We start from the raw sequence: 221413 nt of genomic DNA, 5'->3' as shown, positions 1-221413 counted from the left end.
CGACGTTCGTTGTCAAATGTGACGATGAGTTTTATTGGAGTACAAATAATTTGTCTTGCAATGTTTGCGACGACATGCTTATTTATTTGTCGCGGCATCCCGACACCTTTGATCACTGACCGCAGAGCTCGCCAGACAGTGATCGCCGTTCCCACCGGGACGGCGGCTTCCATTAAACCGGACACCAACCGCTTAAGCGTGAACCAAAGTGGCGAACGACAGCGCGCGAGTGAGATGTCAAACAAAACGAGCTCGGCACGTTCTACCTCGCCATACGGCCGCGGATTCGACAATAAAGCTCGCCGACGTCCGTATTTGATGCAAACGTCAGAATACGTCGAGCCAGCTTTAGGGAATAACACAGCTAAGACAAACCCTCATCCCTTCTGGAAAAAAAAAATGATGACACAAGCATCTCCGTTTAATTTATTCCAAAGCGTGAAAATATAAAAACATGCGTCAAAGTCAGCGATGGACTAATTAGGCAAGGACGCACTGACAACGATTTTATGTCGGTCCTTCAACGTGCAAAAAGCAGGGACGTGATGAGTGGCGAACGCTTCTTAAAGGCATTTGTCAAAAAGGAGAAATGGGCAGATGGGACTTATTGTCGTGTTTGAAAGGCCTCTTCCATTTGTTTGCCCTTTACAACAGTGACGAAAAGCTGGAACAAACTATTTTTATACCCCCCCTCCTATTTCAAATGACCGTTTTCCCCCAAGATCCCCTCACTCCCTCTTGTCTAATTACCACAGAGGTCTTTTCCCCACCCCCCGAAGGAGAGCGCATGCAACTCTAATTGCCTCCCTCATTAGTTATGTTTTCACACCGCCGCGTAGGGGGGCAATAAATTTTATCACTTAATTTTGTCAGCCGTACTTCCACACTGGCCGGGTATTGATGTGTCGGCCGCTGCCAGGCCCGAGCCTCCCAGGAAAATTAATTGACAAAGCGGTAAAAATTTATCAGCATATCACCAGATTAGGCGACAAATTGACGCAATGAGGGGAATCAATTGCGTGTCCGTCAATGGGAGGAGGGGGCGACGACGGCACGGGCGAGCGGTGAGAGTGACTTGTGAGGCAGGTGCGTTGATTTATGTTTTTATTTGGACAGCGGACATAAATCAAGTTGAGTTACAAGTGCGCCGAGGCTGCCCCTCGACAGCCTCGCTAGCTCGCTGAAAGGCTGCGGCTATGTTGATACACTGGTAACATGGCTTTAACTCATTGGCTACAATTGACGGCGGTAGGAAGCCAATCCATTTTGACTGCGAATCGTTGCCAGTCCTCCCAGACAAAATGGATTGGGGGTTGGTCATTATCAATGGCAGTGAAAGTTGAGAGTACCTTTTTTTTTTTTCCATCTTATTATGTTAAAGTCTTCTAAATAGAAACTGAACGAGGGGAAAATTGGACTGGATTGATTACTTGAAAAGTAAATGCATAAATAAATCAGGAAAGGTTTCTTATTCAATGGATAAAAAAGTACACAATTCCCAATACGATACGATACAATTTCCGATAAAAGGCTGGTGAGAAAAATTAGATCACGATATGGCAATTATAAGTATATGGATAAGGAAATCAGACTATTACTGTACTACAAATATGAAAAGGGAAAAGCCAACTATTTTGGATTCTTGGCAGGAGTGTATAGATAACTTACTGGGATACAACATTTTGCAATCTATATGATCATATTGATAAACTGCAATGTCCGTATTAAGTACATGTTTCAAATTTTTATCCTGCATCTAACAAGCACTCAAAGAAAGGGAATTCTATTGTGTAGACAAAATACGGATATCTGATACTTTTGGAGGGTGAAGCCAAGAGAACATAATTTCCAAAACAAATATATTTTTTTAAGTCAAAATATTAAGATGAACAGTCTGCTTTCATGGAGAAATACTAAAGACTGAGAATATTCACCGTTAAGAGACTCAACGAAGGGGATTTTGACAATTTATCATTTTACAATAAATTAAGTTTTTTTTTATTGATTTGATATTAATTAAGTTGATTGATTGTGGTAGCCCTGGCATAGATTACCTCAAACATTGTCAAACAATCAGGCGAGTTTGAGATGTCCTTGGAGGTGAAGATTTTAAACACAACACATCTTTGGTGAAACCCCGTCAACACGCTGCAGCTTTCCACTTGAAGGTCACAATTCACCAGTTGAGACAAAATGCCCGTCTGGAGCCCATGACCCCACTGACCAAACCCCCCCAGGTGTCTGCATCTCAAGTTTGGCATACGTACTGTAGCCTTGACAGCTGATCTATCAAAAAGCATGGGCTTTGACCTCAACATGCTTGGTGAACAAATTGAGAGCAAAATGGCCAGATCGCGCCAGCACTCTGTGGCATCCTCACGTGGAGGGGAGGGGGGTCCGGGGGTAAACATTTTATATGAGTCGAGGAGGGCTTCAAGTGCAAAAGGCTCGTCTGGGGGGCCAAGCGGCAGAATAGCTCGGGCGCCGCCACTGTCACGTCTGTATAAACAGCCATTGATTTTTCTGTCCAGTCCCGCCACCTCGGCCATTTATCCTCCAACGGAGAAAAATTCTGTTACAGTCCACTCGGGCCCCAGAGGCCTGTGCGCGGGAATAGATTTCACCTGTAAACCGGGCTAGGGGAGCTGCGGCCACTTAACAAGGGCGGGCGATGTCACCGTAGGGCGGGACGGACGAGGTCAAGCTGGACGGTTAATGACACGCTCGAAGAAAGTGGGGGAGGGTGACCACGCAAATCCAGAACGGACAGATAACATGCATCGTTACAGGAGGTTTCTGGAACTGCTTTGTACAGTGTGAAGCAAGGTCTGAATTAGGTACGCCAGATTTGAGCTAGTTCTAAACGGTTAACACTAAAAACTTCAGCGACTTACCGTATTTTCTCGCAGATTGACCGCCTCCATGTATAAGCCGTACCCTGAAAATTGTTGAAATTTACAATTTCTCTCATATAAGATGCCCCCTGATTAACAATTTTCACCTCCATATTCATGGTTTTAGTAGGGAGCACGTAGTATTTCTGAGATACTGTACGAATCGAAAGGATCGTCAAATACGGCTTATATGCGAGAAAATACGGTACTTCCATTTCTGGTAGGTTACAAGTGTTCTGCTGGATCTAAAGAGTACTGGTGAAAAAACCCTTTTGTTTGCAAGAAGTTTGGAGCCTGATTTAACAGCATGCAATCGAAAGAAACTGTAGGCCGCTTAGACGTCGCAAGAAAGTGAGCTCCTGTGTTAAGTTCCTCCGGAGAGTGACAGTAATGATAGCGTGTGAAGGTTAATTCGCGGTGGAACCGGAGCGTTGCCGCCACCGAATGGGAAGGGAAGGTTTGAAAAGTACTTATTAGTCAAAGTGGGGGAAACGGCAGCGGTATAATGAAATCACTTCATATTACCGATGACGCAAACCTGCGAGCCTGACAAGAATGTTGTTTTTTTGCTGATACCTTACTTATCCACGAAGCTTACGCACCAACAAATGAGGGAGGGGAAAAAGAATAAAGTTTTCGGACCAGCGGGAGGAATGCTAAAGAGCTATTATGAGAAAACACTTGTTATAGCATCTTTTTCCCTCCAGTTAAGCATTCGCTTTCTATTGGAAAGCCATGCAATTTTAATGAATGACAGCGGGAGCGTTTCCTGGCGCCGTCGCCACTCGTCAGCCCAAAGTTTTTTTCTTCGTCTATTTGCAGCAAAACATTGCTTTCTGTGATCAACATAAGAGCGCCTCGGAACGCTAAGACGAGCCCGAATGTTATTTTACGACATCACATCGTTTCTTCCGATCTGCCGTCGGCTTCGCCTTGATTGTCTTTATTTGCGTATCATGTCTAGGAACGTGAAAACGGTTATTCCCGTGGAGAAAGTTTGTTAGAGTTAAATATGAAAACAGATGCTGGCTCCGCGCAAGCTTTAGCCAATTAGAGGATCGCTTCAACAATGTTAAATACTTGTGTTTTAAAAATATATTTTTCACAATGGATTTACAAATGTAAACACAGTTCAAAGGTCACGGCATAACATGTTAGTGTTAGTTGTTAAACTTTTGGCGAAGAGTCCCATTACGAATGAACTATGTGTTGAATTGAAGTGTGTTGAAATGGAATGTGATTTAAACAATCAGTTGCCTAACGATACAGTATATACGAAAAACAAATCAAGAAAAATGAGTCAAATTGACATCCCAAAATGATGCTACTTCACTTTTAAATTTCCTGAAAGCCAATCAGACTGTGATTTATCGCCTCTGTGTCCAATCTCAAGTTTACATGCAAGCCTAAATTGTCCAATGTGACTCTAATGAGTGTCACTACGCGGCGAAACAGGATGAAAGCGACAGGATAAGAAAGCAAGGAGAGGCCGGAGCAATAAATATCCTTGGGCCGTGAGCTCCGCATTGCTAATTGCCTGCCTTCGTGAAAAAAGAAGAAAAAAAAACCCTGGCTGCAGTAAATAATGAAATTTTAATTTCTGTCCTCGCTGCCGTGTTTGACTCATATGAAAGTTTCAAAGAAATGTGGCGAGGCGGGGAGAAAGTGGAGGGTAATGTGGGTAGCGTTGGGGCGGGGGGTTGTCGGAGTAATGACAGTTGGAGATAAGTGGAATATTTATCTAGCATCTTGGAGCAATGCTACAAAATCATGTAATTGGCTTTAAAAGAAAAGGCAAATCATAAAGCATATGAAGTATGTGGACTTCCAAACACAAAATCCATGGACATAGCCTGCCATCTTTGCCCAATTAATTTGTTCAGGAAGGAGTCATTTATGTTAAGGTAAGAATCGTGTCAATTGTCAATATATATCCAGTGACTCCAGTTTATAGACACGTGCCATACTTTTCTTTAAAATAGCCCATTCAATTAAATTGTAAAAATAAATTGAAATCATACCAAACTCCCCCCCCTCAATAGGGAGTACAAATGTGTTACTTTGAAGGGAAAATCTTAAGAAAAATCATCGCACGTGGTATTTCTGAGATACTGTATGAATCGAAAGGATCGTCTGCTGGATAGCACATTCCGAAAGGGGGTTGCCTGTATGGGGACGAATTAAAAAAGGAGGTCATGTGAGCAGTACAACCAGGAAGTATGTCCGAGTCTAAGGTAAAAGGTAACAAAGATGGCGGTGCCCTAAGCGAGCAATGTTTCATGCACGATACAGTTTATTTTTTTCTTGAATTTCATTTAAAGATGTCAAAATATATTTTGTTTAGCGTTATGTTTACCTTTTGTCTATTATAAAAATGATCGTATCGGCCGCATTGTCTTGCGTTATGGCGTTTCGTCTTTGTCACCTTGCAGTTTCGTGCATGTCAAGTCAAATTTATGCGCATATAAGCCGTACCCTCGATTCAGTCATCATTTTCTTGATTTCCAAATACGGCGTATATCCGAGAAAATACGGCTTTTAATTCTTGATTTCAAAATACCATCTTTAGCTCGAATGAACCCCAAAACCGCTGACCCACAATAACGCTAACTTAGATTTATACAACGCCCTTTCAAGAGACCCAAGGACACAACGATGTGGTATGATTTTAGCAAGAAAAAAAAAGAAAAAAGTGAACGAGGGGCCGCCGAGGACCATCAATAATGTCCCACTTGAAAGAAACACACTGAGGAGCAAGCGAGGACAATGTCTGGCTCTTCTGTACCGTGTTGGCAAAATTTGAAAGAAAGCCCCATTCATCTAAATCCGGCAGCAAACAAAATCAAATAAATCAACAGCGGGTGAATATAAAAATATTTGTGTTGCGGACATATAATTAATGAGCACAGCTGCACTAATTAAAAGCCATCTGAGTTCCATTAATCTTCCTTGTTGGGAGTTGCGTCGTTTCTCAAAAAGAGGAAAAAAGTGGACAGCCACGCCTCTCCTAACGCAAATTCTCGTCCTTGGACTCATTTTTCAGGTGATCCGGAAGAACGGGCGCCATTAATAATGCCGCGCGAGGAGACGGGATAAAAATGATGATTTTTTTTTCTCAACGTGCCATGGTCGCTTTTGTGCCCAGCTGTCCTGCTTTGTTCAGTAAAGTCTAAAAAGTGAACACACAGCAGGCCAACAATGTCGTCATCCTTGTTGTTTTTACACAGTGGTGATTGTTTTGACAACAGGAATTTGACAATTGATCGTCTTGGTTTACGCGTTTGCGCAATAGTCAGCCACAGATGTTAAAACGGGGTGGAAAAAAGACAGCGCTTCTACGTTAAAGTCAGATTTATTGGACAGATGGCCTAAAGTGTTAAAATGTACATTAAGAAATTTGAAAATGATGTTTTTTTTATTGATGATCATAAGCTATTTAAATGTTTTGGTTATAAAAATGGATATGTTGACATGTTCCAGGAAGTTGATTGCTGACTACTTAGTTTAAAAAGTAATAAAGAAATCGCCCCGTCATGGACGAAATGCCCATGAATGTAGATTTGGGGCCATAACAAAGTTTGAAAAGACATTTAAATTTCACTTTAACAACAAACGAACACACTGTTGCTTTCTAAAGCCACATTACCGTTTGTACATTTTATAAATTATTCATTTTTCCCCCCCATACCAGTTGGCACAGTACATAAAAATTGCGGGTGGTAATCACAGGGGCAACGGCCATTACAGCCTTAATGTGGCTAATGTTTGCCTAATCAAAGTTTTATGGACGGCAATAAAGTCGGAAACAACATGTCTTAATTAGCCTTTAATTCGAGACGTGATATTGGTGTAATCTCTCATTGGGAAGAGGCGAACAATAAGGCGACTACCCCTTGGGGATTGTTATTGTCTCTCATATTAAAAATAAAGTAGTAGCTTTATTTTTTTAATTTTTTTTACAAAGAAAAAAAATGCCCGCAGCCCAATTAGCATCAGTAATTGTTATTATAAAAACATTCATCACGCGGGCACTTTTTTTTCCCTTGTTGTCTTGCATCATATTTGAATTTCTGATAAGGTGTTAATTGCGGTAATGTTGTGACATTTAGAATCAGAAGACGGGCGAGAGCCGCTGACGGGCCGTTTTGTTGTGGAATTTATTAAGAGCGATCCGCTCAAGTGTTTCATTGATCGTAATAATGATTCATTAGATGTGCAAATGGCAGCGGGTGCACGCAAAAACCGGAGACAAGAAAATGTCAGCGCGATACAAAAAGGTGGACGTGGCTTTATTCCCTTCATACAGTATTTAACAGCAAGCATCTTTGCAGCACCACCCAGGCGCTAGGTGGACATTTTGAGCGACTCTATTAGGCGCAAAGGATTATTATTCTAATGTGAAAATGGAACTAATGGTGCGCCAGATGCTTTTTGCACAATTATCTGAGAAAACAAGACTCAAGTCAAGTCGCGTGTTATTATTTGGTCATTTTTCAGAGACCCTTCAAAATTGCCCAATTATCGTCTATTAAGGCAAGGCCAACCCTGTCAATCAAGGGCAGGCGCGTCGGGGCCCCCGCCTTCAAACGTGTAATGGCTCTCAGAAGTTTGGAGGCGACGACGTGGCTAATAAAGTTTGTTTTTCTCCAGACTTTGGAATATCGATGACATGAGCAAGAGGCTGACTGCTTTACCGTCACTTTAAAAGGCTCGGGGAAGTGATGTACGCTTAAGAAATGGAATCGGACCTCCACCAAGGCCATCTGACGCATCAGATTAAGGAAAATCACGATGTTGAGAGCAATGCTGTTGCCAATTGGGGGCAGTGATGCCCATTACAAAGCATGCATGGCAGCCTTTTTTCTTCCAACACAGCTCCCACTTGTGGATCGGGGGAACAACACCTCTTTGCCTTTACGCTAAAACACTTGATTTAAGATTGACAACGGGCACGTGACTGATTACTAATGGAAATAAACCATAGACAAGCAGATCTCCCATTCAAATATATAGAAAATCTCAACAGTCAGCAAGGCTCATTTTGAAGGCAACAGAAACCAATAATCCTTAACCAAAGCAAAACAAATATTTTGTCGTCTCACATCCAGCGACACAAAAATACCAACACATACATAAGAAAAATCAACTCCTCTGATGTTACTTCAATGGATTTCCAACACCTCCTCCATCCATTTTCTGTCTTTGTTTGCGTATCTCCATCGCTCCCCTCCCAGTTTCTGTCTGACTCTATCCAGTTTGAGGGCTAGCATATGTCTGCAATCATTTCCTCCTGTGCCCCCCACCTGCTGCCCTCGTCTTTCCTCACATATTTCCTTCCCTTCCTTCCCCTCCCGCGTACTCGGTCACGTCTCCCAGCGTCGCGACTGGCACGGTTATCAATCACGAAAGGCAAAGCCTTGTCGGGGACGACTCAACCCGGGGGCGTCCGTCGTCGCCCCGCGCTCTTTCCTTTAACAAATTTGTTCCAGTTAATAAGCACTCCCAAATGACCCCCCCTCCCTTTTTCCTAATTAAGCACATGCAGCATGTAGGGAAATATGATACTTAATTAATGATGAGATAAAGTCTCTCCCAAGGCTCTGTCAAAAAAGCGTGACACCATGTTTGGCAGTATGAAAGCAGTACATTAACACAGCATAAGGCATTTGAGAAAAATCACAATAACAACAAAAAAATCATCTTTTGGGGGGGGTGTTAAATTTTCTCACGAGGTTGCTGTAAGAGCGAGGACCAATCATGTTGCAGTGCTATTGACGGCCACTGACGCCCAAACTATGTTGACTACCAATCACAGTCGATTAAAAAATGAGACATTTTAGATTGTAAAAGGAGACCTAATTTAGGGGGAGACAGACTGCTTACATATAACTAATGATATCTTTAGCAACATATGGCACCTAATTGTCAGACTTGGGATTGTAAGATTTAGTGAAAAGCAAAATGTTTGGAAGAATGTTTTATGTGCATTTATGTCTATTTATGTCTAAAATGCCTTTCCTATTTCTGCATCCTCACCCTCTTGCTACCGTGACAACGAAATTTCCAGAATACGGGATGAATTAAGTTATGCAATCCAATCCAATGTTGATAGGAATCAGCTTTGTATCCTTGTGAATACAAACCAATGATTATGAATGTCAAATAAAATATGATATTGACTTTTAAGTGGAATATTGGCTGCATATAATATGGCTAATACGAGTATGTAAGATTGGGGAAATCACACAATCGCATTGGCTAAGAGTCTATTGTCGTTAAGTGCTGACATTAGTCTTATGCAGCTCTACATTGCTCAATGTTACAATGTACTACTGGAAGCAGATTTTAGAAGAACATGAACGATTGTTCAGACTCAAAATGTAGAGGAAAAAAAATGCAGATAATCCACCTTGAAACGCTCTGCCAACGTCCCACAGTGTAAATCACTTTGTCACTCTCTGACACCAGTCAGCAATCACTTACATGATGCGTCATTTTGGCTGACATCACAATTATCATAAAAAACAGCAGAGTGGCAGTAAACTATTTTTACCGAGCAAGACGTCCTCACGACTTGATGATGACAACTCCATTTTTTTGCTGGTTCTGCTCAAATTAAATCTAAAATGACAACTTTGATACGCGCTGAGTGAATGTTTACATCCCGGCGGACTGGGCGGAAAATAAATCTACTCAGACGATCGTACCGGCAAACAACTAAGAGCAAATCTGACATATTTACCATTAGAGCCGTGGTGAACTTTTGGTCCAAATGAAACGCTTCCATAAAATAAAGTGTTTGTTGCGCGCTGTCTTTTGAAGCCGGATTTGTTTTTGCTCTTTAATGATTTCTCTCTTCTGATGATGATGGAAGCCGTGCTGACACCTTCTTTTGCTTCATCAAGTTCCGCTGCACAATTACATGAATTTACTTTCAATAAATTACCATCTTTGCATACATCAGTCAAATCACCCAGCTGAGGCCTTCGCAAACAATATGCATTATTAATTTCATTGTCAGTGTTTATTTGGTGAACTTGTAAGCGACTTGGACAGCCCCATTGCCTTGATGATGCATTAAAAAGCATCAGGGTTGGCTTTTATCGAGGGATGACATGCTAGCGCGCATCAATCCGCAGCCTGCTGAGGCCACGGGGGGTTCGGGGGCGGCGAGGGGGAAACAAACGAGCCAACCCCAGCCAAAGGCCGATCAAAAAGTCCATAAAATGCATCAGGAGCTGTCCGAGCTGAAACTGGGGAAATCGGGTAGATCATGCGCATCGCTACGATTCCCGGTGAGCGCTTACTCGCGCTGATTGAGTGCGTTTCTCGTAAATGAGTTTCGTCTCTCGACAGCGCTTAATTGAATGAGCGTAAGCTACTCGAGGGAGCGAGAGCGGGAAGCCAAACAACGTTCGGCGTGAATTGAGCAGTTTGTCCACGACGGTGTTTTTAGTCTCGGGGAAAAACATCTCCGGAATTTTGTGGCATTTTGGGGTGATGCTCTGTGACTAATGGACGGACGGTCCCTTGAAAAACACATTACCGTAAACCACGGATTATAAGTCGCAAGTTTCTGAGACACGGCGAGGTCGCCAAGTTCAAAATGGATTCACAAAGTGAATAAGAGGAATGGTTCTGAGGGAGAAACATTCAAACAGCCTGCCTAGGAGCTAAGCATGCTAATGGCAGCAACGACGCAGTTGGTGAAGATAAATCTAAGAAGGCTGCTTCGCAGCCATCCATAGCGCCCCGAGGGCTCTCGGAGCGAGTCGCGGTGGCAGCTCTCATTTGCAACGTAGCGATCATCCCACATGACAGCTCGGAGGTACACCCCCAGTAATACTCTGAGCGAAGGGGGGGGGGGGGGCTCATTTGTACAACTGAATAACAAGCAATACTTTGATGATGCCTCTTCACAATTGAAGTATGATCAGGAAAGCGGTTTTGGGATCTAAAATCTTGCAAAAAACTGTCCAAATATAGTAAATGAATGAGTTTAAAAGGCGTCAAATTCCCTTTCAGAGATGTCCCGGTTTTCTCCAATGCAACACCCTTGTGATGCTCTTTTTTGGGGGCAATTTCTTTGGACCACCTGCTGTTCAGGGGGGCACAGCTGGAGCAAAATCATCCAATGTTGTTCACGTGATTGATTTTGCCATGTTGGTGGCATCACACCATTTTACACACGTGCTCGAGATGCCATCCTAACGAAAAGCAAAACAGAACTCCTCCCATCTTCCTGCCGGCCAGCCCTCCATCACTCCGCTCCGGTTTCTTAGTGGCTCATTGCCCTTATGGTCTTTTTATGGTCCGTGACAAGTCATCTGTGCACGTCCTTTTAAAGGGGGAATAAGTCCGCATGTGAATTGCGTTTGGCAAGGGAAGGAAGGGGGGGTCGTGGAGGCCTCCAATCAGACCCAAAACCATCATGTCAGACTGCTACTTGATGATCTCAGAGGCTTCCAGGAGTCCAACTGGGCATCACCATCCCGAGGCCATGCATTTTTCCTCCAAAACAGTAGCACATGATTCCCAATCCATTTTGGGATTCATACTATGAATTAGAAGCTCAAATAGTTGGACTTCAAGTGGGCGATGTCTAGGGGGGTCTCACACAGCAGGTGTTTTTTTTCCTGACAAGTGACTTGACCAAGGGAGATTGGAGTTTAAAAATAGGGGCAGCTAATCGTTTCCCAGAGATACGGCAGAATCACTGGGTTGGCAGAAGGAAGGAGGTAAAAGACGAACGATAGCAGCCCCCAGCCCGTCAACGGCTCAGTCGACATCCTCTGAGGGATCGAGGCGTGAGCTTGACAACATGTCAATATCACTTGAAGCGCTTTCTGGTAAATTCCACTCCTTTTGGGAAATCACCGGCAAGAAAAACACTTGACGAATAGTAGTTGATCCGGCGGACTGCGTGACGACAATTCAAACAAACACAGCGGAAAAAAAAAGGGGAAAAAAACGGCGGCAAGATTTCTTTGGCGATCACTGTCAGCGCGTTGACTGGACCAGACGGTTTCCTCCAAACTCTCAGCAGCCAGCGAGCGCCCGTCTCCCTGAGATCTGACGAACTTGGGTGAGTTTAGCCCCCACTCGGGCTGCCTCTTCAATGTGTCAATCAGTGGCCTCTCAGAAGATGACATGGTGATTGAACACAAACCCGCATTAACGGGGACAACTTCAGCCGCCACACAAAAGCAGGCAGCCAGGCACTTTCTAAACAAATCTTTGGAATTCTTTTTCCCCTGTGTGTATTTTTACTGTTTACATTTTGAGCTAATGCACATTAAGCGCCATTTCTCCCAATATAGCTCCCCACCCTGAGGCGCTCGCTCCAGTCTCCGGGGGCGACCGTCACTCGGCGGTGGTGATTTTCCCCGGGGGCGGCGACGCCCACTGAATAAACATGAGCCTCCTCATCCTCCTTCCGCTACACTTGTAAGAGGTCACAGGTCGTATTCACAAACACAACATAGCCACTTAACATCAAAGAGTGTCGCAGAGAATTTGTTAAGGACGTCTCGTATTTTTGGGCCAACGCAAGATTTCAAATTTCATTATCCGTACTATTCGCAAGGGTCGCGGGGGGTGCCGGAGCCTATTCCGGCAAACTACGGGGGATACCCTGAATGGGTGGCCAGCCAATTGCAGGGCATCATGCTTTTTTATTTTGTAAAACATCTTGCCATTTTCATCGTTCCTACTACTTTACATCATGAAAGCCTTAAGTTTTACAAGTTACACGTTTTAAACAGTTTTCCTCCCACTAATTAGCACATAATTTGTTGTCCATCCCCCTACTAAATCATTCAAAAGAAGGGTGCATTTCAATAAGCCAAACTTCATATTTTTCATAAAAAAAAGAAAAGAAAATCATCCAAATTTAAAGCTATTGGCATGATTTCGTTGTTGTTGTTTCCCTCGTTTACATGAAAGAAGCTTTGAAAAGTCTGGCAGGCAGAAGCCAAGCTGAAAATGATCTTATTTAAGAAATGCTCAGATAAACCGTGGGGAAACAATTTGTGAAGTTTGGTAGAACGCGGTTGCAAAATCCAATAGATAACAACAACAAAACTGTCTGATTAGTAAACAAGGTAAACGAGGCATTCAAAAGCAGAAAATTGTAAAAAAACTTTCTAATACTGGTCCAAATAACTAATAATCAACAATTAGTTACTGAGACGTTTTGCTTTGGCACACAACATATTTCCTAAACCACAATTAGATAACCAAACAAAACATGAAATTAAGTTGGGTTTCAACACTGAATGTTGACACACAGTTCCCTACGACTGAAACTGGTTGTTTCTAATTATCTTGTTTGAATTACCTAATTTGCTAAAACATTTTTGAGCTGCGACAAACATTCTATAATGATCGAAAATGAGCTCAGCTTCACGACTGAATCCGGAGATACGACAAACCGCTGATTATATAAAGACAAAAACTGGCATAGACGAGACAGACGTGTCGCAAAGCAAATTTGATGAATATTGGACGGACTGCTGGTAATAATTTAACCACGCAGACCAACAGACTATTAAAAGATTTGAATCCCACGGCATGTTCTTTGGACGGCGGATCCAAAATGTTTGGCAGCCTCTCGTCCAAAATGCACCTGCTGTACAACCAATAGCATTCCAAGTATGGAAAGCCGGTTGACACTGGCTCCATCGGAGACACTGCACGTAGCATAAGCGTCAGCAACTTCAGCACTAATAAGAATTCCTAAAATCCATGAGACTCTTGGGATGTTTCAGATCACAGCGTTTCAACTCCGACACCCCCTCGCCTGTCAGGGCGCCCATCGCCGCAATGAGCTCCAACATCTGACACTATCTGCTCTCCTTTTACGGGGGTGATGGCTGGCAGCTGGGATGCAGGACACACTCGGGAGGGATGGAGCCAGTCGGATCTCGTCAGGCGCCGGACGACCAGATGAAACGGCCGTCCGAGGCCCGACGGCGCAGGTTTGCCTTCAAAAAGACAACATGGCGGGGCTGCCCGCCGAGACGCAACTGCCCATGGGTGTATTTATGAAAGGGAGGGGAAATGATTTATTCAGCATGTTTACACTTGATATTTTTTCTCCTATTTTACAAAAAATACGATTGTAATCCCAAAAGTAGGGAAGTTCTCCACTGTGCAATTTAACATCAGCGTTGATCACCTGTTAAAAGCCCGACGCCTCTTGATTCAAGTTCGATTTGATTGGGCTATCCGCATCATACATTAAAAGTTGTAATGGCAGCTTTGAGAGTTGAGAAAACATATTTGATTCAGCAGAAGAGATTTATTCACGCATATCTAAAGGAATGTGCATTTGACGAGGCCAACCAGACCAGTGAATTTTTTTTTTTTTTAAATGATCAGGAAATGATTATAACAACAATTTAACTATTTTCTCCAACAACATCGACCTGCCTCCTAATCTCACCTGTGCGTTCGATGCCAAAGCGAACAACTAAGTGACCACTATTAGCGAGTAAATAATACATGTACACAGAAATAGAGCATATGCAAATAAGGGTGACTACAAGGCGACTTGACGATGCAGCAGCGATTCATCACAGTGGCTTTGGTCGCTCTCTTCGCCGTCCTTAGCTCCATTTAATGAAGCCCCCCACATGCAAATGAGCGTGGCCTTTTCCTTGATTTCTCCTCTTCCGCGTTTAAAGTGTGCGGCGGAAATATTGGGACACGGTCGAGATAATGTATGTATGGAGGTCACAATATATATTAAGAATCGCACCCGCTATTGCTGCTGGCTTCCGATTACTCGCACGCGACGTTGTCACGTTTGCTGACACATTTGCATCTTTGCTTTGTGTGTCTTGTCTTGGAAGCCGAGACCAGTCGAAGAAGAACACAAATCACCTTGTGTTGTGCTTCTGATGAGAAACTAGGGAAGGCTTTAGGGCTTCAGAAATGGAGGGTTTAGAACCGTCCAATCACCAACTACAGCCAAAAGTTAGCACTGTACATATTAATGGCTTTGCTTGGGATGAACAAACTGTACATTCAAAATCGCACTGCAAATACAGCCTAAAAATATCTCACCTAATATTTGAGATAAGAAGAAAAGGCACAAAGCTTAACAAGAAAATGAATTGGACGACTACCATCGTCAACAGTAGGGAATTACATACTAGGTCAATTTTAATTGAGATATTGTGCCTACATGTGTGGCCAAAAAGTACAGAGGAATAACTTTACAAAGAAACAAACGGTCTCGTGTAATAATAAAAAATGCCTCAATTTAATTCATAAAATCCATGTATTGCCCAGGCTTATTGTTTGCATAAATATTCTGTCATCTTTTTTCTACTGGCAACCAATTCATGATGTGCGCCACCTACTGCCCATAGATGGCTGGGGTAGGCACACCCCTCGAGCCTTGTGAGGATTAGCAGTACGGAAAATGGAGGGAATATTACGTCTCATCTGGTTTCTCACTTCCTTAAGCTGAATCTCACCTTGCATGTGTCAATCTGATCTGCCTTTCTGTGTAGTGTGCGACTCAAATGATACAGCCGAGTGTAAATGGAACTTCCCCTTGAGGAATTCTAATGAGCAAGCAATAAAAAGAGCTCAACTTTAAAATTCTAATTGAGAAATTTGGCATTCATTGACCCATTCTAGCATGTTACAAAGAGAGTTTCAAATGGCTGAAACAAAGAGTTGGCCAAGAGTTTATGGTCTGGAAAAGCTGATAAAAGTTTGCGATTTGCAAATGAAGTTGCCATAGACCAAAGAACATTAGATTGGGAAAAACTATCTGCATTTGAAAGGTATTGAATAAGTAAATCCTTGGAGATACTAGTCAAAATGAGATCTCTATCACCACCAATGGCAGAAATGAGTTAAATGTGTCAAGTCTGTCAATTTGAGAAGAAATTGAAGTCGTCAGTAAGATTGAGTTGGTTTCGAACTTCTAAGCGTCCTATCTAAAGTCACCGAGTCCACATCATGGGAATGCGGTGACAAAAGTTTTGTAGGGAGGAAAAAAAAAGACATGAAAGTTAAGTCCTGGGAAGGAGAACTTGGGGAGACATAATTGGAATAATGTGCATATGTATACAGCATTACATGATTGTAGCCCAAGCGTGTATAATGAAGACAGAGCTGAACAGTTGGACAACATATTGCCAGACAGCAGCCATTAGCCAGAGAGCGGCAAAAGCACATCAGGGGAAAACTCAAGGAGATGGAGAGGCAACGAGGAACGGCAGGAGGAAGAGGGGAGCGGCGGCCCGAGCGCAGCGTCACAATAAGCGGGGCCGACAAGCCGCGAGCGCGCCCCGTGCTCCGACACTAATTGCCCGTGAAAGGTGACCCGCGGTGAGGCGGAGGCGCTCAGCTCCGATCGGCCTCGCCGCGCGACGTGCGCCCTGATCGCACGCGACACCAGACAGCCGAGCCGTCACGCCGGCCACCAGCGCCACCCGCTCGACAGCCGGAACCCATCCGGGAGCGGCGAGGGAGAGAGGCCGACGGCGGCGAGAGCCAGAGAGAGACAGATGGAAAGTCAAAATGATTCCATTTTGATTCTCTTACCTGACTTGTGTTTGGACTTGATATGACACGGAGTCCAGCCGTGCTTACGTAGCGGCGACTACATTATGGAAGTCGCTAAGCAAAGATGTCAACTGTGCTGACCTTCTCGTGTGGCTTAGAATGCAAAAAAAAAAAAAAAAAAAAAAAATTGCATACCTCCAGATATTACGTACGCATCATCAGATCAAGTGCCCTCCCTTCGACACCTTACACAAAAACAGTCTTTCTATGGGCCATTAAAATGTAAGAATTTAGCAGGAAATTGTACAAATGCTACTTTTGGGGTAAGAAAAGCAGATTTTTTTTAATATTCTTAAGAACACAGATGCTCCCATGAAAATGAAAGAGCTTGAAAATGACCAGAAAAGGGAAGATTGTTTGGAACTGCCATTCAATTGCAAGATTTTGCTATGAAAAGACTAAAAATGCAAAATATTACCATAGAAATGCATTTTTTTGCCAAGAAAATGGACAATAATGCTGATGTATTTTGGGGTATTATGCCCTAAAAATGCAGTCTCACATGATAACATAGCAACTTCGGCTCCAGAAATGTTCTGCAAAAGCTGAAATTGGTATTCAAATCTTTTCATAAAAAGGAAGCATAAGGGAAAGAAGTGTTCTATTATTATAGCCCAGTAGCTACTTGATATTTACACATTATTGGTAATGTTAGTCTGACGCATGAATATTTTTCTTCATTCACTTCCAATTATCTTCACAAGTTCCGTATATAGCACAATAAACAGTGTGAATTCCAAAGGAGTGGGTGGATTTAAAAAAGTAGACTTTGTAAGAGGTAGAATAACTTAAAATCCATTAAAAATGGAATTTGGAAAAGAAAAAAATCTAGTTTCCAAATCAAAACATAAACAAGTAAAAATATTATTTCTTCCATTGTTCCAGGCTGAAATGGACCATGACGAAAACATTTGCCACACCTGAGCCTTTGGCAAGCACACTTTTCCCCTCACATCAATATGTTGCATCGTAAAAGCTACCTCACACATTTATCACCTTGTTGGCTGCTTTATTATTGATTTTTTTTTAGTCTTCTTTTAAGAGCTTGTGAGTGTAGAAGAGGAACGGCAACGCCTGGATCTTTTTACACGCTGGAGCCAGACAGCTGGAGCCCTGCGTGGGGGCCGTTGGGACCGGGAGGGAGGAGTGGGACGCCGACGGACCCTCTTCCCAGCACATATTACAACACAGTGGACATTAATAACAACTACATTGCCATTGATAACCCACCTAAAACACTCTCGTGCACGCACTGAAGTGTGTAGGTGTGTGCGCAGGTCTAAGTGCAAGGGGGGAGCTAGTTATTTCAAATATGGTGCTGACATACAATAAAATATGTATTCCACTAAACTATAAACAGTATGAGGAGGGTGTGTAACTACTTTACAGTACAAAAAAAGTAATTTTCTTTGTGGTTAGCACCACCCTTTGGCAATACACAGTGTTGCAACTGACAATAGAAATGTGTCTACTGTATGTAGTAATGCAATTAATTAACCTTCATGCCTGTTGAACTATAAAAGTAATTTTACGCAAAGTTATTTTGAATATCGAGGATAAGGCCAATTTTTTTTATTTTATTTACAGCATATCTGAAACAGCACTGCTGCAAATGAGAAAAAAATCTGGGGGTAACCGGGGGTCCTTATGCACAAAATGACTCCAAAGTAGTTCCCTTCTATTAGACATAACTTTGGTTGATCTTTGAATGCAATCATCTACATGCAAGAAAAAGTGTTTACTTCCTTCTTGCTGCTAACAAGCTTTGGAGAAAGAAAAAAAATCAAATTTCCCTTTAGCCGAGGGTGATCATGGGGTTCCTCCGTTCGAATTCCCAATTAAGAAGTGGCCTGGCTAAGGCACAGACGTTGTTTTTTAAGTCGAAAAGTGCCTTCGCGTGCGTCCCTGCTTTCAATGCTCCCTGGAGACAAACCCTAGCAAAAGATATCCCGGTGCACATTTAAGCGAGACCATGAAAAAAGTGGCAAGTGATAGTGCAGTTTAAGACGCTAACATAGCGCAATTATCACGTGGCCGTCGCTCGCGGCCTCTCATCAGCGCCCCAAGGGCTTCTTTGCCGGTCTTTTAGCGGCAGCCTGACAGGCGATTGCTCGGCTTTCCAGTTAATTAAAGGGAAAAACATGGCCTTTGCTAAGCGCCCAGTCGCACCCGGCCTGCATAATGGGACGTAATTAACTTCCCCCCGCGTCGTTACTTCACTTCAAAAGGCACGCTTGCGAGGCAGCCGCTGCCACGGCTTGTGTTTATATTAAGGATTTGGACTTTATCGCGACGGGTACGGTGGACCGACCTTAAGGCGATGTAGACGATGGCCGGCACCAACCTGAACCCAAATACGTGAGAGAGACGATAAAGTTTGGGCATTATACGTGTCCTAAAAATACAACTTTAACCTTGGCTGCAGAGGCAAAAATATTTACTTTGAATGTTTGTGTAACGCACATCATTAGTTCTTGTGTACCTAAATTACATTTATTTATGATGAACTGTTTTTAAACAAGTTTTCATTTTCTTTTTAAATATATATGTTATAGATTTTAATTAAATCATGAAGTACAGTTTTTTTTATAATACAGTTACACAATTTTACTGTTCAGTGTGCAAAAATGTTAACAATAATACACAGGTTTTAGTGAATACAGGGGTGCTGCTTACTGTATGTGGTTCTTTGAGAGCTTAGGAATTGTCAAAATGGTGCTAAGCTATACTATTTGATGAAGCCACACACATCACAATGTTCAATTTCTCTAGTTAAAAATCTCTCTCAAATCCTCCCGTTAGATTTTTGGATGATTTACGCATGTTTTGTTTTGCTGCGCAAATTTCAACGTAATTTTGCGGTAGAAATGCTCACATTTAACCTTTATATCTCATGAACTGACGAATAAAAAAATGGCTACGTGTCATCACTGTACATTAGTAAGATAGACACCCTTATTTGGGAATCTATTCTCCCCCAGAAGTTACAAAACGTCGCAGGTGACGTCCGATCGGCCCGAAGAGATCAGCCATGGTGGCGGGGGGCACCTCGGGTCACACTCGAGCGTGCGTGGGGTGAACTCAGCCAGGCGAACGCATGTCGCTGAGACTTCTTCCAGGGATGAATTTACATCCGTGCCAATTAGACTGGAAAAAATGATTGGCTGCTCGCGACATCGAAGTAAAGAGCGTCCCGGCGTTCCTCGATTCAAGAAGCTATCCCTTGCCCGCCCCATCGCGGCGCGTCAAGAGACGCACCTCTGCCGTGTCACATGTGATTTACTGTGTGGCGGACCACCTCGCGACCCCCTCCCTTTAAGTGTGTGTGCATGGCTGGAGAGGGGAAACGGTGAGGCTCCTCGTAGAGCGATCCGTGTGTAAACATTGTGTTTTCCCCGTGTGTTTTTGCACACACATACTGAGATTCGGCGTAATAGCGCTTGTAAAAATAACAGCTCGGCCCCGTGTTATTGCTGCCGCTATGCCACGCTGCCAAGAAAGCCAGTTTGATGTCTGTGAGGCTGGCAGGCCACACTGCGTGCTCCGGCGCCACCCAGCCCCCCAATACAAGCCTACAGGGTGGGGGGTGGGACAAGTGAGCCCTAGCATATGGAGCCTACATAAACAGGCTGGCTATCAAATACATGAAGCCCGTTGCTTTAAACTTGCCACGGATGCACGGTTCTAAAGGCAATTCTGCGTAGCCCTTGGTTGCGTTTGTCAAAAGCCATCGAAATGACGTCGGCCGGCGGAATTTTTTCAGCTGGTGAGCGTGAAAGTGGGTCATGAGATCTCGCGAAATAAAGGGGAAATGTTGATCTAACAAGAATGACATTTTACAGGCAAGGCCACGCCGGATTACTTTGTTTGGAGAAAAAAAAAAGGGTTGAACGAGGTAATGTTTGGTCGTGATAACATTGGGATTTTTACCATTTGGGTTTAGCATAAACAGGACAGAATTACTGGAGAAATATACATATAATGCAACAACCCTAACAGTTCTTAAAAGATACCTTAAATAACACATTTTGTCAGATTGAAACGCTTCAACTCACCCCATATTTTTTTTCAGATGTAACAAGATGGAGCCATAGCAGTGTTGACCTGAAAAATACAAATAATTATTAGACAACTTCTCTAAAAACAGCAGTAACTTGGGGAACACATGTATATGAAAATTTGAATATTTTAGTTTATTTTCTTGAAATAATTTAGTAGTCGTGCTGCTTTCTGTCTCAACATGAAGTCAAACACGTCAGTTTTTGTGCATTTTACTTGCGAAATCAAAAACGTAAGACGAGTTGTTTGTAAAAACTACAAACAATGTGCCACTGTCATCAGTCAAAAAGTAACAAGTCAAATGAAACAAACTCTGTTTTCAATTTCCCTCCCAAAACGTCTGGAGGTATCTGCCATCGTTTCAAAAAAAGTAGAAGGGGAAAAAAGGAAATCATCCAATTTAGAAAAAAAAAAGTAAGAGAAAAATTGAAGCCCACCAATTATGAGTAATTACCACTTTGGCTCTCAACATGGTGGAATGATTTGATTCCTTTCACAGGGTCGTCTGGTTTAGCTCAACACAGACATGCGAGTCTGCCTCGTGTTAGTCTGCGGTGACGGCGGCGAATGCCATCGTTTGGCGCAGATAAAAGCCACTCACACACAAAAAAAAAAAAGATGACGCGGTGGGCGAGTGGGATGTGCGGGCGAGAAATCACAGACGCTGGGTGGGGGGGATGAAGAGCAGGTATTCACTCGAATGAATACAGCGGAGGGTGTCAGGCTTTTTCTCTCTCAATAGATGATTGTGTTAACGATTCAAACCTAAGGACAAGGTCCCATTTGCCAGGAGTGGAAACAAGTGCTAAACTACATTTCAGTGCAAAGATACTCACATAAAAAACATGGTCTGGATTGAACGGAGCGTCGCAACTGAAATAGCCTCTCAAGTTGGACGAGACACAAACTAGTTTGTTGTGGTGACTAAAAACTGGAAACCCAGTTGAACCGTGTCACAACGTCACAAATCCAAAACAACTATGGTGTATAACAATTGTGTTTCTGGGCATGAAAGAAGATCCAGTCAAACCCTGAATTTTTCATTTCCAAAATCGCCTGGAGAATCAGTGACTTAAATATGTTCGTAATTGTCCCTTGAGATACATTACTTGGAATACTGAACAGTGGGACAGACACAGGTGTGTTTCAAAGTTTAAAAAAGGTCAATGTAATCTTTCCCTGGATAAGTTACATGAACATTTAAGGACAGCAATCAGCAAATTGTCATTTTAGATTCTGCACCTTTTCGCTGATACGTAGTTAGATCAACACATTGAAAAGGTCATAGACCCCACTTCCAGAACGATCGCAGAATGGAAAATACACACCGACACACACCCAAACATTCCAACTGACTTGTGCTGCTGCCTTTTTTGATGGATCCCACTCACACATGGCAACGCATTGATTTTCCCGTCCGTGTCTCTGAGCTGCAGCGTGGAGAAATCCATTAAGGCTTTCCAGCAACTGACTGACGGGCCTTGACGGGCCGGCGCTCTCGGGGCGCGCCCGCCTCGCCGACTGGCAGGTCGACACTTAAACAAGCCCCTGCGCCCGGCGTAATAGTTTAAAACACTTTCAATTACCCGAGTCAAACAAATCCTGCAAACGAGTGATCCGATGCCGCCCGCCAATCGTTTGCCTCGTCTCGTATCAGACATCTAAACGGGGTTCAGTTCAATGGAGCCAATGACAGTCGAGAAGGAGGAGTGCTGAGTTTTTGGTTGGGATAAAGAATTATGTTATTTGTAGATAAATGTCTACTTCAAATTAGAGCAAGGCAAAACGATTAAATTTTCAAAGGTGAACATTATAAGAGGCTGCCAACCAAATAGTGTGACAGTTGAATGGGCAATTCAATCACCTGATCTGAACCCAACTGAACATGCATTTCAGCTGCCGATGACAAAACTAAAGGGAAAAAGGCCCAATGACATGAATACTATAGATATTTGCAGTAGAGGCCTATTGGCATATGCATTTAATAATATTGGGTTCTATATCAATATTTCTCAGAGAAAACGGAAAACATTCAACCAGTCAAGTTATATATCACGAAGCCATTATCCTGTATTTACACTTATTTTGTGGCATGGCATAGGAAACACCAACGAGCAGGTTTTCAAAGCAGCGGTCTTCATCGCTAATACGGAAACACAACAAAAAAACATTGAGCTCATTGGACGTTTGTCCTTGAGTCGTCAGTCTAGGGAAAATTAATAAATAGCCAAGGTCGACCTCCTTTAACATTTCTGTTCAAGGGCCATAATGCATCAGTAAGTTATCAGAATAATAAAACATTTTATGACAACTTTTTATCACAGCCAAATGACCACCGTGTTGATATCCAATGTATCATAAACGACGACACTGTCACAAAACATACCAAAAATTCATTCATAGTCTGTACCGCTTATCCTCAACATTACTTAAGTGCCCAACATGTACTTTTGGAAAAAAATAAATTATAGCCCCGAGTGGTTCAACAGGCCAAATCCAACAATTCCAACTCATGCGAAGGAACGACAGCGCAAAACTTCAATGTTACTTTTCAATCCAATTGTATACAAGATTAAGAAAAACTAAAATATAACATAAAAGCAAAGTGGAAAAATGACACAATGGTGACAAATGGCGTTCTTGTTATCGCTTTGTGGGTCAATACAAGTAGGCGCCATGGTGGAACGCGTCATGTAAGGTGAGCCCACCTCCCGAGGCCTCCAACGCTATTGATTTGTGTCCCGGTGAGGATGTGGCGGCCATTTAATCAAACAGGGTAGCAGCGCCATGTCGGACACGGATGAGCTTGTCTCGCTCATCGATTGGTCACGCCGACCGCTTTCAAGGCCGAGGGGAGCCGCTGCTACATGGACCCGCATTCGGAAAAGTAGTGGATAGTGCAATCTCAGTAATTGCCCACATTTTGCTCATTATGGTTAAAAAACAACAACAACAAACAAGTCTAATCACAGCAAGCTTAATCTCACAATATTTGTAGCCCACTCATTTCAGCGCCTCCTTTAGGTTATTGTTGTAAAGCACATTTCAGAAGTAAAGGGGAGTTAAAGTTAAAAGTACAATTCTGAATGTCAAAATGTCTTTACCATCATATTTTAAAATAATAGCCTTCAAAGTAAAATTGTTTTACTGGTAATATTTAAATTGATTACTCTAAATACACACAGCTATCCAAGTGTTATATTTCATTAGTTCTTCCGATACTATGATTTGTTTCTTCTATGATGTATATGCAGTGTACATAAAACTAAAACAAGACGTAAAAATTACATTTATACTGTAATTGTTTTCCATTTCCAAAGCTGGCAATTAAAAAAGCTAACAATTATGCATGGAGGTCATCACAAACAGCATAAATAAGCACAAATATAATGAAACATATAGTGCATCAAAAGAGAGCAGATTTGATATGACAATACTGCCAATTAAAAATTTATCCTACTCAGTCTACAATAAATAGAGAAATAAATATATAAAACAGAGTGATGATCAAGGCCAGCTGATTTCCGCAATGAATGCATAATTAATGTGGCTGCTACAAAACATCGTTCTGTTCGCTCGCCCGATTCCTTTATTGAAATAAAACGCCCCAGAGGCATAAATAAGACATATATAAGAATTAAAAAATAACCATCAAATATAGCGTGTCACATAAGAAAGCAGTTGAAAATATATTAATTATTTTTTCAAATACCTCAATAATTTCCTGACGTATATGTCTTGAACATTTTATATATAAAAAAACGTTATATCAACAAAATGGGCATCATATATTGTCATACACAGCACTGGCTGTTGGAATACTTGGGAGGTGTGCTGCTCCCATCTAGAGGATGTTAACTGTATTACATAGTGTCCTATACAGAAAAATTACATTTAGAAAAAAGATCAATCATCATATATGCTAAAACTGAAGGCAACTCCAAACAAAATTTTAGGAGTCCGAAAGATCATTTGTTAATGCTAAATTAAAGACACTGTGTCAAATAATTGATTTCATACTTCAAACCGATTCTTCTTATAATCCCTAGATAGGCCTTCACAAAATATTGAAGTGCTCATGTTTAAACAATAATTAATATCAGACTCTCTTGTTTTGCATTTCTTTCGAGGCATATTGGTTATTATTGTCCGGTAACGCACCGCCCTAAGTACTTTGGCGTCACCTAGTGGCCTATTAGAGTAAAACTGAAGTAAGAAAACTACAGAACGAAAAGGCTATTTAGGGTTAATTTCAATCGGATATGACAAAATCAACTAAGCGCGTGTAAAATGGCCATGTGCAATATTAATTATTTTACATCTATAGCCGATCGTGACCGAAATTCATATTTTATTCAGAAACTGTTTTACCAAGTGTTGATTGTATTAATTTACGTACTGCGTCAACTATTCTCCTGTTTCTCACTCTAGCAAGCGTGAAAGTGGTCTGCAATGCAAGTTTTGATCACTAAAAAGTTACATTTTAACGGGATCAACTACAATCACAAGAATTAATTCCACACATCACATGACCATAATGCAGTTAATAGGGATAAAATAGTGAATATACTTTAACTAGACGTACCTGCACCAGGATGTTGTCACTTTTGGAGAACTCAAAACAAATGAGATGGATTTAAAAAAAGAAAAACAAGGAGAAAAGAAAAGAATGAAAGAAAATTAAAAAAAAGAGCGTCCACGCCAGTTAAACGCCACCACCTGCAGAAAATACAGGTGACAAATTAACACAATCTAGCAGCAGTTTGCACCACGATAAGCACAATGGACTTCACGTAACTTGGACTTACCGTTTATTCGGCACAAACTTTACAAAATAGGGATTGATCGTGGCCAAAGTGGTCCCAAAAGGAGAAAGAAATGGTAGTGGCGTGTGGTTCCGTTTGGACGTGCGCTCCAACAGTTAGTCGCGGCTATGACGTAATTGACAATGCGACGTAACCTTCAGATTAGTGATGATTTTTTCCAATGTATTACATAGTGCCATTGGCGTTACTATTTTTTTTTATTAAATAAATTACAGGTTAAAATATCATTCTAGAATAAAACAGTCTGTGAACGTCGTTCACAAGCATGAGAGGGGGAAATTTCACCAGATTTATCTTATTTATCTTATTTGTGCACTTTGTGGTGAAGCTTTAAATCTCATTACATATGGTTGTATAATGATAATAAAAGCATTCAATTCAATTCAATGCAATGCAATTTTGTTCACCATTAGCAACTTCAATTTTCAATGTACGTAGTTTTTAAAAAATAAATAAAACTCAAGGGTTGACATTGGTCTATTGACCCCATTGACTGATCCAGAATGTTAATACAAAAGCATCTATCACAGCACAAAGACAAATGTCAAATTCATACATTCAACACACATTTTGAACAAACTTTCTCCAAAATGCAAAACTTAGTGATTTATCTTCTTGTCAGCCCTTAACAATTCTCTTTGAGATTTTTTAAGTTAAAAGGGGGCACAACAGCCACAACCTCCCAAAAAGTACACAAATTTTGTTGATAAAATCCCCATACAGAAAATGAACAGGCTAAAGTTTGGGGACTTTATCACAAGGTTGAGATAGTGAAAGAGTTTTCATCCTCATGTGCAAGTTTTTAGTTATTTTTGTCACCCTTTGAATGATTTTTTGGGGGAAAAAATATAAAACATGAACCCCAACCCAAAGTCCCAAAACACAAAGAAAAAGACATGTTAATTAAAAAAGGTAGTAGCCTTTTTTAATCTTACATTGCATTGAAAATTTACATAATAGATTCATTACATTTTACAAATAATCTGACCATAAAAATATATTTCTGTACAAAACACTTTTTTGTAGTTATGTCTTTTAAGCAGTTTTTTTTCTCTTCTCAATAAGGATATTTCTAGTGTCCATCAAGGAGTGGCAAAGAACTTGAACGTACTTGGGTGGGTCTTCAATTCAATCTTGTTAGCAGGTAACTGGGAAAAGCTTGTGGGTTGGTGGGAGTAAAATGCCATTGAAACTGGGATCTCCCCCAATTTTCTTTAATTTTTTTGGTAGGCACTGTGTCATATTCATAGTGAAAACCAAAACCATAACATCAACAACATATACACGATGACAATCACTCAAATACTGGCCAAATGAGGGTGGATAAAATCTTTTTTTTCAGTTTGTTTCTGGAACAATTTAAAGAAAGAAAATGCAAACCACGGCACAGAGTAAAGAAAGCCTTAAAAAACGGACCAATTTTCCCCTTGTGGCAATTATTAAGAGGGACTGCGTTAGATTTGTATGCATGATTTCCTCAACCTTTGAATGGAAATAACTGTGAACGTGAGACAGAAATAATAAGGCTTGCATTTCTTGAAATGCACAGTCAGAGAAAATCACTTTGTTCTCCACCAGGCATTCAATTGTTGATAATAAATTTGCTCAAAATAGGATTTGGGGAATAATCCAGTTTTGAAAGCCTGTGTAAAAGGTTTTGTATACCATTAATCCCTCACAAATGTATCACTTTTGCATCAGAAAATATCACAGAACCTTCCATTTTCCATGACCACAAAGCGATTCACATGTGCTACTTCACATTCTAGGAAAGAAATGTAATGTATTAAAAGAAAGGAAAAAATGTGCGGTTGGCCGAAAAGTGTTTTTCGGAAAACCTATATTATATTTAAATTCTTCTGCTATGATGTGTCTTGGCCTCACTCGCCCTCATGGCAAATATATAGCACAAAAATATAAGTGGTGACCACTGGCGAATATATATTTTGATATATATTCGCAATAGATTTACAAATCAGAAGATTCTGCAAATAGTACCAAATAAAGGAGAAAGCACTCGCGGAGTGCAGGATCTTGGTGGAACCGTGGCGGCGGTCCACATTCGCAGGGCGGCAAACCCTGATTCTGGTGAAGTTTCCCACGGCGGTGATATTTCAAGCTCGCCGCAGTTTCTGTCTGGGCCAATCCCGTTCAAGCGTCCCGTTCTTTCGGTTCTCTGGTGCAGACAGGAAGCATTTCCTGTCCGATGTGCTTTAGGGCCAAAGGCAGAACGTACGTAGGTCTCTTTCTCTTTCTGATTGGTCCACCTGGCTTCGGAGTCTTTTGGATTTGAATGAATCGGGAACATCCGGCATTCTGAAAACAGCTCCGAGTTTTAGCTTTTCTCCGATTAGCCGCGAGGCCATTTGAAGCATCTCCGTAGACGTTTGGCTTAATCGACTTCCAGTTCAGTTTAGGGTTGTCTGCATCTCCTCAGCCTTTCCGTCCACCGGAACGGGAAAGGAGTGGTTTAAGCATTCGGTGAGTCAGCCTTCCTACTTCTCTCATCTGCTCCACTGGGGCCTGGGCTCCCTTTTGACTTTAATCCGCCGTTCACTCAGGATTAAGGCCGTCGTCTCCAGGGCTGCCCTTATCCCTTCATTTTCCTATGAGTTTTTTTTCCTCTCCCTGTGTTATAAAAACTTTTGCTACTCTCCGCAATTCGAGATTCCGACTAGGCGGCCGAGGCCAGTCTGAATGCCGCCGACAAGTGTTTACCCTTCCGGCTCCCGTCTGGTTTGGAAACCTCAGACCATGGTGCAGACGGTGTTGAGATTAGGGTCGAAACGGACCGCCTTACCCTCCACCGCTTTGGCGTTGGTGTTGTACATAGGGTTCTCAAAGGCGGCCTGCCCGTTGTTGTTCTCGTGGACCGAGCACCCCGTGAACTGGGTCTTCGGTGTGGTCCTGCGACACAAAGAAAAGCGATGAAATAACAACAGACTATCTAAAGAGATTCAAAATCAGAAATGCCAACATGACATTTTTAAAAAAATATGTCATGGGATTCCAGATTGAAGTGAAGTTTCTGAGGTGAGAGTTTAATCATGTAAATGGTAAGCAAATATTGACACGGTTCTATAGTGCAAACCTTTGTTTGTAGAGATAAAAGCCAAAGCCTGTGAAGATGAGCGCAAAGAAAGGCACCAAGATTGCAATGGCCACCGAGCTGCTGTTGGTGCCCAGCTGAGGTGGATGCGAATTCTGACTCTCCGACATGTTGAGACCTGCAAACCAAGCAAAATCCCACGTTCACCATCACCGTCATCGGTCGCCTTCATCGATTTAATTGGCGAGGACATATACCAAGTCGCTGGAGTCCAAATTGTCCGTAGTCTTTTCCCTGAATGAAACCCTGGAACACGTAACTGGAACCATCAGGTTCAGCGGACACCTGCAAAGTAAAACAACAACAAAATACATTTAAGGCAAGGGTGTCAGACTCGGGTTGGTTCGCGGGCCGCGTTAACGTCAACTCGATTCCATGTGGGCCGGACCATTTTAGATATAATAATAAGATTTTTTTATATAAATGGATTCAAAGAACTGGATTAAAAGCCCTGAACATTCAGTTTTTTATAGATCTGAACCAATGTTTTTTTAAAGCTTTTTTTTATATATTTTTAGATTTTACAAAATGATTTTTGAACTAAAAACAGAAAAAATGGATTAAAAAATTACAATTATTGATTTAAAAGGGGGAAAATCAATGTAATATACATCTATACTCTTCATTTTAATTTGATCCTAAAGCAGGCACTCATGATTGACTTTCCCGGGCCACACAAAATGATGCGGCGGGCCAGATTTGGCCCCCAGGCCGCCAGTTTGACACATGTGATTTAAGGTAAAATGATGTGCTTGTTTGGAGATTGTTGGGAATCAATATCTTCTTGAGGTTTCACATCGACACTTACAAATCCATCCATGGTCCACGAGTCTTCGATAATTTTGGCCGGGGAGATGGTCGATTCTTTGAGTTGACTTCCCTGCTGCACGTAGTTTACGTGGTACATCAGCAAAAGCAGACGTGCTTCAGAAGTCTTATAAAGCCCTGCAATTATTAAAAACATTCATTATATGCACGTTACCCTGATTCATAGCAAGAGACATTTTTACCAATGACTAAATGATGTCCCTTCATCTAACTGCATGTATTTATGTAAAATGTATCACCACGAAATTATTAACCAAAGAAGAAACTCCCATAAGAAGAGAAGACACCCTTTTGCGAATGTCACTAATTAATATGTAAAACGGCCTGCATTTTCTCTCATATCAAATGGAACACATTCCTACATGTTAAATAGGGTAATGTGTTTGTAATGTCTCTCATAGCCGGCAGCGGCGCGTGTTACATGCCTGATAGCAGCAGTTCCATGTTGCCGTTGTTCAGAGTGACGTTGACCCGGCCCGTGCTGGCGTTAAAACTGGTGATGCTTAGCGTCATGGGCTGCTTCCTCCCCCTGTAATTGTACGAGCCCTTCCAGATGTAGTTGGGGGCGAACACATCATCGGGAACTATGGAACAGGACGGGTAGATAAAACATTAAAAATGTGATCAAATATGAGCCGCTTACAACTACAATAGGCAAACTTTCTGATAAATACTAGTTTAAATTAGTTTATATGTTAACATATTGAGGAATTAAGTCATCCCACTATTTCTGAAAGTCTCATATATACCTGTAATGCAGTTAAAATGTTAAGAGAGCAAGCATATAGTTGGCATGGAAACCAAAAAGTCCATTAATGCTTCTTTAAAGTCCCCATAAAGTGAATATCAATCAATGCTAGTTTGATATGTTTGACATAATTGCTAAGAATATAAGCAAGAACTGAGGCCTATAATACTCATTTATGTAACATATTTTTTGTGTTTTTTAAGCTACTGCATACTTGTTCTGATAAATCTAAACTCTATGAACAATAAGTACCGTATTTTCCGCACTATAAGGCGATCCTTCAATGAATAGCCTATCTTCAAATTTGTTGTCTGCTGGCTTTTGAGAAAATATTTTAGTTGCTTGGTTTTAAGGATGGTGTTCAATGTTAAGCTTTGTCTTTAATTGATTTATGTCTGGTGTTCCATTTTCATTTACGTTGAGCACTTTGTTTTGGCCGTGGTTGTTTTTAAAGTCCTCCATCAATAAAAGTGAGTATGGATTCATCAATAAAATGTATCCCACTCCAAGTAGATAAGGTTTATTTTATGTCGGCCATGTACCGTCGCTGTAAGATAGTAAAAGGTAGCCTTGAGTGTACTCAAGTCAATGTAGCTTGATGGACTGTAGTAGAAGTAAAATAGCTGGTTATCATGCAGCAGATAATGCAGGCACTTGGGAATGACTTAAAATATTTGTTACAGTTGTGACTTCACATTTCCAAGCCTTTTGGTCCTTGCCAAAATGGTGACCTTTTGAGAAATTAATACTGTGTAACAAACAAAGCCGGCGGACAAGGAAGCAACGGTCACACTCGGCTGCCGTTATGATGTCTTGTGGGCTACAAATAACCAAGTGGAAGCGATACTAACCGTTCAGTTTGGGGCTCGGGGTTCCCATTGCTGGTTTAGCGGCTTTCTTTTTTTCTCCAGCTGCAAGTGGACAAAAAAATATGAATACACACTTGGCACGATTAGCCGAGTGGCGCACACTGATGACATGGAAATGGAGGGAGAATACGATACTGTGCCAGATGTCGGCTTAATGTCCCATTGATGCGGAAGGCAGAAAATTTGAATTCAGTGCTGGTCACATGATTTGCACTAATTGCTTATTCAGCCTTGGAAAAAGTCAACAAATTGGATTGTTATAAATCAGCCCGGTGAAAATGCAATGCATACTAATTTGATGTCTTTTTGGGGTTTTCTGTTGTTGAATTCTATTTCTCTGTATTATTTCATAGCCAAGTTCCTTTGAATTATAAGTTCAATTATGTTTGAACAACCTTTTCCTGTTTTGCACAATCGTCTTATTGCTGTGATGTTGTTTTCTTTTTTTACCGCGACATATGGGCATCTTTCCAGTCCAGGTGCCGTCACTCTTGCAGAGCCTGTGCTCGGAGCCCCCGGCCAGGAAGTAGCCGGGCTGGCAGCTGTACACGAGCGTGTATCCGAAGCCCACCAGGTCCATGCCCACCACGTCCACGTGGAGCGCGCTCTCCGGCTGCTTGCAAGCATGAGCTGCAGGTGGAAGACCGCAATTAAGTCGGATTTTCAGAGTTAAGAGGCCCAGGTCGACGTGATGTCGTCAAGACGGGGACGCTTACGAATACACTCTGGTTGCTTCCCGCTCCATCTCAGGTCTGGCTGGCAAGTTCTGGAGGAAGAGCCCTGGATCAGGTGACCAGGCTGGCACTGGAAGGACACGACACTGCCCACCTGGGAGATAATAAGACAATGATAAATATCTGTGGGGATACTTGAAGGTTTACTGAATTACCTTAAAGCCAAAGGTGCGGTTAAGGGAGCCGTATCTTGGCGTTCCAGGGTTGTCACAGCTCGTCCTGGTGGGCTCTGCAACAAAAAAAAACAGGGTACAAGTGTTACACCCCCGGTCCACTGTCCTCCTGTTGTCATAGCAACCGTGGCTGCCATTTATGAGCATGGCAGCAGGGGGTAGCAGAGCTTTACTGCAAAAACGGACATTTAGAAAATACTAAAAAGGAGGAAAAGAAAGTTAGGAGGTTCCAAGGAAAAAAAATTACATTCATCTGAAACGCAGGAAAATACTCACTAGGAAAATATCAATGTGTAATCCCCAAGAAAAACGTTTACAGACACAACAACTCTGCTCATAAAATATACAACACTCATAAACCCCAAAACAAATCAGCAACAAAACATCCCCATGAAAAATGTGCTTCACGGAAAATGTCAAACTAAACAAAAAGACCATACTTAAATCCCCCAACTCATATCACACGGACCAAAAATCACACATCCACTATATTCACAGAAAAAAAACATAATTCAGTAATCCCTCATTTATCACGGTTAATAGGTTTCAAGACCTGCCGCAGTAAATGAATGCCCGCAATATGTTTTTATGATGTCTATTTAATATTATTTGGACTTTTAAAAGCCTCTCTGTACTGTTATTTAACTTCTAAAGATTGACTCTAGTGTCCAGTGAAATAATCTCCCATTGTGACTGCCATTTCATGTTTGTGGTGCATCCGCTAAGTGGCAAGGTATTACTGCACACCTAAAAACCCTTTCGAAAAAACGAATGAGTACATTTCACCCTCTTTTCTTTGCTCATTGTCCTCACCCACAGCTCATCTATACTTAACCTCTTTCTTCTTCTCCACTCATGAACCTCATTTTTTTCCATGCTTCTTCACCATCCTCTTTCCATTCCTGCACATTCCAGCCAAAGTCTTTCCCCTTTGCTTCATCCTTTTTCTCTAAATGGGCACAGCTATCCATATTTTGCTCCTAATTCAGCTTTCTCCATTATTCCTTAGCTTTCTGTGTCCTCTGCGTCATGCTTTGCTTCTCCTTCAACTCTGCTCCCATCTCCTCCCCGAAACCATCCCAACACAAAGATTGAAAATTGCGCAGCAGTGCGTGTCTCGAAAGCGCATGCGTGCGTCAAGACGTTGTCTCGTCCCATCCTTCTACTTGGAGTCACCTACGAGAGCGTCATAGAATACAAAGTACGCGAGCGTGTATAAGTGCATTTCTCAAGCTTGGTGATGAGTCAGCGCCTACTTGAAGCTGAAGCCCCTTGCTCGCAAATCACACCCGTGTGTGAAGTGGCACTCCAAGTGTCGCGTGTGCTTAGCCTTCGTCTAAATATGCGCGCACTTTCTTGACCTCATTTCATCTCAAATATGCGCACTAACCGTAACGTGACTAGAAAATCCCTGCAATTTTTGGAAAGTCACTTTTGCTATCTAGGTAACCCAACTTTTAAGCAAAAAAAAAAAAAGAAGTCTTTATTTCTGGCTGCTTTTCTTGGTCTGTAGTGAGCAGGAGTCCCAAAATTCAATAAAAATATATTTTAATAATACTGGGCTTAATCCTGGCTCAGTGTGCAAAAAAAAAAGCTAACACCATTAGCCCTTCCTTCCAGAAAACCCAGGCGGCGACCAGTCTTTTATCCCATCGTCATCATTTACAACACCTCTGGCTAGTCAGCTATCGTTATTATTCGTGATCCATCCGTGTGAGTTGCACTTTGATGAGCAGCAACCGGCGTAACTGGGAGTGAAGGCCTGCTAAACGCCACACGTGGGTGAGCCCTTAATTGCCCAGATCGTTAAGGCAGAGCGATATAAGACACCGGAGTTAGTGGCGTTTGAAGCCATAGCGCCTCCTCGCTGAGTAACAAACGGGTCAAAAGAAAAGCATCCGCTGCCAAATAATGTGCTACAAACCCGCGCTGACTAAACACGTTCAAAGCAACAATGTTCGTCTTTGTATATGACAAAGAATTATTGATTTAAATAAGACGAGAGTGGCACAAATGGAATAGTTCCGCATGACCCAGCTAGTTAATTGCAACCTGATATAATCAGTCAACAATTGACCTTAACCGATACTAATAATAGGATGAATGTTGTTAGGTTTCATGCATCGTTCACTAAAAGGTCAACAAAAAAAATCACATAAAAAATGACAATATAATAGATACACAAATTCAATATTAAACCAAAATAAGTACCTATACAGCGTGATTGCGTGCCGCTCCAGCTTCCATCACTTTGGCAAAGCCTGGTCGCCGTGCCAACCAGAATTAGAGGCGGGGCACAGGAGAAGGTCACTTCCGATTGGTAAATAAAACTCCGCCCCTCTCGGGAACCGCCCGCCAGCGTACCGGGGTCGCCGCAGAACTTGGCTGCAAGTTACAAACACATACCTGTCAACCTCTGCCGATAACTGCCCTTATAAATGATTATGATTCCCCTTACAAACCCCCAAAAAACCTTACAAACACCGTACGAGTCGTACGGTGTTTGTAAGGTTTTTTTGGGGTTTGTAAGGGGAATCATAATCATTTATAAGGGCAGTTATCGGCAGAGGTTGACAGGTATGCAAACAAAAACCGCAATCTAGCCTCGGCGTGCCGGTGAAATGCATTGTGGGTCGGTCGGGCCTTACGCAAGCACTGCGGCAGCATCCCGCTCCAGCTGCCGTTGGCAACGCAGCTGAGCACGGCCGGGAAGGAGAGCTCGTAACCCGGAGAGCAGCTGTAGCTAACGCTGCTGCCCCACTCAAAGTCACTTCCTTGCAAGACCCCGTTGCTGACAGTTGAGGGGGTCGGGCATGTCACCGCTATATTTTTTTAAAATGAAGGAGCATGAATGACCGGAAAAAGTTGGGATATTGCAGTAACCATTACCTGCACATAGGGGCATATTCCCACTCCACGTGCCATTTTGAGTGCACATCCTAACAGGCGAACCGTCCTCCTCCATCCTGTAACCGGGCTGACACTGAAAGGTCACGTTCTGGCCGATGGTGAAGTCTTCGCCGTAACGGAGTCCATTGGCCGGAACGCCCGGATCGCCGCAGTTTATCACTTCAAAATGGTAGAAAAGAGAAGATCAGGGTTAGATTTAGGAGCAGGGTTAGCATTTGGACTTTGGACCCTGCCCATTCATTGCCCGATATTAGGAGGGATCTCATTTCCTTTAGTGGCTGGAAGTCAAGCGATGCCTGGGAGTCTCTTCGGAATCACATTAACATTCCCTTGACTGTACCTATAAAGCCCCGTCCTTCATAGCCTAATAGCTATTTGAAATTCCTCTAAGGCCACCATTGGATGCGGACATGATTATTAATAGATGCCCTGTCATCTTCCTGTACATCGGGCAGGGGGGGAATCTTGCGTCCCATTGGGGGCAATTTGAATCTTCATCAAGTCCAACACCAGATTTGCATACAATCATGTACAGTATTGCAAAATAGTGAGTAAGTTTGTCATTATTTGATTGTTTCATGGAGCAACACTGAAGAAATGTGTACTTTCAGCGATTCAATGCATCTCGACATGAAGCAAAAATATGTGTTTTGTCGTGTTATGGATGTGGCATGTTGTACTTGACATCTGTTCTCTATCTTTAGTCCGTTAAGCCAATTAGCTAAAGTAAATGCTACTCACATTTACACGCAGCATTCTTTAAGATCGGAAAGAAAAGGCGCATTACTCAGGGATGGGAATTATTTAGAGCAAAGTTAGGCGGGTGGGTAATAATAACATGTCCGCAGTTTGGCATGGCTGCAAGGCAAAAGATTTAATAGGAAATATTTTGCTTCTGGGGAATCTAGAAAATCCACTCTTTTGACCTCAAAGCATCTTTAAGTTTAAATAAAGAGGGAGTTAGAAAAAAACATGAACCGTTGCAAAGTTAATTTAATTATCTTGTATTGCTTAAACACTGGGTTCCATTAAAACATTATTTTCAAGTGTCAGGATGTTTTTCATTATTTTACGGTTATTGATACTTTAAAAATACATTTTTAATGAGGTATTTAGTTCTACCATTTATGCTTTGTTGTTATTGCCATATTGTTTCCCTGTTGTTGTCATCATTTTATTTACATTTTGAAAGCATTGCTAGTTGTAATGATGTGATTAAGTAAGGAATTTGAGTGAGTCTAGTTCTTGAAAATCAGATATTTAAAAAATAAAGTTCAATTCTATTGCAGTTTAGCACAAAACAGATATCTACAAATAGATGAATTTAAGATTCTGCATTAAATTTCCATCTTACTAGTACAGTTTGGCTGCGTTCCCGACCAGGTCCCATTTGCCTGACACAGTCTGGTGGTGGCGCCGAAAAGCAGGTACCCATCCATGCAGGAATAGATGACTGAGTGCGAGAATGTGGTTCCATCCAGACGGAACACTCTTCCATTGCTGGGGGTACCAGGATTACCACACTGGACGGCTAAAAAAACAAAAAAAACATGAACATTTCCATGCTACTCACAACAGTGGCCAAGTAACATTAGTACAAAAACTTCATTTTGTTCAGTATATCATCATACCTTTACAGAAGGGCTGCGTGCCAGACCACGTCCCGTTGGGGAAGCACATCCTCTCAGCCGAGCCGATCAGTTCGTAACCCTCAATGCAGCTGAAGAGCACCTTGGAGCGAATGCGGAAATCCGTCTGCTCCCTCGACCCTTGGGACGGGATACCCGGATCACCGCAGGTACCCGCCGTGTCACCTGTGGGAAAAGAAGAAAAATGGGATGAAATAGTTTAAAATTTGCGTTGTGTGTGAGCTGTATGTGAGAGCATTACGGGATAACAGTTGTGCCTATGTGTGTGTAACGGTGGAGCGTGTGAATGATGCGTTGTCCTTGGAGAACTACACAGTCAGCAAATTCAGCCTGACAAATGTGTGTAGATTCTTTCGACATACACGTGAACACATTACACAGTAACACACACACTATTTCAATGATGAATGTCACTTTATTACTACTATTGCTCTACTGCATTACTTGACATTCATGTTTTGACCATTAACCTTAATGGTTTGAGCAGAGTCAGCTAGTTAGATATGACAACCCAGGTTACATAAATCAATTTTGGATTTGCAACACTTTTCTTCATTGTTTTTTTTATTTTTTAACTTTAATGACTTTATTCTTATGTCCTGAATGTTCTCTCCTCGCTATATAGGTCGAATTAAAAGGACAGCAATGAAAAAAGACACAGGGAATTCTCAAACTTCCAGTTCACTTTGTTGTTTCTCTTCTAGTCAATATTCAAAGGAATTTTGGGCCAAGATATGCTTGGTATGCGAAAATGTATTGTTTTCCAAATTGCGTAAGTGCATTTTTGTCTGCTTTACGAGCAATACGGACACATTGGTGCCAAGTTCATTCATATTCACCCATTATTCAAGTAGTAAAACGACTATTGCATGAAGGGTCAGCCAGTTAAAAAGGCAATGTATTTCATTTCTCATCCTCCCTTAAATCTGAGCTTCATTAAAATATATGAATCACATTTTTGCCATTATTTGGTGGTAGTCAAGGCCAAACATTTGTCGACATTGAGAGGCACTATGAAAAGAAAATTTTAGAGTCAATAATACAAGAAAAAGACATGTTAAACTGATATTCCCCCCCCCCTTTTTCTACTCCGAAAAGCACAATAAATATTTCAACTTATCAGTTAATGTTCTCCCTACCATGCCATTCATATCTTGACACCAAGTTAGCGAGAACATGAACTCAGGAATACCATATAAATTATGTTTTGATCACTTTGTGTTTTTAAGTCATTAACGGCACTAGGCGTCCAATCCATTCAAAGTGTCTCACTTTGAATGGGCCTTAACGTCTGTCTATTGGTGACAAACTCTGAAAGTTTGAAGAAGTTGACTATACAACTGATTTCCATCTATTGATCTGATGTATTCGATCATTTACCGGAGCAGAAGGGCATCGGGGCACTCCACATCCCGTTGAGCTGACACATCCTGGACGACTCCCCCTTCAGCTGCCGCCCGCCCAGGCATGAGTATCGAACCGTCGAACCGAAGGTAAACTTATCTCCGCTCAGCACGCCATTCGGAGGCGAGCCAGGGTGGCCGCAGTCCACAACTTGAGGGGAGAGTGAGAGAGGCTTGTAAAAGAAGCTGATTGATGGACTTTCAAAAAAAAAACACGGCTGCGGGACACTGAGGATAACATTTCAATGATGCCAAGTGTCACCGCTTTGTCATTTCCCTCACAAAAACGGAGGCGCAGGCAATAAATTTACATGAGTTGTGCTGCCCTTTTGATATTAAGCGGAAAACAGAAGGACCCGAGGTCAGAATATTTGCTATCAGCTACGTACGATGCTCCCATGGGAGCTTGAAAACCATTTTTCAAAATGCTTACATGTTTGCAAACGTGTAAAACATTCATCTTTAGCACAGCATATTTGTGAAAGTGGAAAACATCAGGAGCGGCACAATGTAATGCTAAATCAAAATGTTCTTGTGACACTTTTTAGGGAAGTTGACCCATCCGATCAAAGGAGAAAAACTGAAGTTATTCAACTGTGTCATTCCTTACCAATACATTCAGGCAGCGGCTTGTCCCACTGCCCTGTGGGCTGACAGCTCAAAACCGGCGACCCGAACAGATAATATCCCGGATTGCAGTCGTAGAACACCACTGTGCCGAAAGTAAAGTTGCCGTGCTCGATTTTGCTTTGGCGGATGGAGTTTGCTGGGATGCCCGGATCCGAGCAGTTGACCACTACGTATAAATAAACACACACCAAAACAAGAGCATGTGTTATTTGGCATTAACCCGAGAGGCTCACTTCTCCTCCCCATTCAACAACTCCTAACACACAAGGTCATCAGATTAAATGGAGTTAAGAAATCTATGTCAGTGTAACAGTGCTCTGGGTTCAAACATTTAATCATTGGGTGCCATTCACAGAGATAGATGTCTAATCCATTTAAACGGAAGGGTTGACAGAGAATGAATGAACCCTCCAAGCTCAAATGAATTGGACATCTACTAGGGATAAACTCATTCAAATCACAGAAGGTTAAACCGTCTGTCATGGATTAGTATGATAAATAACATGATTGGTTCCTCCCAAAAAGTTGGTAAACCGTACCTGTCAATCTCGGGCAATTGCTCCCCTTATTAATGATTGCAATTCCCGTTATTAACCAATAAAAATGCAACTCACATAGGGCGCACGTAAAAGTCGAACATTTTCTCCAAAATGGATGGCTTTCTGACACGCTATATTTATATAATCTAGTGTAAGTTTTATCACACGTCAACAACCACTGCAGAATCAGGTGCATGGAAGTCTTTTAGTTTGTCTTTTTCAGGAATCGGCTCAGAGCTTCTGAAAAATTGGACAAATCTTTAAAAATAGGATTTTTTAAATAGGATAGGGTGCATGTAAAAGTCTAAAATTGTATCCAAAGTGGATGGCTTTCTGACACGCTATATTTATATAGTGAATGTCGGGTGAAAGGGGAATACGTATTAAATCATGATTATTAGCAGTCGACAATTACGTTTTCATCTGCTACCAGTGACTGAGACAAACTGTATTAGAGCCGAAATGAGTAAAACGAGATTGGTTTTACAAAAAAACTTACTAAAAAAATCCCGTACAGTTGTGATACAGCATACACAATTTGAAATGATCAAAAAAATGTATAAAAAATGGGGAAAAATGTATAAATTGAGATTTATGGTAATCCGTACAGTTAGGGCTGATTACACTCAACTTTTCTCCCCACCTTTACACGTCGGGGGCGGATGGCTCCATTGACGGTTGGCCTGGCAGTGGGCACGGGCCGGACCCTCCATCTCGTAGCCCCGGTTGCACACGAAGCTGACCACGTCGTTCAGGTTGAATCCGTTCCCCACCGTACGGCCGTAAATTGGGCTGCCCGGGTGGCCGCAACTGATGGCTGAACAAGGACAAAACAAAGGACATTTGTTACATACGGTGTTTTAATGTTAGTCATCAATATAAACGCCAGTGAAACATGATCATTCTCTGCCAGCCCCGTGGGAAAAACAGATGAATTGGCACGAGGAGCCGATGTCAGGAAGAGAGTTTAAAAAAAAAAAAAAAGAAAGAAGAAAGGCTCATATGGCGCTGATTCATGGACATTCATCTCCGTCATCAGTACAGAAGGGCGGAGGACCCAAGGGCAATTCACAGATGTCATTTCAGGAAATATTGTCCCTCGCCACCCCCCGGTGTTGGTTTTGAGTGTCCTGCTGTTTGGCGTGGTAATTATTCATCTCTTTGCTTAATTCAATGGGGCTGCTTAAAAAGTTTTAGCGCTGACGGGGCTTTTTCTGACGTTCGCGAGAGGAGACAGTCGGCGAGAGGAAGTCGGGGGGTTTCATGGAAGAGGGAAGGAAACGAATAAGGATTGCTGACAAGAGAAGAGGGAAGATAATGGGGCCTTTTTTCCCTTTTAATTAATCAGGGAAAATCTGAAGTTTAAGCATGCAAATATTATCCGACATTGTCAGAGTCACGTCATTTTATGTGCTTATCTCTGTAATGACTGCAAAATGATTGGAGCCGTTGTTGAGTAAACAAACGCAATCTTAAGGGCACATTTGGGCAACATATATTTTTAAAATATAAACCTATTAAGCAACCAGAGTACATTTGCTGCAATCTGACCATTTGAGTTGATAATTAAAACAGAAAAAGTTCTTTGCTCAAGTCATTTGTTTAAAGACGGTTCATATTGTGATGAGAATGCATCAAGACCGGCATGAAAACGTTCCTTATATGAAAAGATTAGAATATTATGTGATAATGAGGCCTGGGCTGCGATGTATGCATAAGCGTGTGTTGTCTTAAGAGCCGGCGGCATTGAGCTCAAGAGGTTGGCATGGAGACGGCGCCTCGGAGGAGCTTGAGGAGCTTCATCATTTGTATCTTTTTTTTTTTTACGTACGTATGCAGATGGGAAGCTGGCCCGACCACTGGTTGTCCTGGAGACAAATCCGGACCGATGAGCCTATCAGCCGGAACCCGGGAAGGCACTGGTACACCACTGTGTCGCGGTAACCGAAGTTCTCTCCGATGACTTGGCCGTTGACGATGGCCTCTGGGATGCCGCAGTGGCCGGCTGCAATATAAATACGGCACACACTGAGTAAACTCCACTAAATTCAAGGCTTATTTGCCTTGACAGCGTGGACAGAGATTCGAGAATAGCTTTAAAACACAGGTGGCAAACCCATGAACTGTAGGGTGGAAGAGCAGACTATTAGTTGCGAGTGCCTGTGGCAAGTCGCACCCACATAAAGTATCCCTCTAAGCACCATGTTATTGAAACAATACAGATCATATTCATAAGAAATCACCACAATGAGCGCTTTGCCAAAACGACGTGTTTTGTCCCTTCAGGGCAACCGTATGTTCCCGGTGGAAGAAAGCCAACGTAAAACATTTGCTTTTGCACTGAAGCAGAATGGCGGATCCGGCATTTGTCCGCCTCTTTTCAAACAACTCACCAAAGCGGGATGTTTTCTGCAGAGCGTGTTCGCAAAGTGCATTTTGATGGGCCATTTTGCACTCAGTCCACACAAAATATGATTTTAGGGCTTGTTACTTACTAATGAAATATTACATGGTTTAGCAATTCCTATCTTGCTGATCTAGGGGTGCCTTATGTTCCAATTTGCTGGTCTTTTTGTTCGTTACTTTCTAAAAAATCACTGAAATCTAAAGTAACATTAACATTTTTGCCTTATCCTGTATCTCAAAAGCCATAAAAACTGACATGTTGGTCTAATTTTTCTTTTTCATTGACCCAAATATAATAAAGACTCACTACTTCTATCCAGGAAGCATTTTGAATGTAGACCATTGGTCATACCCACTACAACTGAAACTATTTTATTGATCAACTGAAATAAAGAAGCTGCCAAAATTTGGTGCATAAGGGCAACAACCAATAAATTCCCCAAACCATCTCACATTGTATATTTCATTGCCTCTAATAACTAGAAGTTGACACTTCTGTGCACGCTACCGTCGCACTGCAGAAAATCTCATATCAAAGAGCAAAAAAACATGGCTTCTATCTTTGGAAACTATTAGGATACTGTCAGAAAACTCAATTATGCATCAGTTCAAAAAGCCTCAGATGGTCAATTATCCTGCAAGCATCCCCACAGATGTTTCACACTTCTTTGTCTTGCCTCCAAAAAAAGAAAACAAGCAATTGCACATGTTGTTTTGATAACAAAGTGGTCTAATTAGATGAAGATTGTTGTCCTTTCCTGTCATATTCTATAATTCTGACTAGATGGCTGGCGCTTTATTTGACATTTCTTTAGTTTCATAACTATTCATTTCCTATGATCCAGTTAAATTATGGTTCAGGCAGCCCACTAGGGTGTAAGCTTGAAAGCATAATGGGAGTGTGCTTTAAAAACTAATGGTTCAGTTTGTGTTTTGATCCCACTAAACATTAGCCGTCTCATGTTTAATCATGATCAAAACATGACAAATGATCAGTACAAATTCCATCAGCTTTTATCAAGTATTAAAGCGCTAGCTGCTTCTTCACTCTGAGCATTATTACTGGTTAGCATTTCCAAAACAGATGTACGCACACCTCCAAGGGTTTTGGAAAAATTCTAAACGGATCACAGTTTGATATTTGTGTTTTGATCATGATTAAACACCTGGGGCTGGGTGAAGCTTTAAAAAAAATAAATTGGAAAAATGGCACGGTGAATACTAACAGTAAACTAAAGTTTCTTAAATATTTTTGAAAGTCATTTAAAACCAGGCAAATAGCAACTTGGCTAAAACAGCATCTCTAATTTACAAATAAACATTACATTCAAAGTTGAATCACGTAAAAGACTTTCAAGTGATTTGTTTTTTTTTCTCCCCATTTTGTTTCTTGGAGAAGGCCATACAAGCGTAAGCCACCAAGGACAAGGGAGTGCTTTCTTTCAAAGTAAATCCAATTTTCTGTTTTTCATCGTATTTATGTTCAGCTAAAGCTTTTTTGGAGTGGAAAAAAATACTGACATTGAATCCAAATGCAGTTTATGTGAGACCTGACTTAGATGACATATAACATCTGTCAGTGCCTTGTTTCACCGTTTTTGTGTGTATATTTTTGCTGTCTGGCAGACATTTTTTATTTTTTTGGTGAGGTCACAGCCTGAAGGAAGCAGCTGGGGTAGCAGATGCAGTCAGGACAGGGTCATCTTAGCTACTTTTATTCTCTGTCCTCATTAGAAAGCCGAGAAACAGACAACTCGCTCTTGAAAGGCAGCGCTTTCTTCTGAAGTGATGTGCTAATTAGCGTTAACATCCACGTACCGAAACAGCGCGACTCGGTTCCGCTCCACAGCCCGGATGACAGGCATTCCCTGACGGCCGAGCCCACCAGCATAAAGCCGGCATCGCAGGCGAAGATGGCCGTCGCGCCGAAGGTCGTCTGAGTGCCAATTTTCTTGCCGCTGGGCGGAGACGGCAACTCGCCGCAGGAGATGACTGACAACGACAATGCTGACGTATAAGCACTTTCTTACGGGAAAAAAAAAATACATCCGATGACTTACTCTGACAATGCGGCCTCTCATTTTTCCAGCTCCACACGCCAGTGGGAAGGCACTGGATGTGAGCAGGTCCCAAGCGGTAGTAACCTGGGTCGCAGGTGAACACGATGCGAGTCCTGTACTCGTAATGCGAGCCGTTCACGATCCTCCAGCGGCCGTGTTCCAGGGAGAAGGAGCCGATGCTCGGGCACACCACCACTGCAACGGAATCACTCGTGAACTCAATTTAATGACCGCCTTTGCTGGATTACATTCATTGGCTCCCATTCAAAATGGATAGGATGCCTAGCGCTGTCCATGGTGCTGAACGATGAGCACCCAAAGCCAGTTTAAGTGAATTGGATCTGCATTGTTGTTAATGACAGGCAGTGAGTCCATTTTGAGTGACTTCCTTGTCATTTTGGGGGAATTTGCAGGCTACTTTCTGTGTGTGGGTTACTTTCTGCAGATTTTTGCCCCATTTCTGCGGGTTTGCGGCATTTTAAGGTTCCTTGTTAAGCCATTGGCTACCATTGGCAGGGGGCAAAAGTACAGATTTGGCCCCCGGGCCACCACTTTGACACATGTGAACTAGAGCAAAGTACAATAGCGGGCACACTCCACTCTTACAAAATTCTAATTTTTTATCACTCTTATCAAAAAAAAAAAATTGAAAGAATTTACGTCTGTATGTACAGTATCAATGAGCTACAAAGTCAGGCAAAACAACTGCACCTCCCAACGGGCCGTTTCTGGTCGTATGTTTGACCCAATCGAACTAGCGTATGGGGAGAACCGTAGCGGCACCGACGGGGATTGTTGGCACCGACCTGAGCACCGCGGTATCTTGTTGTGGTTGCTCCACGTCCCGTCGGGCTGGCAGATGGCAGACGTCAGCTCTTTGCTGGATAGCCGGTAGCCGTCATTGCAGAAGTAGGAGACTCGCGTTCCCACAGAGTAGTCGGCTGTTAAAACCCCGCCGTTTGTCGGCGCCTTAGGGGCTCCGCACGAGACAGCTTGTGGAGGAGAGAGAGAAAGAGGCACGCACGTACAGTGTTTCAGATGCCGACTTAATGCACCGTTTTTCTCTTTCAAGCATGTTGTTGTTTGATGAGTTTAGGTGTAAAAACAGATGGTACAAAAGTGAAAGTTTGTATTGGGAACTCAGGTCACTTCATAAGAGATATGCAATGTACAGTAGATTTTGTTGTTGCTTAGAAACAGCACTCTATTTGTATTTTAATGTTACAGCCTTATTATTTTGTAATACATACATATTATTAATTGCCTTTTGTTCCAATTTTCTTGTGTAATTTTTGCCTTATTTTTATTTCATTTGTAAAGACCTAGCTACTTCTTTGAAAATATGTTGATATTTAATTAACTGTAATTCCAAGTTTTATTAGCATTGCTTATTGCTTATTCCTTATCATGTACACTAAATCTAATTATTTTATGACATTTTCAATAAATTCAGAGTTGTTGTCAAATTTTTGCATGGATATAACCTGATTCAATTTAATGTCATTCTGTTTTTAATTCCTTTACTCTTCAAAATTCTCATTAATTTTCCTGTTCATTATGAACATAGAAGTAGTTGGATTATACTTGACCGATATTTCATTTTTATTATATGCCACTTCGTTGAGGGTCATTTCATTAAATTTTAGGTCCTTGTGAACTATTTTTAATAAATTCATATCTTGCCATCTCTTTTTTCTGCCAAATAAATAGTGCTTTTCTGCCATTTCATATTTTAGTGTTTACGTCCCTGCTCCAAAGGAGATATTGAGAAATGTTTTTATTTTAACCCTTTATCATTTTATCTACTTTACATAATCCAATCTCAATTCTCAATTCCATTCAAAACTCTCAATTGTCTTTAAAAAAGAAAAGTGTTATGACACACACCTTGGCACGCAGGCACTGGCGAATCCCACGCGTGGCGGCCGAGCGGCATGCGCCGGCAGGTGGCCGTGGCGTTACCGACCAGGCGGTAGCCTCGGTCGCACGCCCAGCGCACCACGCTATTGACGTGCCCACCGGTCTGCGACGAGATGGAACCGTGCAGCGGCGAATCCGGGGTGGAGCAGTACAAGGCTGCAGAGAAAAGAAAAAAAAAACAAGCAAGCGACATTTTGAGGTGAGTTCACATGTGAACATCATCCAAGAAAGGTGTTCTAAATAATTACAGTATATTCCAGACTATAAATCATTTTTTTCACTTTTTTGTGCATTATTTGGCTAGTGCGATTTATAATCTGGTGCGATTTATAGTCCGAAAAACAGGGTACTACAAAAAAGTAGATGTCACTTCAATTTATTGCCTGAACGGACGTCCATTCGCCACTCCCAGTCAAAATGGATTGGACGTCTAGCGTCCATGGCACCGAAAGATGAGCATTCACATCAAGTCCTCCTATCCAAATAAATTGGAAGTCTATTGCTGTTAGGGGCAGTTAATGAGTTAAACAGCACAACCAGCTCTTAACCTCATCATGAACAAAGTGACAATCCACAAGTACTAATAGGTTAACCACTAAATGGGGTAAGACTTTCACTTGGACCATCATATCTTGGCTAGCCTTGTCTGATTGTATTGTTGCCCTTGGGGCTTGTTTAACAGGCTTTTTTTTCTCTCCATGTTCTTCGTCAGAGGTAATGGAGCCCGACGATTAGTTGTTAATCAGCATGTTTTTGTGACACATGACTGTTGATACCAATTAAAAAGATTCTGCACCTCAGTGGCTACGTGAGTTCAAATTTAAGCAAGATCTTACTTGTACTGTGTCAGCTTTGAAGCAAGCTGGGGGGCATCTGACTTCAAAATTGTAAAACCCTGGTCTTAAGAATCTCTGCAGGTGGCGAGCTTGACCTGCTGGGTCAACTTTTTTTGCATTAAAATGGAAGTTCACTCACTAATATGAAAACTTTTCTTCTTTTTTTTGCACCTAACATTCACAATAAAAAAAATTCAGGAAAGCGAGACAACTAAAACTTTTTTTACAGCTTTTGCCAAAAACACAGTTCTGTCCAACTGTGACAAAAAGATTGCTTTTTTAATTAGTCCAATAAAAATTCATAAAGGGACAAAATTACCCACTATCAAAACAATAAAACCCCCAAAAAACCAAAATATACAGGAAGCAAGCTACCCAGAATTTAAAATCAATAGAAGGTGATCTAAAATGTCCAGAAAGTGACCCCAAATTTGCCAGAAGTGACCCAAACTTGACAAGAAAATTCATTTAAAATGGCTGTGAAGTTTCACCTTTCAGTGCCATCCATTAACAGCGTCCAATTTATTTTGACTGGTCGGGGCTATTGAAAAAAAATGATTGGTTGTCTATCGCCATCAATGGCAGTTATGATTCAGTAAGAAAGTCAAAATGCCCCAAAAATAATAGGAAGCACCCAAAAATCTATCTAGCTCGCATCCTCGCGCAATTCCTCCGTAAATTGTATTTTTGAGCTTGATATAACAATCTGACTTTTAAGAGTATTCATCCACATAATTCAGTTGAAACTAATGATACACTGATGTATCACAAGAGTTATAGCGCAGGAATCTCACACACATCTGCTCTGACTGTCATTCATCACTTAGAAGAGCAGAAACTTGAAGGTCGGAGAGAATAAGCATCTAATCATCTTATCATTTTCTCCTTCACTGTCAAAAAAAAAACCTTTGAATAACGGTCAGAGTTCTCAACGGACAAAAAAGTTCTGGTTAAACTGTCAAAAAAAGCAGCACCATCTGTGCTCAGCAGGCTTCACTTTGATAGGGAGTTATTATACAAAGTTTTCAATTGGATGAGAGGCAGACAGAAGTGAGGAGTCTGAATTCCATTATTTTCTGTATTTGTGTTGCATTCACCCACAAAATGGAGACATTGGATATTACAGGATTTCTTAGGAAACCTTTTTGGGCGTCGGTTTTCAGCCTTCTGTCCGCCTCTTTGCTCATTTTCCATGCAATACGAAAATGCTAAGTAGTAGTAAAGTAAAATTGGGATACATACTTTGGTACTCACCAACATAGCGGATTCTGAAGCCCCTCTTGTTGGTGCCGTGGTCCGATGACCATCGCACCAGAAACTGGTGGCCGGAGGTGGTGATGTTGAACGGGGTCGGAAGGTCGCCACTTAACGTGGCTAAAGTCGGGTCGTTGGGGGATGGACCTGAGGTTTGAAAATTTGGGGAATATTTCATATGAAAACAAAGTTAGTGGCGAAAATGGTTTATTCCAGAATGGGTTAGGTCAGCATGTGCAAGTGTTTTACCGTCAAAAATTTCCAACACGTCAAACTCTCTCTCCGTGTGAAAGCTTTCAAAGGTGATGGTGACGTTGTAGCCCTTCTCTACGCTGATGCTCCAAGAGCACATCTGCAGGTTAGGGTAGCTCTCAGGCCAACCGGGACTCAGGATAACACCCGACGAGTCGTATCGCATGTCGTGAGCGGGGCATTGGACTTAAAGGTTAAAAACAACGACAAAAAAAACGACATCAACATAATATTTTTGATTTCATTGTTCATGGATGTGTCACTATTTTCATTTCAAAGCAGAAACCTTGGCATGTTGGAGGCGGTGCATCCATCTGAAGCCGCTCTCCCAGGCGGCAGGTGAGAATGTCACTGCCGACCAATGAAAATCCAGGGTGGCACCTGTACCTGATGATGTCACCTAGAGACCATTATTTCATTACTTCGTTAGACAAAATGTGAAACAAAAAATGTACTATTATAAGAATCTATGCCCTGAACATATGGACATCAGCCTCTAACTTACTACGTGCTGATAGGCTGCCTTGCTTTCTTTTGGAAAAGTCAATTAAAACAGTCCTTATCAGCTGCTTTTTGCTTATCACTAACATTTACCAACACTCCACCATTCCCGCTTATTGGCAATTTTGTTTTAATTAATTTCTTTATCATGAGCTGCATTTGTTGGCCTTTAGCATAACCACTGACTGTAATTTTTTCTACTTTTTTGCATTAAAACAACATTTCCACTTCAAATATGAACAACCGGACTCTAGCATGATTATTAGCGTTAAATCGTTTTAGTGGCTGACTTCTTAAACAAAAAACCGAGTTAAAACAATATGCTATGGAAATGTTTTTTTTCGAAACAATTTGTGTTTGTGTATCGCTGCAGCACGAGTTTTTTTTGACTCTCCTTTGAAAATAAATTGTCTTCTGCAGACATCAGAGTGTCTCGAGTGCAGTCCGCTATCAAAGTGACATGTCTGGAGGCGGCGAAAATGAACGGACAGATGGACGGGTAGCTCACCTATCTCCAACTCGCCATCCTCCATCAGCATGTCAGCGTTGGGCACCTCCGGAGGGGGCTGGCACACCCTTAATTGGTAGGCTAGAAGATGGATGACACCGGAACAGAGAGCGTAGAGGAAAACATATATGAACATGGAAAGCAATGCGCAGCTCAAATGCACCATTTATTTTGGTTTATGCTTTACTTAACCCTCCGATTGAACTCCCTATGATCGTGTGGTTAGGTCAGCAAAGAAGCCAGAGTGGCCGCACAACTACAGTGCCTGTCTTGAATCATAAAAGCCAACAGCCACTGGGCTGAGAGCCTGTAATCGATACGGCTGCATGACCATATATCACTTAGTAACCTGGCAAGAGCCTGAGAAAATACAGATAGGGAGAAGCTGAAGGCTGTAAGCGAGGATAAAACGAAACCAACACGAGACCTGCCAATACGTATGCTGGCCTTGTGCATATCAAAAGCATACATATTTATGTATGCGTTGTCCGTGTGTGCACATGATCCATATGAGCATTGATCTTAATAATTAAAAAAAACATTTTCATAGGTAAACGCTGACCTTGCGGCTTAATAGCCGTGTTTTGTGCAGAGACAAAGAAAAAGCTCTCTAATGGCTGCTGTTTTCTAATAACGGCAGACTTCCCATGGCCTTGTTAGTATGGGTTCGGAAAACATTTTTGTAGTCTACTCATAATAATCGTGACGTTAACTTTCATGTTGCCAAGCGCCTTCAGGATTTAAATTTGATCACAGCTAAAAAAAAAATTCTAGGACAACTTTGCCATTGGAAAGGAAGAAAATGATCTCAAAATAACTATTTTTAATAAAAATGGCAGCCTTCTTGCGTCTTTTTGGGATTTCTCCCGTACATCAATTGACGGTAGGCAGGTGTACTTAATTTCATGCGCTAAGTCAAAACAGCTTGTAACTTTAGATTGTACACAATTTGCAATACTGTTCATGTGAAGTGAGCCTTCACTTTTTAATGCACAAGCTACTGTTTATATCCATGAATAAGCTCGAGGAAAAACCTCCTAACCCTACAACAGATGGGCCTGTCCTTGTTTTCCACAGCTATGAACCACTAATACGATTCATTAAGAGCCCGACATCTGTATGAGAAAGAAAAAGAGAGAGAGAAAAAATTGCATTGGGGAGCGATGAACAGGGACCTCTGGAAAGATACACATTTCCTGAAAAGGGAGGACAGGAGATCCTCATGTATATGCATGAGCCGGTATGTGTGTGAAACCATGCTGTGAAGGGTAAACAGAGTCAGGAAAGTCATAAGAAATGATTGCGTCTAATTAAAAATCCCTCCCCAAAAGGCTACTTGCAAGGAGGAACTGGAAAAAAAACGAATCAGCATTTATCTCCAAGATAAATATAATTGAACTCAAAAGAGAAACTTTTTGAGGACGAAATGATGTTAAATATGGACCTTGAGCTAAAAAACCCAGCATGATAATGCTCTCCTAATAATAAGTGCCCTGAAAGGGATTTCAAGGATATTGTAAGTAGATACGTGTTAAGAGAAGCAAGATTAGTGGGGCATATCTAATAAAGGAAAGGCAAGATTGAGTATACATAACTCCACATCAACAGTCAGAAATGGGCATTAGTAAATCAGTAACGAATAGTTTTCTCATTTTTGAGGAAGCCAGTAATCTACTGTAATAAGTAGATTTGCAGAAAGCTAAGAAAAAAAAGCTTTTAGCAGGTATTACTATCATAAAATGGAATTTATTCCCGGCCAAAAAGTTCTCTCCGATGTTGTAGTGCTCTAACTAACAATTGATAATGGTTTGGTCTTGAAAAAAATGGGCCAGAAACTCTTCCTCAACTTAGCAAAAGCTAAAGTACTGGCACATCCACTTCAGTGGTGAGTATCCACATCATTCCATCATGACAGCTTATAGAGAGGTCTGCATTTTTATTTGAATGTTGCTATGAATTCCCAAGAGTCAGTAGTCTCTGACAAAAGCATGCCGACGTTTTGAAGGTTCACTTCAAAGTGAGCAACTCATTCGTTATCATGAGCGTTTCGGAACCGAGTGGGATGGAGACCAGGAGCACATTTTGCCTCGATTGAAGTTCCCCAGTAATCTTTTTGATTCACATATGTAGGTTGAAAATAGTGAGCAAGTCCGCTAACCTGTTGTCAAGATTCGGCCATGTGTCGTTCTTAATATAGATCAACATCGCCAATCTGATGTAACCAACCTTGACGTTTGGCTTTATTTCCCCAATCATATAGAGCGAGGAATGAATAATTACTTCACGAAAAGTCTTGCTGCCTACCCTAGCAGACCCAAATAAAATCTGCAGCTAAACGGACAATAAAGGATGCAACAAGTTGTTCATCAGAGTAAAGGACAATTTGTCTGAGCATTGTCCAATAAAGGAGAAAATGTGATTTTACTTTTCAAGAAAAAGAAAAGGCCCAATTAAGATTTCTGCCCAAGTAGGCAGTCAATGTGCAATGAATAAAACAATGCTTGTTTGAGGATAACTAATTATTTACCTCAACCATTTGACCCCAACTAAAATGTGAAGTTATTGACATGGCGCATACAGTTGATAGCATTTACCAATATATCAACAATATATAACGTTATTGAGTTTTCACTGCTTTAGATAAAAAAAACGCATTTTGCTAGTAGCAGGTACATTTAATTCTAACCTGAGCACGTTTCAGTCTACCTTAACTTTAATACAAGAGTACACCAACAAGGATGACGTTGACAAATCCACAACATCAACAACAGGAAAACAGATCGAAGCCATCCAGTAACAACATCATCACTTACCGTGGTAGCTCAAAACAAAGAACCCAGCTCCGGAGAAGTCAGAGTGAAATTTGATGAGAATTATGTTGGAGGTGGAGTAGACTGACTCCAGAGCCGTGTTTCCGCTGAATTGACCGATTTGAGGAGACGATTGATCCGGCCCGTCCCTGTAGTCGACAATACAGAAAGGTTAGCAACAATTTGGTATGCAACGTCTGTATGAAATGCTCGGAAAGGATTCTTGACATAAGTTATTGCTCTCATTAGGTGGTCATTGGATGTCAGGAATGGGGTTGCTCCCCCCCCCAAAAATAGGAAAGGCTTGTTGATATTTATGAGACAACAGCTGGAAGTGCTCTACCATCACTAAGGATAGAGACAAAGTGCCTTTGTGAGAATGCTGCCAAAAACGGTGGAAAAACAAGGCCCATGGACATACGACTGTCGCATTCCTACTACGTCAAACAAGCTTGGGTAATTTGTTTTGTCAAATTGTGTCATTGGCAGAAACTGAAGGCTGTGCTCCAAATGCAAACTCACTTGGAATCGAACATATGTTTTGTGTCTCTGTGGTTGGAAATATTTGGCTGAGGCCTTTGTTGTCAGTCTGTGACTCAAGCTTAATGTTGAAAAGTACAATATGTTTAATGTTTTGAGCTTGGAATAAATGAAAACTGATTTCAGAGAGGCTGGAAGTATGATAAGAAGAGATCCTATGTTCTGTTTGAAAGGCACAAAATTGATAGAAATGAGTCCAGGACAGATGTTAGAATTGGGTCATAATTTAACAGAGACATGTCAAGGACACATGCCTGAAACTAATAGGAAGTCTGCCATTTTAAGCTAGTTCAAGGGCTCATACTTGACCAATTCTAGATGAGAGATTAGCCGAATAAATTTTGGTAGAAAAATGTTGATCTGACACAAAGTTTGATGTTGTTGAATGTTTTGGATCGTCACTCCAACAGAACACATAAAAAAGTTTCAAGGACCTATACCCTAAACTGAATAGCTCATTTTAGTTTGAAGCAACATTGTGGCCACCTAGCTTCAGTTAATAATGATAACAATAATAATTAGCAGCCTGCAAGTCACCAGGCCCGCTGCGTAACACCGCCAGTACTTCCTGCAGGGGTTGAGTTTACCAACAGCGCACCCACGGTCCGTAATTAAAAAGCATCATTATGACACCCCACTTTCCCCTGCTGTTTGAGTGAGTTCGGATTAGGCAAATTACACATGACAAGGAGGAGTGGTGGGGGGCGCCACCCCCTTTTCTGTGATCCACATTCCGAGTCATCTCAGCTGGCCTCCGCTGTGGCTTTTAAACTGCAAATGCGTACCGTGAAGACTACTAGGCATATATGATGGCTCCCGGTATGAGACCAATTAGCAGTCAAACTCGACTGCCGGCATCTGGCTCCGGACCGGAGGTGGGCCGCAGTGAAAATGGCACTTGCACCCCGCAAACGGCACTCCCCGCTGACTGACATGATGATGTAAGTGCTTTCTGCGATTTCCTCAAATCGCAGGGAAAAGTGCCGTTTTTGAGGAGCAAAACACTGCCGGGTAATATTTCAGCGTTAAGAATGCAGAAATATTTTAGTTGAGATGCTAGCCTTGGGCAGGGTGTTAAAAGCTGTATCACTTTTGTGAAATTCATTGGAGTCTTGTTTTCTGTTGTATATCATTCAACTCAATGAATGGTCGTCAAACTTCAACTTTTTTCTTACAGTGTCTCATTTACTGGCTATAGATTGAAATGGATTTGAAGCGACTGTTTTTGAAACCGAATGATTCCACGCAACTGAATGGCAACCCACCATACGGTGATGTAATCATATATGGGCTCCGTGCTCAGTACGGTGAAGTTGATGTAGATCCCGTGTCCGGGCGGAACTCTCACGCTCCACACGCAATCCTGAAAGTTGGGGTATTCCTCAGGGTGACCGGGAGAGTAAATAGTTCCATTTAGTGAGGTGATGTTTCCTCCACAAAGAGCTGTAAGGGGCGATAATAGCAAACATTATGCACCTTTTAGTGTTACGACCATTGGGTAATACACTTTCCTGAACTTTTCAAGCTCCTGGCTGCCTTCAACCTCATCAACGTTTATATTTATTTCAATTTTTGCAGTTCCCCGTTGGCTGTATCGCTGGTGTTGTTTTACCACCACAACAGGGAATCATCCACATTAAGGGACATGTAATAAAATCCCAAGTCCTCAAAATTGCCACAAGAACAGTACTTGTATAAAAGTCCTAATAAAATAAGTCTGTTAAACATCGGTGATATGATTCTTCCGCCGCAATTAACTGCAGTTCATCATAAGACTCCTTTTAGTTCCTTTCCTAATAAATTTGGGAGGAATTTTTTCAATGCTGCAGGTCATAGGCACTCCCCCTAATTGTGTTTGCTCTTTCCGTTTTTTATTGTAATGGTTCTCCATTTCAAATAGTGCTAATAAAAATTGCATTTGTCCAGTTATGAAGGCAAACTGCTCTGCATATCAAAAAGGTAACCCGGGAAAATGAGATTGCTGGTATAATTGGAAGGATATTCATTTTGCTGTAATTGCCTAAATGTTCTCTGTGCGCAGTAGTTATCTTATGAGTCATATTTTGTTATTTTTTTACCTTCACATCGAGGCAGCGGGTGATTCCAGGTACGGCTGATCCCGTGCAAACAAGTCAAAGACGCGTCGCCGATCAAAGAGTAGCCGGGAAGACACTCGAAGGAAACTGTCATTCCGACGCTGAAATCCGTGCCGATCACGATGCCGTTCCGGAACGGTCGAGGGTCCGGGCAACTCTGGAGTTGGTAGGCTAAACAAAACCCAAAGCTAGTTAGTCAATGGACCAACGTTTGGTAGAGTACGCCAGTAGAAGAGAAATAAACAAGGTGATTTTCACTATAGATAGTCTTAGAACAAATTTCACTAGCAATGAAGACTCTTTTTTTAATCTTGAAATAATGACCAAGTTATAATAATAAGGGAATGCTACAGATAGTGTTAGAAAAAATATTTAGTCATGTATTTTAAACATAACTTTCCGAGAATAGAGATTTTATAATTTTACATTAATGAGTGCTTTTCACTACAGATAGTGTTAGAAAAAAATTCAATAGCAATGAAGACTCTTGTTTTAAATCTTGAAATAATGATTAAGTTAAAATAATAAGGGAATGCGGTATAAAGAACAAAGATGGGGGATTACAAAAGCTGTTATAATAAGTTACAGGAAAATGTTTTAATGTGCTAAAGTGAAAATATGTAGATATTACATTATCTACCTTTATCCATTTCATTTTAGTAGCGAAAATGGAGAAAAACTGCGTCATTTCAATCAGTAAATGAAAGCAATGCTGAAATATCACATGACTGCTTCAATCTATGCTGATTCCAGATGAATATCAAAGTGAAGTCACCACCCTATTATTTGGTATTTCTAATCACATTGTTATAGGGGTTGCAATCACATTTTTTAATATATTTCAGTTTTTACACAGTCATTTGCACATTAATGAAGAGAAGCTTGAACAAATTTAATCTGTTTGTGCAGATTTGGGGAGTCAGCCCAGTGGCTTCAGTGCCAGAGAGAATAAACAAAAAAGTCATCATTGAATTTCCCTCCCGACTTGGACCATTACGCGCGTAATTTCGGGCAGGCTCTTCAAAAGTTGCAAGCTCTTTTATTTTCAATTGTCCGTATGAAAATATTCATTATTTCACCGACAGCTGACCAGAAAAGAGGTCGTAATGAGGGATTCAATTGGGCCCGGCTGCGGTTTTTAGCATTGCTGTTTGAAAAACTAAATATGAGATTTCAATCCTAATATTGTGGGGTTGAAGTACATATTTTACAGTTGGATTACTGCGAGAAAGGTTGTTGGCAAAATGCTATTTTGCTTAATTTGATAAATTTAAAGTATTAATTTGCTAAAATAAGTAATGTAATGACAATGAGCAAAAAGGTTTTAATGAGTGAAGTCATAATAGCATGTGAATAAGGTTTTGCTTTAGAAAAACAAAATTCAATAATGACTGGATTTATTTATTGCTCTAGAAAATAAATCCTTACATGCTAAAATTTATAAATTACTAAAAATAAGTTTACTTACTACAACTCACAGAAGCCATATTTACACATTTTTTTTAGTCATGGATTTTAAACATAATTCTCCGCGAACAGATTTCAGAATTTAACCTTTAATTTTACATCAATGAGCCTGAATTTTTTGGTCTTAAAGAGCAGAATTTTAAGTAGCATCTCCTACCCTGATAAGTGATGTGAAATCCAGGCTTGTTCTGCGAGTAGTCGCTGTGGAAAAAGAAGCTGGTCTGGTGGGTGGTGCTGAACAAAGCTTTAGGAACCATCGGCCCACTAAAGCGGTCGATGACCGAGCCCGTCTCCAGGCTACCGCTTCGGATCTCCAGATAGTCATGGATGGCTTCCGTGGAGAAGTTGACAAATTGCAGATGAATGCCTACACAAATACAAAAAAAAAAAGTAAAATAATGAGCTTTGGTACCAAGCCTTGGGAATGAAATGTGGCGTATATCAATCAATTGTAGCCTATGGTATGCCTTTTTAAGAAGCATTTGTGCAAAATCCAGTTGAACTCACTGACTACCATTGATGGCTATTGCCGTGAATGGCAGCCAATGTTAAAGCCTCACCAGGACAAATTAAATGTATTAAAAAATAAACCCACGCACGATTCACAACCATACAGAACATATATATGAACCATTTTTCCGATAAAAAATGATTGAATTTCTTGGAAGACACACACACAATCATGCAACACTGGGAAAAGCCATTACTCTACATATATTTATTGGCTTTTACCACTAATGCAAAACAAATAAATAGCCCACATATTTCTTACCGAAGCCGACAGGTAAGTTGACTGTCCAAGTGCAGTCTAATCCGCTGGGGTAGTTGCCAGGGTAACCGGGGCTTAGAATCACACCGCTTACATCCGTCAGGGCCCCACCGCACTGAGCTGTAGACGCACATACGAAAAATACAAAAAAATAATAATAACACGGGGGACCTTTTGAGTTGTTTTTCACATTGTTTTTGAATGACAAATAGAGTCTTTAATACATTCCCCGTCACACTCGCGCAAAAAAAGCGGCATGGCGCGCTATCCAATTAATTTGCAGCACAAGGTCAAAGATAAACATCCAATTTAGATGCATCAGTGGCAGCTCATGGGCAATCACGCTGACCAAGAGCACTCATTTCCCCCCGCAGCCTTTAAAATTCACTCACACTGAGAGCTAATCACGTCGGGCACCTCTCCACTGATGTTGCTTGCATTATTCAAAAGCTGAAAATGGATAGTCAAGCAACGTGAACAGTAAACATGCTTCTTAGATCCAGAATGTGAATTGGGAAACATCTTGTTCTGGTCGTTATCTTTTCTTTTTTTTCTCACAAAAATATTAGCAGAAATTAGAGGACTCACCGTGTAGTTGTCCAGTATTTTTAACTACCGTATTTTCTCGCATATAAGCCGTACCCTTAAAATTGCCTTAAAATCGTCAAATTTTACGATTTTTCTCGTATAAGACGCCCCCTGATTCACAATTTTAACCTCCATATTCATGGTTTTAATAGGGAGTACAAATACGTTATTTTAAAGGGAAAATCTTAAGCAAAATCATTGCACGTGGCATTTCTGCGATACCTTTAAAATTGTCAAATTTTACGATTTTTCTCGTATAAGACGCCCCCTGATTCACAATTTTAACCTCCACATTCATGGTTTTAATAGGAAGTACAAATACATTATTTTATAGGGGAAATCATACTCAAAATCATTGCACGTGGTATTTCTGAGATAACTTTCAAATCGTCAAATTTTAAGATTTTTTTTCGTATAAGACGCCCCTGATTCACAATTTTAACCTCCACATTCATGGTTTTAATAGGAGTACAAATACATTATTTTATAGGGGAAATCTTACTCAAAATCATTGCACGTGGTATTTCTGAGATACCTTTCAAATCGTCAAATTTTAAGATTTTTTTTCGTATAAGACGCCCCTGATTCACAATTTTAACCTCCACATTCATGGTTTTAATAGGGAGTACAAATACGTTATTTTAAAGGGAAAATCTTACGCAAAATCATCGCACATGGTATTTCAGAGATACTGTATGAATCAAAAGGATCTGGAATCCAGATATTATTTTCATAAATTAGTGTCGCATTTATACAGTAGACCGTTTTTTTCCCGGCAAAAATGTTTCACATTGCTCCAAATTAAATTGGAAAATATAATAAGGGTTAAGCATTGCTATTTACTGTGTCTAACAAGTAGTAATTTGTTACTTACCCAGACAAAGAGGCACTGGGTAGTTCCATCTGCGAACTGGTCCTGGCATGCAGGTTATGTGTGCGTTCCCCTAAAATTATTTTTCAAACATCAGTTTTGAAAGTGTATATCATCAATAACATTTCAAACAATTTTTCTCACCCACAGAGATGAGGCGGACATGTATTATTAATTACGGCGAATGTGTATGATTTGCTCGTTTAATAAGTACTTTTGCTTTGTGTCGCCGAGGGGATTAATAGAAGGAAGAATGAGCAGAGACGCTTTAAAACACTTTTTTTTAAAATAACTGAGGGTTTTAATGTGCTCGCTTTTTCATCCGTAATGAGCGTGTGGTCTCACCTGAAGAGAATAGCCTCGTTGGCAAAGAGAAGTGCAAAAAACGTATCGTCTATAATAAATCTCGTTTGGTTGTAAAGGAGGGGGAGTTATGCGGATGATGACTTGGTTTTACGGGAATGAAGAAGTTAGTTAAGGAATATGGATTTCAACTATTGGGAGGATAAAAAGGGGGGAATTGAGAGAACAATTAGAGGTGGGTTCACCTGAAGAGAGTAGCCTTGTTCACAGGTAAATTGCACCACGTCGCCCACCATGAAGCGATCCCCTTGTCTTATTCCGTAGCTTGGTGTCTGAGGCTCTGGACAAGACTCAAGACCAATTGCTGAAAATAATTTATGAAAATTACTGGCAAGTACAAAGTATACAGGTGAAAATGGAAACAATTTGTGCACATGAAATCATTGTTCTGTAAGAACAAAAGCTGCCATGAAATCATTTTTTTTTTTTTTAAAGGGATTTTTTTTTTCCAAAGTTGTCAGATTTGGAGACAGTTCCTGCTAAAGGAAAAAAAATGTATGGTAAAATATTTCTATCAACTTCAGCCAAAATCAAACATACTACCAACTTCTAGATTTAGGCCTGTTTTGCTGCTACTCTTTCCTCCAAAATTCCACTATATTCTGTCCCAAAAAATAACTTTCTTGACAAATACCTGTATATTCCAGGTGAAAGCCCGCGGCTGAAACGCTGATGTCAGAACTGAAGCTGAGGTAGAGGTTGTTGGACGTGCTATTGAGCAATGGGGGGATGGTCGTCCCTGAAACAAAGAAATACCGAATAAAAATGAGACCACGAATCATCTAACAGAAAATACAACAAAGACTGGTTTGGAGAGAGATTCAAAGAGACTTTTTTTTTAAATGCAGGGGCCTATTTCATGTGAAAGCAGAAATGTCAGCTTGACCTAGTTGCAAAGTAGGAAAACGTCTGAAGCCAAGCTGTCACAGTTCAACGTGTTTCCACTTTGTGACTTCCTTTCAAGTTCCGGAACGCTAACCTGCACTAAGCTACTCACTGCTAAAATGTCACCACCATTCGTCAGATCGCTATGTGATATTTTCAACAAGTTTTGACAACACGAGGAGATCTCCACATTTTATTTTATTATTATTATTTTTTGGTGTGACTGTTGTTATAAGAAGCCGATGGACATGATTGGCTTGCAGCAACGAGGAGGATTAATTAGCCTCCCTGCTGTTCCTTTTCCCATTCCACAGGAAAACTCATTTATTATTATGACAGAACAATATAAATATATGAATATTTCCTTGTTGAATAATGGATGACGAAGCATAATTAACCAAGTGAGTTTTCCAATAAATAATGAGTATTTTCAGAGGAATTTATTAAGAGACGTAAATTTAAAATAGTCTTGACGTACTAAAAAAAAAAATGAAGGCAAGTGTAGAAGAAATTTGGCACAGGTTGCAAATTTTATGAGACGGATATAGAGTAGGGCAGTAAATTACACTGCTCTGATTTTTTTAGAGGAATAAAACTGCTACAACAAAAGTTGTGATATTCCACCCTCCACGTCTTATAAAAATCAAATCCTTTTTTGTTTTTTTTTGCTAACATGACCAATGGATTGGAGCATTAGTCAATTCCTGATGTGGCTAATGACACTCATTATTTACTGAATGTCCTAGATTTTTGTTCACCTCGTATTTCTAAGGCATCCAACATTGCAGTGTTACATATTTATAACACATCATTAAAGACAACAATAGCCGATTTTGTGTGAGAACATAGGCAATGCATGTATCGTTTGTAGATGATCCAGCTGTAATAGGGTCAACGCCATATGTCAACTTCTGTTACCATTCCTGCACTAACAAAGAGTTTTAAGCAAACATTAGCGTGAAGGACAAAGTGTCTCACCTGAGTAGCTTCCCAACCGGGGTGCATGGTTATCTGCTCCATCGTAAAAATCCAAAGAGTCCCAGTTGTGCTCGGTAGCAAAACTCACAACCTGAACCTGAGCAGAAATACAATAAAAGCCATCATTTTATTCATTTTACACACTCACAAAAACATTTTGCATTCAAGACTACTATCTTACTAAAAGTGCATTTATATACAGTTTATTTACAATTTCTATGTCAGACAAGATGGGTCCACAATGAAACATATAATGAAATGGGGTTGTAACTCCAAATGTGTTTCCCCCCCAAAAACAATTTAAACTTTGCCACAACAACACAGACAATTAAAAATAACAAAATGTATATTAAGATAAATATTGTTAAAAACAGTGCTACCATGCTCTAGGCAATATCTCCCAATCTGAGCTGCTTTGTCGCGCGTGAAAGACATAGTTATCTCCGCATTGTCTTGAGGGTGACGCTGCTTCCCTCGCAATCAGCTGTTATCTCTTTAGCATGAGATGCTATCGCCTCCTGTCGGGATGCTGCCTGGCTTACTATCTGTCCATCAATCCATCCGTCCGTCCATCATCCCGCCTAAAAATGTCTTATCTCTTCCCGACGTGCCCGCTTGCTCAGTTTTGAAGTCAATGATACGCGAGGTCAGTTACCTGGATTCCTGCGCCTTCTGGGACCGACACCTTCCACACGCAATTCTGGTTGTTATCGTACGGTTCTGGGTAGCCGGGCGATAGGATGGTGCCGTGACGGGAACTCAACACACCCCCGCAGGGTACTGAGAAGATGGAGAAAAAAAGTGTAAACTTATGACTAACACCCAAGCGCACTAAAAACTAATGGGTGTGTATTGCTTCATATCTGGCAATACAATTCGTATCATGATTCAATCTTGAGTGATCCCGATGCTACACTTTAAGAAGATTATTGCGATTTTTGTATATCACTTTGTGAAAAAAATCTAGAGACAAAAAAGTACATTTATTTCTGAAACCTCAGTCAGCACTAAAGTAAACATGTTTTATGTTTGAACAAGATATGGTCTTCATTGTTCAATTTTTAGTTTTTAGTGCAGACCTGCTTTAGTCCAAACTTGGTTAAATGCAGGATTCAGATGGACTCTGAATCAATATGAGAATTGTGCAAAGTCATATTGCGATACATCGCCGAATCGATATTTTAAACGAGTAACACTTTTTCATAATTCGTCTGAACCTGCCATTTTTTTTCAACCCATGTGACTTATGTCCTGAAAAACATTACTTATAGTCTTCGCTCTAACATTCCCATTGACAACGATAAAAAATGGATCGTGTCGACCGTCGTCAATGGAAGTCATTGAGGCATTTGATTGGACGAGGTTGCTTAGTTACCGACACATGTGGGCAGGCTGTCGTTCCACTGCGCTAAGTTGTCGGGCACGCTTTCGCAGCGTATGGCGGTGGAGCCAAACAGGACGTAGCCGGGGTTGCACTCGAACTGGACCAAGGAGCCCACCGCAAAGTCGTTGCCCAAACGGTGTCCAAACCGCGGCTCCGGGACCGAGTTGCACTGCGTGGCGCTAGTCCGCGGCACGGCTAGTAAAACGAAAACATCGTTATTTTGTATCGATGGAGTAATCTAACGATAAAAATGCCCGATAAGGTCATTGGCTGGGTGCTTTTATCCGACGGGCTGACCTTGGTAGACAAAATGGAAGCCTTTTGCTGTTTCCGAGCCCACCGTCGTAAACTTAACGGTGATCTGATTGCCCGAACTGAGCGGTAGCGACTCTCCTGCAACGAGATAACATTTCATTGGTTTCCCACGCATACCCCGCCTGCCCTCACCTACACAACGTTTTCATCCATCAGCAAACTCATCCATCAGTCCTTACCGGAGTGCGACCCGGAGAGAGATGACAGCAGCGTGCTCTGCTGAGTGGGCCCATCGTAGATCTCCACCACGTCGTTTAGAGATGTCTGGAAGAGCACAAACTGACCGAAGAGGACTGAAAGGAGGATGAGCCAGGGATTGACGGGAAAGGGCAGTGAAAAGAGAAGGTAATAACGTTATTACGTGTTCAAATCCGCCGGCGTAAATAAACCTGGAAGGTAAAATTCCATTGCCGGCAACCTTTGAGACCACCAAATAAATGTCACGATGTTATCATCTGCACCACACAATTTGGAGCACAATTCTAAGCTTTAGTATGAAGGGATAGATAATTTTACCTCCCAAAAAGGAGTATCTTGAGGTTTTATTTTTTATTAACACATGGCTAATGTCACATTTACAAAAAGATAGTTTTGCATAATGAGATTTATTCATTCAGCAAAATGTTTTCAGAATGAAATAACTATAGAGAGAAAAAGTTACATTTACTTCAAATATAATTATTGGTATTACCAGTACTCCCTGTTGGACATGTACAATGTATCAGTTTCCATGGTTATTTTTTATAACTAAGTTTTATGGATCATCTAAAAAAAAAATTACAACGATAAATATACATATATATTCTACCATTACTTTTTTATAGCAAGTATATTCCGAATACTCTATAATATATAGTCTATAATACTTTATATGTATAAAGCTATCCAGATTTTTGCAGAAAAGAGGATCAATAAACCATTGCAAAAAGTTAAACTGAAGTATTAGGATGTTGCAATTTCCAACAAAATATCTGTTTCGCAATACTGAAGTTGTTTGTTTTATCGAATTTTGGGCAACTGATATCAAATTACAAAGAGACAAATTTGTACATTAACATCCATACGTGTATGCGGACAATAATGAGCTATTCATTTTGAAATAATGGAGCTTTTCTGCGAAAAGGTCATGGCATTTAAACCAATAAAGTCCACTGCGAAAAGGGTTCGTAATTGCCTGTACAGAAAATAGCTGCAAGGCACCACTTGGCTATTTCTTGTTGCAATGATGCTTCACCCCTCACTTCACAACATTGTTCCTGGACACAATGATGCCTGAAAACCACCAAGCCAACATTCCTTTTAGACAGAGCTTTGGCCATTACAAGAAGATACGCGCTGCATCATGAATCTTGCATCACAATCCGTGTTGGCCCGATAGAGCCATCAGGAGGCTTAACGTCGGCTTTAAAATCAATCTGAGCTGCGGGAGCCGCTGACACTTGGTCGTTAATTACCAGCTAACGTCCAAATGGACGGCGCTTCTTCTCCACCTTGGTGTATATGATGAAAGGTGCCGCAGTGGAATGGGAATTACACCCAGGACATCGATATAATACCTGGAAAATCTAAAGCTGTATGGGTTTCTATCCAGGTGCAGTGACATTAGTAATGATATCCCAGGAAAAAAATATTGTAGTAAAACAAGGGGGAAAAGAAACCCATGCTATAATCACATCATTTTAAAATGTCCAATCCATTTTTACTGATGTCGGAATGCCGCTCATTAACATGTATAAGATACAAACAGCTTCATAACAACTATTGCAAACACACTGCAAAATAAATAATTCCGACTAAATTTTAATTTGAACTAATATTTGCTGCCATCTCTCCCAGTCAACATGGTTTGTACACCGATCTTCGTCAATGGTATTGAAAAATGTTTATTCATGTTGTCACTCTGTTTCGTTTGAAAAGAAAGTTGCAGGTCTGGCTTTTAAAAAAAGAACAAAAAGAGAAGAGTGAAAGTGCTATTTTGCTAATACAATGGCTCCGCTTTGATGGAGAATCTCATTTCATGTTTGAATAATGCTCACAAAGAGCTGGCATCAGACCAACCTTTTTATGAAACTTTTGAAATCCCTAGCAGAAGCCATAATATTGTATTTTCTATTACAATAAAGCGCCTCTTTTCACGACAAAATAGTTGCATTTGCTCCTATTAGCTAGTGCTTTATAAGTAGTGACTTCGTAAATATGGGCAATTATAAAAGAATCTGCTTGGATAAGAAAGATGCTTTGGAATTTATTGAAATGTTCCCATATAAAATGATAGACTCCATATTTGAAAGACTGATTCATAAAATGGGAAATAACTTGGCCTAATCTCCCCCAAAATTGAGAAGGAAAGGTCAACTGACCAAAGTTTTACGTACGAGCAATGAGAAGTCAAGGAAAAAAAATGGCATTCATTTTAAGAGCGGGGTGTCATCATTTCAAGAAATAACCTTCTGCAGCAAAAATTGCAGGCAGTTATTTTTTTCCTTTTTCAACCAGAACAACAAAAACAAACTGCTGCTGGGCGTGGGGGCGGATCCAACCGATCGCTTACAATATGAATGCTCGCTCCCCTCAATCAAATGCGTCTGATGAACGTGTTCGCTAAATGGAATAAGACGGGCGATCACAGACAGTTTTGGAAGGGAGGCCCTATTTATACACGGCGCCGCCAGGCACAATTGGACCCCGTTTCTAATAATTACTGACTGCAAGTCAGAGTTGCTTAGCTAATATGCTGTCAAACAACATATTGTGATATATATAAACTGCGGTAACTTAAAGTTCATACTCTTCTCATCGCGACACATCAGAAACGGCATTCGTAGCTTTCAATTCAAATTATAATTGATCAAAATTTGGAAATGTAGTCATAAAAGTTTACCAAATTGTCGTAAATTACAGAAATGTAGAACAGCCTCATGGGAACTCAGATTGATTTGAGATGTTTCAAGTAGGATTGCTGAAGAGCATAAGAGACACATGTCGGCCTAATTCGCTACGTCGAAAATAGCCAAAAGCGACTTGTAACAACCGAGTACTCAAACAAAAGCCGACCATATCAGAGAAAAACCTGCCTCAGCTTTCAAGACCACTTCACTGATTAACCCCGACCTGGAATTAAATGACAGGCTAGCTCGAATCTTTTGATCAGGTATTATATCCCGGCGGCTTTTATCCGCAAAGGTTAAAACATTCTAAGATTTGATCTGTAGTAGTCTGAAATGATCTCATTAAAATCAGGTCTGAAAGAGGGCAGAAAAAAATGCAATCACATGACTAATTAATGGCATTTGCAGAAATAATTATATTCTCAGTTACTCACCAAACTCTCGAGGAACTGCGATGGAGTAGATACAGATTTGCCCACTGGTGTAGTTTCGAGGAAAGTTTGGGGACAAAACGGTTCCATCCGATCCTGTTGAACGGCTTCCACAGGGAGCTAAAACAGCATGGATGTAATGTTAGGGAAAATATTAAAATATGAAATCGTGAAGCATACCCTGACAGCTCGGTAATGCCCTGTTCCATCCGGGTCTGCCATCGTCGCCCATGCTGCAGGTTAGAGTGGAGTAACCCTGAAAAGGAACAAAATATTTAAATACTAAATAAACCATTCATTAAGGTATGCATTCATTCAAACACTTCACTTCAAACATTTACCTGTAGAACATATCCAGCCTCACAGTAGAAGGTAACGGTCGAGCCCAGTTTATAGTCCGATCCCAGTCTGGTTCCATTCAGTACAACTCCCGGGTCAAAGCATGACTCTCTCAACTTGGCTACAAAGTGGGGAAGCAAAATGAAAAATATGCTCAATGTCCTCTTGGATGTCCATTATAATTAGCAGATGGTTTTACCTTTGTATTCCAGGTGAAATCCAGCGTAAGACACCGATCCGTCGCTACGGAAGGCCAAGTGCATTGTATTGGAGCTGCTTTCGATCCTTTCCGGTAGTTTGCTATCTTGGAAACTACCAATCAGAGGGCTGTTGCTGTCCGGACCGTCGTAGATGTACAGGAAGTCGTAGTTTGGCTCAATGTTGAAACTGTCAGAGTGGAGATTTAGGAGAGGTGAGCTAAGGTGTGGAATAAGTAGAGCTTGGACTTTTCTTGTCTTTAAACTTGGTAAAATTATGCACTCTTGAAAGGGTACTCATAAACTACACCAATAGAATGAGAGGTGTCTGAACCTTTTCCAGAAAAATCAGTACCTGATGAAAGCAAGTGACAAAACATAATCGGGATTGACGGCAATGAGCCAGTCGCAGTCCTTGGAATGCGGGTAGGGATGCGGAAAGTTAGGGGACAGAATGAAGCCACTGGAGCCGGTTAGGTTGCCTCCGCAGGGAGCTGAAAGACAGATAATCAATCATCTTTCTCCCTGACACCTCTTGTTTGAAAGTGGGACTACTCACCGATGCACACAGGGGGGCTCGGCTGCCAGTAGTATCTGTTGTCGACCTGTATGCAGGTGATTTTGTCGTCTCCCTGGAGCTCGTATCCCGGGTCGCACTGAAAAGACACCGAATCCCCCGGTTCCCGGCCGTCGCCGCTGCGGGTGCCGTTCATCGGCACCCCTGGGTCTCTGCAGGCGGTTGCTACCGAGCCTGTACGGCAAAAGGCGCATCCGTTAAAGTGTGGGACTCTTGTTCAGATCTGACAGAAAAATGCTCCCTACTGGGGATACTCGCAGGAGAGGAGGAAGTACTCACTGGAAAACTGGATGGCAAATCCTGACTTGCTGATGTAAAAGTCGGTCTCGAATTGAACGGTGACAATGTTGAGAGTGGAGTGGATGCCGTCAGGCAACAGTGACCCGCTGAGTTCTCTCAGAGACATGTCATTGGTGGGCGGTCCGTCCCAAACCCTCAGCATGTCGTGGCTAGCCTCGGTGTCAAATGCCAGGAACTGAAGACTATGGAAAACGTAAGTTTAAAAACACAAGGTATTCCAAACTTTATCTCACGGGACAGCATTGTACGCAATGGGTATTTGTTACCTAACAATGTTTCCAGAGTCCACCTCAATTGTCCAGGTGCATCGCAGATTATTATCATAGGGAAACGGATATCCTGGAGAAATAATTCTTCCCGTGGTTTCACCCTTAAAACGTCCGCCGCACTCAGCTAACAGAAGAAGAATTGAATTAAATTGCATCATTCTTGTATAATGACAATAAAAGCATTCAATTGCATCACATGACGTGAAACATAATGGAAAATGTAATTTCAGTAGATATAATTATTTATTGAAAACGGGTGTTTATATAGTCACTTGTAAAAACAAAAAGGTCAAGATTTCTGATTTTTGTTTGAGTTTAAAACGTTCTCGTCTTTGCACCTCAAAATCATATTTCGGTTTTTAGTCTTCGTGACTGTGAAACAAGGCAAAAATTAAGGGGGATGCTAACAATTTAGACTATTTCCTTTTCAAATGATAGAAAACACTAACAAGTCCATGTTCCTCCAGGAGAAAAGCAGCCAGCCAAATACAAATTGCCTCCCTCAATCTTTGTCTGTCACAGTTCTACAGTATATTTCCACAATCTCTATTCCATCTCTGCTTCTCCGCTGTGCCTGTGTACCTTTTCCCCAGCGGCATCTCTTCCTCACTGGAATATATTAGCTTGAATATGAGGGGCAATTTTAGGTGTCCACACCCATTTTGAAAAAAAAACGCACACACAAAAAGAGATGGAAAATCGAAGGTTTGTGGTGTTAAGGACAGAAAAGGGTAATAACCGAAAAATAAAGCAATATAACATTAAGACGAAGGGGGGTTGGCTACAGTCCTAGTGCGGGGCTGCTAAAAAATAAAGTCAAAGAATATCAGCCCTGGGTTTTATGAGTGTTTCATTATTGATAGTAAGAAAGGAGGAGGCTTATTAAGCTGAATTTCAAATCAAGAGCGTTGAGGGCCGGCGCTTGAAGGAAGCTTCTTGAAACTTTTACGTCTGCTGTTCTGCTTATTGCAACCATCTGTCTTCGAGACATTTGCAGTTAGCTGTCACCCCGATCTCTAGTCTTGCTTCCAGGAATTTAACCCCAAGTCAGGAACTCCCAACCAAAAACATGAAGGTGATGACTTAACACGAGTAGCAGAGCAGCGTGTTTCTAGCAAATACATTTACATTGACTTTTTCTGACGGTTGACTTTCTAGTTACACATATAAAAAGACCATCTAACAATCATTGCAAAAATAAACAAAACGTACATGTTTGATCACATCCCTAGCGTACAGTATATACTGCACATCATATATTATAGCATATCCTGATGACCCAATCGATCCAATTAATCAGTTTAGGCTTTAGTCACATATCTTTTGCTGGTTTTCATATCCATTTGGAAAAAAAAGAAGTCTGTTTCAGATGAGATGATACTCAATTTCAGCGGATGGTTTTGTCTTTATGCCGCAGAGATAAATATCACAACTGAGTGCAAGGCGAATTGTATTTTCTTCTGGGTATCACTATTCAGTGCAGTGTTTCCTTCGGGTACAAAGCTTAAAAAATGGCTCGGAAGAAATTCAATTATATTTGAATGATACATTGAGGACCCTTGAATACAGCCCCACACCTGGCCCTCCTTAAATCCCTAATGCTGCCTGAAAGTCTTTTACATTCCGGTCGGTTGCATTGTTTGATTTTCACAAATGCCTTGAGGTACTCCCGAGAATGATTAAAATGTGCTCGTGACCAACGTCGGAAAACGAGGTTTCTCAAAAAAAAAAAACAATTCTACGTCGGTGAAGAGAGATAACTAAAACCATTTTTTATTTCCTTTATCGGGTAGAAAAACTGCAAAGAAACAAATGGATCGCTCGGGAAGAAGTGGATAAGATCTTCGGAATGAATCTGCTTTTTCGAGTGGCTGATAATATCCTGGGAAAACCACAAGCCAGCTGTAAATAAAACTTCGCTTACTACCGCATATTGGCTTCTGGTGGCATTGATGTTATTCATTATGAATAAAAGATCCACTCGCTGGAGGTAAAAAGCAGTGCCTAGCAAAAATCCATCAGTATTGGAGATAAAGAGTTTCATCAACACGTTGCCGTGGTAACATACCGATACAGGAAGGAAGGGGGTTATCCCAGGCTCTTCTCTCGCCCGTCATGCATTTGAGCGTGGTGGCCCCGTGGAGGGTGTAACCGGGCTCGCAACGGTACGTGATGCTGCTGCCAGAGAAATGTCCCTGGTCGTTGACCTTGAAGCCAAACTGTGGCACACCCGGGTCCTCACAGTGAGACAATTCAAAACCTGAGTCGGACAGAAACAAAAAGACAGCATTAAGTAGGGTGCCCTCTGTCCTTAGATATCAGATTTGGAAGCTCTGCCCATCAGGATTTAATAAACCGGGGCCTGAGATGCATCCTTCCTCATTTGATGTTCTACAGTCTGTCTGAGCTGTTTCCATGGTAATGCTAAGAAGATTCACATTTATTCGTGCGTAACTATTTTGAGAGCAGGATATGAAGCCGTACCCAAATAGTGTTTACCCTGGCAAGACCCGAGTCAGGATCTTCCGCTTTACCTTGAAGATAAGCTGCACCATGAATACAGTATTAATGATAGGAATATTTGGGCTTGTGAATGTATTGGAAGAGAATGCAATACATTATCCCCAACTTTTGGATCCAATTAAATCTGCAGACTTAAACCCAAATGCACATCCTGAAAAGAACCCGGGACGAACTCACTCGAGTAGACGAGTTTGAAACCTTCCCCTGTGGCTTCTGTGTCGCTGTAAAACTCCAGCCACAGATGATTAGAAGTGGAGATGAGTGTCAAGCCCAGCATGGACGTCCCCGTGAAGGCTCCGAGGACGTGGGCTGTGTTATCTTTGCCATCATGAATCTAGTTTTCAAAACAAGCACATGTTAGCAAGTAAGAGCTAATTATCATTTTAAGGAATTACGTGAGCTAAATGGAGTCAATACCTTGAGTATGTCCCCTTGGGCCAGGTGGAAGGTTCGAGCGGAGATGTTGATGCCTTTCCCGGCTTGAACCTGATTAGCAGATTTATGATTTGTTTGAAATTAGAATGCTTCATTTTTAGCTGAAGACAGGGAGCCAGAAACTCATATTTCAGATCAAAAATCAGTCCTGCATACCAATCAACAATCGGGTCTCATTGGGGTCAGTCTTCCTGATATTTGCAATGACTTCCAAGGAGAATAACTATAGTGGCTTCTTACCTGGATACTGTAGATACACTCGTGGTTGTTGTCGTAGTTCATCGGATAGTTAGGAGAGAGCAGAATGCCTTCGTTGTTCATCACAGAGGAACCGCACTCAGCTAATGAAAAAAAAAGAACGTGTTTCAAGGATTACCTAAAAAAATAAGTGTCGTTACCCATCAATACTGTTCTATTCTCGACATGAGCACAAAAACAACAGGTTTGAAAAATCAGTGAATTGATAGATCTCAAAACCCCGAACACATCTGCACTTTTTATTATCATATTTCAATCCATTTACCCACAATTTTGATCGCTGGCTCCCCCCGCAAATGGCTCAGCGGTCCTAATGTGAATTTGTGGGCCCCTAATTTAATAACCAGGCTTAAGTGCTGTACCGTCAGCAATTTACCTCCATTGTGAGAAAATGAGACACCACTGCAATTCCGATGAGTAAATGACATGCACGTTCCCACTCGACTGGGTGAACATACATCCCCATTCGACGTTTCGCCTTGCAACAACACGTCTCATGTTAATACACCAAGTCGCACGGGCCCACCGAAACCCCGCCTCTGTGTCACTACTTGTGTAATAGCCGTATTACAGCTGTCATATCGTCAATAAATCACTATGTGACAGCTTTCCATTTAGAAAATTACCTCTCTACCCCACCTCTCGGGCTCCTTCTCTCCTCCTCGCTTTCCTTATGAATAATGCTCTTTATCCCTCGCTGACTTCAATCATTCTCACTATTTTTCCTTTTCCTTCCCATTTATTCTCCCTCACACACATCCTAGCTAAATAACCAGAATGAATGGAAAAATCGTAAGACAGGGGATTGAAATGAAGACTATAACTTTTAATGCTAGATGTCTAAAATGACACAATGTCGCCCTGCTTGACCTACTTGGGAGATGCAAACATGGAGGACCTACACAATTCTGTAGCGCTCGCCTATATAAAATCGCTCCCAAAAGATGGATTCAATTGTTTCTATTCCACTTTATTAAATACTCCGAAAAACAACACAACACAAGGAGATGAATATAAGGGAGGCAACATCAGATGTGATTATTTGAGTCCGCCACCACATAGCAATGCAACAGGAACTAAATTTAGCGACGCAAACGCTGTATGGCAGATGAAACGCGGCACGCAATGTCGTCACTTTGTATTATCCATCACAACAGAAAGGCGGCAAACTGGCAGAGAAAAGCAGCAAGCTCTCCAAAACAACGGCATTGCTTTTGAAATTTTTTAGACTGGTGTTTCTCTGATAACAATTGAAGTTGTGAGGAAGCATTTGTCACTGCTGATATTAAATGTGTAATAGCAAAAACAGATAAATTATAGCGTCACTTAATTGGACAGAGTCTCTTGAACATTGTTATCAAACAGTGAGTCAATGTTCTTTTGAGAATATTTTCAAATTAGTCATTCTTTTTCTTTTTGGTATTATCAGGCTTTGGTTGTGAATTACTACATTTGTACTATACTTTTTTGTGATAAATTTTCAATGATTATCCCCTCAGATAGTAAACTTCCTTTTTTGGCATTTGCCATTTAAGCAAGTATATTTGCACAACTGTGTTTCCTATACTATATACTATATAATTTTATACAGTTTATTCAGTGTCATTTGCCATTTTTTAAATAATTTTTTCTACAGCAGCTATGTTTTTGCCATTCAATTTTCAATCCGTTTTGTGATGATTATTTTCTACTTGTATCGGCCATACAGTGAGGTCTTCATAACAGATATTTACACTGGCATTTTGTAACTTTTCATTTGCTGTATTTTACATCTCCATTGTCTTTGTTGTATGTGTTGTTTTGTTCATAATACCTACATTTCATGCTTGCACAATACCCTTCAAATGACATGTGCTTGTTATACGTAAACACATGCTCCGATTATGCTGATCCCTTGTCGAGGCAATACAGTTTTTTTTTTCTTGTTGCCTCTTGCTATCTCCAAGAGAGCTTTTCTAAGGTTGTGCATTGGCAGCCTATCTTCACTGATCTACGGCCAACATCCGCCGTGTTTGCTCCGAGAACATACGCCGTAATCCCTACCAATAGACATCTCTTTGATTGGGTCCTGAGGTTGGACGCGAATGCAGAATGCGTCCAAAAAAAAAGTAAACATGCTTTGCAGCTACTGCAGAGGCGTGCAAGAAGAAGCACATGAATTGGATTCCGTCCAGGTTCTTTTACCTCATTAAAATAGATGTTGAGTTAGGCTTAGTGCACTCGGAGATTTAAAACTCCGAAACATAACATGCAATAAACTGCATCTTACTTTTTGTCAGAGGCCATTAAAACTGCATGTTTTGGTTGGCTTCATGAGCGGCCCAAGGCCAAGCAATGTGCCTGCAAACGGTCCACCGCCTCGCACAAATCTCACAAAGCTAAACTCACTTCGTTGTGGTGTTTTTTTTTTTCCACCCTGATTTTCCACTAAACGGTGTCCTTGCGCTGGTAAGCGCATGGTTGCGTTAAATCGTGAAAAGCTGAATCAGTTCCATCAAATATGGCAAGTTTTTTTTTGTTGAAGGCACAGAGCGTTCTACTTAATCTCATGTGCCTAAGATTAAGTTATCACGCTTAACAGCAGAGCCACGGGTTATTCGAGTAAAATTATCGGAGGACAAAATTGTGCAGCTCGCTTGGAATGACAGTGATGACTGATAGGCAAGTGGGCAAGAAAATCGGAAACCCACCGTGAGGTAGTTTTTATCAACTTTCAGATGAGGAATCAAAATTACCTTAACTGAAAACTAAACTGGATTGTCTTCTATTTTTTGGAATGGACAACAAAAACCGCAAAAGATGCGACTCCGCAAATTAGGATTGAAAAGGCCGATTGGAATTAACAACTGTTTCAACAACCCTGCTTTTTTTTAGACTTTAAAATAATTTAATCCAAAACTGTGTACATACCGACGCATCTTGGCAGTGGTGCGCTCCAGATCCTGCGGCCTCCCCCCAAGCAGATAAGCTCAGGCGCCCCCTCAAGTCGATAGCCCATGTTGCAAGAGAAGGACAGCGTGTCCCCGATCCCGAAGAGGTAACCGTTTCTGCGGCCAAATCGGGGCATCCCTGGATCCTCGCACGGCTCTAGTGTGTATTCTGTGGAGATTGAAAAAAAATAGACTTGACTCCAGTACAGAGATTCCCCTTTAAATTTTAGGAAGGCGCCATATGACAATGAGCTTGTAAATGATGCTTTCTAACACCATCAGAGCGATACACAAGAAGCATTCTTATAAAGACTGAGATTTAGGCAATCAAAGCCGGTGAATTATTCTTAACATTGTTAATGACTACAACCTGGCGAGCAGTTACACTGAAAACGTGCATTACTGGCGTTAACATATGCTTTGAATCAGAATGACAAACATCAAGCCATATTATTGCGATGTACAATACCACAATCTGTTTTGAGAAGTCACTCTGGACCTAATTAAACTGCATTTGGATCATTTTGGGTGTTGGCTCGCAACCGTTCCAAGGTGTTCGCCACCTCTCATCCCAAGTTAGATGCTATTGGCTCCATTTTCTCCTCTACACAATTTAGCACAAACAATGTAGGAAAATGAAAGCTGGATAATTCCTGCCATCTAGGTCTTTGTGTTTTAGTCATGTTTGTTTATCCACAAGGTTTGTGTCATTAAAAATGTGTATAATAGTCCCTTTTGTTTTGCGATTATTTTTTCAAGTCCATCTAATATGGAGTCACGCCACCATTTTATTCAACTGCGAGCCAAAGCTTAAACACTGAGTCTTTCATGCGACACTGTAAAGTGAGGAAATGCATCTGTGCAACAGAGAGTGGGTGTATTTAAAGTTATCACTAGCTGTGTACAATTGTCAAAAAATGTCAAGAAACTGATGCCTGACCTGAGCTGTTGAAACTGTATCATGCAGATTCTATTATGGAGTATTTTGGGGGTTTGATTCAAGGTGCTTGAAAGACAAATTGATTTATGTTTTACCGGGTGAAAAACTTATGAGTCACTGTCAGAATCAGTTCAATAAGAACTAGCAGCCTTCAGCGGGTGACGACTGCCATTCGGACTTCACGGGAAGCAGATTTTTTGAAAGGCGCCACACTTTTGGCTATCTTTGACAGGCGGTTTGGATCTTTAGTATACTTTCTCATTTCCTAGGGTGTTTTTGTATAGCAACAGGCTCTTCATAAATAAAGTTAGTGATTTAGTGGCAACTAAGGTGATGGAATAATTAAGTACAAGACCTCCATCCATCTACTGCCATTCATGAAGTATAATGGCTTTGTGTTTATTTAAAAAGGCTCCGATTTCACACAGAGTCAACCTTATTTCAGTAAGAATACAGCTTTGTCTGCTATTTCTATTTGGTGCTGTGCTGAAAGCTTTGAAAATTCAACATGACACTTAAAAGTGAGCCTAATTTGAATAGGTATAAACTTTTAAATGCACATAACCCTGAGTTTTACTCTAATGTTTAAAAAACGCAAAAGGCAGTAGACTATGTGTTGGAACAGCATTCAATGTGGGATGGTATGACCTGTGGCTGAAGTAGTAACGGTTTCTATTAAGAGGTTTTACCCGTGAATGTTATGTTGAAGCCTTCGTAGGAAATGGAGAAATCAGAGATGAATCGTAATTGGGCTTTGAAGTTGCCATAGAGACCGGCGTTGATATTGGCAGGCAGCTCGTTGCCGGTCAGGCGAGCCAGGGGTTGCATGAAACTCCCATTTTCGGTGACCAGAAGGTAGTCATGCTGGTCTTCCAGGTGGAATGAATTGAACTGAAACTGGACGCCTGTCAAAAACAAGGACAATTCATGTTTTGCGAGCGTGTTGCCTTGTGCCATCAATCATTTCCACAGATCTTGCCTTTTCCGTGACTGACTTCCACAGTCCACGTGCAGTTGAGCGATGACGGGTAGCTGTCCGGATAGCCGGGACTCAGGATGGTGCCCCAAGGACCTCGGACGTCCCCGCCGCACAGAGCTGTGCAGATGTGATATTCATGCGTTAGACTTATTTCTTCCTGGCAAACACAACATTTTTACCACTGGGCAAATTTATTTACTCAGCTGCCAATATGACAAGACAAGGCCCTCATTTTAATGACTGACAAAATAGGATAGTGAACTCGGGATGCGGCCCCACAGAGATAAATGTTTCCTATGGGTGTGACGCCTACAAAAAATATGCTCATTGTTTACATTGGGGTGAGGACGGCAGCAACATTATGACTTATTTATTGATTCACAAGGGTTGCAGGGGGGCTGGAACTGATCCCAGCCAACAGTGGGGAGTAGGCAGGGGACAAGTTGAATTGGTTGGCAGCCAATCACTGGGCATAATTTAGGTATACAGACTGTCTAAAGGTAGGCATAAACTATCAAAGATTATCGTGGCTATGACAAGTTCTCCAAGTATGCAGTAGAAATGTTTACAATATAAAAAATATAAGAATTGTGGAAAACAAAAATGTATACTAAGTAGGCTTAGAACAAAACAGTGCATCTCTACTTGGGTTGAAAGATTGCTAGGTGAAATACAAATAGATATGAATACAATACTTGAAAATATGACATCTATTATAACGGGTGTTTTTTTGTATCATGTCATGGAGAGGTTGATAACAGGAATAAAGAAGTTATGGTGAGTAAGGATAGAAAAGACAGGTATCCTTTTTTCAGATATGGAAAGTCAAAAGTTAAAACGTTACCAGCAAAATAACAACAGATAATTGGTCCAGTGTGAGTGTAATTGTACTTTACTTCCCGTCATTACTGATTACAATCCATTATATGTCGATTTCACGGCGAAGTGATTTTATTTACTTATTTTACGAGGCAGAATGACCCCGAGATAACCCGTCGGTGTTGAGCCACGCGCATTGTTATGCATTAGGTGACGTTCCCGAGTTGAAACGGGGGGCCCTTCCGAAAAAAGATGTGTGGCTCACATTATGCATACTAATGCGGCATATGCACCAGAACTCCATTGTCTCGCTCCACTTGCTCTGTCTTACAGTCGGACAAGTCGCCCCGTCATTGTCGTGGCAATAAAGCCCTCACGGAAATACCATTAGCCTCAAAAACTGCAATACCGGCAGAGAAGTTTGGCCGCCATTACCGCTGTGCTCTAAGGTCGGAAAGTAGGAGATGGAAAAAGGACCTTGTGGCGGGTCAAGAATTGGACTAGAAATGTTGAAAGTACAAGTTGCAACAAGCTGCATCCTGTTTTGTCTGACCTAACCTCTTAATAGTTTTGATTTTTTTACACAATCAGCAAAAACATCCAGCGGTTAAATAAAGGAAGTTGCGAGAATGAGCCTACGTCGTACAAACGGGCCCCGACACATTTGCTCCGATGCTCACTTGCACGCCCGCAATGCACCGTGACATTATTTATTTATCCTTGGCTGCCAGGAAGCTCTGAATATTGAATGCAGAGCTGGGTGAGAAATTTGGATTCTGATTGTCTTCCGTTTTTTTGTTTTTCTTCTTTACTGCTTCGGCTTTAATATCTGCTGTCAAGCGCTGATGTCTGTTCTCGCTTTCTTTAAAAAAAAATCTGGACGTCACAATGCCACGTTTAGACAAAGAGTCTTAAGGCGTCAATCAGTTCGAACAGTAAGAGCGAGAGAGCTATGGAGTAAGGTTTTCAGAACAAGGCATCAGGAATTTTAAAATAGCCGGCTTATTTTCAGTCAGAAAAGAACAGATTTTGAGTAAAACTCGAAAAAGTATTCCAAAGCAAATGTTTGCCCTAATGATTAACACGTTGCCTGAAAATTGACAAGGATAGATGTTCAATTTGTTCAGACTCTGACAGGCTTTGAATGCTCATGTTTCAATAGCAACGCTGACGCTAGATGTCCAATCCATTTGGACTGGGATTGGACAAATGAATGAATCTCCTCCAAGTGAAAATGGATTGGCCGTCAAGTGCCAACAGTGGCAGCCAATGAGCTTAATACTAAAAAAAAAGGGCAAAACCAATGTGACACTTTGTATAACAACAACAATAACCCAGACAATAATAAGAACAATTTACTCAGTATGCTCCAAAAAGTATGATGAAGCATAAGCTTAATTAAATTTACCTCCTTTCGCAATTTCACATTCAGTCCATCTTATGTCTAGACCCATATTTAAAAACAAATTAAGTTGATACCTAAAGATATGATGATAAGAAAAGATAAAAATAAACAATCAAAAGAAATCATCCTGTTAAGACTTGTTTAACCATTTCCGCTGCCCAATACTATGTAAAAAACGTGTTTATACCACTTTTTAAATAACTAATAAAAATCATAAATGTTTTATTATATTTTTAACTGTGCAGCACAGATTATTGACCAGACATTTGGGTTGGGGCCCATTCAAAGTTTACTACCGGTGTGAAAAATTAAGTATATTGCAAGTTTACTAGTTGCGCTGTGTCTATAAACAGGCTGAACTACTACTACAAAAAAGTACATCTAAAATCCATTAGTATTCCAGCATATTTAAAACACATTAGGGGTTCTAAGGAAGTATAGTAATGTGAGCGAAACACTAAGTTTGCTGCAGTCAGGTATTGAACGTGTAATTGACGGCCCAGCATCTCAACATGGACTTTTATAAGATGTCTAAAATGTAGATATATTGAAATGTGCAATGCTAGGAAACAGTGAATGTTTAATGCTTGTGCAGACATTGAAAGCTTTTTATACAAGTGTGTAACAAAGAAACATGATGAAAGTGTACTCGTTGCGCAGTGCTTTGAAACATTGGACATTTACAACAAGGTGCCTTGACGTGTGGGAACGGAAAGTTTACGAGGGCTGCGGCGCATCCAATCATAATGAAAATGCACTGGGCGTGTGACATGTAGTCAAGGTTGGAAAGAGCACTTTTTACCCACCATATGTTTCAGTGTTCAAGAAGGGTATAAAAAAAAAAGGACAATGTTCACTTTGATATTTTTACAGTTCACGACTTGTTTTCTTGCCTGCTGTTACTTACCATCGCAAGTGGGTAAAGCGTGGCTCCACCAGTGGTTCTTTTCGCACACCAGGGGCTCCTCGTGGCTCAACCTGTAGCCTGAATCGCAGCCAAACGACACGGTGGACCCGATGGAGAAGTCTTGACCGTAACGGATCCCGTTGACGGGGATCCCGGGGTCCAGACAGGAGTAACCGTCCACCGTGACGCCTGAAACACAAGTTTAAAATCATTAATTCATTCATTTTCTGTCCCGCTTATAGACTCACAATAGTAGGGTGTGGTGCTGGAGCCTATCCCAGCTGACTTTGGCCACCAGGCTAGGGGCACCCTGAATTGGTGGCCAGCCAATCGCAGGGGAGACAAAGGACAACCATTCATATTCATACCTAGGGGCAATTTAGAGTGTTCATGAGGAAACCAAAGTACCCGGAGAAAACCCACGCAAGTCAAAAAAGGTCATTGTGATCCTGTTTCATTTCTCTCTGATATTGTAGTCTCACATTAGGAAGTCAGCTGCACTGAGGCAGAAGATAAGTGTCTCTTCATGTTTTTACTTGGCTTCTCTTAAACGAAAAAAAAATAAAATGATGCCTGCTAGCAGCCAACATTGAGATTGTGTTGTGAATCTTTACTTGCATCCAAGTTGCTATTATAGGATGTCACTCATTTCTCTCCAAGTGCTTGTCTTGTTAACACATTTTTCTGTGGAAGCATGCAGTATGAAATAATGTTCTGTGTTAAAGTGTAGTGTTTAATGTACCACCTGTTTTGGGTTTATTAATTCTGTCTTATTGAGTAACAGTTTGTTCACATATGCCATTTACAGTGCAAGTGATTATTTTTGGTATTTAATTAAAAAACAACAATAACAAAAATGAACTTGCTGCAAAATTAACAATCTGGCCGCAAAATGTGATGTCCACATATTTGGATGCAGTCTTTTTTTAATTACAAATGAGTGTTATTAATAATTTTTTTAAATATTATGTTTACATCTTTCATATGGACAAGTACATAAAGTTAAGTGAATGCTATTGAAAACAAAATTAATCCAATTATAATGAAGAAGAAAATATGGCCCCTAAATAAGTTTTTTTTTTTAATTCACTATGAATAATCACCCTCCCAGTCAAAATAGATTTGGACATCAATTGTTTTGTTATGAAAAAGAACTTGCGTTAGTGACTAACACAGATTTTTACCTGTGAAACAGTGTATTTTCATACTCACTCTCATATATTATCTTAAAGCCGGCATTGGAACGGCTGTTGTCCGTGGTGAAGAGTAGGTAGAGGAAGTTGGTGCTGCTAAATAGGAACTGAGGCACCTGGGTGCCATTGAAGGAGCCCACCAGCGGCGACAAGAGGTTGGGGCCGTCGTGGATCTCCAGGAAGTCGTAACCCAGTTCTGTCTGGAATCTGCGGGGAAAGATTTAGAATACCGACATCTCCTTTCAACAAGGGATTCGCGCATACAGTATTTCGGTACTATTTGTTTGCATAGCATTAAAAAGGAATGAAGCCCACCACCTACTTGTCAAAGGTGACTTTAATGGATCTTCCAGGTTCTGATTCGATCACCCATTCGCAGCTGAGTGAGTCTTTGTAGTAACCAGGCCACCCCGGGGAAAGAATCACTCCACTGGGGGCCGAATAGTGTCCACCGCATGGGGCTTGAAGTGCAAAAAAAAGGACAATGGCTATGAATTGGGAGCCCAGTTGAGAGCTCTACATGCCCCCTATGAACCCGCCAACTGTTATTAACGGCTGTGGACAGGCTCATTCTGATCTCATCGGGGCCGGACAGATTTCCAGGCAGCCTCGCCTGGATTTAAACAGAACTTCCCGCCCACCTCAGTGCCAGCATGGAGGCAGATGGATAGTGGCGGAGTTGCTTTGTTCATAACAATAACACACGCTGGGTGAGAGGCAAGGACCCAATCTGACAAAAACCCAAATCCAAATATTCATCTCGACATTTGCTTGGAGTTGAAACCGCTCTGTTTGCAATTGCATTTTCAGAACAGTTATGTAAGCGGGAAATAAACTAAATATGTTTTCCCAGAATACAAAAGAAAAATGCAAAGATTTCCAAGTTCACTTTTTACCTTCACATTTTGGGATGGGCCCGCTCCACATGACCTTTCCTCTCTCCAGTTGGCATGTGATGGTCTCGCTTCCTTGGGTTTTGATGAAGCCATCTTCGCACACCACAGAAATGGAGCTACCCAACTGGAAGCTGTCTCCGAAGCGACGGGCGTTGATTGGAATGCCAGGGTCGGGGCACTCATTGTGGCCGAACGCTTTAGGGGTGAAAAGTTACAAGGGACACTGAATAGGGAGAGTTATAGAAAAGACTCGGTTTCAGATGTAATTAGACAGCCTAAAAGTCATATTTTACAGCCTTCCTCACTTTGATTAAATTTGTCATCGTGACTTGGAAGCATTGGCCTTGAAAAATATGTCCTGTGTAATCTGTCTGTTCTATTTTCCCGCTATTCCTTTTTAGGATTTTGCTGAAATGCCTACTCGCTTGCTCGGGTGGACTCCAGCGGGCTATGCAAACCACTGATAAAATTCATATGAGCGTGCCCGCCTTAGGGCATATGGTCGTTTCATCGCATTACAAGCCGGGCCAGTCCCGGTTTCAAAAAGGAGAAGAAAATGACAAAGCGCAGCGACTCGGAAAATAATCAAATCCTACACCAGTGTTTATGACCTAGATGTAGAAAACATGACACAGGGAATGGCAGTATATTTGGGGAAATAACATCAAAGCCATGATAGGGTTAAAGACAATTAGTAAGACTATATATAGTACAACCCTAGTGAATTCCAACAAAGGAGGAATTCAGACCAGGAAAGTCGGTCATTTTCTTTCTTTGGATCAAAATGCAAGATATCTCTTTTGGTTTGATGTGCTTCTTTTTTACATAGCGATTTTCTTTCCCCGCATATGAAACATCAATGGTTATTTTTCAAAAGAGAAAAGAACCAACACATACTACTGTAGGTGATGTTAAAGCCTCTCCCCGACATGGAGTGGTCGGCCTGGAACTCCAACCTCAGCGTGTTGGTGTTGGATGTCAGGTGGGAAGGGCTCTCGGCACCCGAGAAGCGACCGACGACGGCGGCGTCCCCCGTTTCGCCATCTTTCACCGTGAGCGCATCGTAAGGCGCCTCCAGGTCAAAGTCGTTGAAAGCCAAGTGGATGCGCGAACCCGGCTCTGACTGGATGAGCCACACGCAGTTCATGTTATTTCCGTAGCCTTCCGGATAGTCGGGCGAGAGAACGGTTCCGGAGGGAGCTGTGAAGTTGGACATGCAGGGGACTTTGGGAAGGACAGGAGATGCACACAGCGGCTTCCTGTTAAATATTTATATCCACTTCATCGCCGTGGAAAATTCTGTCATCGTGGCGAGTGGTCAGATTGACCATTGTGGGCATCGCAGCAGGCCACGAGAGTCAGGGAATACTCACAAATGCATATAGGGATGTTTCCCGACCACTGGTTGTTGTCCTGGCAGGAGATGCTTTTCTCGCCGATCAGCTCAAACCCAAACTGGCACTCAAAGCGCAAGATGCCGCCATTTAGGAAGCTGTCGCCCTCCCTGATTCCGTAAAGAGGGGTCCCGGGATCACCACAGCTCTCCTTGTCGATTTCTGTAAAGACACAGAACTATTGTTGATGTTGCATTGCGTTACAATCAGTCAAATGGGGTGAGTTGGACCAATTTCTGATCATTCCCTACGCCGCCAATCACCAATCACCTTGTCATCCTCTTTAAATAGGGCATACTAGAGCAGCCCTCAAGGGTAGATGATGTCAAGTTATAGGGGTGTCTTTGGTGATGAATGAATGAGTATTTTATCGCCACACTTACTTTAGCCTGGTTGTATGTAGGGCAAGAAAAACACATACATGTCTCAATTTACAGGAGAAAGGGCCTGCCCCCGCTTATTCTTTGTGCTTCAGGGACCCTTTCAAATGCTTGAAACTATGAAAAAAATGCAGTGTGCCACATTTGAGCATCTTGGGGGACATCGCAGTGGGAGTCACACACAAACAAACCATGGGGAGAGAAAAAATGGGCTGAGGCGTTTGTGGATTTTGCTCCTCTCTGGGGAACTACTGCTTTATGAAAAAAAAAGCTTGTCATTTTCTCGTTTTAACGAGGTGACGCACCTCACATTCGTTAAGGCCCACTGTTGGGAAACCGCTTAGAGTGTGACTCACCGATAGACGCCTTTGCACAGGCAAGCTGCCATGCTGATTGTTAAAGCGGCGTGCGCCTGTGTGGGAAATGTAACCTTTGGCAGGATAGCACTTCTTTTAAGTTATAAAAAGAAGGAAATGCAGACATTATTGAGGTTCGCGAGCTCAAGCGACTGAGAAAAATAAATCGTAATGTTAGTGCCTCAGGCAGCATAGGCCAAAGCCATTGCTGAATCCAATAAAGACAGGATACAGTAACCATAAAATCTGACCAGATTTTCGTCATTTCCTTGTTAACTCTAAAACTAATAGATGAGATCAAATTTATTACGATAGCTTGAAGCACTAGCCAATTTGTTTGTAGACTGTGAAAGTCAACCAGAACCTAAAATTAACACAAATCTGGATGCCGTAGGTTATTTAGCAGATTTGCTAATGACAGACCAATGTGTGTGTGCTAAACCTCTTGTTGGTCATAATAACATCCTTGTTCGGGTTATTCTGGGATATTATTATATATGTGCACATTAATCATTATATGTATGTGTGGAATATTCATCATTATATGTATGAGTGGAATATTAATCATTATATGTATATGTGAAACATTAATCGCTCAGTATAATGTTACCAAGGACACTTTCCCCTGCAGCTGGCCCCGAGGACATTTAATTGTTTTGAGGACTATTGACCTGACAGATCACACAGTCCCGGGCCGAGGACTGTTGATCTGAGTTCGCAATGAAGATCTGTGAAGGACTCTTAAATTGCTTTGACTTGGATTCTGGCAGATGGCGATAATCGAATCAACTTCCGAAAATACTCGCATATTGTTTTAAAATAGTGTCGCTCGTTTCACCTTTTATGGAAATTGTTATGCTTACTTGTGCAAATTCTTACGCAGTTGTTTTTGGTTTCCGACCTGATATGCAATTGTTGTTGCAGTTGTTTTTTGACCTTAATTGTGTTATTCGGTTACCTTATGCAATTGTTTGAATAAGATAACCTTAAGTGTTTTGATTATGTGCGACTAAATGGACAGAAGAGGATGGATGCCTTTCTTCAGAATGCTCCGGTGACGAGGACGAGCCAGGATCGATTCTCACTTGCAAGTTTAACACTGGATTATGTCTCCGATGTCTCTCCCTTTATTAAAGTATACCTATTAATAAACCTATCAATCCTGTATAGTAACCATTAACCATAAAACAATTGATGTTCAATATGTGCAAAAACGTCAGAGTTAACTATTCCAACACAATTAATTTACAAGTCACAGCAGATCGTATCGCTCGGCCAACGTAGAACAAAACATTTGCCGCATTCGATGAACGACTCCATATTCGTATGCATCACTTCCCCTGCAGGAATTAACGTCGCCGTCCGACCATCGGGTTAGACGGATATCCGTTTGCGTCGGCAAGAAACGCTGCCATGAGTCTTTTTTAAAAAGTCAGGCAATGGCATTTGGCTGCGTTTCTGTTCCCAGTTTCACTGTTATTTACAAGACGAGAGTGCGAATGATGTGCTTTGGCTGTATTTCTACTACAGTGTGTGTGTCTGTGTGTGTGTGTGTGTTGTGATGTATTGCATTAATTTTCGTCATGACACCGTCCTTATGAGAGGGACCGACTCCACCATTCACAGCACCCGAAGCACAAGTCTGGGGAACAAATGACTTTGTGGGAACGGTTCCATAGGACAGCGTGCAAACCCTTTGTGTTTGTGTAGTGTGCGGAACATGGTGCCTTTACAATGCGCTTGTACAGTATGTGCATTTTTTCCCATTAGCGTGTACGGGGATTGAACCAGTCACCCCCGCCCTCAATGCTCATATAATATTCCATCAAGCAGGAATACATTGTTCACAGGAATACAACATGCGATGTGCACCGGCATTAAATGGGATTTAAAGATCCAAGAGGCAAAGTAATAGATTTTTGGGGGGATAATGTGATTTGAGCAAAGAGGGGCAGAAAAATAAAATGGAAAAAAAAATTGCACAGGCTTCAATTGTGACCATTGGGAAATTGATTTGGTGGCCAGGATGCTGAAAAGCATGGAACACTGCTTAATTCTCAGCTTTTACTCCATGCAAAAAAAAAATGTTCACATGTTGCACGTTTCTATACTTTTACTTGCTCCAAAGACTAAGATGCATTAGAGATTAAGTCAAACTATCGTAAAAATTCACAGGATGAGCCACTTTTACATGGCCTGTAAAAACCCAGAATTTACCTGTCTCTGCTTTTCCTTGTTGAAAAGTATTAATATTACATAACCAAGGCGGGACAAAACGTATTACTACGCCGTCCAGATGGCGAGAACGGCATGTAAAGTTTAACATCTTACACTTGTGCCCTGAAAAAAAAAATTGTGATTCATTGCTAGCCCCCCGGTTCATAAGGATAGGAATGGATCTTCTAATGTGGCAATTTTGTGAGATATTATCGTCTAACCTTCAGAAGTAAAGTTTAACACCTGACGCTCAATGTTCTGGAATGTTCAAAGTAATTGTCCCAAAAATGGATAGTCTGTCCTCATATTACAGTCATTTTTGCAGAACTGTGAGAACGAGGCTCATTTTGACAATGTCACCTATGTGTGAAACTTTAAATGCGTCAAACTTTTAAAACACGGAAGACGGCTGTCTATTTACGGTTTACTATACTTTATATATTCTCTCAATATAATAAATAATTTAGCATATAAATTATTATTCTTTTAATGTACTTTTTCTTCAATGAATTTCGTCATAACATTTTTAAACATAAATTCAGGCATTAAATGGTTAAAGATGGCTAACTGCAAAACTTTAAAAAAAAATTAACGGATAAATGAGTTTATCACTAATAGACGTCCAATTCATTTAAACGCCACTCGAGTGAATGGCAGCCAATGAGTTAATGTCCCACAGGTTCAGTATCTTCCTCAATTTTTACACTTTTACTATCTTTATTTGATCTATGAAAAGGTAATTATGACCCGTCTTGAGTCGTACAACACAAAGTGACACTGGCAATTCCTGGTGGTTTACGATCACCAGTCAATAATTCATGCATGTAAAATCATATTCTGTTGCCGCTTTTGTGATGAGCTAGGCATTCGCCCTTCGTAGGTTACCTCGACAGCACAAATGGGGAGCCTCATGGACTGTAAACCAAGCAAAATTTATTGTCATGCCATGAATGAATATTTTATAAACTCATATTTCAGTGTCTCTCGTGGCCCACCAAGCATTCTTTTTAAGATACTCATAATTAGGGACCTTTGCTACTGCACTTTTGGGGCTCCCTAAAGAACCCCCAAAATATTCACACGGGTGATTTTTTTTTTTTTTTGGGGGGGGGGGGGTGTTTTATGAATCACAAGTGGCTTTTAATGAGCTCAACAATGCTCATAAAAGATTTGTTGTCCTCCAAATTATTCGCCGAGTGCCAAATTAAATTAGATCCGGTTGGCCTCTAACAGACGGAACCTCCTCGTTATTAAATGTGATATCGCTTTTATTAGTTGGGACCAAAGCGCTCAGGATATGCGGCCATTTTTTTTCTTAAAGCGGGGGCTCACGGAATGAACTAGTCTGTTAAAAGTATTTTGACTTATGCAAGTCCCTGATACTTGAATAAAATACTTATTTTGAATAATGTAGCAGATTGCAATGACTCTTTAGCATCATGGCTAATCCCCAATATGATAATTAGACATATTCCGCCCACCTTCGATAATGTAGGCGCAAATACTTTATAGTTAAGTGTGGAATTGTGCTTCCAGTTGGTAGTTCACCCTCCAAAAAAGGAAGAAAATGCCTTCCTGTTTAATTCTTTGCACTTTAGTAGACATTTAATCCATTTAAAGTAGGAAGGTGGCAACAAATGACTGAGACCGTCGAGGCCTTGAGACTTTTTCACATGCCCATTAATAATAAAATCATACGTACCAATTTTTGTGTCTATAACTTAAACTAATGTTGGAGGCTATTTCTATAAACCATGTTTGAGTCATCAAGCAGGAAAAAGTCTATAAATATAGCCAAAAATGTGAAAACTTTGCTTGTACAAGTATCACCTTCACATCTCCTGCACTAATAAAAAAGGAAACTACATATTAAAAGCTGTAAAACAGCAGATGAAAAGCGTGTAAAATGAAATCTCACATGAGATGGAATTAAATGTAGAAACGGCTAAACCATCCCCAAGAATTACAGTGTCATAATATATATAATTTTTATCAGTCCAATATATTACATATTAACCACTTCAAAGTGCAATAGCTCCTCAAGCCCAGTAAAGATTTGATGGCTCTATTTGACGACAATACTACGTTTTCCATGCTTTTACGGATGCAGAAATCCAGAAATGCAAATTATAAAAAATATATGTCTTGCTGGTGGATTCATGCTGCTAATGTAGTGTCGCTAAAGAGTAAAATTTAAATTGTGGAATGGGTCCATATTTCAAGAATGGACTATGCAGCCCAAATGACGAATGGTTGCATGTATATATTCGTAGTGCGGGCACAAACTCACTGAATCTTTAATGCATACTTTATGTCAATAATGTTGCTGTGCTGCCTCAAATCTATTGCAGGGGGCTTGTGTGTGTGAGTAGGTGTGCCTTGCAGCTAGCAGCGCAGTCCAAGTGTTGCCAGGTGGGTGAACTTAGCGTGAATAATAGATGAAAGGAGACAAGGGGAGGAAAAAGGGTGAGAATCAGACTGGGAGTGAAAGTGAAACACAGAAACGCAGGAATAAAACAAAAGAACGAAACATGAAAGAGGTGATTTGCTGGACGACAGAATAAATGAAACGAAACAAAAGCAGACGTTGGAGAGCACTAGAAATGCCGAGTACATGAACTATGAAGATGACGTCATTTACTTGTAAGATTTTTTTTTTAATGGAAAATGGTGTGCATGATGCCAATGTTGGGTGCAAAATCAATTCACTTTGTGATACTTTGGAACGTTACCTTTGTAGTTGATCTTAAAACCGATGGATCCGACGCTCTCATCCGACTGCAAGTGGAGCCACATCTGGTGGGTCATGCTGACAATCAGGTCGGGGACAAAGCTGCCCGACAGACTGCGACAAAGACATTACATTTCAATCTCATTGGAATGAAAAGGCTCATTTTCAGTACTGTAATGAGATGATGATGATCACTGCCCATAAAACAGGAAATAAAGGGCTAACTAGTACTTACACCTGCAAGATGGTAGTAGGATCCCCCACTTCTCCTCCATCTCCAATGGTCAGCGTGTCATAAGCGATCTCCAGATCAAATTCTTCAAAGTTAATCTGGATGACCTGCAGCAAGTGGACAGGAGACAACGTGACGTTCATAACTGAAAGATCTCTTAAGTCAAAGCACTTGGAAGTCAAGGTATTAGCATCCTTTAAAAATCTAATTTGATGTGAATTTGACTTTAGTAGATGTCTACTGAATCAGTCCAGAGCAGGCTATTACTGTATGTAAAAGAAAAGAAAAAATATATCTAAAACACACACACACACACTATAAAGTCTCCCAGGAATTAGCCTCCACCGAAGATTTGACGAATGCATCAAGGTGGGGAGAACCACCGAGCTCAACTACTCTGGTGGGGAATTATTCAACCAACACTTTCTATTTCATGTGAGACCAGAGGGAGACACGAATGGGAAACACGAGAAGGAGAAAGATGACGGTCACTAGGGGCGAGGAAGGGGAGGAAGGGCGGTCTAATAATGAGCACATCTTTGATGCTCGCCGAGAACTGTGTAAGAATATTTCAAACTTGAGTTCACCCTCGGGGAGAGATTGAAAGCTCGCTTGCTCTCGCTTTCTATTTCTCTCTCTTCCTCTTGGCTGCTGAAGGGGAAGTTTTCCAGATTTCCAGATTCAATATACCGCTCGTGGACTTCACATGCATCTCTCTGGCTGAAATTTGCCATTAAAAGAGCCAAGATATTGACGTGACCTCAATGCCAATGTGCAGTACGGCTTTAGTGCAAACATGCTAATTTGCCTTCTCAATGGTATCGATCGTCTTTTTTTTACCCCTCAGCAACACGTCTGCTGTTTAATTTTGACGTGACACAAAGGGGACAGATCTCCAACCTGGATCTCCTCTCACACAGGTTGTCGCAAAAAACAGTAGAAAAAGTGGACTTGTAATAGCACAAAATAAGACAGGATCCTACACTGTTGATATTAGAAATTAAAATCCATGTAGTTTGGGATCCTTTACACCAGGGGTGTCAGACTCGGGTTGGTTCATGGGCCGCGTTAATGTCAACTCGATTTCATGTGGGCCGGACCATTTTAGATATAATATTTAGGGATTTTTTTTTTTATAAATGGATTAAAAGAACTGGATTAAAAGCCCTGAATATTCAGTTTTTTTATAGATCTAAAACATTTTTATATATTTTTAGATCTCACAAAATAATTTTTGAACTAAAAACACAAAAAAAAGATTAAAAAAATACAATTATTGATTTAAAAGGGGGACAATCAGGAAATTTAATATACATCTAAACTCTTCATTTTAATTTGATCCTAAAACAGAAAGTTGACACTGATGATTTACTTTAACACACAAAATGATGCGGCGGGCCAGATGTGGCCCCCGGGCCGCCACTTTGACACGTGCTTTACACCAAGATTCTCCAAACTAGCTATAGGTGTTGATTTTTCAGATTAGCCAATCATGTTACTGCTAAAACGAGAAGCCTCAATCGACGTTAAAAGACCAAATTGGTAAAAAGTGGTCCTCTTGTTGTGTAAAAATGAAATGCTGCACCCACTGCGGCCCTTTGCGGAATACTTTGGGGACCTCTGCTTTACTAGACGTTGGTGTGATGGACGTGCAGCTATAAAACCAATTTATGCAACTACCCACGAGGCCACATCAGCATAGTTCACACGGCATTAAACACGGCGAGAACATAACCGCGGTGCGCCAAGGCGGCGGGCGGCTGGCGGAGCGGGATGCATAATACCCTGCATGAAATATGTACATAGCTCTGACTTTCACATAGCGCGAGCGTACTGTATTGTGATTCTTTTCCGGTCTATGCATATTTCTCCGGCCTTCTAATTGGTTAGTGGCCATGCGAGAACCCGTCTTTCGTCACGCCGCCCGTCAAACGCCACTGCCGCGACCGTTCTAATTGGTCATCGTGCACCCGTTTCTCGCCCATCCGTCTGCGGCCACTGGCCAATGAGCCGGTAGAATTGGATTTCTGCATGACGAAGCCTCTGTTCGTAGATGCTAAAAAAATAGAAGATGGAATAGCTCGGGTGGTAGAATTGGTGATTTAAACTCCCTCGATGACAAGTTTTTATACAATAATTAACAGTGCTTGTTATATTTCCTGGTCTTGAATTACGGAAGACTTTTTAAGCCACATTTCTATATCACCTCTGCTTTGATTTTTAATTAATTTTACGTACAAAATGCAATTAGATTGTTATCATTTAGTGCTTATACAAAAATATATCAGGAAAAATCTATGCTACGTTTGTAGCCATCTTGGCCAAAGTCGTCATGTTTACAGTCCTCGTTACACATGGTTTGTGTCAAAATTCCTAGAGCGTGAGTAGTAGGTTTTCCGACGGCGTGGAGTGAATATGCAAGACAGCAGCCACGTGGTCGAGGCTCGCCGCTTTCTGATAGCGTCGACTGGCGGGGGCAGATGAGGGGCCGTGAGCGGAGTAAATGAAAAAAATGAAATGAGTGAGGAGCCGAGCACATAGAGGTGGAGGTTCAAAAAGAACGAAGAGGAAGGAGGCGGCTTCGCTAACGGCCTTGCTGCCCAGCCACCCCCAAGGTTAAATGAGAAGAGGGGGAATGAATTGGATCTAAAGCCTCATTCCGCTCAAACTAAATGAAGCAATAACGTCAGAGATCCATAGAAGGCCATTAACACTTAACCCGGGCCAGGGGGAGAGAAAAAGCAGGGGAGGGAACAAGAGAGGACAGACGTGGGGGGGAGAAAAAAAATGGACGCGTGAGTCAGAAACGCTCACGTTCAAACGCTCGATTCCAATGAATGAGTTCATGAAGAAAGAAATATAAAAGAATTCACAGGGGACCGTTCCCATGTGATGTTTTTCTCAAACACATTTCTCCTTTTTGGATCAGGCTTGGGTTGATATGAAAAATATAGATGGCATTTCTTTCTGAGGTGATCTAATATGCTCGACAAACTGATCCTCTTTCAACCATCAGTATACTCATTAAAGAGCAATCCATTGCAAATATGCTTACACCTATTCAATTTGCTTCAGTTAGATAAATAAATAAATAACGTTAAAATTCTAAATCTGCTTTTTTGCCTCTTGAAATGCAACTTGAAGATAATCAGGCATATTTTTGGAAAGATACATATATACATATATAGACATACATATACATACGTATACATATACATACATATACATACACATACGTATACATATACATACATACACATACATACATATACACATACATACGTATACATATACATACACATACGTATACATATACATACATACACATACATATACATACATATACATATACATACATATACATATATACATATACACATATACATATACATATGTACACATACATGTACATATATATATACATATGTACACATACATATACATATATACATATACATATGTACACACATATATATATATATATATATATATATATACATATGTACACATATATATACATATGTACACATATATATATATATACATATACATATGTACACATATATATACATGCATATATATATATATATACACATATATATATATATATATATATACACATATATATATACAATATATAAAATCACATGCTTTAATTTCTATTAAAACTTACTGTACTGTTTCTGAACTTTCATAATATTGATAATGATTCATTCCATTTGATTGACTCGTTCCCTGGCGTTAAAATTTTTCCGAATTATTTAGTTGAACCCCGGTGGGAAAATAATGACACTTGACTGATGGCACCAATACAAAATCCATGAGCAAGGCGCTATATTTACATATTGCTTAAATCTTTAATTCACGTGCCAATTCACCCAAGTCATGTATGTATATATGAAATGGGGAAAAAGTGTCAGGGTATAAAAAAATTAATGAAGAAAGAAGGATATTAAGAGTTAAATGAAAGTATTTGTCACTCACGCTTTATCCCTTATCGTCACTTCCTCGGGGATTGTATTAAAACTTCCCATTTTTATTGTCATTCACACGCAGAAATGCAATGACAGCTCGTGACGAAGCTGTTAGCTGATTTATGCCCGTGTTATCGTTTCTTCTTTAGAACATCCATGATACTATTTCCTCGATGAATACATTACCGCAAAATAATTTGCATGCAAACAATCCCACCACGATCAGAAAAATAAAGAAATAAATTAAAAAAGTTCTTTAGGTTTAAGATTAAAATTAAGTAAAACCTAACGCGAGTTAAGTGGACGTGAATTTCGTGGAGCTTTTAATGCAATCTGACAGCAGAAAATACCGCACTTGTAGTGTTGCGAGCTGTCTGACATGTTTTACGGCATAATGTGAAGCATTAAACTATATGGGAAATGATATGTAATTATGGGCTATAAAGCAAAGCGGTGGATTCGCATGTCAAACAGGAGACTAACAGGAAGTTGCTTTAAAATCAAGAAAAGTTGTGATATGACGCCACGAGAATAGCAATGAAATTTCAACTTTCCTTTAAATCAAGTCTTACTCAATGTCACGTGACCTCTGCATTATCCATGTCAATTATTATCGAGTGACCTTTTCAATGATTTAAAATGTGTCAGCAAAGTAAGACTGTACATGCTTGTACATGCATTAGAGTCACAGGGAATGTTAGCTTGGGCGAACAAGCTCCCAGCGTTGTTCTTCTGCATCAGTGCCGCTCAATATCTGAGAGACTAATTCCGCAAAGGTTGCAGAAGTTAGTGTAAGTCGACTATAAATATTTAAGACTTGCGCATATCAAAATAAAACTATCATAAATCTCTGGAAAGTTGCCCAGGTTAATGTAAGACTATCATAAATCCAACAAATGTCAAGAAGGGTAAATCATGAATAATCTACCAAGGACTGCAAAACTTGAAATAAAATCATTGTAAATTCTTGAAATATATAACAATTACATCTAACAAATTTTAAGCAGGTTAGATAAACAAGCTTGCGTATAAATGTGAAATGACTTTAAAAAAATCCAAATTATGAATGTGAAATTACTTCAAAAAAATTCAAAAAATCCAAATTATATTAAGTAAAATAAATGTTAATAAATATAACCTTCCCAGCATACAATTAAAACTATTAAACATTTTCAATGAAGTAATACTAAGAGACATATTCAATATTATTTTTTCTTCTGAAAATGCATAGCACAAAACAGCAATTAGAAAATATAACAAAAATCTGATTCAAATTATAGTTATACATTTCAATTGAAAATATAGCAAATGTAATACCTTAACCTTAGTATGCAAGTACAAAACTAAACGTTCAAAAATAAACTCGTAAATAAATATTAGCATTTTTTTAAAATAAATATTTCTCATCAGGATGAGGAAACAAATTTTAAAAAGGGGGTTGGATAATGTGACTGCATGATTTATGGATTCAACGTCTGACTGCAAAGACTTGTTTCTACAATATTATTATTTAATACTAATAATTAAATACCCTTCAAATTGCAAAGGTCAAAATAGCCACTAAACTCGAACCTATCAAGTATCTCCTAAAATTCCAGAACTTTCCAAATAACAACAAAGAAAAGCTATTTACAAGGGAATAAAAGTTGAACCTACCTTATTTGGATTTGATGCTGTGATTATCCAAACGCACTGCGCATTGCTCTCGTACTGAATGGGAAAGTTGGGCGATGTAAAGGTCCCCGACGGTCCCTGAAGATTACTGCCACATGTCTTGACTGAGAAAGCAGACCAAGGGCAGATTTTCAGAAATTCAAATATCGCAGGGCAAACACAGGAATAGGTCACCTCCACGCTATCGATATGGTCAACGCCGTGTCCACATCTAGTCCCACTTAATTGGGGACTCTTGGCTGCAGAATACAACAGGATTAACTGGACTCACAGTATTGACTGATGGGGACACACTAAGCGGCAATTTACTTCGCGTATTCACGGAGAGATTTACGGCTCAACTACCTGAGAGATATCTACCTAGCAACAAGTTAATAAACCCAATTAAAAAGAATCAAAAATTGCTCCACTTCAACCAGAACCCTAAAAAAGACGCTTGTAAAAAGAACAAAAAATGGATGGGTGGATTATCTGAGTGCTAGACTTCATTTTTGCAATTGACAGTGAGTGCAAAATGACTTCCACGTTTCAATTCATAGCAGCACGACATAAAAAGCCAGTGTGAAAATGACACCCGCTAGTCGTTAACACACCAAATAAACCCTCATTTAAGCGGCGTTCCCTGTGACAATGAAGAAACGCAGGCCGCGCCGTCCTTGGGTCGCCCCGTGCGGGAGTCGGAAGGTAATTTTCTGCTTGGTTTGTAGCGACGTTTGTTCCTTAATTAGTTTGTTCGGATGGAGCGAGTCTGGTACAACAGACGCGAGGTCCAAAAAAAAAGAAAAATACTGCAAATCTCCTTCTCAATGGGGGACTTACAAAAATATCAAGCCGCAGGGCTTCTGTATACAAGACTTAAAATATACTATATTTAAAAATAAACTCGTGTGCCCCACCAGATTCCTCAGGTGACAGATTTTTTTGTTCAGGAGATATGATTAAGCTTTACAATCAAAGTTGAAGACCATTTCTTCTTCATGTCTTGAACATTTTGCTGAATTTGATTTCTGTGACATCTGAATAGCATTTATTTCTGCTAAAGGGGGTGTTGGAGCCGATCCCAGCCAACTATGGGCAGTAGGCGGGGATTAGTTGCCAGTCAATTGAAGGGCACAAGGAGATGAAAAAAAGAAACTTTCACACATATAAATAAAGACAATTTTAAGTGTTCAAGGAGCTAATCTGTATATTTTTGGGATGTGGGAGAGCCCACAGAGAACCTAGAGAAAAGCCACAAGGGGAGAACATGCAAACTCCGAACAGAAACGTCAGAAACCTCGATCTCAGAACTGTTAACTCATGAATATGGAGTCAAATGTGTTCTCAAAGCAATATATAGGGTCAATTTTCCTCAGCAACAAGTTGAAATTAATCAAAATTTTAACCAATGATGAATTTCAATTACTCTTACATATAATAACTACGGGTAAAAAGTTGTACATAACACATTTCTAATTCACACAAGCATAAATGGACATCCGCAACGCTTGTTTTTTTTTCAGTTGGCTCCTGACAACAAAACAATGGTACAGTCTAGCATCTCAGTATTTAAAATATGAGAGTACAGAATCATCTCACTGTGTTTCCCCCCCCCCCAGAATGTGTCCATGAAGTGCTCAACAGGACATGTTAAGAGACCCTTTAAGACGATCTACAGTCCCCCAGTGTGTCGTGGTGGCCTCGGCGTTCTCTCTTATGGCCCCCGTTTGGCTCATTCGCCATGCATCTTCCCTTGACCTTGTCACCACAATCCATACATACAGTATGCACGTCGAGGTGTGTACTCTATGTGCGTGACACTGTATCTGCATGTGACAAAGTCTGCATGCGTGTACGTTGACAGCTCAATCAAGGCGGCCTGAACGGATGGTCCACCATCGGCATCCGCCCTAAGGGGATTGGATACGGTGCTACCATAGCAACGACAGGGAAATAATTATCACAGCAACATGAGTGGTCTTCAACAACTGGGCGTTTTTCACGTTTTTCATGTGTTAAGTTATGTTGTGGGCCTCTACTGTGATTTCCAAGTAGACTCGGTTCACGCATTGACTTCCATTGAATGGAGAGAAACAGTCTTGAACAAACTTGGTGTGCACACATGCAAATGTGTAAGTTTTTTTTTCAATACTAGCGGAAAAATCAAGGTCCAAGTGGTCTCACCTGGGGATTCGGGTTTGGAGGTTAGGGGGTGGTCCTTGAATTTACGCACCCCTCAACAGGGAAGTGTATTTAATCTACTTGGAAACAACAAGTATGCCAAACATACTTCTTGGGTATGAACTTGTCTCAGAGATGATTGGGGAATCAAGGTCAGGGCTCTTGGTTTTAAGTGGCCATTTCTTACTTGTGGTGGGCATAACAATTAATCATTCTACAATAGATTTTTTTTTACGGCACAGCAACTGCAATGTTTTTTTATACTGACAGGTTTTCAGCACGAAATTAACAACACGTGTTGCTGAGTTCCACTTTTATGGGTTTGGGGTGTTAGAGGGAATGATTCGTCAATGGGAGAATGTTCTTTTGGAAGGGGGGTTTTATTTTATCAAGACTTGAAAGTGTAATTAAGGGGAATGCATTATTTAGGGAGGAAGTATCTATTTTTTAAGGCTATAATAGGCATGCCCAGCAGGTATCCACGTCTTTAATTTTAGGTAATGTGATGGAAGGTATGCTTTATTTTTAGGATGGGGAAAAAAAGCCTTTGAGGGGTCCTAATTATGGGAAGAACCTTGGGGACAGTATTTATTTTGGGGGTAAAAAAGTAACGCTGTGAATGATAAAAAAATTGTTTTACAGTTTAACGGCTTGATGTCTTGATTTACATTGAACAAATATGTATTAAAAAGCATTATGGGGTACTTAAGGACATAGAAAAACTGCATATAGAAAATTAACATGAACAAAACTAATAGAAAGGACAAATTTATTAAGTCCTCCATTTTTTACCTCCCTCTCTTTTCGAGCTTACCTTAATATTAATAAAAAAGTTCCTATTCCAATATTTAAAACTTTTATTTTCTCTGCTAGGTACTCCCAAATGAGCACTTTGAAGCAAAGGATGGACCGATAGGCTGGGAGGCTGATTGATGACATCATTAAGGTGGCAAGGTGTCCCGGCGGCCCACTGTAAATGGCTCAGCGGCCACCAAAAAAACGGTATAAATAAAGAGTGATTCACTTCTTTGTACTGTGTACAATAAGGCATCCTTCATTCAGGCAGGAAATTGCAGGAAATCAACTAAATATCCCACTGAAGCGTATGCAGGTGCACGCGCGTGCAGTTTTGGCGAGGCGACCTCGCCATCTGTCCATTCATCAACGCGCCACGTAGACACTCGCAACATTTGCCAGTCTGCATCCAAGAATGTTGTTCTATTGGACAGAAAGGCGATCTGCCTTCTTTATTCTGATTGGGTTTCATCACTGCTAAATAATGGCTTGTCCTAATGATATTCCTCCTCATTCATTTTGCTTTACTGCTGAGATAAAAGCGCATATGTTTACCCACGCTGACTTGATTGGCTGCCATTGACGGCGATAGATGTCCAATTCTTTTGAATGGGCGATGACTCGCTGGCAGATCCGTAACAGTACAAATGAATTGGACAGCTATCACCGTCAATGGCAGCCACTGTTAAGAGTCTTATTTAATAATAACAGATTGCTCCTTTCTAGCAGTCTTACAAAAGGTTGATCCTGAGCTGTTATTGCACTTTGTGCTTATTTATTCCGGAATTCCTTCAGATGATGTATTCCTCATGCCAGAACATTTGAAGTGTGCTTTTACGTCCCCTTGTGGTCGTCCATTGGGTTGCTTTTCCAAAATTTGAGTGTTAGTAAATATTTAGTTTTGCATTTGTATGTGTGTTTTAATTTCAAAGCATTTTTCTTACATGGATTATTTAAGGATTTTCCAACTCCAATGTGTATGCTTTAAATCGTGTACATTTATGAAAACAATATCTCTGGCAGGGAATGGAAAACATCTTTTGTAGTACAACTGACTTAAAGATAACATCCTTGGCTGGCTTAATTCAGCTTTTGGGACAATGAAAAAGAGCTGATACGACATTTACAGTCACAGGAGCCCGCCATGACAGTCGGTACCTGCGTTAACAGAATAATCCACCAACAAGAAGCCCCCTATTTTTTTTCAGAAGCTGTCCTGTTTGCACTAATTTAAGACCACCTCGGCTAAAATTGCCGAAAAAGAATGACATGCATTTGTGCTATAATGTAGTCGTTGGCTTGGCGTCGATAAGCTCGCTCGCTCGATGCATGAGCCAATCACAAAGAGTCTATTAGCATCACACCTGGGTATCTTTGACTCTTATATATGTATTTCCAATGTCGCATATTAAAGTTTAATATGCTGAAGGGGGTTCTTTTGGTGGAGGACACTCAATATTCCACAAAGTGCTCTTTAACTAAGCCACAAACACATCCTATTTCAAGCCAGAGAGCTTTATTTTGGCAATGTTTACACTTTTTGGGGTAATAAATGAGCATTTCTATAGCTCAAATAGCTGGAAGTTCTTATATTTTATAAAAACTATGTCCTTCAAGCAATGCCGGCATACGAAGGTTTATGGGATTTGTCGTAACAGAGCCACTATTTAAAAAAATGGAACAGATATATATTGGATTGGTCATTTTAAAGGCATTATGTGCTTTTTTCTTGCGTTCTTTTTTCTCTGCAACCTATAATCATGATGAACACAGGCAACCTATTATGAAAAAGTATGGCTATTTAACGTTTTATGCACTTTAAGCGTTACCTGGAGTAGTATATAATCCCCCTGCTGTACGCGACAAGGCTAGGGCAAACACGTATTGGCCTTGTTACTAAGCAACAACTTGCGAGCAGCGAGGAGCACTTTGTCATGTCAAACAAAAGTTGCCCGATGTGCAGTTGCTCATAATGCTGCTCCTTTATTGCAAAAGTCACACTTACATAATGTTCTTTAATTGGGTGGTTTTCTCTGCTGGAGGACGCTTAACCAAATCGTCACTTGATGGCAGTGATGTAAATGCTCATTATTTCATCCCTGATTCCCTTAACAGGCGTCAAACTGTTTCAATTGCCCATTTGACGGAATTGACAAGGTTAATATCACTAAAAATGACCCTAATAATAAGGTGAATTGTCGATTCATGATAAACCTGACAGAATTTCAGATCTATTTAACAGTTAGAATTAGCGAATAATAGCTTATTCACTCCCTGCCCAGGTTAAAAAGTATGCCATGTGGTAGTTAGTAAAAGAGGGAAATTGATTTTGCAAGTACTTATTGACGCTAATAGATGTCCATCCATTTAATATGGATTGCATGTCTACTGCCGTTAATGGCAGCTAAAGAGTTGAACTGTGAGGTCACATGTAATTAACAAAACAATAATGTGTCATAATGTGTGCATGAAAGGGGGGAAAAGTTAAATTTCAGTTTTAAATGTTAAGAAAGTGCTGAATTTATTTAGGTGGCGATGCAAAAAGCAGTAACTTGCTGAAAAAGTTTCAGGAAGATTGGCCCAAAATATGCTTTGGCTGTTTTGTTGTTTTCCAAGTGATGAAATAGCTCCTTTCACCCCCCCAATGGGACACGCACCCTATAAATTTAGCCTTAAATCTTCAAAGTCTCTCGCCTCGAGCGTGAAGCCCTCCACAAGGCCAACGTTGACAAACGACTTTGGCATTTAACGCGACGCGATGCGCTTCTGTACTTAAAGCGGAACCCGCCAAAAGAACAATCAAGCGTCAAACTGGAATCACCTACAGTGTTGTGAAGCTAAGACATGGTTTGAATGTCAAAAATGTCATGAAAATAAACATATCATGCAACTTTGAACCTCTCCAATTGAGAGTATGGTTAAAATTCTGTTCATTTCGTTGAAGCATAAATCCCTTGAAAATTTGAGTTTGGGTAAATATCCTAGGACTCCTTGGAAAAAAAGGTCATGTTTTATGTTACCTTTGCAAACGGGTCGGTGGTCACTCCACGCGGCGAAAACTTCGGCCACGCGCTGGCAGCTGATGCTTTTGCTACCTTGAAGGACATAGTCTTCATCGCAGCTGAATTGCACCACACCGCCGATGCTGATTAAAAATAAGACAAAAGCAGAGTTAAAGGACAGAAAAAAATAAACATTTTAGCTACTGTGTTAGCAAGGTATTGGTACCTGAAGTTGTTCCCATGGCGTTTCCCATTTTCCGGCTCTCCCGGGTCAGGACAAGAATTGGACGCTTGTCGCACGCCACCTTCATTTACTACAATGACATATATGTTAAGAGTTAAAAAAAATACTATTAAGAGGGTCATAACTAGCCAAGCAGGTCAGCAAACAAACAAAACACATTGTTAACATAAACGACAGATGAATGATGAACAATTATCAGAAAAGTGGTTTTTATATAACTTCACTATTGGGGCCAAAATATCTAATTAGCATTAATGTGGCCTGCCAATCAAACTAAGTTTGACCTCCTTGTCCATAGTTATTTTGTTCCATAATATTAAACTGAATAAAAAACAATCCAAATTTATGCATAAAAGTTTCAATAACAATTGCGAAGTTACTTTACACAGTGTTCATATTTTAACTTTGATGTACGTTTTTATTCCACTGGGTGTAGTTCTTAATGCTTCTTAACAATAGTGTCGGCATTTCAACTAACAGCCTAAAAAAGTATCAACCTAAATGAAAAGTATGCCAACAGGTTGGCGCTTAAAAATTAAAGAATTTATTGAAAGTTTCAATAAAACCGGTCCGCCTAGAGAATGCTGTTCTCTGCATCATGGCAAGAATGAGCGATTAAAGAGCGAAACTTGTTTTATTTCCTCTTGGAAAGCTTTGAAATATCACTGTGTGAATAAGTAACAACCCCATGGTGCGTTCCTTGTGTTTGCGCTGGCGTACGCCAACACACATTCTCCCTTTAGGAACGTTCTACTAATGGCGGGAAGGAAACAAGTTGCCCTAATTATACTCTCCTTCCAATAACTTTCTGCGCTAAAATGATCAATAGCAAGCAGTAATTAAATTTGCTTCCAAGACTTAAGATATTTTTATCCGGGTTTTGTTTTTGAATCGTTCAATATCGGATTACACGTTATTTTTTGTGTGTGTGTGTGTTTGGGTACCCTGCAGAGTTGGGTAGAAACCCTTGAAGCGACTTTACTTGCCAAAAGTTTACGAAGAAAGATGAACTCATCCCCCCAAAAAAGAGATTTTTTTTTGCTGGTGACAAACAGCTGCAAGATTGCGACAGTGATTCAAACGAGAAGCGCTAAAGACAACGCGGCGGCGGCGTAACGACAAGGTGACGCTGGTGGTGCCGTCGAGTCGGCTTGTTGTGTTGTCACCGTTTGAGCGCCTCCAGTGGTTCCGTTCGCTTTGAAGTGACTGTCAAAATGAGACGATGTCGTTTTGAAAGAATTAAGAACGTATTCCTGTCTTGACGGGCTTATTTTTTCAGTGTAAAAACACAACTTTCAAGGAAAAAATTGATGAATGTATTTGTACGAAAAACAGTACAGGTAAAGTTGCACTACTAAGCAAGGTTATGACCCTCAAATGAAGCGTTAATTTAGCCAAACGGAAAGTTGGAATACATTTTTGAAAAGTTTTCCTGATACAGAATGACAGTCTCAATTTAGCGACATCCTGTTTTGAAAGAATTAACAATGTAAGCCTATCTTAAGATCTTTCTTGACAGTCTTTTTTAATTTCTCAGTGTCATAACAATTCTTGCAGTCAATAGATTTAACTTTTACTGAAGGATTTGATGATGTGTACTGGTAAAGTTTTACTACCAAAGATAATAAAGCCTACACTCAACGTTGAAAGAAATAAAGTTACGAGTTTGAATACATTTTTACAATTAATACCTCCAGATACAGTAAAACAATTCAGATTTTGCTACATTCTGACTTTTGAAATGATATCGAATACCCTAACATTGTAGTATAGATAATAGTTTTCTTCCATGGCGCCGACATTCACATTCGCCGCACTTTGCATTGAGCACATCTCGATAATTTGGTCGGTAGATGGCCCACATTCCGAATACTTAGCATCGCGCCGCAGACATTTATATTTCCATAATGAGCAGGCATTTCTTTGTTTAGCTGCTGTTTGAGGCCAGCTAACAAACACATCAGCAGGTTGCGGTGGATGCGTGTGTGTTGTTTCACCGACAGGCTAGTTTGTTGCTTTGCTGGAGCGACTAATTTGACCATCTGGACTATTTGAATGGCGCACCCCAGAGTAGGCGCGGAAACGACATCACGTGAGATTTTGCGTGCACGCTCGCTTTGGTCGCTAAATCAGTCAGAAAAGAGAGAATAAACAACATTTGCTCGAATCAACGCATAAATTGGTGACATCTGTGACTACACTTTGTCCGTGTGCCAAAACTTGAGTAAAATAATAAGTTATATTGTACGATATTTAAGCGAGTGCTTAGCATAATTGTTTGGAAAGGTGGGAAGGATTAAAGCAATATGATGTCAAATCTTATGCTTTGGTTAGTTAAAATATTTTTAAAAGTAATTGTGAGATATCACATATATTGCACTAAACAAATAAATTAAAAAAAGAGTACAAACCCATGTTTATATGCCGTCTTTTTCTATGAGAACAAGGGAGCTTTATTAAAGCTTATTCAAAAGAATGGTGGCAGGTGCTTTCTATTCCCATCTAACGCAAGTGTGAATGTGATTGGTTGATTCAAAGCCAACTTTACACTTACTGTATGGGGAGTGCATAACTGTAAACACAGATGGGTTGCTTCTTTCTTTTTGTTTCACGCTGCCAACATTGTTTAAAATTGTAAAAGCTGTAGTTTAAAACTATCTTGGAACATATAGTACATATATTTTAAATGGATTGAACTTCTATTGTCATTAACGGCAGCCAATGAGTCTATTCAATCAAAGTCTTTCAAGTTCAACCTTATTGGGTAAATACTTATCTTAAAGGCACATTTACGTATATGCAAGAGGTGAAGAATATTAAGTAGGGTTGCCATAATTAAACACGTTTAAAATTCACAGCAGAGGGATAAAAAGAGCAACTTGATTTGATGTCTATCGGCCAAAGGCACTGAAATGGTTAATGTATACATAAAAATGAAGACGTAAGGGGGATGAAAACACGTTTTGAAAAAATAATTAATAAGCATTAAGTGTCATCAGAGCTCAGAGATGCATAGGTTCACTGCTTTTTGCCAATTTGGACAGTATTGTTAACTAAAGCAGCATCGCTATTGAAAAACAGGACTGACAAGCGGTCTAACCGTCATGTTTCATTCCATTTCTACCTTCGATTTAGCTTTTTTGTTCATTTTCACTTGCGCTAAAATTCAATCAGCAACTAACATTGTGCAAATAAATTCATCCCCATGACTAATAGATGCCTGCCCACCTGCAGTTGACTAAGTATCTGCCTCAGGGTGCTATTATGCCAAAATGCAGTACGTCTGTGTTTATTTCTCAAAGTATATAGACAAATATATTTTCCATTTGATGACAGTCTTCCGCTTTTAAAGGAAATGTTGGCTTGCCAAATTGTTTGTGACGGGCAGGATTCTGAATTTCAATAAGAAAAAATCAGGGCCCATTGTTCATGGCGTCTTCCCTTATTCATGCAGCTGGTCTAACGTGCACGTCCTTGGATGCTGCCATTTCCCGTCGCTGTCTACGCACGATCGCAGAACCCAGATTGACTATCGGTGAAGTTAAAGGTCAAAATTAATGGCACGTCATCGTCGTCAGAAAAAGAAGTCTTAAAACAGCATGTCTGGGTAAGAGAGGAGGGAGGTGGTGGAAAAAGAAATAGTGTGTGAAAGCACTTTAAATTAGGCGCAATTCAAATGGCCGCTGACAGCTTCAACGACTGGGAGCTAGCTAACAAAAAAGAAAATGTCACGCTCGTTTTTAAGTGTCCAAGTAGCTTTCTCCCTGCGTGGTATCGTATCACCACTTCCATTTCCACTTTACGGGATGTAGTCAAATGGCATGTGGACCATTAGAGGCCCGCAATGTAATCATTTGGTCCACGGTATATAATTAGCCCAGTATGCTAGACAAATATAAATCAAGAGATGCAGTAATGCTTTGAAGTGTGAGTGACAGGAGTTGAACATTATAAAATCAAGCCTTTATTCGGCCAATGTTTACTCTTTACTTGCGATGGACCAAAATCGGGCTCGGCAGAACGCCATTTTGATGATGGCTCTTAGCCAATGTTTTTGAAGAAAATAGCCTTTAACATCTTTAAGGATCGCAGACCAATAAAAGGAAGAACACTTTTTGCCTTTCAAACTTGCCAGCCAATCATAGTGCAGTGAATCGTGTTTGTCTAGTACTTCAGTGGGATCCGTAACAGTGCCCCGTTATCTGCTGTTGTCCTTAAGGCGGAGGAAAACTACGTGGTTGACTGGCGTTTTGACGTCGTGACGTTCAACGCCATTTTTGAATGGTGTCATCTGATTCGTACTGATGAAATGAGAAATTTGAAGTGTATTGCTTTGCTTCTATGAAATGGCAAAGGTTCACTTTGCACTTTAGTGTGTCATGACATGCAGTGATCCTAGAAATTTGAGACTTTGAATCATTTATATTGACTGACTTCATAAATTAGTGACTAAAGTGTGACCAGATTTAGCTAATGCTGCCTCCAGTGGATAGAACTCAGTACTAAATCAAAATCAGCTGTACTTAAGAAGCAAAGATACATCAAGGGAGGACGAGGAGACGACACGGAGTGTAAAGTAGCACTAAAAAAACCAAAAAGCTTAAGGGAGCTGACGAAAACATGATTCATGATTAGAAGACATGCATAAAGTGAGAAGCTGTGACCTAAAAGATCCATGCCAAAAAGCAAAACATAAGTCACTCTCAAAAAGATTCTCAACAAATCTGTGCTTCGACACAAGAGGTTTCACAGAAAACACTATCAAATGGATTGATCTGAGGCACAAAAGTGTTGAGAAGCTGTTTTTAAAGAGGCAGAATGTTGGCAAAAGGAAGAAAGAGACAGGGGGAAAAAAGCAAGGCCATCAGCACACTTTAGTTCATTAGCCACAGTGACATTAAGATGGGAACTCACAGATTGAAAACTTGCTGCCGGAGTCTTTGCCAGGGAACAATTTAACGCCCCGCGACTTAAAATCTACTGAGCGCTTCACTGCAGAGGAGAACAAAACACACAGAGAAGAAAGAAATCAGAGCAAATTGGATAAAGAGGTGTGAATAAGAATCATAATCATAAAATAAGGGACAAGCAAGGAACGGGAGGGGGAAAAAAGTGGCCAGTTCTTCTCCACTTGCTGTGCTGAGAGAGGGAAGTGTAGCAAGCTTAGCGGACAATGGGAGACCCCCCCATTCCCCCAAATAATTGCATTATTTTTATATCAGTGTGCTCTGCTGCCACATTCTCAAAACGAACAAAAGCAGGTCGAGAAAATTGGCACTCGTATTGGGTAAGTTGGACTTGAAAAGATTGGAAGATGTGAGTCACAACAACAACAATCGTGTAACCCTGCCTGATTTTTGGCAGCTTGCTTTACCATTTGAAACCTCAACAATCAAATGAAATGTAGCTTTGAAGAGATTTGACATGAACACTGAATATTTAAGATGTTTCTCCAAGACTGACTTTAAAACTGAATGCGTGAACCTTTCCCCCAAAATTGCACTTCTATTGCAGGCCAAAACGAAATGAGATGCAAATATTATTAATGATTCACGAATAAACTTTCACCTCAGAAACATTCACTTGCAAACATTGTTGGAAATCTCATTGATCTCATTTTCTTGTATTTTTTTGTCCGCAAATTTGGAAAATGAAATGTGGATCGTCAACTTTAACTAATGGTTTCAGTTTTGATTCATTTAGTACACATTAGACAAATGAGAAATTAAATTGTATCTGTAAATTGCTACCTTGTACTAATAAAAATACTGTTTTCCACCCAAAGCTGGCCAATTAGAATCAAGTATTCATTTCGCTCCATTGCCTTGCCAACATTTGTGATGTGTAAAGCCAATGACGTGTCAGATATTACCAAAAGACGCCTTAAAGTGCAACAAGAAATATGGCAACGTTCGCTTAGCATTTTCACGTCATCGTAAGAAATTGTCCAATTTTCCACGTGCGTTCATCTGCAAAATAATGTGTATCCGCCTGAGCTAATTCATTGGCTGTTTATTGTACGTCTTGAAACCTGCGTGAAAATGCATCAAAGTTAAACATCCCCCATGGTGGTGTTCTTGCCGCAGATGGAGGGCCAGATGTATTAAACTAAACCGTATTTATAGGATGATGTTTCATCTCAATTAAGGAAATGAACAAAAAACAGCCTTTAATACAAGATTTGTCAAGGCACATCCGCAAGGAAAATGTTCCATGGTCTAATATTAGCTTAGTGCTTTTAAGGAACAATTTAAGTGAATTTTCATCTATTAATAGAACATGTTTAAAGCAAGTAATAGCATGCAGACACCCTGAGGGCTAAAAACGTTTATTTGCAGGAAAGTCACATTTTAATAGCAAAGCTTGGTTATGACTATGTATCCCAGTTCTCCAAGGAACTTAGTCAGGCAGACACAGAAACGTACTTTTTAACCCAAATCATTTGGGCGTATTGCGTGTTTTAATGTGGCCACGTGAGAATAGCACGTATGAGATGCCTTTGCTTATTCATTTTTAATTGGAGCCGCTGAGAACTAGAGTGGGCTAATTAGATTTTGTCATTGAGAATGATTAGTTAGTGGCTATCGTACAATTGTTGCTATTAAATGTTTAGCGCAATAGTCAACAGAAGTTTGCATCTTAAGATCCCAAATGGCATGAGTTGAAATTTAAAAAAAGAAATACTTGCAATTAAAATGCATAAAATCATTAAAAATAAAATAAGTACATATTAGAAATGCATATGGATGAGAAAAAGCAATGATGCAATGAATGATGACATCACCCAATCTAAAATTGGGCATGGAATAACAGCAATAACAACAAGAACGTCTAATGATACCCCTTTAAGGTAACCATATATTGTATTTTAAAAGACATCTGTCAATATTATGTTGAATGTCGCATATACAGTGAATATCTTATATTTCCGCAGTGTTCATACTGTTTTATATTTGTTTTTTACACCAATATCTACGGATTTTGACTATGACTTTAAGTTAATTTAACTTTGTGATAGTCTGGCCATGTTACTAATGTGTTAACACACATGATAGAATTCAACCAATCGTGGACCATGCTTTCAACGTCAATCCATTACCGTCACGTTTCCCCCTGAGGATAGGTTACAGTTGAATAATGTTTTGGTAATGGCATTTGCAATTCTTTGTCATTTTTTTCCATTTTGAAAATGTTTATGTTTGACTGACTGATGGTCTCCGTGGTCGCTTACGATAACGTCGGGCTGACAGATCGCACGGCCGCCCCTTCATTAAGAGTCGATCGCAACACCCCGCAGACATAAGAACTCATGAATACGTCGTGCGGCTAGACGGTGAGAAGCAAGGCTAATGATTAGTGGCTTTCGCCTTCAAGGGAAGGAGTGGGATCGGTCCTGCCGCGCACCAACGTAGGGACAAAACTTCCTTACCCCATCGAGTTAATATATAACACATTAATATTACTACTACTACCACTAGTACGACCACTACTACTATTAATATTACTACTACTACCACAACCACTACTGCTGTTACTGCTGCTACTACTACTACCACTAGTACGACCACTACTACTATTAATATTACTACTACTACCACGACCACTACTGCTGTTACTGCTGCTACTACTACTACCACTAGTACGACCACTGCTACTATTACTATTACTACTACTCCCATTACTACGACCACTACTGCTGTTACTACTACTACTACTAATACCACTAGTACGACCACTACTACTATTACTACTAGTACGACCACTATTACTATTACTACCACTACTACGGCCACTACTGCTGTTATTACTACAACTACTACCACTAGTACGATGACTACTACTATTACTACTACCACTACCACTGCGTTTTATAATCCGGCGCGCCTTATATATGAAACTAATTTTATGATAGGCCATTCATTGAAGGTGCGCCTTATAGTGCTGTAAATACGGTGCATTTTGATGACTATAATAAGCGTCTATTAGCAAGTATGGAGTATTTAACATGGCATAAAATACAAAGAGACTTCTATAGCTTTTATGCATGTCCATAAGACTCCAGCTAGTACTTCTTTGCATTTCTCCAAGTGTTTGCATCTGATTGCACGGCACATTTGCTTTTAAATGCGTATCAGCACTTAGTCTTTTAAGTCCACCTAACAGGTTTAGACACGCGAGATTTCAGCAAAATTAAAGTTATGACTTTTAAAATCGGCGTGAATACAGGTACGAGAACATCGCCTGAATCCCTGGCACGTTTTTTTATTTCAGATCACGCTGTTCTACCTTCATGTTCCATGATGATTATGTTGTACAACTGGGCCGGAACATTGAATTATACCATTGAATATGAACACGCGTACCACGTTATATAAGGAATGACAGGTCAAAATTTCCCATTGATAAATTTACATGACGATCACTGGTGGTGAATATAAATATGTAGAAGGCCAAACAATATTTTTCAGGGACTCATTACTCAACCTGTGACATCTAGTCTCCAATTCATCGGTTCACAAGTGGCATCTGACGTCTTCACTCAGCAAATGGGGGTCTAATCTGCATCAAATCAGCAAGGTTGAATGAAATCTATGTGACCCGAGTGTCACAGTCATACAGCAAATTTGGGCCTAGCTGGAAGGCCAAATACTTCCTGCTCGCCATTGTATGCCAAAAAATGATATCTTTAACCGGGACCGACTGACTCCCACGACAGGTTTTCAAAAATAACTGGCCTGGCCTATAATTTTGCACAACAATCATTTCTTCATCTCGCCGCCATCTGAATCACCTGCTCCCATGAATAACTCTGGCCAACGGTAATGACAGAAGTTGACCTATTTCGAAAGAACCTGAACTGTAAGATCTGTGTCACCATTATTAGTCTGAGCCTGTTGACAAGTTGCAGCAGGGCTGCTTCCCCTGACTTTAATGGGATTCATGTTTCTTCATTCCCTTTTACCGGTGGGAATGAGTAAGAGCCATCGCCGCCACCATAGCCTGCGAATAATGTATCTTCATACGCAGTTGATGGTGCATTCGCTTGGATGGGTTCCGGACATGAATAAAAGATCAAACCTTTGCTGTAATTAATCCACGCTTAATAGCTTTTTTTCCCCCTCTGTGTAATTGCCTTGAGGCTTCAAATACTAATAAGCGAACATCTATGCAAGGCAACAACAATTGCTTTTAAGCAACAAGAAATGGGAGACGTCCTTCTTATTCAATAACAGCGGTCACATATTGAAAAGTAAAATGTAAAAATTTAATGTTTCCGGCCATGTTAACCCTAGTTAGTGACTAACATGAGAAACTATACTTGAATTAAAATGGCTAAAAGATGTAACTAGGTATTTGTGCAGATTATGAAAATAATTTGAGTCATGTTTTGACTGCCATTGACAATAATAGACGTGTCCAATTCATCTAAAGTAGAAGGACGGGCTGTAAATGTTAATTTTTCAATGTCATTGACGTCTAGCGACAAAAATGGCAGTGAAAAAATGAGTAAACAAGAGGCTAGGTTGTTAGATAATGTTGATTAATCTCATTTTAATTGCTTAGCCATGTTTGTCCCAAAGTGCTACTTTAGTTTTTTTTCCCAAAGAATTTTACTATGCAATTGGTTGCTTTTAAAACAAAACACAAAAACACTCACCATGAATGCATCAATGTTTCTTCTCTAAACAAACCCATTTTTAAAATAAGTTATCATTGTTTTTTTTTTTAATATTATTTGCTACTTTAATCAAGCTTCTCTCTACAGCAATTAATTCGTCTGTGTGCATCCATTATTGGTGTACAAGAAAATTCTTGTTTTCTTTAAATGTTGGAGATTTAACTCATTAAATCTTGTCTGAAGAATTGATTCATTCAAATCTCCCCTTTGGCATGAATGAATGGCTTCCATATTATTTGAAATGATCACCTATCGCTGTCAATGGCAGCCAATGACTTAAATAAACGTCGTTCTTGAAAGTTATAGTCATTTCTTGGCTGAGGCGAGGGGCCATGCTTTTCAGGCTTTCTCTCATGTGACACATGACCAGTCCTGGCCGAAGGACATCCGAGCAAGGCGTGCAACCTGCTCCACGCCTCGGATAGCATGTGACATGCGTGTCAAGGACCCCCCGTGCGGCACATTATTAAGGCTGTCTGAATGGAGGCTGTTATTCAAAGGGATCTCAGCCTGATATTGTGGATGGAATAGTAATTGACAAGGGCAAGGCCTAAGAGCACATTATTCACTTTGCTTATTTGGGACTGGTGATGAAACTGTGTCTGTATAAGCTATACGACAGGAACCTAAGGGCTTGTATATTTTTCATAACTGTAATAATGTCCCATTTATCATCGTCCTAATACTTTTGTAAGGGTTTTGTTGTCCACTGTAAACTAGTTTCTATCATGTGGGTGGACAAATGATAACAAATTGCAAAAAAGCACTTCATTGATATGTTTATAATGTTATATATAAGATTTTTTTTTGAAATATTATTTCTAGAATACATATACAATCTCTAGGGAAGTTGTTTGGGGGTATTTTGCACTCTCTCCTATGCGCCACTTCCTATAGATTTTTAGTCAGTCACTTCCTATTGATTTTTGTTCATTTCCTATTAATTTTTGGTCATTTCCTATTGATTTTTGGTCACTTCCTATTGATTTATGGTCATTTCCTATTGATTTATGGTCACTTCCTATTGATTTTGGGGAATTTCCTGGTCATTTCCATGTTAAAAACTGTATGCAGCTTTTCGCCACCTTGATTGATTGTATAACGTAAACGTTTGATTGATTGTATAACGTAAATGTTAGGCGCAAAATTGGAAGAGAACATGGCGAGCATCCCCACAATTATTGTGACCAGTAAACAAAGATAGCTTGTGTAATGTCTTCATCCATTGAGCAATGAAATAGACTAACGCTATTCAATATTATAGCCTTATAGCTGCAAACTGTATAAACATCCATCACACCCCCACATGCATACAAACCGTATGCTCATTATACGCTAGCAGGGTAAATATTAAGACAAAGCCAAAGTGAGTTTGGCCAAACGTCATCTTTCCCCCCCCCCAGTCTTGTCTAATTCAGCGTTTCACAATTTGGGGAGCCGAGGCACAATTAGATGGTGATGTGAGCCAATTGGCTGACCTCCTGTGGCTCAACAAAAACACTCACCCACAGTGAGATAGTCACGCAAAGAAAGTCTGACCAACTAGCTCGCAGTGCCAAAGTCTCCCAGGGAGGTTTCCAAACGCGTCTTAGGGATGCGACGCTTCCTGCCAAAGCACACTTTTCTCTGCATGATATTTATATTTATTTGTTGGTGTGCTCCCTAAGTCAAATAACCATTAGGACGGAAGGATCGATGGACAAATCTAGATTTTGCTAATGTTCAAGAAGTTGTTTCTTCAAGAAAAACACGTAGAATGCTGTTTGATTTTGAAATCTGCAATGATCATTTTTTTTCCTAGAACATCTACAAATTGAGATATGTATTTTATTCTGCTTCTGTTCTAAGTGGGGTTTACTTTAAGATCCAGTAACAAGAATGATGTCTATTATTGAAAAATTCACATAATCTTTCTGATGCAAAAGTTGGTGAAAGATGTTTAAACTGTATTAGTGTCAGCAGTGTTTTTAATAGGAGATGGTACTTTTATAACTTTTGACAGTTGGGAATTTTAGAAAAATATGTACTTGTATATTGTGCTTGGATTTGTTATACAAGCATTGGAATTGCTGATTTAAAAAAAAAATGTTGTTGTTGTCCAGTGTAATCCATAATCCTAATATTTTTGCAATTGGGGTTGAGTGACAGCTCTCGTTAGGTCATTAGGGAACCGTGGGCTGATTAATCAAGGAACTTTTTCTAGCTGCAACCATTCATTAACAACCCTGATTAACCTTTTAAAACAGAATTAGGAGATCAATCTGGATCAATTAAGTTGATCCCAAGGGGAGCCGGTCAGCTTGTCAGTCAGATGGATATAGTCAAATAAAAATAAAATGAAATAAAACATTCCAGGCTCCTTTTTTTACTGGGGTGTAGTAAAAAATAAAATTAAAAAATGTTAAAGTAATCCATCGTATAACATTTGTGTTTGGATTTAAATCATTAGCAGAACCACCGCTGGGTAGAATCAAATTAATTAAAATATGACAGATATGTGAGTTGCCATATGTGTTTATAACTCACCATATATGACACTCACTTTAGGGAATCATTTTAATTAAAATTAATATATAAATGAGTTTACATTGCGACCATCTGGGCAAAAAAAGTGCAATTTACTTGTTTTCAATAATATTGATTGGACGCTAATGCTGCTTAAGGATATTCATAACATGTATTAAACACGATGCTGGTCGGCAGGCTGTTAATACTATAAAAGTTGGATTTATAACGGGATGCATGTTTGTATTGCAAAATCTATAATCATAAAATCTTATCTCCAAGGAGTGAATGGGAATAGCTTTTTGTTATGCTCATCTATGTATAAAAAATGTCGGACAGATACATATGGAAGCCAACAAAACATGAAATCAACATTTCTTTTCACTTTTTTGTTTAGACTTCAGTTTTAATCACAATATTGGCGATCTACTCCTACTTTATCATAAAAAAATGAGGTTGCTCACTCACCTTGATAGTGTGCGCTGAAACCACGGTATCGGTGGTTATTGTCTGTGACAAAATGTAGCCGTAGCCAGTTCTTATTACTAACAATGGGCGAAGGCACATTGCTTCCCGACAACCTGTAAGACACAACACATCAATTTCAATCATATTGTTGGAAAAATACAGTTTATTCTTCACAAGAATTAGTCAAAATCACAGGTAGATTTGGGTTTGAAGGGTTATGGCATCATCAAAAAATGTAACTACCTAATCTTGGATCACATGCTGCTTCACTAACTCTCAAAATATGATTATCGCATCCCAATCCTGTAAATCCCGGATTATTCAAATTATGGAGTCTTTTCTGTGGGTTCTGGTGGCTCTTCTACTGTAATCATCATGATTACCATGATTATTATTAGTATGGTTATTATATGCAGGGTCTCCATAGCAATGAATAAGGGAGCAAATGATTATCAGATTTCATGGCTTATATTTCGCTTGCTACACGTTCGGGAAAATTTGACCTAGCAAATATCACAGGGGCTTGTTCAGTTTGCACTCCATCTGACGCCACCTCCACAACAACCTACACTAAATGTAAATATAGACGGCTTCAAGTTAAATCAAGACGAAGGAATCACACCCGTGCATCTTGAGATGCATACAAAAAAATATATATTCACAAAATCAACTTGCAAAACTAAAGCAAACTTTCAGTTCATACCATTTTTGATAATAAACTTAACATGGCAGTACATGGCAAACTTATAACATTTTAATCAGATATAATTGTATTAAATCTAGTCAAATAATTTTCTTCAGCTTGTTCGAGTATTAAAAAATAGTTAAGTTACTTTAGGTAAATACAATTTTTAATTCTTATAAAGCCCAAACATTTAAAAGCAAAAGTAACCCAAAACAACCTACCTACATTATTCAGTTCAATGTACCTATTGCTGCTCATAACCATATTTATATAACCAATAATTCATTACTATGCACACTTTAGTTTGTCTTCATCTGAAAATAAATAAAGCACCAGCTGTATAAAGTGATTTAACAAAATTTGTAAAAAAAAAGGACCAACATGTTCTTCTAATAAATGAACACCGGCACTTGTTGTTATCAATAGCCCAAATAAAGCACTCCTAAAATAAGGTTCATTTTTCCAGCAACATTATCACCTGCAGCACATCATTGAAAGTCGGAGAGTGTGCATTTTTTAAGCCCCTTAATATTAAAAACAGGGAATTAAAGCATAAATCTATAGCGGGGGTGAAGATGAATGAAGCTTGGCAAGCAAGAACCAAAGCTATCTGAAACTCAGCTAAATAAAGTTAAGTTAATCAATGAGGGTCAGCTTATTGGAGACGAGGCAGGGAAGCTAAGCTCCGAGTACTTTTTTTATTGACCACTTGTTTTATTGTATGATCTTTTGAGACGCCCTCAAGTTAGCAAAATGGCACAGCGAGACAACCAAACAAAGGCAGACCTTAAGTGGAGTCTTCATTTCTGCCAGGAGGACAAAAGCGTTATTAAATCATTAATCTGCACTCATAGCTTGCATTTGCAAAGACGCGTTCTCCTTAGGTACGGCGGCGGGTATTAAAACACTTCTGGGCCGTCGCAGAAGACAAGATAAGTAGCGTTTCATAAAGCGTAGGTGGACTACATTTGGACACGACGTAGTTTCAAACAAAACTTCTATACATTAATAAAAGAAAAGAACATCGTACACGCCATTGTTTCGCAACTTGTGAGATGAGAACTCAAACAATATGAGAGGACTAATTGAGTAGTTGAAAACGAGGTGAACAGCCAAGTGGGATAACAGAAAATAAGTGAAGCTGAAGCTTTTTGAAACGAAGCTTGGCTGATAAAAGAACAACCTGATGTAAAGACGCCAGTACTTTAATGCAGGGATGAAAATTAACTCATGAAAAATGGGTTTTAGGGCATTTTTGTTTATTTTATCAGCTCGAATATTCTGAAAAGGAGAAGTAGAAAAAAAATGTGGTTGCTTTCCCAAGTCTAAATGGACTTTAAATGTCTTTGTGGTTTGCTAAAGATCAATAAACAGTTTTTTCCTCAATGTTATACTCAAGCACAGTTTTGGTTAAGTGGCCCAATTCGTTCTAATAATCAAATTTAAATAATTACAAAAAGTCTAACTGAGTTTGCTGATGGTGTTTTTATCTGGTACTCACATATACATATATAAAATATAGTATGTATGAAAATTGAGAATGAACGAATAGGAATAACTTAAATATAGCACAGCTAAGAGGCATTTTAAGATGATAGAATTCATGAAATTAGCATTTTAAGTGACAGAAACTATAAGCTATCCTGCCAACGTAGTAGTTGCTTTCCCAAGTCTAAAAATCAGGTTATGACTCTATTCCCCCAAAGTAGTGAGCTGAGCATTATGATCAAATTTAACTAATTACCGACAGTCAATGAAAAAATAGTTTGCATATTCTGCACTCAAATATACACAGAAAAAAAACATAAAAATTGAGAATGATCGAACAGGAAGACTTTAAATGTAACCCAGTTAAAGTCATTTTTAGATGGGTACAAAAAAAATATCCAAAAATTTGCATTGGAGGCGACAGAAAGTAAAAGCCATCCTTGCAGGTCACACTAACTTTACCAGCAACCCACCTGGCTAGCGGCGAGTCCCAAAAAAATCTGCACGGGTCGACCAATTTACATCCCATTTGACCAAAGAAAAATATTGGAAAAATCCAAGCTCATGCATTTAAAAAAGCTTCTCGCTGGGAACTTTTGAAGGTTATTTTTCCAACTACAAATATAACCTGATTCGGAACAAACTGTGTGCACACAGTTCTGCAAAAAATGTCTTGCTTTACCTGTCAGTCATTAAAACCAAAATCCCCTCAGCTCTACCGAACACAACTAACGGCAACAGCCAAACTACATGGGACACGTGTAGCACGTGTGTTTTCACTGTGCGAACACTCATTAGGTAGTAGGGGGAATGCTATTTAATCAGGCAATCTGTCTTAATAGCCCTCGCTAATTAAGACAGGTGGGATCCACTATGCCCGCACGCGCACACACACCTAGAAGTGTACACACTGCGTGGAAGGATGCCGCAGGGCTGGATGGAGTCTGGGCGGAATCATCATCAATCAGTTTTCAGAGACACCAGACTGTTGTGTACGTGAGTTTGTGTGTGAGTGTATGTCTTGCCATCAATCTCAAGTGGGCAGAGGGTAATCAGCGCTCACAGCGGGACCTCGGCTCACACCAGAAGACCCCCGTTATCTCATCTGAATGCATCTCCCCCGACCGTCTCGCCTCATCTGGCTGATGACGTAAAATAATAGCGCCCGCAAGATTTTAACGAGAATTGATAACAATGCTGATTTACAAACAGTTAGGAGTGTTTAGCTAGTTTACACTTGTATCACGCCTAGTTCAGTTGTCTTTAACTTGTTGGAAATCTCAAAAGACTCAAATCAGGGGATACTATTCGTTTGCTTAAAACACATTTTTGTCTGTGGGATTAAAAAAAATATCTTATTCTCTAATCTCGTTTTTTTGACCCGATTTGTATTGCATCGCCTGGCGTTGATAAAAAATACACAACTAATTTATTTAAACTGGGAATACTGGCTGTGAATGCTTGTGTTTCAAAGCCTTTGACGGCATAAATGTATCAATTATTCTTGGACCGGTTATTAAAATATTTAGCAAAAACCTAAAGGTAGAAGTGATGTTAGTTCTCATGGGCCCAAGAGATGTAGTTTTGTTTATTCGTGTTTAATTACTGCGTGGAATAATTATTCCATTGAGACGTACTCGCCCGGATGCAAAAGAAACCCATTTAAAGTATTTTGGCAAGACAGCAAGGAGAATGCAAATACATATTTTGTTTCTGCTTTATCTCCCATTGCAGTTTTTGCAGACACTGATGTGCTGAAATCATAACATCAGTTGTTCTTTTTAAACAGTTTATCTACTAAGCTAGTTTGGAGTCTTAGCAGTTCATTTTAGGTAAGTGTTTCATGAAATAGCATTTTATTTCAATAAAATAATCACTTTTAGGTGGAGTGTCACTTGACCAAAAAAAAGTGCATCTACTACACATTTTTAATCATTTGAGGACACTCTTAATTTAAAATAGGCTTGAAAAAAATAACAAAAACTTCTTTTGTAGGAGTGACCTATTTTGTTTTCTTTCTCATGCAAAACAATCAAATTAGCATACACTAATCTAATTATACAGCTGACTTTGAGTCTTCTGTTTATTTATTTTTTTGGATGAAGCAATTTGATTAAGATGTTTTGAAGCATATCAGAAGCCGATTCATTTTAATGCACCATTTCAAAACAATTAAGCATAACAGGTATTCATGTGCATGTTAGCCTATAGGCAAAATGTCAACGCTTCCAACGGCTGCTTCATGTTTACACCAATTGCTAGATTAATAGCGGATCCCGGTAGACAGTAGCCCTAGTGGAATTCGGGCCGTATATGCAGCCATTCTGTGCCCAATTTCACACGTGCTAATCCTGTACAGAAGCTACATTCAAGTCACATGGCGACGGATTAACACTTAATTGCTTATACGCTTGTAATCTAATTGCGGTATTCTCGGGTTCTATGTTTGATGACTTTCTTGCCGGCTCGTGTGTCCTTTTGCCTTGAGCTTGATCCCAGGGGATCCAATTGGGCGCTTCTTCCTCCCCGTTGAATCACCTCCCACATTACTGAATAACGGTTTCTCCGATTACCCTCCCGACAAGGCAGAAGGTGAGTTCGGTAAACGTGAAGGTCGACAGGAGTCCCGAACTGGGGTAAATGGTCTCACTCTCTGCCTGTTTACAATGATTTGGCCAATAGCCTGCTAATAGATTCCCAAGAGACTTCCGATTGGCTGATCTGTTCCACAGTAGTCCATTTTGGGGGGTTGGAGGAGAATATAAAGTGACTTCTGTGCCAGTTCGCTGGTTAAAAAAGGAGTGCAAGGTACACCATCGATTCCTGAAAATGGCACATAATCGATTGGCTTTATTAAATTTGGCATGCTTTTCCTGACTTTTACTTTAGGAACTTTATTGCTTGCCATTAAAATTACATGCTCAAAGGGGTTTACATCAGGGAATTAACTTGACCTAAAATTCCATATATTATATATTTCAGACTATGAGTCGGACAAGAGTATAATTGGCACCTGCCAAAGAATACATAATGAAGAGGAAAAAATATTTGTCTATAGGTAAATCGCACTGGAGTATAAGTCACGTCTAACTTATAACTATGCCTTTTCTTGCTACTGTCACAATGAAATTTCCCGAATACGGGATGAATAAAGTTATCCAATCCAATTATTGGGAGGGCATTTTTTTAAATTTTATCGAAAACCAAGAACACCCCCAGTTTGAAGTAACTGTTAACATAAGTTTTTCAGACACTATAGCCCCCGCCCAAAAAACAACAATATAAAAGGCTTTTGGTGCTCAGAGAAAAAAAAAACTTGAGTATTAGTCAGAGGCCCAGCCAAAGTATGAAAAAAGTGTGACTTAGTCCGAAAAATACAGCACATAACGTGAAATAAGACAAAAATAGCCCGAACAATTTTCCAGTGAAGTACTTTACAACCGCCACTGCATGAAGCACGTCTCCCACCAGCCACCATAAATTCGACTTCCTGATGCCTAACGCCACATCACCATACGACTTGCGCTTCGCTGACAACCTGTCACTGCTCATTTCTAGGGATGTTAATAACAAATCTTAAAAAAAAAACAAAAAAAAAACACGATCAGTGCTTGACATGTGGCGAGACAGCAGCGTCAAGAAAGGTGACGGGCTGTCAAGTAGTCACGCATAAAGATCACTAAACAGCGGGCTACTTCCTGGCAGATAACAGCTAGGCAGGACGTACTTTCAAGGGCAACTGATTACGGAACAACAAAATGCAACACTTGCATTTGTGTATGTGTTTGTGTGTAATGTTAGACTCGGATTACAGGCACTTAGCTCATATTGATATACTCCTCTCGCAGGCATGAGTACCCCCTCACTGCATACTGATTAGACAAGCATGAGAGGGAGGCTGCCAGATCAAGTGTGTGGTTGTAAATAGGCCGTTTGTGTGTGCAAAAGACTGTTGTTCCCTGATAAACACCTAACCTTGCGTTCACGCTACTAGTGTCGGCGGCCGTTAACTGCGCCTGTTAATTGGTGACGGAAATTGAGCATTTTAGCTTCTGCCTTTTACTTCCTCCACAATTCGCTAGTTGAAATCGGTGAACAAGCAGCTTAGCGTGTGAAGTGACCCAGATTGGAGAAAAGCATGCGATGATGACGACAACAAAAAGGTTGTGTGTCTTGTAAGGCCTTGATTTTGTTTTTTAAGCATAAGACCTGATTTTAAAATGTGCTTTGGTTTTGTTAGTCAAGAGAAAATTTGTAAATGCCCACGTGATCTGAGTAAGGTGCAAACTAAGCCTTTGCACTTTGACGCCTCAATCTTGACTCCTTCACTGCTATTGTGATGGATGTCTTATCATGTACGCTATTTTTTAATGTTTCTGTTGTGAATTTAAATGAGTTAATTTACTATAAGACATCTAAACTATTTAAAATTGGATTGAATTTCAGACTCTTCAAAAGCAATAGACATTTAACAGTGTTAATGTGAGCCAATGAGTTAATGACTAAATTATGAAGTTGCTTGGATATACTAAAAGAACATTTCTGCAGTTCTAAGTTGCGTATTGATCCTGTAAACATGGTTTAGATATTTTAATAAGTGGTGACAAGTGGTCAATGTTAAAGGAGCGTAAGAGATGACATCAATGATAATTGATTTTTTCTGTTTTTTGGGGGGAAAACAACGCCATAATTTTCTCATGATTTAGCCTGACCCATTTGTAAAGTATTTTGTCTGTAGTTCAATGTTTGGTAACAGATGGACAAACTATCTCCCTAGGAAAGACAATGACAAGATGCCAACATCTGCTTGCACGCATACTGTACATGAATTATGAAGTAGCCGAAATAAAAGTACACAAGGTTTGCCCACTAACTTTCCCACTAAAAATAAACGTGACCCACCTCTTAAATAAAAATGTACAATTGTAAAGAGTTACTCAAACATTACATATTTAACCTTGATGTTGCTTCACTGAGTTTAAAAAAAGACGCACTTCTTACAGCCTGCCCTGGAAGATTTTCATTCTTGCAAATACGAAATGATGTGTATTTGTGTATTTTCAGATGTTTTACTCATAACAGTATTTCATAGCTTCTGACTGCTCGTCGATTTTTGGCAAATTAGTATATCGATCAACCTTTCCCGTGAACAATGGGGATCTAATCCCCTCTCGGCCATTAGCGTGTAATTTATTTGGGGGTCCAGGGGGCATAATGGCTTGAAAACAGCTTTTAGGGACATATGGCATTAGCATTCATGTGCAGGTGCAGGATGTCACTAATGTGCATCCCCATTGTGGATACGTTTCTTTGTGTTTCCGTACACACCGGTGGTATACAAGTGGGTTTTCTTTGGCGGGTTGCCAAACCAAAAGTTGGCACTGCCACATGAACCTGAGGCTACTTTAGCCAATCAGAATCCTGAAGATAGTCAGGGAAAAGACAACTCTGGTGCATATAGAAAACGATTGTCGATGAATTGACTGCTAAATGGGTTGGAATTTTTACTCAGCAAAACTGCAGCACTGGTTAAATAACACACAGACTTGCAAATGACTTATGGCGCAAAGTTCTTAACTACATGTTGCCAATGAGTTCTTGGTATAAGAGATGGTCGGCCATCATGTGGAGAGCAGATCATGTATTAGCGCATAAGTAGAGTGTAATGTCTATACACAATGTTATGTATATTGTTTTGTTTCCCCAGGGAATAAACATCTGATTTGTTTTTTGCTGTCTTCCTTAACGAAGGCAATATGGTCTATCTGAGAATCCCATTCTGATTTAGCCGAAATATTTCAATATAGTCGTAATTCTAGTGGCCTAAAAAAATCAGGATTCAGGTCAGAATATAAAAAAGTACACAGTACAAAGCTTATTTCATGCTAAACAGAAGACGGATGCACTACTTTCCCGATATATCTCCAGGGAGACCTTGTTAGTTTACTCCCTTTGCAAAACATTCTCACATCTCAAAGGAGCCCCCATGTGGGATTGGGTTGAAGAGTTCATATTTGCAAAATAAATGCAAAGGGGATTACGGGTCTGCCCCGGAGTCCATTCCGCAAGATGGCTGTACACTTTGACACATAGTTGGCATGACTCATTTTCCATTGGGAAACCAATGTTTTGGAATGGTGGATTGAGTCTGTTAGAAGGCTAATATGGTGTAAATAGCTGCAAGCTGGGTGTTAGGAGGTGGTAATGGTATATTTTGTAAATATTACAGCTATTTTATTCCAATAGGCGACCTCAATATGCAATTTTCAGTGCATTTCAATATTAAATAAAGTGAAGAGGTACTTGCACAATCAATCACACCCTACACTATTCTTTAATCTCTCCATATTTCCTGTTTTGTGCAGAAAGTTTAGGGCAACTACAAAATCTCATGATACTCAACTATTCTACAAAAAAGTCCATTATGGATTATTCATAAGGCTAGTTATCAAGATCCGACCAATATAAAAAATTAAAATCACAATTACTCCCAAACATAGTGTGATTTTTTTGGTCATTACGTATGTGTTGAAATATTGCTTAAAAAATATTCGGAATAAAAATTCAATCAATGAATTAATCACTTAATCCCATATTATTGATTCAGTCAATCCCATACACATTAGATATAGTTGTACCATTTAGGTTGTTCCGAAACTGAACTTGGTGGAAATCCCTACAATTAATTTGTGTCTAGTGAGTCGTAACTATGTTTCAAATATGGATGCAATCTGGGACAATCTTTAGGAGACGTTGTCAATAAAGACCCACTTTTGGAAATTGCTTTAGTGGGTCTACTCTTCTTAGTTGGCCGTCCAACCCCGTTTCTATCAAATTGCATAAGCAATCCGACCCTTTTATGACTGAAATTAAGAAGACCGTGTGACACGTTTGCAGCTCATTAGAAATAGTGCACAGGTCGATAAAGCATTAAACATAAATGCAAGTCATTATACCCTTGTCATTTCTAATTAAAAGGTGGAGCCAAATGGTTTTGAAAATTTAAAAGTAAAATAAGTGAGGCGATTCATCACAGCATATGTCAGTCCTCTGTCATTAAATTTAGGATGTCTACTGTAATAATTTAATTTTCCTACCTGTCAACCGCTAGCTGTAGGTAATTTTATAAATACTGACGCATATCCCAACAAAATGGTAAATAATCTTGGACTTCATATCACGTGCAATCTAAAAGAAAGTTAATGCTAAGTCAACTGAATTGATCACTCGCTATAATGTTTCCAATCAGAAAATTGACTTTACGTTATTGACAAAACATTCATTTAATGAACAAAACAAGCCTCTTGTAAACTAGTGATCACCTGATATGGGTTTTTCAGGATCGATACTGATTAGTAGTCAGAAGAGGTCGATAACCAATGTTTGGAACCGATATTCATTTGCGGTAAAAGTGTAAAAAATAATAATAATGCAAGCCCTGAACTTCATAGAACTTTGTTGAATCACACAAATATATATCCATGTACAAAGGAAATGAAAAAGTCAAAATTATCTATTTGATCCCTATACTTAAGTGATGTATGTTATTGAATGTAAAATTCAACCCTCTGTTAGGCGACAATGCATGCATAAAGGGATTACATTTGCGTCCAAATATCGGCCCCGATCATCGCCCCGACCACTTATCGGTCCATCACTACTCTAAACATTGACACCGAGTACACTTCATAACAGTAAATGTCACTCACCAGATGGTTGGGGGTTCAGAACCTTCCACTTCCAGATAATCATACTTCTCTTCAGTGTGGAAGTCTGTAAAGACGACAGAGATGGTGTCTCCGGGTTCGGCCAATAGGATCCAAGTACAGTCGGCCTGGTTACCATAGTTGCCGGGGTAACCGGGACTGGTCACCACCCCACTGCCGCCCCGCACAGTGCCCCCACATGTGTCCTCAGCTGTCAATCAAATCAGAGTAACAAATAGAAAAACCTGGGTTAGGGAGAGGAGGAGGGATTGAAGGGCGGAGTTTTTTTGTTTTTTGTTTTTTGGAAGGGTGGGTCAAATCAAGGAAAAAAAATGGAATGGAAAACTGATTTCCACTACACCAAGCAGGCAAGCCAGCCCGACGCCCCATCTTCTCTCTCCCAATATGAGCTTGACTCTTCGTCATTTTTACGTTGTATGGCTTCGGTTAGAAACGGGGTTGCCAATTTCTGTTAATGATCACTTTGTCAAAGAAAAGTTGCGTTATAATTTTGGCCATCATAAGTATTGGGGGGAAGATTGGGGGAGTTAGGCTGCAGTTCTTGTGGTTTAAACCCAATGCCATTTTACTCTCTCTCACTCTCTCTCTCTCTCTCTCTCAATTGACTTCTGACAAATACTGCAATCATTGATTGATTTGCTGCGTAACAGATAAAGACACATGGATTGGCGCTGTGCACGGCATAAATTATAAAGATAATTTATACAGAAGACGGAGTGGGGGAGAAACATTTGACGACATTGAACCTTTTTTGCTCCACTGGGACATCAGTTGTTCAATGTTAGCAGTTGTTGCCAAAATTGATCTCCCAGTGGAAAAAGATGCAATGTAAACAACATTTTCAACTATAAATATAAATTATGTCAGAATAATTTATAGATATACAGTACATTAAAAGGAGGCAGTTCTGGTAGACAACAGACACAGACACCAGAAAACGCAATTTTGACATTTACTGGACGAAACAAATGCCAAACTGCAATTTATCATTGATACAATGACAGTAAGGCACAACCCCTGCTAGCTGCCCAGAGGGAAGAGGGTGACAGTGCCCGAACCACTTCCTCACCAAGCAAAAAGTACAAACAGATCTGACGTACACACACGCACACACACAACTGACAGGAAATACAACACAGAAGGAGCCAGGAATAGACGCAGAGATCACACTGGCAGTTGAGAAAAAACAAAACAAAAAAAATACAGGATGCAAGGAAGGACAAATAAAACAGTAGGATTTAAACGTTAGGTTCTCATCTGTGGACTTGCAGCAATCCAATCTAAAATACACTAAATATTGTTGGCGAATGCATTGTTCAGGAGAGAAACTGTAACCCTGTTGCCTACCAACAAGTCATAATTAATACATTTTACAAGCAACAATAAGGAATGCAAGCTTTGGTGTATATTTGCTCAAAGGATCCTTGCAAGGAAAGGCTTTTTCTTCATCTGATTTCCCCCGGAATATTTTTGGATATTCAGTCAAACTAAATATACACCTTTGCATATTAGTGGCAGTATAATCATTGCTATTTTGGTCAACAATGTACTGCCTATAAAAGTGCATTGTGTTGCTAAAGGGGAAAAGGTCAGGCTGTTAATGATATTATTTGGAGTCAAGATTGAGACAGGAGAGCCATTTTTAACCCCCACGGTACGTGTTGATCGCAAATCTTCTTAAAGACAACTTTAAATTGTAGACTTTTGTAAGATGCTTTCACACCTCGGGGTAGCAAGTTACTCGGAATAGCTGTGTGTCAGCGGGAAGGCAACCTCACATTTAGAAGAAGGTGAGAAAAGTGTCTGACACTAGCATCGACTCCTATGGTGTTCTGTGTGGACATACTGTCGGAGAAAACCTCCCCATCGGTATTGGAATGTTTGTAGTATCACATACAGTACAGGGAGAGTACATGGGCCAGAAGGAGTTAATCCATCAGCAAGTCATTTTCCCCTCTGTGCCACCGCTCTTTCGCAATGTAGTCGTATTGTCCACAGGAACATGGGGAGGCTGAATTCATGTTACAAGCACTGACCCACAAGATGGTGGGTTGTTCGTGTGAATGCGTGTCATTTCGCATCAGATCAGCAGGCTACACTCTTGCCCTTTTCTTTACCTTTTCCTGCAGTCATACCAGATCTGCACCCCGCTAACGTCTGAACTTGTCGTTTGGCCTTAAAACATCCGGTGAAAGGCATAGATCGGGCACAACATTGTGGGGCAACTACATTTCCGATGTTGCTGGAAGTACTGGGAAAAATGGTGAGTAACTTTGAAGTAATGTAACAGCGTTCTGTTACATGAAGTGCAGACGGAACCGTTCACCTTAGCTAGTGCTTTAGTAGTGTGTATGTGCCCTTAGTCTTAAACTAGTTTTCGAATAAGTCTTCTTGTGGCGACAGCTAAAGTCGGATGCGTGGTTGCTCCAATTTTTTTTTTAAAAAGGGCAATAACTGAGACCTCAGCTACTAAGTGATTTCCCTATGTGGTGACAGAATCAGGTTCTTCTAATTGGTTTCTCTGTTTATCGTGCGTTTTATCCACATCATTTTCATTTTGTTTTCAAATTCTAGTTCCGCCAAGAAATTATTACAATACACTAGTCACTCCCAGCCCAAGATAATCCTATGCTCAATTAACAACAATAAATTCCAGCCGAATTCTCCACGCAGGTGTTTATTTCAAGTCATAGCCACACTCTCGGTATTGAGTGCTATGATCCCTGCTTCTTAGCCTGCTTATCCTCTCATGCCTTTACCATAACCCCCCCCCGCTGCGCTGTCATCAATATCCCAGTCATCAGAGTATTCCTTGATTATCCCGCTCTGTCTTGCCGCATACTTCCTGGAGATCTGCTCTTCTTACTGATGATTGCTTTTAATACATTTTCTTTCCTTTTTTACCTCTCCACACCTCTCTCCAACTGCTATAACTCCCACTCTTGTTTGCGTCACTCCCACGGTGCAATCCGTATTGCCGATCCCCCAGCACACATATTCCCCAAAACACAGCGGCTTCAATCAACCGCTGTCAGCGTGAAGGGATTACTGCCCGTCTACATCATCTGCTTTTATTCCTCTCTTCCCGGACTTTAGGCTGCATTCATCCTCACCCTGACTAGTACTCTCTTATCTACATCCACACAGCCATCCATCAACCTCTCCATCCATTGTGTGTGGTACTGCTCCATGTATAACCATCAGCCATTCTCGAGAGGTGGCGCTCGCATCGCGGTGTATCCGCTGCGAATAATTAAAAGGCTACGATATGTGCATGACAACTGTGCAATGATTTTCTCCATATCTGTCAATCTTGGTTCTTCACTTGATATAAATGCTAATTAATGAGTCACCCCTACAAAGTCTGCTGTCCATAAACTACAAAGTAATCAACGTTAACTTCCTTTATTTTAATAATAGTAAAAAATAAGTCCTGCAATATTGGGCATCCTAATTCCTTGAAAAGACGTCTGCCTCACTTCCTCCCTTCGGGGGGAATCCGTTTCCAGTTGGACTGATAGCGCGTGAGGAACCTGATGCCATCTGACACCATCTGGCTGACTACCCCCACCTACTAATCACCCCTCTAAAAATCCCAGTATGTCATGACCATAAAATATCTACACGGTGTAACATGTTCGGTTCTACATGGATCAAAGACGATATTCATTTTCAATCATAACGACTATCCTTTGTATTCCCATAACAAAGCCTCATGGTCCACAAAAACACATTTTGTTTTAAAGATTAATCTAGGTTTTAAAAGGCAAACCTACTATTGGAAGGGTTAGCAATCAAACCCAAACGCATTGACCAACCAATTTTGTGAATCTTCAAAGCAGTTCCTATAAATACAGATTCCTTCATCATAGAACTGGTATTAAATTAGCACAATTTTTCCACAATTCCTCATGCAAATTTTCTTGGCAAGATGTGTGAGCTATTTTTATCAAGAACTCTACATAATCCCAAATGTTCAAACTCGGTTTTGGAACGTATCCCCCACCAATAAAACAGGCGTTGTTTCTATTATGCTCATCTAGAGCCAGGTGTCCACTGTTGTTTGAAGGCAGGTGACATTTACAAATAACTATTTCATTTAACTTGACCGGAGTCTTTTATTACCAGTCAGTGTTTTATTTTTTTAACACGTTCAATCGCGTGAAGAACCCTGGCGGCTGCCCTCCCTCATTCGCCACCTCTATATATCATCGGGAAAAAAGTGACAGCATAGCAGTCATGCTGGCCCATAAACAGAGTCGGCACGGTGACCTTCAGTGCCGCCCACCATCTGTCCACATATCAAAGAGCAGATGCTGTCTGCCACTCAACTAACTTGCCCGACATTTAGCCCAATTAAGGCACACGAACGATGGAACGCTCCATCATACGGAGGAGCCACGTGACGACGTCCATGATGGATGGCGTTTTTAATTCTGACTGTATAAACGTTTGACCCCTGATTAAATTCAATTTCCGAGTCGGATAGAATCCGGATGTCATTACACGGAAAGGTAGCAGAACTGATGGTTGGCTGTTACAAACGAACTAACAAGTGTTCTGCTTTGGCGGTAGACATTTTTCGAGAGTGAGGCGATTCCAAACATTTTATGTGACAACTGATGTGCAATTTTGAAAGTGTTCTCCAGAAAAAAAACAGGGTCTTGATTAACACCTTCCAGCGAGACACAATCGAGCTGGCATGTTCCCCTCGACTAAGCGATCCGATGAGAGTGATTGCGGGAGAAAAATCTATCATTTCGCGAGCGTCTCCAAGCTTTATTTCTCTCTGCGTCGTTGAGCCAATACCATCCCTACTGTTTTGGAAATGATCGCAGCCAAGAGGAACGATAAGAAGCGGTGCATGAGTTAAGGGTAAACAAAGCAATAGAGACAAGACGGCGTCGGTTAAACTCCGGAGGGCGATGGCGATAAATTAATCAAGTCCGACCCTGTTTTCTCATTTGGGTGTTGAGCTGGGTTTCTAAAAAAAAGAAATCAAGCCCAACGACACATTCCTGAAGTTGGGATTTATTGTCGATATTGCTCGTTCGATGTATTTGCAGGGATGAGAATGAGAGTGACCGTTGTTAATTGGTGAGTGCAAAAATGTCAAAACACTCCAAAAAAAAACCTCAGTGGGATTTGATTAGATTTATATAAAAAACAATTGAATACAACAAGAACTAGGACCAACTAGCGTTATTTTTGTAATGCTGATCTAATAAGAAAGCAGAGGAAATTAAAATGTACTTAAATTTGACTTGTTTTTAGTCTATAAATTAAACCAACAGGCTTTTTTTAATTAAATACTTGTTAACAAGATCTGTGGTTATTTTTGACTATTTGTATTAGTGTTTCATGTTCACTTTCAATGTGTTTATATTTTACTTGAGTATATTTTTCATTTGCTTCTGGTATAAATTTGATGAGATGTTAACTATTATTACAATGATTACATATAAATCTTAATGACCACTAATATTAAGATAAATAAGGATTAAATATTAATCCATTTGATTTATTTAATAAAACGTGTAAAACACTGCATTTGTTAGTACGACAAATAAATGTAATTTAGCATTTTAAGTAGACTTTTATCACATATTTGGACATTTATCAGCCTCAATGAAAAAGAATGGCTATGTCAAATTAGTTTCTCGTTCAAGTTCTTTGAAACATATTTTTTCCCCCATTTGGGATCTCGTATTATCAATCAGGCATTTAGTGTCCTGTACGTGAAAATTACAATAACAAAGAAATCCCAATGAACAAAATGTAAATCACCACCAAATGCATGATGAGTTGTTACAAGTAACATCCCTGGGGCGTCATTAACTTTTAGCACATGTGACAAAAATGAAGATGAAGAAAGGGTTTGACGCATCCGAAATAAAAGGTTAGGCATGACGAGAACGCGCTGAGGAAAAAATTAGGACGCCGTACTGTGAGAAGTGTCGCCCGTGTTCCCAATGTGAGAATTCTTAGCAGATTGCTGTCAACTCGTACGGCCGCCTTTAATAAGATGCTGTCACAAAGGATTTGATAGATAAATGCCACACGTTTCACAACTTAAAAAAGGGAGATCTGGTCTGTAATTGTCGAAATCCTCGCAATTCCTTCCACTGGCTGTAATGCTTCCTTAAAAATACTCTTGTTGGTATCTTCCACAACCTACACTGTAAAATATGTACTTTTCAAGATTATATTTCCAACTGATCCCTGCCTATTACTTACATTGCTGTAAAATAAAAATGACCACTTGTCGCCCTTCCCTAGAAGATGATAGGCATCCAATCGTGTGGCAGCCAATGATCCTTTTGCTAGAAATTTCACTGAGTTTACCACTAGCGGAAATCCAATCCATTTGAAGCGGGTGGGTGGCAGCAAATGACCTTGTGTGTTTTTTTTTGCTAACCTCCAACTACTAATAGATCTAACGCCATCAAAAGCAGACAATGATTGGAGCAATATCTGACCAAAATGTGATAGCAATTACTTTACTGTCAAGTGAGTGTGCAGTAATGTAGTATAAGAACAAAAAGAAAACTAGCATGCATAAAATGTCCTATTTACGCAACAATTCTCAGTCAGTTTTTTTTGTTAAAAACACAACCCATCCACTTAACCACTTTTATCCAATAGTGAAGTCGCCTGAATGGTCGCCATTGGGCAATCTTTTTGGGTGGAATTGCAAACAAGGCGCATAGGGCTATAATCCTAACAAGACTGCAATGAATTAAAATTAGATGACGGACAAAGAAAAGAGTGAACCGCCATGAAAAAAAACAAAAAAATGCCAACTTTAATACGCCTCGTCCGATTGTTTGTGCGCGAGCCGAATTAAAAAGCAGGCGAGTGACAGCAAATCAAAGCAAAAGTGAATTTATCTGCTCATTTTTCTTGACGAGTTTATTAAACCTGACCTACGTGGCAGGAAGAAAACAAACCACTTTTAGCTTCATTATTGTATGATTATTATTATTTTTTAACGGCCTGTCAGGCATCTGACACGCTATGATGATTATCTATTATTTTAACAAAGGCTCAACACAAACGCTAAATCAAAGACAACAAATAATTCTGGTGAGCCGGATGTCATTCTATATAGCTTCAACTGGTTTGGTCTTATCTTTTTAAATTGTCATCCTTCATCAATTTCAAGTATTAAATTCTGAAAGAACCATTTAATGACTCCGACCAAAGTGAATACAGCAAAAAGTAGAAGTACTCTCGACCAAAAACAAGCTAAAAGGCCAGCGAAATTGAACAGAGCCTTAGTAAATCTCATTACTGTAATGGTTGTTTGTCTGTCCACTTAAAGACCACCCTGTAATAAAGTCATCTTCACAAGAGCATCATGCAGGCTTTTACGGCAAGTCCAAATGGAGGATCTGGCCATGCAAACCTTCGATTAAAAAAAAACAGGAAAAGGAAAGAGTTGGACGATTAAAAAAAAAAGTGGCGGGCTGGAGGCAAGGCAAAACCAATTAGAAGTCACTGTGGAAGACAGTGGGCGGGTGGGCAACCGGAGGGTGAACGGAAAGCAAGACGGATGGATATTGGATAGAGACAGAGAAGATCAAGACGGTGATGAGAAGGTGGGGGTGAGATTATTGGGAAGACAAAGGGGAGATAGCAAGTCGGATAAATAACAGGGATGCAGATCGAGACAATAGGAAAGAGGATTGAAGATTGTTTGACGAGGTAAATTAAAGATCGGAATCCCAGATGCTGTGTGCTTAGCTTCCTTGTTTACTTGCAGGATGTTGTTGACAATACACGAGTGGCAAAATAGATGAGAAGGCAAATAAGATGTAAAGCATCTTGAGAGATGACTTCACCCTAACGAGACAGCTGCGCAAAAGGCAATGGAGCCGTTGAACGGTGATTGCCATTGGCGGTGTTAAACGACCAATCCGTTTTGACTGGGAGAGAAAAGTGAACAATCAAAGTTTATATGAATTTGGTGGCCATTCTTGTTTGACGCTGCTTACCAAACAAAAAAATTGGATTAAAAAAAAATTGGAAAAAATTCCTTGCCAGAATCAATTTGTGTTTAAAAAGTTTTTTAAATTATTATTAATTCTAAATACCACATATGAGCACATCTTTTAAGTTCTTGATTTTGTCTTTATCAGTTTTTTTTAACCTCCTTTTAAGCCAAAGAGCATGAATTGAACGCGGATGTTTTTCATCTATATACTCAATTTTTTTGAATTTGTCTCAATTTCCTTGCTGCTGATGTTGACGCGTCTTTTGTGTGGGGGTGTTTTCCGTATAGTTTGCGTGCAGACTCCGACCCCGCCGTAATCTTCTAACATGTTAGCAGCTAGGCCCGCGCTCACGTTTGCGAGAGAGTGCGTATTTTGAATTATTGAAGACGCTAAAGCGGTCCGTGGGGGGGAAAGCAACACGACTCACACTTCTAATATTCAATACGTGTACGCTTCAAATATTCATGGCCTGAAGCACGTTGAAATTTGTCAACCTCCCGTGAACGGACATGAGGCAGCCCTGTTTTGGGGTGTAAAATTCACATTTTATCACATAATCATTTTAAGAGAAAGAAAACTACAGGGGTTGTATATCATATTTTCAAAATAACAAAATTAAAACAATTAAAAAAACAATGCCATTTTTTCGGTCCAGTCAAACCTACAAAAGAAAAAAAAAAGATGTTTTCTCCAATTTTTAATCAACAATTAACATTGTAAACTTTCACTACATGAGAGCGACTTCCCTTCAGGGTAAAGATAATGCTCTACACTGCCGATTCCCTGGAAATACAATTTATCATAACTCTACGCCATGCATAGGTGAACAACATGATTGCCTGCCTCACTGTGGAAGAACTACTCATGCGCGGTGATTCGCAAACCACGGACAAGCCGCTAAACTTTAACAACGTGTGTCTGGTTGCCGCCACAAATCATATCCAAGTGTATTGTTCCATGTTCATGCTAGTTGAGCTAAACAGACAATCAAAACCAAAATGCCACTCATACGCATTCACGTCTACTGGCAAAATGTGCATTTCTATGCTTGCATTTACTTTCCCATGTTGGGGTTCCATGGGAAATGAATATAAATGAAGGAATATGTGCAGAAAGAGCACAAGTGTTGCACTTATCCACTTCTAGGATGGAATAGGAAATGAGAAAATAATCATAATAGCAGAGAAAATGTACACTTAAATTCCTTGAATGTATGATGTTAGACAAGGCCACATGATAAAAAAATATTACAAAAATAGGTGCCCTGTCACAACAGACTGTGGAAAGTGAGGTAAGGCTTTCTATTTAACCACAAATTCCATTACTTAAACATACACGCACATACAAGGTAGCTGTAGTGAGCATCACCCATTTAAATGGTCCTCCTACAAGGAAATTTCCATCTAATCTGGCAACAAGTCATCTCACCTCGTCTCTTTATGCTATAAACACATTATGCATGTGCATGTAACGTCACAACAGGGGTCCCGGGGGGTAAACCTCCTCACCCCGAAAAAAACAACAACAACACACATCTATCATCATTGCCATGACAACCTGGGATAGAGATGTCAATCAGTGAGAGTCTCCCTCCACAGGGGTGGAGAAAAGTCTGCATGTTCAATTAAATCATGAAGACAACCTTCACGCATGTATGGAGGTGCTTAAGTTCATCATTGGGTGATGAAGATTGGAGATTTGAAAGAATATTCAAAAAATAATGTATCAAGACACACAGATCCATAACTGAAATGGTGTAATACGAATCACGTTTGTGTCACTTAGCCTCTCCGTAGTTAAATCCGATGATGTATTCAGTGTAAGGAATAAAGCAGAAGTCATATGACCCAATGGAAAACCGTCATCAAGATTTGTTGACTTTATCATGCGACGAGTTGGAATATTAAATTTAACGTGGATCAGGGGAGGAATTTCCAAAGAACATGATTGCAGGGAGATTTCACCATTCAAGTTCAAACCGGAGTCAGGGTTACCATAACACGGCAACTGACACGGAAACATCTTAGGCTCTTTTTACATCAGATCTGGGGCGCCTACTGAATGGTAAATATTTTATATTTAGGCCTCTTGACTCTACAAGCAAATATAGCAATTGAAAAACGAATATTTAACATTAAAAAACATTAAAAATGACATTTTTTTGATGCCACTGGGGCCAACAACACTAGCAAAAGCTTTGTTGTTTCAGTTCCAATGTTATTATTATCAACTCTTCATCGCCAACACATCATACGTTGCTTGGACAAAGTAGTCTTCAGTGAAGTGTTTTGATCAAAACAAAATAATACTTACTAGCGGGTCCACTTCATTCTATGTACTCAATCCACTAAGCTCAGTGCTTGGCCAGACAGAAAATATTGAGCCATATATAATACGTTTCCATGTCTCCTACACGACACTTATCCAATAAAACAATAGCTTTTCTTGGGAAAAACAACAACAAAAACTGGCCGCCACAACAACAACAAAACTCAGAGATCAAAAAGCCTAACTTCAGCTACAATACTTCCGGTTACCGACTCGTTAGGCGACTTGGTCAACAGAGAAATGGGATTAAAATCGTGTTTTGCTCTTTTTCAAAGGATATTTTTACAAAGAAAAGGACTATAGGCTTTGGATCGGTAAAACCCAACCTATGAAATTCAGTAAACTGCAATAATATTAACAATAACTGCTAACCCACCCGGCTAAAATGGATTGGCCATTAATGGCAGTGAAATAATTACAAGTCCTCCAACATATGCCTTCTCTCTCTCTCTCTCTGTCTCAAGAAAAACCCTGATTAAGCTTTTCAATGTCAGTGTTCCTCCCTGACACATCCTGATCATAACCTTTGGCCCCCCTGTTCTCTCCCCAATACCTTTCTGTGTACAAGTTCCTTGCTCACCTCGCTCCCCTCTCATTGTCAGATTAAACTGTCTATCCTGCCGTCCCCCTTGAAATCCCCCGTTACACACCACCTCAGGCTGTGTGTGTTCGTGCGTGCGTGTTTGAGTGTCGGTGCGTGTTTGGCAGGCCAGACACGCTTAGTGAGCATTAAACTGTCACACATTTTAAAAGGCACAGAGGTGTGCTGCAGGGGAGGCAGCCGTGTCGCAACTACAAAAAGAGCAGTGTCACTTTCTTAAATATGTAATGTGGGACATATTAGTGGTTCATGTCTTTAAGAGGAAGTGGCTAGATTAGGAGATTGACATCAGACATCACACACAAGACGTCTGGTCAAGCTCTGACCTTGAGGAATGGACTTATTCAGAATTCTTTGGAAGACTGGCTATTAAAAATTCACCCAAACACAATGACATGAATTCGCAATTAAGCGGAATTTATCCTTCTAGTCATTAATTTCATAGCAGAACTGCATGACAATTTTTTTAACACAATGTACCTGCTAAAATTATTTTTTACACACACATACTCGTCAATGGCACTGAAAGAATTATTAAATACACAAACTGCCATTTCATGTTTGATTATAATTGGGCCTCTTACTGATTTTGGACGCCGTCATGATTTTGGCACACAGAGAGGCAGCTATTTACTCTACAGTGCTGAATGTAAAAAGTTTACACTATCAGTGAATAGTAACTTTTCCATTTCAGCGCTTCTCTAACGCCCTTCATGTTACCCCTTATCTTTCTTCTGCGTGAATCCTATCAGAAGTCTCTATTTTTATGGCTTCATATTTGTAGAGGAGTCAGCTAACGTGGCCTCAATTGTTATTTTGTCAGAAAGTTTCCATGTTTTCATTACGTACACAGAAAACCAGATAAATGGTGGACGTGAAATGAAGGCAAATATAAATTTGGTCCATCTTTATGTCCGTTTTTGTTATTCTAAGGCCAGATTCACGGTTTTCCCACATTTATTTTCATACTTTCATACCTTCATCCAACCCAAAAAACAAAACTAACCTTAAAGTCCTATTGGTACGAGTTTTTACACACCATTTAAATAATATAATCTTGTCAAAGAGTATTCAAAAATGAATGATCAAGCCTCATGGATACTCATGAAGTTGTACAACAAAAATAATGCATGTTTCCCTCTGCATAGTTGAAACCGATGAGTACAATACTAGTTGAGACTTGTGCTCTTTATGGTGTGACGAGTCCGAGTGCAAATTAAAAATGGGTCAGAAGAGAAATTAAGTCCTGAAAAACAGAGTTCCGGGGAGACTTTACCATACAAGTTCAAACCAGAGACTAAATCAACATAACATGGCGCAAGGGAGCAAGATTAACATTAATTAACATCGGATCTCGGGCGTCTACTGAATGGTAAATATCTTAAATTTACGTCTCTTCACTCTATTACAAGCAAGAACAGCAATTGTGCTCAATCCACTCCGCTCGGCGCTTGGTCAGATGTAAATAAAAGCAAAATTAAAATTCTAAATTTAAAGAGCGACAGCCTGAATCCAATCTATCGAATTCAACAAAGCACCGCCTGAAGTGATAGTAGACCTTTAAACTTGATTCTTCACTCAACAAAATCCAATTTTCCCTTCCTGAAATAGTCTTAATTCTCATCACATTATTGTGTTGTCCTTGCCTTGTGACTGCCTACACACATTTGTATTCACACTAGACACACACATGGAGAGTGAACATCCTGAATCATTTAGCAGCTAAATGAGTCCCTGCTGACTCCAGCAGGGCGACTACGTATACTCGGCTTGAGCTTGCATGTGAGTGAGTTTTTGTGTTAGAGCACGAATCAAAACATTGTGTGTGTGGAAGTGTGAGTGTGTGTGTGTGTGTGTGTTGTCCGCATTCCGGTGCAGCGTCAGCATGCCCGACGCGGGAAGGAACCATCGCGGTAAACACATTTTTATAATCCAATCACATTAGAATTAAGCAAAGCGCACCTGACATCAGCCTTCTGCACACACCACTGCAAAATGGAGTCGAACCGAGTTTTACAGAACAGAAACCAACCAGGTCCCCAACTTTGAGTTATTTTTTGTGTTTAAAATCTTACAAAAATGTCCTAATGATGTTAATGCAGTAGCAAAAATAAGTATGTTTTGTAAAAATCTACACAAAGTTGTTATTCACGCTAAGACTGTTAAAAACCTTTTTTTTAAAGCAATTAATCACATGCAGTTCATAATTAACTTCTGGTCAATACATTTTTTCATGTTTTAAATGCAACAATGTATATTTTACAATAGCCTTATTCTTCAGGATTATGATTGATTGTTATGATGTTAACTAATTCACTGCCATTAACAGTTATAGACACCAAATCCATCGAACGATCGCTCCCAGTCAAAAGTGAGTGCACATCTGTTGCTATATAATGAGAGCCATTGAATTAATACTTAAAAATACATCTAAGAAAACGGATCATTTTTACCTGGTCAAGATGTCAAGATGGACATTTTTTCTGTAAGCGTCCCTCAGAGATTAAAAAAAAAAAGTTTAATGCTTTGAGGTGATTGTAACTTGCCCATGTTATAAAAAATCATATTTAAAAAGACCGTAGTGTTTAATCAAGTATAAAAATGACAAGAATAAACGAGCCGAACCCGATTGTAGTGCGTACACATGCCGGCAATTGTTTGATTTTACAAGCTTGTCGCGATGTCTATCTTCATAAATTAAAAAAAAAACATGTGGGCCGTATCAATAAATGAAAGACTTTAACGCAAGCGTGCTCGCACGGTCCGCGCTTCAGTGCCTCCACGCTAAAAAAAACACGCTTAATTGGTTGTAAGCGTTCACTTGAGTTGTGAAATTGTAAATATAACGGTGTTATTGTCCAAATGTGTTTGTTTGGGTTTATTGATGTCCATCCAGCATGTCTTCCCTTTAGAGTTTTTCAAACTGTTTATTTTGGATTGACAAATGACTAACTGGAGGCGCTTTGGGAAGGTTTTAAGTGGCGTTGAAAACGTTTTTTTTTTTGCCGACATCATGACAGCCTTGGGGTCTGTCTAAACATTTGTTTACCAAATACTAACAGGCAAAGTGATAGGAAGCGAGGTGTTACGCAAAACAGTTTTCATTTCTGCATGCAAAAAAAAAAATCGGGACAGGGGTAGATTAAAAAGATAGAGAGACTAGTCCAAATGAATTGGTGTAAGACTGCCGCGTTATGCAATAAGTGAATTAATAATAGGCTAAATGAAAATGAGTTCGGTAATTTGTCCAGCTGCAATTTATCACAGGCAAATGTACTCGACACCCCAATGGAGACTCCTGCTTCCAGTCTATTGGTCATCAACACCGTGTAGAACTAAAAATCACATATACAAAATATAAAAAAATATATCTATATTACGAATTGTACAGTGATACCATTGCTACATTGAGGCTAATGGATAAAGATATTGTACGAGCCATTTTAGCCTGCAATGAAACAATGGCAGTCTTCTTTAAAACTAATGTTTTCAGGTAAAGGGTGAGACGTCAAACATGAAACGTATTTGCAAATGACGTGAAAATGCAAATGTCTGCAGTTACTTTGACATATTTCAGATTCAACACTATTAGCTAATTACACTATAAACTAATTACACGCATTATGAAAAATCTGATGGGCAAAAAAAAAATTGAAACATTTTACTTCGAATTTGTTAACACCAATATTACAAATTTCAAAAATAATTTTGGATCAAATAAACACTTGATAGGCTCTCATTGGGAGATAACAAAAATGGCGTTATATTTCTCACATATTTTATATTTAGATTAGATTAAATTAAATTATTTATTTAACAATAAAAAAGCTTTCCAATTTTAATGTTATGTATTGTGAATTTAATTTTTTTATTTTTCATTATCATTTTTAAAATTGTCTGTGTTTCATTATATAAAAAATGTGCTTTCACAGCTAGTCTGGCTAAACTTTTCTTTAAAAGCATGAACTATATTATTCTCTGGGTCAAATTCATTGAAAGACACACATTCCAGGTCAATATGTTTAACTTCCTAGATAATTATGGGATCCAGAGAGCTTAATCTCAACGTTATCCCTCCCCCCGATTGTTGAGACAGCATCCGCCGTGTGCCGGTAACGAGAGGCGAGGACATTAGAGAGGATGAGCTGAGAAACAAAATATGTGTACGGCGTGTGCGTGTGGTGGGATGAGAACAGTGTGCGTAGTGGTTGTGGAGTAGAAAGCAGTGAGCAGGTCTGCAGGGGAGAGATAAGACCACTTCAAGTGTCACTACAAGACACTACATTGATCTGCGGCAGACGAGGCGAGAAGATGGAAAGGAAGGGAGGAAGGCAGTGTGATTATTGTGAATAATGGACTTCTCAACACAATTGCACAGGCACTTAAATTGTTCTTATAAATGAACTTGGCTCGCTATCTACCTGCTACATAAATACGACTATTTATATATTTAAAAAAAAAGAGTCACAATAGCATATTGTTTACTCCAGAGATACATGACGTAAATCAACTTAAAAGGGACGAATTAGCAGTTGGTTTTGCAGTATTTGTAAAACTAGCGGGCAGGTGAGAGTCTATTAAAGGGAGTTTATGTTGCGTTAAACAGGAATTGAATATCTTATTAAAAATGTTTTTAAAAAAAGAATCAGACACGACTGAAATGATACATTGGAGAGCTTGTCTTAAAGTAATACAGAAATTCAAAGACCTCTCATATTTATCTTTGATTCCAAGGATGTTAAGCAATGTCTTATTTTTTTTTAGAGTGACCTTAAACTGTTAATGGCACTTCTTTATTTATTCTATTATCTTTAGTTGTGTGCGCACACAACCAAATATCCTAAATGTCTTTTTGAACAAACAAACATGTTTACAAGACACACTAGTCAGTTAGAACTACTCTTTTAGCTTGCAAAATGATTGCAGATGACCATGTTTATGTCTTTTTTACTTATGTTCCATCTTTTTATCTGGATATGTCTTGTAAATGTACAAGGCTTGTATTTGGTTGACAAGTTGACATCTTTTCTAGTTGCTAGGCTCAGCAGAGCATTACATCCACAAGGAGCCATTAGAAAGGTAATAATTAGACCTGGAAAAAGCTTGACAATGTTCCAAATAATACCAGAGTGCGAGGATGGAACAAGTGCACGTCATTCTTAGAAAATAGCATTATGGTAGCCTCTATTATTGTGAAACTATTGTGATTTTTTTTTATTTTTAGCAGAAATTGTGCAATTTTCTGCACAAACTATACTTGTTTTCCAGAATACAACAAGGCATACTGCAAGTAGTTACGTGTGTGACTACTTCTTATTTATTGATTATTTATTTGTGCACTTCATGGTGAAGCTTTAAATCTCATTCTACTTAATGACAAAGACATTCAATTCAATTCAATATTATAATCCATGTTAAAGAATCGAAAGCGCAAGAGGAAACATTATTCCATCATTTTTTTTTCTTCCATCCACAATTGTGACACTCAAGTAAAAGTGGGAAAAATGTAGAGGAAGCAGCAGGTTGCAAGTGTCCATTTGATGAACAGGTTGTGTGAAAGGAATCCAGCTGCCACACATCATCTCATTAGCACCCGGCGCCATGGCAACCGCATCCGCAGCCAGAACAAGAGCCGGACTTTATAGAGCGGCAGTATAATGTAAAAAGTGACTAATGAGAAGTGCTGCAGTCCAAAAGCCCACATGGAGAGGATAATAGTGAGTGATTCTAATGACTTCAACCAAGCATTTATTACCTATGTAGTGGATTTGATACCCTACACTTGAACCAAATCATACCTTGAAATGTGTCAACTGTGCTTTGATACTTTTTTTTCTGAAAACGCACTTGAATTTAGTTTGTGTCAACATTTTGAAAAAAATAAAAAGCCCACAGCCTGCTGCCCCTTGTTCACGGTGATGGCTTAACCCCTCTTAGCCCCCCTGACAAGAGTGACAGAGACATTACTAATCCGCCAATGACAAGTGGCTTTTCCAGCCTCCCAGCATGTCCCTTCCCATTCCTAACCCCATGGAGACTTGAAATACTGTTCAAATACTAATAATCATAAATACTTCTGTACAAACGACTATGTGCAACATAAAGCGAGTATACTTCAGAGTAAAACATCCAAAAGTGAGCCACCGTACATTCATTTTGGGATTTCCATTTAAACCACTGTGTAAGGCATTTAATTTTTCTTTTAAATTACAAGAGGGCCAACTGCGCGAGTATGACACACTCTTTTTACGTGTTTGTCAAGTTCAAGCGGTTCCGCCAGCAGCGACGTTTTTTGCAGTTTGTTGTCTTTGATCATGAAACTCTGCCGGACCCCCCGCTATTGCAGTAAAACCACTGAGACTAGGAACACATCTTTTTGATTGACACCCACTGTGTTCTCGGATGAATGCCAGCAATTAGCGGATTCATTTTGAGGAAAGGTGGGGTTGGCCGATGTGGTAAAGGGGATACGAATGTGTTTCACGCTGCGATTCTGTGGTGGAAACCGCCTTTGGGTCCCACTTGTGTCAAAGCGCTGTCTGGTGACTCATTCAGAGCTTTTGGTTTGACGCCTCTCAGTCATCGAGAGTCGGATTTAATCACATTGCAAAGAGGTTTTGTTTGTGTGTGACACTTGCTTTGTGTTGGCAAAACTTGGTTACGGGATATAATTTCACATCAAATCAATGGGCTTCCTTTTGAATAGGCAAATCTCGCATACTACGACTCTAGCCATTTGGCGTTTTAATTTATACGAGGGGGTGCATTAGTGAAGTCTTGATCCGAAACTCAGTATCGGTATTGGCGCCCCATACGGCTATTTTTGAAGTATTAGACTATTGGATTTGGATGCTGATTGTGTTTTAACTGATCACCTATATGTATCTCACTCTGTGTGTATTGATGTGAATGAAGTTAAATAAAAATGTGCTTTCCTCATTACGCTGCCTGAAGTCTGAGTATGTGGGATTTTGGGTTCAGGGTCAAGATTGGGGAATCAGGATGTCTGTGGGGTCATAGGTCAACATTGAGGACTAGGAAGATAAGTGTTCAGGGATTATGGTTTGGGATATAGTGCAAATTTTAAGGGTTGAATGATATATTGAGATATTATTTATCCCACCCAAAAAAAACATAATAAAAAAAAACAACTTCTATTAAATTGGCAATCAAATCGATATGAGCAAACAAAATGGTGATTTGGTTTGTGTGTGTATTTCTAAAAAAAAATGGCGGAATGGGTGATTGAGGCAAAGATAATCCAAGATCCAATCACACACATTCAAGGACACACACTCATGCATGTGGCAGGAATTTCAAATTACAATTCATGCATTCGCAAACACAAGCATGCCGGGCGGCTTGTACCTCGACATACGGGCGCGGGGAAATCCCACACGGCCGTGTTCCCGGCATTCAGCACGCAGGTAAGCGTGGCGTGCCCGTCCAGGACGTAGCCGGATACGCAGCTGTAGCGCACACTTTCCCCCACGGCGAAGTGCCCGCCGCTGCTTAGCACTGCTTTAGGCGGGACGCCGGGGTTCCCGCAGGATGTACTTTGGAGCTCTGTGGGGAGAGAGAGAGAGAGGGACGCCGTTTAAGTGGGTAAAGCATCTCTACAGCTGCAGATTTATGATCGTATACGAGCACAATGTTTCCCAGCGGAAAGCTTATAGATTTCAATTAGCAAGTGGTTTATGACCGGAGAGGAACATGGAGGAGAGCAGACCTGGCGTAAGACGTAACAAATTAACAGGCGTCGTATCTCGGAATAAATGAGTGAACTCCAGCATTTTCATCAGTTAGGTAGTAAGCTATTTGTCTCCGTGCAACACGTATGTGCTGAGAGTGAGAACAGGGGCAACGTCATAAGAGAAGAAATTAAATTTAACAGGTTTAAATGCCTGCTGCTATGTGGTGAGATTATAAAGGTAAGTAGCAATTTCATCCTGATTGTTGTGATGAGCGCCGTGCATGAGGGAAGTGATCCTTTCTCAGTCTGCCAACAGACTAGCAGATGTTTCCCTCCATGTGGCACCGTCATGTACCGCGCCGGTTCTGCCAGCAAAGACCGCCGCGTCCTGCGAGAGCATTTGTGCGCTCTGCGGTCGAAGCGGCCCGATGCCAAGGGATGTTCTTGAAGTTTTTCAAGTCAGTCGTCGGGGAAAACGCGAGCGCTGGGACGGAACTGACTCTTCTTCTCCCACCCCTTGACAAGTATTTCAACTCTGTCAAGGTGCAAGACATGTTGAAAGCAAATGGTCTCCCGAGAAAAGGCAGCATTATAAAAAGCCAAGACCCTCAATGCAAGTCAAAGACGTCAGATGTCATCAAGAAGGGAAAACGGGAAAGGAATGAAAATGTGTGAAAAGTAGGTCCAAATGGTTGGTAGATAAACAACTTAGTTTGCAGTAGTGGGTGGATTCACTTGGTTTTTTTTACTTTGACACAGTGCACCGGCCACATGTGATGACGAAAAATATGACTATTTTACTGCGGTCAAGTTGGATTTTTGCATTTACAAAACAATCACTATTTTTAAGAAAGTAAAAGAGGTTAAAAAAAAACGCTGTCTACTTCAACTGAACTTGCGTCGTCAAATCGAGCCTAGCATTTTCAACATGTCAGTATGTTAGAAATAAAAAAAAAAAAAAAAAAATACTGGCCCAACACCTTTTCATTCATCTAAAGCAAATGAACAAAATATTATTGAATATAGCTCGCACAAGAAGCTTAAGAAAACAAACAAATTGTCTTTGTTCCCCTTAATTAATTCACTTCCATTTACCGTTATAGCAATCAAATCAATTTCCACTTGAAAAACCGGTCATCAAATCACATTTAACGGCCATTAACAGCGATATACGTCCATTCCAATTTCACTCCAATTTTTTTTTAACCTGATTCCAATCACCGTATTTAACATCTATACATCTATATGCTTCTATATGGTGTAGAATTTAATTCCCTGCCACGAAACGAGGAAAAATAAAAATCTAACGATATCCAAATCTGATGTGAATGATGAGCAGCTCTGCCCTGAGTTTAAAGTTAATGAGGTCTCTCTCAAAGTTTCATATGGCGCTGGCAGATGCGTATTGTATACACACACTTACTGTATATGCGCATCAGGGAGAACGCAGCAGAAGGGAAAGGGAGGGTTGATGCTACGAGCCATAAAGCAGGAGGCTGATGGGAGAATGGGGAGCAGCTCTGCTTTTACACTTTCAGTGTGATTGATACAATGATGAAAGTGTGCAGACAGATAGGATTTAGAGAGGTTGGGCAGTGGGGGGGGGGGGAGGAGAGGGGTGGTGATTGAGGCGGCGACTTGGAGGCAGACAGATGGGTTTTGTTGGGGGAAAGAAAAGAGGATGCTTGGTGATTTCTGAAACTCTCTTTTGGGGTTAGCTGAGTGGTTAAGCGTATGGCTTGTACTTATCACCCAAGCACTCACAGCCAGGGGCGTCCTTTTGATGCAAATACGTTGCGGCAAACAAGTCTAGAATGGCCGAGCCGAAATTTGACGTGGGAGAATGGTACGCAGGATGATATTCCGTTCTCGACTTTAGTTAAAGATCAGCTGTTTCTGTAGTTTTAATTTTAAAGCCTAATGATGATTAACAATTGGTGTAAGCCATTCTCACAACGGGGACGTATTAAATGAATGTATGTTTTGTTCATTATTATAAATGCACATGTCCATTTAACAGATGTCTGATTGCAAAGTAATAAATGTTAGCACGGATACCCTACAGTCGTGAGGCCGATTGCATAAATTAACGACTTCTACATCGCTCATTTAGCGCCAAGATGCATCATTATTGTTGCCAGGGAGAAGATGCTCATCACTCGTCTGAGATGGTCATTGCCTTGCCAAAAAAAGCTTCCTTGATATGAATAATATCCATTACTTCACCAATAAGGGCTGTCAGATTTCTAACTTTTTTGGAAAGAGGAAAATGGGAATGTAATCGACTTAATAGGAAGATAAATTTGCCTCCAAACGAGTCGCAGTTGGAGACAAACTGCTAAGAAAAAAAGGAAAATGAGCATACTTAGCAATTAATTAAAATCCAAGCTTTTCCTAGGAGTTTTTTTCTTCACTTTAGACCCATTGCCATTTTTTCCCCAACAAAAACAGATGCCGGGTCATCCATCATTGGAGTGTGCAACCTGTTAGCCTATTGATTTTGCGTTGGGGTGTCAGGATGCTTGTGCTGGTTTGTTGTCCAATCACCGACACATTAAATAGTGCACACACACATTCCTTTTATCTCTTTTTCATTAATTTCCCTCTCTCCCTTGTTGGCTCACTACATTGCCGATTTTCTAATATTTTTAAGTCTTTATTCGTACTTGTTTCCTGCAACATTCTCTCAGGTCTAACTCCAAGAAACAAACTGTAATAGATGAAATTTTCTCCAAATGGCCTGCGTTTGGCTAGCAACTAAACAAAAAAACACAAAAAAATATTTAAAGCGGATGGTCACTGTATAAATCTACATTGCGGAATAAACGCTATCTTTGATTTATCTGTTTGAATGTATCAACATGTAATGGTTCCATCATGACACTTTACGCAGCCGCCAGACTCTTTGGCGCTGGTTTACTGCCGGGCGCCCTCAATTATTTATCCTCACCTTTTCTTCCCCCCTAATTACTCGCTGGGTCTTTCCATCTCGCCTCTCCCTTCCTCCCCCCGCGGACCCTTCTGGTCCGCCATAACCATCATCCCGGGCTCAGTTGCTTCATTACAAGCTGCTGCTTTTATGGCCCATCTGTAGAGCGATCGGCATTCGTCACACGCACGTACTGCGGAGTGGCCTGGCTACACTTGGATAACCCCAACACGCAAACTCCGACGAGCGTTTACCTGGACTTTAACTTCTCCCTGGGTAAGCAATTACTGTTATTTGGGGAGGGGCGTGGGTAAGATAATCAGGATACGATGGAGGAAATCAAAAATGGTCCTTTTCCAAGGTTTTAAAGTGACGTGTGACACGAAAAAGAACACTGGAGGATTCAATGACTTGAGAAGTTTTACTCCTCTGTCAGCAGCAACTTGGATTAAAGATGAGTTGACTTTTTTTCCCCTCAACTGAACAGATATGCAAAGAAAAGCGCAAAGAACGCATGGAAGATCCATTTAAACTCGTGTGAGGGATGAATCTGGCTCAAAATCCATTAGGAAGCATTTTCCGGAAAATATTTCCGATTTGGAGGAGTATTCAAATGAGGGTTTTCATCTCCTAACCTGAATGATCTTTGGCTCGATCTTCTAGCAGGAAATAAATGTGTGTTAAGTCCACATTGCTGGAGATCACTCATTTTGTAATGTAATATTTCAAATTGACTCGATTCACTAGAATGGAACCAAATTTTTATTAAATCTAAAACCTTTTTTGCAAGCAATATGCCCTTACAATGGATTCCTAGCTATTTTGATCCAGTGCAACTCACTCGCTTGTAAAAACTCTGGCAAATATTGAGCTAAAAAAAACACGCAAAAGATAAACCTGAATACGTCAAGGTTCATATTTGTAGCCAAGCTGTGAAACTACGTTGAAAACGAAAACCTTTGAGCTCTGTACTCCTTTAAAAAGTTAGCCATATTTGCACGTTACTCCGACTTTTTGGGGGTTGTTAAAGGTTTTATGGTGCATCCTACAGAAATACCTTTGTCAACTGGAATATATTAAAACGCACTCGCACATTTCCACTCCAGAGGCTTGCCCCTCCAGTCCATGCTTTCACTGCCTTCTCATCCCACCATGCATCAAGTTCAAAAGCACTCCTTCTCACTTTCACACGTTTTCACGAGCACCTGACCTTTCGCGACCCTCAAGACTCTTCCCGTCACTCAAAGTGTGCGATATACATCTAGAGACTAAGATACAAAAGTAAATGGAGTCATAATTGATTATAACCATGTTTTCTTTGGTTAAGCATATCTGGTATGTTTCACTTCAGCTAAGAAAAGCAAATTTGCAGGCAAATAAACTGGGTAAAAGCGTATAATAGTGTCAAAGAACAAAACAAACTCCAAAAATAAAATAACATAACTAATTTAGATTAGATCATACAAAAGTAGAGTATTTACTGTTTCAATTTCATCTTAACCAAGAATCTGTGGTTCTATTTTGCTACAAATAATATGGAAGTTACATTTGAACATGAAATTGTTTAAATGAGTAATGCGATTATAACTGTGGTTATTTAAAAAATGTAATTGGCTAATATGAACAATATTGACTAATAATGGATCAAATAACAAACATTCTAATCCAATATGCACTTTACTGACTGAAAAAAAAAGAAATATCTAATCCGATAATAGTACTGTTTAGTAAGAAAGAGGTATATTATCATAAACGAACAAATCAAATACTGTACACCGAGAAAATAATACTACTCGACCTCATTACCATTGTAATGGCAAACAGAATTGCGACAGGTGGATGCCACCTGCTGAAAATAACTGGACACAAATCAATAATAGAGGGCGAGTGACAGGCAATCCTACAATCATATTTCCGAAAAACTATTAGACGGCATCTGAGTGACGGCTGGGAACGAGTCGATCGTTTGCGACCAACGCAATTAGCCAATTTTCGCCAAGCGAGACCACGCCGGCTTCCATTTGATTCCCCTCTTTCTGTAAGTGAATGAGAACATAATGACAACCGTCGGACCACTTGCACGGCTCTACGAGACGGCCCAATTAGAGGCCCTTCACCTCCAGTTTGCCGTGCTGTGTGTGTGTAATAAACCCATGTGTGTGTATGTGTACAAGAAAAAGTGTGTGTTCCAATCCTGGCTGGGATGATCAATACCATTGATGCACCCTTCTCGATATTGTGAGTGGTGATGAACAGGCTCGAGTGCCCCCCAAATTTAGCTGCAATGTTGGGCCCACATTATTTCGCCCTAAAATGGAGTCTTCCGGTTCAATTGGATGAAATTGACTTTTTTGTGGGAGCTGTTATACATATTCTAATCGATTTTGTGTTTACGGTTGTTTAAGTGTATTATTTGGACTGTATAGTGCAGTAGAATTTAGCAACACGATTAATGAATGATCTTATTTTAATACAATAGGCACCGCTGGTTATAAGGCGCATTACTACAGCAATGTACTGCATTTGTTCTTTAGTTTTTAGGAATCTAATTGTGTTTTGAGCACTTTACTGAATCAATTTAATACAGTTATGCTCCGGCAAAGTGAGCTTGAGGTCATTTAGCCCAAACAGAATTGATACATTAGGTGTACAGTTTTAGGAAGAAAAGAATATAATGGACATTTATAGGGGATAACAAGCGCTGAAACGGCTTTCCATAAAAGGAAATAAAAGAGCAAATTTCCTGTATTCACCTTGGCTTGAATTCAAAAGTCTCACGTGCACCCGTGAATATCAGGCTCCAGTATTAATTAAAAGGCGCGAATGCTAATTGGCACGATCAATAACGGGTCGTTAGGCCCAGGGGGAGGGTGCCGGCGACCAATAGGAAATCGTTGTGTGCGACATGCACACACACGCAGTTTGAGAGGCGAGCCATCTGGAAAGATGGCGTCGCTTCACAGTGAGAGTGCAGAGGCAGACGAGTTGGCCCAAGGCAGATCGAAAGCTACAGTACGCCCCTAAAACTGGATCAATATCTATTAGGAGACTGACCACCATGGAGAGTCAGGGAGACCAAGAGAAAGGAACTTCCAAAAGATCCGACGCGGTGTCTGACATTGAACACAGCTGAGTAAATGAATATGGCCCTTGTGGGCTGATCAATAGCACACGACATTTCTTTGCTTACTACACACGTGTGCACCCTTGCTGCCTTTCTTATGTATTTCAATGTGTTCCTCACTTTACAGTCCGCCATTGTCACTATCACATTCAGTCCCCTTCAGGAGCCATTTCAGATGTGGCTCTTTTGACTCGTCCTCCAAAGAAGTCACAGCAAGCATACTGACAAGATCTGTCCAAGGTTAATGTGGCTAAGTGAAGTATGAATCACTAAGCAGTACGTCATGAACGCATTAGTCGAGAGATGCTGTTTGCGTTTTCTCCCGTAGATGTCTGTTCGAGTTTGGTAAAAAGCCTTAACCGGAAGTTCAAGTAATAGTTTCGGTTGCAAGATGTCTACGAGGGTGGTGATCTATTCATGTTACAAAACGCTGGTTTAGTACATGGAATTTTACTGGAGCAGCCCAGTACTTGTGATCAGATATTGTCTTGATGAAGCAGCATATGGCTCTAGCCCAAGGTTATTTTCATACTACTTGTTCCAAGTAATGATTGGAGTCACGAAGAGGCTCATGTTTATTTTAAGTGTGACACCAGCTGCTTTGTTACAGAAGCTACTGTATGTTGCATTCTTTCCTGTGGTTAAGACATCATACAACCCTGTCATTGTCGATTAAAGTAGGGGCCTGTATTTGAGGGAATACGGTACTCGTGTGTGTGAGCTAACACCATTATCGCATCATCTCAATCCGTTACTGCAGTGTGACTTATTAAATTTCACGTTACAGCTGAATTTTTGAGTAACTAATACATGCTCGCACGCAATCCCACATTCTGTAAAACCCATAAGCATTACATTCATAGGTCAATAGTGCAATCGCATTCTATATTTAGAGCTTTCATGGCTGAATTTCGAATGGAAGGGTTTTATATTTTCTCTCCTTGGATATGACGCCAGTGAAATAAGTCAACGGGGGCAAAGAGTGACTCAAAAATGTCACTACGGTGACATTTAAGTGTGATTGTGAAAAGTGACTCAAACCAAAATCAAGTGATATTTGCAAACATTTAAGTTATGACGTTGGCCAAGCTTCGAGGTATTCAGACTTCATCCATCCATCCATCCATCAATGATTTCTATCGAACAATCATAAAAAAAATCAGAGGGGACAAGAAAAGATCTGGCCAGGACAAGTTAAACATCCACAAGTTGCAAGCATGTTTCTAATATTACCAGAAGACTTCAATTTGACAGTAATAAATCATATACACATTGGCATTGATTCTTTTATAAAAAAATGTGACGTGAGGTCAACACATCTTCTGGCTCAAAACTCTTTGTGCCGCTTGCTAGACTTTAATTAAATAGCAAGGTGTCGCACCGATAACCACGTTGCGCAACATTTGGGGACGTTTTTCTCATCTTTAGACAAATTGGATTTTTATCATTTCTTTAGACATGAGACATCATCGGCGTCCTGTCAAGGCGAGATCCATTTACTGGAAAGACATTATTACTCTGTCACAATGTTACATATCCTGTCATTATTGCACCGCTTAGTTCTAAAACTTTGGCAAAGTGGTTGAAGAAGACGTGCATATTTCATCGTCCTGTAATCTGTGAACATTTTTCGTCAAAATGCTTCAAAAAGACGGCCTAACAAAACTGCATCGACTAGATCTGAGTTGTGCAGATTTGCTGATGCTGAAACTCTGGAAGTCAAAACTATATCAAACCAAAGAGATCCTGCATTTTCATGGTATAACTTTTTAAAGTGTACTTTCCACCTGGAGGGATTAACATGAGAAATATGCGGCGTTCATGCATTTCCATTACGGACACACACCTCCGCATTGACATCCAGAGCTTTGCACCCCCCGTTTTCTCTCCAGGGACAGTGCTGACATTTTCTCCCTCATTTGAAATGCATGACCCGCGCCGCACTCGTGGAGACGTGCGCGGCCTCATGCGTGTTTGCCGGCGCGCCTCATGTAACAATGCGGTAAAATAGGCGATAAAAGAAATGGATGAAACAAGGAGAGGCGAGCAAAGGAATAATACAAGGCCTAAACTTGCAGTACGGCGCTTTAGCTGTGGGACAACATCATGTTTAGCCTGTTTCTGCCACACCCTCTAAAATCCGAGCATCGTAGATCAATGTTTGCATAGGGTTAGCTTCTGCTGTGACTTAAAATGAGTTTATCACTAGTAGAATGTTCGCATAGTTACTGCATTTACCTTAATTGGGTGTCATTGACGGCAAGAGACGTCAAACCACCTGCTGGTTCAATTGGACAAATCATTTACTCTGAAAATCTGGTACACGGTCGATTAGTCGCTGGTCTTTTGGTCGCCGATCTTTTGGTTGCCGGTCTTTTGGTCGCCCGGAAGGTAAGTGATAATTACCATTTAAATTGTTGCTCAAATTCCCTAAATACAAACTGCGAATTACTACTTAGTCATACTTAATGCCCTAGTAATTATTAAGCTAAAGAAAAGCTCCAAATTTCCCGGAATTTTATTGTTTTTTGTTGGAGAACTTGTTAAACCCTGACTGACGTAGCTTCTTAAAGGGACAACGCATGTACATACAAACTCTTATACACTCACACGTCGGCTCAGTGAAACTGCTTAGGGCCATTGTTGGCTTTTATTGATGCGTAGACCGTGTTGTTTTACCTTGTTTTGTCGCCGGTCTTTTGGTCGCCCGTTGTCGCGGTCGGGGCGACCAAAAGACCGCGACCAAAAGACCGCGACCAAAAGACCGGCGACCAAAAGACCAGCGACCAATCGACCGCACACGGTAAATCGTATCATTTTTTGTAATTTCCAGAGAGCCATGTTGAAGTGAATTGAAGAGGTTGGTTCGAGCAGAAAATGTGCTGTTATGCAAATTTTGTGGCATTTGTTGGATTTTTATTTTCCTTCTATGCAGTGTAATGCTTTTCATTTACATTAGGGGTTTGTACATTTGCAAAGGGGCGGGGTCATCCACTAATAGAAGGGTTACATTGGCCTTGTGTGGTACTTAACGTCAAAATTATAATTAAAAAATGTCGACAAAGTTAATGAATGTTTTATGATGGTTTGAAGTGCCCACACTAACACTAATTAGACTTTAAAGGCCACAGATCACGTTCCTAAGCCAAGTCAATGTGACAAAGCATCTTATGAGGTCCACTTGCGACTCTGTCGCTCACCTTTGTCCATCAGTTGTATATGATCACATTAATTTGTCAATTAAGTTTTACGATAAACAGCCAGAGAAGGTCAAGGATGCCAGTAAAGCAGGGCTACATGCTCAATTACCGGAAGGTCACCATCGCTGTTTATGTATTATTCACTTTTATTTACTTGGTCACGTTTTCAAAGCAAGGTCGCATGCAAATTCCCTAACAAAAAGATTCATTATTAATAGTTTTGCATGCCTTTTTTGGCTGAATAGGCCAACTGCTTTGTTTCATCTTGCTAAGAAAAGATGCGTATTTGCATTTAGAAATGAACTCGAAAATGAATTTCAAACAGACAAAGAGATGTTCTCAGGAAGAAAAGTCCAAAAAACATCAGAGGCATTTGCCTTCTCTTTTTTGGTCTGCAAACAAAAGCAATTGTTATCATTGCTCTGTGTTTTTTTTGGCCTACTGCTGTATCCATTATGACTGAGCATCTTTGTCAGCACACACAAACATTGTCATCACAACTGATAACGCAATTTGATCACGCTTCCAAGAGGAACATGACAGCAGACTTCTAAATACGCAGCGAGAATGCTTTTAAATGTTGAGGTTTCAAGTTCAGAAGGGTTGCGCACAAACATTTTAGCCACACTAATAATACGACATTCTGGGAGTGAGTTTGAACTCTATCCACACTGAACTCACATGCAAAGCTATAATGGATATTATTCTTGCTTTATTAAATTTGCCTTTTCCCCCCCCTTTCAATTTGACCGAGTAAAGATAATTATATGATCAATTATGTATTCTCAAACTGTTTGGTTTCAAGGACCCCTTGCAGGAAGCCATAAACATAATGAATTGTACCCTCAAATGCCACAAAATTAAAAAGTAGGTGTCAAGTTGGTGTCAGAAATGTGTTTTTCTCAGCGTAGTGAAAAAGAAATTTCATTTCTGATACAAATGAAGAACTGATCAAGCTGTTTGTCTTTTTTTGTTTTTCTCTTAATTTAGGAAAGTTCCATTATTGATGAAAACAAAGTCAGACCTACAAAAATCAAGGTAATATAACGGGAATAAAACATACTAAGAACATTTTAATAAGATGTATTTGAGGTCAATGTTAAACAAGTGAAGGAAATGAGTTTTAAATTGACAACTTTAATCTCATAATGTAATGCACGACTTAAGAAATGAAGCCTGAAATATGCAGAAATTGATCTTTTTTAGGCATGTCTGTTACCATGCATACACAATAATACATGCAATGCATCATATTAAACGATGGGTTGGATAGTGTAACATTTTTTCCATTGAATTTAACTCAAGTGAACAAGGTGAAAAAGGACAGCGGAAACAAAAAGAATAATTCTTCAACATGGTGTGTATGTGTGTGTGTGTGTGTGTGTGTGTGTGTGTGTGCAATCATCTGTGATTCCTTCTCATCAGTACAATATCAAACCGCCTCTGACATGATACTAAATAATACATCACTCCCTTTTCTTTCTGTCTCTCACACACACACTAATACACCCCTTGCATGCGTGCTGCCATATGAATTAGTAATGTCATGGTGGTCTTCACAGCAGAACGTGAGGGGGCTGCTGTGTAGATACCCAACAATGACTTCAATGGCCGCTATAGTTTTATATTCCGGAATCCATGTGTGGAAGGAGACAATGGAGGGGTCTTCCCCATGTCAGCTTGGAGGAACGCTCCCCTGGCAGAAAGGTGCCTGAGGCACTTCCAGGCCAGGTAGGACGTGGAACCCTTTGGGGTGCTTGGTATAGAGCGGCCCTCTGATCACATGCCCCGATAACCCGACATGACAGCGTCAGGACCGGGGGGGATGTCAGATACAGACCGCCTATGTGCTCTTTGACCACAATTTCAACTCATCTGCTAGGTCGAGTGTGAGAGCGTTGCGATATGATTCATTATGCGTACGGTTGAAGCGCCGTGTGTCTATAAACAAGTCATGATTTGTGGACTGGATCTTGAATTACTACTGTGGAGATTCAAAGAAATGTAGTATTTTATTTTTTGGGACTAAGTCGCACCCAAGTATAAGTCGCACCAGGCAAATAATGGACAAAGAAGAGGTAAAAAGTATATAGAAGTGGCACTGGTTTATAAGTCACATTTTAGGGAGGGAGGGCCAATTTTTTATTTGATCAGAAAAGAAAGACAAACATGCTTTAAACTAAAGTAGTTAAAGAGAAAACAACAGGCTAAATAGGCATCTGTTTATGTGAAATTGACATTTTGAAATTGATTTTTTTGATAAGTATAGCTTTAAAAAATGGGCTTTCAGTGGTCAAAGGAAAAAAAACAATAAAACCACCGGGCGCATTTGAGTATCAGTTGTAAATATGAAATAAATTGCAACTTAAAGCCCTTTGGCTGCAGTTTTTATCTCTATATGTATTTTGGGGGGCTCAAATTATTTAGAAAAATATATTGTAATATTAAAAACGGTATACGATTAAAAAAAAAGCTATTTTTTGCCATAAAAACATTGTTTTATCATTATTTTGACCATGCTAGAAACACAAAGTGTCAGACATAACATTTTAAAATGCCAAAAGATATCTGAAACATGTCCAGTATGCGGATAACAGGGGGATTACATGCTACGGAAATGAACCTGCCAAAAATAATCCATGTTGAATCATGCCACACGTGTGTAGCACTCCTCCGGGAACATTATAGGACCTTGCATATGGTGGCAAATGCATAAATAAACAACGGAGGAATATTCAGACGATTCCCTGGGAAGTTTTCCGCGAGACCAAACATTTCCCGTTGCACATCCACATATTACTCGTGTTGATGTGTTCCCAGTAGGAGGAATTGTGGCTGCTACCTATACGTACATAGGTCATCTGGGCGGTTGAAGTTTTTAGGCAAACATCTTAGTGAATTTGTGGTAATCTCATTGAAATATATTGCAGAAATTTGAGATTAAAAGAAGTACAAAACCAAATGTAAAATTGCACGTTAAAACCGAACTAAGTCAACTTCGATAGCAAATTTCTTGAACAGAGTTTTGCGTAGTATAATAAATTGACACAATTATGACTACCCCTACACAACAAGTTAATTGTTTAGGTAGTTTTGTTTGTTTCCATGGCCCCAATGATTTTGGTGCCTATGCGAATGAATGGCGTCTTGTCAGAAACTGGGTTCATCTGGGAAAAAGTCCCACTTTTGTGTCAGATTGGTCCACTTTTTACAACCCGACACGATCATTCACAATGCAGGCTAGGCTTGACAGCCGCTCACTGTGTGAAAGGAATTAAAGTGTCACCTGTGACACGTTGAAAACTGAACATGTCAAATTCCTGGAGAACTTTTCTTCAAGTTCCTCAAAGGAGAAACGCAGGAAGCATTGACAAAGATATCGTGGAATGTGAACACGATGTCTCAGGGGTTACTATGGTAGCTACATTTTGAGGTAAACCACATTCAAATGATTAAAATATATATATTTGAATTCCGTTTTAACAAAGTTGACGTGACCAAAAACCGTGGAAGGTCTTGTCAATATTGAGGGGTTCAGTTTTGTGGTAAACATGTACACGAATACTGTAGTAGTACAGTGCGCTGACATATTCTTACCTTCATAGGTGAGCTTGAAGCCGTGTGCAGAGACGGCAAAGTCGCTCGTCAGTCTCAAAGAGAAAACATTCCCAGTGCTTGTGACTGGAGGAGGCACCTGGAACCCAGTAAGCCTGCAGAGGCAAACAATAGGCACATAAGTCAACAAAATACTCATTTGAGAGCGTGAAAACGGACTAATTCATGACTGAAATGTTAAATAAGCAGATAGGAAAATCCCAGATTTTGTGACATATTTTTTTCCTATCAGAAATCTGCAAAGCACAAAGAGAAGGGAGGAGTGGTTTCCAAGAAAAAATAGCTGCAAACATAAATGAATTTCCAGGAAACCATCTTCCTAAGTATACTCTGTTAGTGTGATTACAGCACTTTTTGTGTTTGCTTCTCGTATTCAAGCCTTGGAGGCAAGTCATAAAAAAACCTCCCCATTATTTGAAAATACATTTACATTTTAAAAAAGGAGGAGGAAAGCTAGGCTGGGGGGGAGAGTGAAATGGCAATAAAAGGCCACCAGTGGGTGAAGGGGTTCTTCAATAAATCATCCCACAAGATTAAAGCCAATAGAGATGTGAACCCGCAGTGTTGTTTGATATAGAATCAGGAAAACAACTAAGAGGGCCACAAAGCCAACTCCGTCCGTATTGGCGGTTAAAAGATGGGGCGTGCTTTCTTTTTTATCCAAAAATCAGGGTACCAATATAAAATAATATATAGGGTGAGGCCTGTAAAATATTGTTTGTTTCACCCAAAAAAGAAAATAATCAAAAATCAAATTAATCCCAAGGAACTTTATAAATTGAAGTAAGAACTAAATCATAACTGGAGTCTGCAGATGAAAAAAAGATGTATATATTGACAATAATAAAATTAAGTATGAGGTTTTTTCATTCATTTGTACGGTAAAAAGGACAAAAATCTAATAAAATGCATGAAAATATTAAATAGTAAATTGTTGCATCAAATCATAAACAATAGCCCAAAACAATATAAATATTATAGGACGATACTAAAAATGAAATTAAAAAGAAAACTCATCTAATAAATAACAGGAAAATTTAAATATTCCCCCCAAAAACAGTACACAAAATGACAATCCGTTAAAATAAAATAAAAAGTAAACGATATTTGTTATTTCCATTGGTCAAAAGAAGTTTGTTTTTATGGGCGCCCAAAGATGGCAAACATAGATCATAATCCAAAAAGCACTTGAGTTGAAGCATCTCCAAAGAGTTATTTTAAAACATTTACTTTACAACATGTAGTGCCTGTTTACTTTGGAGCCATTGACCTCTCCTTGCACCCGTCGTCCTCCTCAATACGCTTTTTCATCTTTTATACCCCCAGTCTATTTATTTGATGCCTCAACAAACAAGAGTAAGTGTCTCCTCCATCTTTTACGCGTCATGCTGATATCGTCCAGCAGCCTCTGCTTGTGAAAAGGCACACTTTTCATTTTTATGGTAGATGTATTATTGCGGCACACTATTAGCTACGCCGTTGCGTTTTAGTGACGTCTGATTACATCCCGCGATACTGGGATGTGTGATTCTGCCGCCTCAGGAATATTGGCCTTTGTTGTTGTTGTTTTGTTTCTGCAAAAGCAATGGATTTTGCATAAAAAGCCTCATTTAGATGTAAAAGTCTGTCATGTGATGTATATTATGGTTAAAGGTTTGAGCATGCAGTCCCACTAATGCGATTGTAAGCCTACTTTTCTCTTTTGTACTTGCACTTAAATGTCACTTTTATCACCGTAGGGGGGGTAGGAATTAATTTTTCTTATCATAATTTGAAATATGAATAGGATCTATACATAGGATAAAGAAACGTTGCTGCAGACACATTAAACACATGAAAACCAATGTAAAGTTTGCCCCTCAGAACAAGTATTTAAAGTTACAATTCACTTTCTTCACTTTTCCTCTTGGGGGTTCAGTTTTCTTTCCACGAATGAAAGCCGATAAATCTTTTCTAGAGCCCACCCGGTTCGCACCGAGGTTGCCCCCACTTAGAGCAAACGTAAATCAGTTGGCAGTGGGATCACTTGTTTGTTAGGGACAAACTATACCACTTGTCTGTGAAAGGGCTACTGGATAATGTCATTGCATAAACTATTTCAGGGTATATCATATCTATGGCTTTTACAAGACTCTAGTAGGAATAGGCGCTTAAGAAAGGGCCTTTTTTTACTCATTTTATAGGTATTTTCTTGCATTTCAACACTGGAAACCATGACGATCAAACTGCCAAGTGCCATCCATGACTGAACAATGTGACTGTCGTAGCATATATTGGCTAGGACACCTTAAGATGTGAAAATGGTCAGACTGCAGGTCCTCCATGACACCCAATAATCCAAACTTAATTTCAGAACCATAAATCACAACTGTATTTAGTAATTATAGCTATTTTGACTGAGAGCTTATCGATTGGTTAACAACCACTACTTCTCAACTGTTAATTGTTATTTTACAACATGTTTAAACCTCATTTTAATCTTCTAGCAATTGCTTCTGACTTTTTTTTTTTAAACATAATCACTGCGGCAATCCACTCCATTCAAACATCTTTTCTATTGCCTCACATTAATTCTGCAGCTCGACAAACACACAGGCTTCCCTCATTGGGGCCATTAATGGTGTTTTTTTTTCCTTTTTTCTGAACTCACAAATGACTGCTTCTGTTATTTCGAGACGTTTCATCATGCGGCATCTCGTTAGCATTCATATAATCATCAGATAAACTCTGTTTGACACAAGAGCCAGCGCACACGCTTAGGAGGAGGGGAGGTCGGGGGGTCATAATTGTTCAGGTTGGCTGGAAAGTCAAGGGCAAGCATATTCTTTTTCTGCCTGCCATATATTATTTTTAAATTCTCATTCAGATGTAAAAGAACTGTTATCTCGTTATTTATGCATCTTGATTCTTTTGTCTCACGTTCTAAAAATGATCGATAAACATAAGTCATTTGTAGATGCAAAACACGCATGTGCGTTCACAGTCAGTTTTCAGTTCATGTGTTCAATACTCGACTAGTAAATTAGTCTTTAACCAGCCATAATAAACAATGTATTTGGACATGGACATTATAAATCAGTAACCTTTGCAAATAATCACGGCGAATGAGTCCAACAGCAATTTCAACATATTGTTAAAGCCACCACATTTGGGATTCGATGGAGTGACTCCACCCTGGCCAGGATGCGAGGCACTCCAACAGGGGCGAGGGGGGGCCGGGGTTCGGACAGCATTAACCTCGCTGTCAGCCCCAAAGGTTTAGGAAGGAACATGTTGTGACTCGGACTGACAAGTAGTGATGGAAGTTTAACACCCAGAGAGCCTTTACTTGTCTGGCCATGCATTTTCTATGAATCCGTAGAATGAATAGTAATTTTTGATTACATTTTGCTCAAAACTACATATAATCTGTCTGGAAGACAGATTTTTTACAGTAAAATAACAAGCGCTTTTGTATTTGTAAATCCCACGATCACTCAACATCTGTCGGACTAGTTTGCTTTGTTATTTTAAAAGCTCAATCACCTGCAGAAAAATACGCCGATGTATAAAATTCCTCAATAATGTTAAAAAATGTCAGAGTCGAAAAAAAAACGCTCTCCATCCACCGTATACCCAAGCAGACTAATGCTGAACCATCACGACACGATACTCCCAGTGACTTTTATACATTTGCCCTTTTCCCGTGCCCATACAGCATTGCAACATAAGTATCAACAGGTGGAACACCATCACACCTGAACCTATTCCACCAGCCTCCGTGTGCAAACATGATTTTCCTAACGATAGTTCCAACTCCATTCATAAACAACGGCCCTGAACTGTTTAATAATAAATACTGTGTACCTTTGCCTTACCCACAACCTCCCTCCCTCGTTTAAACAAGCCAGATAGATAGTGACTACTGACCCCCCACTCCCAGAGCTAAAGCTTGTTTAGGCTTGAGGCTATCCCATCGCTTACTATTACACTTGACGGCGTGGGGCAGGGGACACACATCAGCACATGCAGCGAAAAAGACACGTGCATCCACACAGAAGGCACAGGGAAAATAACGCAAATGGACATGCGTGCCGGTGCCCGCACACACCTGTGCCGGGCAGATAGGCCAAGACAGATTGCATGCCTCCGCTGGCATTCAAAGGGGAGGTGTCAGGGGCTGACAGCGACTTAAAGGTACAGTCGTTAGAGAGAAATATGAGCCGGGAGGGAGGAAAGCGAAGATTAGATATGGTGCCGAGAGAAAGAGGGAGCACGCGAGAGAAGAAATATGATGGCGAGGGATTAAACACGCGTGCCAGACACACGTGGGAGGTCACCAACTCGACAGTAGTAAAAGACTCTCATATACAACACATCTGCAGGGGAATGTTGGAGAATTGGACTGAGGATTGCCGTGATCTTCCAGGGCATTCCCATAGATAATATGGTGGAGTGACAAAGAATGGAAGGTTAAGACTTTTTTTTTCAACCTGGAATTCAAATAGAAAATAGAACATGTACTATACGCTCAGGGAAATAAGATGCATGTACCACCATTAACTTAAGTCTCATGTTAGGCCGAAATAGCAAAAATTAATCCGATGCCAAAAACATTTTGATGTTAGCTCTATGCTCCCTGCACCATGTAGAAATAAAAAATAATGTTTAAGATCCGTTAGGTGCTGCCGTCAATTGCCAACTTGATGAAACACTGACAGCTATTCGAATGTTAACAAAAGATGAATATTTTACTACTTTTTTCGGCTTTTAAACTCTGAAAACGTTTAATTTGTCAAGTAAAAATATTCATAGTAAATATAGGAATGATCTCAGAAAGCTAATATTGGTATTTTGGATGGGAAATGGTCTCCATGACATAAGAAAATCCCTTCATATATTAAAAGTAAAAAGCCATTTTTACCATTAGCATAAATCTTCCCAAACAGGCAGTCACAGGTTTAACAAAAAAGGGGTCCATTTTATGTCTATCTCTGTATAGCATCAGCACAGAATGTCTGTCTCCCTCTGTAATATTTAATTATGTTCGATCTTGCATTTTTGTGACAGTCTCTCTAAGCTTTTCAGGTGAATTTCAAATTGGAGCCTTCCCACCAAAGCCCAAAAAATCCAATGCAGTCTGGTAATCCTTTGTGTTTGTCTTTTTCAGTCAAGTGCACATCGCCTGGGGTAATAACTACCTCTTTGACTTGTCACCGACAACACAGCGGCACTAAACATTAGTCCCGCCCTTGTATAAACGCGCACACACATCCACCCAAAGGCCCTTTTTTTCGCCCACATCTTTACACATGACACAGATGTACATCCCAAAGAGGAGTGTTATGTGTCAGAGGATGCTGTTGATGTCTTCAAACTAAACACTAAATCCAAGCCGGAGACAGCATTCCAATCTAAAATGCTGCATGGAAATGTAAACATTGACCTTGGGAATGGCAGATAGCTTAATCAGGAAGGTGGCCATATATATTCCCTGGCTTGGTGTCATGAATCACTTTTACTTAGGATGTCCTTCCAAGTCCGGTTTCGGGCGGCAGCGTGGCGCAAAGTGGAGCAAATCGGAGTGGACGCTTTTACAACGTTGAACGTGATGAATGGCCACGCCGCTACTACCTCAACTCCCACTATATACCGGCGCAACACAGCCCTCGGAGATACAGGGTCCTGCTTTTTTATTTAAGACCTTAACAGACTTTTTATTCTGTGAGGAAAAATATAGCTGGCAACTAACAAAGTATAATTACGGTAAAGTGAATTCATTTTGTCTAAAGATAAATGCTGCAAATGTGCTAGGACTGAGAATGATGTTTTACTTAATTGTACAGGGGAATAAACAGTTTCTCACCATTTTAGTTGTAGTTTAATGGTGCCTAAAGACCCCATTTAGAATACGGAATAACAATTCCATGCATATAAAACCAGATATCTCGACTCTTTACTATGTAAAAACAGATTATTTGTCAACATGTGCTAACAATGACGGAAAATCCAAAAGAGAGCGGTAAGGTCAACTGTGGAGATCCTTAATATTAAAAATTTGGGGGTCTTTTAAAGTGGAAATAATAGGAACAGGAGTCAGATAAAAGGACTATAATCGCAAAGCATTACTGATGATGAAAACGGATTCGGACAAGCAAAACATTCAACATCCTCATTTTGCCCATTCTGCTCAAATCTGACTTTTTTGGACAATAATACAAATATCATAAAAGCAAATGATTCAATCCAGCAATTATCTAACTTTTCCTGACATTTTTTTTATTCGGCGGAAAAAAAGAAATCGATAGTGTGAAGATTAAATCATCAGAAAAGTTTGATATTGTTGTCTCCGAGAAGGATTTGTGGTGAACGCGTTGTGATTTCTGGGTAATTGTTTTTGTATTGAGTACAGTGTGATACTTTGACCACCTCTGAAAGCAGAGATTGCTCTCCGAGGCCAGCTGTTTGCAAAACACTCCGTTCATACGCCGATTAAATAAAACCGGTGACATTCGCAGCGCGACACGGACAGACGGCGAATTAAAAGGAATAAAACCGCCCTGCAGCCGCCACGCTCTCCAGAGGTAACTGAATGATCAGACGATTACGAGACTGACACCTGTGATGGGTTTTCGCCTTAACCCTTGGATGATATCAGCCCAATTACACGCCTACAAGGGGTTTGGGAACAGATATAATGGATATCGCTATTATTGCGGGAGCCAATGACGCCACATTGTTGTGAAAAGTCGCCTTTTCAATCCAAATCAAGACTAGACGTCCATTGAACTTTCTTCATTCGCTACAGCACTCCCAGTTCAAATGGATTAGACGTCTCATTGTGATAAACTCATTTCAATTCTGAGGAGGATGACAAAAGTCACTTGAATGGAGGTCTATCAAAAAAAGGGTACTCGGACGTTTCGTCGAAAGACGTTTGGTCAACCGGACGTTTGGTCGACCGGACATTTGGTAGAACGGACGTTTGGTAGAATGGACGTTTGATCGCTGGGTTGTTACTGTTGAAACTAGCTCTCAAAACTATAATCATGAAAGAGATAGATAGAGTGAGTTTAATATCTAAATATCTAATATCAAAATATCAACAGTAAGCGAGCGAACCCAGCGACCAAACGTCCATTCTAAGAAACGTCCGGTCGACCAAACGTCCGGTCAGGCAAAAGAAGAATAATTAAGAAAAACATTACTTTCAAGAATCAACATCCGCAGTTAGATTACCGGTCTATTATTGGTACATACAGGTGATTTTCAAGGACGAAGCAAGCTGTGCAAGTGGAGAAGCTAAAAAAATGAAGTAATGAAGCCTTCAAAAATGTTTTTAGCACATGGATTAAAATGGATTAAAGTAAGGACTAAGAATCCAAAGAGATACAAAGCACTGAATCCTTTGCCATTTCATCTTTGCGAGCTAAGATTTTATGCAGTTGCAACAACAATAACAGAATTATATTTTAAGCTTTATTTTCAGCAAATAACCAAAGTTTAATGTGACTCTGGTGTCTTCATTTGGAATATCTTCGTCTTGAATTGAATCCAAATGCAACTAAACTCTGTCCTTTGCAGGACGAAATTTTAATTTGATTGCTAAAAATATATAATTTTTATGTTAACATGTCATGTTGATGTTGCTAAGCTTGTTATTGCCTTGAGTTGTTAATAAAAAACTGGCATTTTGAATATTCCCTGCCGTCTGTTGCACCGTGTCAATGCTATTTAAAATGAAGATAAATGTCACCTATTTGAATTAAGGAAGCTCTTGGAAAACATCTCTTTTGCCCCTCCTCCTTTTATATACCATTAAATTGCTTCAATGAAGGAAAAAAAAGATGATAAATGCTCATTCGTACACTCAATGGAATATTGGAGTTCATACTAGATTCGCTTGTAAAGCTGCTGTTATTCTCTATGATTATATTTCATGTTTTAAAATGGATATACTACAGAGATTCTTGTTTTTGAGTGACCGTAATCTCCCATAATGGTGTAAACCATAAGCATGAATGGGCATGTGAACATTTGCACTCTACAAGCAATGTTGTAAAATTGTAATGAGCGGAAGGGGAAATCACGCATAAAGTCACTTGTTAAAGTGGATAGTGGCATTTATAGTGTTAATGTAGCAGTCATTTCATTCTACTGAAGAAAAAAAATGTTGCTGTTGTTTGTCTTGGTGTAAATGCATTGCAATTTTCATGGCTTTTCATATTCCAAAATAACAAAAAAGGTAGACATACTGAAAAAAAAAAAACAATGACATGTTGTCCATTTTGAGGGGTCCTTCAAAGATGAACTTGTATCTCATCACTAGCAATTTCAGTCAGACCAGACAGATGGAGGACGCTGAACTGCAAAACACGGAGTTTGTGCGCCATTGTGTGTGGGCGAAGAGAACGTGTGAAGATTAACCATAAAACAGGGAACTAATAACTCCACAAGGTCAGTGCTTGACCAAATGCCAAAGCTCTTTTTGAATTCATGTGTGCCAGCTAGAAATGCATCAATACAACAATTCCACTTCCTTCAAATTCTGTCTAGTCATTTTTTTCCTTTTTTCTCCATATACAAACCTCCGTGGTTCAACATTCGCACTGAGTGGTTGCTCAAATGTCTAAGCTAGAATTATTTTATTTTACTGTGGCACTGAGTGTTTTCCTTCAGCAAAGACATTTGAACCACATTCTAACATCCTGTTTTAATGTTTAAAAACATGAGCCTGGCATTCACTGCTGCATACTAATCATAACACACTCACACACTTGCATGCACAAAGACCCGAAAAAACGTATTAATGTGGCGCTAATAACATTTTAAGATTTCGGGGGATAACAATGGTCATTACGAAGCAATAACATACCCGCACACCCACACACACGTCACGGTCCAGTGAGAAAACACGGTCTATAATGGTCAAGTGACAGATGGTGATTAATTGATACGTCAACAAAAGGCGCCACGTCTGTGCGTTAAGGTCAAGACAAACTCTTTTTAATTGAATTCTTGTATTTGTGTCTACGAGGATAATGGAAGCGAGCACCAGAGCAGAGAGGAACACACGTCGTGGTCCCGTTCGGCTTTTTTTTCTCCCACCGGAACGTCTGCGCCATTGGTCGCCCGTGCCGAGTTTCACCGTCATTAGGCCGCCGACACAAAATCTTTCAGCACGGTTGTCCTCGTAAATATGTGCGCACACCTGAGCGATTAACCAGGCTTTAAGAGCGATGTTTTACTAAAAATCTCTCCCCGCTAATTAGCATGGCATTAGGGAAGTGTTACCTTTCCAGGATTTAGTAGCATTGGGATTAGAAAAAGGACACTGCAATTAGCAAAGAAACTATAACTAAATTACGAAGTATTATTTTCGAGACTATATAATAATTTTGCCATATAGCATTATATTGTTGATCGAAGAATACTAAAATTTTGATATATCGAGATTTAAGTCACCCTTTTTCCAGGCTCAGTTTACGAAGATATGTAAAAATAAAACAAATTGAAAGAGGACAATGTGACGCAATTAAGTTCTGCTGTAATCAAACTGGCGTAAACTTTGAAGAAAAAAACAAAGCAAAGTTGTACGCAGAGACAACCATATTCTTTTTCTAAAATGTCGCAATGACAGAACAATTGCATTTTGGGTATCGTTTGAATTATTGCTTCTGCCGACTTTAGAAAAAAAGTGAAGGAAAACAGCAGGCTGAAATGAATATCAAAAACAGAATGTTGAGGTGGAGGCGCTTGTTTTTTTGTTGTTGTTTGTTTGTTTTGTTTTTTAAGCAGAATTACCTTTTTTAAGCAGAGATACCGGCTGCCACTGAACATCCAAATCCAAAAGAAAACTAAGCAATGAATAGATTCTTCAATTAAGATGGTGGACAGTAGAGAATGTGGCAACCTCGACGTACGATTGAGTCACCCGTAGTTGTGAGTCACACGCTTAGGAAAGAATTTCACATCAACATCAATGCGCGAGAACCTCAGGCTTCAACGCAGTTGTCTTTCAATAACGAGACAGGCACGTCGATCCGTGCCCACGCGGCTCACCGCTAAACACCCGGTGGGAAGTCGGGTGGGCGTGAGGCTAGAGAAAAAGAACGCTGAATGGAAAAAAGAAAAAGAAAAACCCTGCTGCTTCTTTATGGAAAAAAAAGCGGAAAATCTGTTTTTCCACCTTCCTGATATTCGTCTTTTTGACAAGATTATAAACTAACGGTGATATACCATGACAGCCCGTTCCCCCCAAAATATGGAAATCTACTTATACATTTAAACCAAGAGCTGCCTCTTCTAGAGACACATTTACAGTACCGAGTCAAAAACAAACTGACGCCCAATTTTACATTCAACAAATATATATCAAAACCCCTTGAAGGGAAGACAACGTACAGAGAATTACATTTAAAAATACTGCTTCAGTTGGAAAATCCCAAATAAAAATAACCAAGACCTAAAAAAAACATTTTAAAATTTAATATATGACAAGCTCTCCACAGTTGAGATACTTGCAGACTAAAAGCTGAAGAAGTACACCAGGAAAATAAACTAAATGTCCTCCAGCAAACCAGCCCAAGTAGTCGGGAAACAACAACAGGTCGGGGATGTGAGGTTGTACTGAGAAACGCAAAAACAAACGACGAATGTACCAGAAGGCTAACCACAGTGAAATCCAATCCTAGAACAAGAACTAGTTACCATCTCAATAGAAGACTTCCAAGAAAGAATTCCCCCAAAAAATATTCTGTTCGTTTCGTCGAAAGACGTTTGGTCCCCGGACATTTGGTCGACCGGACGTTTGGTCGACCGGACGTTTGGTTGACCGGACGTTTGGTCGACCGGACATTTGGTAGAACGGACATTTGGTAGAACGGACATTTGGTAGAACGGACATTTGGTAGAACGGACATTTGGTAGAACGGACGTTTGGTCGCCAGGTTCGCTCGCTGTCAAATTATGAGTTTACTGTTGATATTTTGATATTAGATATTTAGATATTAAACTCTCTCTCATGATTATAATTTTGAGAGCTGTTTTCAACAGTAACAACCCAGCGACCAAACGTCCGGTCGACCAAACGTCCGGGGACCAAAAGTCTTTTGACGAAATGTCCGAGTACCGGTTAAATGTATACATTTTTCCCACGTTGCTTCCTTTTCGACCATTCCCAGCCTTACCTTGGTTCGACCCCCACCTGCGATTGTCAGAAGGCTCTCCAAAACATCTGTGCTCATCGTCCAGTAAGAACGGAGGTAGAGGCCAACTCTGTGGCTCATCAAAGTGATCCCTCCCGAGGGAAAGAGCATGCCTGACACCTGGGTGACGACCCACACGGGGGTTGTGAGCGTCTCCCGGCTAATGGGAAGCTTGAGGGGATTACCAGTTTAGCCGTTGGGATTACTGGGACGCTGAACACGGGGACAAAAAGACACACTGGCAAGTAAGTATATTTACTAGACGGGGAAAGTCATCCAAGGCATATTGGCTGACTGGTTGGCTGACTCTGGCCCACAATGCAAAGCATTTAGTAAAACAATCTCGTCAGGGATCTGTCACCAAGGTAGGCCAGTGGTATCCTCGCTTGAAAACCTCAAACAATCCTCTGGTAGAAACGTACATTGTAAAACAAGGCGTCCAACAAGTGTTTGCCTGTTCCTCACGCCATTATGTAAAGTTGGCGATACATATTTATGAATGCGGAAAAGTGGGTACTTATCTTTGCCCTTCAAAAGGTACGACGAGCTCTGCCGAAAAACTCTTAAGATCTGCCATTCATGATTCAGTGTGAGGAACATTATGCAGCGATTTTATTCGGGAAACGTAATTCCTAATTTCAGTTTTTCGGGCAGGATTTTTACACTCAAAATGCTTCAGTGTAGATTCCATGCTTGTCAGGAAAAAATACTGAGAGCAAAAAACATCAGTGCGGATATATTACTTCTTGATTTAACGTTTACATTTTTTCATATTTTAATTCAACACAAGTCATTTTTGGAATTGATTTTTTTTTAACATAAATACATAATTATTCAGTTGAAACAGCGACTCAAGGCTAACACACTATTATAATTCGAGGTTGACTCAAATTCAATAGACAAGCACACAAAAGCATCTCTTATCTTTTAAAGATTTTTTGGACAAAATATTTTTTGACCCATTCTAACCGTCTGCCTATCAATAAAGAGAATAAAGAGAAACTAGTCTCCTAGACAATGCCAACCCGTAATCAATTCCCAATACGCGTTAAAAAAGGATGACAATGGCTCGATACGTCTTTCACTCTTTGAATTCCGTTCTTTGGTGAATACAAATGTAATCTGCGCTTGAAAGAAGCGAGGGCCGTTTATCGCCCGCGAATGAATGGCATTGACAAAATGATTTGAAACATGCGTAATAATAGAGAGGGGCGATGGATGAGTCCGTTTCAGGTGCTGACAGAGACTCTGCACAAAATGATATAAGATAATGGAGCCCTAGCGATAGGTTCGACACACAATGCAATAGCTCAAATTTCTCATTTTTACAGCAAGAGATAGGAAATCCCAGACTAGACGCTGTACAGTCAAAGAATTTATCAAAGAAAGTGATTTCCTAATGGACATGGACAGTTCGGGAAATTCCTGTGAAGATTTCACCTACTTTCCCTAAAATATATAAAATTCACTGCATCTTCCTGCTTAGTGGTTTATTCCCCAAAAATAGAAAAGATTATAATCCCCTATTTTCCAGACGATAGCGCACATTTTATTTCATAGTTTGACTGGGCCTGCGCCTAATATTCAAGAGCAACAAAGATATGTATTTTTTCTTCTCACGAAACACAGTGAGACATTTATGTTGTTTTCTAGGCTATAGTTATCCAAAAGATGTTAACCGATGCCTATTTAGCCTGTTGTTCTCCTTTTTAGTATTGTTACTTTAACATATATTTGTTTTAACAATTGTCCTCCCAAAAATGCTCCTTATTTTCCAGGGCGACTTAGATTTTTTTCCTTTTTGTGCATTTTTTGACAGGTGGTACATATACTCAGGTGCGACTTATATACGGTATCTCCATTACACTCCTTTCAAATGTTATGGCAATATTTCTATCTTAAGTACAGCAAAATAGGAACAAAATTTCAAAGGTTGATCCTTTATCTAAAATGATATTTGGACTCAAACACCGCCAATACCCAACTTCTCCCAAACATGGTTCGCCATTCCATAAAGCATTACAATTGATTTTTGTGGTTTCCGCTCCTCCACAAAAAGGATGATGCAGGTCAAGTAAGTCCAGAAAAAAATAAACATACAAGTAAAGCAGCTTCTTATCTCTTCTCTTCCATCTTTGTAACCCATAGGCAAAGTTATGTGGATCTTTAAGCCCGAACACATAAACACAATAGTGGCACAAATGAACGCAAGCACACACACACACACACACACACACACACACACACCTCTTACCCTCCTGCAGGGCAGAACTGATGCGGCAGGAGATGAAATATGACATCCTCAGGGGTAAACACACCTCCATTAGAACTCCACATAGACACATTTACTATACCGCTGCATACACACTGCACGCACCCCCACCCCAAAATATATTGAGCTGACATCAAAAGTGCTTTCATGACCCTAGTATTTGTGCATTATAGTTTCCGTCTTCATCCCTTTGAATGTGATATATGTAGTACGTATATGTACATGTACATGTATGTGTATGTATGTGTATGTATGTGTATGTATGTGTATGAATGTGTATGTATATGTATATGTATGTGTATGTATGTGAATGTGTATGTGTATGTGTATGTATATGTATGTGTATGTGTATGTGTGTTTCTATGTGTATATGTATGTGTATGTATATGTGTATGTATATGTATGTGTATGTATGTGTATGTATATGTGTATGTATATGTGTATGTATATGTGTACATACATATATACACACATATATATACATACATATATATATACACATACATATACATATACATACATATACACATATATACACATATATACACATATATACACATATATACACATATATACACATATATACACATATATACACATATATACACATATATACACATATATACACATATATACACATATATACACATATATACACATATATACACATATATACACATATATACACATATATATATATATATATATATATATATATATATATATATATATATATATATATATATATATATATATATATATATATATATATATATATATATATACACACACACATACAATGTGTACTGTGTTGCGGCTATCTGATTGACCTTTGCGTGTCCTCCAGCAGAGGAAAGTAAAAGTGACTTATGCAGTGTAAAGAGGGCACTATAGAAGATTACAGACAACAAAGCGGGTCAAGACCAGAACACACAAGAACCACCTTGGATCGCAACATATAATACAAAGGTGTGGAACAGCATGCGATTCACTTCAAGAGTGAAAACGATCACCGGTTTGACTTACCATCACAGTAAATGACCATATTGAAACTGCCACCTGCAGTATAAGATTGAGTTGGACAAAGATAGTGCCAAAGAAGTCAGTGTATTCGGGTGAAAACTTGATATTTTGGCTCTTCAAAAGTCAAATAAGATGAGCTGCTTGCAAAGGTTGGGGGAAAAAACATGCTTTTTAGAAAACTAGTTTAACCAAGATAAAATATGTCTAAAAAAAGTCTCCAAGATCTCAATAGGCATTAATGGTGAACTCCATGGACGGCACCCTTATGAGGTAATTTGCCTAAAAGAGTCCCAATGAAGAGCATGTTGAGTAGACATAAGGGCCAGGTGGAAGTGTCCAGCTGTTTCCCCTCCACATTCGAATATTTCATTTTTCATGTGAATGAATCTCCATGAAAATACAAGGCAGTGCTCACTTTTCCAGCTTAAAGGGATAAAGAAAACCAGAGTGATAGTGAAATAACCACCTGGTAAATTGTAAGCTGAGGCTGAAATCAAAGCTTTAGATGTGTTTAACAACACTGAAGTGCAATATGTGACAAAACCTCCGAGTTTCATAAAATAATAATAAAGACAAAGTGTGCATGAAGACATTAGCTAAGGTGAAATTGTATTGGCTCGCATTGGCTCATCAGACTGCGCCGACAAAACAATACAGAGGCTTGAAATCGAAACGAAGCGCAAACATTATATTCCCATTAGAAGTCCATTGAGTGAAAATGCTCATAATAAATCACATTAGACAAGCAGCCTAAACTCTCTTCACCTTCTTCACCCCAAATGCAATCATTCTTTGGATTGCAGTGTTTCTTTTCCCCCTCCAAAGTGGAGGTTGAGCCACCAAACCGTAATTGAAGACACACATCACGAGATCTTAACTTAACTCTCCCCTCTCCGACAATCTCATCTTTAGCCCCCAATAACCTTGTCGTTCACCCTCTGACCCACCTAAAGACATATGACCTACACTCCAGCATATATCTCGCATTGATTGCTTTTCTTGGGGCGCAGGAGTTTCTCCTGTTTGTATTTTAGTTTTTTCCCCCTATTCTGGCCACAATTGTACTCCTCATTGCCAAGTGGATCGCATAGCGTCACACTGAGTTCCCAGAAAGACTCGCGACGGCGATAATGAACTGACGACAAGCAGAGGTGCGCGTCCAAAACCAGCGATGCGGTTAAATCAAGACGAAATGCTTCCCGGAGTACATTTTCGAGTTGAATTATTAAAGCTTTTTGTGGTACTGACTCAAGTAAATGAGCTATTTTGCAAAGAAACGAACTTCGTGACATCTTTTTGGTTAACAGATTCTTGGTGGCTTTAAAAATGCAAACTTTGTGGGTCATTTTTTTCGTTGTCTCGCTAAATTTCAAGCTACTTTGACTTTTTGGCGATGGCTGACGGCGCTAAACATAAAAATCATCAACAAATTAGGGTGGTAATATGTGAATTATTGAAAAATCTTTGCTTATAATTTCACAGTTGAGATATGTTTTCTTTTATATTCTTTGTAGTTCTTTAAACTAACATTTGATTAGTCGAGTGTCTGCCCGGGCCACATCCAGCTGGAAACCCGGCGTTATTGACTCGCCAATGTGCTCGCCGACAGTCGTAGCAGACGCCGTAAACACATTTCCAAAGATTCCTGACTGAGACGCGATGGATCGAAGCCAATCAGACGCCAAACACAAGTCTCGGCTTGCATCAGGGCCGCCTGAGATTAGCCCCTTATGTATTGATTTGGCGCTGACAAAAAATAAATATGAACGTTTACTGCACGCAAACACGTACATTGATTGCATGTTTTCCACGTGTGTCTAACTCTCATTTTTGCGAATAAATCATTTTGATGTAATGAACTACAAAAAGATTAAATTGTTGTTTTCACGCACAGGTCATATCAATGCATGAAACAAAATCAAGTGCATCAGCTTTATCTTGTTAAAATATTATTTTGACAAATTAAAATGGATTACCATTTTTTCAAAGCGGCAGAGTTCAAAGTAGGCAAAAAAAACAGTGGCTTAAAGTCGGATAAATACAGTAAATTAAATGAGTAAATGTTTTCATGAAAAGGATTTGTAGCGTAAAGGAATAATTAATAAGTAACGACTGTTTGTTGCCCCCTTTTGAATAATTATTTTTCTCAGTGAAAAATGGCAAACAAATAAATGTAAAAATTCAGTTGGTAAAGGCTAAAAGATAAACAATTCATTGTCAGTTAGTTATATCTAGTTTCACTGCCATTGACGCCGCTAGATGGCCAATCCAATTTGACTAGGTTAAAATTGAAGTGTGATTTTGATAGACATGCTTTTCTTTCATTACCATTATTTACCGTGAACATGAACAGCCTTATAATTCCCTGAAATAGAACGCCAAAGTTTAAAAAAATATTGTCTGCTCTCGACAGTAAGAAAGCTAAATTTACAGTTTTTGTTGAGGATGATTTTACTGTTTGGTTTGAAGTAACTTCATTTTCCTGACTTGTTTTTTCCAGGCCAAAAGATCAATTTGTTGGCAAAGCACAAACCAAAATAAACGAGTTTCTGGTTAAATCAAATCACAAACGCGAAGACGTGCTGAAAACCTCATGCAAATGTGTCAGTCTGAATTTGCATGAAACATGAGAGAAAGCATCATCCTTCCTGTCAACCCCATGAGAGGCTCATATGTGCAACTTTTTTCTAGAGTCGCATGAATACATGCATGGCCAACTCTACGTAACTTTCCCCCACTTCCACACCCAAAAAAACAGCACAAAAACAAACATAACCAATCTGAATTGCCACGTCCTTGAATGAGCGCTTGTCAAAATAGCTCGACGTTGCCACGCTGTGGGCCACACTGATTTTTCACATAAAATCAACGGCTGTCAGCGGGCCAACTTGGAACTGCTCTACGGAACATGTGGCACAAGCGAGGTGCCCTTTAATTCATTATGAAGACTTGTAATTAGAACAAATTATAGTGTTTGAAGTGAATACATGTCGAGCTGAGGAGGAATCTCCAGTGTGCTTTGCTAATACATAATCACTAAAATGGCGTAACATATATTCTTATGCTAAGATTTCACTCACAATTCTCCTGGTCTATTGTAAGTTTTAGGAAATACAGACCAAAAAAGTAACAATTTCCTCCAGTCACAATCATTGTGCCAAAAGCACAGTTTTTTTTTTTTTTTTTATTCTTGGGCTACAAGTTTGATATTCCGCCAAAAACATATCACAGGCCAAGATGTGTATGAGCCAGAAGCTGAGCTGCACTGTAATTGTTTACGTCTTCCAGTGGGAAAAAATTAATACGTCTTGCCTCTTTCATAGTATTTTAGCATAGTTTACACATTTACCACAATGGCCGTCTGTCTTTGATTACTTTATTTACCTTAGCCGATTTAATTTTCATATAATTAGATTTGTCTTATTCCAACGTTAAAAATATGCGGTATTTATGTACTGCATGTGTGAGGTACAAAAAGACAGGCTTATATAACGTTACTACATCTGTGGTGACATTTTCATGCAAAAAAAGCCTTCTAATGGTGTTTCTTAATGCAGCGACTGCATAATTTTTGCTCACAAAATTGACATCAGTCACGCTATTAAATGGCCAATTAGGCCTGGAAGAAATCATATGTATATGCTATAATGTGAAAAGATCAGTATTCACCCGACACTGCAATTGCAAAGTGTGAAAATTGAAAAAAATGTGGCAAAACACTGCTCAAGTTTGAAAGTAAAAAAAAATCTAAGTCAACCCAGGACGTGTTTCAATTTGGCTTTCCTTTTAACTGCTTTTTCTTCTCCCTGGGCCTCCGGAAACCAACTCCCATATTCACCGTTTCATTGTTGGCGTCTTCACACGGTTTGAACAATAAACACATTTTTTGATTGCCAATGCCTATTGCGTCAGCCTTCTAACGGATGCGAGCCAAAGCGTCCCATGGCGTGAGGACTGCTTTCCAGCAACGATGGAGAGGACTCATTTGCATCTCTTGATGACCTAAATCGCTTCCCCTCATCTCAGAAGCACGTCTCGCCAAATCTCACTAAATAAATTGGACCTTTGCGTGGACCCCGTCGACTGCTAATTCGGCAGACTGGCAACGAAACTCCAAAAACAGCTTCGAGTTAAAATAGAAAAGAAGTTCGCAATTAAGATCTGATATAGATTTGAAGTCTACGACCTGTCAATGAACTTCGGACGCAATCTGCGCTACGTTCCAATCCAGTCGTTATACCAAGAGATGAGCTTCAAGTGGGAATCATTGTCGGCCTACCTGGTTCTGAAGTTGGCCGGGTGTGGGTGTCCGTCGTACAAGGACAAAAAGTCGTACTCCTCTTCGATGGCAAACGACAAGAAGATGAGCTGGATGCGGCTACCTTCCTCCCCCACGATGACCCAGGTGCAGTTGGCGCCATTGGGGTAGCCATAGGGGAACCCCGGCGATTCGATACTGCCGTTTCGGCCCTTCAGGGTACCGCCACAAGTATAGATAAAACCTGCAAGAAGGAGGAGAAGAAAATTTCAAGTCTAATGGTTGTTTATTTTAATTTTTTTACACCATTTCAATTTCTGTGAGCAGTGATGAACGGGCCTTCTCGCCCCCTTTTTTACAGTGAATCCATCAAACCGTACTCCGCCCACGTGAGCCAGCAAAGACAGAAAAACTTGGTAATTTATCTCTCAAGGATAGATAGTTTCGTTTGTGTCTCATTTCAGCAAAGTCTGGAGTCGGATTTCATCAACCTAAGAGCACTTAAGCGTATGCTAAACAATGAATTGTCTGCATGTGTTCTTGAGACGAGTCAATAATTTCATATTGATTTAGGTAGTACTTTCTACTTTTCCAAAGGAAACCCACAAAACAATTCAGTCATCTGAAGAAAATCCAACGCCGGTTCAAAGCGGTTTCTTCATCCGAGCTGTACTCAGCCCTAATAACATCAAAAAAAGAAGACAGCAGCAGCCGATACTCTTTTTTTTTTTTGTTTTTTTTTCTCGTCTCCTTTTCCCTTCGCTGTGTTTAACGATACGCTTGGGCGCATTTGGTGACAAGTCCATCAGGGCTTCATCCAAACTTAATAGATTAAAAGATGTCTTGGTCCAAGATGAAGTGAAGTCATTAAATCGGATAGAGGGGTGAATAAGAAACAAGCGGAGCGCAGAGCAAACGGGAGAAAAGAAACCCGTCCACACGGTCGTTACACCCATCTGGGACGTGTGTCCCTTTGCTAAAATAATACAAAAAGAAAGGGATTTAAAAGTCATCGCTCACAACGAGGAAGAGGGCCTGCGAGAGAGAAAGAGCATGAGGAGGACACAGCGGTAAAAGAGATTTCTAATTATGCTGACTGCTAGACCGAAACTGACAGCAGTCCTCAATACGCATGCACATATAAGAGTCAAAACCAAAATAAATGCCGCACACAGCTACAAATAACCACTCAGAGGATATAATTGTCCTCACCCGTCTGAACCCATCACTCATTGCGTCATTTCTTCCATCAGTAACCTCAATTCACCTTGTTTGTTAACCTCTCACCCCAAAAGAGAACATCCGACTCAGGTTGACCCGCGATTGAAACATTTACTACCGCCAATGTTCACGCTTGTTGACGAGCGGGCGACCGTTTATATCCGTAAAGTACGTTTTTCGACAGCTAGTCATGGGAGATTACGTGTGGTCGCCGGTCTTTTGGTCGCCGTTCTTTTGGTCGCCGGTCTTTTGGTCGCCCCGACCGCGACAACGGGCGACCAAAAGACCGGCGACCAAAAGACCGGCGACAAAACAAGGTAAAACAACACGGTCTACGCATCAATAAAAGCCAACAATGGCAATGAGCAGTTTCACTGAGCCGACGTGTGAGTGTAGAAGAGTTTGTATGTACATGCGTTGTCCCTTTAAGAAGCGACGTCAGTCAGTCAGGGTCTTAACAAGTTGTCCAACAAAAAACAATAAAAGTCCGGGAAATTTGGAGCTTTTCTTTAGCCTAATAATTACTAGGGCATTAAGTATGACTAAATAATAATTCACAGTTTGTATTTAGGGAATTTGAGCAACGATTTAAATGGTAATTATCACTTACCTTCTAGGCGACCAAAAGACCGGCGACCAAAAGATCGGCGATCCAATCGACCGTGTACCAAAGATTAGGTGGAAAATCATTGTTTTGTCATCTCAAAAGGACTAGAAGGTTTAAAAAATGCTTGAAAAATGATCGTTAACTCACTGGTTGCCATTGATGGCGATAGACGAATGATTCAAAATGGCGATTACATATAATCACGGAATTGGTCGCTCGTGCTTTAGTCTATTGTGACTGTCCCCCAGAAGATTTAGACAAAGGGACTAAATGGCAAACTGTTGGCGGGTTGCAGAGAATGTATTCGTAAGTATGAGTGCTAATGAGGAATTGAGGACTTTGCGGGAAAAGTCTGTCCGCTCAGCAAAAAAAAATCTAAGAGAGAAGAAGCCAAGAGAGGGAAATAATGGTGTGTGAACTGAGTGGATTTAATGAATTCTATGGTAATAAAGCCATTTAGAAAAGCTCAGATGGTGATGACTTAACACATATAGGTGAAGAGCCTGAAGGAAAAACATGTTTCTTTGTGTTAACTTATCAAAATATTAAATAATAGTTGACAGCACTTCACTAAGAGAAAAATGGCTACAAAAAACCCATCACTGATAATCACAGGAGTGATAATGGGTAGTAAATATAGCTTGAAGTGAATTGGAGGGCAAATTTGTTCTGTTTTTTTCTTCAAATCCATTCATTGTGTTCATCAATGATAAATAAAAAAAATGGTAAAATCCTGTTCAAATTAAAATTGTTCTTGCCTTTGAGGAAAAAATAAGATAACTTTTGACTTAACAAAACAAATAAACTGGAAAAGACGTCATCAGTTGAGCAAGAAAAACACGCAAATATTTTTTTAGCTTCAACTGAAAAATCAGGTTTCCTGCCATTTTTGATCAAATCACAGAGAATTCAATGGACTATGCATAAGAAAAGGTGACTTCAAAGATAAGCAGAGATTTACCTGCTATCCCACCATCCTCGAAGGGGCATTACGCAGCTACAAACTAACATGAGGCCAGCGACTAAAAGCGTAACAGCAAGGCAAAGCAAATGCCTTAAAACCATCACAATGCACACACTTCCAGCAGAAAAATCGATTACTCGGCCTGTCATTTTCCACAGTGTGTTGTAATGCCGTAATCAATAAGCTCATTTGGGGGGAAAAAACAAGCATTGTTCAACCATTGTGAGGAAGCCAATCCATTCACTTTGTTTGTCTCTGTCTTTCATTTATCAAACATTGCCTTTGTCTCATTGGGGTTCAGATCGGAGAATTCAGTGTGTGTGTCTTCTGTTTTTTGCTGTTGTTGTTGATCCACGGTAAAATCATAAAAATGTCAAAAGCCAACCCAGATGAAAATGTAAGAGTCGTAAAAAAAGCCCACATGGAAGCGAAAGCGACCGATCGCCGCTGGGGTTTGTCACAGAACGCAAATCCACCCAAGAATTAGACGGGTTCCGTCAAACCGCCGGTCTCGACTATGCCCTGGAGAGATGGAAGCTAAATAAGGGAAATGCCTAGAGAGAGCAAGACAGAGGGAACCCACCAGGCTGAAAATCAATTTGTCGGGCTGTCAATCATTGGTGGGCGAAAGGGAACGTGAATAAAAATGAGGGGCAAAGAGAAGGGGGAAAAAATACCAAGAGTACTGGGAATGAAATTGGGGCAAAGTTGATTGAGACAGTAACGTTGAAATTGTGACTGACTGCAATCCAAGAGTCCAATAGATAGAGACTCGTGATCCGATAAGAAAGCTCCTAATTGGCTGACTGGCCAACGTGACCCGAACTGCATTTAAACGAGGTCATTTCTGCGTAGACAGGTTACTATGAGCATTGGGTGATTATTTTAGCATCAATAATAGCATGTTATAATGACTCGGAATGCAAAGTTTTTGCACAGTCAGGTGGACAAATATGAATTCCGCCAAATTCTTTTGAGTGAAGTCTTCATTTACGCATCATCTAGCAGTTCTGTCCAATTCCACATCATCAAATTGAAGAGATATCCTAATAGCGTCGAATGACCATTTAGGGCTAATGAGCACGAGGCACACAAATTGAGCAAATGCACTATTTGAATAATAATAAGCTGCAATGTGCTCTTTTATCAGTATGCTGGCCTTTTCCGTAATGGCGGGTGGTTAAATGCTTCACTTTGGCAAGGACAACTTTTTACGTGAATGTGCGGTCAGCTGAAAGTAACTTTCAGTCCCTGTTAAGCATGTTTGAGTTTGTTTGTGTGTTCATAAAAAAGATGAATTATATAGGCTACGACAGCAATTGCCAGTTATTGAATTTTTGATTGATTTCATTAGCAAACAATTTGGCCCAGACTCGCACAGCTTTTATGTTCATGTTGACTTTTGTGTTTGTTTTTATGGTGCTTAACGATTGTCTCGCAAAGGAACATTACACACGATGAACATGAAGGGGGCTTTTGATTGATTGTATGTCGCCATGGTAACTATTATGAAGGAAGATGCAACCTACATAGGCTTGAGATGTTTTTTTTTTTTGCATCACACTTAATTACTCTTGAACTTTAAAACTCTGCTGTACAAGTAGCATGTCTTGCTACTTCAAAAGTGCTAATCACCATTGAATAAAGCAATTTATGTCGAGGATCCCTTTTTTTAAATCTCCTAGACACATTTTTATATGTACTATTAATGGCCAAAGTATCAATTTGGCATCTCATGATCATTTTATGCTAATGAATTGTGTGAATGGGTTGAAAGGTCATTAAAACCTTCCCTGAATTAAACCCTATAGAATACATTTGGATTATCATGAAGCAAAACCTCAACTAAAGTGTATAAAAATATTTTTGGGAAATTATTCTCGAACATTTGGTGACTTAAAAAGTGCCATTTCCAACTAACTAATAAGAATCATCAGAGAAAAACACCATGTGTATAATCATTTGTAAAATAGCGTGAATTTATAATAAGAAACACAAGGCGATCCATCCTCTTTTGAAAAATGACCATAGTCATACACGACCTATTTTCACCCAAAAGCCTTGAAAAATGATAAAACAAGCGAGCAGGTTTCACGTTGAGACAACGCTCCATTCAATGAAAGCATAAAGCCATTTCTTTTCACTGCTCTTGTTAATATATAATATCCGAACATCTGTTTGAGTCAGGGGAGGACAAGTTAGCTGTAGTTCCTTCTTTGGCATCTATGGGAGCTTCAAACAGCGGTTAGCGTATGGTTCATCCAGGTGGTTATTTATCCCCAAAAAAAAGTGTGCGTTCACATTAACAAAGGTATTAAACCCCACATATTTCCCTCCTCATTTGTCTCTTCTATAATGGCAGGCTTGAAGCTTCTTTAATGACTCACACACACACACAAAACACACACACACACACACACACACACACTTGCTCTCATTACGCTGTTCGGAGACAGAGCCTTGCTTAAAAAACAAAAGGAAGCTCCATTAGGAGCTGAACAGTCATTAGAAATACAACAATCCCCGCTGTCCTAAATATGCTGGATCCAAGTCAACTTCTATTTTTTTTTGTTTTTTGTTTTTGCTCTTCCTATTTTGCACGAGGAATGATTTAATGATTGCATGGGTTCAAATCATATTTTGTCTCCATTATTTTTTAAAGACAGTCATTAGCTTAAGAGACATCAGGGGAAAATGCATTGGACAGATACAATTTTACATTTTAAAATGGCTACCAGACTTTGTGGTAAAAATATGTACGCTATTCATGGGTTTGAATACGGAAAGTTTGTTCAGTATGGAATTAAAGGAAAGTGTAGCTAGAAACGTGGCAAGTTTGACACCTTGGTCAATGCGCCATGACAGTCTAAGTGATTTGTGATTGAGAGAATAGCGACGGTAGTGCCGCGGAATTAAAAAAAATGACAGTTTTCATAATCAAAAGATTATTGATGGAGCAACATTTCTCTTGTATTCATCCTGGAAGCACATGTGAGAATATATTGTCTGTCAAGGATTACCCTCAATGGTCGTGAATATCACTTCATTTTTAGGATTTATTGTGACGTGAAATGCGAGGTTATAGTTTGATCGTGGCGAGTCTGTTTTATTTCAGCTTAAAGGCGAAATTGAACATCAACCCAAAGGTCAACATGTAAACTAATTCACAAGTCACGACTAAAAAATACATTTCACTATTGGGGGAAAAAATAAAACCGAGCAACGTAAGGGACGAATTATTAGATTACATTCCTGCTCTTGCTTTTTTTTTTGGTCATTTGGAAATAAAAGTGGGAAAGAGCTGGTTGTCAAATACACCCGCACAAATACTCAGCATGCATGGTTCTACTCAGCGGGAGAGAAGCAAACCTCATAAAGTGAACCACTTTACAGGCCAATATTAGATTCTGTTGCCATCCAACGACTAATGCTCGGTTGACTATTTGTTTTTTAGTGGAGAGGTCTGCGGCACAAACCAGACCCAATTTCCATATCGTCCTGAAAATGCGTTTAGCGTTTTACATTTCACACCAATTTAGTCAATAGTCTCTCCAAAAGGCGAAGTATGCCTTGAATAAAGAACAAATGCACATGCACACAAAGAATGGACACAAAATAATTCAAGTATCTGGACAGGTTTTGAGAAAAAAATACATTCTGGGACATCCTTTGAGAAGGAAAAGCCAATAACTAACTATTAAAAAGCCAAAATTGGACGTTGTTGATGGACACGTAACTAGATGGGAATCAATAGCTGTTATTCAACAAAACAAGTGGACCACAATAACAGACCTGCTTCTCCTAAACTCCATTCAACATCCAGTTAAAATTGGCAAAAAAAATGAAATAACTGTTTTCTAGTGGGTTAGCTGCATAATGGAGTTCCAAAGGAAACTGTAATTACAATGTGGCCAATGGCAAAAATGACATTGACAAGACCCACATTATATTTAAGATTTTCTATGCATACATGGAAGTTTTTGATATTTTTGTAGTTTTATTCTGTTGGTGGTGTGTTGTATTATTTTTTTCCCAATGCAACACTGCAGAGTGAAAGAGCAAAAATTGTTCTTTATTATACGCAATGTTCCACCTCCATTTTGTGTCATTTAACCGTTCTTAGCAAAGGTTAAAAATAATGAAAAACAATTTCCAACATGTGAGAAATGAAGATGACTCATTCCCATTCCCACATGCAGCATTTCAGGCATTCCATAGTTAGGGATTAGCACCTCTTTTGCAAAAAAAAAAGGTAATAGAATAGTCTTATTGTCATTATACATCTATTTATAGCGACAGCAGCAAAGAAGGTAAACACAGTCCAAAACCGCCATTTCACAGCTCCCAATTTCCGAATCCGACTCAACAAACCTAGCTCAGCCTCCTCATACTGACTGTGAAAGCATCATGGGTAAAAAAAAAAAAAAATCACGATTCCTTTTCCATCCGAGATCAATAACGCCAAAGATTTCTCCCATCTGTGTAATGAGCTTCCGACGGCCAGCGGTAACTCAATCCCATTCCGTCCGCAGAATTGTTCATTTTCATTACGGCGCCCCGACTCATCAAGCGTGTCTGTGTCATAACTAATTGTTAAGACGCGTTTGTCTTCGGGGCTTGGCTTCTTATGGATTAATCATCACCTTGAAAGAATCTATTGCCGGTCTCGGCTCGCTAATCAGTCACTGTTGCCGTACTGCTGTTGTGCACATGTATCTATGGATAAATCCACGGATGCCAACCAATAGGGTCGATGCGACGCACCAATTAAGGCAAGATGCTGCGGTGGCTTTTGGAGTACAGAAATAATTTCATAGCTGATTTATCACTGCTTACATTTTTTTTAAATGGCATGATTGATATTTCTCTGTTATGGAGTGAACAATAGAGCTTCTGTTAATTAATTACAGAGTGGCACGTACTTCAGACTAGACATGTAAGGGGGCGAAGGGTCGCAATTGTAATTACTACACTTTATGGACCTGTGGTCCATGTGGTTTGCACATTGGCCTCAAAGTTCTGGGGTTCGATCCCAGGTTGGGTCTCACTAAGTGGAGTTTGCATCGTCTCCCCGGGCTTGCGTGGGTTTTCTCCGTGTACACTGGTTTCAAAAACATGCAGTGTAGACTGGTTGAACACTTTAAATTGCTCCTAGCTATAATTGGTTGTTCTTTGTCTCCTTGTACCCTGTGATTGGCTGGCCATCGATTCATCGTGTATAATGCCTGCTGCCCCTAGTTAGCTGGGATAGGCTCCAGCACCCCTTGTGAGGATAAGCAATTGGAAAATGAATGAATGAATGAATCTTGTCCTAATAATTTTTCTTTCACACTTCCCTAACTAGCAATGTTGATAATCACAAGTCCCTATTAAATGAATAGCGTCAGGTTGGTGTGCAAAATATTCCTTATACGTACATCTTAGTTTCAAAATAGTTGCCTAGAATTGCATTTTCCAAATAGACACACTGACAGCTTTGCCCTAAACTAGTGCTCTCCTTTTATTTTGTATTCTTATAACTCCACTTTTATTTGACATGTGATTCCTCATAAAATTGCTTGTTATCAAATATTGGACATTACCATTGCATATTGATGGGAAATCACATCAACACAGACATTGTTCACTTTTTTTTTACTGCTTCTGAGTCAATTTGAACTATCATAACACTGCGCGTATCCAATCTGGCAAGTGCCAAGACTTTTTTGGAAAGCATTTGCGGTCTTTTTCTCCACATTCTTTCAGCTCATTGCCAGTTTTTCATGCAGCAGAACTAGATATTAAATCACAGCGAGAAAAAAAGAGGGGGAAAAAAAGTACGAAGTAGATTATACCGAGCGCATTTTCAACCTAATTATCCTTTTCACTTGCCAACGCAAAAGGACGATGATGGAGGAGTATAAATTGAATAAAATTGGAAGAAAATGTGTTTCTGGATGAAGTATCATTCAGAGTTTATTCGCACCATTTGCATGTCAATGAATGTTTCTTTTAAAATATCCAAACAAGATTTCTAAATAGTGTTGCGTTGAGTGCTCAGCAAGTCTTCGAAATAAATAAGGTCAGACCGTTTTGCTTTTACTCGTGTTTGGGTGTGTTAGCATGATAAATGTCAAGTGGCTTGAATTATTGCCGGAACAAATGTCACCTCCGCATGCAAACATCCTGCATGGGAAAAAAAAACACAAAGTCGTAAATCAGGGTTTGCTGAGACGAGGAATTTTGCACGTGCTTAAACTTTGGCACCGAGATGCTTATTCTGTGTATGTACGAGTCTTATTTTGGTAACAAATTAATTACTGGACAGATATTGTTTCAAAGCAACTCCAAGAGTGGCTTTTTTGCTAATCAAGTTCGGAGTTGTCGCCACATAAGTATATAATTAGAAATCATTAATATGCAGGCGGCATTTTTTTCTTCTAATTATAGTTTCAAAAACATGCAGATTTTGTTTTCGCACTTTGGAGCATTGATTACGAATCATTTTTTGGCGCCTGCAATGTTAAAAGTGGAAAAGCTCATCTGTCCTGTTGATATAAAAAGGGTAAATAGATTGAAATTTTTAGTTCACTGATTATTTTCCATTTTTTTCACAAGCTGACTCATTCCTTTAACCTCAAATTACCTTCTACTCCAAGAGAAAAATGTGTTTTCAGTACAGAAAAAAACTGACTTCAGCACCATGGACAGCGACTACTTATAGCTGCTTACCTCGACTCTCCTTAGACTGTTGCTTTTAATGCAATATTTAAAAAAATTAAAATAACTGAAAAACAAGAAGACCTTGAATTTATCCATCTGTTTTTTTCCTAAAATATGAACTTATGCAAATTTTAAAATGTTGGGACGCATTTCCGAGCCTTGCGGCCCAATTTGAACAATATTCTGTCGCTTTGCAGCATCCTCCCTTAACGCCACAAGCCGTCGCCCAGTAAAACATTGATGGGTTTCGTCATTCTATGAATGATAAACGACTGTGTGGTACTGGTGTGTGTGTGTGTGTGTGGGGGGGGGGGGGGGGGGTGCTGTATCATAAAGGCAATTATTTGGGTAAGAATCATGTTGTCAAATTTATTGCGGACTAATGTTGGATGACATGCTTTTAGAAAAAGCCCAAACAACATTTGGGTTTTCTTCAGAGGTTTGCTGGTTTTTTTTTGCCGTTTCGCTTGCAATTAAACTTTTACCGTCACACGGCTCTTTGCCACATCATTAACAATTTAAGCTACTTTCAAACACAAAAGGAGAAACAGGAGTAGATTTGAAGAAAATAAATAAAATGAATGGTGAAAAAAATGGTTATAACAAGGAAGGAATTCTCTCGCGACTTCTATCTGGAGCATATGACATTATGAAATGATAATACGGGCACAAACAGATGTTCACGTGTTTGGAAAAGAAAACGAGGGCAGTTTGGATTTTTAAAATGTTCCCAAAAAGTTCGTATGGAATCAGGTTTCCACTGTTAGTGTCTCAGTGATCAACATTTTACACCAATAATTTACCCCAATTTAGATGTACACAACAGCCTCACAATAACAACGTCAATCATCTACTCGCCTGTCTTCGGCAAATGATAATCTGTTGCCAGTTTGTTACAACTGCTGCCATTTTCCCTCCCATCTGCCAGTTTGCTATCTAGCAGACGACGCATCCTTGTTTCTGTACGGCAAGCATGACACCCGTGTTTTTTGGGTTTTCTCCATTCCAGGTCTCGAGGCGTAAATCTCTATGCTTATTTGAGAGGGTGAAAATTGCACGTATGTGGTGGGATTGGCGCTGCTGAAATTGGCAGCGTGGCGCTTCGCCAATCTCATTAGCTTAGCACGCAGCGGGCAGGCGGCCCATAGCCGCGTGTGCGCGTTCGTCCGGGTTAGCTTGTCTGAGTGGGATAGCGTCGGGGCCAGTAAATGCCACCACTCTGGCTGATGGTTCCAATAATGGTATTAAAAAGAGAGCAAGAGAGCCGGAGAAACAAGTTGGCGATGCGAGGAGAGAAATTTGTAGAAAGTGACAAGTGTGTGGAAACATTATTTGTTTTTTCCCCACAAAGATCTAACAGCGAGCATAGCGCCCCAACCGGTTATAGCGCAGTAACAGTTGTTGTCGTTAGTGACGAGAAACAGGTCTGACGTCAGAAGCGGCGAAAATGAGCGGCGCTCACGATGTTGTGGGCGTGCGAGGTGAGACACCGGGGAAGCGAGAAAGGTTAATGAGAAAGGGCAGCTACGTAATTGGTGACTTGATATGTGCTGTCTGCAGCATTTCAACGTTAACTCAAAGTCGACCAATACAAAGCAAGGCAATTTCAATAGAGGGCTATAATGTAGCGAGAATTTAGCGAGATGATGTTGGACTGGGAGACCAGTCGAATGGATTGTTCGTGGAATACACATTTTATCCCATCGGGTGATCACAAGGCAACAACGGTACTCGGTCGTTTGGTTGCCGGTCTTTTGGTCGCCCGGAAGGTTATTGATAATTACCATTTAAATCGTTGCTCAAATTCCCTAAATACAAACTGTGAATTATTATTTAGTCATACTTAATGCCCTATTAATTATTAGGCTGAAGAAAAGCTCCAAATGTCCCATACTTTTATTGTGTTTTGTTGGAGAACTTGTTAAGACCCTGACTGACGTCGCTTCTTAAAGGGACAACGCATGTACATACACACATACACTCACACGTCCGCTCAGTGAAACTGCTCAGGGCCATTGTTGGCTTTTATTGATGCGTAGACCGTGTTGTTTTACCTTATGTTGCCGGTCTTTTGGTCGCCGGTCTTTTGGTCGGCCGTTGTTTGGGTCTGGGCGACCAAAAGACCACGACCACTATGTTACAACGTATCTAAAATATGTTTGACAAAACAGGGATAAGCACTGCGGATATTCAAAACATGCCGAGTCCGTTTATGAAACTGAGCTAGCATTTCTAAAGTCTTGACCTAGACGAACCTTTTTGAAAATGTAACGTCAAAACCCATTTCGAGCCGAAATGCGACTGCTTTTGACAAAGAGATGACCTTTCCTAGATGACGTTCATCCTTATTTCCATTTGTGTGACATTCTATTAGCGCAACAAAATATTATGCTATTTTCATGACTAATCCCCGGGTGTGGGCGTTCGTTTAAATCTAGAATCAGCGGAGAGGTTGTTCATATGCCCTGTGACATTTTAATTAACCGAAACAGGGCAAAGCGAGCGAGGTGTCACGTCGGCGGCGGGAGAGAAAAGACTAGTTTGGGGGAATCGCGCCAGATTTTGAAGAAGCTTCATAAAAACTGCGCTAGCGTAATCTGCTGATCCGTTCATTCCTCACATTTATCAACGCTGGCTCCCATTTATCATTTTCCCCTCCACTTTGTTCCCTCATCGTTCCCATCTCCCCTCAGCCCTCTAAATGCCTCAAATGAGAAGTTGGACAGTGCTGCGCGCTGACCACGATGGCTTACAAGATGTGATGATTATTTGTTTAATTAGCCAAATGGCATACTTAACCTAATGGCGTCGAAAAGCCCACCTGCGGATAACACCTGTTCCGAGTACGCCGAGCATCCTGCGGAGACCCGGCCCATGAGAAGCTGCCTGCTCAGCTGGAAACAAATTCCAGATGCACTGAAGTACTTTTCTGGATGGATCGCTTCTATCAAAATAGAGGACGCAATTTGGAGACGTAAACATACTGTTCCCGGAATGTGAAAATTAAGGATGAGTGTGCGCTAGCATAAATACTAAAATAAAATATAGGTGTAATTTTGACTTACATGGGCTGGGGGCCATTTCAACTTGTTTGTTTAGTGTCTTAATGCGCCCCTGAATCATTTAAGGATGCCATTTAGGTGGTTTAAAAGTCAGTGTAAATACCAAAAAAATAATGAGGTAGGATTCCAACATCAGGCGTTTGGCCCCCCTTTGAGAAACTAATGCTAATGAAAGTCTCTCATTAAAACGTTGAACTTTTCCACTCATGCCAAATATCTAAAGCCTTTGGAAAATGAGATAATGGGATTATTTGTCATGCTGATGTCAAGAACAGAATGAGTAATAAGAGGTTTTGAATATAAAGGAGCAAACGGAAACAATCAAATATGTTTAAATTGTTATGACAGTACTGTAATGTCTCAGGAGAGACAGAGAAGGTTGTCCATATTAATTGTTATCGTAAAGGTGGATAAATACCATACGTTTAAAAAAAAGTAATGATGTTCAGTCTGTTAGATACCATACTGTTGAATAAGTCAAATTGTAGAAAATATTTCCTATAAAGCTCAAGTGTTTTGTGGATTTTTAGGATTCTGAGCAACTTTTAAAAAAAGCATGATCATACAAGATGTGTCAAAACATAAAAAATGCAGTACCTTCATCTTTTCGCGACAATCAGACATTGACATCAGATCGTATAGCCAAAAAAGATCCCTTTAAAAAGGACGTTTGAGGTTGGGTGTTTTTCTACGGCATTGCCAATAAAGTCAATGAAGTGAGGGTCTTCCAATTCCGATATGCATTCATTACGCTTTCATTTCAATTACATGCGAGGACACGGCAGAACGGGAAGAATTACACCGCGTGATGAGCCTATATTCAAATAGAGACCTAATGCAATTATCAGATTGGGTGTGAGAGTCAGTTTGGATTCACACGAGCAGCTTTAATTTCAGATTCCCCCCACACACGCATACACATCACATGAAGCTACAAAGCAGGAGAGCGCGCGCTAGTATATTGCCTGCAGCGGTATGAGGTGCTAGACATGTAAATGTGTGCAATTGACGGAGAATGGAGAGGCATACCAACTGTGACGATTGCCGCTTTAGAAGCTAACATTTTTGGGGCCCGCCCGTCAGTGAGGGGGGAAAAAAATGTAGAAACGCAGATAGAGTGAAGTGGACGAAACGGGTGGCAGCCAACGATATGGACCACTGCATCCATTACTGTCATCTCCAAGAGTCTAAATGCAGTCTGTGATGTCGGCAAACACGGGTCAAGTTTTCTATTCTTGTAAACGGTGCAATATGGAAGCACAGCAAGCAACAGGAAATACGGCTGATGGAGCATATTTGCTCACGAGCAATCAAAACCCTATCGCTGCAGACCAATAAGTTTTCACACGCAAAAAGTGTACTTCAGACAGCATTTTTCCAATGAATAGGACGATATGACAACTCACTTGGTTCTGGTACTGCTAGTGAGGGCAAAATGTTAACAAGACGACTATTGGAATGTCAACTAGTGTAAAACATTTATATGTACAATATGTACTTGATACACTGAAACAAGCAGGGTGTTAATAACAGTGTCAAAGTGTGACGGGGAATAGCCATAATGTCCACAGAACCAGAGATGGAAGTTGATACATTGGATTTTTTTTTGGGGGGGGGTAATATCTCACTTATGTTTTTAACCTATGCCTGTGTCATAATTGCCCGCATGTATAATTAATAAATGTACAGTAAGTAAGCAGCATGTTAGTAATACATTGAAAACAATATTACGATGGTATTATGAATGTGCCATTTTGACAGGAATAGACGAAATTAATTGAAAAAGCGGACCAACCCAACCAATTTGAACTGATTGACCATATTTGTGACATTTCAGAAAAAAAACCTCACATTTCCAGAGAACCATAATCGCTATTTTACACACTCATTTAAACTTCTTTGCGACTCAAAAGCTCAAACTAGGTGCAATTAAATGTCCTTTTCCCATATTATGTTCCATTGAGTACATAAAAAAGATCCAGTGGGACTTTTGTGTCAAGCACATTCTGATGTCAAGATCTCGTTTTGCAAAGCTTGAAATTACAGCGGCACAACTCAAGCATCAGCCCGTGTCAACCGCAAATGCGTCGCCCACAAAGACATCACCAAGCGCCAGATGACAACTCGCCTCGAGGGGCTTGCTGATATTCTATTCTTTTTCTTTTTTTTTTGCTTTATCATCAACCGCAAAGAAGAGGTGGTCACGGGGAAAGACCTGGATCAGATTACGGAGCGCGCAGATGGAGAACCGACGGGAAGCTGGAAAAGGGAACCCAGACGAGGACAAAGATGGGGCCCGATTATTGGAACGCTTGTATGATCTCCTCGAGATTGTGCACACTGACTTAAATTCGATTTGAAAGAAATCTGATTTAATCGGCCTTCAGGCGTGTACGTGTGCGCATGTATGTGTTGTAATATATGATAGTGTCAAAGCCGCTTTTTAAAAAAAAAATTGGCTTCACTTTTCACCCAAATCGATGAAAGGAACAAACATGCTCAACCGTATGCGCTACGTTTTGTACATTTGACGTGTTGTCAAGACAGATTTGTGTTGTTCGATCCTGTCAGATATGCCATCTACAATACGACCGCATGTATACAAAAATGATATTTTTCCCCACAAAGATACACACAAAAAGACACGCTGGCGGCGAGATCCCGTGTAACGAGTCAAAACAATGTGGCAGCGGTGACAGCTAGTGTTAAAACCACAAGGCCTGGCAAAAGACCATGTTTGTGTGTTTCCTTAAAAAATGGTGTGTGTCTGTGTGTGTGTGTGTGTGTCTTTTTCACCAGCGTGAGTCAGTCATACAGATAAATGTCAAGGGTTAGCATCGAGTCAACATCTTGAGGTGCCCGAAGCTATTTTTAGGAAAGATTTTGAGACCTAAGGCCATATATTTAAATGGATGTTGTGATTTCAGAAAGGACCAGTTGTCATTATTTGTCTCAAAGGGACAAAACAAGGGTTTTGTTCCAGGCTACTATATGCTAATTTCCTAAAGTGGCATTTTCCCTGGTTGCCAGAAATGATTGCCTATGTTGAGCGAGTAAATGGTGACTTAAATTGTACTGTGTTGGTACACAAATAAACAACAATGGGAAATAAAAAAGCATGAAGGCCATCTCAGAACAGAAGTAATTGAGGCAAATGCGTAGGTAATTTCTACAATTCGCTCGTGTTTGTTTCCCCAAATGGCTTAAAGTGAAAAAGCCTCTAATGGATGCTAAAAATAGCATTGCCCGTATTACAAAAGGCTGAGGTGAACATTAAAATGATCAATCCTGTTAAAACAACAACAAAAAAGTCTTTGTAAATGTTCAGAGAGCGTGAGTGGCCTAATTTTCAACAAGCTCCATTTCATTAAGCATTCCGTCAGCGATGCAGTAATTAATAATCAGTGGTTTGACATTAATTGGATGGTGCTGTAAACGCTTTTAAGCAAACAAAGCACGAGTGCTTTTCTGCTAGCTTTTGTTACTTTATCTAAAATTGCCCACTTGCTGAAGTACACATTTTGATCACATTTATAGCAAGTAATACAGGAGGACCATCTCCCAATTAGACTGTTTCCCTCCAATTGTCAACCGTGATAATAGAATTTTCTCCGAGCAATTAGGAAGTGTCTTATTCAGGTGGCTCCTTTAACCTATCATTTTTTTTGGTATCTGGTATGATCAAAAAAGCGGTTTTACGATTCCATTGCCATTTATGCAGAAGATCCTGTTGACATTTCCCCATCGCACAAAGTGCGGCCAAAAGTTTTACCTCCAGCCCACCTATTCCCCCGACAACCAGTGACATTTTCTCCCCTAATTTAGACATGTTCCAACTGCGGCGGCCATTGCACAAAAGCCAATTGTCTGCTTCCTCTTCATCAAATTCCCTGTCTCTTCACTGCTACTCCTGTTCTCTACCTTATCCCTTTATCTCTTGGGCCCATTTCCTGTCTGGCTGTTCATGAATAGTAATGGACTCTTGTAAATTTGAAGTTGCTGAGAAAAACAGCAAAGGCATCTACAAGTTAGTCGCAGACCTATTTGTCTGGGTGTTCCGTACACGTACTGTACAAAACGCCGAGAACATTCGCTGATCGCCGCAGGGACGAGTGATCCCAAAAGTCATCAAGCGATCTTTACGTTGGAGACTGTTTCCAGTCACAGGTATGCATGGTCACCCCCTGGGGAAACAGCTCGTACAAAAAGGTCGTTCTTCCTTTGGCTGCCAACGAGCTGGCCACCGGGAACGTTCCCTTTGGCTTTGAGGGATGAACGCTTTCGCTTTGTTCGACAAATTCTGGCGGCGAAGCTGACGGTCCGTTTATTTCACAGTTCTGCCTTGGTACTTTCATATAATCGAGCTAAATTTGTGATTACATTTACCGAGATGATCAAAGTTGGCCATGGATTGAAATCAGATGACTAAAAGATTATCCTGTGCGATTAAGTCGTGTTCAGAGAAATCTACAAATCTCATACACTGCAAGGTAGGGATTACAATTATTTCTTGCTAATGCTTACGCCTAGCGAGCAGGTGCAGTCAATCCCTAAAGTGTCAAGTAAATTTCATCACCACGGTTAATTAATAGCCACTTCTCCATCGTGAAAGCATTGCATCTTGAGGACGCACAGTGGGATTTTTGTATTTTTTGCAGACGTCACCAAAAAAAAAAAACGTGGCAAACAGCAACGGTATTTTTTTCCTTTTTTTGTTTAACTGTGGTTCTGCCAGCTACCTCGGCATTGCAAACTTGGCCAGCAAAAATGTAGCAGCTGCCAGTGAAATTGGGATGCACAACAGCCTGACAGGGTTCAGGCGAAATGTGGCGTCTGTGGGACACGGGAACTCCTGCCAGTATGATCATCTGGAGATTTAAAAAGTGTCACCTGCTGAGTTTATGGGACCTGCATAAGTGAGGGAGATCCAACGACCAATTCTGCAATTCCATACGACAAACTACAAAACGGAAATCAGAACAAAATAAAACCCTTCCACCAAAACCAGATGGTATTCAGATCATGCCAAAAAATTTACAAATGACTATGGCGGGACTCCAAAATGTTTTAAAAATACATGTATGTTATTGACTCTGATGGGAACCACTTATGCATGGTATAAAAAAAGAAACTCTTAAATTCAATTCAGGACATGGGTGATTCCCTAACCTTGTCTTCATATCATAATAGTTCTCACATTGGTTTGAAATCAATAATGGTGACTTGTAACTTCTTGTGACTACAGCAAAAGCATTATGTTTTTGCTGCTTTTCTGTCTTAATGATTTGATTTGGTGATTCTTAATGATCCCATTTACTTTGCTTTGCTTTGTACTTTGTGCTTTTGCTTTGTTGTTCTGCGGCCTTTGCGACTGTACTGTCTAACTTGTAACTATGTGTTTTTTTCTGTATCTGCATTCCCCCTTCTTGCTACTGTCACAATGAAATTTCCCAAACACGGGATGAAGAAAGTTATCCAATCCAATCCCAATCCAATAAACCCACCCCAAAATATTGTATTAATTTTCTCCAAATTATGAAAGTGGCAATTTCAAAGGTGATGTAATCTTGTCCTGGCCAGCCAGTGTTGACTTTGTTAACTGCAAACGCTCCCTTTTATGAAGCACTCAATTCACATATGCTTCACCGAGGACCCCACCATCCTTTCCGTGTTTCCATTCAATGCTAATTCGATTGAATCCCCCTATTTAATTCAGCGACTCTCCAGAGTCCTCTTTCCTTTGATCGCCTTCTCACGTTTCCGTCTTACTGCCTCCTCCTCCTTAATGCCCTCAACCATCCGCCTGCCACCAAAGCTTTAGATCTACCCTTTGCCTGGTTTCCAACCTCTTTTCAAGCTCATCTTTCCCTCGCGTCCGGCCTGCATCTCCAAGACTGCTAGAGGAAAAGTAGGAATGACGTTGAGAGAAAATGAAAAGCTTTATGAGCTGATGAATGAACCAAAAATAAAAGAGCAAATATTGGAAGGTGCTGTCCAGATTGGGGGATTTGAAATGCTGACCCAGGAGATGATGGAACTCCAGGAATAAACAAGTAGATATGCTAAGATATGAGTGCTTCCTTCATATCACAGTTATTGCTAAGGGGTTACATCATGCGGCGCAGTGGAAAAAGGTATGGAGCGCCTTGGGAAACCACATACTCGTACTTGTCATAATTTAAAAATAAGTGTCCTCGGAACAGATTCATATGTGATCCAGTTTGGGAAACACAGAAATATCATGAAAGCGAGAGTCACACAAAGTTGAGCAAGATGAAACAATGCAAAACTCCATTTCGAACTTCAACATTTGAAAGAGGTATAAAGAAATTGCTATCACTGCAACAAACTTCACGCCCTAAAATGCAATTTTTGCATTGAAAATGCTCAGAGTCATAGCAATGAAAAGAATCGCAATATCAACACAAGTCAATGCACCAAAAATGATACCAATGATAACAATCCCGTTGGCATGTTGACTCTTTCACTGCTATTTAAGATGATGAATTAAATGACATTGAATTAAACTGAATTTGTCATGGGTTGCCATCTAATCGGTTGGAAATTGGACTTGATTGGAATGAGTCAAAAATAAAGACAACTACTTTGAAATCCAACACACAACAATCCTTTACTTTCTTCCAAAACCGTGTCTTGGCATCTGCAAGACTCGAGCTAATACACTCGAGCTAATCATTTCCTTTGCCAGTTCATTGCAAGTCAACCACAAGTCGACACAAGCCGCCGGCGAGGCCAAAAACACCCCCCGTTGATTGGACAACAGGCTGACCGTTTAATTAAGACTCTCACCGATTGGTCGCTCACCATTGCCTCAAGTGAGGAGGCATAGGAACTCGCTCTTCTTTGCGCCATTCTTTCTAAATGAATCGCGATGGGCTCATCCCCAGTGGTGGTGTTAATTTGGCGTTCCCCCTGTCAGATGTCATCACATTTCCTTCTTTAACTGCGGCGTTTGAAGTGACGGCTGGGGGGGGGGAATTGTTAGATTTCAGCGTTATAACCTCAAAAGAAACTCCGTATCGTACGATGAACGTCATTGAAGTCGCAGGCTGTCTTTCGAGTGATTCTGCAGCGGCGTTGATGACGCCTTAGGAATAAAAGGACGGAGGAGGCGCGCTCGTCCTTCATAATTATGATTACAACCGCACTCATTGACGCACACTCAAAAGGCGGAAAGCTTTTATTTTCTTTACAGTTTCCCGCATCAGGATTTTATTGTTATTGCCTTGATTGCAGTTAATTTTCTCCCCCTCCTGTAGTTTTTACTGCTGCAAGTAGGGCATCCTCATGCGCTCCCTTTCTTGAGCTCTACCCCAACACACAAGCGCAAACGCTAGCCTCGAGCGCAACACAAAATACACCTGGTGAGAGTGACGCACGTATGGGGGAGACAAAAGGGAAAAGAAAAAATATGAAATGCCTAGAAATTCAGGACAGAGAGATAGAGAGCGATGGCGGGGGACGGAAGGTCTCCCATACACACATTCAGACTATAAACAAGATTCCTAGAGATATGCACGGAGAGAACATGCAAGTCGACACGCATTAGCTGTAAAGTGAGCATAGCGCCACCTGGCAAGCAACAGCGAGCGCATGAGAAGTGACTCGTGAATCGAGGTCAGGGCGAACCAAGCTGGTGAATAATGCGAGGCTTACTACGCAGCAATGGCAGCAGATAGTAAAGAAGAAAGCCATCTGCGGTAATTGGACAAGCTAAAAAATAATGAGGAAGTGTGTGCGGGTGGTAGGAAGAATAGAAGTAAAGAAACTAACAAGGATTTGGACATCTTGGATGAGGAAAAATGGTTTGTTTTGGGGTCGGATGGGTCGAAGGGTGGGCTGGTAGGGGCAGGTCTGTTGATTTGGTTGGTTTTTAAGGGGTGAAAGGAGAAACTGGTTGGGTGGATTTAATGGGTATGGGATAGAATGATTGGGCAGAAGGATGGATTATGGGGATACATGATGGATTATGGATGAATTGGTTATCAGGTAGGTGATTTAGTTTGAATGACAATGTGGGTGGATATAGGGTCAAAACGATGGGTTCGTTTACTGCCATTGACAGCAATAGATCTAGACAGATAGTTCATGTCAATAACAATCACCACCGCCGTCTTCCTCCAATAAAAAGGCATTGGACATTGAGCACGGCCAACAGCAGACAATGAGTTAACCGAGTTCCCGATTAGTTGTAAAAAAGGATGGGAAAATACATTTGTTGGTTTCTTAAAGGATGTATTGGTTGATCTTAAAAAACAGGATCCAACCTAGTTTGAAACATTTAAGTATTTTCATCAATAAACACTGCAAGCTGCTAACAAAATGCAATATTTTCATTGGTTCCGAACATTTCTGCAATCCCTGCTCAGTGACCCAACTCAAAGTCAAGAGTGCTCCCTGACAAGGATCAACAAATAGTCAGACGGCGCCTCCTACCAACCACCCAAAAGCCAACCCCTCCATGTAAATTGGAGCGTAAAGTGACTGAATATTTACCAAGGGGTTCACACAGTGATCTTGCTAAATCAAAACGGCGTGTCGGCGTTTATGCTCTGCCGAAAAAAAATGAATTGAAAAGAGATAGAACCGCGCGAGGTCAGCGGGATTGACTCGCCGGCCATATTTCTTTTTAAATCATACGCATAGAGGTTTGCAAATAATGAGAGAGGGGGCAGCGTTTCACTTTGAAGGCACGCAAAGGCGGAAACGCAAATACAGTGCCGCGGAAGGCCAAGTGAAACAAATTAGATGAAAGATACTTTTGTTTGCATGCAGAAAAAAAACATGTCAAACTTTATTGCGTCGGCGACTATTTTTGTTTAGCTGCGAGTCAGTTTTCGTGGCAATATAAACCACATAAGTGTGTATAAACAAAACAAAAATAGCACACGGCCAATACACACACTCGTTACATGACAATAAAAAAAATGCAACTGTGGTCAGCGAAACATTGGCCCTCAGGAGGCGGATGCTATCTCAAGTGTGTGTTTGTGTGTGTGTGAGTGCATCACCTAAAACTAGGCTAGCTCATACCTGAGGGTTGAACTGAAACACACACAAACGCATGCAAGGAAACGCGCCATTGGTCCAGCACTGCCACAGAAGTCCCTCATCTAGGATATGATCTTTATAGGGTCGCGTATGACTGCTGAGAACGGTAGTCAAATTCACTCATGCTCTTACTCAAAATATTTGGCTTTTGGCGACTCAATTAAAATCCAGTGAGTCGGGCTGAAAGCAAAAGGCTTTCTACAAGAAATTCTCCAGATGTTCAATGGATGAGCTCGTAATCGGAACAAATGAAAGCTTTTAAACTTTACAGTTTTTCATACATCAACCTGGTTTTCATTGGGGAAGAAGCCTAGAGGGTGTATTGAAAAAGGGTTTTTTATGCTTTGTTTTTTCCATAGCAGATTTCTAATTTTCCCACTTCATGTCAAAATCCAACAAAATGTTATCCTGATTTTTGGAGGAATTTAGACCTGACATTTAGACATACCTAATGTGAAAATACTGGTTTGGAATGGCTAGAAAAGACATGTTATTTAGCACCATGGAAATTTAGGATTGAATGAGGACAAGACCTTTTATTGCCATCTTTGGTAACGCGCCCAAAAAAAATAGCTATGTTTCCCCCCAGAATGAAAATAAATAAAAAATAAAAAATGTGAGTGGTTTATATGCACTGAATGAGCCATCTTTTCAGGAGGCAACAAGCACACAAGCACATTTTATGTGCTTATAAAGCTTTCATAAGGGGTAATTGGGGTAATAAAAGAATGGCCGTGACAAAAGTGCTAAAAACGATCTACAATGTCAATGCTAATTGTTTTGTTGCTCACCAGTATGTCTTATTTTTCCAGTAACTACATAGAAAATACATATGATATCTGAAAACAACACATACTATTAACAGCACACAGAAAGATAGCCAAATATTGTATTTTTCGGACTATAAGTCGCACTAGCTAAAGAATGAACAATAAATAGAAAAATAAATATACATACATTGCACTAGTATCAAAGTAGAATTTTAGGGGGGATTTTTTTTTACTTTATCAGGAACCAAGAACAAACATGTTAAAGTAACAATAGTAAACTAGAGAACTAGTTTTTAAAAGCCACCTAGTAAGCCAACTTCTTAAAGCACAGCAACCTTCAGGGCAGCCTAACGTCTCTGCGTGAGAAAAATCCTTTCTTGTTATACATACAGAGGTCGTCTTATGCGAGGCCATGTCTGTCTGCTGGGCGAGATTTCCCCGATGATACCCGTTGTAATTTCACTTTTTGGGTGGGGGATCAAAAGTAGCGCGAGTGATGTGAACATCTTCCGATGATGTAAATAGGCAGCAAGAATACGAGATGAGTGAGGGATAAAGAGAAGATTCAAGTACAGTCGTTCATGCATGTTGCAATAGTACACACAAGAGCAGGAAGCAGTCAGAAGAAGAAAATAACAGGCGGATATGTAACCAAAACCAAGTACTACATAAGTAATTCCCTTCATGTAGCATCAAAATCAATTTAATAGAACAGAATCACAATATTTGCAAATGAAATATCCTGAAAAGCAACAGAATCTTCACATCTAGGTTTCTTAAATATGAAATACTCCCAAAGTGGTATTCTCTCGCTTGTCTTGAATGCAATTGACGTCCGCAGACTTATTTTTAAAAAGCCCCCCTGTCAATCTAAATAACCTTATTAAGAAGAAACAAGCTCACACCCACACTCAATTTCAGCTCGAGGATATCTTTCTCTTGATTGACATGAAGGCTTTTGGCGTGTCACATTAATAAAATAGGTGGGTTTGGTAACGCTTTTCCCGCTAGCTTGTATTCAAATGATCTTAGATGACAGTTAACGGTCTCTTCTTTCACGAGGCCCTAATTAGATGTGAAGTCCCAAGAAAGACCCTAACTCCTGTTTACGTGTACATTGACTTGATTTGTCACCCTGCGCACGATTCCCAGCTTAAACACACCCACATACGCCCGCCGTCATTTTGCCCATGAATCACGCTGGTGGCGTTCATCGTAGGACGTATAAATAAATGAGCTCCTGCTTGGTGAGCAGATACTGTCACACAAAAGAGAACGTGTGGAATGAAATACGGGAGGTTGAAAAGTCGGTCATCGACGGGCAATCTTTTCTTGCAACGTTACTGGCTTTGTTGCCTCATTTGATGCAAAGTGCAACAAAAGTCTTCAGAGAGAAGTCCGTATTGATTTTTTTTAGCGGGCTGTCTGACTTTGAATCTCCTCCAGGTCCCCAATCTTCATCGCAAACATGCCAGACGGATGTTGACAAATGCGGGACCACGTAAAATACACCTGCCATTTGCACCGTATAAACACACATACTGATAAAGGAGGAGGATGGTGGACCCGATGGCTCTGGCGGCGCCCGGCGACTGGACTTTCTACTTTTTAAACTTGACCAAAGTCAATTCGTTAACACTTTTGCAAACACGCATACACTCCCCAGTTGCGTCTTTGGGCCTCCTGCAACACACTGATAAGAGCCATTCTGTCTCCCCTTGCCACTCTATTGTCTTTTTTTTTTGCTCATTCTCTATTTCCCCTTACTTTCCAATGCCCCCAACCCCCACCCAGAGTCATCTGCTACACATTTGTTTGCAATTTTGGATTGAGTTAAAAATTTGCTGCATTTGTAGAGGTACCTGAAGTTCCAACAAAGTGTCTTAAGCTACATTTTGGAAATGGTTCAGCCATTTTTACAATTTAGTTAATTTCCCCCTCAAAATAAAATAAAAATAATTGACATTTGACAATTGTTCCTAAATTGTTGTGAGGGTATAAAAACATTCATGCTACGTTCACCCCATAGTTTAATCCAATTATCCAATCCAATAGGTTTTCGGCAATACTGAATTTTTTACACAGACAAAATGCTCCAATGCGTCGACCCATTTAGATAAATAATAGAAATATTTCAAATAATAAAACCAATCTGACACCCCTAATGTTCCTACTCAATTATGTAAGAGCTATTTGCTGCAAGTAAATATAGTCATTGTTAAAGCAAGTGAGAGAAAGATAAAAAATGAACACCTGCTCCCCCTTTACACTTGAGACCTTTTGACACTAACAAGCCACATGTCACATTGGAGGGAATGTGGCTAATTGGGCCCAATTTGGACATTTGGACACACTTAGGGAGATCGTTTGACTGGCTTCGACATTTTCAGGCTGTGCATCGAGTCATTGTGAGGAGACCCTACATTTACTTTATTGTACAGGCTGGACACAGACAGTTTTACGTTGTAACAAAATGCCATTGATTTTGTGCTGTCCCTTTAAAAGCTCCTCCGTTTTCTGGGTTAGCGCATGTATAAAATTCCACACGTGCAGATATCAGATATTAAAAATGAATCACCTGATCAGCTCTAGCATTTTTGCATCATTACAGCACGACTGTCCCGTTAATTCGTGAATGAATCTATATCCACTTCAAAGTTTTTTGTGCTCCAATGAGTCATTACACTGTTGTGTCATGGATGGCGAACGATCTTATGTGAATGGGTTAAACTGTCACCCCGTCACTGCATCGAAGCCGTCTCGCAAACAGACAGAAAGCAGTTTGACCTTGGGCCAAAATGGCTGAAGCATGTTTGCCTTTTTGGGCGTTGACATATAAAGTACTGCTCTATTTACGAAAAATCCAAGTTACGAAACAAGTCCTGGAACCAATTAATTCCGTAAGTACAGATACCACTGTATAGCACTCTTTTGCCAGCTCGTACATACTCCATTCCAGCTTCTCAACGGTTCTTAAAGCCCTATTCGCCGTTAAGAGGCATCTCACTAATTGCCATGATAAAAGGCTTAGCCAAGGGATCACTATACATTAGCGGGACTCCATGCACATATATCAGTGTCCAGGTTCTGTAGCTTCCTGGCACCTGTCAGAAGTTCAACTACGGCTTGAGAGGAATCTAAATTCAACTGCAAGCGCACCATCAAAAATTTAACCAAAATGTCCATCCTAACAATTTTATGAATCACTTTACAGTTCCAGAGTATTTCTATGTGGATATATTCTGTGAAAATCACCAGCATCATCAAAAATGCAACCAAAATGCCCATCCTAACAATTTTATGAATCACTTTACAGTTCCAGAGTCTTTCTATGTGGATATAATTTCTGAAAATGACAAGCATCATCAAAAATGTAACCAAAATGCCCATCCTAACAATTTTATGAATCACTTTGCGGTTCCAGAGTCTTTCTACGTGGATGAATTCTCTGAAAATGACGAGAATAACCATAAAAAAATTGCATGCTTTTAGCAGAATTGGCCACTCACGCTAGATTCCACTAAAATTGGTTCGTCAGATATATTTTCCAATTCAGATATACCTCAAGGGAGTGAAAAAATGGTGGAAATTGTATGCACTCTGGCAATTAGTCCTCTAGGAGAGCTACAGTAGATTTGAGATATTTGTAGGAGAAAATAATTGTGTTTTTTCAAAACAAAACGAAAGGATGTATGAAATACAATATGACTGACTGCACTAATTTGGCTCGCATTAGTTTGTGTTCTCCATAAGTCAATATGACATCCGTTATTTACTCAGACGGCTTGGCGCACTGGTTCTCATATGTCGCTACAGTACGTGTGAAAAGGGTTCATTAGGCATATGGATTATTAGATAAGGCAAATCATTGCTGACGGCGGTGAGCAGAATCATGTCAGGGTGATCTTTAATCCAATAAGAAAATGAGTCAGGCGCAGTTAAATACATCATAACATATAATTCACTCTCCACTTACTCATCTTTACTTACATACTGTAGCCGTTTATAAACACACACTAAAATGAAAAGTTGAAACAAGCTACTTTAAACAGCAAGGTAAATATGATTGCAAAGGCCCCAAATATCCGTTATTCTAACATTTCAAGTCAGCACTAAACCGATCAATGCGATCGCAAATCCATTTAGGCATCCGACTGGGCGACTTTAGCTTTGCGGCAGGTGTTTGGAGTTTGACCACAACAAAAAAAAGCTTTCCTCAGCTCCCCTCCTACATGCGCGAACCTCAACGGAATAAAAGTTCAGGATCCCCTCGTGTCTAGGGACTGTTGAAAGGCATTCTGTGTAGGCGATCACTAAGTGGAGTGGGAGTAGACAAGGCCAGTTAAAGGAAAGTATAAGTGTTATAAGAAGTAAAATACAATATTTCATCACAGCAGAACTTTCGAAAGCCCTCAGAGGGCAAAATGAGAAGAAAAAACAAGAGGGGAGGGCTATTCTTGAAGCAAATCCCATTTGTGGTGCACAAATGATAAAGGCTGCCTGCTGACTAGTGTTTTAACTCATTCGCTGCCATATACGTCCAATCCATTTTGCCTGGCAGTCTTTTTTTAAACTAATTCTACAAGAAAACGTGTAAATTAAACGTAAGAAAGAAAGCTTAAAGTGTACATACAAGTTCTTCTAACACGGTAATACAAGGGTGTCAGACTCGGGTTGGTTCGCAGGACGCATTAACGTCAACTCGGTTTCATGTGGGCCGGGCCATTTTAGATATAATATTTTGATTTGTTTTTATAACTGGATTAAAAGAACTGGATTAAAATCCCTGAATATTCAGTATTTTATAGATCTAAAACAATGTTTATTTTAGGTTTTTTTATATATTTTTAGATTTTACAAAATAATTTTTGAACTAAAAACACGTCGGCACTCATGGTTTACTTTCTCGGGCCGCACAAAATGATACGGCGGGCCAGATTTGGCTCCCGGGCCACCACCTGTGCGGTAATAGATGGTAGACAACTGTCAAAGTACAAATAACCCTTATGCATTTAACCTCAAAACACTCAGACAAAGCGATTTTACATTCATCTGTCGAATTACTACATTCACAACACTAACCTGAAGAATAATTGACTTGTCACAAGTGTTTTATTTCTTATAGCCGCATTAAATGTTTATCAGCATCAATCATACTTGACTCCATGTGTTGGGTATAATTGCACTTGATTTATTCTAGACATGACAGGTAAGGGTTTTCTGCGGGCTAATTAAGCCTTTTGAATGATTGTTTTACTTTGTGGAAAACAACATTTAACAACGACGTGGGCCTTTTTGTACACAATTGCTTGTTTGGGTTAGGGAATGGACGTAGTTCAGCAATTTTCTTAAGTCTCCAGCGACATATTGTCCAAGCTTGAAAAACGATCCAGAGCGCCCGGATTTTCATTGACCTGGCATTATTGTTATTGTGAGCAATTGGGTTGTGCCAAAATGTCAATTCAGGTGTAGCAGGGAAACAAAGAAATCTAAAAAAAAACAGTCCTACAGATACAAATCACAAGGGACGATACAGAAGAGTTAAAAAAAGCCTGTAGGTACAATGAAGGAATATATAATGATGACATGGCACTGGGATCACATGGGTTGTTCGATATTTCCCTTGAGACACTTGGGCAATTGAGGGAATCAAACCGGCAATCAGGTTACCCGACAGCAACTCTGTTGCCGGGCCGTGACGCCCCGTGGGCACGTGGAGTAATTGAGTGGAGAAAAGAACGCCGCTCTCTGACGTGAAAAGCAACTCGCCGTGACAACACTATTATACACACATACAGTATAAATAGCCACCTGCTAAGACTACACCAGACTCCAGACGGGGGAAAAAAATAGGCACGAGCACGTCAAGGGTGATTATTCTCCTTCAATCATAACATCTGAAGAATTTGGAGGGGGTTTGTTGGCTTCATGACTCAATATTATGCCATGAGGCTGGCATTCTTGCGATAATAGATGGGCACGTATTATTTGCAGGAAGCATGTCAACATTTTCTTTTTTCAGTCCATCACTGTGGCAACTAACTTTGGTTAAAATTGACAGCAGGCGACACTAAGTGTATGAGCTATTAGAAGGCTGAACACAAATGTTTACATTTCAGCGCCGTTTGGTCGACCGGACGTTTGGTCGACCGGACGTTTGGTCGACCGGACGTTTGGTAGAACGGACGTTTGGTCGCTGGGTTGTTACTGTTGAAACCAGCTCTCAAAATTATAATCATGAGAGAGAGAGAGTTTAATATCTAATATCAAAATATCACAGTAAACTCTGTCATAATTTGACGACGAGCGAACCCGTCAACCAAACGTCCGGTCGACCAAACGTCCGGTCGACCAAACGTCCTGGGACCAAACATCTTTCGACGAAACGTCCGGTCACGGTCGCGGATAGTCATCTAAGCCATTTGATTGAATCGACATTGCCATCGTTTATCCAAATAAACAATATAGGATTAGAGCATCATCATTAAATTGGTGATTTGCACCCGTTGTAATTCCACACATGATGGCTATGACGCCCACTACAATGACAGTTTTACACAAGCAACTAAAAACAAAACTATCCCTCAATGCTAACAGTTAAGGGGGAAAAACAATCACAATTAAATACAAGCAATCACAACCATCAAGACTTGTTAAATCTAATTTACAGTATTGAACGTAACACTACATTTTCACAACTATGATTTCAAGTTTTAAAGAAATCTACCCAAAAATGTACAGTTACTAAAAGTACTACGTGCATTTTACCATTTTCTACTTATTTTTAAAATGGTTTAATCGTGGCAACCATTTTACAGCAACAAGGTTTATTTTTTACAGTGTACCCCTATAAAATGTGAGGAATCCAACAATAATTGTACAACACTTTTACACAGGGTCTTATGGGACGCAATTTAACGTATACCGCCATGCTATAAACCAAGTCCAATCGAAAATAAAATGAGACCATACATGTCGGGCATGCTATAAAACATGTTGGAGCCTGTAGAAGTCATGTAGTGTGTTCATAGCACAGCTGATTTACTTGACCTTTCAAGACAGACTTCTAGAAGCTTGTAAGGTCGACCAAGGCAAGCCAGTCAGATAAACCCGGCGTTACATGTTTGTCAGAAGCGAACACGCGCCCGCTGAATGTAGCGTCGTGGCAGGGGTGGCCTTTCGCCTGCGGAGAAACAACAACGCATTCGCTGTTCCTATGTTCTTCTTTTGGGTTGAAAGCCTAATGTTCCTGGCTTTGTTGCAAGAAATGATTGTCTGCGCTTTGTGGAGAAACATTTTTTTTCCACCCATTATGTAGCAGCTTTGAGAGACACAGCAAAATTGCTGCGTGTAATTGGATTGTCAGTTATGGAAAAACAAACATCTCAAACCGTCTTAATTATGCTCCATTTGTTGGTTTGCTGTCTCGTTTTTGAGTTGCATCTATCTTCTTTATGCATTGCATTGAAAGAATGATGGAAAATGTGTTGAAAGGCCATCTTGGGAGATATGCATGGACTACAGCTTGCGTTTTTATGTCCATCAGGTTAAGCTTAACAAATTGCTATTATCTGGAGTGTTTTAAAAGCAAATAAACTGATTGAAGACTTTAACGTACTAAAACAAAACTCCAATTAATTGTAGTGTCGATTGTCAAACTTCCTAATAGATTCCCTGAATTACATGCCTCGGGGAAATACATTGCCAAAAACATTTAACTAGTATCAAACATGTAAATAATCCCTTGACGCTGATAAATTACAAGGTAAGGTAAAAATTAAATTTTAAAGCTGGGTACACTGGGTATTTGTGGGTAGAGAAGCCAAAAGGTTTACTCAAGTAAGAGTAGCATTACTTAAAAATAATATTAGTCAAGTTACGGTCATCCAAAACACTCTAGTGCAAATTAAAAAGTATTTGATAAGAATACTCAAGTAATGAGTAACGCATTTCAATATCTAATTTTCTTAAACCAATGGTTCATTTATATTCTTACCACAACATAATAGATATGAACTGTTGTCACGTGACGTATCAAGCCCCAACAACGCAAATTCTGACTAAAAATATCTATCCCAAAGAGAATGAGGGCCCTTTAGTGGGGTAAATATATTTCCTAACAAGCAATTAAAATCAGTCATATCACTGCGCCTTTGTCAAATGAAAGATGGGAGAGAGATTAAATCCACAGTAATGACTTATGGTGACTGCAGCGCACTGTGAAATTGTTCATATTTCACATGCTTTAAAGGGCGCTAGGTGACCGAAAAGGTCGGCGTGGCGATAAGGCTTGTGTGTGGCCGTGATAGTATTGTGAGTATATTGGAGTCATGTGATTATTGTTGGGGTAAAATTAGTAAAGGCAAACTGGGCATCTCTGGCAAAAATACGGTCAAATTTGTGGAAAAACAAAGGGGAAAATGTAACAATTTTAGTGTAGCCCAAAGTAGCATTAGTAGTTCTTATAAAACTACTCTTCGATGTCGTCGATATTTCTCAAAAAGGAAAGTAACGGAGTCATCATACACACTTTGGGTGATTTTAAACTACAGTATTTTTTTGTTTTATTTTGCATTCTATTATAGGTATAGCAATAAATAGACCTGAGTCCAAGTGAAGTGTCCCTCTTCAGCAATCCATTCTTTGGGCTTCCTAACGCTCCCACCCTCTGTCAGCTAGAGGACACCGCCGGAGAACAGTAATCATGTGGTTTTTGAGTTAATTAGCAAGGCGCAACCAGCTGTTTCATCCCCATAAGACAAAAGGGCGGTCTGACTTGCGCTTACCTGGGGGAGGCTGGTGTTAAGAAAGAAAAAAGAAATGTCAGGGCTACGTAGGTTGTAATTACCGGGAGACAAACTTATTTTTTTTAACTCCCTCGTACGAGATAAAGCAGTGGCGTAAGCCTCTACTGAAGAATGTGGTTTTATATATATACACTGCGAACCTCCTTGTTCAAATGGATTGGACTTCTACTAATGGCAAACTCATTGAAATGCTCAGCAGAAGGATCAAAAGAGCCACGTAATTGCACATCTCTCTTCGTCAAAAGCACCGAAAGGAGTTTAAAACTAGAAATAAATAGCCCTAGCCTAACAGACCTTGTAGTTTTCCTATCAATTTCACATTGGTTTTCAGAGTGCAACACAAACTGTCAAAATAAATGCATTCATTAAAAAAAAGACTTGGCAGCTCTGTAATAAGCGGTGTACTAATTCACAATTTTAACAACAGTGTGAATTAAATTAATTCCCTTGGAAACAATTAACACGTTTCAAGCTATTATAACCAATGACGACTCGCTTAAGACACATCTCGCTCGCCATGACATTTTTAGTTTGTTTTTTTACTGGATCTTTCCAGCCTTGCTCCTTTTTCTCAGAACACTGCGGGTGTATTTCCTCCCATCCAGATCCCCAAATGAAGTCAACTACAGCAATTTTGACGCGCACAGGAAGGATTTTATTCACTGAATTGTGTTCTATTGAGATGCTCAGGAGCTGCAGCATGCGGTCTATTGAGAACTACTTTTAATGAAATTGCTTTTACGCAAGAGCACAGAGACAAACAAACCATTAAAGTAGCGATCATGCCTTTTTTTACGTTTAGGACAGACAATCAGAAACTGATTATTGGGATTTGATAGCTTTGACAACAGAGGAAAAACTGAAATCACGCAGGAGGTTTTATTCTGAAGTGAGTAAAGAAATTGACATTTAAAAACTAAGTTATGGTACTGTTATTTTTGATGTTTTGTAAAAGCATAGTGGTTTCACAGAGAAGGGAAAAAAGGGATGAAGCGCTAAGTGTTCTGAGGAGGCAGAGGGGTGATAAAGTGTAGCGGAGTTAAAGATGTGGCCCAAGTGACACGAGCCGCATCCAGCAATGCATTCCGACTCGGACTCAAATCCTTTTATTTCTCCCCTTCTTATCGCCCCGTGGTCTTTTGATCCGGCAAACTCATTTAAGCTGCACCGCGACCAGGTATTTGGAATTGTGACGAGCAGACACAGCAGCGCTTTGATTTCCTGTGCTGTGTTTGAGAATTTACAGTAAATTACATCTGCCAGACCGCGGTGGCAACGCCAAAGTAGCTTTGACATTTATTATTTCCTGATTTATCTGGAAACACAATGCACCAAGTGGAATAATATACTCCCCCCCCCCTGCAAAACCAACCAATTTTAGATTGAAGTAATATTAGGGGGATTGAAGAAGCCTATTTGGGCATTTATGTTTGTTTGATTTTTCGAAAGACTGCAGCAAAAGACAAATATTTGAATTTTTACAAGCTTGGGCTTTAACATTGGTACATCTGCGCTGCATTTCTTCCAATTGGCTGGACAGGACACTTAGTCACCCATGTTTTGTGAATAAATGACTTAATTTGGATCTTTTTTAACTGATTTCATGCATTTGAGTCCATCTGTTAGTGTCGTTTGACAAGGAGAAACAAAGACAAACAAGTTTCAACGATGGCAGTTGCATGAGGAAAGAAGCCAAGAGGCACAAATTGTGATGGAAAAAAAAGGCCACAATGTGCTGTTAAACAATTAACTTTGACTCCCTTGTAAAAGTACTGCAACACATTGCTTGTGTGCGAAATGAGCAAACAGGCGGAAGCGTGCCATGGAATTGGCTGGAGTCACGCCGTGAAAGCATCTGCTCGCCGTCTGACCCGCTGACCCACAAGCGGTCAGGTGAGGGTGGGCGTGTCGCTGAGCATGAATGGTGACAAAACTGGGACGGCCAAAACAAATAAATCAAATAAAAGGCCAGAGGAGCTGGAAAGCAGATTTTTGCAACGTCCGTGCATACAAACAAACGCCAAGAAGAGCATTTAGGTCATAATCAAGCAGCTGTTCATTTATGTTAATACCACAATTGTCTGACCTTCTGGTTGTTAGGTGAGTCTGTTTTGCAGCCACATATTGGTTATTTTACATACTTGGACGACATGTTTATGCTTGCCAGATATTGCCAAAGTACGGTATTAGAGGTGGAATGACCATCTGCTATGATAATTGTGTGCTTTTCAACTAATAAGGTTAAATGTTGGCAGTAGCTGTACAATTGGTAACGTTACAAATAACGATGGTGACCAAAAAGCACTTTAGCGACATCATGGAGGACGAAGCCATTTTGTCACTTTTTCATCGAACGTGGATAAAGTAAAATGGGTTAAAGGATAAGGGGACTGCCAGAATATTGAGTGGGTGACTTTGGAGAATGGAGAAGTATGGGATTAAATAGATTTTATGGGAAACGCAATACTGTTAAAAGGATCGTAAGTGGAGTGTTAATATGCATGTATTTGCATTATGAGTTAAAAGTTCAAAGAAAAAACACTACTACCATATTTACTAAATATATCAACTACAGTGCCATTTAATTAAAACTAGATCACTCAGAGACTAACCTTCTCATCAGGTCACCCTACACTGCAAATTTGAGCTAAACCCTCCAATCCATTATTACAAAACACAATTTCTGACCTCTGTGACCTTTGATCTCCTTACCAACGAAATTTGATCTCTGGTTTCATATTGCAAGTTTGACAATCCCTTCATTCTTTCTATAGTTATCTTGAACACAAACATACAACCAACCTATTCAAGGTGAACACCCACTGCCTGTTGATGCCTGGGATAGGCTCCAGCACCCCCAGGACCCTCTTGAGTATAAGCAGCTCGGAAAAGGAATGAACATTGTATAATCTGGAGACCTGGAGTTGTCAGACAGATACAACAACAACAACAACTCCTGCCAAAACAATTCTTCACAGTTCAGTCCAAATCTTATTAATAAAGAACAATTCATCCCTGTGTCGTGACTCAGATGGGTTAAATCCCCCCGCCTCCCCCCTAAAAGAAGGCGAGGAGACGTTGGGTAAGAAGGTGAGAGCAGCAGCCTCAAGCTGTGAGCTGAGTGCACCTCCAAAAAGCCTGACAGGGCCTGCAGGGAGAATGAGTGTGTGCTGAAAATGAAGCGTGCACATTCATATATACTACAGAGGAACACAAAATGTCTCCAAAGGCAGGAAAAAAGAAAAGCCAGGAAGGAAATATGCCATCACTCGCAGAAGAAAGCCTTGCTCGAGAAAATCCCTCGCAGTCAACAAGATAGCAGCATCGTATAGGGGATGCATTCCACTTATTCCTTTCGGATGATTTTAATATAGGATTGGGAATATTTGTGGAACATCTCGTCGCAGCCTGAGCGATGAGAAATCCGTTTGTAAAGAGTAGAATGTGGGTGAGCTGTTTCCTGGTTTGAATACGGTAAAGTTTCAAGTTTGGACTTTGTCGATGTACAAATTCTTGGCATGTAATTTCGCAATTGTGCCGGTCGGATAAAAGGGCGAGCGCACCATCATTAAGTCCGTGGGTGTCTTACTCAAGGACATCCTGACAGCGACACACTCCAGCTGTCGGCGGGGATCGAACCTTTGACCGACGGCGCCCTTCACGCGTGTCCATCACGGTTCTCCCCTTTTGTCATGCATCGTTTGCCACGGTGTTAGCAATGCTTCTGAGCGAGGAAACCCGAAATACGGGCAAGAGAGGAACCAGCTGGGTATGAAAATGTCCGTGTTAGTTTCCATACGATGAGTTTGTCGTGTGTGCGGGTTTGAGGTCACAGCCGCGGGGATGTGCTAGCTTGATGCGACCTCAATATTTTGGAATATTTTGCTATTTTCACTTTGTGCGGATGCGCTCGGTCAGAGACAAAAGTGTCATGTATATATCTTTGGTGAAGTTGACTTTTTCTGTCAATCTGCTGTGAATTTAAATGTGGTTGTCACGAGTAGGCATCCAAACTATTTTGAACTGGGAGTGGTGGCACCGAATAAAAGCTTGATCTCAGGTCCAAAATAAACTGAAGAACTTGCAGGGAAAAACTTTTTGGGGAAGTATTCCTCCTTCTAACTGACATAGATAGAAAATTTAAGGAAAGAGAAAACTAGCATGGGAACTTTAAGGGATATCAAATGGATTAAATCCTAGTACTATGCTTTCTCATCACTAATATCAAAGAAAGTTATCATCCAAAGAATGTCATTTTAAGGTCACGTGGGCTAATTAAATTTAGATTTCTATCTAGAAAGATCCAAATCCAATAAGAGAATTACAACGTGTGCAAGTGTTTATGTGAGAGATATCAATTTACGAAAAATGTTCTCCATCAGCATGTCTTATTTCTCTAAATAATGCTAAGAATGAGTTAAGTTATTTTCAGGAATGTGGTTGTGGTAAATAAGAGACCCTTTTCTAGGATCTCACTATTGCTATACGAGCCTAACATATCGAAAGAATGAGTAGACCCTCGCTCAGCAGAAAGAAAAAAAGTTTGTTTCTAACTTTTCCCATTCTTTATTAATCGACAGTAGAAACACTGAAGATGTTTGCTTTTGAGAAGCCTCAAGCGATAAAACAACAAAAGCGAGACGGAGTAAAGTCTTTTGTTTTTACAGACATACAACCTCGAACCTACTGTGAGCTCCACTGCATCATTCAGGTAACTGCCGGGACGTTTTTCAAATGATTTTTTTTTACTCCGGTATCTTTCGTCTCTATTGAAACACACGCTTTGTTCCTAACATGCATATTAAATACTATAAATCCAGGTGCAAAGCTTTTAAACTTGTCTCACTTGGAAAATGGCGGTATTTCTTTCCTTAATCGCCCCAAAAAAACAAGATGACTCACCTACTCGTTATCTACTACTCAAAAACTGTGCTGATCTCAAACCCAAAGCGATAAATAGCGACTTGCACAGGTATCTTTTAGTCATTTCCAAACCAGAAAAACATCCCTCCGATGGACTAAACTAATACGAGAATTAGCGCAAAAGCTGAAGACCTGATGCAAATCAGTCTATCTTTCAATTGTCAAATGGTCTTTAACTTTGCCTCCAATTGAATCCAAGTCTTCAAGATGGAGGTGAAAAGCCTAGACATTTGAAAGCATATGACAAGTTGCCTTGTCGCAATTTTTCAAACAGTCCCTATCTTCTAAGTAATAATTCATCAGTCAAAAGCAAGAATCTTCGTAATGATTTAAAAGTGTCCGTGACAAGCATTGAGGCAGATGTTAATATTACAAATGCCTCCTCGCTTGCCGCTACATTCACACGCCAGTATATTAAGCAGCCTTCCTCAGGCGCGTTGCCTCAACGTCCCCCAAACTCACCCCCCACCCGAGCCATGTGTCTCTTCCTCTCCAGAGTAGCGTCACTATTTACAGTATATGATCTGCCTCTTGGAGCAAGAAACCCAGAAGCCATGGAATTAAAGCGTATGCCCGTGTGTACAAACGTGGCTGTAGAAATACAAAAAAAATACCATCATGTTTTGCTCTTGTATCCACTTTGAATCCATCATATTACACTGAAAAAAAACAGCTTTACCCAGATACAATGCTACAAACCACTAAAATCCAACAGGAAATGTTTAAGCAAAGACACGTTGATGGACGACATCAATGATTCATCGTCAATCTAATATTTGCCCACGGGTAACATAAAAGGCGGCTTCCAGAAGCGCTTTGCCACACCTGACAGCTCGTCCAATTTAGTAACTGTGAGGAACCTGCATTCAATAAACCGCCCAAAGATGAAGGCAAAACTTCAATCGAGCCATGTTCTCAAAGCACAAAGCGTTTTACTTTCACGCCTCATTGTTATGGATTGAAATATTCATTTTGTACCATCTGCGTTTATCGTTTTGTCTCGTGCCAGAGAACATTGGTAGGTAACCATGGCTGAGAGATCTAAATTATCCTTTTTTTTTTTTTAATCAGCTCTTGGATTCTTTGGACAAGAGGGGAATTGAGTTAAAGGAGCGTAGATGGTGAAAAAGACTAACTCGTAAGATGAGGTTGTACTTTCTGGTGTGCAAGTGGGATGTGTAAATTAAGCCTCTAGAGGGGGTCGGGATTGAAAGCAGGCTCGCCGAGAGGAAAAAAGTGAATTTTTAAACCACGACATTCGCTCTTTATTTAGAAGGACATATTTTACATAATTTATAATTTGCTTCGTAGATGAAAAATCTAACTGTAAATGAGAAAACGACATCAAGCCCAAAAACAGTGTTCTAAATGTGTCTATATTTGACCAACATAGGGTTAAAGTATTTAATCCAAAACCCCTTTGTCATGCAAAAAACTGAAACCTCATCCGGTTAGAATTGAATAGGAATAGACAAAAGTCATCCAAATGGACTGTTAAGACTCCAGTGTGCTATCGGGGATAACAATCCCAGCATACAAGGTTGCTACCTGTGAAAGATTCCATTTTGGTTCCCATCCAAATGAGGATTGTTTGGCCTTGAGGGGAGGTTTGCATGAGTGCCCGCATTGTGGTGCAAAAGAGAAATACAGCTCCATATAAATTGCCTATCCATTACATTTATTTACTCTTGCCAAAAATGGTTCCAGCTTTTGGGCTATAAGCCACGGTCTGCCCAAAATGTCAGCAAATGTCATCAAGAATTAAATGCTTCCATTGTTTACCTTTTTTTTCTTCAGTATTTTTTAATAGCTTTTACTTGCTTGGCTGCCTCGCCAAGTTCTCCATTTTCTTCATCTTCATTCTAACGTGCTTTAAAGTTGTTGGTCTTTCCAGTCATCTTGGAGGGGACAAGACCGGAAGGTTTAAAATTAAATCCAACGGTTTTAAGCGAACTTTCTCCATCTTTGCTTTGTCTCGCTAGTCACCAGAAAAACTTGAGGTCCACAACTAAAGTAGGTTGAAGAATTGCTTCACTTGTAGCATTTGTGAACTTTCACCAACATGGAAGTATTATTTCTTCATGATGGTCCAAATCAAATACACTTGAGGGTCGTATTCAGCCCACGTTTCCCAGAACAATTCAGGTTCCTTGAAAGAACCTTGAAAGATGAGCATTGCTGCCTGCCATTACAATACACTTAATGACCATATTTTGCAATTCAAAAAACTGAGTGCACATTTGGCTCTTTTGTCTAGCAAAAAATCTTTTTTTGTCCGACTTAGCTTCCCAACGTCATCGCCCACCACTTGACCATGACAGTGACGAAATCTCCTCTGGGTGGTCCAACCTTTAACTACCCACTTCCTGTACAAGCCCCTCCTTATCCTACTCTTTCACCCGCAAATGGCAAGTTTTCAAAGTCGGTCCAAGGTACCGATCCATCGCATTCTAACCCCATCTCTCCCAACATCGACATGTCTGCCTCATTATCATGATGAGTTTTTTTTCCCTTAGATACGGTGAACGAATATTCCAACATTTGATTTTGGGGGGAAATAAGGTGGGGGACAGAAGGTTGGGGGGTCACCATGTTCATTATATAACAAATTTGGGCTGAAATAGGTTGAGCTTTATCTTTGGGGGAAAGTGCTGCGTAAGGAAGGCTCGGGTGGGGGGGATGATTGCTCTAAACAACACACACACACACAAACACACACTGGCACACACACACACGCAGAATTCGGAATAATCAGCTCACGTTCACTTTGCCACAGCCCAAGAGCTACCGCAAGAATATTTATCGACTGCCGGCTCAATGGCTGTATTGAGGCGAAGGCTTGGAAAGGAGGGGAGGCAGAAAAGCCATCAAAGAAGAGAAAGCTACAGCTCATTTGCCACTCGTGCCCATTAAAGAAGCGGCAAAAGAAATGAGGGAGATGCTTCAACCAGTGCCACGACCCTGCAAGAGCGCGCGTCGCTGCCCGGTTGTGTACCTTGCGCGTGCGTGCAGAGCGAGCCGAGGACGACGATCCACAGGAGGTGACGCGCCGTCATCCCTCCGACCGTCATGCTCGTCCCTCGCCGTCCTCCTCCTCCTTCCGTCAGTCGGCGTTCCGTGCCGCTAGCGCGGGCTCCGACGCATCCTCCGTGGCGAGGTGAGCGCGAGCCCTCTGAGCTCTCGCCGGGCCGCATGCTGCTTCACATCCAGAACACGGGAAGGGAGGAGAAGGGGGGAGGGAGGGGAGAGGACGGGAGCGAGGATGGGGAGGGGGGTGCTTGAGTTTTCTCCTTCCTCCTCTTCCTCCGTCTAACATTGACTAAATAAATCCATCAAATGGCGTTCGGCGGCGAGAGGACAAGTGACTTGTAAATCAGCCATCAATGTTGAGGAAGACTTGATGTGTCAAATCCACATTTTTTTTCTTCCTCCACTGGGATGCATCCAAGCTCCTTGGATGCTTCGTATTCCCCCTCCTTTCACCTTAAAAAGAACGAATAGATCCTTTTTCTTCCTCTTTTCAAGCTCTCACAGCTTCTTCTACTCTTTTCTCCGAGAGTGCGGATGCTGAAATTGTTGCATCCTCATCCCTGCTGTGGCGCAAAAAGATTCAGCCTCACTCTTTCCATGCCCCCAAAAAAGAATAAAAAGATCAGAGTCTCGCTGTGAGGTGTTCAAGTTGTCCAACGAGATGACCAAAAAATAAAAAATAAAAAAAAATCCCTTCAGTCACAAAACAGAGGAGATGTATCCCGCTCCATCCTTCTGCCTCGTCTTCCTCCTGCGAGTGAGGAAGGATGCCCGACTGGCGGGAGATGTTGCCTTCAAGTGCTCCTCGGAAGCTGACGCGTCGTAATTCACGCGCGTCAGTCGCACGAGAGTCACAGCCCGGGCGGCTCCGTGATTAAAACTGCTCCGGTGCGTACGCGGTTGTGGGAGTGGGGACAGGGGGGGATGGCGTTAGTGTGAACGGATGGAGCTCGCACGAACCAATCCGTTATCCTCCTCCTGTGATGCTCGTCTCATGGAATGAAGTCAAAAGAAGAAGGAGTTGAGGAGTTGGTGGCAAATGAAGCTACCCGGCCGCCTGCGTGGGTGTGACTTGTGGCCAGGGGGGTGGCCGTGGAAGTGATACGCCAATTCTTGCATCTCCAAGCCAACGCTCCACGTGCGGTATTCATAATTAATCATATCAAAGTGACTATATCACTACCAAGGGGCATTTTGGTGATGAAAATGCAAATTTTTAATCAAGAAAGACCTCAAAATGTATTAACCCATTGAATAACATTGGCATCCAATAGATTTGAACATTACTCCCTATTCTAATGGACGTCGACAATTGATAAAAATAATTTAAGCCTTAAATTAGTTATTCTGACAAAAAAGTGGGATTTTTTTTGAAAGTTTAAGTCAAATTTACTAGGTTTTTTTTGGAAAGGACATTAAAATGTGTTTTTTAATGTTGTAATTAATGGGCTATTTATTTAAATTGCAAAACAATCTCCATGTTGGCCCTGAAGAACATGAATTTTTAAAATGAGCATGGAAAAACTCATTCTAACTAATCACAAGTGGCTTTTCTGTGTTAGCATTGTCACAAACAAAGTGCTTAAAGGTTACAAATGGTAAAAAATTCAATACGCTTCTTGCTATTATGACTGGGGAATGTGGAGGTAACTAAAATGATTTATTTAATAATGCAGTATTGTTGTTTGAGGTATTTGTCTTTTCGCACACATCAATTTTGATTTCATCGCCAACCATCCTTTGCTCGTTCCGTGGCATGTGGTCAGTTTTTTCCTGCCAGACATTCAGGCGCACCATTTTTAGGTAAATCCATTTGAACTAGAAGGCTCTTACAAGAGAGATGTTGGAATTGAAATAGAAAAATGTCTCAATCCTGCGCCTGTAAACATGGTATAGTGATATTTTTACTCAATTCAAAGCTTTCATGTGGACTTATACCACATTACAAGATGGGGAGAGGTAGGAAATTTAGTAATAAAAAAGGTAAATAGTCAGAGGATTGATCAACGGATGAATTGAGTTCAGAAGGGTGGATAGAATGATCCCTTGCAAGCCTCATTGGTTAAACCAATCAAGTTAACTGTCGATTTCTCTCCCTGGTGTAATCATTTTAGGGATACATTATTGATGCCGCTGCCTGCGATTAATTCATTTATGCAGTAATGGTTGCATATTTGGTGTAATCTATGCATACATGCTACACTGACTGACACAAATGAGAGAATTTCATCAAGGAATATCCAAACAGGTGTATCGATATAAATGGGCGGAAGTGTGTGTCAGCTTCATGTGGCTCTCTTCTGCCATCTAAAGGCGCACTCCCTCTCCCCTCGTCTATCTCCATCCCTCCCGCCACAAGCCGATCACTATCATCAATGTATCTCTCTGCTTTATCATCTTTATCGACCCCAAAAAATAAGATATGTACACTTACAGTAGTGCTAATTTTTCTTAAATCTCAGACCGTTTCTTCCGTCTGCTTGGAGAAATCAATAAGACGTGTGTGCGTATGTGTGAGTTTCGCGTCCTTAGAGATGGGGGGGGGAGAGTGAAAGAAAGAGAGGAGAGAAGAGTAAAGAGGCGCTGGAGGGGGATTGACGAAAAGGGGGGCCGGGAGGTTGCAGACACCGAGTTCGGGTGGAGAATATCAGATGAGAAGAGGTAGGCAGGAAGGAACGAGGCAATTAAAACAGAAGGAGGAGGGCAAGAAGAGGAGAGGACATGAAGGTTTTGGAATTGAAGGAAAGAAAGTACAACATGTCTGAGAAAGATCTTCATGGATGATGGTGCGTTTTATGATGGTGCTTCAGTGCGGCAAACTTGCTTAAAGTGATGCCACTGACATAAGCTGTTAGCCTGCGGAGGACAACAGCGGCTGCATGAAATGAGTTGAAATTTATGAACTCTACTGCTCCAACAGCGCATCTATTTGCCGCCATTAGGTTTGCAATTGCTCGGATACTGGCGATCAGCTTTAGTTTGATGCGTTCCCATTCGAGTCCAACAACCGCTTGGGTTTGTAGCGGTCAAGATGGAACATTTATTTTCTTATTGCCTTAAGTCGATGGGATTTGCTAGAATTAGAGTCAAAGTGAAACCTGCAGCAGGTAAACAGCCTGTCTGTTCCTTACAATTGATTTACTCATGATATTATACCACTGTCATTAGAACCATTAAGCTTTTGGCACTTTTATCAAAGTGTAGCAGAACTAAAAACAAAAAAAATCTAAGCAAGATGGAACGTACTATGGAGCGTGACCGGACGTTTGGTCGCCCGGACGTTTGGACGCCCGGGTGAATATAATTTTGAGAGCTGGTTTGAACAGTAGATATTCAGATATTAAACTCTCTCATGAATATAATTTTGAGAGCTGGTTTGAACAGTAGATATTTAGATATTAAACTCTCTCTCTCATGAATATAATTTTGAGAGCTGGTTTCAACAGTAAGCTCTCTGTCATGTTGTCAAACGTCCGGCGACCAAATGTCCCGTCGACCAAACGTCCGGGCGACCAAAAGTCCGGGCGACCAAACGTCCGGGCGACCAAACGTGCGAGTACCACTATTGAGTTAGCTGACATTCAAAACATAATATTAAGGAGAGAGACATTTTTCAAGCTAGTATAATATTTCAATGCAAATGTTGCAGTCAGGAGCATTTTGCTAACCTTGGTATGTAGGCTAGTTTGTAAACACTAGGGAACTTATCAAGGCCTGAAATTAGTAGCATAATGTAACAACAAAACTATTCATTCATGAATTACCTCGGGGAAAACAAAATATGAGCCTTGATGAAAATTCGAGGCATTCAAAAGCTTTGATTGAAGACAAGCATTGGTTTATCGAGCATGTTTCTAAGAGAATTTAAATGGGATTCAACAGAGGTTTCAGGAGAGGAGCAGACCCCCCCTCTGCACTGTAGTCATGTGGTTTGTTTTTCTGTAGTGTGGTTTTGCGAATCAACAATTCCCGACAGACTGGTGACAAGTCGAAGGTGTTGCCACGGTTTCAGCGCGGGTCCAATAAACTACATATCTTTTTTTGTTGGGCTGCCACAAGAAAATACATATTTTTCGGTGCCGTAAGATTCAAAGCCAACCCATGCTCAAATGATAGAAATCCAAAAAAAATGGTAAAAATAAGAATGCAGTTTGGAGACAATAAATCTGTGTTTTACAGAAATTGGTAGGAATATGTCTATCATTCAACATGAAGCATAGCTACGCAAATATACAGTATAGAGTAATACCATTTTCTGTTGGACTATTTAGAATTACAATTGATGGATAGACTGATTATTCGTTCGCGATTTGCTACATATAAAGTAACTGAACATGAAGAGACTTCTAATGTGGGGATAAGTGAAACAAGATCCCTTTTAAGAGCACGAGAAACAATGCAAAAAACATTCCCTCTATGAGGCATTGGACCGGTGACAAAAGCAAATGTGAAATGGCACCAATGGAAGGCGTTTAAAACCTGCCGCGTTCCTTGACAACCGCTGACTTTAGAATGCAAAGCGGCAGTGATGGTTGTTTTCTTGTTTTTCACGGGCTTTCTGAAAATTGTTGTGACATGGGAGGAGAAAAAGGCTGCCTATGCGTTAGCATAGCTGTTAGAGAATGTGCTCCAGGTGTGAGCGCTCTTCCATCTAAGCCACCCACCCAGTCAAAGCTTACTTTAAATACATGAGACAAATACCACATTGGTGGATTTTACGCACTTGTGAATAGTAAAAAGCAACTCTTCTGACAAGATCCTGGACTCCATCCATCCATCCGTTCGTCCCCATCACGATTACAGGTCAGGTGGAGGCTATCGAAATTGATTCACACCATTGACTGGTCAGTCGTTTGCAGGCTGCACTTACAAATAACCCATTGACATTCACTCCTATAGATAACTTGGGAGATGTCAGTTAACCTAGCACGTAATATTTGTAATAGAAATTGTAGTCAGAGTTTCTACAGATAACCCAAGCAGGGAGTCAAGTGCATGATGCTGTACCACTCTATCTGCTGCACAGATCACTGGCTTACCTGGAGAACATTGGCTGCACTGTGAGGGTCATGTTCTTTAATTTCTCCAGTGCTTTCAACACAATCCAGCCATTTCTGCTCAGTGGGAAGCTTGAAAGTACAGCAGTAAACTTTCCCCAAACTGCATGAACAATCGACTACCACACAAACAGACCACGGTACATCAGGTTCCACGTCTGTGTGTCTGACACGGTGGTCTGCAGCACAGGGGACAGTGCTATCACTTTTCTCTTCAAACACAGCCTCAACTCTGATACCTGTCACATTCAGATCTAGCCTACGACGCAGCCATTGTCGGATATGTTTCCGAGAGGGACAACTGGGAGTACAGGACCATCTGCAGCTTAACACCAGTAAGACCAAGGAGATGGTCGTTGACTTCCGCAGGAGGATGACACCCGTGACTACACCGGTGAACATTGAAAGAAATGAAATGTTGGAGACCTACAAGCACTATTACTGCAGATCAATCATTCCATGATGATTAATAATATTTATCCTATAGTTGATGTGTTTGGTATAAGGGAATGAATAAAGAACTATTCTACTCTACCATTCCAGGATTCTAATCAAATTTGTGGCAAACAAGGTTGCCTTCAAGGGAGAAAGAACTAATCTTCCACTTTGGTCACAGCAGGGTGCTGACAGGCCCTCGTCAGTCTCAGAATTTGAAGGGCATGGCCGATGACGAATGTCCATGAATTTCCTTTCATAATATCTATCTTACTAAAGATTTGAACAATCTTATTGCAAATTTTTGTCTCCATGTATATGCTTTTAGACCTGATAAAAGCAATAGGTATTTGCTTTTAGAGCTGATAAAAGCGATAGGGTCGGTACAAAGTTCACCTTTAAAACCAAAACATTTCACCGCACGATACTTAAAAGAAAAGCGAGCTGTCATTACAAAGGCTTCTCTTTCGCAATGCATATACAAGCAATTTGTGGTTTACACCGACCTCGCTGTTGACACTCATCGAGTTATGTGCTCTCGGACACCAAGCAAGACTCTGCCAGAAAAACGAGTAATCGTGCATAAAAGCGTCTTCTTGGGCTTTTGCCAGATTTTTCAACAAAAGCAGCCCACTGGTTCGAAGGCCAGCTCTGCATTAAGCAAATTGCGTGGTGGTGCATGGAAAGAAAGCCAGAACAAGATGGGTCTGAAATTCCAGATCATTCCACGCTCGTACGCCTAACTGGTCCAGCCTACTTTGACTTAAACTAAACTGATAAACTCCTGCTCTCAGGATGTATTCTAACGCCAAATCAACTATCTTTGCATCAAGGGACAGCCATCGATAAACTAACAGGCAAGAGGCTGCGACACTTGGGGGTCTGCTGGGTGTCAATGGGAAACGTGGTATCCATTTTGTAAACATGCACAATCATGCTCACACCCTCCAACGAACACGCATAACAAGCTGACAATGTTTGTTTGTCCCCAGCTGCCTGTTTACAACCGTTGTCGCTTGCGGGGAGGGTACGTCAAGAGACAGATTGTTGGGGTGTATGTGTGTGTCTGTGTGGAGAGGGGCTCATTGCACACAGAGGCAACGTCATTGACTCTTCAACAAGATGCTAGCGGCTTCCGCCAACACACACAAACCGACAGAGGTTTGACTGAGCGTAAAAGACACACAGAGAAACCATTTGATGAGGTAGAGGGGTGGGATGTCATCACGCTTAGTATAGCGACTGTAAAACTCACACATCGGAGATATTACATCCAGTTCACAGCGCAAGACCAACCAATGCAGACATTCAGGCCTTGGGGTGGTTTTTGACACCACGTGTGCATCTAAGGGTTAAAATCAATTTAAAGACCATTAGTACCATAACTTCACTGGTTGTCATTCTTTAGGAAGAATACTAGTAGTTGGTTGCAATAAAACTAGCCCACTCCAGACGATCAATCGCTTGTTTTGACCATTCCTATTTTCTATATTTTCATCCATACCAGCCAAGTCTAAAAAGACATCCGTTTCTACCGACTGCAAAATATTATATTTCTGATAAAATCCTACAAATTGTCTCTGGAGCCGAAGCTGCTTCCCTGACAAATATATTCTGCCAATGTCAGACCTCTATGATGTAATGGAGGAATCTCGACAGTCCAGATAAGAAACTTGACAAACATTTACTGTTGAATGAGATTAAGATCCCCCCCACCTCCAGTGCAGTATGCAGTTTTCATTGCATACCTGCCAGTTGATATTTGAGTAAGTATAGGTTTAAATGGATTTGCATATTGTTCAGTTTTTTAGGCATAAATTATGCATACCGTTGGACCAATAATGTTATACAATTCTGGGCTTCTATCAAATTGACACCATCAATCCTTTGGAAATAGGCGTATTAAGTAGGTAGTGTGTTTCTCATCATTTCTAATAAAAAAATGAGAAAATGTTCGGTGCGGCAATTCTAGACTGAATTATCACAGTGTTCCTCCATTTTAGTCGGCCCCTTCCGATCCAGTTTATCGCACTTTACTTTTAAGTCTCACATATTGCCTGTGGAACAAACCCTCCCACCCCTTTATCCTCCATCGCAAGAGGCGAGATAACAGTGAAAAGACTTAGAGGAGCAGACTTGGGGGGGTTCCAATCTAAGGGTTGAACCACTTAATCCAAGAAATAATTTGTAGCAGTTCATCTACATTTCACCCTCTCGGTAGCAGTGGCCCGTTAATCCAGCTCAAACGTACAAGCTGACAGTTGTTGCCTCGTAAATAAGAAGCCTTTGTGTGTGTGTGTGGCTGTAGAGGTTAAAGCAAGTGTGTGTGAGAGAGAGTGTGTGTCTTTGGGATTTCTCGATTTATCTGTTTTGATTTAATGAAGAAACCAATTTGGCCATACTTATTCAAAATCATCAAAATGATGTCTGAAGAAGACAATCTACAATCATCAATAAATACACTTACATAAATCTCTAAAAGTGTCAAACAATGGGCAATAATACTTTGCCTGATACAAGCTACGTATACTGCAGCCTCGCTGCTAAAGAGCAGCTATGTTAAGATAAAAGTATAATGAATCAATTAAGTCTAATGAGTGTAAAAGTTCCTAGCGACATTTGTTACCTTATCTTGAAGCAATTATTTAGTGCAGCAGGTAGAGATCAGCAGGCAAAGAATTAACAAGATATAACATATTTTCTAGGTTGGGGTGAACATGTACCTATATGAAGGTAACCATTGGTAGCTTTTTAAAGATGATGATATCTAAGGCAGGAAAAGTGTTAAGAGAAGAGTTTGAGAAAAACCTAACAGAAAACGACAATAACTCAGTGGGAATTGAGCTGAAAGAGTGAGGACAAAGTGGTGCAATTTGACCACCGGTCACTAACGAAACCAATGTTGCCAGGGGAATTTAGCATCCAGCCAAGATGCACAGAGAACCCAAAAGTAAGCCTAAGACTTTTTATGTCAGCAGGCCGATGAGTCCAGATTTTCTGTGTCTGCTCGCCAATTGCTGGCCTGTTTGCCATTGGGTTAGGTCAGGGTTTTTTTTTAAGTCTTAGCCATGGGTGAATCATATTGTGGCCTCCTGTTGTGAAGCTCTCATTTTGGAATCGAAAAGAATTTGTATAGTTTCACCGGCTAATCCTTTGTAGCTCGTTCCAGCTGAGCAAACAGTGACAGTACAGCCTCGACTCTCCGCTTATGCTGCCAAGTTGGTCTAACACTGCATCTATCACCTAATTCAGAGGTCAATCTGAAAAAGCATGATCTACTCTGAGGGATTTAATCTGGTATGATATTGTAAACGATACAGGCAGGAAATGCAGGGAAATGATACTGTTGGGTACATATGGTATAAACTAGCTTGAGTACAGTTTGCCATTTTGTGGTAAAGAGAGTCTTGCAAACGATGCTGGACAATAATTACAGACACTATTTAAAAACATTTGATCAATTCTGATCTGCAATCTACATTACGCATACCAAACAACTTATTCTTTCTGTTCACTGATTTAAGAGAAGGAACCGTGGCCATGGAAGAAAAATATACATCGACATTTTGGCGAATGATTGTGAAAGAGGTCGAATTCTGCTTACCAGAAAAGGAAGTATATATTTGAAACCTTGCAATGCGAAATAGGACTTTACCTTGACTTCTAGTGACCGTGAAAGAGAGAAAGTAATGTAAAATAGGGATTACTCACACGTCAGAATCGGAGCACGTGTAGGTGAAGCAGTCGAAGATGTAGTACGTCAAGGGAGCTGCACTTAAGACGCACAGGGACACCATTCTGATGTTAAACCGTGCTCAGTCTGGGATAAATCTGCACGACAAAGAAGAGATTTTATCTCCACTGTTCCTTTCCTCCGGGTAGCTGTTTTTGAAGCGTTATTCTGCCGCTAAGCCCTCGCACAGAACCTCTGAACCAGCCTTCACGGACTGAACAAAGCTGTTGCCAGTACTTGAAGGGAGGGCAGAAGTTGGTACACCAGAGAGGCTGACATTGAAGCCAACACTTCAAGCAGCTCTTCTGCTCACTTCTTGGCCCTTGAAAGGCCTAAAGCATTACTGGAATCTAACAGTCATGCATTAGGCCTTTCCATGACTCTGGCTGAGTTTAAGTCTTTACTTAACTCGGTGAGACCTCTAGGTTTTTTTGTTTCCCGATCGCTGCTAACTGTTGGCTTCCAAGTATCCATACTAGAATATTAGAGAACATTGTTAGCAGATTGACCACAATTGGGCTATTTTCTTGACATTTAATATAGAATAAATATATAGTATGACATCACACTCCAACTCGAAAGCCAGCAAGCACAGTGGACGCCAGGTAAAATTCAGACTAAAATCAAAATAATCCCCTTTCGATTCATGCATAGCTGTCGTTACTGATGAATATGTCATGTGACAGCTGACAGGAAGTGCCACAGTGATTGACGCCTGAGAATTCTAGCATGCTTTCCCGGCTCATCTAAAGGAGAGTTCCCCTTGATGTTATTTTTGGTTGGCTTCTGCAATGATTTTTTTTTCCCTCCTGGGTGAGTTTTAGCTCAAATGTGAGCGAAGTTCTATCAAAGCGCTCAACTTACTAATGGATATATATATATATATATATATATATATATATATATATATATATATATATATATATATATATATATATATATATATAGATATAGATATATAGATATATAAATATATATAAACCGCTTATCCTCACAAGGGTCACGTGGGGTGCTGGAGCCTATCCCAGCTGAAGAAATAGACCTAT

The 221413-nt window shown here is 40.2% G+C and overlaps 1 protein-coding gene and 1 long non-coding RNA gene across 7 annotated transcripts; both read right to left on the bottom strand.

Moving 5' to 3' along the window:
* Positions 1–20543: 20543 nt before the first annotated feature.
* On the bottom strand, positions 20544–25472 carry LOC144066758 (uncharacterized). The gene is made up of 3 exons (XR_013297715.1): positions 25349–25472; positions 25126–25259; positions 20544–20585 (listed from the first exon to the last, which is right to left on the bottom strand). It is a non-coding gene; the product is annotated as an uncharacterized LOC144066758 (long non-coding RNA).
* Positions 25473–26269: 797 nt separating this feature from the next.
* csmd3b (CUB and Sushi multiple domains 3b) lies at positions 26270–212156 on the bottom strand. Of its 6 annotated transcripts, none has more exons than XM_077590441.1 (72): positions 211108–212156; positions 172006–172228; positions 153228–153340; positions 140053–140250; positions 121741–121948; positions 111859–111971; positions 104121–104198; positions 99189–99276; positions 98981–99105; positions 92988–93109; positions 87361–87464; positions 87127–87239; positions 81421–81603; positions 80945–81271; positions 80048–80242; positions 79474–79612; positions 79171–79358; positions 77959–78147; positions 74828–74944; positions 74538–74753; positions 72889–73077; positions 69961–70061; positions 69703–69771; positions 69463–69619; positions 68831–69022; positions 66760–66886; positions 66473–66675; positions 66176–66367; positions 65972–66110; positions 65619–65806; positions 65422–65540; positions 65261–65336; positions 65084–65200; positions 61941–62054; positions 61744–61839; positions 61438–61641; positions 60718–60842; positions 60063–60159; positions 58834–58938; positions 58385–58503; positions 57840–57909; positions 56381–56497; positions 55766–55975; positions 54124–54312; positions 53311–53488; positions 51509–51654; positions 48696–48776; positions 47973–48086; positions 47684–47872; positions 47423–47581; positions 45312–45500; positions 44231–44416; positions 43425–43619; positions 43183–43356; positions 40790–40963; positions 39590–39775; positions 38400–38585; positions 37767–37940; positions 36369–36551; positions 36092–36268; positions 34717–34896; positions 34476–34649; positions 34039–34212; positions 31810–31883; positions 31637–31748; positions 31371–31550; positions 30903–30962; positions 29729–29887; positions 29284–29420; positions 28673–28760; positions 28458–28593; positions 26270–28273 (listed from the first exon to the last, which is right to left on the bottom strand). In XM_077590441.1, exons 1-72 carry the CDS (start codon positions 211304–211306, stop codon positions 28114–28116), a joined length of 10878 nt encoding a protein of 3625 aa, XP_077446567.1. In that variant the 5' UTR covers positions 211307–212156; the 3' UTR covers positions 26270–28113. The 6 variants fall into 6 exon arrangements, with proteins under 6 accessions (XP_077446567.1, XP_077446569.1, XP_077446568.1 ...); XM_077590443.1 differs by having other exon boundaries at positions 47435–47581; XM_077590442.1 differs by having other exon boundaries at positions 39602–39775; positions 211108–212155.
* Between the last annotated feature and the right edge of the window lie 9257 nt (positions 212157–221413).

The sequence above is a fragment of the Stigmatopora argus genome, chromosome 21 (genome assembly GCF_051989625.1).
Source record: "Stigmatopora argus isolate UIUO_Sarg chromosome 21, RoL_Sarg_1.0, whole genome shotgun sequence".
Classification (NCBI taxonomy): Eukaryota; Metazoa; Chordata; class Actinopteri; order Syngnathiformes; family Syngnathidae; genus Stigmatopora; species Stigmatopora argus.
This window is presented reverse-complemented; position numbering and strand designations above follow the sequence as displayed.

What these genes read in the sequence shown, in the direction of transcription:
- csmd3b (XM_077590441.1), bottom strand. Translation starts at nt 211,306, where the DNA reads ATGCGGCCCGGCGAGAGCTCAGAGGGCTCGCGCTCACCTCGCCACGGA. An exon ending in GAGCCCCCCTGTGTGCATCG is followed by an intron (nt 66,111 to 66,175) that starts GTGAGTAGTCCC and finishes TCTGTCTTTCAG; the next exon opens with CTCCCTGCGGAGGCAACCTA. An exon ending in ACCGCCTCCAACATGCCAAG is followed by an intron (nt 47,873 to 47,972) that starts GTTTCTGCTTTG and finishes TTAACCTTTAAG; the next exon opens with TCCAATGCCCCGCTCACGAC.